This window comes from Taudactylus pleione, unplaced genomic scaffold (genome assembly GCF_031769625.1).
Source record: "Taudactylus pleione unplaced genomic scaffold, aTauple2 ptg000326l, whole genome shotgun sequence".
In the NCBI taxonomy this organism is placed as follows: Eukaryota; Metazoa; Chordata; class Amphibia; order Anura; family Myobatrachidae; genus Taudactylus; species Taudactylus pleione.
The window spans coordinates 8,181-296,538 of record NW_028284727.1 but is presented as its reverse complement, the minus strand read 5'-3'; the positions used below and the strand labels follow the sequence as shown (position 1 = coordinate 296,538).

The 288,358-nt window shown below is 42.6% G+C and overlaps 1 protein-coding gene and 1 pseudogene across 1 annotated transcript; one reads left to right on the top strand and one right to left on the bottom strand.

Moving 5' to 3' along the window:
• The first annotated feature begins 69,070 nt into the window (after nucleotides 1-69,070).
• On the top strand, nucleotides 69,071-71,033 carry LOC148509436 (uncharacterized; annotated as a pseudogene).
• Nucleotides 71,034-260,740: 189,707 nt separating this feature from the next.
• On the bottom strand, nucleotides 260,741-262,201 carry TMEM200A (transmembrane protein 200A). Its single transcript, XM_088443054.1, has one exon. It carries the CDS (start codon nucleotides 262,199-262,201, stop codon nucleotides 260,741-260,743), a length of 1,461 nt encoding a protein of 486 aa, XP_088299180.1.
• Nucleotides 262,202-288,358: the final 26,157 nt, after the last annotated feature.

Sequence of the window (288,358 nt, the reverse complement as noted above, 5' to 3'; positions counted from 1 at the left end):
ATCCCAGAATCCCTGTGTCTGCCTTCTGCAGCTGCCGCTCTCTGCTCCCTCAGACTTCAGTCACTCCCAGTTCCCTGTGCTCACTCAGGACCCTCTCCCTTACACTCTGCTCCCACCTCTTTGATGATGTCGGACACAGGTGGGGAAGATGACAGCAGCACCGGGTTGAAGGTGGCGGCCTTGATGTAGAACGTTGTGGACTCGTTGGTGCTGCTGCTGGAAGATGGCGGTGATGCCTCGGCCTCCCTGGAGGCAGCCCTGGAGGAGAAGAGTGCCCTGGAGCAGATGAGGAAGTTCCTGTCTGACCCTCTGTGGTGCTGCTGGAGAGGAGCAACCTGAAAGGTGAGGTTCCCGCCCTAGCCGACTGTGTGGTCCCTGTCCCTCGTGTCACTGGCCAGCTGTGGCCCCTGTCCCTGGTGTTTCTTACTGGTTGTAAGGCCCCTGTATCTGGTGTTACTGTCCGGCTCTGTGGTCAGTCACAAGCTCTGCATTCGCTTCCGATGGTTCTCGATGTAATGATGGTTGCATACACTTTCTAAAGATGACGTGCGCAACTGGACATCTTAAGACAGGCTGGTGAGCGTCTGCATACACAATGCGATCGCACGCTAAGACATAGTGGGCGTGGTAATGCCTTGCCGTTCGATTGCTCGCCATGCCGAAAGTTGCATATGCATCTAGCGTGCGAACGCATCTAGCAAGCGGGTCTGAATCAAGTCCACAGTCCGGGAGAACATTGTTGGGTTAAGGCCTCAGATATTCATGCACCTCAACTCCTTTGAAAGTTTTACCAGAAGTTCCCTGGCAAGCCATTTGTGTGGTGTTCGGTGCCCAACCCTGGTCATTTACTGGGTCCGGCGGCACTGGGATCCAGGCTGACAAAGGACAGCAGGTGGGAGATCCCTGTGCCTGCTGTCAGCTGCTATCTCTCCCTGGCCGCTCTTTGTGCAGGTGGTCGTGGCTCCCACAGTGATGCGTGCGCCGCTCTGTTTAAAACTTAAAGGGACAGGTGCGGGATTAGGGGGAAGCTGATTGTATTGAACCCTGACCTATATTAGGAAGTTCCTGGGAGCACTCCAGTGCCAGAGTATAGGCTCCATTACCTTACTCCCGCATTCATACCCATTCTACAGACTCCTTGTTTTGACCTTGGCTTGTTCCTGACCCGTCTATCTCCTCCCTGGTACTGCACTTGATATTCCGATTCTGACCTTGGCTCTGCTCCTGACTCTGATATTGTCGGGCCCCTGGTACTGTTTGCTCATTTGGATTCTGACCCGGATTGTCGACTATGTTGTTTACCTCCACTTCATATAGAGTTCACCAGCACCTGTATAAAGGAACCTAGGCTGAAAGCCGCGATCTGCATGTCAAACGCAGCTAAGTCCATACCTCCTTGCAGGGGTCCATGGTGAACACCGCTGGCACATTAGACTATACGCTTCATTTATAGGTCTAATCAATCCCAATACAGGTCGCATCCATTACCTATATGAGAAGTGCGACACTCCAGTGCTTTCCTACATCTGGATCACCAGTGTTATACTCCAGTGCTGATCATCAGAGATATTCTCAGCACCAACCTGCGTACTGTTTATCAGTGATTCTCCTAGAAAAACCTGTGTACTGATCTCTGGTATACCTTCAGTATAATTGCATACGTAACATCAGTGTCTCCTCTTGGCTTTAGTCACCCAGTCTCCTTGCTAGTCACCGGGTACCTGACCAAAGAGCTGTGACCTGCCTGCTGGGTGCAGAGAAGCTCAAATCCCAATAGGAGGGGTCACTGGCCAAGACCACATAGTCAGTTAGACTCCGCGCCTTTGGTCAGTTCTCACCAACACTTGGTCCTAGCTGATGAGGAAGGCTTACATCCTCCTCATTTGTTGCTTTCTCCACTCCCTGATACCTTGACTTCCAATCCTTCAGCTGAGGATTCCCAGAGACAAATCGTGACATTAAGGACTCAAGTAACAGCAAGTCCAATGAAAAACCAGGGGTCCAGAGCCAATGAGGTAGTCTTCTGAGAGCCATAGAAAGTAGTAATCTAAAACCCAATGGTCAGAAGCCAGGAGTCAAAACACAGAGAGGTAGTCATCTGAAAGCTAAGAGTCAAACACAGAACGGCAGCCTGGATTGTACAGAATACTGGTTTACAGAAATGAGTACCAAAAACTGGCCATGTGTTTTTCACAAAAAGCTGCTTATATAATTTCATGATGTAGGTCTGCATATATGAAGTGATAATTAAAAGGGTTCGTGGTTGGAGCTCACCAGCACCATTTTCCACATGGGTATTAGTGGTATCAAGTGGCATGAAATACATTGCTAGAAGAGGGTGTGGTTGTAAACCGTGACCCCCTAGCATTACCCCCCACCCCCTTTAGTGGCACAACTCCTCTCTCCACTAGCGTCCATAGGTCCCAATATATTAGTATACCCTCCTTATATCACTATACTGTATATGTATATAATACCCCGTTCCCCTCAAGGCCAATAAAAAAATTTGCGTGAAATAACCCACCCCTTTACCACCTCCTCAGTGGCAAAAGATGGCTGTACCATGGCCCACATGTAGAGCACTCTGCCTGCTACAGCTGATCTCTGCACTTGTTAAACAGTTCTCAGAGTGGAAATTATTTTCCCTTCATGCACTTTTTTTCCTGATGCATGTGCCCCAGAGTTCCATTTGCATTACCTACCATTAGAATCTACAGTTTTTTTGTAACAACAAAAGTAAATCTTTTCAGTATTATCATCGACAGTGCTTTTATTCTATAAAAAAATGCATCAGTACTCAGAAAAGTTGATATGAGTAACCAATATGTTGGACAAGCCTTCAGACTTTTGTTTTATTTTAATTGCTGCAATGATTTCACTGATCTAGGTCTAAAAATTAAATTAAAATTGAATGACTTAATCAGGAGGAGAAGTCCTGGTAATAACAGATGGACAAAACACATTGAGGCTGTAATTTACTCTGGCTCTGGGACCTGTATGGTTTGCTGCTGTTAACTCTGGCTCAGATAAGCTTTTTTTTGCACTGATTAAAAAAACTCTGTGCACATTCTTTTATGTACGCTTAACTTATATTGTTTTTGTTAAATAAATCACTTTTTTTAAGCCTACTGCACTATATATATTGTTTTATTTTGTATATCTGCACTTTTTGTGAAAGTCCCTGGGAAGATGGTGGAGCTGGGATTTGATTCTAGGACTAATCACTATGGAATGGGTTCGATTCCCGTCAGCAGCATCCCGACAGGAGCAGAGTGCGATGCAGCGGAAGCTCGACAGCGCTGGAAATCCCGATCGTGGATAGGTAAGTATCCACTAACCTAACCTATCCCCCCTAACCCTCATTAGGGGTGCCTAACCCTAACTTCCCCCCCAAGTGCCTAACCCTAATCCCCCCTCTAAGTGCCTAACCCTAACCACCCCCTTCCCCGCTACCTAAACCTAAGTCCCCCGGGGGGGTGCCTAACCCTAAGTCCCCCCCGGGGGTGCCTAACCCTAACCCTCCCTCCCCCTAGCCTAACCCTAACCCTCCCAGGGGGTGCCTAACCCTAAGTCCCCCCCGGGAGCCCTAAACCTTACCCTCCCCCCCCGCGGCTGTCCGCTCGCGGTGCCCGGCATCACTACGATCGTGATGCCGGGCGGCAGTCTCCCGGCGTCGGGGAAATGCGGGCATTTACATCTAGACGCCCGGCATTTCACCCTTGCCGGGATAAGACAGTCGGGAAGCCGGCTGCCGGTATATAGGCAGTCGGCTTCCCGATTGCTTCCCATCACTATTTCAAGCGCTTTTAGCCAAAGGTATTCCCTGGGCTTTATATATGGTACGTGTGGAGTCTATAGAATTTATATGACAGTAGGAAAATCTAAATTTAATGCACTAGGAGGCGCCTTTTGCCTTTATTTTATCAACAAAACTTCACCTATTGGGATATAGGAATTGGCCTGTGGCAGCCACTGGAAGTTCCGGGGAGTGCACAGAGAGAGAAGACTTCCATAAAGGACACTTATAATTTCATTTGGATCACTAAAGTTAAATGAATTTATCACTATTTTATATATATATAATTTATACTTCACTCATACTGTGCACTGTTGCTGCGATCATTCCAAACAGCCCCTCTTGGTACACCAGGTCCTGTGCATTTCTGCTAGCGCTGAGTGTCTTTTTTACTTTTCTCTCACCTGAAAATGATGGAGAGCACTTCTTGGTGGTGGGAGACCCAGGCTCCAGCTTTTTCAGCCCACAACTAAATCCACTACATTCATTCCTGATTGTAAGGGTTTTTATTTATGATCTTAATGTAACATTTTTATTCAAAGGTACTTCACATTTGCTGCCATTTTGGACTTCTGTTTTTTTTTTTTTTTAGAATTTCCGTGGTCCAGATGGATGTTTCCATCTGATCCTGATTGTATTTTCACCATAGGGTCTGAGAAGCCTTGTGAGAACATACATGTAAGCCTCATTAATGATTTATTCAAGTGCACAGCATTTATTCAGTATATTGTGTTTAGCTAAACATGCTGCAAATCTTTCATTTTGCTCTTTGTTTCAGAGTTTTTAGATCCATCTTTTGCTGGCTGGCAAAAGCAGATGCAATCAATTATTCAGGACGATTTATATTTTGACTTTTTTTTCTGGCAGAAGCTCTTTTTATAGGAGTATATAATTAAAATTTTAGGCTTATTTGAAACATACATTAAGTTTATTAATTGTTTTATTAATATCACTACATTTTATAAGGAAGTGACACTGTTTTAACTATGCATCCTTAATTAGTTTGAAATGTATGCTATGAATTCTGATATTACCATAATGATTCTAGAATAACCAATGGTTTCAGTATCTTTCTTGATATTATGAGCTTAAGGTAATTTTCAGTTCCTCTGTGAAGGAGAGGTTAAATTATCAAAATATGGCACCAGTGAACTTTTTGTTCTTTCCAATTACAGATTCTGTGGACCAATCTCTTCTAAAATCATGCTTGACTGAACACTCCTAATAATCATAGAAAAAGCAAATTACTTTAACTTTTGCTACCTGCTTTGCAACACCAGGCTCTCTAATGACAAAAACCTGTTAACCAGACAAATGCTACATAGCTTATTAGTTTAGTGTGACACAGACATTGTTTGTGAAATTTAAATATTGTTTTGGCATTTAGAGTGGCTAAAAAACAAAACACGCTTTTGCTATTTGAATACCAACATATTGCTAATATCATATGGCCAAATTTAAGAGGCATAGTGCAACACACGTCTTTATTTGTATACAAATAACTAGTAACAGCAGTGTTGCGTTGTTAATGCGGTGTTTTTTTGTTAAACATGTGGATAGCAAGCCTTGAAGAAAGAGTAGGACACCCTATTGGATATAGGTGAGCAATAAAGTCGAGAGAGTATTTCTAATTAAAGTATTTTTTTTGTGTCTATGTATATTTGTCCCTATGTTTTGTTAAAGGGTTAACTACATGTTCCATTGGGCCCTGAATATTAGAACATGCTGTTGCTTTTAGTTCTACAAGCATCAGCATACCTAATAAGTTTAGGCATAACAGAGCTTGCTGGGACCTGTAGATTACAAGGAAAAAGTACTTGAAACAGATTTTTACACAATTTATTACACACATCGCTGCAAATGTGTGAGAGGAGCCATAAAGGTTACAGCATGGGACTGGTTTTCCCTAGTGGGGGAAGCTACATATCCTTAGGGAATTCAGGGTCTGATTCAGAGCCGGGCGCTCTGACCAGAGCGCTCGCTCTGAATCAGGGCCCTCCTACATGACCACCCACAGCTATAGCGAGCGTCCATGAAGATGGTCGCGATGGTCAAGACCATCACGACCATCGGGCTTGCGACGGAGACCCTGCGGTAGGGTCTCGCTGCAGCAAGCCCTGGAGTGATTTTAGCTCTACCGGAGCCAAAATCACTCCCACTGACATCACTACTGATGTCAGTGGGGCCGGCTTCAGATGGTAGGCGTTCCCTTGGGAATGCCTCCGTCTGGCAGCCACGCCCCCGGCACACCCACCAAAGGGGGCATGCTGTCAATCAACATCGACAGCACGCCCCCTTTGGTGCGAGACCCGGAGCGATGGCTACCCCGTCGATAGCCGGGTCTCGCGCATGCGCACGACGGAGCTCCCTCCATCGTGCACATGCGCAGTAGGGCACCATCTACCCGCTTGCGAGCTTCCTGCGCTCGTGAGCGGGTCTGAATCAGGCCCTCAGCTCCATCTGAACAGGCTAAGGTTGGTGGACAATCTGTTTTTTGTTGTGCTTATACTATTTATTTATCAATGTTTCCTTAGTTTTCTATTTTCACTCCTTGATCTTCTTTTTTTCTAATCCCCCTTATATGTTCAGCCTGCTGCTGGTAACAGCACATTGTCACTTTGTTGCATATATTTGCACTGACTGGCTAACAATATTCAAAATTTGCCGTTACCATGAATGTCTGTATTTAATTGTATTGTTCCGATATGTGTCTGTATCTGTGAAAATGCTAATATTAGATTTATATGATTCTGACATCTTTCATCCTGAATGCTAAATCCAAAAGCAAAAGAACATAGTTCTTTTATGTCAACTTTTCAATTGCTTGCTTTCTGATATACACTTATGCTGACTGCTATTGTCATTATTCTACTGCAATACCTTTGATGCTATGTTGTATTTAATGATTTTAGTTTATACTGTTTTCATATGGTCTGTTATTAAGGTTCTTATTAAGATTGTTAAACTAGTGTCTTCCTGACATTGATATCATTTGGCCTGTATACCCGAAACCAATTAAAAAAGTGAATCCCTATCTTAAACCCAAATGGAGGCTTGATTTGACCACTTGTTTGATAGAGTGAACAGCTGTTCACAAAACGCGTAAAGAGACAACACAGTTTAGAAGTGACTATGGTCCAATTGGTTAACAACTTTTCTGATACTGCAGATTAGACAGGAACCCAAACATTCTAAAACCTGTTATTTCCATTCATCCTGTGAGAGCACAATAGATTAACATTTATCATCATATTATAATTTCACACGAGCACTTCTCTTTGCAGATGATTTGTATATTAATCACATGTACTGTAACTATTTATAATTGAAGCTTGTTACATAGTTATAAATGCAGAATTGGCTGTACAGTATCTTATATGTACACAATATGATGTCATAAAGTGTCAAATATGATTTAAAGAAGTATCACATACACCTAATGTCATTGTTCAGCACTTTTTAAAAGCCAAGAGGAATCTTTTTACCTGCAGGAGGCCGAATGGAAAGTACAAATAATGAATAGATGGTCACAAATTGAAGTAATATATATCAGGAGGAGATTAAGCAACATCTGATAAGGCAACATCTCCAATGGACATGCTATACTTATTTACATTTTTTATTAGCATTTATTTAAATAGCATACACATATTACACAGCACTTTGCAGAGAATATTTAGTCATTCACATCAGACCCTGCCCAGAGGTCATCATGACTGGGGTACAGGCTTTACTAATATTCTGAGCCAAAGCTCAGAGGGGGGTCCCTGCATGTCGATGATCCCGCCTGTGAAATGCTTCTTATTCATAAGAAGATTACTGGCTGTGAGTAAGAAGCAATTTGCTGGCGGAATCAGCAGCACACTGCAGCCCTACAGTCAGATGCTTACTCAGTGAACAGTGAGCAGCGGCAGAGCAAAAGAGACTTAGATGGGAGCATAGGAGCTGTGTGCCCCTGGCTTCCCTCTCATAGAGACAACCTATTATCACAGCTGATTGTCAGGTCTTATTCCCAGCCACCAACTCTCCTTCTTCTTTATTCTCCCCCTCTTCCTGCCTGCTTCCATTTTTGTACATGTCATGCCTGCACCCAAACCACCCCAAGTGTGCCTCTGAACCATCCCTCCCCAAGTGTGCCTCTGCACCATTCCTGCCCAAATTTTCCTCTAACCCACCCTCCCCAAGTGTGCCCACATACCTCCTCAAGTGTGCTTCTGACTCCTCCTCTCCATGTGTGTTCTGCCCCATCCCTCCCCATGTATTCCTCTGAATCCCCCTGCCTCCCCATGTGTGCCTCTGACCCCATGTGTCTTTTTGATCTCCCTTCTGAAGTGTGCCTCTATCCCTTCACCCCTCATGTGTTCCTCTGACCCCTCCCTCCTCTGACCCTTTTGCCATCCCTATTCCCAACTGTGCTTTTGTCCCCTCACCATGGCTGGTGTCTGCCAATCAGAAGAAACACGGACAAATTGAGGCTAGATCATGTTCATCACCACATAAGTAAACCTATACATGATTGGTAAGCATGATTTTTTCTTTACTAAAACATTCAGACTAAATGTTACTGAAAGGTTACTGGCTCTAGACTGCACACCCTAACTGCTTCTAATGAGAGGTGCTATCTTACTGAGATTTATAGTACTATGCATAAAAAAAAAACAGTTGCAGATGTACTATGCAATAATTACTACTCAAAATCTGAAATATATGTTACAATTAAATATCATATAAGAGGTTGTTGGTATATATTTGGGCAAATAAATAGGCCTGCCCACCACCGTCCAGGTCACCTCTTGTCAGGCAAGTCCCTAATACTTTGAGGTTCACGTCTGGGGCACACAGTGCCCCCCAAACCAGCCCAGCCAAAAAAAATACTGGGCATCGCACTGGTGAAAAATAGCAGTGGAGTGTTACAGATTAACAGGTATGTGAGGAGTGTTACAAGAATAAAATGTGTGTAAAAGTACATTAATTTAAAAAATCTATGGTGTGCAGTCTAGAGCCACTCCCCTTGTATATTCAATGTTATGTGTATATATGTACACTTGAAGTTTGAGCTTGCTTCAGTCTAGATTGGCACCCCTCCCCCACTTCCCTCTAACTGTTTTTAAGCAGGAAACTCGCATCTCACTTCACTGTTGAATAAGGCATAATCAAAAGTAGTCCTATTTCTATTTATATAGTGTCAGTATTTTGGGGGGTGAGCATTGGGGCGTGGGGCCCCATAGCTGTTCTGACTGGGTCACTTCAGGGCATCACCACTTAACACTTATATACACATTTTATATCACTTTGTTTGTTTGTTTTTTATTTATGTATTTTTTCACACATTTTATTCTTGTAACACTCTTAACACTGAGTAGATGCCTTCACACACCTGATAATCTGTAACACTCCACTGCTATTTTTCACCAGTGTGATGCCCTGGGTGTTTTTGGGGATGGGCCGGTTTGGGGGGCGCCCTGCACTCCAGATGTGAACTCCAAAGTGTTAGGGACTTGCCCGACAAGAGGTGACCTCGACGGTGGTGGGCAGGCCCATATTTTGGACAAATATATACTAACAACCTCTTATATGATATTTAATTGTAATATATTGTCATCTTTAACACTACTACTGTATGAAGCACATGTCTATTCTGTGGGGGCGTCGTAGCATGTCCTTGCTGTGTGCACCAGCGCTCCATGCTACACCTCTTTATCCACCAATTCGGAGGCTGGATGCCCTGTCTATTTCATCTGTATTGGGCCTTACATACTCAGATGTCCATGAAAGATGAGACTTTGCCTCATTCTGAGATTTGAACTTGTCGAGAAGATCCATGCCAAAACTGAACCGCTCATCTGTAGAATATATACAGTTATGCCTTACAAATAGATATGGAGTTCAATGATATGTGCATACTGCATCAAAACATTTATAGCCATAATGTAACAAACTATATAAAGAGTCCCATATCACATCTATTACCAATGTGTTTATTATTCTCTGAGATGATGACTTTGCTACATTCAACAGAGGATTACAGCAAGGTCTGACCTTTATTAACAGTGCCATGTACAAATATTTTCATTGTCACCAGTCTAAACCTGCCCTTTGTCTGCAGATCTGAATTTCATTTTTCTTCATAATGAGATTATTATTTTTGCTTTAAAAAGTTATAGTTTTTGTTAGAAATAGCACAAAAAAACATTCAACCAATTAATTTGGACTTATAGGGGACCTAGGAACTGCAAATAGTTGCATTGGCATTTTTAAAGGGTGGGACAAATGGTCTGACATTGTACTTTTAGTAGCTGAGCTAGGGGGGCCATTATTAAACATTATTAAACATTCTACTAAGGGCCATATTCAATTAGGGGCGAAAATGGACGATTTCGCTGTCAGCTGCAAAATCGGTCGTGAAATTGGACGACTTTCACCAAATAGACAGTGAAATTGGGGCCGTGTTTCGCCAAAAAACTATTTTCTCTATCACAGACCAGGAGAAAAAAAAATGCTAAATCCCTATTTTTACCTAAAAATGTGGGGATTTCTTTCAGAACCCTTTGGACACTCCCCAAAAAATAGTTGAAAATGTGTTAAACATATTGGGTCTGGTTATTCAGGGGGCCATATGGATGCGACAAGTGTTTTAAATATCGCACGTTAAAAAATGTGTGTGCCAGGCACGTGTGATGTTTAAAACACTTGTCGCATCCATACGGCCCCGTGAAAAAACAAACCCAATACGCTAAGCCTATTTTAAATTTTTTATGTTTTCAGATTACAGTGGATAATGCCAAGTGAAATGGTTCTTCTATGCATAAAAACAACAATGACTGATTCCAGTGGTTAACACCAAATGTATACCTCATAATGTTGGTGGACAGCTTTATTTAGATTTAGCTCTAAATCTATCAGCACATCTTAAAATTATCTCCCCTAGACTAAAAAATGGATTTCTCAAGACTCAAAATAGCTCCTTCTAGTTGGCTTTACTTCCCTACTTTAAATCGTGTCTTTCACTCTTAGGGCCAAATGAAATAGGGTGAGAGTTTAGAAAATGTGAGAGTTTAGCAGAATGGGTCCTGCGTAGGGGAAGCAATTGGGAAACCGACTGCCTAAATACCAGCAGCCGGCTTCCCGACTGTCTTATCCCGGCATGGGTGAAATGCTGGGCGTCTAGATGTAGACACCCGCATTTCGCAGACGCCGGGAGACCGGCGCCTGGCATCACGAACGTAGTGATGCCGGGTGCTGCGAGCGGACAGCCGTGGGGGGGGAGAGTTAGGTTTAGGGCTCCCGGGGGGGACTTAGGGTTAGGCACCCCCCCGGGAGGGTTAGGGTTAGGCTAGGGAGAGGGAGGGTTAGGGTTAGTCACCCCTGGGGGGGAATTAGGGTTAGGCACCCCCCGGGGGACTTAGGTTTAGGCAGCGGGGAAGGGGGTGGTTAGGGTTAGGCACTTAGAGGGGTATTAGGGTTAGGCACTTGGGGGGGAAGTTAGGTTTAGGCACCCCTAAGGAGGGTTAGGGTTAGGGGGGTTAGGTTAGGTTAGTCTATACTTACCTATCCACGATCGGGATTTCCAGCGCTGTCGGGCTTCTGCTGCTTCAAACTCTGCTCCTGTCGGGCTGCCGCTGATGGGAATCGAACCCATTCCCTGCGTAGTTGCACACAGACACTTGAATGCCTCTGCCCCATTTTCTGGGAGTGGCCAGCCCAGGATCTTTGTTGGTCAACGCAGTGTCCTGGGCTTGCAAGCCGGCCAATCTGAGTAAGCTGAGGCTTACTCAGCTACCCAGAGGCCCGGTATTTTATTACATTGTACAATTGTATATTATATACTATATTAAATTTTTTATACACTATTTGGTAACTAATTTATACAGAATATCACAGCGCCAATTACCTTTTTTTTCCCCTTGATCTATTTCTATGAGCAGAGAGTCAATATCTCTCTGATTAGTGAGCTGCTACCAATTATTCTATTTCAAATGTACAGTATATACTTATAATATAACAGACATGGTAAGACATATATTAGTTATTTTTCAATTATTGAGCGTCCAGGTTTGTGTGCATACCAATTCATTTAATTGATGTTCCTCTTCTCTAAAGTGCTCTTGGCGTCCTCTGAAATAAGTGGTTCTATTCTGTTTCTTGTATTTCGCTCTAAGGGCTTGGTTCAGCAAGAATCGCTACTGCGATTACGCACGCTATTGGCCAATTGTTGGTTCTGCGCATGCGTATGCATCACATTGCGTGTGCGCGAAGACTCCACTGCAATCTGGACTGTGCTCACAGAGACTATGCAGACCCATTGCAGAGTGATTGACAGGAAGTACAGTTTGGGGGAGGTGATGGGGTGGTCGGCAAAATGCAGGCGTGCCGGAGAGGAATTCTGCCAGTTGGAGTTTTGGTTAAAAAGTATACTGAAATTATGTTTTGGAGCAGACGAGGGCAGCTGTTTACAGGAATATACTTGGAGAGTGCAGACAGAGAACTAGTAAGTCCACAGGTTGAATGGTTACAAGTAGTCTCCGAGATGTATATAAATATGCTGGAACATAGACAACAGGACAACAGGACAAGGCTTCCAGCAGGTCTTCAGGGAGTGCAGGCAGGAGCACACTGACGGACACTATGGAAGGCTACGCACCACAGAAGAGCACTAACACAGTGCAAATAGTAATCAGAATGCTGAATGCAGAAGTGCAGACTATAGGTAATCACACAGTGTCTAGGGATAGATGATATATATTTAGCAGACTGGAGTGAAACTATGCAGTGTGGGAATAGCAAACTGAAGGCAGGATGAAGCTATAACCTGGAACCTGATATGCAGAACTTGTTGCAGGAGACAGTCGGTAAACGTGTGATCGCTGAGAGTTGATTGCAGCAGGAAAGCTAAAAGAAAGATCAAGCTGAAAAGTAATTAAGTACTGTAACAGTATAAAACAGCAATAAGGGAATTGATCTGATTTGCAGAGTGGAGCTGCAAGTGTTTTTAGCAGCATTGGAAGATGCTCAGGTTTATGCAGATAATAGAGCTAGGAATCTCATCAGAAGACTATGTGAACTGGCAAAGTACAGGTGCCTGTGAAAGGTTTATATATGGAACTCTGCACCAAGATTGGACACTTGAGTCATGTGAGAAGTGAGTCTCTGTGAATAGCGAGACTGCAGCAACAGGAAGATCCTGAAATGACTGGTCAGTGGAGATATGCCAGCCAGTGAATAAGCAAAACCAAGTGAAAAAAATGTTTCTAAAATCCTGGGCATGACAAGTGTAATCTAAAACATTGCAAAGATGACCATCTGTTATGAAAGATCGTGTTCTATGATATTATGGAGAAGATCCAAACAAACTTGCCATCATATGGACTTTAACCCATCCTATCTGATGATTTAAAGCTCAGCGGCGGCTCCTACCCACTTAGATGAGGGGGGCTGCCCCCTTCTGGCCAGGTTCCGGCGCCTGTACAATCGATCTGTCAGACGCTGGGACTGGCACATTCACACTGGAAGTGGGAAGCCGTGCAGGGCTATTGTTGCTATTATTTCTCACTTATTCTCCTGTGCAGAGTGGTGTACTATATGCCTATATGATTGCATATGGTGGTGTATTAGGAGCAGGGGACCAGATATTGAGATTCCTGACTGTTTACAGTTTAAAGGCTCATCCCGGAATTACTGTATGGGTTCAGGTTGAGAAAGAATTTACATCCGTAGCAGATGTGTCATTTAGATCTAAAGGCTGTAAGTGTCATATATTTTCTTGTAGCACTGGAATAGCTGTTCCTGGTTTTAAATATACAGTAGCATTACTTCCGCAATGGTTTAGAACTCTAACACCCCCGAGTTCTACTTGTCTTAGTACTGCTGCAACCAAGTAGACATGTCCATTGTATTTATAAGTTGGATTCACAAATTTTCGTGTCCTTAAAGTGACCACTAAAACATTTAAGAAAAAAATGATAATAAATAACCAATGGGTAACGGTGAGACCAATCAGGGTGGGCTGCAGCCAGGCACTCCTTTAGGAGCCTGCACTGTAATAGAAAGAAATATAGAAAAGATTGTTGGAAGTACTGTATTTGCCTAAATGGTGTAAGATGACTAAAGGCTGTCTTCAAGCTTTTCCACAACATGGTACCTTCAGCCCATCTGTATTAGCTAATGTTGAAGTAAAGATTATTTAACTGCGTACTGTCAAAAATAGAATGAAACATTTGCAGCACCTTAACTTGTGTAAGCAGGAGGGTCGATGTTGGAAATTACCTCATGATGCCTGTACAACACAGCCAAGCATGCCCCCATCATATGTTACTGCTGTATCACTGCCAGTGAGCATTTACCCTCTGTTATGTGATTACACTACTTATGATGAAGAAGTTGATGCTTCTCCAGAAACAATAGCCCTTGTCATACCTACAAGGTCTCCCATACAGCCATCAACATCTCCACCTCCTTCAGACTCAATGTCTGAAAATGAGGCAGCCATAGCGCTTGCACAAGTTGTTTCCATTCTCCCAGCAACAGACCGTATACCTATGTATATAAAGGCTAGACAAAAATGCAAAAATAAGAGAAAAAAGAAGGTCATCACTGACCCTAGTGCTCCAGATACACCTCTTGCCCAAATTGTGAAGAAACGCACTGCACTGCCAACTGCGGCTGAGTCTCCAAACATTTCTGATGCATCTCCAGATTCCACCAAGCCTCATTTAATCCCTCTATGTTACATGCTCTTCCCAGTAAAGCAAGGAAATCCAGACTGCACTGTGGTAATGAATGTCCCCTGGACAATCAATGAACTACGCTTGCTGCTTAAAAGTGTTCCTGTTCCAAGAAAAGAACTGACAGCATGTTGTAAGCATCATTGGGCATGCCCATGAACCCTTCAACAAAGATTGGAGATCTTTCCTTGGTGCAGCCCTCCCAGAAATTGGTAGAGTAATTATCTGGACTGCAAGTGGTATCGACACAGATGAACCAGTTGATGCTCAGCGCAACCATATTCATTTGACTAACATCACTGCTAAGCTAGCAATTATCTTGCCACAGAATGTAGATTGGTAGAAATTGTTCACTATTAAACAAACAAGTGAAGAAAAAGTCAGATATTATCAGAAAGCTCTGGCAGAAATGAAACACTATATAGGAGTGACAGACATAGACACTAGCACCACACATCACTATCATCTTAGTGGAAGTTCTCATTGTCCCCTAAAAAGCAAGATTGCACATAGAGTACCCTAGCTGGAGACCAGCTACACCACAGGATATTATACCATGAGCTGCACAATATGATGCAATAATAAGTAGACAGACACTTAAACATCAAAGTTGCTTCACATACAGTTATAAAATTTGAACATAAAACTGGAACAGATGAAAAGAGATCATAAGAACATGTCTACAGAAGCAGAATGCCAAAGGCAGTGTAGGGTTGGATGGGAATATGTGCCTCCACTCAGTGACCATGTCCCTCCTACAAAGCAGCATGTCCCTTCTCTATTCCAAAGCAGCCTTAACCAATTGGAGCACATGTTCTATTATGGCATCCATGAAACCCACACCAAAGTCAATGAAGCTTTGGCCATACCTGTGTCCTTAACCATCATTGTCTTCCTGTTGAGCAAACAGAAGCTGTGATACAATGAATTGTCCATGGTCAAAAACATACTTTTTTTCTAGACACAGGGGCAGTCAGATAACTAATCTCAGGGAGACATCCTTTACCCTTATCACAGAGTTCCAATTCTGCAATGGGAGAGTCGGGACAGACCTTGCCATATCCTGTAACTATGTTTTTGACCACAACCATAGACACTTTAACATGTAAAATATAAATATACAATAAAAAAAATGTTATATACTATAAAGGGGAAGTGGTAGATATAATAGGGACAGTGCAAAAGAGAATAGGTCCTGGGGTGTCAGAGGAACCACTTGAGCTCCAAAGCAGTCCTCCAGGGCTCAAGGTCTTCAGCTTTATCATTGGCTAGGCAATATTCTACAGTACTTCCCTGTATCTCCAGGTGTAGTAAGCAACAGGCCATTTCCTAATTTTCATTAATATTTGAAATCAAAAGCCTTTGGTGACATCTTCACCAAATGGGGTGGTGGCGCACTTCTGGGGTGATGTCATCTTGGACATCTGTTTTGGATAATCTGTGTCCTGGTTCTTCTGATCTGTGTTACGTCCGATCATCTTAGGGTTCATGCAGTCATCTTCCAGGAATATCGTCTGTCCACATCTGGGCCTCATCAGCATCTAAATAAGAAATTAACAGATATCAATACTTTTGAATGTCTCCACCTTTCCTAACAAATCTGATGTCTTCTCTTCCATCCGATCTGCCTGCAGTCTTCAGATATCCTATTAACCTTGGCGAATGTTACAGACTGAACTTTACATTGTTTTCTCCACTAGGTGGCATTCAAGTTCCTACAATGCCTTTGCTTTTCTCATTTCCAATAAAAAATCTCCAAAAATATCTCTAATCTGGGAGATCCTAAATTTTCAACCTTCAAATACCCATATGACACCCCCCATTTTCTCCTGACAATAATCTGTGCATTAATTGTTAGTATACATAATACAGGTATGTCAATATGTAACTAATGCCTATCTATTACAAACATACAAGCTGTTATTAGATATACCCAATTACTTTACTAATAACAGAAAATCATCCTGTGGAACCTTTTTAAATATAAAACCATTTTAAAGCAACCTTAAATTTTATTTTTCATTGAAAGCCCTTAGTAATACCAGGCATTACCACCTCTGCTGGGAAATGGATGTGTATTTCCCATTCTACTATTCCTCCTAAGACCTGTGAGTGTCCCTACTGGCCACAAGAGGTAAAACATCAAAATTACAACAGGTGTTCTTGAGAAAAACTTACATTCCGCTGAGTTAATTGTCACTGCAATAATTTCAAAAAGTATGATCATATCCATATTTTTATGATCTATGGCAATCCCCCTGTTCTGATGAATGAAACCTACATCCTACATTTATCCTTAATACTTCCATTACAATTTAACTAGGCTTTACAAGGATTTATAAGCACGAAAATATTACATTTGTGCCTGCTACTAACAATCACTTGGGATTTCTAAAAACTATTTCTTATGAACTATTACAGCTTACAACTGTTCCGATGGCATTTATCACATAAGTCATTTCATGGGATATATATTTTTAGCTATTAATCTTTCCAAGATCCTACCAAAAGATCTTGTCTACCCATCTTCCAATTCCTATGAATCTGGTCAGAGGTTGCAACAGCAACTTACTACCACTAGGGGAATTTTAGAATACTTTACTCCGATATACATTACATATGTACCAATATAATTTACCTGCGAACGCCTGGGATTTTATAATGAGCAGGATTTTATACCACCTCTCTGTTACCCATATATTACCATATATAGTTAATTGCATATACCATAAAAAATGTTATAAGCTTAAAAGTTAAACCCATTACCACCTGTAATCAGAATCATAAGGACATCTCCTTATTTAATGCAGTAATGACAAATCTATATTTCCTTATTGTTGCTTTTCATATGATATCCCTACTACTAAGGAATATCTCATGTCCAACATTCTGAGTATTCCGCATATATCACATTGTTTCTCAGTATCTATAATGTAATGTATATCACTGTCTAAAAATCATATTTCCTGCAGTCATATATACTTACCACATGAGGATATCCTTGATGAGACACACATCAATATTAGTCTCCAGTCATGTGGAAGATGATTTACAACACTCAAAAAAGAAAACACAGACAATATGAAAGTCCATAACTTTTTAGAACCCTCCAAACTCTTCCAAATGTCAACGTTGCGCTGGGGAATGTATGCCCTATGGATCGTACTTATATGTACTTCCTGTAAATAAGATGATTGTAATCTCCTTAGTGTGGAATCAAAGTGTGTAAGATATTGCCATAATATCATTCTTCCATGTATTAAGCAACATGACCCACTGTATAGCGGTTACATTATTAGTTAAATGAGTATATAACATATTAGCTCTATAAGGAGCCTGGTTTTGTAAGTTTTAAGAGCAAATTATGAGAATTAGGGTCAGGTTCCTCATCCGAAACCAAGGGAAAGGATGACATGAAATGTCTGGTTTGTAAATACATATAAAAATGTTGTTTTGGTAATTGGTATTTTTGCTGCAAATCAGTAAAAGACAATAGATAGCTGCCAGGATCAAATACTTAATTATAGTAATAATTGACAAACCTTTTTCTCTCCACTGGAGATAATTACTGTAAGTCAGGGAGGGTGAGAAAGCTGGATTGCCCCACAAAGGGAATTATAGGGGAATAAAGGTGAGTTCCCCGCAGTTTCTTATTAACCAAAATCTAAGAATAATAGGTATCCTTAAAGAGAATATTATTTAATATAAGGGAGTAATATATCTTCTGTTTTAGAATGCAATAGCGCGCTAGGGGAGTAAGGCGCAAACAACACTAAATCCATTGATTGTCTGTATAATTACTATGATCCATTAGCCAATCACTGACATAACGAAAGAACACTGAAAGAGAATAAGACATTAAATCGGGGAGGCCGAAACCACCTTTACTGCAGGGTAGACTTCATTTTAGCTACAGCTACTCGTGGACGTCTGCCTTACCATATAAAATGAGAGAAACAGTTAGTAAGAGTTTTGATATCTTTTTTAGAAAGAACAATTGGTAGCATCTGCATAAGATAAAAATTTTGGATAAACTATGGTTTGAATCACTACCAGTCTGCCATACCAGGCGCCCAAGATGGCTGCCTCACCTTTTATAAGACATCATTCACCTCTGTTCTCTTCTCAACAAATAACTGATTTCTTGCATTAATAACTAAAATACAGTATCCCCAGTCTCTGAAATCCGGAGGTCTGGTCATTTTAAAACACAGGAACCCATTTTTTTTTTCCCGGAGACATGTTATCTTTACCCTTGCACAGAATATCCACTTCAAAAGGAGTCTCACACTGGGATTTTCACAGGAATGGCTTCTAACACCTTTCCACAAGCCTGCTTTGCCCTGGAATAATTTTTAAGTGTGACTAATTTCATCAACTGAAAATACAAGTTAGCTTATTTAGATACTCCTTATTCAAAATATACCTTTTGTACAAGAGAGAAGCAACTGGACATAGAAATAGCCAAAATAAATTAGACTGCTCACAAATCCCATTATAACTTCTGGATCACACACAGAGTTGAGAAACCAAAAAAATAAAAACTGCTTGATCTCTCATCATCAATTGCATTTCATGCTCTCTCATCGATGACCCAATGTATTTTTACACCTCCAGCTTTATGCTTTCACTCCGCCCACCACGAGCAGCAGTTCCTATTGATCCAGCACAGGCTTCCATTCTTAAATCCCTTGGCATTTTCAAAACAACTCAATGGGGCAGTCATGGGAAGCGAGGACGAAATTCTCTTATCCACTGTAACCACGTAAGTTCCTTGCCTTCAGACTCACCAGTTTCATATAGGAGACAAATAGAAGTGGTACCTATCAAATGGCTCGCTCTGTGACTGACATCCCCAGAGCCCCCACACTCAATATAAAGAAAACTACAGGCCCTCTGGTATGCCCAATCAGGTCTGTCTTTTGTAATGCCAGATCTATAAAAAACAAGTCTGCTACAACTGCTGACCTTATTGAATCTTCAGATCTTGCCTGTATTACAGAGACCTGACTAGACGAAAATGCAGCTCCTATTTTGGAAGCTGCAGTTCCAACAAATTATTCTGTCATTCACAACCCAAGACTTTACTGCAGGGGAGGGGGAGTAGCAATCTGCTTTAAAAAAGAATTTAAACTTAGGGTCCACCCAATGGAAATTACTCACTCATTTGAGTGCATTGCTGCTCGGAGTTCTAAAGAGGATTCAGAGTAATTCTCATTTACTGCCCCCCTGGAGATGGAAAGATATTTCTACAAGAATTTGTAGATATTGTTGCTGGACTAGTTCTGGAGCATCAAAGATGGCTTATCCTTTGGGATTTCAATGCATGGGTTGATGATGAGCTCTATCACCTTGGCCAAGATCTCCTGTGCACAATGAATGCTCTGGGCCTCACACAAGTCATTAATTCAGCTACTCATATAAGTGGTCACTCTCTTGATCTTGTCTTCCAAATATAAACCCAGTCACATGGTCAGACCACAACTCAATTCACTTCTCAGTTGCAACCCCTCAAAATAGAACTTTACCCATGGAGTTGACAAGGTATCGTCCAAAGAGGGGCATGACCCCCCAGACTCTTGCAGCAAACCTGGATGTTTCTGCGGTAATGGGTTCCTGTGAAGATCCTTGTTCTCTAGTCCATTACTATAACAGAGATGTGACATCTGCAATGGATATTATCGCCCCTGTGGGTATACGACCCCGCATACCACACCGTCAAGCCCCTTGGTTTGACAATAGTGTTAGTGAACTCAAGAAAAGGGGGCATAGACTTAAAAGATGATGGAGGAAGACGAACCTGGTAAAGGATAAGTTAACACTAATCAAACATATTAGAGAATATCAATCAACAATCACCCGTAAGAAAACAGAGTTCCTTTCAAATGAGATCAAAGCAGCAAACAATAGGCCAGCTCAGTTTTTCCGTACAGTGGAGATGCTTTACAAACCAACATGCCTGCAGCTTGATGAAACCCTTTCCCAGTCCAGATCAAATGAGTTTGCAAAACTCTCTGCAGATAAAGTATCCTCCATCCGGGCTGGAATCCCCACAGTGCCATCAAAGGATTGCAAAACTACCAAGCCTGCAAAGGTAAGCCACCGGTCTCACTGGAACAGCTTTGACATAATGGATGTAAAAGACATTGCCAAAATTATCAGAATGTTGCGACCCACCACCTGTGATCTGGATCCTGCCTCAACTAAGTTTCTCTTAGGGTGTATGGACATGATTGGCCCTGTAAATGCAAAAATAGTTCAATGCTCTTTGCAAACAGGCATTTTTCCAGAACCACTAAAGGAAGCAATTGTTAGACCACTTCTTAAAATACCTAATTTAGACCCCGACTGCATGACCAACTATCAAACCTTCCTTTACTAGGAAAGGTCATTGAAAGAGTAGTGGCAATGCAACTGGAAACACGCCTGTCTACCCATGATATTTATGATCCATTCCAGTCAGGGTTCAGTAGAAGACATAGCACTGAAACAGCCCTGGAATGTGTGCTTAATGATCTTCAGATGGCAAGAGACAGAGGTAATTGTTCAATCTTAATCCTTCTGGATCTCTCAGCAGCATTTGATACTGTGGACCATGGGATTCTAATTGAGCGCCTGAAAAGTTTCTGTGGACTGGATGGCACAGTCCTTAGCTGGTTCAAATAATTTCTGACCGGCAGGTCATAGAGAGTTTCTTCTGCAGTAAACTCTTCATCAACAGTGCCACTTCCATGTGGTGTCCCACAGGGTTCTATCCTATCTCCCATGCTTTTTGCAGTATACATGCTACCTTTGGGTGAAATAATCAGACGTCATGGCCTGGTGTACCCCGGCAATGCAGATGATACACAACTGTACATGTCTTTTGCTCCAGGTACAATGGACCCCATAACAACCCTAAATGGCTGCCTAGCTGAGCTTCAGGTGTGGATGAATGCCAGTTGGCTGCGACTGAACCCTGATAAAACAGAGGTCCTTATGATAGGTCACAAGTCAGGGCTACAGCATAGCCAACCAACAGGACTTACGCTTGGGGGATCAGAATTACAAAACACTGAACATGTGCGGAATCTTGGTGTTGTCCAGGATAGTGGCTTAACACTTAAACATCAGGTATCAGCCACAATCAAATTCTCATTCTTTTATCTGAGAAACATTGCCAGAATCAAGTACTTAATTCCCTCAGAAGATCTGCCTAAAGTCATACATGTATTTATATCATCACGCCTAGACTACTGCAACACCCTCTACCTTGGACTCCCAGCAAAGAATTGCACTGCTTACAGATGGTACAAAATGCAGCTGCCAGGCTATTAGCCAACCAGCCCCGTTCCAGCTACATAACACCCACTCTCTACTCCCTTCACTGGCTGCCTGACAGATGGCGAATTGTTTTCAAGATTGGATTACTAACTTACAAAGCCCTACATGACCATGGCCCAAGGTACCTAAAGCAGCTTCTGATTCTGTACCGTCCCACATGAGTACTGTGATCCGTTGACGAAGGGCTATTAACAGTACCTCCCGGAATTCGTCTGGGGGTCGAGCTTTCAGTTTTGGGGCTCCAACCTTATGGAACTCACTTCCCTTCACAGTTCGAGATGCCTCCACTCTAGAATCCTCCAAAAATAGACTCAAGACTTACCTCTTCACCCAAGCATTTCACTAATGTCCCTTGTTTAAGCTTATTTTGTGTTTTGTAGTGTAAAGGCAAATGTAAAGCACTTTGAGTCCTTTAGGAGAAAAGCGCTATATAAATAAACTTATTATTATTATTATTATTATTATTATTATTAATAGAGAAGGGGGAAGGTCCTTCCAATTATCTAATAAGAACTTAATTTTAGCTATCACCGGTGTAAAATTAGCTGCAAAAAGTTGAGATAAATCAGAGGTAATGTATACACCTAAGTATTTAAGGGTAGATGAAAGACCATGAAAAGATTGCATTATTGGTAAAGAGCTAAGATAAATGTCTGATCCACAAATAGGTAATACCTCTGATTTACTGTATCTAAATTTGATACAGTAAAGGAAGAGATTATGTCCATCACCACTGAAAGCAAATTATTAGGATAAGAAATGAAAAGCAGCATATAGTCTGCAAAAAGCGCTACCTTCAAGGATACTTTGCCAACCGAGATTCCCTCTTGGAACTGGGAGCACCGTAAGGTTATAGCCAGAGGTTCAATTGCTATAGCAAATAAGAGAGAGGAAAGAGGACAACCTTATTGTGTACCCCATTGTATTTCAAATGGTGTGGATATATATCCATTACGAGATACTTGTGAAAGTGGCCTGTATATAATGTCTTTAAAATATCGATAAAAGAAGAGGGAAAACCACATTCATGCAGTGTAGAGAAAAGATGCTTCTAAATCACAAGGTCAAAAGCCTTTTCTGCATCAAAAGAAACCATCACATTAGAAATGGAACAATGAGAAGAGTGAAGATGTTGAACAGCAGCCAAGGCCCTCCGATCTTTAACTATTAAATGTCTTCTCATGCTAAAGTCAGTTTGATCTGTATGAATGATTTGTGTGAAAATATGTTATAATCGTTCGTCAAAATTTTTTGTTAATATCTTATAGTCTATGTTAAGCAATGAAATTGGTCCATTAGATCCCCGAAGTGACAGATTTTTACCAGGTTTATAACTTTATTTATTGCAGAATTGAAATAAAGTAGAATAGACAGGTGTGGTATAACAGACAGTAATTAAATAGACAATGTCTAGATAGATACCAGATGTTGGCCAGTCAATAGTTAGACAGGGACAAAAGTCAGACACACTAAAGTTCGACATGTAAAAAGGTCGACAGGTACAAAAGGTCGACAAGGTCAAAAGTTCTACATGAAAATGGTCGACACACAAATGGACAACATTTTTTTTCTTTAGCCCTAATCTTCACCCTAACCCTAACCCTCCCCTTGGTGCTTAACCCAAACCCTCCCTCCTAGTGCCTTAACCTAACCATGGGGTTAAGTGCCTAAACCCTAACCCTCCAGTAAGTGCCTAACTCTAAACCTAATCCTAACCCTAACCCTAACACAACATAAAAAAATGTGTCTACCATTATTGTGTCGACCATTTTCTTGTTCAACTTTTGACCCTGTCGATCTTTTGTACCTGTCGATCATTTTACATATCGAACTTTAGTATGTCTAACTTTTGTCCCTGTCAACCCATTGTCCCTGTCTAACTATTGACTGTCCAACATCTGGTGTCTATCTAAACATTGTCTATCTAATTACTGTCTATATATAGTCCAGAACCCGGAATAGACATAGATGTAATAACATGATTATAAAAAGAGATTAGAATATTACCAATTCAGGTCAAGATGATTTTTATAGAATTCAGCTTTGGAGGGTTTCAACTGCTACACAACCCTAGTAACCTCTTCAACCATTATAGGTTATACCAGCCTATCAGCTAAATCTTCTTCTACCCAGGAGCAAATTGGGCCACTGGGACAGCGGGAAAGTTCCTGCTGGGCCAGTCCCTTCCCCCCCCTCTCCCGGGCCGGCTGATGCTGCCATCCCGGTTCGGCTGACATCAGCTGCTGTGCCAGGCAACTTTCTATGTGCCAGGCTGCCAGCTGCCATGCTTCCTGGATTTGCATTCCACTATGGAATGCAAATAGGAAGCTGTCACCTGCTCTGGCTGGCGGGCACTTCATAGTGCCGTTAGCCAAGAGCAGCGCTGCAGCGGTAGTGTAGCGGAGTGTATGGAGCACTTGTGTTCCAGCCAGGGAACTACTGCATGTGTGGCTGTGTTAGAAGGGGTGGTCCAATTTTGCACAAGACCATCCCTCAGCAGTGAGGGCAGCAGGTAATGCCAGTCAAGACTCAGGTCATGATGCCGGATTTAGCTGGGGGTTGGGCGCCTCCTTATCCTCCTCAGCTCCCCTTGCCAGTGGTCCAGTGCGTTCTGACAGTCATTATACCTTGATCCTGAATTCTGCAGCTGCTGCACTACTGGAGCTATTGGTAAGAAGCCTGGGTGTCCTATGTGCAACTAGGTCACTGACTGCCTGTCCAGCTGAGATGAGACTACAAGTCCCAGCACACTTTGTCAACGGAATGTGCTGGGACTTGTAGTGCCATCACAGCTAGAAAGGCCCTGAAAAAGCAAATATATATATATATATATATATATATATATATATTATGATTTTCTGCATTTCATGAAATTCCTCCTCATTGTATGAATTTGCACTATTTAGTGTTATTTAATTTGCTTTAGTAATGTTATATACTGTATATATATATATATATATATACATACATATATATACTGTATATATATATTGCACACATATATATCAAGCAAGTACTCCACTCCACAATAATGGTACCTGCCCACGTGCCCTCCTAAATGCTCTCTATATATACTCCTCCTCGGTCCCTGCCCACACCCTCCTTGTGATGCCCCTGTGTGTCCCTGCCCTCACCCTCCCTGTAACTCCCCCTGAGTGTCCATGCCTTCACCTCCCCTGTAACTCCCCCTGGGAGTCGCTGCCCTCACCCTCCCTGTAACTCCACTCAGTGTCTCTGCCCTCACCCTCCCTGTGACTCCCTCTCAGTGTGCCTGCCCTCACACTCCTTGTAACTTCCCCTCAGTGTCCCTGCCCTCACCCTTCCTGTAACTCCACCTCAGTGCCCCTGTTCTCACCCTCCCTGTAACTCCACCTCAGTGTCCCTGCCCTCACCCTCTCTGTAACTCCCCCTCAGTGCCCCTGACCTCACCCTCCCTGTAACTCCCCCTCAGTGTCTCTGCCCTCACCCTCCCTGTAACTCCCCCTCAGTGTCCCTGCCCTCACCCTCCCTGTAATGCCCCCTCGGTGTCCCTGCTCTCACCCTCCCTGTAACACTCCCCTGGTGTCACTGCCCCCACACTGTGTGTCCTTACCATGCCTGTCACTCAATCTCAATATTCCTGCCACTCATACTTACTGTCACTTACTCTGACCCTCATTGTTTTGTCACTCAGTCACATTCACCTCTGTATCACTCACACTGACCCTCAATGTCCCTACACTCATATATTGTATTCCTACCAGTCACACAATCACTCAAGCTACATACCACACAAACACCCATGTCACACACTCACCCTGGCTCTCACGCTAAATAATACACAATCACCATTAATGATCTCCATCATAAAAAAATAGCAGGAAAGAATGTCAGAACAAAAACAGACACAGACATAGCGGGGCAGGAGGGCGAGAGGGGGAAAAGTGGAAGACAGGAGGGAAGATTCAGACAAGGTAGAGGGATAAAAGATTAGGGAAGAAGAATATCAGAGCAAGAGAGAGAGAAATTGTGGAGGGAGAAAAGAGATATAGGGAAAAGACAGAGCGGGAAGTGAGAGATGGAATAAAAATAGGGAAGAGGGGAGGAGGAACGGGGCAGAAGAGAGAGTAGAAAAAAACAAAAAGAGGCAGCATTGGGGTCAGCAATAGTTTCAAAAAATAAAAAGAAAGGTAGGCAACGCTGGGCATTACATTTAGATTGTGTGTGTGTCTGCACACGAATATGTTTTTAAATATTCATTTTTGTGTGGAAATGTTTTTTTGCTGTAATATCTATTTCAGGAAGAGAGTAATAGCTAAATTTATTTCACAGAAATACGCAGGATCCACACTGGGTCCTATTTAAAAAGTAAAGTGAAAAGCAGCTTAAAAACATATTTTTTGCATCCAATTCAGAATCAAGCCCAAAAAGGAGGGATCCCGCCCCTCCACAGACTCCACTCCCTCAACATACCCTGCCCCCATTAGAGTTGCTTCCATAAATTTGCTGAGATGGTTTTCCTGCCCAATCTGCCCCTGCTTCTACCTGTTGGAGCTGGAAATCATTTCACAAAGAAGGGACTGTTTCACTAGTATGGGCAGAAGTAGAAATATCTGAGTAAAGAGTAGCATAAAATGACCTCATAGTGTCTATGATCTGGTTACTGGAGGTAGTTAAAGATCCATCACCTGTTTGCAGTGGATGAACCACCATCGGTGTTTTCTGTCCCTGCAATAAATTATTTAATAATTTTCCAGTTTTATTGCCAAATTTATGACATATATAATTAAATTAAAAAAATATAACGGTCACCTTTAATCTTCAAGTATTCATCAAAATGTATCTTAGTGTCAATATATGCTGATCTCGATAAAGGAGTTGGATTAGATTTAAATCATTGAAATGCACTGTAAGATTAGTCTGAACATCTGTATATGCGTTGGAAAATCTTTTGTTTTCCGCTTAAACGTACAAAATAATGTCACCTCGGAGAACTGATTTTGCCATTTGGATAAAAAAGAAGGGTTTAGTTTCTGCATGAGAAAGATTAGCATATTTGTAGTCCATCCAAGCTGTTCCTAATCTGTTATGGAAACAAATTGACTTTGAGAGATGTATTGGAAATCTCAAATGGTGAAATGGACCTCTGTCAACAGTCGTCTGAATAACCATCCAAACCAATGCATGGTTGGATAGAGCAATGGTCTCAATATTTGTTTTTAAGACTTTCAAAAAAAGAGAATGAGATAACAAAATGTAATCTATTCTTGAGAGCATATAATGTGCCAATGAAAGGCAGGCATAATCTTTTTCTGTAGGATTGATAGCCCGCCAAACATCAACTAGTGGTAAATTGTAATTGAGAGGCTACTGTTCGGATGTCTAACTTTGGTAAAAATGCTGAAGAGGGCATGACCTGTAAACAATCTAAAATTGGAGATGAAATAAGGTTAAAATCACCACATACTATCATTGAATCTGAGCTATATATCAATAATTCTGTCAATAATTGTCAAAAAAAGGACTTCCTATATACATTTGGAGCATATAAATTACAGAGGATGTATTTAGAATTATTAATGAGCACTTGACAAAATGACCATCTGGATCAGCATCGATAGAAACTACTGACAAGGAAAGAGAGCGTTTGGCTAGTATAACTACTCCCCGTGACTTAGAATTAAAGGGGACGGCTGCCACCAGAGACCAATTAAGCATTTGCAGTTTGACCATCTCTGCCGCTGTTAAATGAGTCTCTTGAAGACAAGTAATATCTATATTTTGCTTAGAAAGATACATAAGAATTTTACGTCTCTTCTTGCGGGAGAATTAATTCCTACTACATTCCACGTACCATTATTAAGTGCCATTATGTATTATAGCAGTCAGTGTGTACAAATCTTACGCAGATATAGCAATAAGCCTTTGTGTTTAAAAGAAAATTATGAGTATAAGTGGAAGGAAAAAACACAAGGGAAGAAGGACAGACAGACAAACACTTGGGATAGACAAGACATGTAAAACTACAAAATGTTATTGAGGCAGGGATGACAAACCTACTAAATATAAAACTAAGCAGGATATGTAATTGTGAAACAAAGATCATAATAATGAGGCATATCAGAACCCCGTGTGACAACCTTATAAAAGTTTGATCGAACAGTAGAAAACAAATAAAGCAGGTAGGTGAAGGATACAACTTACAGATTTTTCAACAATAGTTTCTTACTCATTCCTTCTAAGAAACATGAAAAGTAAGAGCATATAAAAATCAAAGGATATACTCATCCAGTGATGAAATTAAATATACCACAGATCTCCTTAATCTTCGATAACAAGAAGACAAACCATTCAGAACTAATCAATCAAGTCTCCTCATGTGAAGTAAGAAAAGTCCAGGAAAGAAGGTCTTAAGATGTTATCACTTTGGTGAGGTAGGAGAATCTGATAGGTCTTGGGAAGAAGCCTCCCATTCCTCACGCATATAGGCAATAGCATCAGAAGTATTAGTAAATGAATTATAAGTGGAGCCATTAAACAGTCTGAGTCTACAGCAGGATAGATGAGAGAAAATTTGCACTTGTCTGCAACCAATTGAGTACAAATAGGAGAAAAAGCCTTACGGGCTCTGGACATTTCCGCTGAATAATCTTGAAAACTAAAAAGTTTTTGCCTTCCCATATTATACACGTGTTTTTCTTTGAGGCTGCCAAGAACACTTGCATATGTAAGTAGTTAATGCAACGAAAAACAACAACTCTTGGAATTGCATCTGGAGAACTAGGCGTTTGGCCTATTCTATGAACTCTCTCCACTACCAGGTCATGGCATTCTTCTTCTATGCTAAGTACAGTGGGTAAAGTGTTACAGAAAAAATTTGCCAAGGCTGGACCTTTGACTGACTCTGAAAGGCTGACTAATCTAATGTTGCTCCGATGAGACTGATTTTCCAAATCATCAAGTTTATTCCATAGATGATAATTGTCTTGCTCTAACTTATGCACAGTTTGTTTCAATTGAGAGACGTCTTGAAAATCTTCACCTACTTTCTGTTCTGCATCAGTGAATATTTGAGTTAAATTATACAGTTGTGAGGTTATATCAAAAATAGCCAGGGACAGGAGTGGACTCATAGTGGCTTCAACTACATCATTATAAGTGATAGGAGCATCAGAAAAGCCATGACCTTGCGTGGAAGCAAGAGAATCTTGTGGTAATATTGCTTTCTTTGCTACAGGCAACACAGATTCTGTATTAGCGTTCAAGGTCATATTGGGATCAGCCTGACGTTTCTCCTGTCTCTGCTTTTGCGGCTTCAGCGTAGCTGAGGAGGAAAAGTACTTTTCAATACAAAAATTGTGCATTATAGTGTCATAATGGAGCGACAACAGTGAAGCCTTAATATAAGATATTATTGCGGGGTAGCAATGGGGCTCTGTTTGAGAGATAATTACTGCATCGGAACTGGTTACTAAATCCCAGATTAAAATCACTACCACATGGGTAGTGAAACAGTCACTCAATAGAAGAAGTATATTATGACTTGACCAGCAGTGTCAATAATATGATGTCAATCAATGGAGAAATATTTTCTTACAGTTATAATACTATCCACAGGGTTTGGGGGAAGGCAATACCTGTGCATCTAAATGTGAAACCGAGCAAAACACAGGGGCCCTTATTAATCAACACTAAAATAACAGTTTTAAGGACATTTTCCTTAACTATCATTATTTTAGTATTCATGAAGACACTTAACACAGGATATATCACTGATATCTCCTGGTTAAGTCCGCCTGTGTTATAATGACCTACCAATCTAGATGTGCCCATGTGTTTAGTTATATATCTGTTTTATATTATCCTTGGCTTGTATTTTGTACCATATTTTTTTCTACTGAGGATAATGTATTTTTTTGACCAGTAATGTGTTAAAATTCAAATTATGGGAAATAATTAAGAGTCCATTGCATGGAAACATCACCATGGTTACATGTGGAACAGTGTCTGCATCAGGAAGAATGTTACCAGTAACTCTTTAACTTTTCCAGCACATACAGTATTTTTAACATTACAATAATTCAAACGATAGCTCTATCAGAGAAACACAAAGGACCCTATGCTTCATTATTTTACATTTCTATAGTGAATGTAACATTCATAAAAATTCCTATTATTTCTTGTCTTACTGACTTTAATGTAAAATACACATGGAATAATCAGGCAACTCATATGCCATTGACCAGTTGGGGATGTTGCATATTTAAAAAGGAACCAGGCTTCCTCCTCTTGGAAATGGTTTATAAATGGATGTAAAAATTTGACTGTTGTGTACATGCAAAAAAGTGTTTGTACACTTACACTTGTGCTACTTGAAATCTAGCATATAGATGTGTCCATAGCAAAGATGTGGCCATCATCATTATCAACATGGAAAAATGAACCAGATCTTGGAGAAGTGCAAAGATACCATTTGCACACATGCATTGTAAAATCAAAAGCAAATGCATCTCTAAGGGATGTTGAGGGACTTGTGACTCCACATATTTAGGGATGCATTTATTAAAGTTATTTTGCAGAAAATTCCCCTGAAAACAGCAATTTTCCCAGCAAAATCAGAGCATCCCCAGGATGTAACAAATAGGGATAGTAAATATCTCCGATATCTGCTGCGGTCACTCAATCTGTTCCCACAAGAGCAGCCCCCATAGGTTTTTAAGGGGACTGCCAAACTGTCAGATTTCCCAATATTTGAAATTCAAAGCCTATAGGCTGCTTTAGCGCATATTTTACCAGATAGGTATCCCCCGAATTCCTCCCCAATGGCTCCCACTGATGCACACACCTACTGTCACGCATGCACAGTACATGTGCCGTGTCCTAAACCGAAAGCAAAGTAAAAGCAGTTGCTATCACATTGCTTTCAGGTCTTGGCCGTAAAAGCTCTATCACAACATCCCAACTTGTGGTAAATGCACACAGTAATTTTCATGACCGCATTTCGAGTTAGAGTGAAATTTTCATGCCATAACTGCATCCTACACGTGAACACCAATGACACACCTCTCCAACCACAAATGGGCCATGAGTCCAATATGCATTCAACTCAAAATATGGCCATTCATTTTGTGCATGTATTCATAATTACGTACAATTCTAAATCAAGTTCTTATTAACATCTTGAAATGTAGGTTTCTATGAGTAAAACACCTGTAACCAAAATGGTTCTAAGGGCTCATTGGCACATGTGAATTGAACCTGTATTTTATACAGTATGTGTGAAGTGCATGTGAATGAATGGGTAGACACATATAATTTAAGCTGCAGTGTATACTTTTTTTTTGTTCAACCAAAATGGTAACTTCCAAAATTCTACTTATAGACTGGGACAGTAGATATAGTATGGGTTGGGACTGTGAACAAGCCTGTCCATGGCGAAATACGCGTCAGACACTTCCGGGTCACGTGCTGTGCACACGTGACACCGGTCTTCCGACCTGACTCACCTAGCGGCATGTATTAGCTCCACAGACACCACTGAAGGCTGCTCCTTGGACCACACGCTGATCAGGTAAATGGCATACAAATCCTGCACTGCCCTGCGCATCAGGGCAGACGGCCACGATTCCTGACAGCATTTTTACACTTTTTTACACACTATCTGACGTCAGTTAGACTGTACTATATTTCTTACTGTGAGGAATTAGTTCTGTGGAAAATCTCTTTCCCTTGTCTCTCATTTATCAAGTACAGACCGGAGTTGCTCATTTAATCACATGTGTGTTACATGTATTTAAACATCTATAATGCATTGTGGTCCATTTTGATGCAGCTTCCTGGCATATGACCGGCTTTGTGAGTTATAACTATACCTTTTGATTATTGCAGACATATGTTTTTTTCATTAATCAGTGGCTAATTGTAGCCATTTATATTAGGGATGTGCAGGCTCGGATAGGTTCGAGTTTGCACGTGGAGTTCGGATTTTTCCCTCCAAAAAAACGGAACTCACAACGAGGCAAAACGTCATCTTACATGGACGAACATCATCATTCCTGGTCTTTTGTCCAGGAATGATGATGTTCGTCCATGCAAGATGACGTTTTGCCTCGTTCTGAGTTCCGTTTTTTTGGAGGGAAAAATCCGAACTCCACGTGCAAACTCGAACCTATCCGAGCCTGCACATCCCTAATTTATATACATATAGACAGTTTTTTTGTGTGCATGCAGACACATGTACACTTCACTTGTGACTAAGGTAAAGTCTAGCATTATTGAATTTCTCTGCAGAGAGCTAATTGTTGAATATTATAGTATGAGTAATATGTATTCATTGATCTTTTCAACATGCCCAGACTGTGATTCTTTGGTGATATGATATATCTGTGGATTTAATGATACACAGTTATATTTACCTTGATTGATTATCGATTAATTCGCCTGGTTTTCTATTTTTCTATTTTTAACTACTAGGAAAAAATACATCTTTTTCTGGAGAGTATATCTCCACCGATCCTAACAATAAGTTTCATTTTTGGCGATATGAGGCATCTGTGGATTTAAGGATACACAGTGATATTTATTTTGATTGATTATCGATTAATTCGCCTTGTTTTTCAATTTTTTACTATTAGGAGAAAATACATTTCTCTCTGGAGAGTATATCTCCACCAATCCTAATAATTCTTTATTTTATTTATGTTTGATTGTTTGTTTGTCCATATGCTGAATTTACGCTGATCACCTCTTTTAATAATATGTAATAAAAGTTAAATTTTACCCCTTGTCATTTGACCATATAATTTCTATACCTATTGTGTGCCCCCACATAGAGTCCTTTCTTTCTTTTCTTGTCAGTTCGTTTATTGTATATTGACTCTGGGGAGCACCACGGACTCACCATATAATAGTTTTTTCAGACTGAGGTCTTATAAACAATTTGGGATATCCAGGACATATACGTGTTTATTCATGAAGTCCGTTTATAGGTTTATTGAGATATATATATAACAATCTATAGATACAGTAGCAGAAAGTTTGTTTCAGTGCGGTTCCTATTCTCTTTTCTGTATACCAGTCTTTATAGTGTCAGATGTGGACATTTTCAATGTCCTAATTGAAAAGAAAAACATTTTTATTTTCATTTATTAGATCTATATGTGGGAAATTGTTAGAAATGACTGCAGAAACATTCGGAGACCTGAAACACATTTGAAAAGTTATTATACAGTATATATAAAGCACTGGAAAGTTCAACAGAACAGGTGGGAGCACTGGTTGGCAGATTCAAGCTAAATTGATGATAACTGTCTACATACACTTGTTATACATTCACATAAACTGAATATGACAGGAACCCCATAGGAGGCCCAGAAGATTGTTTTATTTTAAGACATTGCACATACACAAGAACGTGAAGTGATTTATTTATGATTCATTCACATTTTCAACTGCTTTATTCTCCATAAATCTAGTTTCAATATCTTAAAGAAAAAACTATGATTTTCTAATCAACCCTAAGCAAATTAAAAGGGATAGGTTTAGATTTACTGATGAGGCACTACAAAGTAAATGTGGTGTAACTTGTAGCAGTCGTTCAGCAATCAGTTTTGATCAAGCCAATATACGTTTGACAATAATGGTCATTTAGTAATGTCAAAACTGTAAAACTGCAGCATTTATGCTCTTTGTTATATAATAGGCAATATTTAACCTTGGTTTACAGAGTAGCATATGGCTTTGAGAGATAAGATGGTGTTGTCCATGGGGGTTTAAACTTTTGAGCTGGCCAATACAAGTAGCAGGATGGATCAGGGACTTTTCCTGCTGAGTAGACGTTACTGTAGGTACATGACCATGCCCATTATGCAACAATATGTAAATATGACAACATTTAGGGCCTGGCTGTGAGGTGGATGTAGAAGCGCACGCAGCAGCATCTATTAGTGGTCGCCTGTCGGTGACTCTATGCAAATACCAATACAAAGTCCTTCCCTTGTGTACATCCATGTAGCCAAATGTGCAAAGACATTTCGCCCAGGAATCCCCTTCACTTTTCTGTCTCAATTGCAACAGAGCATTTGTGCATACACTCTGTGTAATGAATGCACGGTAGGAGTTTTTAGGAATTTTTATGTATGCACAGATGCAATAAATTGTTAAACTACATTAACTATGGCATTGTGTACAGTTTGCGTGCTCTGAATCAGGCCCTTTGAGACATCGGCATTTTAAGGAAACTGAGGCTTCTGTGCAATGGGACGCCACCAAATGCTGTGGGTCCCCCCATGCCTGTTCCCAGAGGCAGAGTCTTTGCTGGCTTTTGTGCAGGCGTCTTCTTTCCAAAGATATTGCCAGCCACATGGCACAGCAAAATACCAGTATTAGGGGGTGGGCACCATAAGGGCACAGTGGTTCAGTAGACTTGGGTGCAACATTCATTATAGATATTAAACTGTTTTGTGGGACTGTATAGCATAGAGGTTGAAGATGAACTCCGAGACGGGTCTGTTCCAAAAGTGACTTTCATTTGGTCCACATTGACTAATTCTGTAAGTGCATTCACAACTTAATTTAATCAGTGTTACTGTAAAGTAAATAATTTACTGCATAAATGTAGTGTTAAAAGAACAAGCGTTCTTACAGTAATGCCTGAGTTCTTTAATAACACAAATCCAAAAAAATATTAAAGGTCATTTAAAATGGTAAAAAAGTCACAATGTTTAATGAATAAAAATGGTGATAATTAACTGACACATAGAAATATCAATGCAAAACAGTTTGTTTGAAATAAATAAAAAATAAAACAAACAAATGTTATTACAAATATATACTCTCTTGCATAAACTGCTGCCTATGGAAGGCTAGAAGTTGCAAACAATTCATAAGTAGCAGACTGATCATAAAAATATTATAGTTTCTAACATATACGGTAGTTTTATTACTTTTAAACCTTGTTTTGTTTTGTTAGGTTTTTTTCAAGAACAGCTTTAGTAATGGGTTCTGGAAATATTTTGTAACTTTCCTCTGGATCACTGGTCCATAGCATAGATAAAGCAATAAATCCATTACTGTAAATATGGAAAATTGGGCAGCTGCTTCATAATATAACAGAGTGACCCCGCTCTGTGCATATCTCTTTTATTGTGTCAACAGTCTAGCTTGGTATACTTTAACCTGATGCTGGTTATAGTTTTTGTAGGGGGACCTCAGGCTTGCTGTCCTCTACTTTAGCGGCTTTCAGCAGGATTCAATAGTTTTCGAATAGAGGACCTGATTCAGACCCGCTTGCTAGATGCGTTCGCACGCTAGATGCATATGCAAATTTTGGCAAGGCAAGCGATCGCACGGCCAGGCATTAGCGTGCCCACTATGTCTTAGCGTGCGATTGCATTGTATATGCAGATGCCCACCAGCCTGTCTTAAGATGCCCACTTGCGCACGTCATCTCCAGGAAGTGTATGCAGCCATCGGTACATCGAGTACCATCAGAAGCGGACGCAGCGCTTGTATATCCATACCCTACCAAAAGCACTGCGAGTGCTTCAGTGTGAAATTCAACCAGGTGACGTGTACTATGATGCTGCCGCTTAAATATGAACGCCTCTGAAATGGTGTGAAGATGCTCAGGCACGCCTGCGTTCGCACCTCCACTCCCCCATTTCTAGTGGCCAGCCCCTGTCACCAGTCACAAACGGCTTCTCCTGTCACTCAGTCAGCAGGGCAGTCTATGCGCATCGAGCATACGCTTCCTGATCGCTCGCACTGGTTTGCGCACATGCACTGCGATGCATACACATGCGCAGATTGCAAAAATCGGCTTGCTGCATGCAAACACAGCCTGGCGAGCGGGTCTGAATCAGGCCCTGTATCCTTTCTAATCCACCAGGAATTCCACTGAATCTAGGGACATTCTGTAGTCCAAAATCTGTTTAACTTCATACTCCTCTTGATGATCCACTGGAATCGCATAGGGAGTGTTGCAATGTCTCGAATATCGATTGAACACCAAAGCTTTGAGGAGAAAGATATGAAATACGTTGGGAATTCTGAGAGTACCAGGAAGTTTTAAGTGAACAGCCACTGGATTGATTACCTGGAGGATCTGGAAGGGACCAATGAATCTGCGAGCAAACTTCATGGTGGGCACTTTCAATTGCAAGTGCTTAGTAGATAAACAGACTTTATCAACGGGGTTTAGCACAGGACCCTTCCTTCTTTTCTTGTCCATGCCTCATTTATACCTGGAAGAGGCTTTACACAGTTTCTTCTTTATCTCCCTCTGAATCTTGAGGAACCGACTCACTGTGCCAATAACAGCTAGAAGAGAGGCTGACTGAAGAGCTGGCAATTCTGGTATCACAGGATGCACCCCTTATTGAATGAAGAATGGAGAGTACCCTGATGCCTTATGGTACAAATTATTGTGAGCAAATTCAGCTTATGGCAACAGGGAAATTCAATCGTCTTGATTGGTTGAGACATACATCCGAATAAATATCTCTAGATCTTGATTTACACGCTCCATCTTACCATTTCTTTGAGGGTGGTACACAGATGAAAAACTTAGGTTGATATCAAAGCACTTACATAACGATCTCCAGAACTTACCACGGTCTGACACAATGTCTTTGGGAAATCCATGTAGCTTGAAGATTTCTTTTATAAATACATCATCCAATTTCAGAGCCAATGGTAAACCATCTAATGAGTGAGCAACCTTGGAGAACTTGTCCACCACTACCCAGATTGTATTGAAACCATGGTAGGTCCATTACAAAGTCCATGGATATATGAGACCAAGGACAATAAGTTACCAAAAGTGGACATAAAGAACCCAAGGGAAGTTGAGGAGGTACCTTGCGCTGAGCACAGATGGTTCTGGCTGCCACAAAGTCCTTGACATCGTGATGTACAGTCGGCCACCAATAATTCCTGAGGATCAACTCCAGAGTTTTTCCCACACCTGCATCATCAGAGAAATTTGAAGAATGGACCCACTGAATAATGGGTGTTTTCCCTGGTGGAATCTTGCTCTTAGTAACTGCAACAAAGCACAAAGGATTCAGAAATGGCTTGTACTCCCATACTTCTTCTTCCTTGGCAGAATTAAACACTCAAGACAAAGTGTCAGCTTTCACATTTCTGCAACCTCAATGATAGGTAATAATCAGGTTAAAATGATCAAAAACATCATCCATCTGGACTGGCGATAATTCAGACAATAAGCAGTTTTGAGATGTGAGGATCTTGTTATCTGTGGAAACCGCCACCAGAAATTTTGCCCCCTCCAGCAGATATCTCCACTCTTGCAAAGCCAGCTTAATGGCTAGTAACTCCTTATTCCCAACTGCATAGTTCTCTGGTGCCAAAAATGTATGGGAAAATAAACCACAAGATTACCATTTACCCCCTTCATCCTTCTTGGACAAGACCACCCCAACACCAACTGTAGAGGCGTCCACCTCTAGGAAGAAAGGTTGATCACAATTGGATTGACTCAAAATGGGAGCTGAAATTAAACACTGCTTTCATTTGACAAATGCTTCCTCTGTGTCCTGAGGCCAAACCCTAGTATCCTGGCCCTTCTTGGTGAGTGCAGTCATAGGGGCTGCGATAGATGAATAGTTTCTAATAAATTGACGATAAAAGTTGCAGAAACCAAGGAAACATATCGTTTTTAGCCCTGTCATATGAGGCCAACTGACAATGGCAGAAATTTACTCTGGATCCATCTGGAAACTCCAACCCAAAATTAAGTAACCCAGGAACTTCAACTCTGTTTGGTCAAAGGAGCATTTCTCTAATTTGCAGTAGAGCTGATTAGTGCAAAATTGGGATAAGACTTCACAGACGTGCTTGCATTGACTTTCCAAATCTTTGGAGAATATCAAAATGTCATCAAAATATACTACTGCATACTGGTACAAACATATCTCAAAAGATGTGGTTCATGAACTTCTGAAGAACTGCAGGTGTGTTGCTTAAACCATCAATGTTTTTGCTAGAGCAAAAAAAGAAAGAAAAAAATCCTTTTTGGGGCACTCTTATTGAACAAGCCCATCGGCGAAATGCAAGTTAACAACCTAATTACACCTCTCCCACCGTCAGCCCGGTCAGCTGACCGATGAACATGCTTCCAGCCACACATCGAGTGTAAGCTAATTTCTCACCCAGCGCTTATGCCTCGCCGCACGCTGAACCAAAAGCACTACATAGGAACTGCAGGGATGCTGCTCTGGCTTCCAGTTGTATACGGTCTGTAAGCCGCTTCTCCCGTGCTTAGCACTGACTCCCAGCCATATACTGTTATACTGTGTTATACAGGTTTATAAAGAGGGGCAGTGTTCAACTATCAATATACTGGGATGAGATTTCTGTTTCAGCACAGCTGACGTGGGACATTATTATCCGGCAGAATTTGCACACATTAGCAGGAGCTATATATAGGTTACACGATTATCTACTTTCTTTCTTTTCAGGTGGTGGTATTGACTGGTCTGGGTGAATTTAACCCCTGCAATACCTTTTGGCACCAGAGATTATCTAACTCCCATTTCTAAAAAGACCTTTAACAAACCACCACTTTACTTTATATTTCTATAGACACAAGCTTTCCCACTCTCTCATTATTGGTTCAATGCGTAGGAATCGGAATAACAGGTAACAGCAGAAGTGGAGAACACTTCATGTGTCTTACTTATATACTATTCTGTTTGACTTATATATGAAAATAATGTGACTCTATATACCTGCTATTATATTAAGGATTAGGAGTCTATTTTTGTGATATGTTATATGGTATAATTGATTGAATCATTTCACGTGTCACTGAACCACTCCATATTTAATCACAAGGTAATATTATTACTATTTCCTTTTGGTGAACACCAAATATTATTTCACCAAAGGGTTCCTTACTATGACTCAATTAATGTGATTCTTATCGCAAATATGAATATGTGCTATTTTTGAAGCAATAAATAAGAGAATATTAACATTGCTTATTAATTGGTATTATACGTTCTATGCATGATGTTTTCCGTTACATTACGGGCAATATCTCTTGACTATATGTTGATTACTCTTTACCTATATGAATTGGTGCTATATGGAATTCAATTGACTCATACAAATGTGCATTAATCTACGCATATTTTTTATTTATGAGTAAGGGTTCAGTGCAATATATTATGTTTACTAAAAATTTACTTCCTCTCAGGCAATATGTAAATTGCTGATTAAGTGCTGCTAATATATAGCTTTTTTGACCTTTCTGTTGTTTACAGGGAATTGTGCAATATAAGATTATCCAGTGCAATTGAGGTATTGCTGAACTTCTGTTATAGGGGATTTGTGCAATTCATGGAAACTGTGCAATAATTATCTTTATCTCCAATAGAGCAGTGCAATATAAACATACTTTGCACAAACAGCATTTGTTACTTTACGGGTTATGTGCAATAAAAAGGATTTCCGCTATATTTTATCGAAATTGCGACTTGGCTAATTCTCTGTGGGGACTAGATACTGACATCCCATATACTATAATCCTATAGATCACCACCTTAAGTATATGTATCATATTATTCTTATTACTCTTTTGCATACTACTAATTTTTACATGATCCCATGTTATTTGAATATATAGCAATTTTCATATATAATATCTATTTGTGAATAGGACCGGATAATTATTATTAATACTTCATATTTTCGCCATTATTGTCTATTATTATTGTATTTTTGTGTTTTTTTGCATCTATTTATTTTAATTAGTAGGTTAATTAAAAGTTATGTTTTAACTTATATCATAATACACTAGTTCAATAAGAGTGCCCCAAAAAGGAATTTTTTCTTTCTTTTTTTGCTCTACCAAAAACATTTTTGAGATACGTTATTTCATTGATTCCTGGGAGCACCACCAACATAGTGCTACGAATACGGGCTTATACCAAGAATCATTTACTGTTGATTGTATTACATTATTTTCTTATCCTTATTCCTGTGCGGGATCTACTTTCCCATTTCCCCTTTCCCATATGATCATATGTGTTGCTTAAACCAAAAGATATGACCAAATACTCGTAGTGCCTATCTCAAGTGTTAAAGGCAGTTTTCCACTCATCCCCTGTTTGGATTCTAATCAGATTGTAGGCCACGCGAACATCTAGTTTAGTAAAAATCCTTGATAGTAATGGCATTAAAACCCCAGTAATCGATGCATGGTCTCAAGCCTCCATCTATTTTCTTGACAAAGAATAGTCCGGCACCTTGGATTGTCTGATAAACCCATGTTGGAGATTCTCCTTGACATAGTCAGTTACTGCGTGGGTCTCTGGAAGTGACAGAGGAAACTCTCTTCCATGGTGAGGTACCTTCCCTGGTAATAACTCTATGGCACGATCCCACTCCCGATGATCTGGAAGTGTCTCAGCAGCCTTTTTGCTGAATACCTTCCTGAAGGACTGGGACAGAGCAGGTAGAGGATCATCTGAGACAATGGGCCTGATTCAGACCCGGACACTAAGTTGTGCTCACTCGCTCTGAGCGATGGTCGCCCATCTGTGCATGCATATAAGTTGCAGTGCGCGTGCGCAAACTAGTACGAGTGATCGGATTTTGCTCGCTTGCCCTGAAAAGACAACTCAGTGGAATGAGTAACAGATAGCGCCATTTGTGGGTGGTAACAGGGGAAAGTGCTTGTGAACGGGGGAGTAGTGCTGGGACCGTCAGAACGGAGTTTAATGGGTGTGCATAATTAGCAAAGTAGCGTAATTGAACTTAGTTGTTTTTTAACCTGAACTACTTGCAGTGCTTGCAGGGGGGTAAGGTCTACCTCAAGTGCTGCGAGCAGCTCCGATGGCTCTCGATGTTACTGATTAACCCTTCAAAAACCAGAGGTGGCATGTGTTGCGAGTGGCAAGGGGGCGTCTTTATACACTAGCGAGAGCTTATTGCCGGGTCTCGCTAAAACATAGAGGGCATCCTTACGAGACACAGTGCGAGTGCTTAATTTAAAAATCCGGCCCCTTTTTGCCAGTGAGTTGCCGCAATTTGCAAGCGGGTCTGAATCAGGCCCAATGTACGTACTCTGCATGACCCGATGTGGAGGTCTGATTGATGGTAAACATCTCTGATAACACTGAGACCCCACAATAAAATTTGGGGCTCACTCCAGTCTAACATAGGAGCATGCTTGCGTAACCACAGAAGACCCAGGATAATCAGACTGTCAGCCAATGGAATTATGTAGAAAGAAATTAACTCTTTGTGAAGAGTGCCTACTTGCATGGTAATCTCTGGAGTACTGGAGCAGATAGTGGGCATAGGAAGTGTAATTCCAGTCTACCCCAATGATGTAGTGTGGACTTTGTAGAGACACACTATGGATTCCGAATTCCTGGACCTTTTTAGAAATGATAAAATTTCCATTGGCTCCTGAATGCAAGTGGGTTTTTCTAACAGCAGGATCACATCAATCGCAAACTGTGATAAAACTTGTCATTTGGGGTTTGCTGGAGAACACCTAAGCTGACCACCCCTCGATCAGTCAGGCCTTGTAATTTCCTGGATATTTAGGACAATGAATGAGAAGATGGTCTGGTTCACCACAGTACACAAGCACAGTTTATTCTTAAATCTCCTTTCCCTCTATGTGACTGGCAAATGTGATTTCCCATTCTGCATAGGTTCTGCAGGAGCAGTAAAACGAGCAAGTTTGAAGCTGAATCGCAGGGGCTGCTCCCGCTCCTCAGTTCTCTCTGGTGCAGATCTGTGGTGCAGATCTATGAGGATTCATAAAGAGATTAAGTCATCCAAGGATGTGAGCAACTCTCTGGATGCTAAGATGTGTTTAATTTGCTGGGAAAGTCCTTGCATTAAGGTCACAACCAGAGCTTCATTGTTCCATCCCAATTCAGAGGCAAAGGTTCAGAATTGCACTGTGTATTGACCTGCAGTCTGACTGCCTTGTTTTAGTTGCAGGATAGCTGATGAAGCTGACGATACCCTGCCGGGCTAATTGGAAACCCTCCTGAAAGCTTCTAATAATTTAGAGCTGTCATTGACCAATGGATCATTCCTTTCCCATAGTGGAGAAGCCCAAGCAAGAGCCTGTCCAGACAACAAGGAAATAACTTAGGCCACCTTGGTTCTCTCTGACAAACAATTTGATTGCAGATTTATCGATCCTGACAGGAGCCACACGAGTCGCACAGCATTCATCGCGGCCATCTTGGAAAGTCTGCCGGCAGACAAACCAACTCCATGGGACTCTGAGGAGCCGATTCTGAATGTCAAGAGAAGGAAGGTAATCATACATCCTATGCAAAGGGAATAAGAGGTGGCTAATTGTCCGCACTGATCCGGGGTTAACATCATCACCTCTGTTACATCTGAAGGCAGTATTGACTTAGAAAAACTGCAGTCATATTGTGCTCAGCCTGACCAGGACTATTTACACATTTGCAGAGCAAGTAAAACGCTATTTAGCATATTGCTCAAGGCAAGCACACTATTTATGTTTGTTTGTAATGTCCTATGTCTTCCCGTTGTATACTGGTATTAGCATAAACAATATTGTGGCTACCATTATATATGGTTTTGCTGACTTTTTTATACAGTAATCATCATTATATAGGTATTTAGAGTGCCTCAACCCTTGTGGCATCAGATAAATATTTATATATATATTTTTATGTATTTTTATATACACTAGTGTATTGTTCTACCATTTCAGCCTTTATAAATTTGCTATTTCCGGTAAATAAAATATTATTTATTATATACATCTATTTTTGTATGTATTTATTTATGTAAATCTACTTATACATTTTTTATGGTATTTATTGATTATATCGCAGGAGACCCTCTGTGGTGCTGCAAAACATATGCAAATTGATTGAATGATTGATTGATATAACTCACTCATCTATTGTCTGATTAACTAGGGTGTTATATGCGCTAGGTGTTCTCTCTCCCCCCTTTACCACTTATATGCATACATACAGTGAGGATTTGTAGTGCCCTCACTTACGCCGCGCTGCAATAACCCTAATCAGATGGTAGTGGATTAGCGCATCCCTTCCCCCCTTCATATACCAAACAATTTGCTGCATGGATCTCAAATTGGGCTGAGCACTGGTTCAGAAAACCCCGGCAACTATTGGTAACCCCCTCGTATTTGGAGGGATTTGGAAATTGCAATGCCACAGCAGCTGGAACAGACATGGTAGGAGGTGACGCCGACTGTGAAGGAGAAGAATGCAGATTGCCAACCTTTTGCATTAACATCTGCAGGTACTGCATGATTTGAGCCTGGTCTCGCTCTTGTTTCGATCAAATTCTCCAATAGGTCATGTGGCGAGGGGTTACCAGCAGCATCCATTTCTTCTTCTTTGGCCAGAGTATTCTGTCGCACTTCTCGGATAGGTTACAGATGCGACCCGTATTGGGATTGACTCAATAGCTGAGGTGCAGAGTCTAACGTGCTGGCGGTGTTCACCAGTGACCCCCGCAAGGAGGTGTGGACTTAGCTGCATCCAACATGCAGGTTGTGGCCCTCAGCCTAGGTTCCCATATACAGGTGCTGGTGAACTCTGGAAAAGTAGAGGTAAACAGTGTAGTATACAGTGTAGATCAGAATCCAAATTAGCAAATGGTACGAGGGGTCAGACAATATCGGAGTCAAGGGTGAAGCCAAGGTCAGAATCGGAATGTCAAGTGCAGTACCAGGGAGGAAACGGAGATGGTCAGGAACAAGCCAAGGTCAAAATGAGGAGACTGACTACATGGGTATGAATGCTGGAGTAAGGTAATGGAGCCTATACTCTGGCACTGGAGTGCTCCCAGGAACTTCTTAATATAGGTTAGGGTTCAATACAGTGCCAATCAGCTTCCCCCTAATCTCGTGCCTGTCCCTTTAAAGTTTAAACAGAGCAGCGCATGCGTCCTTATTGGAGCCGCAGATACCTTCACACAGAGCCGCCGGGTAAATAAAGCAGCTGACAGCAGGTGCCAGGATTCATCCGCTCGCTGTCCTTAGCCAGCCTGGACCCCAGCGCCGCCGGATCCGGTAATTGACCATCGGGTTTTGCTGCACTGTGACATGGAGTATGACACTTGTGATCAAGAAGCAGAAAAGCACTGGAGTATGACACTTGTGATCCAGATGCAGGGAAGCCCTGGAGTATGACACTGGTGATCCAGACAAAGGAAAACACTGTGGTATAACACAGCATGGAGCCTGGAACGAAGCTTACAGCAAACAGTCACAGGAGTAGTGAAGTTGTTCAGGCAACTTCATGTTCTTGCAGTCAAGCTCCATTAGCTGGTCATTGGAGGAAACAATAAGCTGAGTGACTGCAGGACTACTAATGGAGGAAGGTCCCATCAGGTGATACAGACTACATGGCTGCGCCCATGACCACTGCCACAGGGAAAGTCTTTGCAGACCCCGGGGAGAATACTCAGCGTGCCACCTGCCGCTACACCTGGTGTCTGACTGCCCAGGAGATCAGAGGAAGCCAGCGCCACGGTGAGTAACAGCTGATCCCAGGCCACATCCTGACACTTAGACTCACCCTCTGCACTTAAAGGTATGTATGGAATACATTACAGTAACACACTTACGGCCCGATTCAGAGCTGTACTCAATTGCAAATTTGCACACTGTGTATGTGTCTGAGGCAAGATTGAATAAGTGAATTCCCCCATACTTAAAATTTATAATAGTAAGATATGAATGGAAGAAGTCCTAACATGTTTTGAACATCTTAACCTGGGTACAGTACAACTTTTGAGTGACAACTGTAATAACATTGGTGCGAAAGTCAGGAACAATGGTTACCAAGCAATCGAACACTTTGATTTCTGCCCTTATTGCCTTTTTATAATTAAACATATCTCTGCCTTAAATTAAGCTATTTCATATGCATTTCACCCCATGTCTGCTATTACTCCACCTTACTGCAATTTCACCTGGTAATTGTACCCTTTATTGCATAACATTGTGTATTATTAATACTATGTTTGAAATATGCCCTCACTCAATTTGTAGTATGTCAACTTTGTTATTTATCGGTTGTAGACATGTACTTCTACCTGCAATAGACTGATTGCTTTCCATATATCTCTAACGTGAGGTCAAAGTAGAGACACTTTAGACTTACATAGGAGTCTCCACAATTGACCAGCAAATTGCCCAGTAAGTATATATATTGCTCAGTAAGTATACTATGTTTGAAATATGTCCTCACTCAATTTGTAGTATGTCAACTTTGTTATTTATCGGTTGTAGACATGTACTTCTACCTGCAATAGACTGATTGCTTTCCATATATCTCTAACGTGAGGTCAAAGTAGGAGACACTTTAGACTTACATAGGAGTCTCCACAATTGACCAGCAAATTGCCCAGTAAGTATATTGGAGGGAGTCTCAAACAGGTACAATGTTGTACAGGTGGCCCCCTGGTGGACTCTGCAGAGTGATGCAGTGTGCTTATCCTCGTTCACTCATGGAAAGTTATGTGGCAAGTGACAGCAATCAAACAAAGAGTTTCAGAAGTAATTGGCATGGACCCAGACAGTTTGGATAAGGACCAGGATATCAGCACCACAGCTCTGACATGTTTCACCTCTTCGTCAGAGGCTATTTTGTTCCTTAAAAAGTGTACTGCATCACTTGTGTAGATTCCATCAAGGGGAACTTATCAAACTGTGGACCTGTTTGGAACTTCCTCCATTATACTAGGTGGACATTTCTCTGGTCAAGTTGTGGAGACTCCTATGTAAGTCTAAAGTGTCTGCTACATCCACCTCACATTAAGACATTACTGTTCCTGTTTCATCACATTGTCCCGGATTACCCGTGTCACTTGGGACACAGGGTCTGATTCAGAGTTGTACGCTGTTAGCATTGCTGCTGCATCTTTGGACTCCTGACGGCTTTTGTAATATGCTGCTGTGCCCAAGAACGCAGCATCGGCTCATCAACGGGCAGCCATCAGCCATCTGAGTAAGCCTAAGCTTTCTCAGAATTGCCGCTAAAACTCCTCACCAGGAAAACTGCATCGGAAGATGCAGACCCTTGCATTGGCATGCCTACAAAATATGGATGAGACGCCACTGTTTTGTAAAGCACTCACATATGCAGTTCTGATCGTGCGCATACACAGATCAGAAACCATCAAGTGTATGCAAACATCGGGGATTGTATCAAAGTTTCCATAGCAGACACATGTTAGTAAAAAGCCCAGACTCAAATTCCAGTCTGGCTGCTGCTCTCATCCACCCACTCATTTAAGAAAAATGTTGCAGAATGTGATGCCACCTTTTTGAACATGTTACTATGGGAGTAGTGATGGTGTTGCTACTGGGGACTAAACTATGCTCTAGGGAAAATCATGTGGTTATAAAGAAGGAAAGGAGATTATACAGTATACAGTAGGCACAGGGTGGGGAGCAAAAATGCACTGCATGCTACTGTGATGAGAAATGTACCCTAGTAGAGGAAAATAGAGTTGTACCCACAAGGCAACAATGAATTGGGTCAGAGGCTAAACTGCCCATGAGAAAGGAACACCCAGAATAAACCCCATAAGAGAAAACAGGAGAAAAGCTGATACTAGGAGATAATAATAACTTTAGTTATTGAGTAAAGGAGGAGTTGCCCCATGCTATACTTAAACAACACAATAGAGATCTCTGCAGAACATGGTTAGTACTGCCTTCCACAGTAGATGTGATTGAGAGGCATCCTGTGAAGCGAGGGGTAAAGTCTAGAAGAGAAGCTAGATGTAATGGGACTAGTGTCTACATGTAAAAAGGGGTAGGAGCCCCACAAGTTGACGAGAGAACCTTTGTTTGATAGTCCATTGAAAAGTGATCCCATAGTGAGGAGTGTCGCTGCAAGATGGCATCCTGGCTAGAGGGGAATCCAGGAGGATAGGGTTCATATGTAACAACATCTTTACAGTATGTGATAGAGTCCAGCAGGAAAAGGGTCATCTGTTGCAGAATGTAGCCAGCATGTACAGAAGGGAAGGTGCTGAAGGGGTTTAGGGGATTTATAATAAGTGTGTTAAAGGTAATGCATCAAACTTTTGAAAGATATAATCTGGAGAAGTTGCCCCTAGCAACCGATTAACTTCTAGCTTTCATTTATCTAGCACTGTCAAATAAATGCTGATTAGTTGCTACTGTATGGGCAACTTCACTTTCGGGCTTTTTAAGGTTTAATACATCTGTAACACTCACCAATGTGGTACGGTATGGATAATTGGGTACACTGCTGCAACTTGAAGGTTAAATAAGTGTTCTTTCTCCTTCTTCATTGGCATATAGGTAAAGAACTCCAAACCCTTTTCACAATAATTATCCAAATTATAAATAAGTACCTGTACACTAATTAATAGAGCACTACTTTTAAAACGTATAGCCTTGGATTACATACAGTTTAGCTCCTCTAGATCTACTATGAGCAATCACAAATAGATATGGGTAACATGGACAATAAATTAATATATTTTTGACATACATATATAATTAATTTTTTCAAAAATAGTTTGGTTTTATTAAACTGGAAAGTTTCTCCAACGAAACTGGATCTCCTATACAGATGTTAGTTATAGTAACTCCATCGGCATTTGTTTATACTCCACCATTGGTGCACCATCTACACTTCTGATGCCCTACGACTGGTGCAGTGTCTCCTGAAAACTCTCTAAACATGGCCTTTGTGGTTGTGGATATGCATTTGAGAACGCAGACGTGTTCACTGACACACCTGTGACAGCCTTGGGAGTGATTCCATGCACAACAGCTTTCTCTGTGTATACTCAGTGGTACACATGCACCTTAGGGGTTTGCAGGACTTTTCACGTATGTGCAGTGGCAAGTAATTGCTCAACTGTGCAAACACTGAAATTGTGTCCACCTCTGAATTAGGCCCCATGTAATAAGACTGAAAATCTAAACTTTTCAAGCAGAAAAAATATAATCAAATCACTAGAAATGCTACATCATGTGCAAAAAGGCAGGAGCATTACACTACAAAGACTACAGTTCAGTCACCACTATATGTAAATATAATGTTCCTGTGCTGGACCATGACATTTCCATCAAACACTGTGATGCCTGGAAGATTGTTGTTATAATCTATGCATAGCACAATCCTTCAATTCAGCATTGTAAAATGCCAACTCTGAAAACTACCACATGTTAATAGGAGCAGGGCAGCCAAGTGGGTAATTAATTAAAATGGACATTTTGTTTGAAAAGCAATAAAATGCTGATACTGTATTTAGAAATACATTTCTTGGTGGAGATATATTTTAAAGAATACTAACTAAGCATTTCACATTTTTTTTCTCAATCTAAAGTCTGATAAAATGATTTTAATGTACTGATTAACTGCTCTGTATAAACCACCATTACAGTATTTCACATTCTGCCAAACTGTATAGACTTTATAAATTATAATTCTCTGACAGTTTTGCATAAAGCTGCATAAATAGGAATATATTTTGCCAAGAAAATAGTTAACTAAATTAGCATTAATATTTACTATGTCTATAAAGCTCACCATAATTATTATTTTATTTGTTTGCAAAAACAGTATAGCCATATGTGTCAATATTAATTATTTTCAATTTAAAATATTGAAATGAAAACAAATTAGTTAAAATACTAAGGGGGGAATTCAGTCAGCCATGGTAATTTACAGCAGGCTAATTGATCACCCAAAACTATTCAATTAGCCCTGAAGGCAATTCACAGGCTGCACTTAGATCAGACCCAAAAATAAATCATTGTTAAAGAGCATGTTATCGGGTGCCGCGACCATGTTTAGATCCATGAACTTATCGCAGATTCCATGGGTTAACGTCCATTAACACGTTAATTTAACAGGCATTAAAAAATGGGCTTGGGTGAAAAAGGATTTGAAATTAAATAGCCACAGACATTAAAGCCCGAGCTACTACCTTTTTTTCACACCCATTAAATTAACAGGGTTTTCCGAATACGGCCCTAAAGGAGCCATTTATTTTCTATACTTAATCTTCTGCTACTTCTAACAAGGCTGGAATTCTTGTAAATATGAGGGCTGATTTGAAAAGTAATGATACTGCCTCTGTTTTTCTGTCCCATAGGTAGATATGGCAATGCTATGCTGGTTATTGAGAAGCTCATACATAGATGTGTCTGAACCTGCGGTTGGACTGCCATAGTCTTCTTTGTTTGCTCACAGCGAGGGGAAGATCTTTGTTCGTTTTATCATGGCAGATGAGGAAGATATTGTCTGTGAGATTACGTCAGAGATGCGTGATTGAATTTTGTGTTAAACTTGGAAAAAGCAGAATTGTTTCCATACTTTGGACTGTTGTTTGGATTCCGGGTCATAATGATGAATCCACGTTTCGTCAGAAGTCACAATCAATGTCAGGAAATCGTGTTTCCTCTCCAACATTCAAACGATGTTCTTGCACGATTCAACTCATACATATATTCTCATGTGCTTTCCTGCTAGTTCCTAACCACTAACCTGATGAGATTACATTCTTCCGCTCTGTACCTCACAATATTGGATACCCCTTTCACACTTGCTGGGTTATAGCATGTGAATGTGCAGCAATCCAAGTTACTGTGCAGTGTGAAAGGGATTGGTGTGCCCTCCTCACCCACAACTCTCTATATCACTCCTCCCTGGCAGCTGTATCTGCATGCGAAATGCTACATTACAGTATCAGCGTCTGTGATGGGGGGCACCAAATTATAACTTGCTTCCAGGCATTGCGATAATTTTACACCACTGAGTAGTGTATATGTAATTTGTGAACTAATGAGTGGAAGTTGACTAGGGGGGAGTACTGCATATACAGCTAAAGTAATTCGGTAAAAAATAAAAAAGCTAAAAGCACTTTGCTTTGTTATATTTTATTGTTTTACATTGGGTACTCTACAATAACAACAGTGTTCAAGTCCGACCTCAATTTCTGTGCATTCCCAAGATAATAACCTACATACAGTAAGCCACGAACATATACAATGCATTTTTTATATTATTAACCTACATTCATATACATAAATATATTACCTGAATTTATATAAAATTATTATTCATTACTTCAAGTAGAATCATTCTCATTAGTCGCTGTCTCAGTATAGATTAAGTTAGAAGCCAAATAACCTACAAATCTGTTTTTGGTCTGCGGGAAGATACACACACAAACCCATGCCTCCAAACTGCACTGATTGCAATAATTTATTCTCAGTATACAGACTCCTGCAGTATTCAATATAAATGTTGCGCAGTAAAACTACATGATATGGCTTGTAATAAGTACAAGAAAAAGATTGAAAATCACCCTGAACTCAAAAAAGTGGGAAATAGGATAGAAGGGTGGAATAGAAGACTGTTAAAAAACTTTAACAAAGGTGTCAGATTTTTTAATTTTGTATTAACAGTGGAAAAATGATAGTAAGCGTAACCCTGTTTTCACTCTAGGGTGACTAATTTCAGTGCCTCCACCCAAGCTTTGTGTAATAGTAAAATTGTGGTATGGGCTTGCTTGGGAAAGCCTGTGTGTTTATGCTGAATATTATTTTATTATAAGGTTATATTGACATCAGTTAGTGAATATATGTACATTCTGTCAGGTAAGAGCGATTGACATATAAAATGGTAGCATCAGATATAGGGGTCTATTTGCTAATCCTTCGATGGAGATAACGTGAAAGGAGATAAAGTACCAGCCTATCAGCTTCTAACTGCCATGTCACAGGCTGTGTTTGAAAAATGACAGATAGGAGCTGGTTGGCTGGTATGTTATCTCCATTCACTTTATCCCCATCCAAGGCTTAGTAAATAGACCCCTCAGATATTAGTATGAAGCATATACATTTAATCAAATTGGATACAATTAGCAATGCTTTCAATTTTCATTCAACTTTCCACCTGGGCAAATAATAATTACTAAACAAATAAACCTACATGTAAATGCTGCACAACATTACATGCTAATTAATTGTGAAAGCTATAACATGCCTTTCTCTTAATGAGACACTAAATAATTACAGTTGATTTATAACACATACTCATTACATTTCATTTTGTACTCAACAATAGAATTGAGACCTTCACTTTACAGTAATGCAATACTAAGACCAACCTGTACTGTTCCTTTTACTGTAAGAAGTCCAGAAGGATGACTATAAATTAAGTCCACCTAAAGAAAGTTTGTACGTTCAAGCTGATAAAAACAATTACAATGTTTGTCTCCAAGGTATGCTTATGCTGCATATACACTATTCACAGCTGTAAATCCCACTCCTGCCATTATTTAATAATGCTTGTGAGCCAGTAGCAGCCTTCTCCTGTCTCTTAGTTGATGGATAATTTGTTTCAATATTAGTAGCTGTACACTGTTACTATTTAATTATATCCTTTTCCGGTGAAACTTTTCAAGATATACTAAAGGTGCTACAATATGAGTCCATTCCTAATATCTATTACTAGCAAGGTTTACAAAACAGAGACAGTGGATCAAGCACCTTCAGTGCTAGCTTTCTGCATTTCATATAGCTATTTTGATACAACAGTTGTTTTCTTTGGAGGTGAACCACATTTCCAAGGACTGGTTTACATATATTAAATGAAATTGGATTAAAGTTCATAATCCCTGAAGTTAAGGTGACACTGGGTCTAATTCAATTCAGTGCAATGTTGAATAGCCACAGGAGGGAGCTCCCACAGCTATTCAATTCAACACGCTGTTTGCCTTGTCAGGAATGTGTTAAGTCTGAGAATGCTGGTTCTCATGACTTAACCTGGGAGTTAAGGTGCGGTAACCGGGATTCTCTGACTAAAGTGCCGGGCACATGGCTGTTAGCGCCGCGTGAAGCCGGCAAATAGCTGCGCACCTGGCACTTTTGTTAAATTTCTCCTCGCATCCCAAGGGGGGTGGGAGAAGCTGAAACAGCGCGGTGTATTGAATAGCTGTGGGGGCTCCCTCCCATGGCTATTTATCATCGCACTGAATTGAAGTTGGCCCAATGTCAGCTGTGCTACAATTTTCAGTCCTCCCCCAACTTTTCCCTGCATATTTCCTGCTAGTAAACACTGAGCAATGATCTGCGAAAAAACAGCAGCTACCTATAAACTCTCTTGTCACTTTCTTCATGAAAATGCTACTCCACACTCGAACTGACAGCTATTTCAATGTTGAAGCAGTGCTGGTAACAACTTCAGTCAGGTGCATAAATATTGGGACATTGACAGAATTTTCATATTTTGGCCTCTATTCACCACCACAATGGCTTTGAAATGAAACAAACAAGATGTGCTTTAACTGCAGACTTTCAGATTTAATTTGAGGGTAATTACATCCAAATCAGGTGAACGGTGTAGGAATTACAACGGTTTCTATATGTGCCTCCCACTTTTTAAGGGGCCAAAGGTAATGGGACTATCAACTCAAAAGCTATTTCATGGACAGGTGTGGGCTATTCCCTCGTTATTTCATTATCAATTAAGCAGGTAAAAGGTCTGGAGTTCATTCTAGGTGTGACATTTGCATTTGGAATCAGCTGCTGTCGACTCTCAATATGAGATCCAAAGAGCTGTCACTATCAGTGAAGCAAGCCATCATTAAGCTGGCCACACATCTAAATATTATCTGTCCAACAAGCCAACTAGTTGATTGGTTGGAATGAAAATCTGGTAATGTATGGGAGTAACTGATGGTCAGCAATTTGCTCCTAAATGCCAGAAAATAGATGAAAATGGCCGTCAGACAAGTTTGTTAAATGTTTGATCTAAACAATTTGTTCAAACAACAGTTTTTGTCCATTTTCCGGCATTTGGGAGCAAATTGCTGATTGTCAGTTACTCCCATACGTTACCAGATTTTCATTCCAACCAATCAACAAGTTGGCTGGTTGGATGTAAGTTGGTCTAGTGTGTGGCCAGCTTTAGGCTGAAAAATCAGAACAAACCCAGCAGAGAGATAGCAAAAACATTAGTTGTGGCCAAATCAACTGTTTGGAACATTCTTAAAAAGAAAGAATGCACCGGAAAGCTCAGCAACACCAAAAGACCCGGAAGACCACGGAAACAACTGTGGTGGATGACAGAAGAATTATTTTCCTGGTGAAGAAACACCCCTTCACAACAGCTGGCCAAATCAAGAACACTCTCCAGGAGGTAGGTGCATATTGTCAAAGTCAACAATCAAGAGAAGACTTCACAAGAGTGAATATAGAGGGTTCACCACAAGATGTAAACCATTGGTGAGCCTCAAAAACAGGAAGACCAGATTATAGTTTGCCAAACAACATCTAAAAAAGCCATTACAGTTCTAGAACAACATTCTATGGACAGATGAGACAAAGATCAACTTGTACCGGAGTGATGGGAAGAGAAGAGTATGGAGAAGGAAAGGAACTGCTCATGATCCAAAACATACTACCTCATCAGTGAAGCATGGTGGTGGTAGTGTCATGGCGTGGGCATGTATGGATGCCAATGGAACTGGTTCCCTTGTATTTAATGATGATGTGACTGCTCATAAAAGCAGCAGAATGAATTCTGAAGTGTTTCGGGCAATATTATATGCTCATATTCAGTCAAATGCTTCAGAACTCATTGAACGGCGCTTCACAATGCAGATGGACAATGACCCGAAGCATACTGCAAAAGCAACCAAAGAGTTTTTTAAGGCTAAAAAGTGGAATGGTATACAATGGCCAAGTCAATCACCTGACCTGAATCCGACTGAGCATGCATTTCACTTGATAAAGACAAAACTGAAGGGAAAATACCCCAAGAACAAGCAGGAACTGAAGACGTTTGCAGTAGAGGCCTGGCATTGCATCACCAGGGATGAAACCCAGTGTGTGGTGATGTCTATGCGTTCCAGACTTCAGGCTGTAATTGCCTGCAAAGGATTTGCAACAAAGTATTAAAAAGTGAAAGTTAGATTTAGGATTGTTTAGTTTGTCCCATTACTTTTGGCCCCTTAAAAAATGGGAGGCACATATAGAAACCGTTGCAATTCCTACACCGTTCACCTGATTTGGATGTAATTACCCTCAAATTAAATCTGAAAGTCTGCAGTTAAAGCACATCTTGTTTGTTTAATTTCAAAGCCATTGTGGTGGTGAATAGAGGCCAAAATATGAAAATTCTGTCAATGTCCCAATATTTATGCACCTGACTGTATATTCCCCTTCCATTGTTAACCATTTACAGTATGTCTCTCCCAGCTGGCTGGCAATAGGTGGTTCTTATATTGTTCCACCATATAATATGTGTAGAGCTTCAGTTAAGCCTTACTTTTGCCCACCACTTCTGTACTTTAATAATGTGGCTGCATGCTGCTGATATTTTATTAGGCATACCAGCCTCTAACAGCTGTACCTGCCTCCTGTCAGCCCAGTAGATAAGGATGGGCCCCACATAGGATTGACTCTGCTGCCACCTCTTTTCCTATACATAGCACCTTCAGGTTCTGCTCCGACTGATCAGCTCCATGGTAAGCAGCCGCCACTCCCACTGTCAACCCTGTTACCTCTGGACTTACAGTAGTTCCGGTCACCCATAGCCACCCACACTCGTGGCACTAAGCCCATCACCCTGCTGCTGCCATAAATCAAGTCCCATACTGATCAGCTCAGGAAGAATCAGGTCAGTCAGCACTGAAGGAGGGATCAGGAGTCTGTCCGTTAAGGCAGCTGAGGAGACATTTATACCTTGCCCACCTGTCCACACTGCTCCCCTCAGGATTCTGTCCATTATGACAGTTGAGAAATTCCTTACCTGTCCACGCATCTCTCCTTTGCCTCTTCCTGCCTAAGCCTCCCCTTACTACCCCATGTGCCCCTTCCAGAACTTTCTTAAATACCATATATGATTCAATTACCTTCATTAGGGCATGTTTTACTTCTGAACATAAATAATAATAATAATGTAAATAGGAATACATATACAATATCAATTAATTAAAAATACATTTGTTAAATACCTATTCCCGCAAATTTAGTATGACAAAAAAATTATTATTTGTTACTTTAACTTTTTTCTTACCCACTAAGGGAGTTACACCAGCAAGTCTTTATTGGCCCCCACATTATTATTATGGGAGTGTACCAGAGGTTTTGCAACAAATAAAGATTTTTCTCAACTTCCACCAACTCAGGAGGTGTGAACTAAAAGCCAGGTCAACATCCATTAATATATGTGTTAAATTAACATGGATTTCTAATTGAATAAGAAAAACTTGTGGTTGCAGCCACATTACCCACCAGCAGCCACATCATGTCCTCCCCAGCCACGAGCCATAATGCCCTCTACAGCCACATCACCCACCATCAGTCACATCATGTCCTCCTCAGCCACATCATGTCCTCCACAGCCACATCACATAATGCCCTCAACAGCCACATCACCCACCTGCAGCTACATGATGTCCTCCCCAGCCACAACACATAATGCCTTCTACAGCCACATCACCCACCTTCAGCCACATCATGTCCTCCCCAACCATATCATGTCCTCCACAGCCACATCTCATAATGCCCTCTGCAGCCACATAAACTGCCTGCAGCCACACCATGTCCTCCCCAGCCTCATCTCATATTGCCCTTTACAGCCATGGTTGAATACGAGTGGGTAGAAGAACATCTGATGTCAGAGGCACTGACCTTGCAGTTTTACTATCCACGTGGATATACTGTAGAGTGGGAATAGTAACCCGTGTCCGAAGTGTGGCAAGTGTATTGAGCCCACCTTGCTCCTCCCGTCCTAACATTGCGGGTCACATGGTTGCGATGTCAGAGGTCCCTCAGCCCAGTTCACTTTAGACCTAACCCTACAGCAACATCACCCACCTGCTGCCACATCATGTCCTCCACAGCCACATCTCATAGTGCCCTCTACAGTCTCATCACCAGCTACAGCCCCATCATGTCATCCCCAGCCACATCACCCACCTGCAGCCACATCATGTCCTCCCCAGACACATCTCATGTTACCCTCTACAGCCACATCACCCACCTGCAGCCACATCATGCCCCCCTGTCCACTAGTCACACCATGCCACCCCAGTCATCTCATAACCACCCCCAGCAACATCATGAACACCCCTACCACTGTAGAAGGGTCCCAATAACATTTCCAAAACTGTGTAAATAATGACATGAATATAATGTGTTTTTTTATCATGACAAACATAATAAACATTCATTTTGTTAAGAAGACAAACCTATTTCAACCTGCAGTTGCTGGTTTGCAGCTTTCTGCTGCCTTTGAGTATCACAGCTGCTATAATATTCAGTGCGCTGCAAAACTTTAACAAGGCTCCAGAGCAGGACTGACCCTATTTAATAATGTATGGGACCAAACCACCCACCCTCCAATGCATGTGATCATCCTGTCTGACATCATCCATCATTATTCTCACATGCTTGGGGGCTACCTAACTCCTGGAATGAGAGTTACATTTACTTACCTTTCTCTTTATCAACACAGCCGTCAGTCCCTCTCTCATCTGTAGTTCTCTCCTTGACGTCAGAAAGCAGAAGGGGCAGTGGCATCTTGATGTTGTACTTTCTATACATATATGCATACATTACCTGTGTTTATATGCAAACTGATGAGACCTGTGTTTTGATATTTAATTACACATGTATTTCTCTGCAAGCTTTTGTTCATAATACAGTACAGTGTGTGTGTGTATATATATATATATATATATATATATATATAAATATATATACAGTATATATACACAGTTCCCCAGATCCAGCACTCATTTGAATCAATACATACCCTGTTGCCTGCTAAACATAGTGTAAGTACACTATAAGCATAAGTACAAGTGGAAGCGTCACTCAGAGGAGAATTGGTGTACAGTATGTATTTTTTCAATCCTCTGAGTGCCACTTCCACATGTACATATAAACAGTCAGGTGCATAAATATTGGGACATTGACAGATTTTTCATATTTTGGCCTCTATTCACCAATGGCTTTGAAATGAAACAAACAAGATGTGCTTTAACTGCAGACTTTCAGATTTAATATGAGGGTAATTACATCCAAATCAGGTGAACGGTGTAGGAATTACAACGGTTTCTATATGTGCCTCCCACTTTTTAAGGGACCAAAAGTAATGGGACAAACTAAACAATCCTAAATCTAACTTTCACTTTTTAATACTTTGTAGCAAATCCTTTGCAGGCAATTACAGCCTGAAGTCTGGAATGCATAGACATCACCAGACACTGGGTTTCATCCCTGGTGATGCTCTGCCAGGCCTCTACTGCAAATGTCTTCAGTTCCTGCTTGTTCTTGGGGCATTTTCCCTTCAGTTTTGTCTTCATCAAGTGAAATGCATGCTCAATCGGATTCAGGTCAGGGGATTGACTTGGCCATTGCATAGCATTCCACTTTTTAGCCTTAAAAAACTCTTTGGCTGCTTTTGCAGTATGCTTCGGGTCATTTCAAAGCCATTGTGGTGGTGAATAGAGGCCAAAATATGAAAATTCTGTCAATGTCCCAATATTTATGCACCTGACTGTATATGTATATATATATATATATATATATATATATATAAAATTGACATTCTACACTTTTGCAGATGCTACAATATATACTATGTGATCTGTATTTGCTGCATGGTTTTGTATTTGCTAGGCTGCTTGCACAAATTTTGAACACTGCAGACTAGTAATTGGCTGAAACACCTTTTTCTGTAATAACAGCTTTAAGTCTGTTGTGATAAGTTCTACCAGGGTTGCAATGCAGTTGGGAAGTGATTTTGCTCATTCTTCCATGCTGATTTGCCCCTGGTTGTTTAGATTGGTTGGATAAAGCCATTGTAGAACATTCACCTTTTTGTTGTTCAGTCACACCAGTGTTGCTTTAGCCTTATGCTTGGGTTCATTGTCCTGCTGACAGGTGAACTTTCTCCCAAGAAAAAGAAAAACAACATAGTGTATACCATAGTGCAGTATGGTACAAACTATGTTGTTTTTCTTTTTCATATCCTTCCCTAATGGTCATATGACCGAAGAACATCTCACCAGATAAGTAGTGGTTCTATCACCAGTTTTTTTCACTTTTTGTGATGGTTTTATAAAGGTTTTTTGACACTAGCAGGTGCTTCTTTTTTCACTCTATATATATATATTAGGGGTGAGCGGGTTCGCATTTCTGAAATCCGAACTCCCCCGAACCCCCCCGATCTGAGGCCGATCCGAGTCAGGCTCGACTTTTCCCGCCTGACTCGGATCTGAAATCGAGTCAAAATGTCATCATCCCGCCTTCCAGGTCTTGCGGGTTTTGGATCCTATAAAAGGACCATTTTCTCACTCGGCTGTGGACAGTGAAGAGGGAGGGTGGGAGTTAGGGCTGGCTGGGCTGTGTAGTGTAGTGTAGTGTAGTGCAGTGTAGTGTTGTGCTGTGCTGTGCTGCGCTGTGCTGCGCTGTGCTGCTGTTGTCCATAGGGGCTGTGTCCACTCCTTCAAAGTCCATAGGGGCTGGCTGGACTGTGTTGTGCAGTCAGTTGTCCATAGGGGCTGTGTCCACTCCAAAGTCCTGTGCAGTGTCCCAGTCCTAAAGGGGTGCTGTAGTGTTGTCCAGGGGGTGCTCTGTCCATCATGGGTGCTCCCCCCAAGTGCAAAAAAATAAAAAAAAAATTTCTGTGTTTGTGAATTGTGTGCACTGTGGCTGCACATGCATCAACAAAGGAGCAGCGCCAAGCGTACGCCTGTGTCCCATAAATAAAGGGCCATCTGGATTGACCGCTAAAGGGTGCTGTAACCCCCAAAGGGCACTCCAAACAAAATAATTTTTTTTTTCTGTATTTGTGAATTGTGTGCACTGTGGCTGCACGTGCATCAACAAAGGAGCAGCGCCAAGCGTGCGCCTGTGTCCCATAAATAAAAGGCCGGCTGGCTAGTCCGTTAAAGGGTGCTGTAACCCCCAAAGGGCACTCCAAACAAAATAAAAATATATATTTTTTTGTGTTTGAGAATTGTGTGCGCAGCAGCCGCACGTGCATCAACAAAGTAGTGCCAAGCGTGCGCCTGTGTCCCATAAATAAAGGGCCGGCTGGATTGACCGCTAAAGGGTGCTGTAGCCCCCAAAGGGCACTCCAAACAAAATAAAAAAATATTTTCTGTGTTTGTGTGCGCCTTAGCCGCACGTATATATCAATATAACATAAATGGAGGACCAAACTTTCTCCAATAAAAATAAAATAGGGAAAGATCAAGAACCACTTCCTCCTAGTGCTGTTGCTGCTGCTGGGAGTTGTTCATCATCCCAGAGAGGAAGTAGGAACACCACTACTTTTACTAAACAATTGACCCTCCAACAGTCTCTAGCGAGGAGGATGAAGTACGACAGCAGTCATCCTGAAGCAAAACGTATAACTGAGGCCTTGACTGCTATGTTGGTGTTAGACATGCGTCCGATATCCGCCATTAGTGCAGTGGGATTTAGACAATTGATGGAGGTAGTGTGTCCCCGGTTCCAAATCCCGACTAGATTCCACCTGCATCCTCAAAGCAGCAGTGACAAGCGTGCGCATGTCTGTTAATGGGTGGTGTAACCCTCAAAGTGCGCTCCACAAACAATAAAAAAATTCTTCTTTTTTTTCTGCATTTGTGAAATGTGTGGGCTGTAGCCGCACCTGCATCCTCAAAGCAGCAGCGACAAGCGTGCGTCTGTCTGTTAAAGGGTGGTATAACCCTCAAAGTGCTCCAAAAAATAAAAAACTATTTTTTTATGTGTTTGTGACTTGTGTGCAATGTAGCCGCACGTGCATCAACACAGTAGCAGCGCCAAGCGTGCGCCTGTGTCATAAGTCAAGGGCCGGTTTGGACATCTGGTCCGGACTGAAGGACGTGCCAACAATTTCTGACAAGTCTACTGTCACTGCATATGGTACAGTCCTCAAAGCAGCAGTGACAAGCATGCGTCTGTCTGTTAAAGGGTGGTGTAACCCTTAAAGTGCGCTCCACAAACAATAAAAAATTTCTTCTTTTTTTTTTCTGTCTTTGTGAAATGTGTGGGCTGCAGCCACACCTGCATCCTTAAAGCAGCAGCGACAAGCATGCGTCTGTCTGTTAAAGGGTGGTGTAACCCCCAAAGTGCGCTCCAACCAAAATAAAATAATCTTCTTTTTTTCTGTGTTTGTATGTGAAATGTATGCACAGTAGCCGCACCTGCATCCTCAAAGCAGCAGCGACAAGCGTGCGTATGTCTGTTAAAGGGTGGTATAACCCTCAAAGTGCGCTCCACAAAAAATAAAAAAATATTTTTTTTCCTGTCTTTGTGAATTGCGTGGGCTGTAGACAAAGCAGCAGCGACAAGCGTGCGTCTGTCTGTTAAAGGATTACATTGGTGACAGAATCCAAGTAGGCATGTCAGACAGTCCGTACATGTACTGGCAGGAAAAAGAGGCAATTTGGAGGCCCCTGTACAAACTGGCTCTATTTTACCTGAGTTGCCCCCCCTCCAGTGTGCACTCCGAAAGAATGTTTAGTGCAGCCGGGAACCTTGTCAGCAAAAAGGCGTAGGAGGTTGCTTCCACAAAATGTGGAGAAGATGATGTTCATAAAAATGAATTATCAACTCTTCCAGGGAGACCAGACTCCAGAACGTAGAGAGGGACCTGTGGTGGTGGATTCCAGTGGGGACGAATTAATACTCTGTGAGGATGAGGATGTACACAACACTGAAGAGGGTGAGGAATCGGTGAATGAGGAGGATGAGGACGACATCTTTCCTCCGTAGAGCCAGTTTGTGCAGGGACAGATTAATTGCCAGCTTGTTTTGTGGGGGCCCAAACGAACCAATCATTTCAGCCACAGTCGTGTGGCAGACCCTGTCGCTGAAATGATTAGTTTGTTAAAGTGTGCATGTCCTGTTTATACAACATAAGGGTGGGTGGGAGGGCCCAAGGACAATTCCATCTAGCACCTCTTTTTTTTCTTTGCATTATGTACTGTTTGGGGACTAGTTTTTCAAACTGGCATCCTGTCTGCCACTGCAGTGTCACTCCTAGATGGGCCACGTGTTTGTGCCACCCACTCGTGTCGCTTAGCATAGTCATCCATCTTCCTCGGTGCAACCTTTTGGACATAAAAACACTATTGTGAGGTGTGAGGTGTTCAGAATAGACTGGAAATGAGTGGAAATTAATGTTTTTGAGGTTAGTAATAGCATAGGAGTAGAAAAATCAGCACATTCTGTGATTTTAGCTGTTTTTATGCTTTTTAAAAAAAAAATACAGATCCAAAACACAAAACACGGAAGGGTGGTTTTGGCAAAACCAATCCAGATCCAAAACACGAAGAAAGATCCAGATCCAAAACCAAAACACAAAACACGAAAAGTGGCCGGTGCACACCCCTAATATAGATGTTCTTTGTTCTATTACAGCTTTCCTTCAGAGTCACAGTATGACTAATGGTATTTGAATTAAGGAAGGGGGGTTATCCATAAAATCTGACCTTTTCAATGATTCACAAGTAGAGGCTAATTGAAAGTCAATTGTTGTGGCAATATCTTTCATCCATGTAACCTGGAGCTTCCACGTTGCAGATAATACAGACAAATCTATGGACTTTTTAGGGGTTGAACACTTTTCTATGACACAATATATACATTATATATAAAACAAAAAGCAGGGGTGCACTCACCAGATTCAATGTAAAAAAAGTATCTTTTATTCAAACATATCAGCATATATAGAATGTTCAATGTTTCAGCCCCAAATGGACCTTTGTCAAGGCACAGTATTGAGACCCACCAATACCCCTTACGTATCTACATAACCGCCCCTATCAAAGTATGCAAGGTAATAATAAAAACATGTACACAGAACATACAGCATATGATATACTTATTATACATAGTATGCATTACCTGGAGTCCCTGTTTTGCTTAAAGCCAGTGATTCAATCACCCCCATGTCCATGTGCCTCCTGGATCATGGTGGAACACATGTGACATGCACGACAGTGGTCGTTGGCAATGGCAACGATGGCAATGCATTGTGGGATACCAGGCAGAGAGTGTTTATGTGCTATAATTATAGCTTGAAGAGCGATCATGTCAATAATGCCCATGGCTGCCATAGACACCCGATGCTACAAGCGTTACATACTATTAAACAGATAAGTAGGAAAATCAAATTATAGTGATATCAAGGGCAGATAGTGAGGCATATTATAAAAAGATTAAAGGCATATTATGACATCATCCTAATCCTTTTCCAGTAATGCATACAGTTGTCAGTACTCTATATCAGAGCTAAATGCATGCTGTAAGTACCATATGGACACTACTGGCATATACAAAATAGAGGTATATATAAAAATCTACTTGGAAATAGTTTGTAAAATATGGATACCGATTATACAGTCTACAATATCACACAAAATATAAAAATATATATTAGACAAAAATAAAAAATATATTTCAAAATATATTTATATTGGTTAGAGTGCACCACAGATAAATATTCCCAGATGTACTAGTTCATTAAGACTTCTTGGCTACATTGTATCCAGCATATTTATTCATGTCGCCACTCTGTAAGAGCATTTTTGCTCTATCACCTTGCAGTGGCAATACCAGTAACAAATGTGGTCAAAAGACAAAGTTATCCCTTCCCTTCTGTTTATTGTACTGACAAGTCTCGTCATATAATTGTTGGGCCTTATATAGGCAATTCTCAAAGATCTTAATATCCCCTATTAAGGAATCTCTGTTGCATATTACTATTTTGATGTTCCATAATGGATGTGTCTGAATTGTTCCTCATAACTCTTATAGGGGTAGATGTACTAAGCAGAGAGATAAAGTGGAGAGAGAAAGTACCAATCGATCAGCTCCTGTCATTTTTCAAACATGCAGTCTATTAAATGACTGTTGATTTGTTGGTACTTTACCTCTCTCCACTTTATCTCTTTCCAAGGCTTAGTACATCTCCCCCACAAGCTGTGAAACTGGGAAACTGTCCTTGAGTATTCTCTGGTGATAACTGTTGTAATTTAACAGTGTATTGTGATATTTCTATATAATCAATACCATGCTTCCATTTTGTGGTGAATACGATCACATCAAAAAAATGTATCTGCTTATAGACCTGTTCCATTATGAACGTAATAGGTGATTTCAAGTTATTAAGGTAAGTATCCATCTCCAGCAAGGAATCAATGGTGCCAGGCCACAGCAAAAACACATCATCTAAAAAACATTTATAGTAAGTTGTACATTTTCGCCAAAGCTCGGAAGGACTTTTTCTTGTTTGCAGTTATCCATATAGAGTAAAAACATGATGGGGCAATGTTACTCCACATTGCAGTCCCCTAGGTCTGGAGATATTACCAGTTACTAAATTTAAAGTAATTAAACATAAATGTCATCTCCAGCAAGTCGATCAAAAAGTCAATTGGTGGTTGTCCTTGATGGTGGCGTAAAAGGGCAGTCTTAACCCTGTCTAGATCTAAAGTTATGAAATCTACGTGTAGTATTCTAACTACCAACTAACCATCCATAGACTCTGAGTAAATGTCAAATTGACTAGGACCCTGACTAGCTCTAAAGTTTTGAAATCTATGTGTAGTACTCTCACTACCTACTAACCATCCTTAGACTCTGTGTTCTATAGTCTCTGTCAACTTTTTCAAACTTTCTACTTTTAAAATTAATCAATTTTCAGTCATATTTTTCAACTTTGTTATAACATCACTGTGTGTGCAAAAACCCAAATTCAGATTCCAGAACAGGTGCAGGTGCATAAATGATTTATTACAGACAACACATGTGAATGCAGGGTATGCAGAGCCTTTGAATGCTGGAGAGTATGCAAACAAATTCAAAATACAGTCTATGATGTGTAGACAGAGAATGTCATGCATAATATACAGATGTTACTCAGCAGTGGGCAGGTAGAACAAAAGTCTAAGTTTAAAGCATATATCACTGACTGGTTGCAGATGAATGAGTTCCAGAGCTCAGCTAAAGAGCAACAACAGACACAGTCAATTCAGACAGAAAACCATCAAGGGACATCACAGAAAGTTGACATGAATGGCATAAACATCACAGGAAGATCAATGACCAGCCACCATTATCTTAGGGGGAGATGTACTAAGCTCTGGAAAGTGATAAACTACCAGCCACTCAGCTCCTAACTGTCAACTTACAAGCTGTGTTTGAAAAATGACAGTTAGGAGCTGATTGGTTGGTCGTTTATCACTCTCCAATTTATTAAGAGCTTAGTATATCTGAACCTTAGAAAGAGTATAGGCCACCACAGGTACAGCTAATCAGTCAGCAATAAGTCCAAACAGAAAATTCCTCATGAGTCCAGACAGAGAGCTGAGTCCAGGTAGCAGCCCCCAGTGTGTGGAAGTATGATTCAATAGGAAACAATACTATTAATAAGCTGTGAAATCACACACATATATATATATATATATATATATATATATATATAAAATATATATAAATTCATATACTCATGTATCATATTCATACAAGAGCATATATATATATATATATATATATATATCATTTAGTATTAGAACCTTTCATCAGCCATGATGCTGAAGCAGGATCACTTTAAGCATGATATTAAGCAGGATCACTTTAAGCATGATATTACCTAACTTGTTTTTCCCAACTTAACACAATAAGATCTGTCCTTTTACGCACACTGTCTGAATTATTTACCAAATATAAAGATACGGCCCACGAAGCAAGAATGTTAGAAAAGGCACATAGGCCTCGTCCATTGTAGTCCAAGGATAGAGGGAGTATTCTAATAATACGAATAAGAATAAACTATTTGACCATCTTTTTATAAGTGTCTTATCAAAGTATGCCAAAAGTCATCCAATGCTTGCACAACATAGAAGGAAACTATCTTGCAAAAGGGCGTGATAATGTGCAATGGTTTTGTAATTGAAATGACAAATGTATAAAAGATCTGTGTTTTGTATTTCTCTTTGTTACTTGCACACTAACCCTGAGAGATGCACTTATGCTCTCAGTAAGACTAATTAATTAATTAATAAAAATACTTATACTCAAGAATATCCATGCCGGGTCGATTGCTTGATGAAACAGTACAACTGGGTGAATTTATTCCAGTTTTAGACAGTTGGAGTCATTGACTTCAAGCCTACAGAAAGCATCTGATCAAGTGTCTAGTTTAAACACATTGATGAGTGGAGAACAGGTTGCTGATTGGCCAACAGCTTCAGGGTCTTCACTGGTCATCTCTCTATATCTTGGTGAGTATAGAAATTGTTGTATTTATAATGCAAGTGTCTATACTGCAAGATATTGTTAGAGAGAAATAATACTGGTGATTGGGTGTGTGCTGCTCATAAATATGTGAATTTGACATAATGTGTTGTTACATATAAGTAATCTTGTAATTAAATTGTTAGTGATAAAGTTAAATTAAAATAGATTTAAAAAAAAATATTAATAACATATTTTAAAAATATAGTCTGATCAACTATATATAAAAATAAATACAAAATATATACAGTGTATATACAGTAATAAATATAATAGGTAGTTTATTGATTTACTGAACGTTTTAAGTATAATTAATAATAATTGAAACTTGTGAAATACTTAGAGAAATTTATATTAATGTGTGGAATATTTGTTTGGGGGTGGAGCCATTTTTTCTGTAAGACAGACGTGTCCTAAGGGTTAATATAGACCTAGAGAAAATATGGGTGCTGATATTTCCTTGGAGGATAAAAATGGAAAGCGTTCAGGACAATCATGTGCATATAACATAATGAAACAAATGAATCCAGACTATTTGCAGTTCTGTGATGAATGGTATAAATTGACAAAAGGACATAAAATGTGTTTTCCTATGTGTGGGACATTTAACACAGAGAGTTTAGATTCGGCTAGAGAGAAAATTTCATCTCTTCTTGGAGCACAGCGTAGACAAAAGCATTTGCAGTGTTTACATAATTGCTTTGGAAAAATACACACCTATATATCCAGTGAAGTTCCAGAAAATCTTTAGACAATAGATTCACAGGATGTTGGGTTAATGAATGATGCCCCGCCGGTATGTTGAGTTATTGCAAGGTGAGTCTCCACCACGTGTACCTCAATACCCATTAAAACCAGAAGCAGAGGTAGGTATAGAATCGGTTATCCAATCTCTCCTAGCAAAATTAATATTGGTGAAATGTATGAGTCAAGCGAATACTCCAATATATCCAATTCCAAAGCGAACTACAGGTACAGCTACAGGTAAAGATGTGAGTTGGCACTTAGTACAGGACTTAAGAGCTTTAAATAAAGTGACAAAGTCATATTTTCCAGAAGTTCCAAATCCTGCTACCATTCTAATGCAGATACCTGAGGATACAACACATTTTTCAATGATAGATTTATGCAGTGCATTCTTTTCAGTACCGATACATTCTGATTCACAGTATCTGTTTGACTTTACTTTTAAAGGTATTCAATATACCTGGACTAGGCTCAGTCAAGGGTTTGTGGATTCACCAAGTATTTTTTCCCAGTACTTGCAAAATAACTTACAATCTTTTGTTCCAACAGGTAGCTCAGTTCTAATCCAATACGTGGATGATTTGCTATTGTGTTCAAAGTCTTTCAAGGCATCTCTAGAAGATACTAAACAATTGTTGTGTTTTCTTTCAGAAGCAGGTCACAAAGTTTCGAGAGACAAGATCCAGCTATATTCTGAAAAGGTTAAATAGGTCATTGCTTGGCACCAGGTCAAAGACACCTAGATCCACAAAGGATTGCTTTAATTTGTAGCATCCTTTGCCTAAGACACAAAAGGAGGTGCATTCATTTCAAGGAAATTCACAATTTTGCCACCAATGGATACCAGGGTTTTCTTCAGTAGCATTACCTGTACAGAAATTAATTTCTCATGATGAACCTCAACTTGTACAACATACACCTGAGTCAATTGCATTATTTGAGGAAATTAAAGAACTTCTGGCTGCAGCCCCAGCACTGGGTCTCCCAAATTACAAATTTCCTTTTCAACTTTATTGTACAGAGGACAAGAACAGGGCCATAGGCGTGTTAACTCAAATTCATGGGGACATGCATAGAACAATTGGTTATTTCAGTGCACAGCTTGACGCAGTAGCAAGAGCTCTGCCTACTTGTCTTAGAGCAGTCGCGGCTGCGGCTTTACTCGTAGACAAGACTCAAGACATTGTGCTCCAGCATAAATTGCATTTATACATTCCACATGCTGTAGCACAGTTGTTAAACACTTCTCAGACCAGACATGTCGGCAGTCAGATTTTCCCGTTGGGAGATTAATCTTTTAACACCTACTAATGTACATATCCACAAGTGTACCACTCTCAATCCTCCTACATTATTACCCATTTTTTCCTCAAAGGAGGGAAAGGAGAGATTTCAGGAAAAAGGGGTTGATGAACATGATTGCATGAAATACATGAGACAAAACTTTTCTGTAAGACCAGACATTTCTGAAATTCCTTTAGAAAACCTTGAATTGTATTTTTTCACTGATGATAGCTGTCACAGACAAACACATGATGGTTCTTTGGTGACAGGGTATGCAGTGACTACGCAGAATGAGACAGTGGAAGCTAACTCATTGGGTCTACCACATTCAGCACAGGTAGAACTTACAGCATTAATAAGAGCATGTCAGCTAGCTGAAGGTAAAAGAGTTAACATCTACACTGACTCCAGATATGGGTTTGGGGTTGTTCAGGACTTTGGTGCTATGTGGAAGTATAGGGGTTATCTCACAGCTTCAGGAACCCAAATTGCTCATGCACATACAGTCAAAGAACTAATTGAAGTAATACAATTACCAAAAGAAGTTGCAGTGATCAAGTGTCAGGCACATACTAAACAGAATGACATCATTTCCTTGGGCAGTAGATTAGCTGACACAGCAGCAAGAGGAGCAGCTAGATTGGATGTAAGTGAAAAGTCAGGGGTAAACACTGAATTGATGTTTAAGGAAATAACATTGATCATTTGAAACAATGTCATGTAAACACTTCACACAATGAAGTTAATATTTGGAAGCTAAAAAATTGTAACAAAAGGGAAGATGGTGTTTGGGTGGATGCAGAAGGAAGACCAGTCGCACCAAAGTCGTTACTACCAGCCCTTGCAGAAGGTGCTCATGGATTAGTACATTTGGGAGCAGACAATATGAATCGCATTGTGCAATCTTATTGGTGTGCTCCAGGTTTCATTTCCGTGGCTAAAGCCAAATGTCAAGGTTGTGTAATTTGCTTAAAAACAATGTGGGTAAAACTGTGCCTACAAAAGTAAAGCATTTACCGAATTCCACAGGCCCTTTTCAAAGATTGCAAATTGATTATATTCAGTTACCTAAGTCCAGAGGGTTCAAGTACGTGTTGGTTTGTGTTTGTATGTTCAGTGGGTGGGTCAAAGGATGGTGTATGGCCACCGATACAGCACAATTTGCCGATAAAAAATTTTGCAGGAATTTGTATGCAGATATGGTTTACCTCGTGTTATTGAAAGTGACAGGGGAACTAATTTTACAGGAAAAGAGTTTCAGAAAATGTGTGAAATGATGAGAATAGAATCAAAATTGCATACGCCGTATTATCCAAAAGCGTCAGCCAAAGTTGAAAGACAGAATGGGGTGATTAACAATATGCTAGCCAAACATACAAAAGAGACAGGAATGGCGTGGCCTGAAGCCCTACCTTTGGTGCTTCATAGCATACGAACCACACCGAAACCCCCGCTCAATCTCTCACCATGAGTTACTATTTGGACTACAACCACGGTATGTTACTAACCCAAAGACTGACTTAAAAATGCAGCATGATTTGACTGTTCAATATGTCATACAATTGTCTAAACAGTTGCAAGATCTGCAGAAAGCTCAACAAGATGTTCAACCAGCATCTGCAATTGGTCCAGCGCATGATATACAGTCTGGAGATTATGTTATGTTAACAAGTTTTTTACATTCTAGTTCCCTTACAGATTGATGGGATGGTCCTTGACAAGTACTGGTGACAACAGATACAGCTGTAAAGGTTGCTGAGAAGGACACCTGTATTCACGGCTCGCACTGCAAAAAAATCAGAGATCCTAGCTTAAAGGGACTAAAAGACTCAGACTCAAATGCTGATTCAGAGACTGAACTATATCTGAGAGAACTCTTCAAGCAAAATGGAAGTGATTGCTTACTACCGACTGCAGGCCTATAGACTGATGCAAAGGAAAACTTTTAACATGGTGGTCTGTGTGTTGGGTTTCCTCCTAGTTGTTTCAGTAGTGGGACTGATTTTTGCTGGAGAGAGCGTGAGCGATGGTTCATGGTCTGGTTACTACACATCCAGTAATGTGGATGATGGGGTTTATTCTAATAAGTCCTTTCCTTCCTCTTTTCTAAGAAGGAAAACAAGAGAGCTAAATGACTGGTGTCAGGAGACTGATTTACCATCTGTTGAAAAGTGCATTTGTGACCACTGTACTAAACCACCATTGGAAAGATGCATATTGGGGTGTATGGACAATATTGGTTACTATTCAGAGGAATATCCCTTTCAACAATATAATGCATTGTTGGGTAAAGTATTAAATGTTACCAACTGTTGGATGTGCACCAGAACTCCATTGTTAAGCCAAAATATGCCATTGACACTGGAACCAGCTTTTTATGCTGAAATTAATAAGATACATACCATAGATTGTGAGGACTGTTTTGCTAAAAAGTGTGGTCAAAAGGTTACTGATACTTACAATTTGAAAAAACATCCAGTGATTACATTAGCACCACATGTAAATGAACGTATTCCTTTTTGCTTTAACAAGACAGTTTACGAAATGCAACAGGTTACACCTCAGATTTGGGCAACGGCAGGATTGTATACTGTTCCTAGACCTGAACATCCAATACAGCTACGAAAGGTTGAGATAGGATACTGCAATAAGATCATTACTATGCACAGACCCTATGTTCCTCAATGTGAAAAGCTCTGTAAGGAAAGTCTTCTGAAACCTGACTGTTTAGCATGTACCATCAATTTCTATAAAAAATAATTTGATCATGTATTTTCTGTGAGAAAGCCCATGAATACAGAGGATAATGAGACAGAAAAAGGCAGCAAGGTAGAAAAGCAGGAAAGTCAGGATAGTAATGGATGATCAGGTAAACAATGAAGAAGATATTAGGACAGAAAGTGATCCAGAACCAGAATTGCATCATACATGTCATATGGGAATGATGGTCACTACTATGGTTTTAGGATTTGATGTTCCTTTCTTTTTGCCAAATGATCTTTATTACATATTTTGAAAATATGCTTACAAATGGTTACTAATCAATTGGGAAGGTGTTTGTTAACTAGTTCGAGTGATACTACAATTTTATGCCATAACTCATGACGATTTTCAAAAAGTTCTTTTGCAGGGTACCAATATGGGACGTTCTAAAAGAGACATTGCTCCAGTGACTAAAAAGTACATCCCTTTGATACATTCATCGGTAAAGCATCGTGTTGGTTCAGCCTTTGCTAACTTTCTTACATCTGGTAATTGGGGATATTTGGAAAATCAACAAGAGATTATTGACCTGGCTGAGTTTATCGACAATGTGACTGACCTTTATGATGAGACTTTCAGATATGTTGGACATGAGTTAAAAGCATTCTGAAATTAACTATTACAACACCGCTTATTGCTGGACTATCTAACTGCACAAACTGGGGGATATTGTCTTACTCTTGAAACAAATCTTGGAGTTCATTGTTGCAATTATCTGACCAATGACACTACTGATCCGGAAGCTGTCATTACTAACTACATGAATGAGCCTCATGATATGAAAGAAACATTTTGTCATATACATTATGATAAAGATTCAGAAAACGATTCATGGTAGTCAAAGTTAGATCCTAGTAAATGGATTTCAGGATTTGGAAAATGGTTTATCAATTTGTTTCATGCAATGACAAAATTTATTCTTGCAATTGTGATCCTGGTTCTTTTCATCTATGCAGTCTACCAATGTGGCCTATGCTGTATTCAAAGGGCTACTCAGAGAGGTAGCTACAGGACAAAGGAAACAGGAACACATTACAAAAAAGAGGCATCTGGGATAGCTATGGAGGAACTTTATGTTCCTGTGTAATCCATAAATATGACACATGTAAAATGTGTATATTCAAAGGGTGGAAATTGTGGAAGTATGATTCAATAAGAAACAATATATACTGATATATTTCAAATATTTACGTATATCTACAAGTTGCGAAAGCACATATATATATATATATATATATATTCATATACTCATATATCATATTCATATAAGAGCATATATATATATATATATATACATATATATATATATATATATATATATATATATATATATATATATAATTTAGTATTAGAACCATTCCTCAGCCATGATGCTGAAGCAGGATTTAGCTATCATGGTCACTTTAAGCATGATGTTACCTAACTTGTTTTTCCCAACTTAACACAATAAGATCTTTCCTTTTACGCACACTGTCTGAATTATTTACCAAATATAAAGATACAGCCCACGAAGCAAGGATGTTGGAAAAGGCACATAGGCCTCATTCATTTTATTCCAAGGATAGGGGGAGTATTCTAATAATACGAATAAAAATAAACTATGTCTCCATCTTTTTATAAATGTCTTATCAAAGTATGCCAAAAGTCATCCAATGCTTGCACACCATAGAAGGAAACTATCTTGCAAAAGGGCATTATAATGTGCAGTGGTTTTGTAATTGAAATGACAAGTGTATAAAAGATCTGTGTTTTGTATTTTTCTTTGTTACTTGCGTACTAACCCTGAGAGATGCACTTATGCTCTCAGTAAGACTAATTAATTAATTAATAAAAATACTTATACTTAAGAATATCCGTGTCAGTTCGATTACTTGATGAAACAGCACACCTGGGTGAATTTAATCCTGTTTTAGACAAGTGGAAAACCTAGAATACTGCATAATACAATATATACAGGCTAACATAAAATGCCCCCTTTGAAAGACAGATTACGGATTATCTCCTCTTATTATGTCCCTTTTCCCCTTTATTTTGGAATCTTTAGACCTCTTTAGAGGTACCACATTAGAGAAGGGATAAACAGAGAAGTAGCCAACTCTCAGTGCCGTACAAAATCTGTAGACCCAGAACAGGAGATCTGAGGGAATGTGTCATAGGTGGATGAAGTAGACCAGTAAAACAGGTACATCAATACCTGCATCAGTTGAGGATCAAAATCTGAAAACCCAGATTTGGGATTTACTGAAATTGTGACAGACATCCATTGGACACTGAATTAGGCAGACACAGGAGCTACAGGACTGATGGCAGACAGAACATCATGCCCACAGATGTGGGCAGGCAAAATTTCACACATGGAGTTTCGAGCAGATAGTACCTCAAACTCAGAGGCATATTCAAATATTATCTCACATCCAGAGATGTGGGCAAACATAACCTCATGCCCAGAGGTTAGGGCAGAAAGAGCCTTGTGCCCAGAGTCATGTGCAAATGGAATTTCATGCCTAGAGGCATCATCAAAGAGAACCTCATGCCCAGAAACCTGTGTAGACAGAAACTTGCAATAGGAGACTGACTTCTCATGGACCTCTGGCAAGACAGCAGGCACCTCATGGACCTCTGTCAAGGCAGCATGCACCTTTTGGACCTTTGGCAAGGCCTCAGGCAACGCTCAGACCTCTGGCAAGGCTGCAGGCACCTCTCGGACCTCTGGCAAGACAGTGGACATTTCTTGGACCCCTGGCAAGGCAGTTGAAACCTGCCAGATGTCTGGCAAGGCACTGGGAACCTCTTGGATTTACAGCAAGGCAGCAGGCACTTCTTGGACCTCTGGCAAGGCTGTGGGCACCCATTAGACATCTGGCAAGTAGTGGACATCTACCAGATGTCTGGGAAAACAGTGGGAAAATCTCAGACCTCTGGCAAAACAGTGGGCACCTCTCAGATCTTTGGCAAGACAGCAAGCAGGTAGTGGGCAGCTCTTGAATCTCTTACAAAGTGGACAACACTGCCTGGAAATCTGGAAAGGCTGTGGGCACCTCTCAAGTACAGACTGGCATACATGAATCCATCACTGGGTCTGGCAGGCAGGAGCCCCACACTGGGACTAGCAGGCAGGAGTCCCACACTGGCACTGAAAGGTAGGAGCCCCACACTGGGACTGAAAGGCAGGAGTCCCACACTGGCACTGGAAGGTAGGAGTCTCCACACTGGGACTGGCTGGCATGAGTCCCCCACTGGGACTGGCAGACAGGAGTCCCCCACTGGGCTGACAGACAGTAGTCCCCCATTAAGACAGGCAGTGGCACTGGAAGTTTGAACTGGCAGAGGACACAGGAATCATCTCTGGGAGCAAGAGGCTACTTTATAAATTGCTTTGTCCTACATAATGGGCATCACAGGAGAAAGTGCTCTGCACTAGCACAGCACAGGTGGAGTTGATAATTTCTCCTGTAGCTGTGTTCTTCCCCTGGTCTGAGTAAAATTTAGAGGAAAACTGGTAAGCCCTACAAAAGTTCCTTCACTGGGAACTACAGTATGTAAGGCTTAACCTTCATCTCCTACCCAGAAACTCCCAGAGATAGCCAATTTAGCTGTGCCAGATGCAACAGACGCAGCATTCTCAACTGACGATGGGGGTGCTAGGTGTTTCAACAGATTAGGCATAATACTCAGCAATTGTACTAACTGAGAGTATAGTAGCACCATCTCTGAGTGCAGCACCTGCATTAAATATGCCTCCAAGTTCAACAGGGCAGGCTTGCAAAACCCACTGTTACATGGCTGACATGAAACAAAGACAAAATGCTCTGCAGCAAGATACATTTTGGTAGGCGCTTAGTGGTACTACTGATGACTAGATTCTGATCTATATGTTAATAATATGATGTGCTCTTTCTCTGGATATGTCTTATGTATCCTAAAATCCAAGGAGTGTTCCGGTCTCTTTATATAATTTTCTTTGTATAGTATATATAAGTCTAAAAGCTGTAGGTATGCAAAAATCCTTTATGCAAAAAGTCTTTTATATAAATAGAGGTCCCATGGGCAATAACTTGGGGCTGGTTGTTCCTATATTTGGTATGTTTCCTTGGTACAATTCCCAGATATCCTGTGTCAGCATGTTACTGTATCCATCAACTCTACCACCTCCAGTGTTATTGCACATATGTGTACCATCACTCCACCTCAAATAGAATATGCAGTATCATGAACTTAAGGACAGTAGAATGCAACTGTTGATAAGATAAGTATTGATAACGCTGATCTTAATAGACCCTTTATCCTCCACAGCTCACATACAGCGGTCAGCCATCAGTTAACACAATGCATTTTACGGCCGGAGAATGATGGGGAACAACAAGACCTGCGAGTTTCCAAAACCACTCTGCCTTTATTTTGGACAGACAGATTATTTTATAGCACTCATATTAAGAGGGACTCCTACCCAATTAATGGATGTTGCTGCTATTGGTGAATGTGTGCAAATCCAACAGTTCTTTAGTCCTAGACTTTGGGCTGCTTTGTAATGTGTCTGTACAAAAGAATTTGCCCAAGGTTCAGTAAGCTCCCTCTTACCTCTACTGTCGGTATTTATCTCACGTGTACAATTTTGACACCCATCATATCTCATAGGCTCAATTATCAGTGACTAAATAAAAGTCACAATAACCACCATTAGCATAGAAAAACACATTATGCATCCCCAAAAGCCTTTGTCAGGCTTTATGCCTATGATGTTATATCTGTACATAGTATTAAATGATTACAGGATAATACTTCCTTTGTAGTTTTCTTGCAAATGGAAAGCGTGAATCCATGTATCCTTGCTAGCCAATTTTACTGAGGTCACTGTAGTCAACATGACTTGGTAAGGACCTTCGAATCATGAGTCCAATCTTTTCCTCAGTGATTCCTTACGATCACCCAGATTATAAGTTTTTCCTAAGAAATTGGGATGTGGAATAGAGGCAGACACCTGGTGGTATATTGGTTAGTTCTTGTTGCAAGTGAATGACATACTGTGTCAAATCTGCAAGTTCCTGCTGCAATTACTGTGGAAAATAACATTCTGTTCTATCTAGAATAGAACTATGTCTGACTGAAAATCCCTAGTTCTGACAGTATACATCCTAGTATCTCCTCCATTCAATGCATAGGTCTTGTCATTTTAGATTTACTTCTGGTATCCCAAATCTGCATACAATTTCTTGTACGGATTTATATGTCTATGGGTTACCTTCTAACTGGTACCCTGACCACCTTTCCTGGTTTGTGCAAATTACTGTTTACACACCCTGCAACATAGGTCTGCGTGGCCTGACTGAAGCCTGGGGATATCCAGCGCTTCTTGGCTATTCTCAACATAGTGTATCTAGACTGGTGAGTGTTTCCATGAAGTATTTGAGCTAGGACTGGGAACAGTGCACGTGGCAGACAGAGATGGTGCTCAACCATCCATCCATCACCTGGAAGTCATGTACCTAGTCTTTTTCAAGTTTCTACTTCTGTCCGTGGACCCTGAGCCTGCAACTTTTTAAGAAGGTCCAGGTCCAATGTCTGTGGTCTTATGGCCACCAGTATTAAATTATCAGATAGGGGTTTTACTGCGGCCTACTTGGCGGCTTGGTACTAAGGCTTTCACTTTTACCTCTGGAGTAATTTCTCTGGTGTGTGCTTCAACCTTATTTAAAACTAAATTTTTAGGCAATTGAAAAGCAGCAAACAAAAATCCAATGTAATCTGCATAATCTGTGTGCAACTCACCTTTAGCATAATAATATGACCTTTCAAAAAAGTTTGCATTAATACAAAACAATCATGGTCATGAGAGAAAAACATTTAAAAGTAAGGTTATTTTATTTTCCTATCCCATAGCTATCTCCTGCACTATCATCTGCATCATTATGTTTCCCCTCTTTTTGGACACAGTTGTAATAGAATAGCTGTGTTCAAACCTATACATCCTTTGATAGTGATATTAAATTAATGTTACTCCATACTTGGTGAATCTGGCAGCTAAGTGGTGTCTATATTGCTATTGTTTTCCATGTTTACAACATAGACACACTAAGGAGTAAATTTAGAACATTAAATACTGTTACAAATTCTTATCTCTTTAGGCTCTACTAACTCAAACCCTTAATCTTTGTCAGCAGAGTATTAAGTCATAGTAGACCTGTACTGATTAACCCTTCTCCTGCCTATGTTCTATATGTGCAGGAAGATTTTTTTCTTCTGATATTGCTGCAGCAAGTAACATCTCATTGTACATCTCTCAGCTGCTTCAAAAAAAAAAAAACATTAACTAATAAGGTATTGTCAGGGAGTACATTGGAATCTGAACTTCATTCCTATTTTACAAAACCTATGTTAACTTATTACTAGTCAGTTTGTAAAACTGTACAGCACTATATGTGATGACCCATTGTTTTTCATCAGTGTCAGTGTGTTTTTCTCACTGACCCCTCTTTTGGATAACTGAAAATCACCACCTCCACATTTTTTTTCTTTTCTTCTTATGTTACATTAAATCTACAATTACAGCTTGTGTCCCACACCATGTAAATATAATTTTCTCACATGCATCATCTCCTGTCTCAGGGGCAATCCTGCCTACCTACCAGGGCTGGATTTACCACTAGGCAACCTAGGAATCTGCTTAGGGCCTGGTGGGTCCCAAGGGGCCTGTGGTTGAGCCCCCCGAAATCCGGCCATGGGGATGAGTTGCTGTCACTCACAGCAGCTAGGTCCGGATATGCAGAAAGACATCGTTGGCATCTTCTCCTAGTTCTGCATCCACGCTCCAACAGGGGGCGCTGAGAGGATTTTCAGCTACCTATCTTTAGTGTAGTCCTGACTCCTGGGCAGCTCTCTCCTCTAATATTACAGTACAGGCAGCATGGGGTTTTACATATCGTGTGTCTCTGCCCTCTGAAGTACTAAATGACATTCTACTGCTCTGCCACAGTGAACTATGACAGGGATACAGGTGAGTCACTTGTGTTTCGTATATAGAGGGAGAAAGAGTAGGCTTACTGTGCAAGCTTCCAAGTGGAGTTTGAAAGGCTCTGCTGAGTGCTGAAGTGTGCTGAGTGATAGAGTGGTGCAGTGTGTGCTGAGTGAGTGATAGAGTGGTGCAGTGTGCGCTGAGTGAGTGATAGAGGGATGCGGTGTGTGTTGAGTGAGTAATAGAGGGTTGCGGTGTGTGCTGAGTGAGTGATAGAGGGATGCGGTGTGCTGAGTGAGTGAGAGAGGATTGCAGTGTGCGCTGAGTGAGTGGTAGAGGGATGCGGTGTGCACTGAGTGAGTGACAGAGTGGTGCGGTGTGTGCTGAGTGAGAGATAGAGGGATGTGGTGTGTGCTGAGTGAGTGATAGAGGGATGCGGTGTGCTGAGTGAGTGATAGAGGGATGCAGTGTGTGCTGAGTGAATGATAGAGGGTTGCAGTGTGTGCTGAGTGAATGATAGAGGGATGCGGCATGCTGAGTGAATGATAGAGGGTTGCGGTGTGCTGAGTGAATGATAGAGGGATGCAGTGTGTGCTGAGTGAGTGATAGAGGGATGCGGTGTGCGCTGATTGAGTGACAGAGGGATGCGGTGTGTGCTGAGTGAGTGATAGAGGGATGCGGCATGCTGAGTGAGTGATAGAGGGATGTGGCGTGATGAGTGAGTGATAGAGGGTTGCGGTGTGTGCTGAGTGAGTGATAAAGGGATGCAGCGTGCTGAGTGACTGATAGAGGGATGCGGTGTGTGCTGAGTGAGTGATAGAGTGATGCAGTGTGTGTTGTGTGAGTGATAGAGTGATGCGGTGTGTGCTGAGTGAGTGATAGAGGGATGTGGTGTGTGCTGAGTGAATGATAGAGGGATGTGGTGTGTGCTGAGTGAGTGACAGAGGGATGTGGTGTGTGCTGAGTGAATGATAGAGGGTTGCAGTGTGTGCTGAGTGAATGATAGAGGAATGCAGCGTGCTCAGTGAATGATAGAGGGTTGCAGTGTTTGCTGAGTGAATGATAGAGGGTTGTAGTGTGTTCTGAGTGAGTGATAGAGGGATGTGGTGTGTGCTGAGTGAGTGATAGAGGGATGTGGTGTGTGCTGAGTGAATGATAGAGGGATGTGGTGTGTTCAGTGAATGATAGAGGGTTGCAGTGTGTGCTGAGTGAATGATAGAGGGATGCGGCGTGCTCAGTGAACGATAGAGGGTTGCAGTGTGTGCTGAGTGAATGATAGAGGGTTGCGGCGTGCTGAGTGAATGATAGAGGGTTGCAGTGTGTGCTGATTGAGTAATAGAGGGATGCGGTGTGTGCTGAGTGAGTGATAGAGGGATGCGGCATGCTTAGTGAGTGATAGAGGGATGCGGCATGCTGAGTGAGTGATAGAGGGATGTGGCGTGATGAGTGAATGATAGAGGGTTGCATTGTGTGCTGAGTGAGTTATTTTTAGTAACTTTGGCCGGATCGCTTTTCCCATTACAGTTATGGGAAATGCGATCTGCTTACTAAAAATAAGTGATACTTAGGGGATGGAGTAGAATTTTACGAATTCTACTCCAATTGCCCTGTAATAACTATAGGTGATTCTATAATAATGTGATAAAGGTGTGAAAACACCCTTTTCCACTTTATTTTAGTAAAAATAACGTTAATAAATAGAGCCCTTAGTGACCAATGTACAATATACATACATACAGTAATTAACGAAAGCGCCCTGCAGCGTGGTTTGGCCAGGGATGGGACTGGGAGCAGGATCGAGGCGTGATTGGAGGTGAGGCCCGGAGCAGTGACTACCTGCTGCTCCAGAGTCCCGACAGATGCAGGAGTGATCTCAGCCAACCCGAAACTGGCTGTGAGCCCACCTCACTCCTCCGAGTGCTTCATGAGAAGCATCACTTAAAAGTTAAGTATGTAGAATAGGAAACTACACTTTCACCACTAAAACGGCTCCAGCATGTATTTGGTTGTAGTGCTTATCTGGCTGCTGCTGTAGTTACAGTGAGAGACAATCAGAGCTGCAGCATGGGAGAGAGGAGGGACCATGCAGGTCACGTCTAATGTAGAAAGAGACAGCCTCCATTGCCTCCAATGGAGCTAAGGACCCAGGTGCCGCTATGCAGGGGGCAAGAGCTAGGAAGGGAGTAGCCAGTGGCAGGGCAGGAAATTAAAAAAAAACAGGTAACCATCAGAATACCATCAAATCATTACCATTCGATGGTGACAAATATTGGAAAGCTACGATCGAATGGTAAAAACACTAACATCACAAGAAAAATATTGATGGTCTCTAACCATCGCAATTCGATGTCCATCCCTAATCTACCATCACACCACCCTCCATGCACCCACAGCAAAGTCACTGAATGTTCTGAATCCTGCCATGTTAAACCCAAGGTCCAAGCAGTTGAAACACATGATGGACTGGGCGCAAAATTACTCAGATGCTGCTAGGGAGAAAGGCGACAAGAATGGTGTTCACACTATTGCTGCTACCAGACATTGCCCACATTGTCCCTGTTTATGAGGTAAAAGATCAAACATCACCACCACAAACACTATCACTGACATTACACTAACAGCACACACTGTATCACTATAAAACCCACTCAGCAAACACTGCAACCCTCTATCACTCACTCAGCACACACCGTATCCCTCTATCACTCACTCAGCACACACGGCATCCCTCTATCACTCACTCAGCACACACTGCACCACTCTATCACTCACTCAGCACACACCGCTTACCTCTATCACTCACTCAGCGCACACCGCATTCCTCTATCACTCACTCAGCGCACACCGCACCCCTCTATCATTCACTCAGCACACACCGCATCACTCTATCACTCACTCAGCACACACTGCATCACTCTATCACTCACTCAGCACACTGCATCCCTCTATCACTCACTCAGCACACACCACAACCCTCTCTCATACACTCAGCACACACCGCATCCCTCTATCACTCACTCAGCGCACACCGCATCCCTCTATCACTCACTCAGCACACACCGCATCCCTCTATTACTCACTCAGCACACACTGCATTCCTCTATCACTCACTCAACACACACCGTATCCCTCTATCACTCACTCAGCGCACTCCGCACCCCTCTATCACTCACTCAGCACACACCGCATCACTCCATCACTGGAATGGGTATGAAATACCCATCAGCGGCAGCCCGACAAGAGCAGAGTTAGAAGCAGCGGAAGCCCGACAGTGCTGGAAATCCCGATCGTGGATAGGTAAGTATCCACTAATCTAACCTAAACCCCCTAAACCTAACCCTCCTTAGGGGTGCCTAACACTAACTTCCCCCCCAAGTGCCTAACCCTAATCCCCCCTCTAAGTGCCTAACTCTAACCACCCCCTTCCCCGCTGCCTAAACCTAAGTCCCCTGGGGGGGTGCCAAACCCTAAGTCCCCCCCAGGGGTGCCTAACCCTAACCCTCCCTCCCCCTAGCCTAACCCTAACCCTCCCGGGGGGGGTGCCTAACCCTAAGTCCCCCCCGGGAGCCCTAAATCTAACCCTCCCCCCAGGGGCTGTCCGCTCGCGGCACCCGGCATCTCTACGATCGGGATGCCGGGCGCCGCTCTCCCGGCGTCGGGGAAATGCGGGCGTCTACATCTAGAAGCCTGGCATTTCACCCTTGCCGGGATATGACAGTCGGGAAGCCGGTGGCCAGTATTTAGGCAGTCGGCTTCCCGATTACTTCCCCTATCACTCACTCAGCACACACCACTTACCTCTATCACTCACTCAGCGCACACCGCATCCCTCTATCTCTAACACAGCACACCCCGCATCACTCTATCACTCACTCAACACACACCGCATCCCTCTATCACTCAATCAGCACACCCCGCACCACTCTATCACTCACTCAGCGCACACCACATCACTCTATCACTCACTCAGCACACACCGCATCCCTCTATCACTCACTCAGCACACACTGTATCCCTCTATCACTCAATCAGCACACACCACATCCCTCTATCACTCACTCAGCACACACTGCACCGCTCTATCACTCACTCAGCACACACCACATCCCTCTATCACTCACTCAGCACACACCGCACCACTCTATCACTCACTCAGCACACACCGCTTACCTCTATCACTCACTCAGCGCACACTGCATCACTCTATCACTCACTCAGCACAACCCGCATTCCTCTATCACTCACTCAGCACACACTGCATCCCTCTATCACTCACTCAGCGCACACCGCATCCCTCTATCACTCACTCAGCACACACCGCATCCCTCTATCACTCAATCAGCACACCCCGCACCACTCTGTCACTCACTCAGCGCACACCGCATCACTCTATCACTCACTCAGCACACACCGCATCACTCTATCACTCACTCAGAACACCCCGCATTCCTCGATCACTCACTCAGCACACACTGCATCCCTCTGTCACTCACTCAGCACACCGCACCACTCTATCACTCACTCAGCACACACCGCATCCCTCTATCACTCAATCAGCACACCCCGCACCACTCTGTCACTCACTCAGCGCACACCGCATCCCTCTATCACTCACTCAGCGCACACCGCATCCCTCTATCACTCACTCAGCACACACCGCATCCCTCTATTACTCACTCAGCACACACTGCATTCCTCTATCACTCACTCAACACACACCGTATCCCTCTATCACTCACTCAGCGCACTCCGCACCCCTCTATCACTCACTCAGCACACACCGCATCACTCCATCACTGGAATGGGTATGAAATACCCATCAGCAGCAGCCCGACAAGAGCAGAGTTAGAAGCAGCGGAAGCCCGACAGTGCTGGAAATCCCGATCGTGGATAGGTAAGTATCCACTAATCTAACCTAAACCCCCTAAACCTAACCCTCCTTAGGGGTGCCTAACACTAACTTCCCCCCCAAGTGCCTAACCCTAATCCCCCCTCTAAGTGCCTAACTCTAACCACCCCCTTCCCCGCTGCCTAAACCTAAGTCCCCTGGGGGGGTGCCAAACCCTAAGTCCCCCCCAGGGGTGCCTAACCCTAACCCTCCCTCCCCCTAGCCTAACCCTAACCCTCCCGGGGGGGGGTGCCTAACCCTAAGTCCCCCCTGGGAGCCCTAAACCTAACCCTCCCCCCAGGGGCTGTCCGCTCGCGGCACCCGGCATCACTACGATCGGGATGCCGGGCGCCGCTCTCCCGGCGTCGGGGAAATGCGGGCGTCTACATCTAGAAGCCTGGCATTTCACCCTTGCCGGGATATGACAGTCGGGAAGCCGGTGGCCAGTATTTAGGCAGTCGGCTTCCCGATTACTTCCCCTATCACTCACTCAGCACACACCACTTACCTCTATCACTCACTCAGCGCACACCGCATCCCTCTATCTCTAACACAGCACACCCCGCATCACTCTATCACTCACTCAACACACACCGCATCCCTCTATCACTCAATCAGCACACCCCGCACCACTCTATCACTCACTCAGCGCACACCACATCACTCTATCACTCACTCAGCACACACCGCATCCCTCTATCACTCACTCAGCACACACTGTATCCCTCTATCACTCAATCAGCACACACCACATCCCTCTATCACTCACTCAGCACACACTGCACCGCTCTATCACTCACTCAGCACACACCACATCCCTCTATCACTCACTCAGCACACACCGCACCACTCTATCACTCACTCAGCACACACCGCTTACCTCTATCACTCACTCAGCGCACACTGCATCACTCTATCACTCACTCAGCACAACCCGCATTCCTCTATCACTCACTCAGCACACACTGCATCCCTCTATCACTCACTCAGCGCACACCGCATCCCTCTATCACTCACTCAGCACACACCGCATCCCTCTATCACTCAATCAGCACACCCCGCACCACTCTGTCACTCACTCAGCGCACACCGCATCACTCTATCACTCACTCAGCACACACCGCATCACTCTATCACTCACTCAGAACACCCCGCATTCCTCGATCACTCACTCAGCACACACTGCATCCCTCTGTCACTCACTCAGCACACCGCACCACTCTATCACTCACTCAGCACACACCGCATCCCTCTATCACTCAATCAGCACACCCCGCACCACTCTGTCACTCACTCAGCGCACACCGCATCACTCTATCACTCACTCAGCACACACCGCATCACTCTATCACTCACTCAGCACACGCCGCATCACTCTATCACTCACTCAGCACACACCGCATCACTCTCAGTGTCAAATTCTATCTGTGTAACTTCACACACTTCTCTGTATTTCAACTTTTACTTGTGAAAGCTCAGTATCCATCCCTTTAGAATTTCCCAAAGTGACACTCAGACCTCTCAGAAACATACAATAGCAAAATGTCATCATCTGATTCAAAATCAATTGCCTTTAAAAACATCATCACAACTTTGTATAGACATTCCCAAACATGTCGGATTAAACTGAGATTTCATAACATACTCTTCACAAATATAAGCATTCTAACATAAGTACAACAATTCCATTACACAGTACATCTTTTTTTTTTTCTTCAGTACAAATGCATATTCTTACAGCTAGTTTCCTTTGTAACACTAGGCATTTCAGACATTCCATTATTGTCAGCAAACACAAATTAGCTTAATGCAAATTCTATATTTTTACCAGAATAAAAAAAATGATTGTAGCCATCTATAATGCATTTATCCACACTAAAAAATAAACAAAAAGAGTACAAGATGCATTAACCAAAACAAATGAATGCAATACTACTGAAAAATATGAAACTAAATAGATGTATGTAAATGGTTTAGTAGTGGCAATACTTTGAAACGAAAATACTTGTTTATATGAAACCCAACATTCCCCTATTATAAGAAATATGGCAATACATTTTCATAAAAACTCAAGTATACCAGTGCACAGATTTGCTGTTGCACCTGCATCTCCAGGTATATTTTAACTGATTGGAACTGTTTAAATATTTTGATATAATTATCTTAGAACAATCACTGCTTTTACAAAAGGGACAAACCTCAGATAAGGGTAAACCACAACTCTGACATATGGTATTTCCTGACACATTACAAAATACGCACTTTAGACATCTCCAATCATTAATAGCCTTTCTAAGTCTCTGTGATCTACAAGAATTCTACTGACCAAGGGCTTTGCACAGTGTACAGAGAGTATCATCTGGTGAATTTTTGCAAGCCCAGTGTTGGTATTAGGAGTTCCTACTTTTCCTTTTGAAGGTAGTCTCAGTATTGTTAGTGACATTAAAATCCTATACTTGATCTTTGTTCTGCCATTTTTTCTCATACTTTAGAAATTCCTTGTATCAATCTACAAATCAAGCCTCTGGATCAGTCCTTTGCACATCACATACCTGTGATGCTTTAATTTTAAATTATTCAGCTTAACCGAGTCAAGGGTGCCCTGTTTAGAGATACCTGCTCACTGAAATAATTTATATCATTCAGCTTACCGAGTCAAGGGTACTCTTGTAAGAGATACGCGCTCACTGAAATGATATCCGCATTCCCTTCAAAGATTCCTCACCATGGACACACTTTATTATGTCCATGGCTGTCCTGAGAATCTCCACACCAGAGGGATGAGTTTTTGTGTTCCCCATACTTAAGTACCTCTAAGTATGTTTTTAACCTGGAACAAAGAAATCTGACCCCATGAGGTTAATTTACTAGATCTGATACTATTTCTGACCAGAGTCTACCACATGGTGTTTACTGAAAGAAAAAGAGCAACCTACAATGACAGTAATACTGCCTTTGCTACTGAGAAATATACTACTTGTTCCTTCTCTGAAATATATATATATATATATATATTTGACAACACAAGGACCTCCTTGTCTGCTTGCTAATACAGCTGAACACACACACTGATGACAATACATAAATTTAGGTTACACTTCACGTATGCCTGACTGCAGCACTGTGAGTTAAATTGGTATAATCACAGATTATGTCACATTATAATACTTATATCATTAAGAAAATATCCGCTTATACCTCCTGGCCTGACCAAAGTAACTATTATCATACACTTATAACAGATCTACTGTATATCATAACTCTAACATGACTGAATAAAAGCAGCTAAACAAGTACAATATGGATAGACATGCATCCTAATTTTGCTGCCCAGCAGTAGTCACAGCAGCACTGGATCTGTCTCTATACTATCCATTGAAATACACAATTTCACAATTTCATTCGCACAATCATTCACCTTAAACACACAAAGGCGCATACAAAGAATTAGAGATAAACTGATGACTGAGGCTTATAATAAGTACCCTGAGATACATAACTGATGACAGAGCAGACAGGAAGACACGGAAGAGCAGAGTCAGAGCAAAAGTTACTCACTGCGCAGTTTTAGAGTCTGTTTCTCCGTGTCCCCATATCTAGATGTCCGTCAACAGGTACAATCTGGAGATCACGTGGAATAACCTCCAAATTGATAACGCTGATCTTAATAGACCCTTTATCCTTCACAGCTCACATACAGTGTTCAGCCACCAGTTAACGCAATGCATTTTACGCCCGGAGAATGATGGGGAACAACAAGACCTGTGTGTGTTTCCAAAACCACTCTGCCTTTATTTTGGATAGACAGATTATTTTATAGCACTCAAATTAACATAGAGACAAAGAAATCTAGTTTGCACATGCTCAATAACTTTGCCTATCTGATCTAATTATATCTATGAATATATTTCAAGCATTAGATACATCACCAGTAGATGGCAGTATTGCCTAACTTATCAATAAATGAATATTAGTAACTACAGATATACATTTAAATGACATCTCCTTGACAGATTTATTAGCTATGTCTAGCCTTGGAGAACATAAATCCTCAATAGTAAATAGTGTCTGATGTTTTACACCACTGTTCTGAATAGAACCATAGAATCTCTTATCTTTCCTGTCATATAAATCAGAATTGAATACAAAGGATGAATACACTCTACTATAGCCTTAATTGGCTAACATAAGTTATTTCTATATGAATACATTCCTAAAGGGGCCTATCCATTAGCAGATCTTTCTCTACGATGTGTCAAAACCGGATAATTGGCGAAGACAGAATCTGTTTGCAATTGGAATCTGCGCAATGCTATCTTGTAAAGGGCGTCAAGACTCCATCTTAGAAATAAAATCTCACAGCACTATTTTGTAAAAAAAAGGTACATAGTCAGCCTTCCTCAAACACAGGCAGACAGTGTTTAACACAAACACTATCTTATTAGCATTTGGAACCCTATACAAAGCCCATCTTCAACCCAAAACAGGCAGAATAAACAGGGAGGCTCCGACAGCACAGCTGGAAGCCTCCTTCCTGTATGAGGATTAAATTCACTGTATAAACACATTTTTGCAATTGCAGTTTAAAAACATCAGAAAAATACATGTGTGCATGTGTGTGTGTATATGTGTGTGTATATATATATATATATATATATATATATGTGTGTGTGTACATGTGGCCCATCATGCATGGACTTATGTGTATAATATCACACACAGACTTATATTTGAAAAGTAGCAAAATTCCCTGCAACTCATACACACAATGTTAAACAGAACACAGTCAGTTTTTTAGTGATCCTTCCCAAAATCATACTGGCATGGCCACACACACACACATAGATGCCCTTCCAGCTTAGTGCTGCTCGCTGAGTGCCCCACCGACCCTCAGACGCACAACGCAATTCAGTGCTGTTTTCCCCGCATACATACATTTAAAAGCAATGGTCCCGTAACGCAAAAAGGATAATTATTACTTGGTTTAAACGCAATGTCAGTATATAAAGAAATGAATGTTTTCTGTAACTATGGCTTAGTAAATGACAATTGGACTGTGTGTGGAGCCGTACTGATCTACTCTGTTTCCACAGCGTTCCGGTGACATCAATATGAAGATCAGAACATGCGGCTATGAAATATGAATTTTAGAGAGAATAACTATTTGAAATGTTGTTTGCCATAGCAGCTTAGATTTGCATGTGGGGGATACAAAAGGAGGTTGGAGACCTTTTGTATCCATTTGGAATTGTTCAATAAATGCCCTGTAAAAGATTTCTAACCTTTACCAAAAGACAATAACATGGTGTAGGCTTGTTTACATTTTTGTCCAAAGGACTGGTTATTCCAGTCTAATCAATAGAGCTAGCTAACTGGGAACAGTAGTTCAGGTAACCAAAAGGATACTCCCTTTCTGATGAACTCACAGGTAAAAGGGGGCGGGAACATAGCATGCACATCCTGAGAACACACAGCCAGCAGAGACACTTGCAGATTTTGGAAGGAAGAGAGAGGTTTGCTCCCTCACAAGACAACGGAAAAATGGGTCTCAGTTCCTCTGGGTTATAGCTAAGTACAAAATGTGCAATATTTAGCCTATTTGGGTGTCTGTAGCTATGTTTGGTGTTAATCTGTTATTAGCTTAGCATGGTGTGTGGTTTGTAGTTTTCTAAGGATATTCATGAGTCTGTGTTAGCATACAGTGGATAATATGTTATATAATCTGTACTCTTCATCTACACTGTAGGGTACAATAGTCTGTTATCAGCATGCAGGAAAGGGATTGATTATGGAGTTTTTGTAATATTTGTAAATGATTGATGCTGGTTGATTGAGATCCCATGTGTTCTGTGTTAGGGCCTTCCCATGTGTTCTGTGTTAGGGCCTTGCCATGTGCTTGAACAATATCTCTGCTTGGGAGAGATAGGCTTGGTATGTGTTGTGTACTCATGAATGTAATCATAGGGTGGTATCAGTTATATATTATGGAAGTTGAATTAATAACAGCTTTGAATGGTCATAAGTAATTGCCGTGTGGGTCAGATAGGTATATTGTCTGCAGTTTATTAGAGATGGCTACTTCCATGTGGGGTGAACAAAGGAAATTATAATTCTACCCAGTTATGGTGTTGTATGGGTCAGATAGGTATATTGTCTTTATTATAATTGTGATCATTGATGGATGGATGATTTACAGAGTTACAACTTAATGTGAGTTTTCAAATTGCAGTTTGCCTAGGGATCATGAGGCTTGCAAACAAAGGAAGAGCATGTGCTTCAGCCCTTCCCCCTCCCCACGGTCTAGTGGGTACTGGATGAGGTCTGTTGTAGGATGGTATTGTTGTATATTGGAATCAGCTTGTGTTGTACATGTTGGAATATTAAATGGTGCAGTGTTTGCCTGATGTGTTGGCATATGATATCCAGCTTGCATATTTAATTAACTATGGCATTAAGGGAGATTTCAATGAGGTAGCTTCATAATGGAGTTTGTTTGTATACCATGCGGTTTGGACAATAGGGCAGGAAGCATTCCTACAACCCCCCCTCACACACAAACACAAAAACACACACACACACCATCACCAGCCATCTTGAACATGTGCTCCCAGCAGACATTGATATCTCTCTCATTGTATTTTGATGTGTCTCTTTTTCTCTCTCTTTCTCTCTCTCTCTCTCTGTCTCTCTGTCTCATATTGCTCATTGTATTTTGATCTTTAATAACCGTTTCATGTATTTTAACTGTACCTTATGACCTAATGTTTGTACAATTTATTTGCGCTCATTATTAGATCATAGCGTTGTAACATCTGTAATTTTACCTGAATAATAATCTTTAGCACTTTGGACCACTATTCAACTGTCTCAGTATTCCATTAATGGTATAATCAAACACAGCGCTAATTAGCGACACCTTGTGGTTTCAGAAGGTATAGGCAGGTTTTGTCTTAGAGGTTCTAGGCAGGTGAATCTTAGAGGTTTATAGGCAGGAATGTATTAAAAGGTTTATTGACAAATTCAGCAGATGAAAGACAAAAGATTTATCCCTTGAAACTTCCTGGGGCTGCAGTGACAGATATCTGTCATGTACATTACATATTTTTGCAACCGACGAACGATATTGCATGACATCATTCAGGGTGTGGTTTTTTTTATGTTTCTATTAATTTTCATTAAAAATATCGTTCATCATTCACCGTTTACCGCATATAAACTGACAGATATCTCTAATATCTGTCAGCGATAAGCGATAATTGACTAACATGTTGGAGAGACGAAAGACACAATTTGTCGGCCGCGGGAGTGCGCATCTGTCATCGTTCAGGGCCTATCCATGACAGATAAATTGAATGACTGAATGATATATCGTTCATCGTTCAAATTTATCTGCTAATGGATAGGCCCCTTAAGAGCTAATATAGATAGATTAGGAATGAGGCCCTTTCTCAGGCACAATGTCTCACACAGAATATAATTTCTTCTTAGCATTTGAATACAAAATGAAGTCATGCTTTAACATGATTCTTGATGGTAACAGTATTGTCAAACTTACCCAGATTCAGTCATAATGCTGCTGGTCCATGGTCGTCCCATATGCATATGAGTGGGTGGGTTATAATGCAAATAAGATGTGGATGGCAGTGTGGTAGGATAAAATATAAGTAGTTTATTGCTAATACATTAGCCATACACTGCACTTCAAATAAGTGCTGCTTGTATATGGTTATTCAAAACACTTCATATATACAGTATGTAGTGAATAGGTCAAATGCATTGTGTCCCTGTCGGGGACATTTTAAAGGGTGGATGTGGGGTCCATGTGCACCCATTATATATACTTATTTATTTATTTATTTATTAACAGTTTCTTATATAGCGCAGCATATTCCGTTGCGCTTTACAATTGGAAACATTGATAGAACAAAACAGGGTAATAACAGACAGACATAGAGGTAAGAGGGCCCTGCTTGCAAGCTTACAATCTATAGGGAAACAGGCATTGATACACAAGGATAGGTGCTATATATATTGCAATTTGGTCTGGCCAGAATGCAGAGTTTCTTGGTGGGCTGCATGATCCAGTCACACAGGAATGTCGTCAAAATGTCAGGAGTATGTGAAAGAAAGACAATATGTGAGGTAATGTGTGGACTGTGAGAGGGGATGTGATAAGACATGGAAGCTATGAAGGTTATGTGGTCGGTTCTGGAATCTGATAAGCTTGTCTGAAGAGGTGAGTTTTCAGGGAACGCTTGAAGAATTGAAGAGTAGAAGTAAGTCTTATTGTGTGTGGTAAGGCATTCCATAGAGTGGGTGCAGCCCGAAGAAAGTCCTGTAACCGTAAATGGGAGCAAGTAATGCGTGGGGATGAGAGACGCAGTTCTTGTGCTGAGCGGAGAGGTCGGGTTGGGAGATATTTTGAGATGAGTGAAGAGATGTATGTTGGTGTAATTCGGTTAATGGCCTTATGTGTAAGTAACAGTATTTTGTATTGAATACGGTAGAAAACCGGCAACCAATGGAGGGACTGACAGAGCGGGGCAGCAGACGATGAACGTTTGGCAAGGAAGATAAGCCTCGCAGCTGCATTCATAATGGATTGTAATGGCGATAGCCTGATTTTGGGAAGACCAGTAAGGAGACTATTGCAATAGTCAATGCGGGAAATAATGAGTGCATGGATTAGAGTTTTTGCAGTGTCATGTGTGAGATATGGTCGAATTTTGTATATGTTTTTTAGATGTATGTAACATGATTTTGAGACAGATTGAATGTGGGGAACAAAGGACAATTCAGAATCAAGGATGACACCAAGGCAACGAGCTTGTGGGGTGGGGTGGATTGTTGAGTTATCAACAGTGATAAAGAGATCAGATTGGTAACTGTTATTGGCTGGTGAAAATATAATTAATTCTGTTTTAGAAATATTAAGTTTCAGGTAGCGAGATGACATCCAAGATGAAATGACAGAAATACATTCAGTGACACGGACCAATACAGATGGTGATAAATCTGGAGAGGATAGGTAGATTTGAGTATCATCCGCATACAGATGGTACTGAAATCCAAAAGAGCGGATTAGTTTGCCAAGAGAGGTGGTATAGATTGAGAATAGCAAAGGACCTAAGACAGAGCCTTGCGGTACTCCAACTGATAGAGGTAGTGAAGAGGAGGCAGAATCAGAAAAACGAACAGAAAAAGAGCGATCAGATAGGTAGGAAGAGAACCAAGAAAGGGCTGTGTCCTTAAGACCTAGGGATTGTAATGTTTGTACGAGAAGAGAGTGGTCAACAGTGTCAAAAGCAGCAGAGAGATCTAGAAGAATTAGAAGTGAGTAATGGCCTTTAGCCTTGGCAGTGACCAAATCATTTACTACCTTAGTCAGTGCTGTCTCTGTGGAGTGCTGGCAACGGAAGCCAGACTGAAGTGGGTCCAATAAGTTGTGGGTGTTAAGAAAGTGTGTGAGGCGGGTGTAGACAAGTCTCTCCAGTAGCTTGGAGGGGCATGGGAGCTGGGAGATAGGACGGTAATTAGAGAGAGTGTTAGGGTCAGAATTTTGTTTTTTCAGAATGGGAGTAATCACTGCATGCTTGAACAGTGATGGAAAGATGCCAGTAGAAAGAGAGAGATTACAGATTTTAGTTAGGGTTGGGATGAGCACAGGAGACAGAGCTTTACTAATTTGTGAGGGTATAGGATCTAGAGGAGAGGTAATAGAGTAGGAGGATGAGAAGAGTGTAGATACTTCATCTTCATTTGTGGGGTCAAATGAAGAGAATGTGCCAGAGGGTTCAGGTAGGGAATTGAGTAGGTCACTAGCTGAGGAAGAGAATAACATTTAATTTCGGATATTATCAATCTTGTCCTTGAAATAGGAAGCAATATCTTGTGCACAGATAGTAGCAGGTGGCTTGGGTGAGGGAGGGGTAAGAAGCAGTTTAAATGTATTAAAAAGTCGCTTGGGGTTAGAGGCTTGAGCAGAGATAAGAGATTGGAAATATATTTGCTTGGCAGTGTCCAGAGCAGTACGATAAGAGTTGTAGATAGACTTATATGTGAGGAAGTCACTTGGAGTGCGAGACTTTCGCCACTGACGTTCTACTTTACGTGAGAGTTTTTGTAGATGCCTTGTTAAGTTAGAATGCCACGGTTGACGTCTGAGTCTACGCGGAGTGTGATGGGTAGCTGGAGCTACTTCATCGAGGGCTTTTACTAAAATCTGGTTTAGCTGTGATGCAGCAGTCTCAGGAGAAGTGAGTGCAGAAATTGGTGAGAGTTGTATACAATACAGACCCTCCAACATGGCCCCTTAAACCAGGTACAAAGTGCTCTGCTTCTGGACTTCCTACCTAATTTATGATTGCAGTCACCTGTGTTGAAACCTTCTTCTCATCAATCAACCAGTTCAACACAGGTGAAAAGAATAATAAATTAGATGGGAACTGCAGGAGCAGAGCATTTTGTACCTGGTGGAAGGGGTCATGTTGGAGGGTCTGACACTACTGCACAAGGCACCTCCAAATGTAGCCACCCTGCAGGGAGTAATAAATGTAACATATAAAGCTAATCTGTAGAAACAGTGCCGACATAGTAGCACGTCGCAGGGTGCATAGAATAGTTTCCCAATGCTCATCCAGATGGGTTGTCCAATTGTCAAATAGAACTTTGTTTAGAAAGAAATCTTCTCACCTTGAATGAAGCTGGATAGGCCATCAGTCATAGTCATAACATGGCAATAGCAAATGGAGGTGAACTGCCTGGACCCCTGGGCTGTAGCCTGTTGTATTAATGATGTGATTAAATAAAGTTGGTTGTCAGCCTGGGACCCTTTCTCAGCAACATTTTCCTAATAAAATGTGGTACTTAGCATCTAAGGGGGGTATTCAATTTGGAGCAAAAAGTCTGCGCTGGACTTTTCGCCCCACATTGGAGGTTTTCCGGGGATAAAGTATCGGGCGCGTGGCAGCTTTATCCCCGTATTCAATTAGGAATGTGCGAAAACGGGAGCCGGTGGAAAGATTAGTTTCGCAAAACATCGGGAATTTTTGGGAATTGTCCCTGGGACCACCCCTAAAGATGTCCAGACATGGGTGTTCAGTCTGGGTACCCCTGTTTAGCCCTGCAGAAGGTGTTTATTTCCCGACATTGAAGAAGTGATGCAGAAGAGCACTTAGCTTTTTTTTTTTTTTAATTTTTAAAAGTGGTCCCATCAAATTTGGGGTACATGAAAATGGGTACTAGAATATTTTTAAGTCCCTAAACTATTTTTTTAAAAATTCAGCAAAAAAGCACCTGCCGCTAATAGCCTATTCTAGAAAACACCTGCCGCATACTTACAGAATACCCCTGAACCTATTTCGCTATTTTTAAACACTGTTCCCCTATTTTTTTTTTCTCCCCAAAATTTTAATTAATTTTTTTGGGTTCCCGATTTTTTTTTTTTACTCTTTTTTGCACGTTTCGTTTTAAGGGGGCATTCCCAAGGGTGCAGGCTAATTTTTTTAAACCTGCACCCCTAAACCCCAATTCTGCATTTTTTTTCGGCTGTTAAAGGCTGGCGAACAATTATCCCAATTTTTTTACATTGACTTTTTGCACCGGAGAAAAGTCAATGTAATTGAATACGTGGATATTTCAAATAGGTGAAAATGACATCATCGGCGATACATTATCGCCGATTCAGACATTTCGCCTCAAATTGAATACGGGCATATGTATGTATATATGAATAATACATCCCACAGATATACCCTGCTGTGATTGGTGAACTTATAACATCACCCCCATCACACAGGCCCATGCCAGGGCTTTCCTGACTGGTTATTGCAGTCACATGAGCATAACTAATCAATTCCAGCTGTTTAATGTGCTGCAGTAATTTCCATCAAGCAGAGTCCCAGAGGTCCCAGATGCAGCCTCTGGTGACCATATATAGGTCTGTTCACTTGCTGTGTCCTTATGGTTTTTGCCAACTATTATAATATTTTAATATATATATATATATTATTTTCTAAACAAAGTTCTACTTGACAATTGGACAACACTTTCCATAGCTGCTCTGCAGATCCTAATGGGGAACGGAGAGAATGTAGTGCTGAGCTTTATGGCCTATACGATGATTCATTGAAAGTATCACAATACGTCTGAGGGAGGTCTGTGCCATAAACAGTGCTTAATCCTTAATTGAGGTGATCACGGATACACTGTAACATTAAAAAACAACGTAAAGTTTAACTTCTATATAGAGGTGCTATTGATTTCATTTTATTTATATAATTTTTGGGGTTTATATAAGCATGGTGCTGAATATGATTTGATTTACAAATGTAAATGATACACCAATAATTTACATACCTGTATTGATAATGTTTTGTATACTGGAATTAATTTTTTTGTTAATTATTTTTTAACAACTCGTAAACAGTGAAATTGGGTTCATACAAAGCAGAACATAGCCAAAAACTAAAAGGGAAACCCTGCCATAAAAATAATAATAATCTGATGTGAATGTAACAGTTGTAAATGAGAAGTGACATCACATTTCCCTTAGGTCAGTCATACAACAGACACCAGTGGCCTCAAACCAGAAATAAGCAGTCTTGGCCTGTCTGTTGGAGTCTGTGAGGTCATGCTGTGATGTCATAATGGTAACTGCCTGTATCAGGGCTTTGCTGTGGCTGCCTCTCTCATACACTACCAGTTCACTGACACTGCTCCATACACCAGCAGGAGATACTCGCATAAGGTTAGTGACTGGACAAAGATAAGGGCAGCTTAGTTCCATGCATCGGCAGTCAGCGTGACTACTGTAATATGACTTATGACCTTGGGGACAGGGCAGTATTGGTTAAAAATAGAATTTCACACCTAGTGGGACAGTGTCATTACAGCCCAAAGCCATAGGCAAACGCAGGGGGAGTTTCCATCTGCCTGGAAACCCCCCTCCCCAACCCACACCATAACCACAATAGAAATAGTAATATAATGGAATTTTACCAGTGCTGCATGTTCTACTCAGTATCATAAATGAAATAAATAGCACCTCCTGCGGATCTTTTAACATGTATCAGCCAGTAATAAATATACTTGTGCATCAATTAGGGGATTTGGAAAACATGCACTGTTAGGGATGCACTGCTATAGAGTCCAATATTTACATATATGTCCAGGGCAGTGTTAGGTTCTTCTGCTGCTCCCCCAGACTCCCGGGACTTGCTGCCATGCCCTGGAATGGTGCTCACATCTAAAATAAACATTTAGCCCTGGCGCATTTCATGGCTTACTGTGATCACTGGTCCTGTATATGCTGGAATTATGACACACAATACACTTTGTATAATACATATTAAAGCTGGATAAGTGGTAATTATGCCCTCTTCATGGACTTCATGGACTGGCCACACTCACTCTAAAATCAAGCATTTGGAAACCTCCTCTAGAAATCCTGCGTTTGCCACTGAAAGCGGCTGCATCTGGGACATCTCTTATAGGTGTTAGATGGGCAGTTTTTGGATGGGACTATACTGTTCCTAATTAATTCCTTTGCACTCTGCCTCCTAAACCCGGTATGCCAGTATTGCGGCCTGTTCCATTGTTATTAATGTGCAGAGGTGTGAGGGAATTACAGCATACTGTGCTTTAGTTATTTGTTTTTATCCAATACTGTCATTAGTAAATGTCACATCTAGATCATAGTTTGGGCTCCATGTAAGAGTGATACTAAATGCCGGTGGCATATTTTGTTTTGTGTCACTGTGATACATACGAATTATACTGCTTGTATTTACCACCGCAGGGAGGTCCAGCAGTGTCCTCCTCCTCCACTGCATCCTCTGCTGTGTTGCTGGCAGCCTAATGCTGCCGGCAATGGGTCACTGGCTAATGTACATATGTGCTGACCGTCTGTGTATGTGCATAGAGCTCAAACTCTGTGGGGAGTTTAGAAACAGCGTTAGAGCTCTTTGCTAAATATAGCATTGCAGTCATCACCCCTTTTAGCACCAGAAATGAGTACTAAAGGGGTCATAAATCTTTCTTACATGGAGCTCTAAATACTAAGGGGGTGCTAGGGTATTTTCTTCCCACCCACCTATTCCCATCTCTATCTTGTCTCTCCCCCTCCCATGCCTACTTCCCCTGTCTATCACACTCTTTTCCATCTCTCACCGTGTTCATGCACTTACCATCGACGCGCACGTGCGTTTATCACCAGCCGGATAATAGGTCAAAATAGCAGTTTTAGGTGACAAGAAGGGATGACGGGTCATGCATGGTTAGTGGTGGGTGGATGATTTGGGCAAACTCTGCATAGCCTCTTAATGCCTAGAGGGACAGGCAGTCCTTCAGCCATGGGTCCCCAGAGGTTTCCTCCACAGGGGGTTTTCCTCTCCTGAGTGCTGAAGAATGATTCTTCGTGAGTCATGAGGTTTCCGCCATCTTGTTCAGTAGCCTGATGGTAGATAGACAGTAACTAGATAGACAGTCAATAGACACCATTTGCATATCAACCTTTTGACCATGTTGACCTTTTAACACTGTTGACCATTTAACTGTCGACCTACAGTATTTACTGTCTACCTTCTGATATCTATTGACTGTCTAACTTAGTACTGTCTATCTGTCACTCCACACCTTCTTGTTCCTCTTATAGGACAAGAGTTTTAGAATTCTGGAACAATCTTGGTCCAGAATTCCCTATTTAATAATGCAGAATAAATAAAAAAGTTAAATTTTTCTTGATATAAAAGCTTAAATTTATTTTTAAATATATTTTGCTTGAAGATAGCCTCTTAATGCCTAGAGGGATGGGCAGTCCTTCAGCCATGGGTCCCCAGAGGTTTCCTCCACAGGGGGTTTTCCGCTCCTGAGTGCTGAAGGATGATTCTTCGTGAGTCATGAGGTTTCCGCCATCTTGTTCCTCTTATAGGACAAGAGTGTAAGAATTCTGGATCAATCTTGGTCCATAATTCTCTATTTTATAATGAAAAGTAAATAAAACAAAAGTTTATATATTACTTGAAATACAAGCTTAAATATTTTTTTTTAAATATATTTCTCCTTGAAGGTGTCTTTATTTTTATGAATAAATGTTCTCAAAAGGTGAAGAGGCTGAAGTCAGGCCTGGCGAGGTAAATGAGAGCAGAGTTGGTAATGGAGCCTAAACACTGAGGTGACAATGCAAATGAGAGGGGTTTATGGAGACATGATGAGATTGGATCGATGCCGCTGAGTAATAAGTGATCAAGAATTGTATGTAAGAGATTAATGCAAATCAAGAGATGACACCTAATTGGGGAAAATACTAATAGAGATCCTTGCTAAATCACCAGAACCATGCATTGTTTATTCTACACAAGAGAGCACCAGGCGAGGCAGCCATATTGGGTGCACTTCATACTTCATAGGTTACAATGTGCGATTAGCAATACATGAAAATAAGACATACAAGGGTAAAATGAAAAGCAACTAACAGGATACTCACTGCATATATAGTTCTGCAGCTTATATAATGAGGAATATGGTCTTACTCTATAAATGCTTTCATCCATTTTTTTTTCCTTTACATAATGTTTTAAGTGAACTGAGGGGAAAATATCAAGAGGGGCCAGTCGCATGCAATAATGTACAAAAAGTATCTGACTGAAAAAATAAGCAATAAACCTAAATACAAAAAAGTGATATTAATCATGTGATACTGTACTCAGAAGTTGTTAGACTCATATTCATACTCATATTGTTTTGGTGATATAAACAAATGCAAGCATATGAGACCATCTAAACATATATTTATAAAATTCTAATATCATACAGATTTTATCTAACTTTCACTTGGAAACCAATTTCAACAAAAACACAATAAAAGTTTGATGGCATATTAGCATAAGCACTGTCTCTCCAATGTAAATAAGGGATATTGTCAACATAAATTAATTATATTGGGATACATATAAGCTGTTACAATTACCAGGTGTAGGCAGCCATGGTGGATAACCACACAATTGTACAGTCAGACACCTTGGGTTGATATCCTGGAAAAGGGAAAGCCCCATGAGGCTGGTCCAATGGCATAATATGCACTGGTATTCGAGCAGGAGAGGGCCAGTGTGAGAGTTTCAGCTACTGATGGTCCAGTGGAGTAGTTCACACTAGTATCTGGATGGGAGCAGGCCAGTGTGAGAGTACCAGCTACTGATGGGCTGGTGAAGTAGTCCGCACTAGTATTTGTATGAGAGTTGGCCAGTGTTAGAGTACCAGCTACTGATGATCTCATGGAGTAGTCTGCACTAGTATCTGGATGGGAGATACATTGTCTTCTTTGGGGTGCAGCTCACTCAGACACAGTGCAGTATTTTTTGGTCAGCTGTGTCCCAGAAAAAAAGAGCTTACTTTCCTCTCTCCACATCTATACAGTTATATATCTCTAGGAAGCATCACCAACCATATAACAATTTAGGACTCCCTGTAAAGGGAACTCTAAAATATTTGTTATTTTTATTAACTATCTTGTTAATTATTAGGGCATTTGCAGTACCTCTCCTCTTGTTTTGAATCACAGTACTGTTTCTGTCCCTAATGCATGATATTTGCCCTTCAAATGTTTACAAAGTAAATGCAGCTCAGACTCACACACAAACAGGAGTCCGTGCAGATTGCTAAAGGGGCATTTTCAATTAAGTGCGAGAATAGCAAAAATTCTGCACCTGCAGGGTTTTTCCTGCAGGTGCAGAATTTTTGCTATTCAATTAGGTGCAAGGTTTTTAATTTTTTGAGTGCCGGGAGGTTTTTATGCTAGTACATCCTTCACTCCCTCTGCAGCTCACCCCTCTGTGCACATTGCAGCCTCAATAATCTACTCCCCTCTTATGAACACACATGAGCTATTTACGGATCTTTATAAATTGACAATAACATCCACAACCTGTCGCCATAAAAAACTTTCATACAGAACCCACAACTATATTTATATCTCTCTCCTACTTCTATTAGCTGGTGACATACAGTATAACCAAATCCAGGCCCCACACACATGTCCTACTTACAACGGAATATTAACTCAGCAAACCTCAGACACATCAAATGCTTCCCATCAACCTCCAAAACACTAAAATGTGCCTTATGGAATACACGCTCTGTCTGCAACAAACTAACATCCATCCATGACCTCTTTATTTCAAATAACCTCAACCTTCTGGCAATAACAGAAACATGGCTCACACAATCAGACACTTGCTCACCTGCAGCATTCTCACATGGTGGCCTACACTTCACGCACACCTCCAGGCCTGGTGACTGTAGGAGGTGGAGTAGGAATATTACTGTCCCAATCTTTTATATATACAGTTATCCCACAGGTACCATCACTCACATTTACATCATTTGAAGTACATACTAGTAGGACTTTCACCCCTTTCACTCTATCGCCCACCTGGACCACCCAATCAATTTCTGGAACATTTTTCTGCCTGGCTCCCTCACTTCCTATGCTCAGACATCTCCACCATCATCATGGGTGATTTCAATATCCATGTAAAGAGCAGTTTTTGCGAGGAGCAAAGACTAAAGAAAAAGACAAATGAGTCTTTTTGGGGCACTCTTGAAAAAAAAATGCAATCGTTATTGTAGAAGTAACATGAGTGGAATTAAAACTTAACTTTTAATTGAATACCTTTGCTAAAATAAGCTTCTCTTCAAAAAAGGTAACAAATATATAGGACAGATACATTTACAAACAAATACACACAATAGAAATATGGTAATCAGGATCACATTACCATTAGTGATATGCACATAAAATAAATTCACCTTGTTTCACAAAATCAAGTACATACATCAACGTAATTCTGCTACTTGAGTTAGGCTGACGATAAATTGGTGGTACACCTAATTATAGGTATCGGCAGAAAAGCAGTAACTGATTGCTACTTATGTTAACAAGGAGAAAAGGTAGGCGAACATATGAAGATGTAAAGGGTCCTTTTTCTAATGCCCACTGTATAAATTCTCAGTGGGGTAGGAAGAAAAACCACACATAAGGTCTCAAACAGTAATAAGACCGTTGTTCATGCAGCATATATTAGCATCATGACAATATCAAATTGATGAAAATATGAGGTCACATTAGTGTTGTACATAGCAGTGAGACTGTTGTTCATTCAGCATATCATGACAGTATCAAATTGCTAAAAATCTGAATAATTAGTCAGCATATACTATCAAGCACTTCTAATTTTATGATCAAATATGATAATTACTACTTAGGCAAGGAGAGTAGATCCGCTCATAAATTGAAACAGCAATGGAACCGTTGTTCATGTAGCATATAACAACATCATGACCATATCAAATTGATGCAAATATGAGGTCACACATGGGATTATGCACAGTAATAAGACCATTGTTCATGCAGCATATAACAACATCATGACAGTATTAAGTTGATGAGAATATAAGAGCACATAAGTATTCTACACATTGAATATATGTAAGAAAGTAACAAGTCTGTGAGAGTGCTGCTGAAGGAAGTAAGGTCTGTGGTACCATAAACGCAGAACCACTTCTACTTTCCCCTGTCCAATTCTAACAGGGGATGAGAGAGTGAGACAGCGTGACACACAGACAGGGCCATTTCTAGGGGCGGGCAACCCGTGCAATCGCACGGGGTGCTCCATCCTCAATACAAAATGCACCGGGTCCGACTCCAGCATCAGCGCTGTCTCCCTCAACCAATCGGGTGGCTACAGTAACTTTGCACGTGAACCCAATAGCTGCCTTCCCTCTTCTCCTCCTGGGTGTCATATGACAGGAAGGGGGCGGCGCACACATCAACCACACTGAAGAGTCCGGACACCGGCTGAGAGTGACCTCCGTCCTGCTGCTGGCTGCCCTCGACTATCGGTGTGTGTCCGGGCTGTCCTCACTATCTCTCTGGTCTCACTCAGCGCACTCCGGACTGGGCACTGACTGGGCATGGGATGGGACAAGCGCGCTGCGCACAGCAGCTTCACCAGGTAACTAAACTGCAACTCTGGGGGGGGGCAGTCAGGGATCACATTCATCTATTATTAGGAGGAAGCCCCCCTCCCAAAACCCAGATGACACTTTTCCTGATTTGAGTCACAACTCCTCAGATTGGAGCCATGTAGAAGATGTAGTCTATGTGCACTCCTAATCAAGGGGAAAATGGAGCAATGTCGCATTGTTTTAAAACTGTGTTAATGCGATAAACAGCCTTAATTTGTGTCTGTTTTAATCTTGTGATTCCTGGCTGTATGTTGTTTAATTATAGCTACATAATCTGCTCATCTTCCCATCCAGCTCAGATTAATCCCCCGAATTGTTTTGTCCAGGTGTTATTTACTAAGCTCTCTCTGCTGGTGAGACATCTGCCCAGTCTCCATGTTAAATCATCTTTACATTGTGTAACTTTAAACCAGGCCCAAAGTGTTTCCAGCATCTCACCGTATCACACGTAGCCCGTGGGGCACTGCATAAGGGGCAAAAATACAGGGGACACTGCATATGGGGACAACTACAGGGGGCACTGCATAATGGGCACTTTGCCTGAGAGCCAGTGGGGGGGAAGCCTAAAGGTGCCTACACACATAGCGATGTTCTCACAATCTGACCTGAAGCACAATTTCCCCTGAAAACTCCTCAGGCAGCTCCCCAGCAGTCGTGGTCACGATTTGGAGTAAAAAATGTCCAATCTGAGTTAAGATCTATCGTGCATCCAGTGCATTGTGTCCCAGATTGGCATACCTGCCCTACAGCACAGCAGATCTGAAGATGCGATGTATGACGAGCAGGGATGCACATTGGCATCGTTATTGTGAGTGGAAACTCACGATATGGCCATATTTGAAACGGTTTGTCATCACGAAATTGGCCAAATCGGGTAAAAAAATGGCTATGTGTGTACGCACCTGAAGACCTGTCTGGCTGGAATGGCAAGAGAGGGGGCTGGAATGAAGTGTGAATCTTGTTTTTTCAATGTGTTTTATGTGGTTCTGGATTTCAAAATGTATTTTGATGTGGTTCTGGATTTAATCATGTATTTTAGGTGGATGTGGTTTTAAAACATAGTTTATGAGGCTCTAGATTTTCCAATATATTTTATGTTATGCTTTTTCAGTGTATTTTATCTGTACCTTGGATATTTTATGTGGATCTGGTTTGTATTTTCATTGTACTGGGTTCGCCCCCAATGTGACTAAAAATGGGTGTGATACAAGGTCATACTCCTGCAAATGTCACACCAAAAGCATGCACACACAAATGTGGCATGGGCTTCTGACAGCTAGGCGACACCCCATTGTTTGATCGAAAGTTGTCCATCTTTAATTTAACTACATCTATTTTTTAGTGCTTTGCCTCTGACCAGTTAGCCACCCCTGGCCTTAGTAGTCACAGTGGCTGACATTCTGTGGTCTTTTGAGACCACGCTCCCTTACTGTGATACCACACCCACTCACAATGTGGCCACGCCCATTCCACAATATTACTGCTTCTTGGGGGGGGCGCATTTTGACTGCTCACACTGGGAGCCACAGACCCTAGAAACTTCCCTGCACACAGAGGAAACAACAAATAAGCACTTCTGCTGTCTGAGGAGAAGCTGCGTCTCACCCCTGTTACCTGATAGGCATTGCAGGGGGAATCGATTGCAGGGAACTCAGATGAGAGAGTGCAATGAAAGGATAGTAGAAAGTACCTTGCCAGAGAAGTCAATAGACCAGGGCTGCATGAAGAACAGAAAAAGAGGAGAAAGAAAGAGAAGTGGTTACCAGAAAAATATCAAAAATATTGTAAATGGGGAAAGAAAAAACCATTCTAATTAAATAAAAGGATGAGGATATATCAACATGTGGAAATAATGATTATTCTGTCAAAAAACTCCAAAGTTGATGTTTTCATTTTAAACCTTTGGGTATCAGGGACCCTAATCGAAAGATCCATTTACTTTCTTTCATTTGTAGGGCATTATTAAGGTCTCCCCCTCTTAAGCCTAGTTTTAGAAAAAGGTTTATTATTCACAGTATTCTCTTGTCCTTTCACATACATCTATCATCTCCCATATCTTTCTCCCCACTCACTACTTTTCCGTCCCCGTTTTGTTTACTTATGCTATTTCACATACCAGCTACACCCAGAGACTTCTCTTACAAACGTGGATAGGCTTAAATCTATTGTATTATGATTGGCTGGATTAACAGTCAATTCCCAACCCAGTCCACTGATTGGGCACACGCCCCTTAACTACCAGGAAGCAAGAACTCAACCCGATGATCGGGTGACCAAGCCACACTGGCGAAACACGCATACTGAACTGTGCATCAGCACTTGGGTTCCTGCACACACCACATGCAGCTCTGGTCTTTTGTCTTCTCTGGCAAGGTACTTTCTACAATCCTTTCATTGCACTCTCTCATCTGAGTTCCCTGCAAGCGACTCCCCCTGAAATGCCTATCAGGTAACAAGGGAGAGACGCAGCTTCTCCTCAGACAGAAGAAGTGCTTAACTGTTGTTTCCTCTGTGTGTCACGCTGTCTCACTCTCTCATCCCGTTAGAATTGGACAGGGGAAAGTAGAAGTGGTTCTGCATTTATGGTACCACAGACCTTACTTCTTTCAGCAGCACTCTCACAGACTCTTGTTACTTTCTGACATATACTCAATGTGTAGAATACTTATGTGATCTTATATTCTCATCAACTTAATACTGTCATGATGTTGTTATATGCTGCATGAACAATGGTCTTATTACTGTGCATAATACTATTGTGACCTCATATTTGCATCAATTTGATATGGTCATGATGTTGTTATATGTTAAATGAACAACGGTTTCATTGCTGTTTGAGACCCTATATCAATTTATGAACGGATTAACTCTCCTTACCTAAGTAGTAATAATCATATTTGACCAGAAAATTAGAAGTGCTTGATAGTATATGCTGACTAATTATTCAGATTTTTAGCAATTTGATACTGTCATGATATGCTGCATGAACAACAGTCTCATTGCTATGTACAACACAAATGTGACCTCATATTTTCATCAATTTGATATTGTCATGATGCTAATATATGCTGCATGAACAACAGTCTCATTACTGTTTGAGACCTTATGTGTGGTTTTTCTTCCTACCCTGATGAGAATTTATACAGTGGGTATTAGAAAAAGGACCCTTTACATCTTCATATGTTCGCCTACCTTTTCTCCTTGTTAACATAAGTAGCAATCAGTTACTGCTTTTCTGCTGATACCTATAATTAGGTGTACCACCAATTTATCTTCAACCTAACTCAAGTAGCAGAATTATGTCAATGTATGTACATGATTTTGTGAAACAAGGTGAATTAATTTTATGTGCATATCACTAATGGTAATGTGATCCTGATTACCATATTTCTATTGTGTGTATTTGTTTGTAAAATGTATCTGTCCTATATATTTGTTACCTTTTTTGAAGAGAAGCTTATTTTAGCAAAGGTATTCAATTAAAAGTTAAGTTTTAATTCCAATCACGTTACTTCTACAATATCGATTACAATTTTTTTTTCAAGAGTGCCCCAAAAAGACTCATTTGTCTTTTTCTTTAATCTTTGCTCCTTGCAAAAACTGCTCTTTACATGTGTACTGCACAAATCTTTTGGGCACACCACCAACAATAAGTCATCCAGAATTCTTTGTGTGTGAGATACTTCTATTTTGGTTTTCTAATTGATTTCAATCAATATTTACAAATCATTATCTATAATCATTTATTCTACCACTAGTGCGGACTCTCCCCCTTACCTTTCATGATTTCAATATCCCAATTGATAGTCCACAATCTCCTCATGCCTCCAAACTTCTCTCTTTAACATCCTCTCTTAGCCTCTCCCAATGGACTGACTCCTCTACTCATTAGGATGACCACTGCCTTGATCTTGTATTTACCAGACTATGTTCAGTTTCTGGTTTCACTAATTATCCTTTTCCTCTCTCAGATCATAACCTTATAACCTGCACACTCTCCCCCATTAGATCAACCTCAATGCCAATCAAATCAACCAAGCCTCCTCAAACCCGCAGATATTAATGCTATTAATTTTCAACAACTAGTCACCACTCTGCAACAATTACTCTTACCAATTTCTAAGTTCATTTCTCTGAAACTGCTGTATCACACTTGAACCAGACCCTAGAACTAGCCCTTGATGAAGTAGCTCCAGCTACCCATCACACTCCATGTAGACTTAAACGTCAACCATGACATTCTAAATTGACAAGACACCTACAAAAACTCTCACGTAAAGTAGAACGTTAGTAGCGTAAATCTCGTACTCCAAGTGACTTCCTCGCATATAAGACTATCTACCACTCTTATCGTAATGCACTGGACACTGCCAAACAAACATATTTTCAATCTGTCATCTCTGCCCAAGTTTCTAACCCCAAGTGACTTTTTAATACATTTAAATCACTTCTTACCCCTCCGTCACCCAACCCACCTGCTACTATCAGTGCACAAGATCTTGCTATTTCCTATTTCAAGGACAAGATTAATAATATCCAAAATTTAAATGGTACGCTCTTCCTCAGCCAGGGACCTGCTCAATTCACTACCTGAGCCCGGTGGCATGTTCTCTTCAATTGTCCTCACTAATGAATATGAAGTATCTACACTCTTCTCATCCTCCTACTCCACTACCTCTCCTCTTGATCCTATACCCTCACAAATCTGTCTCCAGTGCTCATCCCACACCTAACTAAAATCTGTAATCTCTTTCTCTCTCTCTACTGGCATCTTTCCATCACTGTTCAAGGATGCAGTGATCACTTCCATATTGAAAAAACAAAATTCTGACCCTAACTCTCTCTCAAATTACCATCCTGTATACCAGTTCCCATGCCCCTCCAAGCTACTGGAGAGACTTGCCTACACTCGCCTCACACACTTTCTTAATATCCACAACTTATTGGACCCACTTCAGTTAGGCATTCGTTCCCAACATTCCACAGAGACAGCACTGACCAAGGTAGTAAATGATCTGGTCAAGGCCAAGGCTAAAGGACATTACTCACTTCTAATTCTTTTAGATCTCTCTGCTGCCTTTGACACTGTTGACCATTCTCCTCTCATACAAACACTACAATCCCTAGGTCTTCAAGACACAGCCCTTTCTTGGTTCTCATCCTACCTATCTAATCGTTCTTTCACTGTTTGCTTTACTGATTCTACCTCTACTTCGCTACCTCTATCAGTTGGAGTACCGCAAGGCTGTCTTGGGTCCTCTGCTTTTCTCAATCTATACCACCTCTCTTGTCAAACTAATCAGCTCTTTTGGTTTTCAGTATTATCTGTACGCAGATGATACTCAAATCTACCTATACTCTCCAGATTTGTCACCATCCGTGCTGGTCCATGTCACTGAATGTCTCTCTGCCATTTCATCTTGGATGTCATCTTGCCACCTCAAACTTAATATATCCAAAACAGAATTAAATATATTTCCACCAGCCAAGAGTGGTTACCAACCTGATATCTCTATTACTGTTGACAACTCGACAACCCCACTCCACAAGCTTGCTGCCTAGGCTAGGCGTCATCCTTGACTCTGAACTGTCTTTTGTTACCCACATGCAATTTGTCTATAAATCCTGTTACATACATCTAAAAAACATATCCAAAATTCAACCATATCTTACACAAGACAATGCAAAAACTCTAATACATGCACTCATTTTTTCCCGCATTGACTATTGCAATAGTTTCCTAACTGGTCTTCCCAAAAACAGGCTCTCACCACTACAATCCATAATGAATGCAGCTGCAGGCTGATCTTTCTTGTTCAGTGTCTTCTTATCCACTCTGTTAGTTCCCCCATTGGCAGCATATCTTCTACCGCATTCAATATAAAATACTTACACTCACACATAAAGCTATTAACCAAACCACACCAACATACATCTCTTCACTTATCTCAAAATATCTTCCAACCCGACATCTCCGCTCTGCACAAGATCTGCGTCTCTCCTCCTTACGCATTACTTGTTCCCATGCAAGGTTACAGGACTATTTTCGGGCTGTACCCACCCTGTGGAATACCCTCCCATGCACAATAAGACTTTCCGCTAGTCTCCAAACATTCAAGTGTTCTCTGAAAACTCACCTATTCTGACAAGCTTTACAGATTCCAGATACTTTATAGCTTCCCTATCTAACTCCCTTCTTATAGTTTACACATATCACATTTTCTCTCTCTTCAATTTTACATCCTCCTGACCCTAGGCCAACTTTCCAGTGTGACTAGATCATACAGCTCACCAAGAACCTCTGCAATCGGGCTGGACCAATTTGCAATTTGTAGCACCTATCCTTGTGTATCAACACCTAATTTCCTATAGATTGTAAGCTTGTGAGTAGGGCTCTCTTACCTTTATGTCTGTCTTTTACAACCTAGTTTTGCTCTATTAATGTTGAATCAAATTGTAAACCGCAAATAAATATGCTGCGCTATATAAGAAACCATTAATAAATAATAATAATAATAATACATTTGCGCACTTCCAGAGCACAACCAATTTTCTTAATATCCGGAAAAATGGTCGAGTATTGCTCTGGGACCCCGGTGGCAAGCCCCCTAATGACTGATTAAGCCATTATAAGTTTCCAATTAGCTTAATTAGTCATTAATACTCACCTTTTGCAGTGCCGCCTCCTCCTGTTCTTCTCTCCAGCATCGCAGACAGCTTCCAGGGACTGGCCAAGCACAAGACAGGTATGTACTACCCCTTCACCACCCTCCCCGCACATTACACTACTCCCTGTACCCTGCACCCCTCTCCCCGCACACATTACATTATATCCACTACCCTGCACCCCCTCCAGCATACACTACCCCCTCTACCCTGCACCCCCCTCTCCACACAAACTACACTATCCCCACTACCCTGCACCCCCTCCCGCACACACTACCCCCACTACACTGCACCCCTTCCCTGCATACTCTACACTACCCCCACTACCCTGCACCCCCTCCCCACACACACTTCACTATCCCTGCTACCTTGCACCCCCTCCCACACATATAATACTACCCCCGCTACCCTGCACCCCCCTCCCCGCACACACTACACTACCCCGCTACCCTGCACCCTTCCCTGAACACACTAAACTACCCCTGCTACCCTGCACCCCCCTCCCTGCACACACTACACTACACTTACCTTCCCTGACTAGCTTCATTCTTCTGCAGAGGAGCACATGAGCCAGTCCAGCCTTCGGAGGATGCAGCAGCTGGGCTCAGATAGTAGCAGATGTCCGGAGCAGGTGAGTTCTTTTTTTTTTTTTTCAGACACCGCTGGGTTTTCAAAGTTGCATTTTTTTTAATTGGCTACTGTTGGTATCGGAAGCACGCATACCCACGGTGGTCGTGAGGTCTGCGTGATTTTTTTGCAGTCAACACCTCGCGGCCAATTAGATATGCCCCATAGTGTATATCCCTTATCTCCCCTTGACATATACAGCACTGAGCAAACTGGATCGTTGGTCAGCTAAGCTTGGAATCACAGTACTGTCGCTGCCCTCATACACAATATATATTGTATATACATTCCCTTGTGAAAACAATTGTAAGAGCAGCTCACTTTCAAATATACAGTACTCAGGAGGAGTCTGTATTGCAGATTGCTTGCTATAGTGTTTGATCCATGCAAAATACTGACTTAAGCCACTAAGATGAGCAATACTTTAGTAGATGAACATCGAGGTGATTTTATGTAAAGGGTGCAGACCCTCCAACATGACCCATTGCATTAGGTACAAAATACTCTGCTCCTGGATTTCCCTCTTAATTTATAAATGCAGCCACCTGTGGTGAAACACCTGTCTCATCAATTACCCAGTTCAACACAGGTGACTGCAATCATACATTAGATGCGAAGTCCAGGAGCAGAGTGTTTTGTACCTAATGGAATGGGTTATGTTTGAGGGTAATATATTGAATTTAGATTGTTAGATGTCATTCATGAGTCCATACAGAGAGCTGAGTCCAGGTAGCATCCCCCAGTGGAAAACCTACAGTACTGCACTCTATAATATATACTGTAGATTCCTAACATATATTGCACCCCTTTTGAAGGTAGGTTCCAGGCTTAGGGATCAACTCCTCTTATTCTTGTGACCTTTGCCTTTTATTTTGGAATTTTTAGACCTATTTGAAAGGTAACATGTTAGAGGAGGGATATACGGTGACATAAGTGACTTTCCGGGGGATTCTAGGTGCTGTACAGATTCTACAGACCCAGAATAGGTGACCTGAGGAAACAAACAGATGATGTAGACAGGTAAAACTGGTGCATCAACAACATAATTGATTCAGTATCAAAATCTGAAGGCAGGTTAGCAGATGGATAACCAGATGTGAGACCCACTGAAATTGCGGCAGTCATCCCTGGGACACCGGTCTGTGCAGCTAAAACAATCACTGGACTGATGGCAGACATACATTGGACACCTGACTGAGCAAACACAATAATCACCATACTGGGGGCAGACATCCTTTGGGCACTGAACAGGGCAGACACAGGAACCACCTGACTGGTGGCAGACAGAACCTTGCATCCGTAGGAGTTGGCAGACAGAGCTTCATTCACAGATGTTTGGGCAGACAGAGCCTCATGTCTGGAGGTGTAGACAGACAGACTCTCATGCCTAAAGGTGTGCATAGGCAGAACCTTGTAACAGGAGTCTGACCCCTCTTGGACCAATGGCAAGGCAACAGGCACCTCTTGAACCTCTGGAAAGGCAACAAGCACCTCTTGGACCTCTGGCAAGGCAGGAGGCACCTCTTGGACCTCTGGCAAGGCAGCAAGCACCTCTTGGACCTCTGGCAAGACATCAGGTACTTCTCTGACCTCTGGCAAGGTAGTGGGAAAGAGAAACTAAGATACTCCTACTGGAGGACACACCTGTATTTATACAATAAAACACAAATCTTAAAATTGGGGGAATAGAAACCACATTCTCAGAAAATTCTAGTACATGAGCCAGAGAAAATATAAAGTATATTGCACAATGGGCCTGACTCAGAGCTGAACGCTCTGACCAGAGCGCTCGCTCTGAATCAGGGCCCTCCTACCTTTTTTTGGAGCGTCCTCATGGATGCTCATATAGCTGTGGGTTACCACCCACAGCTATAGCGAGCGTCCATGAGGATGGTCGCGATGGTCTTGACCATCGCGACCATCGGGCTTGCGACGGAGACCCTGTGTAGGGTCTCGCTGCCGCAAGCCCTGGAGTGATTTTGGTTCTATCAGAGCCAAAATCACTCTCACTGACATCACTTGTGATGTCAGTGGGGCCGGTTTCAGACGGTAGGCATTCCCATGGGAACGCCTCTGTCTGGCAGGCACACCCCCGGCACGCCCACCAAAGGGGGCGTGCTGTCAATCAACATCGACAGCACGCCCCCTTTGGTGCGAGACCCGGAGCGAAGGTGAGCCCGTCGCTCGCCGGGTCTCACGCATGCGCACGACGGAGCTCCTTCCGTCGTGTGCATGCGCAGTGGGGATCATCGACCCGCTTGCTAGCGTCCTGCCGCTCGCGAGCGGGTCTGAATGACACCCAATATTTCATATAAAGATACGCATAACTGCTAATACTATATTGATGCAAATGTTATATTAAAAAAATTGTATAAAAATGTTTATTCCTTAAACTATAAAGTGAGAATAAAGGAAAAAATGGTGAGGGGTAGAGGTGGAGTGTACCTAATAAGGCGAAATATGTGCGGCAGTGAAAAGGTTAAAACAATTTTGAAAAACTGACACAATTAAAAAATACATCAGGTCCCTGCAAATAGTCCAAAAAAAAAACCTCAAACCACAATTGCAATTGACTGATATTAGTGTCAGTCTACTGGGGATATCAGAGAGAAAAAAATGAATGATCTGATTTATAAATTATAACCTTTCAAAAGATAAAAATAGGTTGTCTCTACGCAGATTCCCAAACATTGGGAATCTGCGATCAGCAGCGTACTACCGTGCATTACTGAATCAGGCCCTGATAGCGTAGTAGCACCATCTCTAAGTGCAGCACCTGCAATAATGGTGTCTGCAAGTTCAAATTGGCATACCTGCAAAATCCACTCTTACATGGCTGACATGAAACTGAGGCAAAGTGCTCTACAGGCTACATTTTGGTTGGTGGCCATTTAGTTAAAACCAGTAGCAGCCCCTTACCTGTCTTGCACCTGTGATTGACAGGTGATGTCACCAGGAGGCAGGGCTTAAGTCCGGCAGCTGCAGGGGGCATGGTCCAAATAAAGGGGCGTGGCTTAAGCCCAAAGCTGCTGCTAGGCTAGCACACAGGCTGGCTTTTAAGGGCCACATTAGCTGCAGCCCCTATGATTCTGATAGGGCTGCCGATATATAGCAGGGGAGTGGCTTTCCATGGGAAGCCCACTCTATGCAATTGCAGTCTGGACTGGCAGTCCCAGGGGGAGAAAACACCTCTCCCTGGGACTGCCTGTCTGGCTGTGATCAGTAGGGAGTGCTTACAATGAGGAGTCATTACCACTGCTGCTAGCCTAGGCAGTTCCTGACGGTGGTGAATTTACCTGGGGGGACTGCAGTCCCACAGCCCCTAGGTAAAATCCCCCACACCATGTGTGAAATGATATACTACAAATCTGAGTGTATTTAGCAAATAAAAGCATAGGGGTTTTGTTCACACTTTGATCCAGAAATGTGAGCTTGCAATCCACCATTAAGGGACCCCAAATCTCTGCAAGAAAAAAAAAATATTATCATTTTAAAGAGTAGATTTTTTTGTGAAAAACTATATGTAGAATACAGACGGCAGGAATATTAGAACAATGAATTAATGCATAACTAGGAGCCACAATGTATTTATTTGTTGTGCTTATAAAACTAAAAAAATATGTTTGCTTGTGGATCACATTCTTGAAATGTCAATAAAACAACACATAGTTGGTCATTTTAGAAACATTTTATTTGATGTGTTATATTGAACAAAAAAACGAATGGTATTTTCCGACAAAAAGTAGTCTTCTAAAAAAAACATAGTATAATTTGTGGGGGTATTGTATAAACAAATCGGTGATGTTAGAATGTGACAAATGCTAATGTCAAAAAATAGCCTCAGCACAGGTGTGAAAACCCCCCAGCAGCAAAGGGATTACTGAACCGGTAAACTTGATTTTTCTATTTTCTTTTCTTTTCTTTCTTATTTCTGTTTTGTTTTATTTTATAAAACATACTCTTTGTTTATTTTAGTGTTCTGTTACACCTTTCTGTGAGTCTCTACTCCATGATTGTTGGATAACAAGTGCAAGATTGTTGCCAGACATTGGGTCTGATTCAGAGATGGACGCAATGATGATGTTGGACACAGTGGAACAGTTTTATTGCCATTGCTTATTGTGTGAAAGCTGCACATCCCACCTGTGGTGGTGGCTTAGCGATGGCACTCACAGGGCGGGATTCAATTGATTCCTGCCCCCATAGCACCCGACGGAGCTATTCAATTCTTGCTCCTGTCGGGCACGATCAGCTGCCAGCGCTACATTTCAGCTCACAGCCCCTGGGGAATGAGAGCTGAAATGTTTGAAAAGTGACATGTTTGGGCACCCAAACATCACTTTTTGCGATCGCGCCGAGCACTTTGGTCAGATTTAGCTGCTTTACGCGGCTAAACCCGACCACTTTGGGCGCGATCAGCACGAAAATCTGGAACAATTGCATAGCGGCCCGCGATCTCCTGTCACTTTAGACGGGAGATGCGGGCGGCGAAAACAATTGAATTCTGCCCACAGAAAGGAATTATATGCAAAGTTAGTGACAGGTAGTCAGCATTTGGGGGAAGTAGGGGGGATTAAAAAGACACAGGCGTGTCTGGACCGTTCACTGGGTGTGCTTTAGTGAGCCTCTGCGATTTCTTCACAGCGGGAGAGGCTAGACATATTAGGATAGTGCGTCTGTCTGAGACAGTATAAGCTTATAAAGAAGTTTGATGTGTGATCAGTGCGCTTTTGTATGTAACCGGCAGCTGTTAGAAGCCGGGAGGTGGATGTCTCTGTGCACAATACATCAGCTAAATCATTAGCATATTTTTACAAGTCAGCTGCATATGGACAGGGGAGCCGAGAGGGGGGGGGGAAGCGGGTACTAATTACCCAGGCCCAGGCTTAATGGAGGGGCCCAGGTAGGCCCCTCTCCCTTAGCTGTCAGTGGCAGCAGCCTGTCGCATGCAGTGCTCAGACAAGATATCCCAGAACTGGGGGCACAGAGTCTAGTGGAAGCAAATGTATTTACTGTAGGCAGGGCTGCCATCAGAAATTGTGGGGCCCGGGACTGACAAAATAGGCAGGGCCCCTCTGGGAGGGGCGGAGGCAGCTTGATGTGGGCAGAGCTGTGGATAATGTGGGTGGAGCTGGCGCATTAATTGGCGACTAGTTTAAAAAAATTGTCAAAGTTTGGGCTGTGGAGGGTGCGTGTTATTATATCTTGTCAATCTATCATATGAAGCTACAAATACAGAAATATAGGAGAAAACACTGCTGTAAATTCATATATAGCCAGATCCACATAAAATACATTGGAAAAGCTGGATGCAAATTAAATACCTCTAAAATTCCTAATTTAAATAAAATACATTGAAATAGTCAGTTTCACATAAAAAATATTAAAATAGCCATTTCCACATAAAGTACTACCATTACACTTGTGCAGTTCACATGGGGAAGTCTTCACTGGCAAAAACTGGCAAATTTTACTGTCATCAGGGTTTCACCAGTGATAGCAGCATTAGAGGGGAACGATTATTTAAATCAGAAGTTTGTGCTTACCTGCTATGTTCAGGTTTCTCCACGTAGCTTCTGATTGGCAGCCAGCAGGATGGTAACAGAAGCAGAATTGAAAAGTGGAGGGATGGGGGGTGGGGCAGAGAAAGTGTTATGTGAAGGGTACAGGGGAAATGTGGGTGGTGGAGGCAATATATATTGGAGATCATTTATGTTTGGATATGGTAGGGCAGGGAGAGCTGTAACTGGAGGGTCACAATACAGGGAACACTGGACCTGGGGGATGTAGGGCAGGGACGGCTGGATCTGGGGGCACAGGGCAGGGCAGGCTAGGCCAAGGGGAAGTGCAGAACAGGGAGGGCTGGACCTATTGGGCACAGGGATAGCTAGACATGGTGGGGGTGGCACAGGGCAGGGAAGGCTGGACCTTAATGGGGGCACATGGCTGGACCTTGGGGTGGGGGGGCACAAGACTGGGAAGCCTGGACCAGGGGAAGGGGGCACAAGACATTACAATGTCACTTATACTGTGTCCCTGTCAGATTTAAGACAATAGCTTTAAATAATTCTCATCTCTTTCATAACACTGGTTCCCAGTGGGTTTTAATATAGGAGATAGAGCCGGAACCAGCTGCAGCTGCTTCTAGGGAAGGAGTTCAGTGATGGACATGAAATGCACTGTGCATTCTGTCCCCCATATGGTGAGGTGAAAGTTTTGGTGTTTGGGGGTGAGGTGGGTGTAGGGTCTGATGCTGGTGTTTAAGCCCCCCTAGATGCTGCCTCTCAGAGGGATCCCCTGGCCCCTGTACAGACACACCACTGCTCTCTGCAGAAAGAGGCCCTCTCTATTTCCTCTTCTGTGCGACATCCATAAGTATGGAGAGAAAGGGAGGCCCGGCAACAGATCGCAAACCGGCAGCCAGGGCACAGGCTTGGAGAGACAGCAGCAGCATTTAGAATTTGGCGGCACCGGGTGCGAACCAATCATAGCTCGCATACCGGCAGCCAATCAGGAGCGGCCGCCGGTTCGTGAGCTGTGATTGGCCTGCGGCTGGCACCAACTTCGACAATTGAAATGCCATCATGCTCGTGCTGTTCCGCGACCTGCTGCCGGGCCCCCCTGCGTCCGGGCCCGGGACTCTAGTCCTGGCAGTTTCCCCCTGATGGCGGTCCTAACTGTAGGTCATCAAGGGGTCTATTTACTAAGCAGTGTAAGGAGACAGAGTGAAAAAGTGATAAGAAAGTGATAAGGTGCCAGCCAATCAGCTCGCAACTGTCATTTTTCAAACACAGCCTGTGAGATGACAGTTGGGAGCTGATTGGCTGGCACCTTATCACTTTCTTGTCACTTTTCACTCTGTCTCCTAACACTGCTTAGTAAATAGACCCCTAAATCATTCCCCAATCAGCATGTTTCCACAACTTTGATCTTTATCAAGTGAGCATAGAGTGTTTTTGTCACTTCCTTATGTATTATTTTTGCAACCAAACAGAATTATTATACATATAACTATACACAAATCAATAATAATCTCCTAAAGATGAATAGTCACACCATATAGAATATTTATAATCCTGAATTTGATAAATCATGTGGCTAATATTATATGCAGCTCTTGAATTAACACTAAATGAGAGGTTCCTATAAGTGTGTGTGTGTGTGTTTGTTTGTTTGGGGAGATAGCAACGAAAGGACACCAGAAGTCCACTTCTGTGTCAATAATATTTCTAGACAATGTAGACAACTTTATCTCAATTATTTATTTGTTACAGTATTAATTGGTGTTACTGTTTTCTAAAGCTTTTAGAGGTCTTAGGGGTCTTTATATCATACAGTGGCAAATGGCAATACTAAAGATTTTCTATTTCAGCTTAAAAATGCATAGTGCAATATAGGCATGAGGATAATAAACAATACGGTTTGGGATTATTATCAGTTGCAGTGTTATTGACAGTTTTATATTACGATGATTGTTACATGGTAGTTCTGATTTATGGCAAGGAGTGGGTTAAGTTTATTGAGTTTTCTAGCATGACTGAAGGTTAACCAATATGATTTCTTGGGTTAGGTGGTGAGCAGAGGTTACACTGTGATGTGAAGTACTATAAACAATTTCATTTCTCCTAAGGTTTAAATAATAGTTATCCTTCCTGCCCTAAAGAATACAGAGATAATGCAGTACAGTATGTCAGGACAAGTGTCTGTTTTAGATGCAATTTTATCTTTCCTCATCAAAAAATACTTTTTATAAATGCACCTGTCTGACAACTGCTACCAGCTATCATCAGGAATAAGAATCTCCAGTTACATATAGTCCCACATTCAACTCTCATTTTTAGACCCTGTCAGCTGTTTCTCAATTTAGAATAATGACAAGCTTGTACAGTCAAAGAGAGAAATTCCTGTGATGTTTTAGGGGATGATTGCATAACTCTTCTCCAATTCTCATTTGTTCTACAAAATGCCATTTTTATTTAATAGATGCCTTCAGATCTGCTTCTATGAGTTCTGAAAAACATTACATGTAATAGTATAAAAATAATCAGTTGATTGCTCAATCTGGTTGGCTAGGTAATTTCTGGCCTAATAACACGGTTGAGAAGTGACCGTAATTACATACATTATTATGGATTTGCCCCAGATTCAATTCATCATGCCTGATAAGGATAGGTTTGATTCTGATCAGATTAGTATATATTCATCCTGGTGTAGCCCCGTCCCCTTAGGCATGACTTCATTACATCACATGTTTGGGGGTGGGGATGGCGCTGGGAATGGGGTAGGATCTATGCCAAACAGGAAAAAGATGCATATATGCCAAAAAAAAAAAATTATTTGCATTTTGCGGATAATGATGACCAGGGCCGGATTAAGGTCTGTGGGGGCCCCTGTCGCCCTGCCTATAATCCGGCCCTGATGAGGACGATGATTGTCGCCAGCGCTAGTGAACTACTTGAGTCTGGCTGTTTGTGAATGTTCCGCTGACACTGACTGCTGCACTCTTTGTCACTCTTCAGGCAAAGGTTATGCTTTGGTAAATATGTTTAAGCAAATATATATATATTTTTGTCTACCCAAGATTTGGAGTTGTTTCTGCCATGTCAGTGTGGTTTTTGTAGTTTCATTGATGTTTATTAGCAAATGCATTTCTTGCAGTTGGTTTCCATCATAGGCATGAGTGGGACATGTCTGTGATGTGTGTCTCGTTTAAAATAGACACATATACCACTGTTGTAGAGATGTGTGCCGACCCCCGTGTTTTGGTTTTGGATCTGGATCTCCCCTGGTTTTGGATCTGGATTGGTTTTGCCAAAACCTCACCTCCGTGTTTTGTTTTTCGGTTTTGGTATTGGATCTGGATTTTTTTCTTAAAATATCATACAAACAAGCTAAAATCACATAAAATTGGCCTGTTTTTGTTTCTACAGTATTTATTAACCTCAATAACATTTATTTCCAGTCATTTTCAATCAATTTTGACCACCTCACAATATTATTTTTTTTCAGTTTGTAAAGGCCAAAAGGTTGCATCCAACTAGCTAGCTGACTAAGCTAAGCGACACAGTGGGTGGTACTAAAATGTGGCAGTTCAGCTTCTATTTTCCAACATGAATACAGAGCCTGATACAGAGCCGGACACTCTGAAAGAGGTCTCGCTCTGAATCAGGGCATTTTTGGGCATTTTTTTTTGTGCGGCCTCCTGGCCTCTAGCTTAGCTGTGGGTGACCACCCACAGCTATTGTGAGCGGCCATGTGATGGTCGATGGTCTCGACCATCGCGACCATTGGGGCTTGCGATGAGACCCTTGTGGTAGGGTCTCATTCCCGCAAGCCCCAGTGAGCTTTCGGCTCTATTAGAGCCAGAAGCTTACCCACTGACATCACCCGTGATATCAGTGGGGCCGCCCCCAAACAGCAGGCATTACTTCGGGAATGCCTCCGTTTGGCCAGCCACCCCCCCTGCCCTCCTCCAAAATGGGGCAAGCTGTCAATCAAAATTGACAGCTGCCCCGCTTTGGTGCGAGACCCAAACATCGACCCGCTCATGAGCGCATAGCGGGTCTGAATCAGGCCCACAGTGTGTTATACAGTGTGGGTTGGATACACCAATAGTGCACTTACTGTGACAGCAGTGTTGGCAGTGCGTGGGTTGCTGACGGTGTCCTCAGCTCATGGAATGGCAGTGCTGCAGTGCTGGCAGTGTCCTCAGTTAAAGGTACCAGCAATGTCGGCAGTGCAGGGGTGCCAGTGGTGTCTTTAGTGCATGTTTGTAGGCTGTGTCGGCAGTGTGGGGGTTACTGGCAGTGTCCTCAGTACATGGAATGGCAGTCCTTCGGTGCTGACAGTGTGCTCAGTTGGCAGTGCAGGGGTGCCAGCGGTGTCCTCAGTGCAGGTTTGCTGACTGTGTCAGCAGTGCAGGGGTGTTCTCATTGCAGGGTGCTGGCAGTGTCGGAAGAGTTTGGGTGCCAGCGGTGTCCTCAGTGTATGTGTTCTGACAGTGTCAGCAGTGCAAGGGTGCTGGTGGTGTCCTCAGTGCGGGAGTGCTGGCAGTGTCGGCAGTGTGGGGGTTGCTAACCGTGTTCTCAGTATCAGTTCATGAGGCAGCATTGCTGGGGTGCTAGCAGTGTTGGCAGCAGTGGTGTCAGCAGCAGGGGATGCTGCCAGTGGGGGTGCAGGCAGTATGAGCAGCGGGGGGTGCCAGCGGTGTCAGGCAGTGAGGGATGGTGGGCGCCATCTTCTTTTGCTTCCAGTGTGCATATTAAATGGGCTTAACGCTTATTGGCAGAGAGTCGTGAAAGACGGCTCTCTCAGCCCGCTCAGTACAAATCCTCGCGATCCGATAGTGGCATCGCAAGGTTTTGCCTCGGGTGAGGGATCCGGGGCAGGCAGGGAGATCTGAGCTTGATTCAGATCACCCCGGATCCCCGACATTCGGGTGGGTTCGGTTCCCTGAGAACCGAACCCACTCATCCCTACTTTTTTCCAAAACATAAAAAACCCAGAACCCAAAACACAGAAGGGTGGTTTTGGCAGAACCAATCCAGATCCAAAACACGAAGAAAGATCCAGATCCAAAACACAAAACAAGTGGCCAGTGCCACTAATATATATATATATATATATATATATATAGCAGCAAATGTCCAGAACACCAGACAATCAGCACACCAATGTATATGTAAAATATATTTTTATCATCCTGATCATTTTCAAATGCTAACAACGTCTGTTCACAAAGTTCAAAGTGCAGCAGTGCAAAAATAATAGTTCCATTCTAAGTACTCATCGTGTGCAATGAACTCTCATTGTAGCATCAGTAAGTGCAGCCTGTCCCGACAGCTGTTTCGGTACCCTCTGGTACCTTCTTTCAAGGACATAATCTATTGATTGATAAGTTCCAGACAACAGGCATATGGTAAGTAGCACAAGTACAGGAATAAAGATAAAAATGAGCTTATCTGTCCATACAGTATAGGGGACCACCTATATGGATAGATAAGCTAATTTTTTTCTTTATTCCTGTATGTGTGCTACTTACCGTATGCCTGTTGTCCGGACTTATTAATAAATAGATTATGTTTTAAAGTTAATGTGGAGTTTTGCAGGTGAATATTATTTACTCCACTGGACATATTTTTGTATGGTATACACTATGTGAAATTGTTATGCTCTTCTTTTTCATTTACATTTAATTTACTTGATGGTCATTTTGACCGAAGAGAATTCCTTTTTAAGATCAGTCTCCGGATCCTCTTGTCTCCTCATGCACTTTATTTTAGCTCTTTATAATTGCTTTTACTCTGGTAGGCGCTGTTTTATCTTCATTTTTATATATATATATTTATATATATATATATATATAAATTCAGAAAAATTGGCACTCACCAGGTAGCTGACTACTGAATTTATATATTTTTGGAATTTTTTGTCCTTAATTGAGCACCCCCAACTTGATTTTGATGTTGCAAGTGCGGACACTCTGTATGAATATATATATATATATATATATATATATAATATATATATATATATATATATATATATATTAGGGGTGTGCACCGGCCACTTTTCGTGTTTTGTGTTTTGGTTTTGGATCTGGATCTATCTTCGTGTTTTGGATCTGGATTGGTTTTGCCAAAACCACCCTTCCGTGTTTTGGGTTCTGGGTTTTGTGTTTTGGATCTGTATTTTTTTTTAAAAAAAGCATAAAAACAGCTAAAATCACAGAATGTGTTGGTTTTTCTGCTCCTATGCTATTATTAACCTAAATAACCTTAATTTCCACTAATTTCCAGTCTATTCTGAACACCTCACACCTCACAATAGTGTTTTTATGTCCAAAAGGTTGCACCGAGGTAGCTGGATGACTATGCTAAGCGACACGAGTGGGCGGCACAAACAAGTGACCCATCTAGGAGTGATACTGCAGTGGCAGACAGGATGGCAGTTTGAAAAACTAGGCCCCAAACTGTACATAATGCAAAGAAAAAAAAGAGGTGCAAGATGGAATTGTCCTTGGGCCCTCCCACCCACCCTTATGTTGTATAAACAGGACATGCACACTTTAACAAACCAATCATTTCAGCGCCAGGGTCTGCCACACAACTGTGGCTGAAATGATTGGTTCGTTTGGGCCCCCACAAAACAAGCTGGCAATTAATCTGTCCCTGCACAAATCTGCTCTACGGAGGCAAGATGTCGGCCTCATCCTCCTCATCCACCACCGATTCCTCACCCTCTTCAGTGTTGTGTACATCCTCATCCTCACAGGTATTAACTCGTCCCCACTGGAATCCACCACCACAGGTCCCTCTGTACGTTCTGGAGGCTGGTCTCCCTGGAAGAGTTGATAATTCATTTTTATGAACATCATCTTCTCCACATTTTGTGGAAGCAACCTCCTACGCCTTTCGCTGACAAGGTTCCCGGCTGCACTAAACACTCTTTCGGAGTACACACTGGAGGGGGTGCAACTCGGGTAAAATAGAGCCAGTTTGTACAGGGGCCTCCAAATTGCCTCTTTTTCCTGCCAGTACAGGTATGGACTGTCTGACGTGCCTACTTGGATGCTGTCACCGATGTAATCCTCCACCATTCTGTCAATGGTGACAGTATCATATGTAGTGACAGTAGACATGTCAGAAATTGTTGCCAGGTCCTCCAGTCCGGACCAGATGTCCAAACTTGGTCCTGCCTGCCCTGCATCACCGCCAGCGGGTTGCTTAGGATACCTAAGTTTTTTCCTGGCAGCCCCAGTTGCGGGAGAAAATGAAGAAGGAGCTGTTGATGTGTCACGTTCCGCTTCAGCTGACAGTGTGTTCACCAGCAGGTTTTTGCACCTCTGCAGGCTTGTGTCGGCCGGAAAGAGAGACACCACATAGGCTTTAAACCTAGGATCGAGCACGGTGGCCAAAATGTAGTGGTCTGATTTTGTGGTCTGATTTCGTGGTCTGATTTCAACAGATTGACCACCCTGGAATCCTGGCAAAGCGAATGAAGGGCTTCTTCCACAAGTCCCACATGCCGAGCGGAGTCGCTCCATCTTAGCTCCTCCTTCACTTTCTCCAGCTGCTTCTGCAAAAGCCTGATGAGGGGAATGACCTGACTCAAGCTGGCAGTGTCTGAACTGAGTTCATGTGTGGCAAGTTCGAAGGGCTGGAGAACCTTGCACAACACGGAAATCATTCTCCGCTGCCCTTGAGTCAGGTGCATACCCCCTCCTTTGCCTATGTCATAGGTGGATGTATAGGCTTGAATGGCCTTTTGCTGCTCCTCCATCCTCTGAAGCATATAGAGGGTTGAGTTCCACCACGTCACAACCTCTTGCTTCAGGTAATGGCGGGGCAGGTTCAAGAGTGTTTGCTGGTGCTCCAGTCTTCGGTACGCAGTCGCTGAATGGCGAAAGTGGGCAGAAATTTTTCGGGCCACCCAAAGCGTCTCCTGCACGCCCCTGTCGCTTTTCAGAAAATTCTGCACCACCAAGTTTATTGTGTGAGCAAAACATGGGACGTGCTGGAATTTGCCCAGATGTAATGCCCGCACAATACTGGTGGCGTTGTCAGATATCACAAATCCCCAGTAGAGTCTAAGTGGGGTAAGCCACTGGGCGATGATTTCCCTCAGTTTCTTTAAGAGGTTGTCAGCGGTGTGCCTCTTACTGAAACCGGTGATACACAGCATAGCCTGCCTTGGAACGAGCTGGCGTTTCTGAGATGCTGCTACTGGTGACGCTGCTGTTGTTGCTGCGTAAGGTGATACATCTACCCAGTGGGCTGTCACAGTCATATAGTCCTTAGTTTGCCCTGTTCCACTTGTCCACATGTCCGTGGTTAAGTGGACATTGGGTACAATGGCATTTTTCAGGACACTGAGGACACTTTTTCTGACTTTTCTGTACAGTCTCAGTATCGCCTGCCTAGTGAAGTGGAATCTAGATGGGATTTGGAACCGGGGACACTCTACCTCCATCAATTGTCTAAATCCCACTGCACTAATGGCGGATACCGGATGCACGTCTAACACCAACATAGCAGTCAAGGCCTCAGTTATACGTTTTGCTTCAGGATGACTGCTGTTGTACTTCATCCTCCTCGCTAAGGAATGTTGGAGGGTCAATTGTTTAGTAAAAGCAGTGGTCTTCCTACTTCCTCTTTGGGATGCTGAATGACTCCCAGCAGCAGCAACAGCAGCAGCTGCAGCAGGAGGCGTAGCAATGCAGGATCCTCCGGAGGAATCCCGGATAGGAGAGTCTGTCATGCCAGTGACATGGCCTGCAGGACTACTTCCGATCCTGACTAAGGAGGAAATTGACGAGGAGGGAGTTGACGGTGTGGTTTGAAGGCACTTGGATACAACAGGACAACGGGATTTAGGTGTCCCTGGACTGCTTACGGTCTTAGCCAAAGTTTCTGAACTTGACAGTAACTTATTATGAACGCGCTGCAGGTGCCGTATAAGGGAGGATGTTCCTAGGTGGTTAACGTCCCTACCCCTACTTATTCCACCTTTACATATGGTACATATGGCAAGACAGTTGTTGTCCGGATTTGGAAATATTGCCAGACCAAAGAGGTGGAATGTTTGGTCTTCTGCCCAGGCATGACCGTGATGGGCTTTTTCATCCCACGGACAACAACTGTCTCCCCCGGAGCCTGATTTAAACAAACCACATCACCATCAGAATCCTCCTCGCCAACTTCCTCCTCAGCACCAGCTACACCAGTATCCTCATCCTGTTGTACATCAACAGTGACATCTTCAATTTGCATATCAGCAAGTGGACTGTGGGTGCTCCTTTCAGCACTTGCAGGGGGCGTACAAATGGTGGAAAGAGCCACCTCTTCCCGTCCAGTGCTGGGAAGGTCAGGCATCGCAACCACCACCACACTTGGACTCTCCTTGGGGATTTGTGATATCTTCTTAGAACGCACAGTTCTTCGCTGTGCTTTTGCCAGCTTAACTCCTTTGATATTTTTAGTGGGAGGAGGGCTTCCATCGTCATGTGAAGGTGAACCACTAGTCATAAACATAGGGAAAGACCTTAGCCATTCCTTGCCACTCCGTGTCATAAATGGCATATTGGCAAGTTTACGTTTCTCTTCAGATTTAAATGTTTTTTTCAAGGTCATTTTCCTGAACTTTGTCATTTGGGTTTGTATGTGCCCTCTACTATGACATTGGGCACCGGCCTTGGCAGATGACGTTGATGGCATGTTATCGTCTATGTCATGACTAGTGGCAGCAGCTTCAGCACTAGGAGGAAGTGGTTCTTGATCTTTCTCTATTTTATTTTTATCGGAGAAAGTTTGGTCCTCCATTTATGTTATATTGATATATACGTGCGGCTAAGGCGCACACAAACACAGAAAATAATTTGTTATTTTTGTTGGAGACTAGTGCACTTTGTGGGTTATACCACCCTTTAAGAAATGAGCCAGCCGGCCCTTTACTTATGGGACACAGGCACACGCTTGGCACTACTTTGTTGATGCACGTGCGACTACTACGCACACAATTCACAAACACAAAAAAATATATTTTTTTATTTTGTTTGGAGTGCCCTTTGGGGGTTACAGCAACCTTTAGTGGTCAATCCAGCCGGCCCTTTATTTATGGGACACAGGCCCACGCTTGGCGCTACTTTGTTGATGCACGTGCTGCTACTGCGCACACAATTCACAAACACAGAAAATATTTTTTTATTTTGTTTGGAGTGTACTTTGGGGATTACAGCACCCTTTAACGGACAAGCCAGCCGGCCCTTTACTTATGACACAGGCGCACGCTTGGCACTACTTTGTTGATGCACGTGCGGCTACTGCGCACACAATTCACAAACAGAGAAAATATTTTTTTATTTTGTTTGGAGTGTACTTTTAGGGGTTACAGCACCCTTTAGCGGTCAATCCAGCTGGCCCTTTATTTATGGGACACAGGCGCACGCTTGGCACTACTTTGTTGATACACGTGCGGCTACTGCGCACACATTTCACAAACACAAAAAAATATTTTTTTTTATTTTGTTTGGAGTGCCCTTTGGGGGTTACAGCACCCTTTAACGGACAAGCCAGCTGGCCTTTTACTTATGGGACACAGGCGCACGCTTGGCGCTGCTCCTTTGTTGATGCACGTGCAGCCACAGTGCACACAATTCACAAACACAGAAAAAATATTTTTTTTTTTAGCACTTGGGGGGAGCACCCCTGATGGACAGAGCACCCCCTGGACAACACTACAGCACCCCTTTAGGACTGGGACACTGCACAGGACTTTGGAGTGGACACAGCCCCTATGGACAACTGACTGCACAACACAGTCCAGCCAGCCCCTATGGACTTTGAAGTAGTGGACACAGCCCCTATGGACAACAGCAGCACAGCACAGCACAGCACAGCACAGCACAACACTACACTGCACTACACTACACTACATAGCCCAACCAGCCCTAACTCCCACCCTCCCTCTTCACTGTCTACAGCCGAGTGAGAAAATGGCGCCAACGCGGGTACCTTATATAGGATCCAAAACCCGTGAGACCCGGAAGGCGGGATGATGACGTTTTGCCTCGATTTCAGATCCAAGTCAGGTGGGAAAAGTCGAGCCTGACTCGGATCGGCCTCGGATCGGCCTCGGATCGGGGGGGCTCGGGGGGGTTCAGATTTCAGAAATCCGAACCCGCTCACCCCTAATATATATATACACACAGTGCATCCGGAAAGTATTCACAGCACGTCACTTTTTCCACATTTTGTTATGTTACAGCCTTATTCCAAAATGGAATAGATTCATTTTTCTCCTCAAAATTCTACACAAGATACCTCATAATGACAATGTGTAAAAAGTTTTTTTGAGATTTTTGCAAATTGAATTAAAAAAATAACCTAAGAAATCACATGTACATAAGTATTCACAGCCTTTGCTCAAAACTTTGTTGATGCACCTTTGGCAGCAATTACAGCCTCAAGCCTTTTTGAATATGATGCCACAAGCTTGGCACACCTATCTTTGGGCAGTTTTGCCCACTCCTCTTTGCAGCACCTCTCAAGCTCCATCAGGTTGGATGGGAAGCGTCGATGCACAGCCATTTTCAGATCTCTCCAGAGAAGTTTGGGCTCTGGCTGGGCCACTCAAGGACATTCACAGATTTGTGCTGAAGCTACTCCTTTGATATCTTGGCTGTGTGCTTAGGGTCGTTGTCCTGCTGAAAGATGAACCATCACCCCAGTCTGAGGTCAAGAGCACTCTGGAGCAGGTTTTCATCCAGGATGTCTCTGTAGATTGCTGCATTCATCTTTCCCTCTATACTGACTAGTCTACTAGTTCCTGCCGCTGAAAAACATCCCCATAGTATGATGCTGCCACCACCATGCTTCACTGTAGGGATGGTATTGGTCTGGTGATGAGCGGTGCCTGGTTTCCTCCTAACAGAACACCTGGCATTCACACCAAAGAGTTCAATCGTTGTCTCTCATGGTCTGAGAGTCCTTCAGGTGCATTTTGGCAAACTCCAGGTGGGCTGCCATGTGCTTTTTTACTAAGGAGTGGCTTCCTTCTGGCCACTTTACCATACAGGCCTGATTGGTGGACTGCTGAAGAGATAGTTGTCCTTCTGGAAGGTTCTTGTCTCTCCACAGAGGAATGCTGTAGCTCTGACAGAGTGACCATTGGGTTCTTGGTCACCTCCCTGACTAGGGCACTTCTCCCCCAATTGCTCAGTTTAGATGGACAGCTAACTCTAGGAAGAGTCCTGGTGGTTCCGAAGTTCTTTCCTTTACGGATGATGGAGGCCACTGTGCTCATTGGGACCTTCAAAGCAGCAGATATTTTGTTGTATCCTTCCCCAGATTTGTGCGTCGAGACAATCCTGTCTTGGAGGTCTACAGACAATTCCTTGGACTTCATGCTTGGTTTGTGCTCTGACATGCACTGTCAAGTGTGGGACCTTATATAGACTGGTGTATGCCTTTCAAAATCATGTTCAATCAACTGAATTTACCACACGTGGACTTCAATTAAGCTGTAGGAACATCTCAAGGATAATCAGTGATGCACCTGAGCTCAATTTTGAGCTTCATGGCAAAGGCCGTGAATACTTACGTACATGTGATGGCTTAGTTTTTTTTTTTTTTATTAAATTTGCAAAAATCTCAAAAAAACTTTTTACATGTTGTCATTATGGGGTATTGTGTGTAGAATTTTGAGGACAAAAGTGAATTTATTCATTTTGAAATAAGGCTGTAACATAACAAAATGTGGAGAAAGTGACGCACTGTGAATACTTTCCCGGATGCACTATATATACTGTATATATATATATATATACACACATATATATAGTCCACAACTGCAAAAGGTGGCACTCAGAGACTCCAGTATATGGTGAAGAAAGACCCTCTCCGGGGTAGCTTTAGCTTTATTATGTCAATTGTGGAAAATTTGTGGGGAGCAATACCCCTTTGGAGAGCACCAGAGCATTAGCAATTTAAAGGAATGGTGAGTGCCGGGTTCTATTTGTATTTTTATATATATATATATATATATATATATATATATAGTCCCAAAATCTGCCGGTACTCAAATGATAAAGTCACAACTGGCCTTGGTGTCCATATCCATAGAAGCGTACATACAATCCAAAAAGGAAGATAGGCACTCAGGGCACAATATAAATGCAAAACGAGAAGTGTATTGAAGCACAACGTTTCGGGGCACCAGCCCCTTCGTCAGGACATACTGTAAAAACAATCAACAAGCTGTATACATTTACCCACATAAATACCCACCGGCACTCAAGTCAGCCGTCCATCAGAACGCGCCGCCTGCAATGCACGCCGATCACAGACACTTCCGGGTTCCGCCTACCACTGTCACCTGGCAACCGCTCAGCTTGCGGCTCAAGCACACATCCGGCTTGCAGTCCAGCTAGAAGTGACACGTCCACATGAGAAGCAGTCAGCAGTGACGGGCAGCAGCACAGCTGATGGATGCCTACAAACATACGAAATAACATGAACATCAAACACTTAAACATACAATTGACATAATAAATCAATAATATTAAGCCAGAAAATTATGTTAAACAGGAAGAATTACATCAGGCTGTTCCAGTTAATTTTTTCATTTTAACCTCTAGACGACCTGGAAACGTGATCAACATAGATTCTCTCGGAATCTGCGATTGAAAGAACATTTTCAACATCAACCTGTACCTGTTTGTACGTCTGTGGTGGATCAATTTTTGAAGAAAAGTTCTTCATCTAAGTTTGACCCTGTGTCCAATAATTCATCACTCAGAACTTTTAATCGACTACTTGATGATGCAGTTACTCGATTTACTGCAGCACCTGGCAGAGTTCACAAGAATTTAACCAGGATGGAGGCCACAGCACTACCGCAATTAGGCACCTACCAGGATATCATCATACGGCCTGCCGATAAAGGCGCTGCGATTGTCATTCAAGATATTAAAAACTATCGTGCCAAAATTGAAAGGCAATTGGGAGACAGGAATGTGTATAAATCACTTTGTGTTGATCCAACGAAACAATATCAATTGGAATTGAAGAGCATCCTTGATAAGGCATTGGATGAAAAGAACATTTCACAACAATTGGCCAAAAGGCTGTTTAAAGAATCTCCTAAAGTGCCTATTCTGTATACGCTTCCTATGTTGCACAAAGATAATGTGAATCCACCTGGAAGACCGATTATATCGGCACGTGACTCATTGTATCAATCTATCGCTCAATTTTTGGATTGCTTGTTACAACCATTGCTTCTATTACAACCTTCTTTTCTCAAAGACACCACTAGTTTTTTTAAATTATTATTGGATTTGAATGAGGTACCTTCTGGACATTACTCTGCTGTATGGACGTCTATAGTCTTTATACCTCTATACCCCACAAAGAGGGCTTGGATGTTATGAAGTACTTTTTGAGTCAATATTTGGATCCATCTATTTTTGATACTAATCTGTTTATGACTCTAACTGAATTAACTCTATCTAGAAATTATTTTCTGTATGACGGCCACTATTTTTTGCAGCTACGCGGCTGCGCAATGGGGTCAGCGGTGGCACCGTCTTACGCGAATGTTTTCATGTTCAAGCAAGAGGATAAGATGTTTTTGAGCAGGCCTGAGGTTAAACGTCACATTTATGCCTATACTAGGTATATTGATGACGTGTTTCTCTTGTGGACAGGCGGCCTTCAAAGTTTTGAGTCTTTGATGAAAGAGGTTAATGACTATGATTCGACCATAAAATTCACCTATTTATGTAGTAGTGAATCTATATATTTTCTTGATGTACAGGTTCAAGTGGTTAACAAACTTATTGTGACTGATGTGCACTTTAAGGATGTTGACAGGAACACCTTTTTAATGCACAATAGTCACCATCCTCCAGCCCTTAAAAATGGGTTACCATTGTCACAAATGATGAGAATTGTGAGGATCACTAGTGACAGGTCTAAGATTTGTGAACAACTAGATGAGTTAATATGTAAATTTCTTGCCAGAGGATATGATTATAAAGTTTTGCAGGCGCAAAAAAGCAAGATGTTGGCCATTCCTAGAATAGAGCTTTTAGAACCTCGGGTTAAAGATCATGAGAAGATTATTCCATGGTCTAGTAATTTTACAGTGGCAAGTCCTGTGATTAGGCATGCCACTAAAGCTTTATGGCCGATTATGTCATCAGATCCTGAACTACCTGTCTTTAAGAAGATGCGCCCTGTGGAAGCTTTCCGCGGGGACGTAACCTCAGAGATCGGCTCATGATTACATACATTACTGGCAGAAGTATTCCAAAAGTCCCTAATGTATTTACTAAACCTCCAGGGTGTTATAGCTGTTTTAGCTGTACCACCTGTAAATTCCTGGTACCAGAAAATTCCTTTAAACACCCTCATTCAGATAAAATATTCAGTATTCGCCATGTGTTAACTTGTACCTCTTCATTTGTGGTGTATTTGTTATGGTGCCCTTGTGGCATGTACTATGTAGGCCAGACCTCACGTAAATTCCATGAGAGGATGGCCCTACATAGATCAGCCATTAAGTTGGCCATCACAGGCCATGAAATTAAGCAGCCTGTGGCCAAACATTTCAAGAATAGTGGACATTCTTTGTCCACTCTTAAATACATGTTGATTGACCATATTCCAGAATCCTTGCGTGTAGGTGACTTGTTGAAGGCACTCCTTGTATTAGAGGCTCGCTGGATCTTTAGGTTGGACTGTGTGTCGCCTAGAGGTTTAAACGAAAAAATTAACTGGAACAGCCTGATGTAATTCTTCCTGTTTAACATCATTTTCTGGCTTAATATTATTGCGTTTTGATGTCAATTGTATGTTTAAGTGTTTGATGTTCATGTTATTTCGTATGTTTGTAGGCACCCATCAGCTGTGCTGCTGCCCGTTGCTGCTGACTGCTTCTCATGTGGACGCGTCACTTCTAGCTGGACCGCAAGCTGTATGTGTGCTTGAGCCGCAAACTGAGCGGTTGCCAGGCGACAGTGGTAGGCAGAACCCGGAAGTGTCTGTGATCGGCGTGGGTTGCAGGTGGCACGTGGTGATGGATGGCTGACTTGAGTGCCGGTGGGTATTTATGTAAGTGTTGATAGTTTTTACAGTGTGTCCTGACGAAGGGGCTAGTGCCCCGAAATGTTGTGCTTCAATACACTTCTCTTTTTGCATTTATATTGTGCCCTGAGTGCCTATCTTCCTTTTTAGATTGTATATATATATATATTATAAGGGCACAGTCTTGCCCTTATATTAAGGCTGCATCTAAAAAAACTAATTTCTCCATAGAGAATTCCGAAGGGCAGGGCAGGGTGTTTAGGGGGCTACACCTCAAAAGATATAGGAGGTACGGATCTGAAATGTGGCTTGGCCGGGTAGAACTGTCACTGGGTGAGGCATGCCAAATTCCAGGTCAAAAACATAAAAAATGAGGACATGGGAGTAATCTAAAGGCCTGATTCAGACTTGAAAATAGAGAGAGATATCTCTCTCAACTGATCATCTTGGTGAAACCATGCTGCACTGCAGGTGGGGCAGATTTAAAATGTGCAGAGAGATTAAGATTTGGGAGAAATGTGTCCAAACTGACATCTAAATTGTAGAGTAATAATAAAGTTGTGCAGTATTTGTGGGTTACCTGCAAAAGCAGCCAGTATTTACCCCACATGTAAATTTTTTTTATGTATTTACACCCCTTGCATTGCAATATGGTTTGTTCAGGTTCACAGTTAAGTGCTATGCCTCTCTCTATTCCTGAATCAGGCCCTAAAGCTCCAACTGTCACATTTTTCTGACATTCTCAGTTAGGAACCCTTTTCTGCTATAGTCTATGGGGGATTTTTGGGAAGGCAAAACTCAGGGTAGGGGTGGAATTTAGACTTGGGGTTTGTTTTATTAGGTAGCTATTGTGCCAGGGTACGTGCTTTTGGGGTTCAGGTAAATTAGTTACAGTTTTTAAACTATTACCTCAAGAATGTGCCATTATAAAGATAGGACTTTTCAACTTGTTGCACAGCCTCAGTAGGAGCCTCCAGCATGTGTATTCATAGTGGCTTCACTTGGGTGCAGCAAGATGGCCGTCGTTTGCGGGCAATAGCGGGTGCTGGATAGCGGGCCATGGTAGCAGCGGTGGGGGAACGGATGCGGCGGTGAAGGCATCAGCGGCTGCGGGGACATCAGTGGCGGTGGTGGTGGGCCACGGGTGTCGGTGGCAGGTCATGGGTGTCATCATCAGTGCGGGGGTGCGGGTGATTGGCTCGCAGTGGCCATTTTGGAAATTCAAAGATGGCCACTGCGAGCCAATCACGGCTCGCGACATCATCGCCCTTCCCCCTTGGCTGGCTTAAATACTGCCAGCGTGAGGTCCTTGCACTCAGTTGACGGTGGGGACGCAGCAGAGAAGAGCTGCCGAAGAAAGAAGATAGAAGACGCCGCGGAAGCCCTGGATGGACGACGACCAGGAAAAAGAGCTTAAAGGCCGTCACCCTGCAGCTGAAGACGCCATAGAAGTCCTGGGGGAGTGGCAGCCATGAAAAAGAGCTTAAGGCTGCCGCCCCCCAGGTGAAGGTCCCACTAAGCCCTGGATGGGCGACGGCCAGGAAAAAGAGCTTAAAGGGTGCCGCCCTCCAGGTGAAGATGCCATAGAAGTCCTGGGTGAGTGGCAGCCATGTTAAAGAGCTTAAGGCTGCCGCCCCACAGGTGAAGGTCCCGCTAAATAAAATATTTAAAAAAACGGTGTCTGTCAGTTTTATTTAAATTTTTCTTTTACAGGGGTACTATAGGTACCAGCGGGACCTTAGTGCCCCGCCTGCTGGTACTTGTGGTTCTAAAAGTGCCAGTATGCGGGGGATGCCTGCTGGGACCTGTAGTACTACTGCATCAGACAATATTTATATATTCATATGCACCAAACAACACAATCAACCTAGCACCCACCACCCAGGGGTGCTGGGGATAGCCCCGGGCTCTGAGCGATGGTCGCCCATCTGCGCATGCGTATAAGTCACAGTGTGCGTGCGCAAACTAGTATGAGCGATCAAATTTTGCACACTCACCCTGAAAAGACTGTCCAGTGGAATGAGTGACAGATAGCGCAGTTTGTGAGTGGTAACTGTGGAAGGTGCTTGTGAACGGGGGAGTGGTGCTGTGAACGCAGGCGCATCTGACTGTCAGAACAGAGTTTAATGGGTGTGCAAAATTAGCAAAGTAGCGTCATTGAACACGTCACTTGGTTGTTTTTTACCCTGAACTGCTCGCAGTGCTTGTGGGAGGGTAAGGTCTACCTCAAGCGCTGCGAGCAGCTCCGATGGCTCTCGATATTACTGATTATTCCTTCAAATACCTGAGATGACATGTGTTGCGAGTGGCAAGGAGGCGTCTTTATACACTTGCGAGCGCAAACTGCCGTCGCTCGCTTAGACATAGAGGCGTCCTTACACCGCAAAGAGTGAGTGCATGATTTGCATAGACGGCCCCTTTTTGACAGCGAGCGGATGCAACTTGCGAGCGGGTCTGAATCAGGCCCTGTGTTTCAACCTACATATGAAAATGATGATCATTATCACCTGTTTGGTATGATTGGTTAATCATACACCTGACTATGATCCTACAATATTCCTGACTTTGTGCAAGTGCACCTAGAATAATTAATGCTGTTTTGAAGGTAAAGGGTGGTCACACCAAATACTGATTTGATTTAGATTTCTCTTCACTTTGCATTTTGTTAATTGATGAAATTAAATTATTAACACTTTTATTTTTTAAAAGCATTCAGCATTTTTTCAACACCTGCCTAAAACTTTTAAACAGTATTGTATATATGTACTCTATAAAAGTATATATATATTTTTTGGCTGGGTGTCTGAGAAGGGAGGAGCTGAGAAGGGGCTTTTGGATAAGCAAGAGGGGCAGGCAGATAGATGAGCAGATGCACTGTGACTGCTGACTAGATGGAGTACATTACTCTTCCTCCCTTTGTTTGTAGGGGACATCCAGCATATTTCTACAGTGCATGGCCGTTACCTCTTCCCTGGTAGCCCTCACTTCTTAGGTGCAGGCATTGTAATGGTACCAGTGACCCATGGTTCAAGAACTACTTTAGAAGGCCATCACCTTTTTTTATGTTCCAGTGTAAACAGCACAAAAGCGATAAGGAGATCAGCAACAGTTAAATGATACTGGCGGAGGGTAAAGGCTAGGGAAAGGGAGATAATGGGCCTGATTCAGAGGTTGACACTAAACAGTAGCAGTTGCAACTTCTGTCTCAGCCGAGACTGAAAAATGATGCTCATTGAGATGCCCATCAGGTGCAGCTCTAAACAGTTGTCATGCGCACTAAGGTGCACCATCGAGTGTACTGTACATTGGCCGCACCATTTGACTTCTGAGCAAACGTCTTGGATGCATGTGCAGAAGAAAAGCATTGAGCGCTTGAGTTAGACTAAGGACCTGATTCAGACCCGCTCGCTAAGGCGCAATCGCTCGCAGCTCCTGTGAGCGACAAAATGCAAAGCGAGCGGTCGCTCGCAACGCACAACACAAGCGGGTAAACACCCATCACAATGAAAACATACCTACTGGACCACATAACAGAACGAGTGACAACTACACTCGTAGTAGTCTGATGGATGCAGCCATCGCCCTACGCGGCCATCGCGATTACTTGGCAGAGTCAAGTTTTCTCATCTGTGCTTTCGATGGACCCTTTCATTGCCGTTGATGAAACTGCAATCAGTGTAAATCCGCACCTTTTTTTTTAATTCTAATTAGGGGTGTGCACCGGCCACTTTTCGTGTTTTGTGTTTTGGTTTTGGATCTGGATCTTTCTTCGTGTTTTGGATCTGGATTGGTTTTGCCAAAACCACCCTTCCGTGTTTTGGGTTCTGGGTTTTGTGTTTTGGATCTGTATTTTTTTTTAAAAAAGCATAAAAACAGCTAAAATCACAGAATTTGTAGGTTTTTCTGCTCCTATGCTATTATTAACCTCAATAACCTTAATTTCCACTCATTTCCAGTCTATTCTGAACACCTCACACCTCACAATAGTGTTTTTATGTCCAAAAGGTTGCACCGAGGTAGCTGGATGACTATGCTAAGCGACACGAGTGGGCGGCACAAACACGTGACCCATCTAGGCGTGATACTGTAGTGGCAGACAGGATGGCAGTTTGAAAAACTAGGCCCCAAACAGTACATAATGCAAAGAAAAAAAAGAGGTGCAAGATGGAATTGTCCTTGGGCCCTCCCATCCACCCTTATGTTGTATAAACAGGACATGCACACTTTAACAAACCAATCATTTCAGCGCCAGGGTCTGCCACACAACTGTGGCTGAAATGATTGGTTCGTTTGGGCCCCCACAAAACAAGCTGGCAATTAATCTGCCCTGCACAAACTGGCTCTACGGAGGCAAGATGTCATCCTCATCCTCCTCATCCACCGATTCCTCACCCTCTTCAGTGTGTACATCCTCATCCTCACAAAGTATTAACTCGTCCCCTCTTGAATCCACCACCACAGGTCCCTCTGTACGTTCTGGAGGCTGGTCTCCCTGGAAGAGCTGATAATTCATTTTGATGAACATCATCTTCTCCACATTCTGTGGAAGCAACCTCCTACGCCTTTCGCTGACAAGGTTCCCGGCTGCACTAAACACTCTTTCGGAGTACACACTGGAGGGGGGGGCAACTCAGGTAAAATAGAGCCAGTTTGTACAGGGGCCTCCAAATTGCCTCTTTTTCCTGCCAGTACAGGTATGGACTGTCTGACATGCCTACTTGGATGCTGTCACCGATGTAATCCTCCACCATTCTGTCAATGGTGACAGTATCATATGCAGTGACAGTAGACATGTCAGAAATTGTTGCCAGGTCCTTCGGTCCGGACCAGATGTCCAAACTTGGTCCTGCCTGCCCTGCATCACCGCCAGCGGGTTGCTTAGGATACCTAAGTTTTTTCCTGGCAGCCCCAGTTGCGGGAGAATATGAAGAAGGAGCTGTTGACGTGTCACGTTCCGCTTCAGCTGACAGTGTGTTCACCAGCAGGTCTTTGCACCTCTGCAGGCTTGTGTCGGCCGGAAAGAGAGACACCACATAGGCTTTAAACCTAGGATCGAGCACGGTGGCCAAAATGTAGTGGTCTGATTTCAACAGATTGACCACCCTGGAATCCTGGCAAAGCGAATGAAGGGCTTCATCCACAAGTCCCACATGCCGAGCGGAATCGCTCCGTCTTAGCTCCTCCTTCACTTTCTCCAGCTGCTTCTGCAAAAGCCTGATGAGGGGAATGACCTGACTCAAGCTGGCAGTGTCTGAACTGACTTCACGTATGGCAAGTTCGAAGGGCTGGAGAACCTTGCACAACACGGAAATCATTCTCCACTGCGCTTGAGTCAGGTGCATACCCCCTCCTTTGCCTATGTCATAGGTGGATGTATAGGCTTGTATGGCCTTTTGCTGCTCCTCTATCCTCTGAAGCATATAGAGGGTTGAGTTCCACCGCGTCACAACCTCTTGCTTCAGGTGATGGCGGGGCAGGTTCAAGAGTGTTTGCTGGCGCTCCAGTCTTCGGCACGCAGTCGCTGAATGGCGAAAGTGGCCAGAAATTTTTCGGGCCACCCAAAGCGTCTCCTGCACGCCCCTGTCGCTTTTCAGAAAATTCTGCACCACCAAGTTTATTGTGTGAGCAAAACATGGGACATGCTGGAATTTGCCCAGATGTAATGCCCGCACAATATTGGTGGCGTTGTCAGATATCACAAATCCCCAGGAGAATCTAAGTGGGGTAAGCCACTGGGCGATGATTTCCCTCAGTTTCTCTAAGAGGTTGTCGGCGGTGTGCCTCTTACTGAAACCGGTGATACACAGCGTAGCCTGCCTTGTAACGAGCTGGCGTTTCTGAGATGCTGCTACTGGTGACGCTGCTGCTGTTGCTGCGTAAGGTGATACATCTACCCAGTGGGCTGTCACAGTCATATAGTCCTTAGTCTGCCCTGTTCCACTTGTCCACATGTCCGTGGTTAAGTGGACATTGTGTACAACGGCATTTTTCAGGACACTGAGGACACTTTTTCTGACGTTTCTGTACAGTCTCGGTATCGCCTGCCTAGTGAAGTGGAATCTAGACGGGATTTGGAACCGGGGACACACTACCTCCATCAATTGTCTAAATCCCACTGCACTAATGGCGGATACCGGACGCACGTCTAACACCAACATAGCAGTCAAGGCCTCAGTTATACGTTTTGCTTCAGGATGACTGCTGTCGTACTTCATCCTCCTCGCTAAGGACTGTTGGAGGGTCAATTGTTTAGTAAAAGTAGTGGTGTTCCTACTTCCTCTCTGGGATGATGAACGACTCCCAGCAGCAGCAGCAACAGCAGCAGCGGCAGCAGTAGGCGTAGCAATGCAGGATCCTCCGGAGGAATCCCGGATAGGAGAGTCAGTCATGCCAGTGATATGGCCTGCAGGACTACTTCCGATCCTGACTAAGGAGGAAATTGACGAGGAGGGAGTTGACGGTGTGGTTTGCAGGCGCTTGGATACAACAGGACAACGGGATTTAGGTGTCCCTGGACTGCTTACGGTCTGAGCCAAAGTTTCTGAACTTGACAGTAACTTTTTATGAACGCGCTGCAGGTGCCGTATAAGGGAGGATGTTCCTAGGTGGTTGACGTCCCTACCCCTACTTATTTCACCTTTACATATGGTACATATGGCAAGACAGTTGTTGTCCGGATTTGGATAGAAATATTGCCAGACCAAAGAGGTGGAATGTTTGGTCTTCTGCCCAGGCATGACCGTGATGGGCTTTTTCATCCCACGGACAACAACTGTCTCCCCCGGAGCCTGATTTAAACAAACCACATCACCATCAGAATCCTCCTCGCCAACTTCCTCCTCAGCGCCAGCTACACCAGTATCCTCATCCTGTTGTACTTCTACAGTGACATCTTCAATTTGCATATCAGCAAGTGGACTGTGGGTGCTCCTTTCAGCACTTGCAGGGGGCGTGCAAATGGTGGAAAGAGCCACCTCTTCCCGTCCAGTGCTGGGAAGGTCAGGCATCGCAACCACCACCACACTTGGACTCTCCTTGGGGATTTGTGATATCTTCTTAGAAAGCACAGTTCTTCGCTGTGCTTTTGCCAGCTTAACTCTTTTGATTTTTTTAGTGGGAGGAGTGCTTCCATCGTCATGTGAAGCTGAACCACTAGTCATGAACATACTAGGGATCGACCTTAGCCGTTCCTTGCCACTCCGTGTCGTAAATGGCATATTGGCAAGTTTACGTTTCTCTTCAGCTGATTTAAATGTCTTTTTCAAGGTCATTTTCCTGAACTTTGCCATTTGGGATTGTATGTGCCCTCTACTATGACATTGGGCATCGGCCTTGGCAGACGACGTTGATGGCATGTTATCGTCTATGTCATGACTAGTGGCAGCAGCTTCAGCACTAGGAGGAAGTGGTTCTTGATCTTTCTCTATTTTATTTTTATCGGAGAAAGTTTGGTCCTCCATTTATGTTATATCGATTTGATATATACGTGCGGCTAAACACAGAAAATAATTTTTTTTTTGGTTTGGACTGGAGTGTACTTTGTGGGTTACAGCACCCTTTAACGGTCAAGCCAGCCGGCCCTTTACTTATGACACAGGCGCACTCTTGGCACTACTTTGTTGATGCACGTGCGGCTACTGCGCACACAATTCACAAACACAGAAAATAATTTTTTTTTGGTTTGGACTGGAGTGTACTTTGGGGGTTACAGCACCCTTTAACGGTCAAGCCAGCCGGCCCTTTACTTATGACACAGGCGCACGCTTGGCACTACTTTGTTGATGCACGTGCGGCTACTGCGCACACAATTCACAAACACAGAAAATAATTTTTTTTTGGTTTGGACTGGAGTGTACTTTCGGGGGTTACAGCACCCTTTAACGGTCAAGCCAGCCGGCCCTTTACTTATGACACAGGCGCACGCTTGGCACTACTTTGTTGATGCACGTGCGGCTACTGCGCACACAATTCACAAACACAGAAAATAATTTTTTTTTAGGTTTGGACTGGAGTGTACTTTCGGGGGTTACAGCACCCTTAATGGTCAAGCCAGCCGGCCCTTTACTTATGACACAGGCGCACGCTTGGCACTACTTTGTTGATGCACGTGCGGCTACTGCGCACACAATTCACAAACACAGAAAATAATTTTTTTTTGGTTTGGACTGGAGTGTACTTTCGGGGGTTACAGCACCCTTTAACGGTCAAGCCAGATGGCCCTTTACTTATGACACAGGCGCACGCTTGGCACTACTTTGTTGATGCACATGCGGCTACTGCGCACACAATTCACAAACACAGAAAATAATTTTTTTTTAGGTTTGGACTGGAGTGTACTTTCGGGGGTTACAGCACCCTTAACGGTCAAGCCAGCCGGCCCTTTACTTATGACACAGGCGCACGCTTGGCACTACTTTGTTGATGCACGTGCGGCTACTGCGCACACAATTCACAAACACAGAAAATATATTTTTTTTTGGTTTGGACTGGAGTGTACTTTCGGGGGTTACAGCACCCTTAACGGTCAAGCCAGCCGGCCCTTTACTTATGACACAGGCGCACGCTTGGCACTACTTTGTTGATGCACGTGCGGCTACTGCGCACACAATTCACAAACACAGAAAATAATTTTTTTTTTGGTTTGGACTGGAGTGTACTTGGGGGTTACAGCACCCTTTAACGGTCAAGCCAGCCGGCCCTTTACTTATGACACAGGCGCACGCTTGGCACTACTTTGTTGATGCACGTGCGACTACTGCGCACACAATTCACAAACACAGAAAATAATATTTTTTTTGGTTTGGACTGGAGTGTACTTTCGGGGGTTACAGCACCCTTAACGGTCAAGCCAGCCGGCCCTTTACTTATGACACAGGCGCACGCTTGGCACTACTTTGTTGATGCACGTGCGGCTACTGCGCACACAATTCACAAACACAGAAAATAATTTTTTTTTTGGTTTGGACTGGAGTGTACTTTCGGGGGTTACAGCACCCTTAACGGTCAAGCCAGCCGGCCCTTTACTTATGACACAGGCGCACGCTTGGCACTACTTTGTTGATGCACGTGCGACTACTGCGCACACAATTCACAAACACAGAAAATAATATTTTTTTTGGTTTGGACTGGAGTGTACTTTCGGGGGTTACAGCACCCTTAACGGTCAAGCCAGCCGGCCCTTTACTTATGACACAGGCGCACGCTTGGCACTACTTTGTTGATGCACGTGCGGCTACTGCGCACACAATTCACAAACACAGAAAATAATTTTTTTTTTGGTTTGGACTGGAGTGTACTTTCGGGGGTTACAGCACCCTTAACGGTCAAGCCAGCCGGCCCTTTACTTATGACACAGGCGCACGCTTGGCACTACTTTGTTGATGCACGTGCGGCTACTGCGCACACAATTCACAAACACAGAAAATAATTTTTTTTTTGGTTTGGACTGGAGTGTACTTTCGGGGGTTACAGCACCCTTAACGGTCAAGCCAGCCGGCCCTTTACTTATGACACAGGCGCACGCTTGGCACTACTTTGTTGATGCACGTGCGGCTACTGCGCACACAATTCACAAACACAGAAAATATATTATTTTTTTAGCACTTGGGGGGAGCACCCCTGATGGACAGAGCACCCCCTGGACAACACTACAGCACTCCTTTAGGACTGGGACACTGCACAGGACTTTGGAGTGGACACAGCCCCTATGGAGAACTGACTGCACAACACAGTCCAGCCAGCCCCTATGGACTTTGAAGTAGTGGACACAGCCCCTATTAACAACAGCAGCACAGCACAACACAGCCAGCCCCTATGGACTTTGAAGTAGTGGACAACAGCAGCACTACACTACACTACACTACACAGCCCTAACTCCCACCCTCCCTCTTCACTGTCCACAGCCGAGTGAGAAAATGGCGCCGACGTGTGTACCTTATATAGGATCCAAAACCCGCGAGACTCGGAAGGCGGGAAGATGACGTTTTGCCTCGATTTCAGATCCGAGTCAGGCGGGAAAAGTCGAGCCTGACTCGGATCGGACTCGGATCGGGGGGGCTCGGGGGGGTTCGGATTTCAGAAATCCGAACCCGCTCACCCCTAATTCTAATTCACATAGGTTGGAGTTAGTAAATTGGACTTCCCCAACTTTGTTTGTCTAATTATACATTCTCGCTCTCAATAAATATATATATATATATATATATATATACTGTATATATATATATATATATACATACACACAGACATATACATTTATATATATATATATATATATATATATATAAGGGGTGTGCACCGGCCACTTTTCGTGTTTTGGTTTTGGATCTGGATCTTTCTTCGTGTTTTGGATCTGGATTGGTTTTGCCAAAACCACCCTTCCGTATTTTGGGTTCTGGGTTTTGTATTTTGGATCTGTATTTTTTTTTAAAAAAGCATAAAAACAACTAAAATCACAGAATTAGAGGGTTTTTCTGCTCCTATGCTATTATTAACCTCAATAACATTAATTTCCACTCATTTCCAGTTTATTCTGAACACCTCACACCTCACAATAGTGTTGTTATGTCCAAAAGGTTGCACCGAGGTAGCTGGATGACTATGCTAAGTGACACGCGTGGGCAGCACAAACACGTGGCCCATCTAGGAGTGACACTGCAGTGGCATACAGGATGGCAGTTTGAAAAACTAGGCCCCAAACAGTACATAATGCAAAGAAAAAAAGAGGTGCAAGATGGAATTGTCCTTGAGCCCTCCCACCCACCCTTATGTTGTATAAACAGGACATGCACACTTTAACAAACCAATCATTTCAGCGCCAGGGTCTGCCACACGACTGTGGCTGAAATGATTGGTTCGTTTGGGCCCCCACAAAACAAGCTGGCAATTAATCTGTCCCTGCACAAACTGGCTCTACGGAAGCAAGATGTCGTCCTCATCCTCCTCATGCACCGATTCCTCACCCTCTTCAGTGTTGTGTACATCCTCATCCTCACAGAGTATTAATTTGTCCCCGCTGGAATCCACCACCACAGGTCCCTCAGTACATTCTGGAGGCTGGTCTCCCTGGAAGAGTTGATAATTAATTTTTATGAACATCATCTTCTCCACATTTTGTGGAAGCAACCTTTTATTTTATTATTTTTACCTTCTATTTTATTTTTATTTTTCGTGGAGCTCACTTTGAGGGTTACACCACCCTTTAACAGACAGACGCACACTTGTCGCTGCTGCTTTGATGTTGCAGGTGCGGCTACAGCCCACACAATTCACAAAGACAGAAAAAAAAGAAGAATTTTTTATTTTTTGTGGAGCTCACTTTGAGGGTTACACCACCCTTTAACAGACAGACGCACGCTTGACGCTGCTGCTTTGAGGATGCAGGTGCGGCTACTGCGCATACATTTCACACACAAACACAGAAAAAAGAAGATTATTTTATTTTGGTTGGAGCGCTCTTTGGGGGTTACACCACCCTTTAACAGATAGACTCACACTTGTTGCTGCTGCTTTGAGGATGCAGGTACAGCCCACACAATTCACAAAGACAGAAAAAAAAAGAACTTTTTATTTTTTTGGAGTGCACTTTGGGGGTTACAGCACCCTTTAACGGACAAGCCATCCGGCCCTTTACTTATGACACAGGCGCATGCTTGGCACTGCTCCTTTGATGATGCACATGCAGCCACAGTGCACACAATTCACAAACACAGAAAATAATTCCTCCACCATTCTGTCAGTGGTGACAGTATCATATGCAGTGACAGTAAACATGTCAGAAATTGACATTGTTGGTACGTCCTTCAGTCCGGACCTGATGTCCAAACCGGCCCTTGACTTATGACACAGGCGCACGCTTGGCGCTGCTGCTGTGTTGATGCACTGCTGCTTTTGTCAGCAGTCACATCATCAATAAATACAAGGGAACCAGTTCCATTGGCAGCCATACATGCCCACGCCATGACACTACCACCATCATGCTTCACTGATGAGGTGGTATGTTTTGGATCATGAACAGTTCCTTTCCTTCTCCATACTCTTCTCTTCCCATCACTCTGGTACAAGTTGATCTTTGTCTCATCTGTCCATAGGATGTTGTTCCAGAACTGTAATGGCTTTTTTAGATGTTGTTTGGCAAACTCTAATCTGGTCTTCCTGTTTTTGTGGCTCACCAATGGTTTACATCTTGTGGTGAGCCCTCTATATTCACTCTTGTGAAGTCTTCTCTTGATTGTTGACTTTGACACATATACACCTACCTCCTGGAGAGAGTTCTTGATTTGGCCAACTGTTGTGAAGGGGTTTTTCTTCACCAGGGAAATAATTCTTCTGTCATCCACCACAGTTGTTTTCCGTGGTCTTCCGGGTCTTTTGGTGTTGCTGAGCTCTCAGGTGCTTTCTTTCTTTTTAATAATGTTCCAAACAGTTGATTTGGGCACACCTAATGTGTTTGCTATCTCTCTGAAGGGTTTGTTTTGATTTTTCAGCCTAATGATGGCTTGCTTCACGGATAGTGACAGCTCTTTGGATCTCATATTGAGAGTCGACAGCAACTGATTCCAAATGCAAATGTTACACCTAGAATCAACTCCAGACCTTTTACCTGCTTAATTGATAATGAAATAATGAGGGAATAGCCCACACCTGTCCATGAAATAGCTTTTGAGTTGATAGTCCCATTACTTTTGGCCCCTTAAAAAGTGGGAGGCACATATAGAAACCATTGTAATTCCTACACCGTTCACCTGATTTGGATGTAATTACCCTCAAATTAAATATGAAAGTCTGCAGTTAAAGCACATCTTGTTTGTTTAATTTCAAAGCCATTGTGGTGGTGAATAGAGGCCAAAATATGAAAATTCTGTCAATGTCCCAATATTTATGCACCTGACTGTATATACGCAAACATTGAATGAGATAGTTCGACTTTATTAAGTTTTATTTATAGAATATTTGACCTTTTAATTAGAACACAACACATTTTTGTTTTTTAATTTTACTTTTGTGTTTCACATTGGCTACTGAGGTTAATGCTGCTTTCACATTACATTAATTTCTGGTTCCTAAATTTGATATACATTGCATAATGGCATATGTGACATATGTTCCTTCATCTCCTTGGGCTGGCAATTTTTGGGCGGAAGCAGCCCAATTTGAGCTTCCAGAGGAGTGGGTGGGGGAGGCAGGTTCCGGGATGGGTGATGAGGAGTGGGTGGGGGAGGCAGGTTCAGGGATGGGTGATGAGGAGTGGGTGGGGGAAGCAGTTTCAGGGATGGGAGATGAGGAGTGGGTGGGGGAGCCAGGTTCAGGGATGGGTGATGAGGAGTGGGTGGGGGAAGCAGTTTCAGGGATGGGTGATGAGGAGTGAGTGGGGGAGGCAGGTTCAGGGATGGGTGATGAGGAGTGGGTGGGGGAGGCAGGTTCATGGATGGGTGATGAGGAGTGGGTGGGGGAGGCAGGTTCAGGGATGGGTGATGAGGAGTGGGTGGGGGAGGCAGGTTCAGGGATGGGTGATGAGGAGTGGGTGGGGAGGCAGGTTCAGGGATGGCTGATGAGCAGTGGGAGGGGGAGGCAGGTTCAGGGATGGGTGATGAGGAGTGGGTGGGGGAGGCAGGTTCATGGATGGGTGATGAGGAGTGGGTGGGGGAGGCAGGTTCAGGGATGGGTAATGAGGAGTGGGTGGGGGAGGCATCTTTAGGAATGGTTGTTGAGGAGTGTGTGGGGGAGGCATCTTCAGGGATGGTTGATGAGGAGAGGGTGGGGGAGGCATCTTCAGGGATGGTTGTTGAGGAGTGGGTGGGGGAGGCATCTTCAGGGATGGTTGTTGAGGAGTGGGTGGGGGAGGCATCTTCAGGGGTGGGTGGGGAGGATGGTTGGGGGAGATGGCTTCAGGGGTGGGTGGGGATTCGGCTTGTTGAGCCCTTTATCTTCTTTGATGTAATCCTAAGAGTTGTTAATAAATACAATTTTTTAATTTTGCCATGACTCAGTATACATTTATGAATGTTGTAGAATTATAAATGTCCAACAGTGTATTTTTTTTAGTTAATACTATAAAAATCCAGACTCAGGGTGTGCAGAATTACACATGTTTATTAAAACATCATATCCAGATCTCCCTGGTTTAGCAGAGCAAAGGCATGAGCAAGGTTTTTTATTTAAGCCAAATTAAAAAATCAGATTTTTACATACAGACACCTCTGTTACCCATGTTACAATAATCCAGAGACACTGCGCAAACTGTAGCCTGACACTCAAATTGTCAGCCATCTTCTACATTTAAAAACATAAACCATAAACCATGTTGATTTATAAATAATCCCACACACATACAAACTCACACACACCAACACACACCTAATGATTACAAAAGCTATGCTAATTTTTCCAACACAGTATTGAAATTAGGACTTAAAACTTGTTTTCAGCCATTTAAAAAAAAATGTCTGCAGATCTCAAAATGAAACAAACAGGCCATCAAAATCAGTAAATATAACAAACACACACACATGCAGAAAGACATACACAACACAAAGCATACACCACGCAATGCATATACAAAATTACTTACAGTACTTTGGTGGTTATCTGCCCGCAATTGATCCAGGAGGGCCTAGGTCCGCCACCGGAGATCCGACCACCTCCTCTCCAGTTGCACTACAGTTCGGTGGAAGCCCATGCGGCGGAGCGTCCATCTCACCTCTGCGTATTCCTGCATTTTAATGCGATTGGGCACATGCGGGCCAACGGGCTCCAGGCAACAGTCCATCATGTCTGTGAGGACATGCAGCTCCTGCCTGCTAAAACTGGAGGATCTCATGATGGCAATGACAAATATTACACTGTGCAAACTTTATATCAACTAGGGTGCAGTCTGATTGGTTAGCCATTCAAAAAATGGAAGATAAATACAGGACATTTGTTAATTTAATACATCTATAACAACACAACACCTATGATACATCATGTGACTCACCTCATTCCACAGCTAGGATATGCCTGTGCGAACAATAGTACACTCCCAACACTAGGCAGCTCATTGTGAAACTGTTTAGAATTGTGAGGGGTGCTTTTAAAGGGTGTGTTGGTCGCTTGTGCATTGCGTAGTGCACTGTGTGGGAGTGGCGTACAGTAGCAGGTGCGTACGCATATTGCTATAAATAGCAAATGCCAGATTTTTACAAAATTGCAGTCATGGATTCTGAGGAGGCCAGTGTAGAGGGCTGCTTGATTGACATACATGATTTTCTGGACAAATTTGGTTTGGGAATAGCATCAGAACTTGAAGTTGTGGACTTACTTCCAGATGTGGCAGAGAAAAGTGTGCCTGAGCCCACACCAGATGATCCTCCTCCAGCACCTACAAACATATCACCGCCAAATGTGGCTGGGCCATCAGGTGGTCAAGATAAACCTTGTTGGCTTACAGATACCCTCATCCAGGTGGCACTAACCAGATTCACATTTGGACATAAGATTCCTTTTTCTGTAAGGAAAAAAATCTGGGTGAAATTTGCCAAGATCATCAATTGGAAGCACTCCACTCATTTGTAGGCATCTTTTCTTTGTAAAAAGTAAGTTTATTATATAAGTTTTAATATTTGGGATACTCTCGATGAAATGTTTTGGTTTACTTTTGTTTACCAAACCAAAAATTTGTTAAAAAAAAATGTGTTAGCCAAATAGTTAATATATCTTTTTCACTCATTACAAGATGCTTTTTTTAAAAAATGATTGAAACTAAATTTATCAAAAGGTGGAGTGACCTTTGCAGTCGACTCAAGACAAAGCTGAATTTGCAGAGAAAGCACTTTGATGGGCCAGGGGGTCCCCTCCCTGACACCTTGGCTTTGACCCAAAGTCAACATCTACTATTGGGGGCCTTAGATTGGAGGTTAGTGATGTAGACCAAAAATAGACCATCAGGAGCCTCCACAAGATGACCCACATGCTGAGTCTGGTAATTATTTGCATACACCTGTCTCTGTGTCTGTCTATTTTTGTATTACTTAATAATAATAATTGTTTTTTCTACCATTTTTTAGGAACTGACTTGGCTGAAAGCCTGCAGATGGATAGGGTGAAGGCACAACCTCCATCAATTTTGCCTCCCCCATCCTCCACTGCCACCCTTACCCAAGTCCTGGATGGGCTTAGGGTGGCAGTGTTAAGGCAATCAGCAGCCATGGAGGCTGTCCAGGCCAGCATGTTGGAGCAAAACTCCTTTCTAAGGTCCATAAGCCAAGATGTCAGGGATATCAAAGAACATCTGACTGGCAAAATAGAAGGTGAGGTGGACCAGTGCCCTGCTGTGGCTGGACCGAGTACCCAGCAGGGTCCACGACGGTTCACCTGGATCCGCAAATTCAGCTACCCTGAGTCGGCTGCAAAGAAGAAAATATCTGATTGATGATCTTGAATTTAGGTCACCCAGAACTTTCAAAATGTATGTCCAAAAATGTAATCTGGTTAGTGCCCCTGGAAGGCCCACAAGTTATATCTTGATATTATATGGGCCTGGCATTTTGAGGTGATGTGTTTGTAGGAGGTGGAGGAGGCACATCTGGTGGCGGCACAGGTACACATTCCTCACCCATATGTGCAAGTGTGTCCACATCTTCATTTTCTGATGGTAATCCTAAACCAAATTCGTCCAGAAAATCATGTATTTTTAATTATTTAAATTGTTTGTATTTTTATTTATTAAAATCTTATTTTCAATAATGCATTTCTAAAAGATGTTAATGATAACATTTCTGGATTTTGAATTCTAAAAAATCTGAAAAAATAAAAATAAATAGAATAATTAATTTTCAATGATAGAATGTTTTTTGTACATTCTTCAAACAGAAAAAAAACACAATATCTACTATGGTACATCAAATTCGGCCCTGGCCTGCAACAGTATTGCTAAAAAGGCATGTATTTACTCTGGAATGGCATGCTGGGTTGTTCAGTCCCACAAAAAAAAAAAATTCACTTTAAAAAAAAAACATGTATTTGTGAACTTTAAAAATATAGGGACTATTGTTTGTGAATTAAAAGTTTTTTGGGATTGGAATCTTTCTTAATATCCAACTAACAAGCAATAAGAGAAAAAAAAATATGGTAATTTACGCATCCACTTTGCACTGCAATGCTGTGTATGTATATATGTATATGTGTATGTATATACATAGCATTGCAGTGCAAAGTGGATGCGTAAATTAGCATATTTTTTTTTCTCTTATTGTTTGTTAGTTGGATATTAAGAAAGATTCCAATCCCAAAAAACTTTTAATTCACATGGTGGTCATTACTTTATGGCAGTGATTTTCAACCTTTTTCAACTTGAGGTACACTACGCAAGATTTTAAAATTGCCAAGGCACACTATCCGGCAATGTGGCATGCGCGACCTATGAAAAAACATACACATTGGCTCCCACATAAAAAAATACAAACACATTGGCCTACACAGGAATAAAACACACTACATTGGCCTCCACTGGAATAAAACACACTACAGCTGTGATTGTGCTGAGGACAAAATGTGGGTCCCAGGGACCCCTCGCTTTTAAAAATTAGGGTTCTACTCCATTGATTTTGGGACCTGTCACATATTATGTAGAGATGAGCGAGATCAGTACCCTGAGAACCAGACCCACTCGAACTTCCAGTTCTAAGGTAAGAACCGAGTCTGGCCTGACTCGGATCTGAAAGTGAGGCAAAATATCATCATCCTGCTGTCGGATTCTCTCAGGTTTTGAATTGTATAATAGTCCCTCACCACAGTGATTGGCGCCATTTGCTTGCTGAGTCCCGGGCTATCAGGGCTGTGCTTCATCCAAGAAGGGCTGCTGTGTCCATCCAGGGGCTTCTGTGTCCATCAAGGGCAGGGGCTTCTGTGTCCATCCAGGGGTTGATGTGTCAATCCAGGGGCAGTGGCTGCTGTTTCCATCAAGGGGTTGTTGTGTGCATCTAGGGCAGGGTCTGATGTGTCCATCCAGGGGCTGCTGTATCCATCCAGGAGTTGTTGTGTCCATCTAGGGCATGGGCTGCTGTGTTCACCCAGGGCTGCTCTGTCCATCCAGGTGCTGCTGTGTCAATCAAGAGGTTGTTGTGTCCATCTAAGGCAGGGGCTGTTGTGTCCATGCAGGGGCTGCTTTCATTCAGGGCTGCTGTGTCCATCCAGGGGTTTCTGTGTCCATCCAGGGGCAGCGACTGTTGTGTCCAACCAGGGGTGCTCTGTCCATCCAAGCGTACCCAGTGTACACTGTTAGTGGAAAACGCAGTGTATTCGTAAAAAAATATTGTGACACTGTTAGTGGAAAATGCAGTGTATTCATAAAAAATATTGTGACACTGTTAGTGGAACGCAGTGTATTCGTAAAATATATAGAGACTGTTAGTGGAAACACAGTGTATTCGTAAAAAATATTGTGACACTGTTAGTGGAAACACAGTGTATTCATAAAAAATATTGTGACACTGTTAGTGGAAAACGCAGTGCATTATTCTTATTCATAAAAAAATCTTGTGACAGTGTAAGTGGAAACTTCACAATTTAATAACACAAAGTTAGCAATGAATTGCAACTTTTCACTTCTTTCCTCAATCATGAATAAATTATTAGTCTACACACTGACTACAAGACCTACAAGTGCTAAATAACGTGCATAATAGATTAAACATAATGACAACACAAACACCTCAGCTGAGATTCACATAAATATACTTTCAAAAGGTGAAAATAGAGGATATGGTTTAAAAAATGGAATAAAGCATCTGAAACTGTGTTCTCTGATATAGTGTCCCTACTCCCTACCCATAGCCCCTCTACCTGAATTTCAGAGAGTCAGAGGGGCAACTCCATGCAACCGTATTCCAGAGTGCAGCTGCTCCTCCTGTAGTCCTGGTCAGAAGAAGTGTAGGGGGGTGGTGATGTGGACTAAAATGGAGCTCACATCCACTAAAGTGGACAATGAATCCTCAATCTAACAGGGAGTGCAGCTGTAATTTATACACAACACAGGATGGGATGACGATATAGGTTTGGGTGCAGGTATAATCTGGGGTGATGGTAGAGGCTGGGGTAATGATATAACTGGGGTTAAAGGCTGGGGTGATGCCTGGGCATAAGACCAGAAAAGCCACATTTTGGGTGTGGAGTTATTTTAACCCAAATCCTCACAACAGTTGTGAAGGCATCTGTACCATTTGTAAAACCATCAGTGCAGTGCATCCATCAAAAAACGTTTTTGCAAAATTCAGAAACTTTGGCTAAAAAAGTAACAAGCAGTTCAGCATCAGCTAGCTCCAAGCAACTTCCATCTTCACCACCAACACCTTCATCAACTTTATCCTCAATCATGAAGCAATTGGTTTGTTTGTGCCCCCACAATAACAAGCTACCAATGGGCAGCTGACATTGCTGGCAATGATCTCTATGTGCACAAACTGGCTTTACAGAGGCAAGATGTTGTTGCCATCATCATCATCTGATTCCTCACCCTCATCAGTGTATACATCACCTTCACACAATATTAATTTGTCCCTGCTGGAATACACCATTACATGTGCCTCATAATTTTTGCACGTAATTGATGGTAAAGGTCTTTCTCGTAATATTTGTAGTTAATTTTGATGGACATCATCTTTTCCACATGTTGGGGAAGTAGCCTCATAGGCCGATCACTGACAAGGTTCTCGGCTGTGCTGAAAACTCTTTCTGAGTACACACTAGAGGGTGGGCAGCTCAATTAAAGCAAAGCCAGTTTGTGCACGGGCTTCCAAATTACCTTTTTTTCCTGCCAGTATTCAAACGGACTGTCTGACATGCCTATTTGGATGCTATCATTAAACATTTTTAAATAGTCCTCAACCATTCTTTGAGTGGTGACCATATCAGATGGAGTGACGGTAAAGGTGTCATTAATTGTAGACAATTCTGACCTGACCAGATGTCAAAAGTTAAAACTTGGTTGTGTTGACTCATCTGCATCACCAGTTGGTGTTTTGAAAGTTTATTTTTTTCTCGGCAGATGCACTCGCTGGAGAAACTGAAGGAGAAGCTATCGCTGCATCTTGTGCCACTTGAGCTGACAATTTTCTTACCAACAGCTCTTTACATCTCTTCAGATCTGTATCCATTGGAAAGAAAGAAACAACGTCTTCATCCCTTCTTGGATGAAAATCCACTCCCAGCAGCAGCAGTAGGCATGGCGCTCAAGGATTTTCAAGAAAGAAACAAAGTAAGACTTAAATGTTAAATCTTAAACCTTACATTTGCTCTGTTCCATTTGTCCAAATATCTGTACTGGTTAAGTGGACAGTGGGTACAACGACAGCTTGGAGGCCACTAACTGTGTTTTTTTTTAATGTCCCTGTACAGGTTTGAAAATGCTTTTCAAGTGGAATCTTTGCAAAGGATTATTTAACAGTCAATTATTTTGGAAAGCACTACTAGTAGTCTTCCTAGTCATGAAAATCCTCTCCTAGCAGCAGCAGCAGACATGGCACTCAAGGATTCTTCTGGGGCAAGGACTGATGTTAATGAGTAAAATATTTTTTATAAATGCCTCCCCTCCTCCTCTCCCTTATAAATTTACTTCAGAATAAAAAATTAAATTCAATTTACTGCCAATCAACCCTTCCTATCCCTGCCTTCAACTACATACATACTCCAACTCCCACAGGCCTCTTGAATAATAAAAAAATGTGTTTCTTGATGTGCCATATTGGAAGTTGAGCTGCCACGTGTTTGTGTCACCACTGCTGCCACTTAGCTTAGTCAGCCAGCTAGCTTGGTGCAAATTTCGGGCCTAAACCAGATGAAAACAATATTGTGAGCTGTGAGGTGGTCAAAATTTACTGGAAACGAGTGGAAATTAATGTTGAGGTTAATAATACTGTAGGAACAAACAAAAGCCCAAATGATGTGCTTTTAGCTGTTTTTATAATTTTTTGATAAAAAAAATACAGCTCCATATTCAAAACCAAAACACGCAAGGGGTGGTTTTGGGAAAATCAATCCAAATCCAAAACATGAGGAGATACAGATCCAAAACCAAAACACGGGGGTCGGCGCTCATCTCTAATATTATGGGAGGTAAGGGCAGTTGGGACAGTGCTGGCGGCAGGTAGCAGTTGGGGTACAGGGGGTTAAGAGCAAGCAGCAGTTGGAGTAGTGCTGGGGGTAAAGGCAGGAAGAAGTTGGGTTAGAGCTGGGGCTAAAGGGGAGTTAGGGCAGGCAGAGCTGGGGGTAGGGTGGGGTAAGTGCAGACAGCAGTTGCAACAGTGCTGGGGGTAAGGGTCTAGTAGTGCTAGAGGTAAGAATGGGGAAAGGGTAGATAGCAGCCGGGGTAGTACTGGGGGCAAGGAAGAGGTTAGAAGCAGGCAGTATTGAGGGTAGGGAGGGTCAATGGTAGATAGCTGGGGTAGTATTGGTGGCGAGGGGGAGGTTAGGATAACAGATAACAGTCAGGGTAAATGGGAAATACAATATAAAACCAAAAGTTTAGAACAAAAGCTAGCGCTGGTTAATAGCACAATGATACTTAGACTTATGGAATGATCCAAATATAGATGTTTTTGATGAAACAACTTCAATGTCACTTCCAGCTCATGTAGAAGATAATTCACAACATGAAAAAGATAAAACACAAAATAAAATGTACGATAGTGAAAGTCTATTCGAGTCTGTTTTCTTTTATAATCTACAAATACTGAAGTTTGTTTTTACTCACTATATAGCAGGTTGTCTGAAGACATACAGTATAAAGGTTTGTTTTTCAAATACAATGTTCACCCGGTGTGTAGTTCAAACTTGAATGGTGAAGAAAAGCATACCTAGACTTAAAGTTCAGCCAACCTTTATATGCATGTAAATAAACACAGCTAGACAGTCGGGGCTAGTGAAGGAATGCACACAGTTACACAGTCAGGGAGGATAAACACAGTTACAGGGTTAGGGTGGGGGGGCACACAGCTGGCCAGTAATATCAGGGGAAGGGGCAACACGGCTGACCAGTGACAGGCCACAGAGCCGGCCAGTTATTGACCAACTGTGTGACCCAAGGGCAGGGTCACACAGTTGGTCAATAATACTAGGGACAGGGACCACACAGCCAGCCAGGTCGGGGACCTTAACTTTCAGGGCACTCTTTTCCAGCAGCATCACAGAGGGTCAGACAGGAACTTCCTCATCTGCTCCAGGGCACTCTTCTCTTCCAGGGAGGTCGAGGCGTCGCCACCATCTTCCAGCAGCAGCTGCACCAACGAGTCTGCAATGTTCTGCACCAAGGCCATCATCTCCAAGCTAGTGCTGCTGTCATCTCCCCTGTCTTGGTCCGACATAATCACAGGCGAGAGCATAGTGTAAGTGTGCATAGTGTAAGGGAGAGGGACCTGTGTGAGCTAGGAGCACAGGGAGAGTGACCGAAGTGTGAGGGAGCAGCAGCTGCAGAAGGCGGACACAGGGATTCTGGGATCTGTAGTTCACGCATCCATCTTCAGCCAGCTGGTCTGTTCCCAGTGGGGGGAAGAGACGCTGTCAGCAGAAATAGGTTGATGAGAATCTGCTGGCAGTGCTTGGTTAAGAAGACGCCACTGGTAGTGATGATTGGCTGCTGCAGCACTGCACAGAGCACACACAGCATGTCCTGCAGGACCTGCTCAGTTTTAAAAACTGGGTCCCCAGCTTCCCGTAGTGCACCGCGGCACACTTGACAACCACTCATGGCACACTAGTGTGCCACGGCACAGTGGTTGAAAAACGCTGCTCTTTGGCGATCACTGAATTTTGGTTGTATTGCTTTAGGGATGTAGTCAGCATCTCCGTGTACAGGATGCCGAAGGTCTGAATACCGGCACCAAAATCCAGACAGGTCGGGATCCCAGCAGCCATTATCCTAGCTGCTGGCATTCCCAAAAGTAAGTATCGGGTGTTAGGGGGAGGTTAGGGTTACGTAGCGGGGTTAGGTTTACACATGAAGGGGAGGGTTAGGCAATGAGTAGGGATTGTTAGGATTAGGGTGCGGGGAGGGGGTGGTTAGGCTTTGGCACTAGGGGGAAGTTAGGTTTAGGCACCAGAGAGGGGTTGTTAAGTTTAGGGTGTGGGGAGGGGGAGGTTAGGTTTAGGCACTAGGAGAGGGAGGGTTAGGGTAGGGTGTTAGAAAAATACTTACCTATCTTCCCTATGGGTGTCAGGATTTTGGCTACCGGGATACCACTGTCGGTATTCTGACCAGTGGCATCCCGACAGCTGGGGTTTCATACACATCCCATTGCTTTATATTGCTTCTGTAGTGCATGTGTATATTTTATGCCATTTGTTACTCTATTGGGATCACTGAGTTTTGGCTGTATTGCTTTATATTGCTTCTGTAGTGCATGTGTACAGTATATTTTATGGCAGTTATTACCCTATGGAGATCACTGAGTTTTGGCTGTATTGCTTTATATTGCATCTGTAGTGCATGTGTGGGTATTAATGTAATGTCAGGGGTAATTGAATACAAACAATGTATTTAGATTAAAGATATAGCGGGTTCAGTTCCATGAGAACCGAACCCACCCGAACTTTGGGGATCCGAGTCAGACCCGAGTCAGCTCGGGTTTTCCCGCCTGAATCGGATCTGAAAACAAGGCAAAACATCATCATCCCGCTGTCGGATTCTCTCGGGTTTTGGATTCTATAAAGGTCCCGCGATTGCCATCATTTTTCATTCCAGCTGTGGATAGTGAAGAGGGAGGGAGCAGGGACCTGTGCTGTGCTGTTGCTGACACTGATGCTGTGCATAGGGGCTGGCTACTGTTGTCACTCAGGGTCTGGCTGCTTAATGTCCATATAGGGGCTGGCTGTTGTCATGTCCATATGGGCTGGCTGGCTATTGTTTATAGAGAGGCTTGCTGGATGTTGTCTATAGAGGAGCTGGCTGGCTGTTTTTCTCTCCATAGGGGCTGGCTGGCTGGCTGTATTCCATAGGGGCTGGCTGGCTGTTATCCATAGAGGCTGGCTGTTCTGCTTTGTTGTCCAGGGGGTGCTCTGTCCTTCAGGGGTGCTCTCCACCCACCCCCAGTGTGAAAAAAATAAAATAAACTCCTGTCATTAGCGTAGGTGCGCAGGGGTGCTGTGCTGCTCTCTGTCAAGGGGCTGCTGCCTCTTTCAGGGGATCACCCCCAGTGTGAAAAAAAATAAAAAATGTTTTTTGTGTGCATGTTAGCCACACCTGTCATCGGCGTATGTGCGCAGGGGTGCTGTGCTGCTGTCTGTCAAGGGGCTGCTGCCCAAAAAAACAATTTTTTTTTGTGTGCGCATGTTAGCCACACCAGTAATCAGAGTAGGTGTGCAGGGGTGCTCTGCAGCTGTCTGTCAAGGGGCTGCTGCCTTTTTCAGGGGTTCACCCCCAGTGTGAAAAATTATTTTTTGGTGTGTGAGTTTTAGCCTGCCACACCACCAGTGGAAAAAAAATAAATAAATTTTGTGTGTACACCACCAGTGAAAAAATAAAAACATTTTTTTGTGTGCATGTTAGCCACACCACCAGTGAAAAAATAAAAACAATTTTTTGTGTGTGCATCTTAGCCACACTTGTCATCAGCGTAGGTGCACAGGGGTGTTGTGCTACTGTCTGTCAAGGGGTTTCTGCCTCTTTTAGGGGTTCACCCCCAGTGTGAAGAAAACAAACAATTTTGTGGTATGAGCGTGTTAGCCTGCCACACCACCAGTGAAAAAATAAAAACAATTTTTCGTGTGTACACCACCAGTGTGAAAATAAAAACATTTTTTTTGTGTGTGCATGTTAGCCTGCCACACCACCAGTGTTAAAAAAATAAAACCAACTTTTTCTGTGTGTGTGCGCACCTGTTAGCCACACTTATCAGCAATGTAGGTGCGCAGGGGTGCTGCCTGTATTGTTTATCAAGAGGCTGCTGCCTCGTTCGGGTGCTCTCCCTCACAAGTGCCCCCAAAAAATAAATTCAATCAATCAATGTGTTTTTTTTTCTGTGTGTGTGTTTGTGTGCTTGTGCGCGCTAGCCATGGCATCACAAACACCTCTGCTGATATTTGCATAAACATTTTCAAACGTGAAAATAAAGGATATGGTTTAAAAATGGAATAAATCAGCTAAAACTGTGTTCTCTGATTATAGTGTCCCTACTCCCTACCCATGGCCCCTCTACCTGACTTTCAGTAAGTCAGAGGGGCAACTCCATGCAGCCATATTCCAGAGTGCAGCTGCTCCTCCTGTAGCCCAGGTAAGAAAATGTGTAGGGGGTGTGGTGGTAATATGGACTAAAATGGAGCTCACATCCACTAAAGTGGACAATGAATCCCCAATCTAACAGGGAGCGCAGCTGTAATTTATACACAACACAGGATGGGATGACGATATAGGCTTGGGTGATGGTATAATCTGGGATGATGGTATACATCATCTTTTTCACACAGTATTAATTTGTCCCTGCTGGAATCCACCATTACAGGTGCCTCTGTAATTTTTGCAGGTAATTGACAGTAAAGGTCTTTCTCGTAGAATTTGTAGTTCATTTTGATGGACATCATCTTTTCCACATTTTGGGGAAGTAGTGGCCGATCACTAACAAGGTTCCCAGCTGTGCTGACAACTCTTTCTAAGTACACACTGAAGGTGGGCAGCTCAAGTAAAGAAAATGCATTTTTTTTGTGTAAGGGCCTCCAAGGGGTATATTTATTTAATAAAGTTTCTAAATATGAAAAGTGTTCATGTTGCCCGTAGTAACCAATGAGATACTGTCTATAATTTTCTACAATGCAATAAAGAAATGATAACTACAATCTGATTGGTTGCTATGGGCAACATAAACACTTTTAATTTTTAGAAACTTTAGTAAATATACCCCAAAATTGCCTCTTTTTCCTGCCAGTAGTTATTTCTTGTATCTCTTTCTCTTCAAATCTGTGTCCATTGGGAAGAAAAAACAATGTCTTCATTCCTTCTGGGATAAAAATACACTCAAAGCAAGCAGGCATGGAGCTCAAGAATTCCCAAGACAGACACAATGTAAAACTTATACTGAAATGTTTCATTTAATGCTATGTTCCACTTGTTCACATATTTAAGTAATATGGTTAAGTGAACAGTGGGAACAACGGCAGTTTGAAGGCCACTAACTGTTTTTTTTAATGTCCCTGTACAGGTTGGGAAATGCCTTTACAGAAGGTTTGCAAAGGATTATTTAAGTCAATTGTTTTTAGAAGCACTCTTCCTGGTCCCCTTCTGGGATGAAAATCCACTCCTAGCCACAGAAGCAGGCGCAGGATTCTCAAGAAAGACACATTGCAGGGGTAGCCAACCTCGGTTATTCAGTGGCAAGGACTGATGTGAATGTTTAAAAACATTTTTGTAAATGCCTCTTCCCCTCCCCTTCTCTCTCATAAATTTTCTTCAGAATTAAAAAATTAAATTAAATTTACTACCAATCAGCCCTTCCTGTCCCTGCCCTGCCTTCAACTATATACATACTCCATCTCCTTCAGACCTCTCTTGAATAATAAAAGTGTTTCTTGATGTGCCATGTTTGAAATTTAACTGCCATGTGTTTGTGCCACCCACTGCTGCTGCTTAGCTAAGTCAGCCAGCTAGCTTGGTGCAAATGTTGGGCCTAAACTGGATGAAAACAATATAGTGAGCTGAGAAGTGGTCAAAATTGTCTGGAAACTAGTGGAAATAAATGTTATTGAGGTTAATAATACTGTAGGAACAAAAACAGGCCCATATTTGCCAACTTAGCTCCCCCTCGTCAAAAGCTGACATTGCCTCTTCACCTACAGTAGGTGCTACTCACTGAAATATATATATTTTTTTAAGTATGGGTAAACATATCTGATATAAATATAATTTTATGCAAGTAGGTTTTTAGTTTTAAACATAAATGTGTGTATTATAATGATGAATATCCCCTAACTTGAAAATTAAAATGATTATAGAAGTCACCTCTGAGTTCCATGACTAATTGGAATCATGCCCAGTAATAAGTAATATGCCAAATATAATTTCTAAAAATATCTAATGTATCAGCAATAATGTCAGATATGATGTAATATGGACAATAATTGTATGTACAGGAAAGCTTAAAGTGAAAAAAGTGAAGAAGCTGAAAAGTACAGTAATATTGCCCGACAAAATGTATTATGCCATTATGAACTTCAGTAAAATATAACATGCCATTAATAATGCCTAATAATTATAATGCCTAATAATATATTATAACAGTAATAGGGACCTATTCATAATTACTTAATTTCTACAAAAGCAGGTGAAAATTAAAATTAAAATTTTCACCTGCAATTGTAGAAATTAAGTTATCGGGCCATGCCTTCCTCTGGCGTAATGGCCTGCTGTCCCCATACACTAGTATGAGGACATAATTCATCAAGCTCCAAAAATACAATATTGTTGGAGTTTTACTGTGGAAGCATTCACCATCTTCAGGAGGCGTTTGTTCCCTCATGTGTATCGCAACCCACTACCCCTTATACGGCTTCTTCCATTGGACATTGGGGCTCTTGTATGCATGCATGACCTGTAGGTCACGCAAGCGCACTTGTCTCACTGCTCCGAAAGGAGCAGTCAAAATATTCACTACTCCGAAAGGAGCAGTAAAATATTTTGGGGAGACATCTAATTTTCGCATTAGCTGTCTCCGCGCCGGAGCAATGATGAATTGCTTCGGCACTCGCGGTGAGATGAAATGCTAATTATCGTGGACCCCGATAATTAACATAATTAATAGGTCCCATAATATCCAGTAGGGTGTAATATGCCAATAATAATGGTCAGCAAGATGTTATATGTAAATAAGAATGAACAGCAAGATGGTATATACAAATAAGAATGTACAGCATGATGTTATATATAAATAAGAATGTACAGCAGTATGAATTATGCCAGTAAAATGTTGAGCAAAGTTTAATGAGAATAATGAGTAATCATTTTCAAAAAGTAAAATACCAGTGAGTACTGTATGCCTTGTAGGATAAGTAATGATTTTACCACAATATACCAGTGACAATGCCCATAAGCTTGTGATATGGGTAGAATTGGGTATAATGACAGTGGAATGCAATATGGTACTGTAGTAACAATCTCCACTAATGATGAAACACTGTGTAAAAAATATAGGGGACGATTCAGAGTTTATGTAAGTTGGCTGTAATAACACTTGTATTGCGTGCAGTGCCAGATTAAGGTCCACATGGGCCTGGAGCTGAAATTTTTGAAGGGCCTATTGCGTGCCTTGCAAGACAGGGCTGTTAGTGATGTGGGGTGTGTGACCAGTATTATGGAGGGGTGGCCTGTACTGTACGGTGTGACTAGCACCTACCTTCTGAAACCTAACTTACCCTCCCAATTTCGCTTATATCGATAGTGTAGTGTGAGAGGCTACAAAGGAACAAAGGTAAAACACTCCTTGTTAACATGTCCATAATATGACAAAAAAGAAAAATGGCACTTAATAATGGCGTAAATGTGAAACCCCTCTACTAAAGAGCATACGGGTCACTTAGTGATGCCATGAATTTGAAAACTCTCTATATGGCTATAAGGGCATATTTATTAAAATGGGATGCAGTCATAATACAGACTGTAGGAATTCCGTCGTTTAGAATGCCGACGCCGGAATCCCGACACTTGTCAGAATACCAGCGCTGGCCTCCTGACCGCCAGGTTCCAGAAGGTAAGTAACAGGGTTAGAGTGAGGGTTAGGGGTTAGGCAGTAGGGGGAGAGTTAGGGGTTAGGCAGTAAGGGGGAGGGTTAGAGTTAGGCATTAAGGGTGGTGGGTTAGAATTAAGATGCGGGAAGGGGGGAAGGTTAGGTGTAGGCACCAGGGAGAAAGAGTCAGGGCTGGGTGAGCAGAGGGGGAGAGTTAGGATACCGACTAAAAGGTGTCAATATCCTAGTCTGCCCCTGAAAATTAAAAATCCATATTGACGCAAAAAGACCGTGATCACTTTACTTATATCTACTGACCGTCCTGAGGCTACTGCAACTTTCCAGCTGTACAATGTGGCAAAAGCTGCAAATCGCTTTTTAGCAGGATAGCCCCACAGCAGGTAATGGGCTGACGCCATCTGAAGATGGCATTAGCCCTAGCAAGCAATATCTGCAAAGCTTCACTTTGTGGATTTTTTAAATACCCTTCTCATAAAAAACTATGTGAATAGCTGCTGTGGGAAACGACGGACAGAAAGCAGGAGATATCTCTAATATCTCCGGCTTTCCTCTAGGATACATCAGAAGGAAACTTAATTCTGCCCTTAAACATGTAAAAACAGCACTTTCGCATATTTTAAGGGCAGAATTGGTTAATATACTATAATATAAAATCAGTCATGTTGGCACTGACTGAAACTGGCAGAAATATCTTTACCGGGTGACTTTCAAATGATGCAACTTCATAAGTAATACAATGCACGCCGGCACTCCAGGAACATAAATGGAGACTCAGGGCCTGATTCAGACCCGCTTGCAAGCGGGTCGATGGTGACCCAGTGCGCACTGCGCGAGCCCCAGAGCGAGTGCAAAAAGCACTCGCTCCGTGGCTCACTGCAAAAGGGGCGGCTGTCGATGTTGATCGACAGCTCGCTCCGTTTTGGAGGCGTGGCTGGGGGGGGCTTCACAAACTGAGGCGTTCCCAAGCGAATGCCTGCTGTTTGTAGGTGGCCCCACTGACATCACCAGTGATGTCAGTGGGAGAGCTTCTGGCTCTAATAGACCTGGAAGCTCTCTGGGGCTTGCGGCCACGAGACTACCACAAGGGTCTCGTCGCAAGCCGGATGGTCGCGATGGTCTTGACCTTCGCGACCATCATCCTGGCCGCTCACAATAGCTGTGTGTGGTCACCCACAGCTATGCGAGCGGCCTCCAAAAAAACCCAAAAAACAAAAACGCCCAGATTCAGATCGAATGCTCTTTCAGAGTGTCCGGCTCTGAATCATGGCCTCAGCACAGCATTTTCAGATGTTTCAACATTTTAAAGTCCTTTATTTAGCGCATTACTCAAGAATAGCAGTTTGCTATATTTATACATATACACACAAATATCTTTCTGTGGCACTCTGGGACTCCTGTTTTGCCCGTAACATTCTTTTTATTCTAAGTTCCAGAGTGCTGCCAAAAGATATCTGTTTTTTGTATGCTACGTGCATATAGTTCAAGTGCTGGAAATTGTATATTTGTATCTGTGTGTGTGTGTGTGTGTGTAGGTATGTGTCTGTCTATATTACTATTTATATATCTATAATATATATATACATATATATATATATATATATATATATATATATATATATAAATTGTGCAGTATATGCATATATATCTATACATGTAGATACACACACAAGTATGGGAGCAGGAGGAAGGTGGGTGGAGCCAGGGCATCACAGAGCTGTGATCGGGGGAGGGGGTGTCGGGTAGGAGCTAGAGTGGGGGAGCTGGAGGCTGGACAGAACTGTTGGGGAGGGGGAGCCAGAGTCTCAACGACAAGGGGTAGGGAGATCAGGATGGTGCTGCGATGAGGGGGGAACACAGATGAAAGGAGTAGGGGTCAGTAAGAGAGAAGGCAGAGCCAAGCATATATATTGTACATATATATTTAAATACATAAATACACATACTGTGTGTGTGTGTATATGTGTGTATGTGTACTGTATATAATTATATATATATATATATATATATATATATATATACTGTATATTATACACATTTACCACAACAAGTAAAAACATAAAAAACTATAATCAGTGAAATCTTCAGTCAGTTAGTGGCAGAATGAGCATACCTTTTTCCAGGGCACTGCAGGACACGGACAACTAGTTCAAGACCATCAGCTGCAGCAGCAGCCAATATGCTGTCCCCGATCATCATAAACAGCCTGAAGGGCTGCTAGTTAGCTCAGCCTCAGTCACAACAATCACCAGACTGCCGACTTCCCAGTTCCCGGAGCTGAGCTTGGCCACGGCCCGCGACGCTACCACAGCAGCTATTCTGCACGGTGGTGGGGCGGCGCTTGTATCACACGGCATGACATCACGGCGCAGGGGAGGTGTAGAGAGAGGAACTATACGGCACAGGGAGGGCTCGCGCAGCCTTCCACTGAACCGCCATCAACAAATTTGTTATTCCCAGTACATTCAATCTCCGGCGGCGGCCGCGGTGGTGGAGGGAGGTGTTAGGGGTTGCGGTTTGACTGGGTGAGGCCTCCGGCGGCTGCTTGCAAACTATAACAGGAGAAATTTTTTTCCTGTCTCCAGTGCAGCACAGCAGTTGCGGTGGGCCTATTTTGATACGGGGCCTGGAGCTGCAGCTCCACCCGGTCCATTGTTAATCCAGCCCTGATTGCGTGCACGGAACAAAGGGTGTGGTTCATTACCATTCGCAACTGCGATTAAACACACAATTGGCCGATTGTTGTGTTCTGTCCATGCGTATGCTCCGCAGTGCACTTGCGCGAACCGGACACATTGATCGGAACTGCGATTGCAGTGACTACGGAGGCCCATCGTAGAATGAATGACAAGAAGTGCCATTTGTGGGTGGTGATGGGGGGGTGGTTGGTGAAACACAGTAGTTACAGTGCGTTTGAATTACATTGCAGGAGCATGCATAAATTAGCGACTGCAATGCCATATGCAGCCTGAGCCCTCATAGCATGCGATGAAGTTAGCAATTTCTGCGTAAGGTCAGAGCTTGTGCAAGTGTGCATGAGGCTGCAATGGTACTCTATTGTACTGATGGTTTCGCAGCCTTGCTAAACATTACGGATGTGTGTAAGGTAAAGTGGGCGTCCTTATGTAGTGCTGCGGCTGCATATTGATCGCAAGGAATTAGCATACTATCCCAGTTGAACTGCGTGCGTAATCGCTATTGCATTCGCAGTTGCAATCGGTAGTGAATCTGGCCCTAAATGCATATACTCCCCCATATGCCGAGTTGTACGCAACTATGCAACTGCATGACCCCTACCCATATGCTTGGTTTCGAAGCCATCATCATTATCAGGGCACACCAGTACCAGCCCTAGCCTTGGTGAAAAATAAAATCAGATTGTTGTCTGCACACACAGTTCTACATAGCTTGCAATTCCATCTACACACCATCACTAATCTTATCCTTAGAGATGTGCTCCGGACCATTTTTACTGGATTTGGATTTGGCTGATTCGTTGTCCACCTTTGGATTTGGATTTGCCAAACCGCCCGAAACTGGTTTTGGATTTGGATTTGAATTTGGATTTTTTACAAAAATTTACAAAAAAAGCTAAAATCACATAATTTGTTTTTTTTTGTTCCTAGAGAATTATTATCCCCAATAACATTAATTTCCAGTCAATTTAGACCAATTTACACAGCGCACAATATTGTTTTCACCAATATTGGCCAAAGGCTGGAGCGAGCCGGCTGGTTACTAAGCGACAGAGCAGCGGCACAGACACTGCAGTGTAAAGCACATCTATGAAACATTGCCACACAGCAGTGGCAGAAATGAAAGGTAGTCCAAGATGGAAATGTCCTTGGGCCCTCCCACCCACCCATAGTGGTACGGCCAGCAGAGTTACAGTACTTGTATACACAGTCGGCTACGGCCCAAGGAGTAACAGTGCTTGTAAACACCAAGGGCTATGGCCCAAGGAGTCACAGTGCTTGTATACACAGAGGGCTAAGGTCCAAGGAGTTATGGTGCTTGTATACACAAAGGGCTAAGGCCCAAGGAGCTACAGAGCTTGTATACACAGAGGGCTAAGGCCCAAGAAATCACGGTGCTTGTATACACAGAGGGCTACAGCACAAGCAGTCACGGTGCTTGTATACACTGAGGGCTATGGCCCAAGGAGTCACAGTGCTTGTATATAGTACAAAGTGGGATACAACACAAAAAAACTGTTTTTTTAAACTTTTATTAATTTTTATTTAACTTTTTTTTTAAATATATAATTTTACTTTTTTTTTTACACTGGAGCAGATGGGCATGAGTACAGCACAGCATACATCAGCATGCATTGTACACAGCCACTTCTGAGTCTGGACACAACCACTTTAGTTAGCAGAGTAGTGCAGCGTACATCAGTGTGCAGTGTGCCCCCTATACACAGTCACTTAACAGCACAGCCACTTGTGAGTCTGGAGTCTGGACACAGGCTACTACAGCCACTTTAATTAGCAGAGTAGTGCAGCATACATCAGCATGCAGTGTGCCCCCTACAGTCACTTAACAGCACAGCCACTAGTCTGTAGTCTGGATACAGCCACCTTATTGCAGAGCAGTGCGCAGCGTGCATGCCGAATAACGAGTACCAGGTGCGGCTCCTTATATAGAAGGGAGGATGACGTTCGGCCTCAAAGTGGACTCGGATCCCCTTTGCTCGGTGCGGTTCAGATTCCACAGATCCCTACTTATCCTATGTGCAAATGCCCAGTTACCAGCCAGTAATGCCCCTTCAGCCACAATTGTAGATGTGACTGAGCTGCATATCACTTAGCATCATCTGTAGATGCTTCTGCTATGGAGCTTGAGCAGTGTGAAAACAAGCAATATACATTAAATAAATGGACTGATATCCAACTTAGCATGAATCCCATAGTGTTGGCAGCATTGCAAAAAAAAATAATTAGAGCCATATTCAATGACCACAGTACAATGTAAAGCATTTTTTAAAGTGACCATAATAGATTATAGAGCCATATGCTGGTGGCCCCAGTACAATGCAAATCCCATATTTTGGCAGGCACAACGAAATTGCAAAATCCACATGCTGGTGATGAAAGGGAATGCAGAGGCAATATTATAAAATGTATCCTACAATGCAATACAAAGCCATATGCTGGTGACTCCAGTACAATGCAAACTCATAACCTGGTGCCCACAAAAAAGCAGAATATATATTTTGGTGACCAGAATACAGGGCAGAGCCCATATTATGGTGGCCAAAGTACATTTCAATGTCTATTTGCTGACCACAAAGTAATACAGGGCCAATATTATGGTGACTACAGAATAAAACATAAAGTCCATATGTTGATGACTTCAAGTGAAGAAGGTATCAGTCTCATGGTCGACAGTTACTTAGAATATCAACAGGGTTAGGATTTAGGGTTAGGGAAGTTGAAATACTCTCCTAAATGGCTGCTCCAGAAGTCTGTGCTGGAAGTGAGTCATAGGACCGCCGGAACCTGGAAGTTGCTCTGCAGGCACTTTAGGCATCAGGAACAGGTAAGTGACCAATGGGTCACCAGGGGCATTAGGTCAATATTCTATCATGTTGACATGTCATCCGTATAGACATGATGAATGTCTACATGGTCACTGTCCACATGGTAAGCATGTCGACATGCTGCATGCCAATATTTATACCATGGTGACATGTCAACCTAATGCATGTCAACATTATAACTGTTGACCAAACATACCACACCCAATACAGAACATAAATTCTAATGAGAAAAAATACGATGGAGATTCCATATTCTGAGATAAAAGTACTGTTGCTAAACCAACATTTTTTGATGGTATCCAGTGGCGGCTTCAGAGGTGGGACTGCTGTACAGTCCAAAATTCAAATAGGGGAGCAACACCAACTGCCAGTGAGTTCCAGCCGGAGATGTTTGTCAGCTTTTGAAAGGGCTATTTCAATTTTGGACTGCGCTGCAGCCCCACCTCTGGAGCTGCCACTGGTGGTATCATTAAGAATGTACAATGTATATGGTTGTGTTCACAGTAAAATGCATTACAAAAACACATATTATGAACACACCAGTTTAATGCAGAGCCTGCATTCTTGTGATCACAGGCCCTGATTCAGAGCCGGACGCTCTGAAAGAGCGCTCGCTCTGAATCAGGGCTTTTTTTTTTGGAGCGGCCTCCTGGCCGCTCGCATAGCTGTGAGTGACCACCCACAGCTATTGCAAGCGGCCAGGATGATGGTCGTGATGGGTGCCGCCATCTTGCCTTCTGGCCATGTGATGTGGCTGGCCAATCCTGGTGAGTCACATGTTCCCTCTGGCCAGTAACAGCACGCATGAGGTATTTAGGAAGGGTCAGTGCCTTCCTTCTTTGCCAGTGCAACGTAGCTGAGAGGGAGTTCTCTGTGCTTATCCAGTTCCTGTGAATTCACTGTCTGCCAGTCTGCCTGTCAGCTCCTAGCTCCCGCTGGACTACCCCGCTTCCTCCACCACCCTTACCCATACCTGAGTGCCTGACCCTGCTGACATCCTGCTTATTGCCTTAGTTCACTACCTGCAAAACTGGCTTATTATTACCTGCATACCTGGAGGATTATTCCAGTCTCACTACCTGCACACCTGGACAGTTCTAATTGTTTCTACTTGGACATTAACCTGTTACTCCCACCACAGAACTTTAATGCACGTTTATATATACCTGGACTTTTATTTACTGCCATACTTCATGTCTTCTCAAGCACTTATTAAAAAACCTAGGTTTATTTTCAAACCCGCTTCTGTGATCGCTCCTGCTACCACCCCGGGTCCACAAACAACCCAGAACAGAACAGTTTGCTCTGGCCCCATGGAGCTGGCCACAGATCAGAAGTCAGGAGTGGATTTATTCTGGTGCATTTCTGGTAGTTTAGAAAATCTGGAAAACATGCAGCATCAGATGGCTCAATTTTTGCAAGAGATGTCCAAGCGACAGGATAGTTTACAAACTTCCTTTTCTACCCATGGAGTACCAGCAACCACATCCGCATTAGTGTCTGGGAATACAGGAGGCAGATCATCTCCCCGCTTACATATTCCTTTACCAAGTAAATTTGACGGCAACCCTAAACTCTGCCAAGGATTCCTAAATCAGTGTGACATCCATTTTACCCTGCACCCTGACAACTTTCTAACTGCAAGAACTAAAGTGGCTTATATAGTCTCTCTGTTATCCGGCCAGGCCTTGGAATGGGCTTCCCCACTCTGGGAGCGCCCAGATCCGCTGCTGGATAATTACGCAGGCTTTGTGTCATCCATCAGGAGGATTTTCGATGAACCTGGGCGTACTGTATCAGCATCATCAAACATCATGACACTGAGACAAGGGGTCCGTCCTGTCAGTCAACATGCCGTGCAATTTCAAATTTTTGCATCAGAGCTCAAATGGAATGAGGAAGCCCTCACCTCGGCCTTCTGGCATGGATTGTCAGACCGACTAAAGGATGATCTAGTCACTTGAGAGCTTCCTACTAATCTGAACGACATGACTTCATTGTGTATCAGAGTTGACCTACGCTTCAGGGAACGTCAGGCTGAAAAACACAAAACTGACCGGCAAAGGTCATTTGCCCCTTCCATTTCTACCCGTCCCATTCCTTCTCCTACTGAAGAGGAGCTAATGCAGGTGAATCATACACACCTCTCCAAAGAAGAACGTCAGAGAAGAAAGCAAAAGAACCTCTGTCTGTACTGCGGAGAGTCAGGTCACCGGCTGATCTCCTGTCCCCGCAAACCGGGAAATGCCCAAATCCTAACTGACACTGGAGACATCACGTTAGTAGTTATGTGCCCGTCTCTAAAAATTAAAAACTTCACGATTACCCTAGCTTTGTATCTTAAACCCAAACCTGTCTTTGCTACTGCTCTACTTGACTCAGGGGCAGCTGTAAATTTCACAGCGTCTAGTTTCATAGATAAATTTCAGATTCCTTGGTTGTCTCTCAATCATGCCATCTCTCTGACCTCTATAGACGGACGCCCTCTAACTAACGGGATAGTCACCAAGGAGACTCAACCAGTATTGGTCCGAATTGGGGCACTTCATTCTGAGTCCTTAAAATTCCTGGTGATATCAGAGGCCTCTCAAGAAATTGTTCTTGGTCTACCCTGGTTGCGTCAGCATAATCCCCGGATAGATTGGAGTTCTATGCAGATTCTTTCATGTGGTATGGACTGTCAGAAATCCTGTCTTCCAAAAATTCGACCTGTAAGAAAGACAGTTCCATTAGTTTCTTCTGCCATTCCCAAGGAATATCAGATGTTCGCCGACATGTTCTCTGAGCAGCAAGCAAATATCTTACCTCCTCATAGGGAATGGGACTGTCCAATTGATTTGATACCTGATAAGATACCACCGTGTGGTCGTACCTATCCGTTATCCTTGCCTGAGACTCAAGCCATGACCGAGTACATCCAGGACAACCTGGCAAAGGGGTTCATTCGCCCCTCTACTTCACCTGCCGGAGCTGGGTTTTTCTTCGTTGGCAAGAAGGACGGTGGTTTAAGACCATGTATCGATTATCGAGGCCTTAACGACATTACTGTAAAGAATCGATACCCTCTTCCCCTGATTACTGAGTTGTTTGATAGGGTCAAGGGCTCTGTCATTTTTTCTAAATTAGATCTGAGAGGGGCTTACAATCTTATCCATATTCGAGCTGGCGATGAATGGAAGACCGCTTTTAATACCAGAGATGGACATTTAGAATATTTAGTAATGCCTTTTGGATTGTGCAATGCCCCTGCTGTCTTTCAGAGTTTTGTTAATGAGATATTCCAGGATCTGTTATATGTTTCAGTTGTTGTCTATCTGGATGATATACTGATGTTTTCATCGTCTGTAGCTAAACATCATGAACATGTTAAAGAAGTTTTGACCCGTTTGAGAGAGAATCACCTTTACTGCAAGCTGGAGAAGTGTGTCTTTGGAGTGCCCAGTGTACCTTTCTTCGGCTATGTTATTTCTGGCTCCAGTTTGGAAATGGACCCCAAGAAGGTACAAGCAATTTTGTATTGGTCCCGACCTCTGACACTGAAGGCCATCCAGAGATTGTTGGGCTTTGCCAATTATTATAGGCGTTTCGTTAAGGGATTCTCTACACTGCTGGCTCCCATTACAGCCTTGACCTGCAAAGGTGCTAATCCTGCCCAATGGTCACCAGAGGCAGAGTCTGCCTTTCATCTCCTAAAACAGGCCTTTATCTCAGCACCAGTTCTTCGACAACCAGATCTGGACAGGCCTTTTTTGTTGGAAGTAGACGCATCATCTGAAGCTGTGGGAGCAGTCCTGTCTCAACGTTATGAGGACAATCGAGTCCATCCTTGTGGGTTCTTTTCTAAAAAATTCTCACCTGCCGAAAGGAAGTACGCATTAGGTGAGCAAGAACTACTAGCTGTAAAGTTGGCATTGAAGGAATGGAGATATTTGCTAGAAGGCGCTAAGTTTCCATTTACTGTATTTACGGACCATAGAAATCTTCTATTTCTCAAAAACCTTCAATGGGTGAGTCCTCGTTTGGCCCACTGGGCAATATTCTTTGCCAGGTTTCAGTTCACCCTGACCTTCCGGTCTGGAGCACTTAATCAGAAGGCTGATGCCCTATCGAGATCTCTCCTCTGTGATGATCAATCTGAAAATCAAAACAACACCCCTGTCGTGGAATCAAGTGTCTTCGCCACATTACAGGTTAAGGCCCCTACAGGAAAATCGTTTGTGGCCCCGGAATTAAGGAAGCGGCTTCTCACTTGGGCACATTCCTCTAGCTTCGCAGGACACTCAGGCACTCAGAAGACCTTGGAGTTCCTGAAAAGACACTATTGGTGGCCTTCCATGAAGTCAGATATAATGGAGTTTATCTCTTCCTGCTCCTCCTGTGCCCAGCATAAATCATCCCGACAAGCTCCAGCTGGGGAATTGCTTCCACTACCTACTCTCTCCATGGATTTTGTCACAGACCTGCCAGTCTCTCAAGGCTTCAATACTATCTGGGTTGTAATAGACTGATTCTCAAAGATGGTCCACTATATACCTTTGAAGAAGTTACCTTCTGCTCCTGACCTGGCACAGTTGTCTGTCCAACACATATTTCGTCTTCATGGCCTTCCTGCTGAAATTGTCTCTGACCGTGGTGTGCACTTTACTGCAAAATTCTGGAGGGCTTTGTGTTCTGTTCTTCAAGTGAAGTTAAACTTTACACAGCCTACCATCCGCAAAGCAACTGCTCCACCGAGAGAGTTAATCAAGATCTAGAGACTTTCTTAAGAATTTTTATGACATCTTCCCAGGACAATTGGGCTGCCTTGCTGCCGTGAACCGAGTTTGCACATAATGCTTCCTACCACTCATCAACTAATCAAACGCCATTTGAAGTTGTTTATGGCCTTCATCCTCATGTCCCCGAATTCCGAAGCCTGCCTGTTTTTGATGTTCCGGCCGTGGAGGACACAGTGCGGAATTATGCTGCCATCTGGACTCAAGTACAGTCTGATTTGTTGATGGTATCCTCTCGCTATAAAACCCAGGCCGATAAGAAGCGTAGAATAGTTCCACGCATGCAAGTTGGAAACCAGGTCTAGTTGTCCACCCGGAATCTTCGTCTAAGAGTTCCATCAATGAAATTTTCACCTCGCTTCATTGGTCCCTTCACCATAACAGAAGTCATTAATCCAGTGGCCTACCATTACAATTACCCCCATACCTAAAAATCCCTAATTCCTTCCATGTTTCCTTATTAAAGCCCCTTGTTCTAAATAGGTTCCACAGTTCTCTACCTGCTTCTCCTCGAGTCCAGATGGAGAGAGGAGTTGAGTTTGAGGTCGCCCAGGTCTTGGACTCTCGTCTACGCAGAGGTCATCTACATTATTTGCTTGACTGGAAAGGTTACGTTCCAGAGGAACATTGCTGGACCGATGGTTGTGATGTCCACGCTCCCACGCTCATCAGGAGATTCCATTCTGCCCATCCGGAGAAGCCTAGTGAGTGTCCTGAGGCCACCCCAAAAGGGGGGGTTACTGTCACGGCCAGGGTATTTCAGCATGGCGCTAGGTGGGTGTTACCTGTGAGGTCATTGTGGCGTGGGCTGTCTGGTGGCAGAGCTGGTGTCTGGCGGGGGGCTTTGGCTGCGTGCGTTGTTGTGCAGGCCTGTCGTAACTGCGCTGGTAAGGCCTGGCGCCGTCTCCGTTCCGTTTGGCATGGGTGCTGCCATATTGCCTTCTGGCCATGTGATGCGGCTGGCCAATCCTGGTGAGTCACATGTTCCCTCCGGCCAGTAACAGCATGGCATGGGGTATTTAGGAAGGGTCAGTGCCTTCCTTCTTTGCCAGTGCAATGTGTATCTCAGCCTAGCTGAGAGGGAGTTCTCTGTGCTTATCCTGTTCCTGTGAATTCGCTGTCTGCCAGCCTGCCTGTCAGCTCCTAGCTCCCACTGGACTACCCCGCTTCCTCCACCACCCTTACCCATACCTGACCCTGGAGACATCAAGTTAGGAGTTATGTGCCCGTCTCCAAAAATTAAAAACTTCACAATTACCCTAGCTTTGTATCTTAAACCCAAACCTGTCTTTGCTACTGCTCTACTTGACTCGGGAACAGCCGGAAATTTCATAGCATCTAGTTTCATAGATAAATTCCAGATTCCTTGGTTGTCTCTCAATCATGCCATCTCTCTGACCTCTATAGACGGACACGCTCTAACTAACGGGATAGTCAACAAGGAGACTCAACCAGTATTGGTCCGAATTGGGGCACTTCATTCTGAGTCCTTAAAATTCCTGGTGATATCAGAGGCCTCTCAAGAAATTGTTCTCTTTCTACCTGGTTGCGTCAGCATAATCCCCGGATAGATTGGAGGTCTATGCAGATTCTTTCATGGGGTATGGACTGTCAGAAATCCTGTCTTCCAAAAATTCGACCTGTAAGAAAGACAGTTCCATTAGTTTCTTCTGCCATTCCCAAGGAATATCAGATGTTCGCCGACATGTTCTCTGAGCAGCAAGCAAATATCTTACCTCCTCATAGGGAATGGGACTGTCCAATTGATTTGATACCTGATAAGATACCACCGTGTGGTCGTACCTATCCGTTATCCTTGCCTGAGACTCAAGCCATGACCGAGTACATCCAGGACAACCTGGCAAAGGGGTTCATTCGCCCCTCTACTTCAACTGCCGGAGCTGGGTTTTTCTTCGTTGGCAAGAAGGACAGTGGTTTAAGACCATGTATCGATTATCGAGGCCTTAACGACATTACTGTAAAGAATCGATACCCTCTTCCCCTGATTACTGAGTTGTTTGATAGGGTCAAGGGCTCTGTCATTTTTTCTAAATTAGATCTGAGAGGGGCTTACAATCTTATCCATATTCGAGCTGGCGATGAATGGAAGACCGCTTTTAATACCAGAGATGGACATTTCGAATATTTAGTAATGCCTTTTGGATTGTGCAATGCCCCTGCTGTCTTTCAGAGTTTTGTTAATGAGATATTCTGGGATGTTTTATATGTTTCAGTTGTTGTCTATCTGGACGATATACTGATTTTTTCATCGTCTGTAGCTAAACATCATGAACATGTTAAAGAAGTTTTGACCCGTTTGAGAGAGAATGACCTTTACTGCAAGCTGGAGAAGTGTGTCTTTGGAGTGCCCAGTGTACCTTTCCTTGGCTATGTTATTTCTGGCTCCAGTTTGGAAATGGACCCCAAGAAGGTACAAGCAATTCTGGATTGGTCCCGACCTCTGACACTGAAGGCCATCCAGAGATTGTTGGGCTTCGCCAATTATTATAGGCGTTTCATTAAGGGATTCTCTACACTGCTAGCTCCCATTACAGCCTTGACCCGCAAAGGTGCTAATCCTGCCCAATGGTCACCAGAGGCAGAGTCTGCCTTTCATCTCCTAAAACAGGCCTTTATCTCAGCACCAGTTCTTCGACAACCAGATCTGGACAGGCCTTTTTTGTTGGAAGTAGACGCATCATCTGAAGCTGTGGGAGCAGTCCTGTCTCAACGTTATGAGGACAATCGAGTCCATCCTTGTGGGTTCTTTTCTAAAAAATTCTCACCTGCCAAAAGAAACTATGCAATAGGTGAGCAAGAACTACTAGCTGTAAAGTTGGCGTTGAAGGAATGGAGATATTTGCTAGAAGACGCTAAGTTTCCATTTACTGTATTTACGGACCATAGAAATCTTCTATTTCTCAAAAACCTTCAATGTGTGAGTCCTCGTTTGGCCCGCTGGGCAATATTCTTTGCCAGGTTTCAGTTCACCCTGACCTTCCAGTCTGGAGCACTTAATCAGAAGGCTGATGCCCTATCGAGATCTCTCCTCGGTGATGATCAATCTGAAAATCAAAACAACACCCCTGTCGTGGAATCAAGAGTTTACGCCACATTACAGGTTAAGGCCCCTACAGGAAAATCGTTTGTGGCCCCGGAATTAAGGAAGCGGCTTCTCACTTGGGCACGTTCCTCTCGCTTTGCAGGACACTCAGGGACTCGGAAGACCTTGGAGTTCCTGAAAAGACACTATTGGTGGCCTTCCATGAAGTCAGATATAATGGAGTTAATCTCTTCCTGCTCCTCCTGTGCCCAGCATAAATCATCCTGACAAGCTCCAGCTGGGGAATTGCTTCCACTACCTACTCTCTCCATGGATTTTGTCACAGACCTGCCAGTCTCTCAAGGCTTCAATACTATCTGGGTTGTAATAGACCGATTCTCAAAGATGGTCCTCTATATACCTTTGAAGAAGTTACCTTCTGCTCTTGACCTGGCACAGTTGTTTGTCCAACACATATTTTGTCTTCATGGCCTTCCTGCTGAAATTGTCTCTGACCGTGGTGTGAAGTTTACTGCTAAATTCTGGAGGGCTTTGTGTTCTGTTGTTCAAGTGAAGTTAAACTTTTCCACGGCATACCATCCGCAAAACAATGGCTCCACCGAGAGAGTTAATCAAGATCTAGAGACTTTCTTAAGAATCTTTATGACATCTTCCCAGGACAATTGGGCTGCCTTGCTGCCGTGAACTGAGTTTGCACATAATGCTTCCTACCACTCGTCAACTAACCAAACGCCATTTGAAGTTGTCTATGGCCTTCATCCTCGTGTCCCCGAATTCCGAAGCATGCCTGTTTTTGATGTTCCGGCCGTGGAGGACACGGTGCAGAATTTTGCTGCCATCTGGACTCAAGTACGGTCTGATTTGTTGATGGCATCCTCTCGCTATAAAACCCAGGCCAATAAGAAGCGTAGAATAGTTCCACGCATGCAAGTTGGAAACCAGGTCTAGTTGTCCACCCGGAATCTTCGTCTAAGAGTTCCTTCAATGAAATTTGCACCTCGCTTCATTGGTCCCTTCACCATAACAGAAGTCATTAATCCAGTGGCCTACCACTACAATTACCCCATACCTAAAAATCCCTAATTCCTTCCATGTTTCCTTATTAAAGCCCCATGTTCTGAATAGGTTCCACAGTTCTCTACCTGCTTCTCCTCGAATCCAGATGGAGAGAGGAGTTGAGTTTGAGGTCGCCCAGGTCTTGGACTCTCGTCTACGCAGAGGTCATCTACATTATTTGCTTGACTGGAAAGGTTACGTTCCAGAGGAACGTTGCTGGACCGATGCTCGTGATGTCCACGCTGCCATGCTCATCAGGAGATTCCATTCTGCCCATCCGGAGAAGCCTGGTGAGTGTCCTGAGGCCACCCCAAAAGGGGGGGTTACTGTCACGGCCAGGGTATTTCAGCATGGCGCTAGGTGGGTGTTACCTGTGAGGTCATTGTGGCGTGGGCTGTCTGGTGGCAGAGCTGGTGTCTGGCGGGGGGCTTTGGCTGCGTGCGTTGTTGTGCAGGCCTGTCGTAACTCTGCGCTGGTAAGGCCTGGCGGCATCTCTGTTCCGTTTGGCATGGGTGCCGCCATATTGCCTTCTTGCCATGTGATGCGGCTGGCCAATCCTGGTGAGTCACATGTTCCCTCCGGCCAGTAACAGCACGGCATGGGGTATTTAGGAAGGGTCAGTGCCTTCCTTCTTTGCCAGTGCAATGTGTATTTCAGCCTAGCTGAGAGGGAGTTCTCTGTGCTTATCCTGTTCCTGTGAATTTACTGTCTGCCAGTCTGCCTGTCAGCTCCTAGCTCCCGCTGGACTACCCCGCATACCTGGTGGATTATTCCAGTCTCACTACCTGCACACCTGAACCGTTCTAATTGTTTCTACTTGTACTTTAACCCATTACTCCCACCACAGAACTTTAATGCATGTTTATATATACCTGGACTTTTATTTACTGCCATACTTTATGTCTTCTCAAGCACTTATTAAAAAAACCTAGTTTTATTTTCAAACCTGCTTCTGTGAACCCCCCTTCCCCACTGCCTAAACCTAAGTCCCCCGGGGGGATGCCTAACCCTAGCCTCCTCCTGGGTGTGCCTAGCCATAACCCCCCCTTCCCCTATCCTAAATCTAACCTCCCGAGGGGGTGCCTAACCCTAAATCCCCACCAGGGACCTTAATTCTAACCCCCCTCCCCCCCGTGGCTGTCCACACTCGTCGTCTGGCTTACCTTCGATCGGTAAGCTGTGTGTCGGTCTCCCGGCGTAGGGAAAATGACAGGTGTCGGGAATTCGATGCCTGTCATTTAACCCTTGCCGGGATTATACAGTCGGGAAGCCGGCGGTCGGGATTCCGTCCATCAGCTTCCTGACTGTTTCCCATTGTCAGATTGCTCCTGCACTGTGAAACTATGGCACTGCACTGTAACAAGCACATATCATTACATTACTCTTGGCTGGGGACTAATGAGTGATGAATCTCTTATGTCCAGTGCCAGAGCCGGCCCTAGGCATAGGCATTCCAGGAAAATGCCTAGGGAATTTGGAATTCCTTAGGGGCATCCCGCGGCTTGGTAACTGATTATTACTTTGCGTGTCGGCCGGCCACGGGCCGTACCAAAGGAGGCGGGCTTGCCAGAATAGGAGGGGGGCCCTCCCCTACCTGCCCAGGCTTGCACTAGACTAGACTGCCCGAGACCCAGCCCCTTCCCTGAATCCCTGCCCCTTCCTCTCTGTCTATTCTACATGCCTTTTTCTGACTGAGACCTGCCCCCCTAACCCTGAGAACCCACCCCTTCCTCTCCAGTCTAGCCCTCTGTCATAGTTTCTCCTCTTCCTTCCTGGCCTTGGAGCCCAGCAGGGATCACCTTCCTGGACTGGGAAGTGCCAGTTTCATCTAGTGGGATGGTATCTGTATGTAAAGGGGAGGGGAAGTTGGAGTGTGTTTGATTACTGTCTGTGGAGGGGTGATGTATTAATGTAGTGTGCGTGTGTAAGGAAGGTGTATTCATTTTATGTTTATGTGTGTGTGAGAGGCTCTATTTATATTATCTGCGTTAAAACTTATCTGTGGGTCACAGATGTTCTCTGCGTTATATGGCGCTCACTGTGGAGCTCTCAGCATTATATAGCACTCATTGCAATGCTCTGCATTATATGCCGCTCACTGCAGCGCTCTGCATTATATGGTGCTCGCTGCAATGATCTGCATTATATGGCACACACTGCAATACTCTTTATTATATTGCGCTCACTGCGATGCTTTCTGCATTATTTGGTAGAAAAAAAGAAATGAGGTATCTGCGCTGGTATTTATATGAATTTGTAACACCTTTATGAATCAATTATAAAGTTTATTCAGTAGTGAACTGCAGTTCAATAAAACATACACACATGTATCAAGTATTGTTAAAAATAGTTACCATAAATGGTACAAACAGCCAAATAATTGAGATAATGTTTCAGAGAAATGTATCCAATGTTCCCAACAACTGGTTTATATAACCAGTGGATAAATAGCAATTCACACCATAATGCGTGCATAAAGGCTGCCCAATGTTTGGAAATAAGGTTCTGTAGCTGAACAATGTCACAAGTTCCTCTTATATCCAAATAAGTGTATTCCGTATAATGATAATCCTTACCCCACAGAGGCTCACACAATGGAAATAAACGGCAATGATGTCAGCTGATTTGCACCGTTGTGGTGATAGTTGCCCGCACTCTGGGTGTGGATCGAGGATCCATTGGTATGTGAGTGAAAAGTAATGCACAAAGGGTGCCCAGGCTAATCTGGATGTTGCCAACGATGTGACCCCCACACACACCCCGGGCAGACGGGCAGCAGCCCACACGGAGATGGAAGCCACAGCACAGGAGCCTCAGGAGGAGAGGGACACTGGCAGCAGTCTGCGTGCATGTGTCCATCCTAATGTGACAGGAGCCCGGCGGCTGTGGGAGGCAGAATCAAGCGGCTGCCGAATGCTGTACAGGCGGCTGCCTGGAGCTGGATTTGCAGAGATTCAGCTTGTATAAAACGGGGAGCCCAGATAACAGACACTTGATCAAATAGTGCAGAGGGATTGTAGGAAGCGGTCAGCAGTTCACTGGTTCCTTGACGCGTTTCTCCCCTATACAGGGGTTTTCTCAAAAGGCAAATGGCATGTCCGTCCTCTATGGGAATCGCTTTTTAAACTCAATCCAATTATATAATTAGTGAGCATTGTGTCCATCTGTGTGGCTGACTCAATACAGCCCTCCAATGTTAATAGACACATTTCACTCCTCTCAAAGCGACATATATCATTTTAAACATAAGCACAATTATTTGTTTTATAGACACAAAAGGAGACAAATAAAAGGACAAAAGGAGACAATAAAATTAATAACCAATAAATAATATATTGACAAATCTAAAAATATTAGTCCAAAAAGAGGCATCCAAAACCATTCTAAATAAATAACTATAAATGTATAAGTGTATAAACCTAAATATAACACCTATAATCTATACAGATAATAGACAAGGTATATGTCAAATTAAAAATATAAATATAAATGTAAATATAACTGTAGAAAGTATTAATAAAAATGTTTTAATTAAAAATAAATTGATATATTATTATTAAAAAATATATAACTTATATCGACTCAATCCAAATCTATGCTGAACACTCTTCTTAATCAAAATCCATATCTATTGTTTCATTAAGACCATCCGGGCTATCACCACAACGGTGCAAATCAGCGACATCATTGCCGTTTATTTCCATTGTGTGAGCCTCTGTGGGATAAGGATTATCATTATACGGAATACACTTATTTGGATATAAGTGGAACTTGTGACATTGTTCAGCTACAGAACCTTATTTCCAAACATTGGGCAGCCTTTATGCACACATTATGGTGTGAATTGCTATATTTATCCCCTGGTTATATAAACCAGTTGTTGGGAACATTGGATACATTTCTCTGAAACATTATCTCAATTATTTGGCTGTTTGTACCATTTATGGTAACTATTTTTAACAATACTTGATACATGTGTGTATGTTTTATTGAACTGCAGTTCACTATTGAATAAACTTTATAATTGATTCATAAAGGTGTTACAAATTCATATAAATACCAGCGCAGATACCTCATTTCTTTTTTTCTACACTGTTTTGAGGGCGTTATGCAGAAGCCCCTTGGTATCAGCTGCAGGTTTTTATATTAGACAGCAATTGAACAGTTAGCACACCCATCTGGTTTTTCTTTATCCAATTGGTCTGCATTGGTGCAGCATATTCTTTTTTAATTGCTGTTTGTATACTAGTTATTTATATAGTAATTGACAAGCACTTTTATAATGCCTTTGAATTGTTGCAATGAGAGACACAAAATTAGACAGGATTATTTCAATAGTCCTACTATTGATGTAGATGAGGGAAGTAATGAGACTCTTTTTAGGTCTTTTTTTAAATTAGAAGACCTTTTGAAGACGGAGACTCGCCACTGGCTTGATATGTGTATGTTACAGAAATACATTAAGAATAACATCATACCCAGGGGCCTTAGGGTCTTCAAGAGGTCTTCTTTTCAGGATGATATTGTGTTCAGTGAGAAATGGGAGGGTATTCTTGATTTATGCTCAGTTTCCTTGATGAAATTATTAGTAGAATATAGAGACATTAAGATTAAGGAAACGGCGGTTGCAATTGATACCATTAGAACGGATCTTGAATTATTAAAAGATCATCCCCTGTTTCATGAACGCGATTGCTTAACGAATAAAAGAGTAGAAAAATTTGAAAAAGAAATAATAGATAAGAAGAATAGCAAATTTATTAGAGACAGTAAAGATTACAAAAATAATATGGTTAGAACCTATAACAAGCACCCTTCTTTTGGACATAGGAAAGACACAAATTTTCATTCCAGAGAGGAGACAGGATTGGTGAGAGGTTCTCTACCAAGTATTAAAACACCAGCTAGATTCCGGACCAGTAACGCACCTCAGGCACATTCATGGGGAGATAATAAAGTAGTAAGACCAAAAACCACCATCAGTCAGAGAAATAGATCTGCAGTTTTTCATCCATATCAGGAGAGGGATCTAAATCATCAGAATCAGAAACAATTATCAAATCTAACATTGCGGAACAGATACCTTCCAATACAAGTGGGCACACCAAAAAGAAGGAGAAATTCAGAGCTAGAGGAGTTAGAGGAGGACGAATGGTTTCAAAAGGAAAGAAAAAACTCCAGGGGTGCAAATATGAGGACTCCCCAAGAGCTGTAATTAACCTATCCTCCAAAACACTTTCTGAGGAACAGACTAATTTACTGTCAAGGGGATTGAAATTTGCTCCATCATCAAAACCAAATTTCTTTGAATTATTTGTTGAATTAAATAGATATGTACGCAGTCTATGCCGCAAAAGATATTTTGCAAATAAAAGATTAAAATGTAAAGATCCTTAAGGTGTGCACGTGATTTTAGATAAAGATGATGAGGAGGCTGTCTTCATGTTGGAACAATTACTGTTGGAACAAGAGCCTATTTTGAAAGAAATTCCGGTTTATAACATTAATTGAGAACCATCTAAGTTCTCTAAAAAATCAAAGTTTTTTCCTTTGCAGTATAAGATTTCCTGCATAGATACATTTTATAAAAAAACCTTGGAGGATTTTAGAGTGATGTGTGAGAAGCAACAGGATTCTTTCAAATATAAACAAAATCTGTCTAACCATGAATTAGTAACATTGAGAGAATTATCCTCTGACTCTACCATAATTATCAAGCCAGCGGATAAGGGGGGATCGGTAGTGATACAGGACGTGGGTGACTATCTAAAGGAGGCTATGCGGCTCCTTTTGGATGGGACCTACTATCATACCCTCCCCTCTGATCCCACTATCTGCTTTCAGAAAAAGCTCAAACTATTGCTTGATGAGGCACATAGTGATGGTGTGATATCCAGGAAGGAATTAGATTTTTTATTTTGTATTCACCCAATTATTCCCACTTATTATCACCTCCCTAAAGTACACAAAGACTTAATTTCTCCACCGGGTCATCCCATAATTTCTGGTGTAGGGTCACTAACAGCCATTTTGTCATTTTACGTAGATCACTTTTTACAACCACACGCTGCCTCCCTGAGATCACACCTTAAAGACACTACAGATTTTTGAATTGTTTATCTAAGATCACATTGAAGACGAGTTATCGATTTTTGACTTGTGATGTAGTTCACTTTATACAAACATTCCTCATGAGCGAGGATTGGAAGCTATAGAGTTCTATTTAATGCGTGATGGTTCCGTCTCAGGGAGACAGCGTGAGTTTATTTTATCATCAATTTTATTTATTCTCAAACACAATTATTTTTTGTTTGATTCACAATTTTATTTACAATGCACGGGCACTGCGATGGGGACCTGGTTCGCGACGAGTTTCGCCAACCTCTATATGGGTCGGTTTGAGGACTCATGTGTGTGGGGGGGGGGGGCGGATTCAGTGCGAACCTTGTCTTCTATCGTCGATTTATTAATGATTTATTTTTTATTTGGGATGGTGATGATGTTACGGTTTCTGAGTTTATGAGGCATTTAAATTCAAACAATTATAATCTCACATTCACGAGCACTTGTCACCCCACTTGTATTACCTTCCTGGATATCAAGCTTGAGGTGATTTATGATCATATTGAGACCTCTACATATCAAAGGAGGTTGATTCTTACAATTACATAGATTATCATAGTAATCACAATAAGAGATGGCTGGAGAATATTCCGGTTGGACAGTTGCGACGTATCCGTCACAATTGTTCAAGGAATATATCCTATGTTGAACAATCTACTCTATTAGTGGAAGTATTTAAAAAAAAGAACTATCCCGATAGAATACTAAACGATGCAGTGGAGTCAGTATCCAAGAATAAACGTAGTGATTTATTAGTTCCTAAAGTTAGAGTTATTGATAGTATCTCATATGATGAAGCTTCTTTTGATAAATTGAATATTTTTGTCTCCAAGTTTAATTGTTGTGCACATAAGATTAAGAATATCGTTAGACATAATTCCAAGATTCTACAGATGGATCCTCTTTTGAAGTCACAGGTTGGACTGGGTCCAAAGGTCATTTTTAAAAGAGCAAATAATCTTAAGAATTTATTAGCCCCTAGCTTTTTTTCAAAGGGTAATGTGAATACCAATAAAATAAATATAAATAAAAATAGAAGTGAATTGTCAGCGTACTCTAATGTATCAAGCTTATTGCCTAAATTAATTGGGTGTTCTAAGTGTGGACATACTCGTTGTATCACATGTAATTTCATTAGACACAAGACCTCGACATTTACGATTAGAGATATAGATTGAGTTTTTTCAATCAAATCCTTTATAAATTGTAACAGTACTTATATAATTTACTTATTGGAGTGTTCGTGACGATTATATTATGTAGGCCGCACTACCAGATCTCTTAAGATTAGATTCTGTGAACACAGGAGGAACATCATAAATGGTTTTGAGAAACATAGTGTTTCTAGACACTAATACAGTACATGCTAAAGATCCAGGATCACTTACGATTGTGGGTATTGAACAAATAGCACCCACATCTAGAGGATGGGATCGTTTTCGTAAACTTTGTATGCGAGAGTCATTTTGGATCCTCACATTGCGGACCATGTGCCCGGATGGTCTTAATGAAACAATAGATATGGATTTTGATAAAGAAGGGTGCTCAGCATAGATTTGGATTGAGTCGATATAAATTATATATTTTTTAATAATAATATATCAATTATATTTTTATTTTTATTTTTAATTAAAACATTTTTATTAATTCTTTCTACAGTTATATTTACATTTATATTTATATTTTTAATTTGACATATACCTTGTCTATTATCTGTATAGATTATAGGTGTTATATTTAGGTTTATACACTTACACATTTATAGTTATTTATTTAGGATGGTTTTGGATATCTATTTATTTATAATTTGTTTCTGACTTCGGAATATAGCCTACTGATGGCTTATATGAGGGACCCTGAAAGAGAGAGATATATATGTATGTTCTCTTGATTTAGGATGCCTCTTTTTGTACTAATATTTTTAGATTTGTCAATATATTATTTATTGGTTATTAATTTTATTGTCTCCTTTTGTCTTTTTATTGTCACCTTTTGTGTCTATAAAACAAATAATTGTGCTTATGTTTAAAATGATATATGTCGCTTTGAGAGGAGTGAAATGTGTCTATTAACATTGGAGGGCTGTATTGAGTCAGCCACACAGATGGACACAATGCTCACTAATTATATAATTGGATTGAGTTTAAAAAGCGATTCCCATAGAGGACTGACATGCCATTTGCTTTTTGAGAAAACCCCTGTATAGGGGAGAAACGCGTCAAGGAACCAGTGAACTGCTGACCGCTTCCAACAATCCCACTGCACTATTTGATCAAGTGTCTATTATCTGGGCTCCCCGTTTTATACAAGCTGAATCTCCGCAAGTCCAGCTCCAGGCAGCCGCCTGTACAGCATTCGGCAGCCGCTTGATTCTGCCTCCCACAGCCGCCGGGCTCCTGTCACATTAGGATGGACACATGCACGCAGACTGCTGCCGGTGTCCCTCTCCTCCTGAGGCTCCTGTGCTGTGGCTTCCATCTCCGTGTGGGCTGCTGCCCGTCTGCCCGGGGTGTGTGTGGGGGTCACATCGTTGGCAACATCCAGATTAGCCTGGGCACCCTTTGTGCATTACTTTTCACTCACATACCAATGGATCCTCGATCCACACCCAGAGTGCGGGCAACTATCACCACAACGGTGCAAATCAGCTGACATCATTGCCGTTTATTTCCATTGTGTGAGCCTCTGTGGGGTAAGGATTATCATTATACGGAATACACTTATTTGGATATAAGAGGAACTTGTGACATTGTTCAGCTACAGAACCTTATTTCCAAACATTGGGCAGCCTTTATGCACGCATTATGGTGTGAATTGCTATTTATCCACTGGTTATATAAACCAGTTGTTGGGAACATTGGATACATTTCTCTGAAACATTATCTCAATTATTTGGCTGTTTGTACCATTTATGGTAACTATTTTTAACAATACTTGATACATGTGTGTATGTTTTATTGAACTGCAGTTCACTGTTGAATAAACTTTATAATTGATTCATAAAGGTTTTACAAATTCATATAAATACCAGCGCAGATACCTCATTTCTTTTTTTCTACACTGTTTTGAGGGCGTTATGCAGAAGCCCCTTGGTATCAGCTGCAGGTTTTTATATTAGACAGCAATTGAACAGTTAGCACACCCATCTGGTTTTTCTGCATTATTTGGTGCCTCTGCATTAAATGGCAACCACTGAGATAGGCTCTGCATTACATGGCGCTTACAGCCACGCTCTCAATATTATATGGGGCTCAATGCGATGTTCTCTGCACTATATGGTGCCTCTACATTATATGGCCCTCACTGCAACACACTCTGCATTATATGGCACTACTGATACCCTATGTGCTATGAGGCCATGCCCCTTCTCCATGCGTCCACACCTACGCATGCCCAGTCGCAATTACTCACCCCTCACGGCTCCACCTCCATCCGCCACCCAGCACCCATCAAGTGCAGGTCCAGGAGCTAAAAAAAACAAGCAGGGGTGGCCGCGACTGCCTCCCTGGCCCTGAAGAGAGTGAGTCTAAATGCCCCATTTATTAATGAAGCTAAACACCAGCAGCATTTTTCATTTAGTATCGCAGTGATACAAACGAAAATACCACTGGTGTTTATCAATACTTAACCCTCCGGCAAAGTCTAGTGAAGCTCTCCCCATAGGTGAGGTCCTCCACTCAGCTGCTGGTAGCCTAACGCTGCCAGCGATGGGCTTCTGTGTAATTCGCAATGGTCCGTCTGTGCATGTGTAAAGCGTTAAACCCGGCAGGGACCCGCCAGTGCCTGGAAGGGTTCCCTGAAGCCGAAAAGGCAATGCTGGATCCCCATTGCTGGCAATGGAGAACGTATCGCTCTCACCATCTGAAGATGGCAAGAACGATGCTGTGACAAACACCGGTAATTTTAAGATTTCCACTTTTTGTTAATTACAGAAAGGATGACATAAGCCAGTGGCCAGGGAACAGGGGGTAAATTATCCCACATGGGGTAAAAATGAAATTCCTGTGGGTAATGGACAGACAGCCGGGCATGCATATGAATCATTCTATAATATAGAATGATTCATATGCATGCACGGCTGTGCTGCAGGGAGGCTCTAAGCTGGACTCCCGCTGAGATGTTATTACCAGCGGGCGCCCGGCTCCTTCCCTGCAGCGCCGCTTTAGCCAGAGGCTGGAGTTCTCTTCTGAACTCCAGCTTCCACCTCTCTCCATGTGCACTATGGGAGATACGTCATGACGTCTCTCCCATAGTTCCGAGGAGCAGCCGGGCAGACAGGATGGCGGCGGATGCAGGAGCGGGGATTAAGGTAAGTGGTTTTTTTGTACAAGCGCCACTACAGGGGCATTATATGGGGGCACTACTACAGGTGCATTATATGGGGGCACTGCTACAGGGGCACTATATGGGGCCACTACTACAGGGGCATTATATAGGGGCACTCCTACAGGAGCATAACTATGGGGGCTCTACTACAGGCGCATTACATGGGGGCACAACTACAGGGACATAACTATGGGGCAGTACTACAGGGGCATTATATGGGGGCACTACTACAGGGGCATTATATGGGGGCTCTACTATATGATTTCCTTCCTTTCAAATCAAGGGGGTAACGTCAGCATATCTAAATATATTTTGGGGTAATAGGTAAAAAGTTCCCTGACCCCTGGCATAAGCCCTTTAGCAAGTGCTAATGGGGTTATTCATCATTGATAAATGGGGCCCTAAGTAAGTCAGCTGAACTCAGCTGGTAGAGGGGTGCTGCTGGATGACTAAGAGGTGATGACTTTGCTGGGAAAGAGGTGCTTAGAGGCCAGCCTGACAAGGGGTGCTGACTGTGCTGGATGACTGAGGGGTGCTGTGCTGGGAAAGGGAAGCATAATTAATTAGGCTAGGGGTGCTGTGCTGAATGAGGGGTGCTGACAGTGCTGGTAAATGGGTGCATAATTAATGAGGCCAGGGGTGCTGTGCTGAATGATGGGTGCTAACTGTGCTGGATAAGGGGTGTATAATGAGGCCAGGGATGCTGTGCTGGATGAGGCCAGATGGTGCTGTTTGAGAAAGGGATACTAGATGAGACCAGGTGGTGCTGATTGGGAATGGTGTACTGGATGAGGCCAGGGGTGCTGTGCTGAGAGGGTTGCTGTTATGTGAGGCTGGCAGTGAAGGGGGCAGTATGTAGTGCTCTGAGGTAGGTAGTAACTGGACCAGTGTGTGTATGTACATGTAGCTAAATATTTACAGTAGAGAGAGATGTAATTGATAACTTAAAATAGAGGCAAATGAATCACAATTATGTGTCCTCTGCCAGACTCCTAAAGAAAGAAAGAAGAGAAGAAAGAAGAGGAACATCTAAGAGGTAAGTGAAAATTAAGTATCATATATGAAAAGGTGGGGGAGAGTGTCTGAAGAGTGCAGTGTGGTGGGATTATCTGCTAGGGGGCACAAGCCAAAATCTTGCATAAGGCACCAAATTGGTTAGGGCCGGCTCTGTCCAGTGCTACTAGGAAGAGGTAGTGTTCAGATGTAAGAGCTGTGTCTATGGCAACAAGAGAGTTAATGAACATTTACAGTAAAATAAACCCTACTTAGGAATACAAAAAGATTTGCTTAATTATGTTAAAAATAACATCAACTACACAGTTGTCTAGAATACCATTCTCCTGGCAATGCAGCTGTTCTTGCAGATATTCTTGGAACAATGCATGGTCTGTAGTTAAAATGAGCCCTTTAGAGCAACCATCCACCTGTTTGTTATTATATGGTTGTTACAGCAGCTGAAAAAGTGAAGAAGGAAAATGCTATATAATCACTTTACACAAAGCTTCTCACAAAATCACATTAATGTACTGCCACTACTACTTTCATTAAACTTTTTCTTCTAAGATAGTTTATCCTCAAGTACAGGGCCATAACTAGGGGTGTGCGAGGGGTGTCATCGCAGACCCAGAGCCCCTGTATCTGTAGCTCTGCCCTATTTATTCATGAAGTTTCCTTTGTACACAATGAGCAGGGGATCCCAGCCGTCTGTGTCTAATATACAGGTAGCAGCACCTCACCACCACCAGCAATGTTATGTCTGTATTCAGTAACCTGTAAACTACAGTAGCTCTTGTTGCAATCTGATTGCAGCAATCAGTGCAATTCACCTTTTCAAAGATGCACTTGGGGACAGAGAAGGCAACTTGGTAGTGAGGAAATTACACACAGTGGATATGATTTACAGTTGGGAGCAAAACAAGTGATAAACGCCCTATCGGCAATTGACACTGGTACATTAACTTAATGCATATATAAATAAACATTTCCAAACATTAACTTATTCTAATAATAATGACATGGAGACAGATGTGGCATTTAAACTGGTCGGCCTTTTTATTATTTAGCAATCAATCAATAACTTAACTATGGCAGCCGAAAGAAACAGCAGACATCAAAGATCAGTGACTACCAAATCAGATGACTAGAAAAACTTGCAGGGTCAATTGCCCATTCAACAAGTCCACAGGTCACATGAGATTTCCCCATACCTTTCCAACGCATGGTTAGCCAACCAAGGCTGCTGATCCCAGCAGGGACAATCAGCCAAAACATATATCAAAGCGATGTGACCTATTAATCAGCTTACTGACCTCAAGGCTACAGTTATTTACTGCCACATGAGGCACCGACCATAAGCTCAAACTAAACCATCTATAACCTTAAAAAACACACTAAAAAAATGGATGAACCCCAACTTCTGTAACATAGTCCCCCATCCGGGAACATGTAAATAGGAACACCACCACTGCACCATCAAAGCCAACGCCTTTCCCATGTATAAAGGTATTGCAAACTCAAACTAAGCCACTGAGCCATCTGAACAGTAACCAAATAAAGAGATACCCCAAACTAGCAGGGCCAATTAACCTACTCAACAGTAAGTAACTAGGATCCCACAAACAGAGGAAGGGGGGATAACTTGGCCGGAGGTAAAAACCTGAAAAAACCTGCCAGGAGTACCACAGCCAATCAGTCTCCATGGTTCATGGCAAAAACAGGGCAAAATCCCTCGAGGCCCCACTGATAATGGTGACGAGCACCAAAGTTAATATGCCAATGCAAAACATCAAAGAAACTCAGACAGTGATTAGAATAGTATAAACTAACACCGGACCTATGGTGCAACAATACCACTATCACCATTGACGGGGGACCGCAAAAGAATAAATGTAGTTACCCACCCTGGGAAACAAGGGGGGGTCGCATAAACTTTAGGGAAAGCCTGAACAACAGCATACCACAATGTAATCAAATACAGCATTGAAAGACCCCACCAAACAAAAACCATGACCAAGGAACCATCAGTATCAACCATGTGTGCTTAACTAAAATATGCCAGCCAGGGCAATGCCCTCGCGCAAGACCGGGAGTCAACACAGGGAAATGGGAAACCCAATGATCACGGCCCAGTCGGTTAGGCCTTGAACACAGCAACCCACACCAATGCAACATCATCAGGCCCTCAGACCATAGCAAATATGTGAAGATACTCAAAAACCCCATAACAAACCCGCTAATGCGACGCTGGAAGACCTAACAAAACTGCAATATCATGACCAGGGATCCATCAATGCATCATCCATGCGCCCTCAACTGGATATCAGACCACCAAGAGGCCTGGGTCAGTGCCACCCATCCATCCCGGAGTTAGCACAGTGATGCAGGGAAACCCAATAACCACAACCCAGTCGTTCAGTCCTCAAGCGTGTCGAAGCCGGATGATTGGCTGAGACCAGATCTCAAGTGAATATCGGGCGATGCCATCTTGCGTCGTCAGCATGAAACCATTGTGTGCGATGCTATGTGCTATTATTAGCATCGTGAGACTACATTGCTACCGCATATTGTTAAAAGTCCTACCATACCCCATACGCACATTAAATCATACATATAATATATAAGATGCACAGCGCACAGTTGCACTGTGCACATAAAACTCACCACGTATATTAGCGACTATACGCAATATCTCCACACTGACACATTGCTTACTTACACAAAAAGGTTCCCTAGCATTAAGGTTAATATTAAAGGTTTTATACATTATGAAGTATATTGTGAAACACATATATTTGGTATATAAGGTTTAGTACATGATAAGCAGACCATGTTTGGTGCCATTCTAAACCACTGTTTATTTGCAGATTTCTGGTTCCATCTGCAAGGAAATCGCAACATGCGTCTGTGAATAATGGATCATAGAGAGATAGGCATTGAAATGTACTCTGTAATGTAATGTTTATTAGCCAGTTTAGACTTGTTCTTCGGCGGGAAAACGCACACAAAAAGCTGTTGGAGGGCTGAACTATTACAATACAAACTGACCTATGAACTGCATCATAACAGAAGAACCAGGAGGAAGAACCAATGGGATTATGACAGGAGGTTTCATAGTTGATGCCGGGAAATCTGGATCCAGAGCGCATTTTGAATAACCTTTGCGCTAATTGTGTTATAGATCAAGGCGTGTAACTATATGCTTTATGTGAATAATATCTTTTTTGTGCTTTGGAACCACAATCAAAGTCTGGAAAGCAATTATTTCTTATGCGTACGCAATGCTAAATAGCGACTTCAGGGTATAGAGGTTAATAGGAATTCATAAGCGGCACAACCGATAAAAACCGAAATGGAAATCGGGGCACGAGGCCTCAGAGAAGGTGGGAAACAGATGATTTTCTAACACCCAATAGCCCCAGTACAATAATACTAAATCAATATAGGCCCTCACCTTGCCAGCAGCAAAAACCCAGCCAGGAACATGACCCAAGCTCAGTGTGTAATCAATCTTAGCAATTATACATTGGTAAAACGTGACCTGACTACCCGCCAGTTAAAGACAAGAGCACGCTTAAGCTGCGCAAACTGCTCCTGCGGCAACAGCAAGCTCAAATGCATCAGTGAATAAGAAAATGGATCAAAGTAATATCCACTAGTAGACTACACCACAATGTGAAACAGAGAGAGGAGTGGCTACCATGGGAAACAGCACACTAATGTTGTCTGCACCCCATCACCAGGAAGTGATGGATCACAATCTAACAGCATATAATGTCATTCCTTTGGCCCTCACTGCAGCTGGAAACAACAATAGCCAAACTCCAGGCATGGCAGGACACCAAATATAAAGGCATATGGCAAATAGTAAGTGTCTGCTGTTAAACAGGAATTTAGCAGAGTAGCATACTACATGACCCGAGTGAACAGTAGCATCCCCACTACAAGTGTGTCCATGTTAGTGCAACCGACTATGCAAGCGCTATACATAGTGACAAACGTAGGGCATCACTGCATGCCAACTGTAAAACAAGAGCTAACACCCCATCCAGCAAATTCGCATAGCAATCACCTGAGGACTTCCGACATGGGCCCAAAGGAGGTGGAGAAGACAACTCGATAGCCGGAACACCAAACAGGATACCGCGATCCATATCTGAAAAAGAGAAACAGAAGAGAGACCCCCAGGAGAGGGAGTAGCAACAGAGAAGAAGAAGCAGTAGAGGAGAACAACACGTATAACTAAAAACCCTGCGAACACATCCACGCACAACTCGCCAACCTACCACTGCCCACAGAAAAGGAGACAGGGCACCCACAATGGAAGGAAGCAGGCTGGCAGTAGAACCGAAATGCAGTAGCTATGTGAAGCCATGGCCAACAGTGCAGCCACCACATACGGTAACAACTGCACCTGACCCACTATCTAACGGAAACAAGGGACACCTGTGTCACGCTTCGCCCCTTACCTCCGGAGCACCACTGTCACGACAAATGCTGCCGGAACAGAGACTCCAGCAGAATGGGAAGATCCACAATCCCACTAATCGGAGCCACCAGAGGGCACCAGGGACAGCAATGCCTCCTAGGGGGCCCGTCATAATGGAATTCCCAACCGCAATAGAGGCTGCAAGGCCAACTGTCTACATAGATACCAGTCACCAGGGAAGAGGAGGGAATATACGTAAGCCTCAAAGTGAGGAGGGGGCCCTTGCAAGAAATGGGTAAACAGGGACCCATCCCAGGTAACAAAATCCCCTCAATGAAATCTAATACTCATGTCATAGAAAAACACCCTTAGACAATGATCATGGACAGACACACATTAGACAATAGATTTAGAAACCATGAGGCATAGGAAAAAGGAGCAGGCAGGTAGAAACCCACAATGTAGCACTATACATAGAAAACCAGAGGGTGGCAGTGAATGGAGGAAAGGATTATAGAGGACAGGCGTAGATACATATAGATGGTTAATGCAGAAAGCAATTTATTTATTTATTTAATTCCAGTTATTTAATAGTGCACACATATCTTTAGACAGATTACAAGGAAACAATGACATAATGAATGCACTAAATACATAATTACCATAATTCCAGCATCATCGCCACGCAGAAAGGTGACACTCATATGACTATGGGCCCTAGGGCAGATGCACCAGCAAGGTGACCAGCAGAAGGGGACAGTGGAAAGTGACAAATTCGGAGTCAGTGAAAACGACCTCCGAAAATAGATTATAACAACATAATGCAAATTAATCCATCTATCCCACCTGACTACAGGAAACAGCAGCACAGCTCGCATACACTGGATATATACGTTCCAGAGAGGGACTGATAAAGGTTACTAGGAGATACATGGAGGAAGACATACTACAGGCTATTAAATTAGCATTATCTGGTACGCAGTCTCTATATATAATCATTTCATTGATTTAAGGAAATACAACACTATATACATTCTTTCCCTCACGAGCTTGTTTAAGCTCTTTATAAGGTGATCCAGCTGACGACATCCCATTTAATCCATCCAGTGTGGACCACTCATTTCTGGATTTCAGAGCACCGGTTATTTTACATAAAATATTACACTATCAGGCGCATGTCTTCTTAAGCTTTTTTTATATATATATATATATATATATATATATGTATATATATATATATATATAAAATCATACTTGCCTACCCTCCCGATTTGGTCGAGAGCCTCCTGAAAATTGGGTGCTGCTCCCGGCCCCCCAGAAAGGCAGGCAAGCCTCCTGGCCCACGGCGATGTGTTCACACCCCCCGTGATTGTAAGTAAAAACTCTGGCAGTGGGGGGCCCGGTGACGCGATTTGCACTGAATCGAATCATCGTGGCTCTGCCTCCGGCTGCACACTGCCATTAATCGCGGCATTGTGAAGAGGGGGCGGGGCCATTATGATGCAATCATGCTGCACGCCCCCATGCTCCACCCCCAATGACGAATCACCTGGCGGCCCCGCCCCCTTTGGCTATGTCACTCCCCCAGCTGTGTAAGCCCGACAGCTCCCTCCCGGAAGGAGGGAGCTAAATGTCAGCAAGCCTGATATATATACATATATATATATATATATATATATATATATATATACACATATATATTTATACCTATAATATATACTGTATATATATATATATATATATATATACCTACAGATACATAAACATACAATATTAACCCCTAGACATAGAATTGCATGTAAAAATATACATACAATACCTATATATGCACTAAATAAACACACCAAGCCATATATTGTAGTTGTTATAATTATACTTTGATACATGTGGGGTATGAGAAACACAGCCTGCTGCTGACTGTGGCAGACTTTAACCCTCTGAACCGCAGGCTTGCATACAGTAACAGTACATCTAGCCAGACAACAGGGGAATCCTCCCCTCCTGCTGGATTATGAAGGAGCCATTTTGCTGGGAGTGAGGGCACTCCCTAACACTTTGCTAGCTGGCTGACTAAGCTAAGTGGCAGCCGTGGGCGGCACAAACAAGTGGCAGTTCAACTTCCAACATGGCACATAAGAAAACATATGTTTTCATTAATAAAGAGGCCTGAGGGAGTTGGAGTATGTATGCAGTTGAAGGCACGAACAGAAAGGGTTGATTGGTAGTAACTTTAATTTCATTTTTCGATTCTGAAACAAATTTATAAGGGAGGAGGGGAGAACAATATGTCTTATATTTTGCCCACAAAATCAACTTGGTGATTCAGAATGATTTTTTTTTTAATTAAAGGGGCATGCAGGAGATGCTGTCTGTGCCCATAAAAGATTGCAGCAGCAGTGGCAGTTCAACTTCCAATAGTATGTATCTAGCTGAAGGCAGGGAAAGAAAGATTTGATTAGTAGTAAATTTAATTTCAATTTTTTGATTCCGAAGCAAATTTATGAGGGAGGAGACAAGGGGAGGCATTTACAAAAAATATTTAACTCATTCACATCAGTGCTTGCCCCAGAAGAAACCTTGAGCGCTATGCTTGCTGCTGCTGAGAGTAGATTTTCATCCCAGAAGGGGACTAGACTACAAGTAGTGCTTTAAAAAACAACTGACTGTTACACAATCCTTTGCAAAGATTCCACTTCACTAGAAAAGCATTTCCCAACCTGTACAGGAACATTAAAAAAAACATAATTAGTGGCCTCCAAAATGCCATTGTACCCACTGACCACTTAACCACAGATATGTGGACAAACTGAACAGAGCAAATGCAATATTTAAGATTTAAGGTTTAAGTCTTATGTTGTGTCTTTCTTAAGAATCCTTGAGTGCTATGCCTGCTGCTGCTTTTGCTGAGGGTGGATTTTCATCCCAGAAGGGATGAAGATGCTGTGTCTTTCTTTCCAATTGACACAGTTCTGAAGAGATGCAAAGAGCTGTTGGTAAGCTAATTGTCAGCACAAGTGGCACATGATGCAGTGGTGGCTTCTCCTTCAGTTTTTCCAGCAAGTGCATCTGCCGAGACAAAAACGAAACTTTACAAAAAAACACTGGTGTTGCAGATGAGTCAACACAACCATTTTTTTGTCTTGTGCCGAGGCATGACAATGGGCTTTTCCTTATCATGGGCAACAACTGTTTAATCCACTAGTGCCTAATTTACACAAACAACATCCTCATCAACAATATCCTCATCATCAACATCCTAATCATCAACATCTTTATTAGCATCAGCTACACAAATATCCTACTCATCCTGGTGCACTTCCACAGAAGCATCCTCGATTTCTATGTCAGCATGTTCGCTTGTGCTTACATCATCATATGAGGCAGAACCACCAGTCATAAATAAAGGCAAATCCTTAGCCTTTCCTTGCCACTTCATGTGATAAAACTGTCATATTGTCAATTTTATATCTTTCTGCAGCTAACTTTCCCTTTGATGTTTTCTTCTTTACCACTGTAAACATTGGTTCTTGATTTTAGATGCTCTGTCTTAAGCCCTGTATGCCCTTGGGCATCGACTTTAGTAGATGATGTACTGTAGATGGACTAGCATCGTCATGACTGGTGGCAAAATCAGCAGCTCCAGCACTAGTATGTGGTTCCTGCTCTCCTCTCAAGTCTCAACTGACCATTCTCCATATCAACAAACATGAATGAAATGGAGTACAGCACACATGTCAGTTTGTGCCAATTTTAAATATTACACTGCGGTATCAATGACCTACAGTGTCACAAGATTTTTTATGAATAAGAAAATAATGGCACACTGCGCTGCCACTTACAGTGTCACAAGATTAATTATTTATGAATAAGAATAACACATTGCTCTTCCACTTACAGTGTCAGAAGATTAATTAATTATGAATAAGAATAACACACTGCGCTACCACTTACAGTGATGTCATTATGTTTTATATTTAATGCATGTTATTTAACACTTTGTTGTGGTCTTGTAGTCAGCATGTAGACTAATCATTTATTCACAATTGAGGAAAAAAGTGAAAAGATGAATATTAGACTGCGCTACCACTTAGGGTCACAAGATTAATTATTTATGAATAACAATAACACACTGCGCTACCACTTAGTGTCACAAGATTTTTTACAAATAATAACACACTGCGCTATGACTTATAGTATCACAATACGTGGACAATAAACTGCGGTCTGGCCGGCAGTGTCACCAAACAATAATAGTGCAGCTAAGTTGCTTCCACACACAAAAAAAGCACTTTAATTTTTTTGGACACTGGGGAAGAGCACCCTTGAATGAGGCAGCAGCCCCTTGATGAAAAACACAGGCATCACCCCTTTTTGATGGACAACATAGCACCCCTGCCGACTACGGACAGACCACTTGCGGAGTCACAAATACGTGGATGATAAACTGTGGCCTTGTCACCTTACTATAATAGCGCGGCTAAGTTGCTAACACACACACACACACAAAAAGTACTTTTATTTTTTATACACTGGGGAAGAGCACCCCTAATTGACAGAGCACCCCCTGGGCAACATAGCAGCCCTTTATAGACTGCAGCCCTAGCCTGATGGACAGGACAAAAACACAGCAGCAGCCACAGTTAATTGACAGGACAAGTGACACAGCAGCTGCAGCACCCACTGAAGGAAGCCAACACAGCAGCATTTTTGGTTCCGAGTCAGGTGGGAAAACATGAGCTTAGCTCAGTTTTTGCCTCGGATCTGGAAGTTCAGGTGGGTCCGGTTCTCAGAGAACCGGACCCGCTCATCTATAATATATATTGTGACAAGAATCACATAGACCAGGTAAAATCCAACAGACGTTTATTTTCTCACCACAGGCCAGTGCAGTGTTTATAGGCAATATATTACAGGCTGGTACAAAGAACCTTCCAAACAGCAATACAGTTCTTTTAGTGGGCTCACGGGTCCAGGATCCCTAACACTAGTCACCCCCGGGCCAAAAACCTGGGCAACTACTTCACCGTCAAGATCAGTTTCCCAGTGTTTCTGCAGCTCTTTTACCAGCCTCACACATGTCTGTAATCAGCTGCCTTTCCAGACTCAAACTTACACACACAAACCCTGGAATGGATCTGACAACCTGCAGTTTTACCACTATGTATAAAGGAAGGGACTGGGGAAGTAGGGAATATCACCCCACAAGTATTGGATTTCACCTTATAACAAAGTAATGGGTTGTGAAAGGTGAATAACAGTTGCTACATCCACTATATATTCCATCATACCTCTCAGGGTGTATATTAAACTGTGGAGGTGCTTCTCAGAGTGAAATAACCATAGAAAAAGAAAATTGTGTTGGGTTTGACCAACCACAAAAAGACTCTATAACGAGAGCACTCAAATTAGCATTATGTCTCCTTAAATAAAACTTAACCTTTATTGGGTATATACTAGACAAAGTAAAATAACTCACAAGTTCACATAAAAAATACTGAATAGTTATAGACAGATTACATAAAACCGTTAAATAGATATCCTAATGTTGAAATTAATAAGAATCCTCAGATATAAAATCTTAAATGTATTAATTTGAACATTATTTCTCCTCCTAATAAGTTATATACCTGTTGATAAATGGTATCCTCATACATCTAAAATATGTGAAATACAATATAAAAACTATATTAAAGGTTAACGTAAGAGTAGTGTTAATATAATTATTTTGTGAGGGTGATAACAGTGAATAGTGATAATATTCAAGTGTGTAGATGAGCTGTCATAACTAGTTTGTTAATTAGAAATTAATAATAAATTAATTTAAATAGATGCTTAGCAAATGAGTTGACATATAATAATTAAGTGAAAAGGTGCTAGTGTAGAATAGTTTTGAAATAATTGTAAACATTATATTAATACTTGTGTTATATCATAATTCTATTTAAAATAATGTGAAAGTTTGTCATGTAGTCTATATATCACTAAAATTATGACTTAATTGAAATTAAACTAAAACAGAAGAACGAGACTCTGCAGAAAATATAATAAATAATAAAATCATAAAAATTATACTAAACAATTTAATTTCATATATAATTCGAAAATAGGTATTCGAGTAAATATTTCATTGTAAAAAAGCACTATAACTATTATACTCATTGAGATCCTGTGGTGTCAAGGTTCCCAAATGAAAGATCCATTGAGTCTCTCTTTTCAACAATGTATTACTGAGGTCATCTCCTCTAATTCCCAGATTTATCCTTTCAAGGCCAAAAGCTTTGAAATGATTCAGATCTCCATTATGGTGATTTTCTTCATTTTTGAAAGGTCCATTCTGGCATTTTTTACATTGTTGACATGTTCCAGAATACGTACTTTCAGTGCTCTGGTGGTCATGCCTACATATCTGCTCCCACAAGTGCATTTTAAACAATAAATAACTCCTATTGCTTTACAATTCATAAAGTTTTTAATGCCTATTTCCTTACCAAACCTATTCTTAACTGTGTTGGTTTTCTTTATATAGCAACAGGCTTTACACTCTCCGCATGGATATGTTCCTGTCAATTTCGGTTCTTTCTTTGGAGTATTCATAAAATGGCTATGAACAAGTTGATCTTTTAGATTTCTAGCTTGTCTACAACTCATGGAGATTTCACTACCAGGATGTTGTTTCAGCTCAGGGTCCTGAAGAAGAATGGGCCAATGGGTTTGGAGAATTTGCTTAATTGCTCGCCACTCTCTACGATAGTCTCCCACAAATCTCAATTCATTGGTATCATACTTAGTTTTCTTATGAGGGAAGATTAAGTGTTCTCTATTAGTTTTTTCCGCTGTATACCTTGCCTTTTTGCTAGATCGATTGCTATAACCTCTATTATGCAATCGAACAGTCAATTCCTGGCATCTTTCATTGTACATGAGTTCATCTGAACAATTTCGTCTCAGGCGTAGGAATTCACCTTTGGGGAGATTTGAGATGGTGGGAGGGAAGTGGTAACACGTTTTGTGGAGGAGACTATTGGTTGCAGTCTTCTTTCTGAATTGATCCATTTCAATTGTGCCACTCTGTCCTCTCATGATCTTTAGATCAAGGAAATTGATACACATGTGGTTGATTTCCCTAGTCAATCATAAATTTAAGTAATTAATATTCAAAATTTTCATGAAGTCAGTGAATTCTTGTTCACTGCCTCTCCAGATTATCAACACATCATCAATATATGTTAACCATTGTTCCACATGTTCCGTGTGGATCTGGTTTTCCTCAGAGAAGACTATTTCCCTCTCCCACCAACCTAAAAATAGGTTGGCGTAGGTTGGAGCACAGGTCAAGCCCATCGCAGTGCCCCTGGTCTATAAATAGAATTTATCTTGAAATGTAAAATAGTTTCTATTAAAACAAAAGTCAACAGATCAATCAGAAAATCGGAGAACTCACTTTGGTCTTTCATATTCAAAAATAATCTTACTGCTGATATCCCATCCTTATGTTGTATGGATGTGTAAAGGGATTCTATATACATTGCAATAAGAAGATGATGTTCATCAATCCTGATATCATTTAGTCTTTGAAGAACATCTGTGGTGTCTCTTAAAAATGATGGAAGTGTTGTTACATATTCCCGTAACTTGATATCAATGAATCTACTTGCCTGTTCTGTCAGGCTACCTATTCCCGAGACAATAGGTCTTCCTGGGGGGTTGACATCATCCTTATGGACCTTTGGGAGGACATAAAAGGTTGGTGCCCTAGGGTTGTCCACTTTCAAAAAGTCTGATTCTTGTTTCATAATTGCTCCTTTCACGAGGCCATCTTTGATAAGTTTTTTATATACAAATAGGAATTGATAGCAAGTCTTGTCGTGTAGTTGCCTCATTATTTCCTTAATATAAGAGTCTTTAGGCCATAAGACAATATTGCCTCCTTTGTCAGAGGGCTTAATTACAATATGTTGCCACTTACAGATTTCCTCTAGAGCCAGATGTTCTTGTCTAGAGATATTGGATTAACATGGTCTGAATTGAGAATTCTTCAATTGGAGTGCATCAATATCTTTTGATACCAACCCCATATAGATCTGTACTGCTGGGGAGATACTGTTGGGTGGGAAGAAGGTTGATTTCTTTTTACATGTAGGTCTTTTGTTTGTAGTACATGAACCTAATACTGATTCATCTGCCAGTTCTTCCAAAGTGCTGAGAGCTGTGATCTCTTGTTCAGAGATCAAATCGGATTATGTTGCATTTTCAGTAAATTCCCTGGATAATTCCATCCTATTGGAAAAAATTTTTTTTTAAAAGGAGTTTCCTACCGAACAAGTTTAGATCTTTCTCTATTGAGAATCTTTTATGACTATTAGATGGAAAAAAGCTCAAACCATTTTTCAATAATGATATTTGAGCTGTCCTAAGAATTTCATCGTATAAATTAATGATCTGAAGCTCATTGTTGATGTTGTTTGGCTTCATTATTGTTTGTTGGTCCTGGTTGATTTCCTCTGTGGAAGGGGACAGTCCCACATGACTCTTTGTCTTCCTCTTCTTTCTGTTGAAGCTGGATAATTGGCTGAGACAAGATCAGCTTAAAATTAGATCGTAAAGACACCATCTTGCGACGGGCCGCAAGACGCCATTTTAGAAAATGAGATCGCAAGACGTCATTTTGCGAATGGCCGCCCAAGCACCATTTTAGGTAAACTCACACTTAAGTACATATGGCGATATTACTATTAGCATCATGCAATTGCATCTTTCACCATTACTCATACACACATTAATACGCACAATTGCACTGTTAACCAGTCGCATATTAGCGAAAGCATAATATCCTGTATGAAAACGCTGTTTATTAGCTTCATGCGCACGCATCTGCCCCAAGTTAACTAGCGTCTTTATACCCCCAAATACTTACACAGTACATATTCACATAAAAGGTCTCATAAGCTTTAAAGTATAATATTCAAGTTTGTTCATTTATTATAATTGCTGTGAAATAAAGGTTATTTGGTAGCTAAGGTTTAATACATGATAAGTAAGTCATGTTTGATATTATACTGATCTGCACTCTTTCATCAGCATTCCGGTACCATCAGTGTGAAGATCGCAACATGCATTCTCAACTTATGGACCGCAGAGACTTAAAGCACCGAAATGTACATTATATGATCAACTGTTAGGATGTGCATGAGGCAGGAAACCAGAGACAACCAGTTGTTAGAGGCTGAACTGTGTCTATTTGAATCAACCTGTTAAATGCTCTGCAACAGATGCATCCTCCTTGGGAACCAATGGCATCAGCGACAAGCCTCTCTATTGTGTTGTCTGTTTCTGTGAGAGTATAAACGTGTGTGTTGTGACCCCAGTCTTCTTGCTGAATGCTGATTGACGGGGGTTTCTTGCTGATGCCTACATCTGGTCCAGAGCACTGCTTATGTATAACTGTACTTGGGTCTCTATAATTCTTTGCGCTAAATTGTACTTAGATCATTGCGTGTAATTGACTGTACTTTTACTTGAAATATCACTTTGTGCTTTGGAACCACAGGTTCAAGATCTGGAGTCTTTATTTACTATATGACTGCATATGCAAAATAGTGTCATCCTTAGAGGTTTATAGGCAGGATATTAGAAGGTATAGGCAGGGGTGTATAGAGGTTCTAATTCAATATCCTTAGTTGGGGGCTCATAGTGAAGTCACGTACCTAATCACACAATATATACATGGATATCTATATCTCAGCAAAGGGTGGATAGTGGCCACAAGCAGTCTTACCTGCAACCATTCGATGCTGAGAGATCGCTACCCGTTTTCGTGTGAGCCAGGGACGCTGACTAGATTTCCGGGACAAGAGAGGAAAAAGTTTGTTTTCCTTTGTTGATAGAACCTTATGTTTAGAGGGGTGCCGCAGTATTGAGCATGTGGCTGAGTCGCAGTTTTGCACACAGTCAAGATGCACTTTTGTGTACGCAGCAAAATGTTGTCATACGGTTGTGTGGTAGTCGCATTATTGTGTATGCGACTGGTTGCACAATAGCATATACGTACTTCCGGTTGTGCTGCCATGTGTTTAAACAAAGCCGTTGAGGTTTACATTTTTCAATTGTTATCAATATCTGGGTTAACATGTATTTTTCTGTATAGGAAAAAAGTGTGTAACAGTGAGTATTGCTGGTAGGGGTAACTTGTTCCCTAAAGTTAGCGGTACCGTATGACCTTTAAGGGCTAAGTGCTAGCCACTCGGTAAGCAGCTTACCGTTCTATACACAGTAGCAGGTGTACATGTTGTCTTTTTTGTAGAGAGGTGCGTGGAAGTAGCCAACTTAAACTTCCATAGGTGTGGAAGTTGCCTTCTTAAATCTTATCCGGGTGTGTGGAGTAGCCTTCTTCAAATCTTCACAGGTGTGTGGGAGCTGCCGTTTAAATTGTCCATAGGTAAATGAAAGTATCTTGACTGTCTTTCACCAGTTTAAATCTTTATTGAAAAACGTAGGAGTTGTCTCAGAATGGGAGCCATGCAAACAATAGAGGTGTTAGACAATGATGTGCTGCGAATGGAAGCGCTGCTTCAATTGGCCCGTCGTATTATGCATACTAAGTACGGTACTTATGCAATAAGGTATTGTGATGTATGGTTTAAAATGACGATGAAGAGTGTTAGACCGTTTCCCAGAATTGATAAAGTTTTGATAAAGTTTTGATAAAGATGTATTAGATAATGTCCGGGATCACATCAGTCTGATGCGCTCCCGAGAGAAAAAGGTCAAATATTATGAATGTTTAAAGTTGTGGCAGCATGAAGGGGATGCGTGGCTTAAAAATGCACAAGCGACGCAAACTAGCATTGCGAGCGCATTGCCAGAGAATACATCCGCGACGCTAAATTGCAATGCGGGTGAGCCGCAAAATGGCACGCACGTGCAGCAAGGTAGCATTGTGGAAAGTATTGCCAGCAGTTCACGTGCACCACCTCCATCTTATGTGGATGGAGGTGCAAGTACTGTTATCAAACATACCCATAAAAATGTAACAAGCAATTTGTACCCTCTCTTAAGCAACCATAAAGAAAGTGTTCATGATGTGGATGATGAGCCTATTGTAATGTCTGCCATTTCCCATGCTGTACAGATGATAGATGCTGCACCACAGCAATCACAAGTGGTGCCACCATCTTCATTGGTAACAGCAAGTGAAGTGCTAACACCCTCTGCACCCATGGAGGAAGTTGTTAATACCATACATAGCAGCAACAGATTAAACCCCCAGCCAGGTAACAAGGTCAAAGGTAGCAGCGCTGCCGGTCTGCATCCCATTCGGACAATAACTGTTCCGAATGGAAATGCAGATGCGAACAGTGTAGTGCCCATGAGGGAAGTGGTAATGCATTGTCCTTGGACAAGAGCAGAACTAAATTCCATCATAAATGATTTCCCCGATCCCAAAAAGGAACTAGCGAACTGTCAAAGATTTTTGAGGAATTTGGGTAGTTCTCATGAACCAACTAATAAAGATTGGCGTGTGGTGTTAAGGGCCTGTCTACCACGCAATACCGATGTGACAAAATTTATCACGGATTGTGTATTGGATGGTGACGTTCCCTTAACAGAACAAGTAAACCAAGGTAACATTTCCCGCATTGTAACTCAATTGGGTATATATTTTCCAGTAGTAGTTGACTGGAACAAAATTTTCACCATAAGGCAAAAGGAGAGTGAATCTGCAGAAGATTATTGCGACCGGGCTCTGCAGGCTATCACCCAGTACAGGATAGCGGATATTAAAGATATCACTCACCACAGGGGAATGATAGTCACGGTACTCATGGACAGTCTTAAAGAGAACTTAAAGACCCAGGTTCAGACCTCACAACCTGGCTGGAGGGGAGTCACAATAGATACACTCATAGATTCTGCCATAGAACATGATAAAAACATCTCAAAGAAGATAGAGACCTAGAGGGAAAAACTAATGGCTTTCAGTATCCAAGCTCTGGAAGGAATGACAGTAACATCACAGCCAACAGACACACTTGCATCTACACACACACTTACACCTGAACAGTTATATGCCCTCACTAATCCCACGCAACAGCAAACACAGCTCTATTCCACTAACCCTACACAACCACAGGTCCCATACTACTGACAAACTTCATACCCCCCACAATACCCATCTCCTCCATACCCCTACCCATATCCATCACCTTTTCCCCCTGCTCAAACCTCACAACAACCCGTGTCTTCATCCGATCCACGAACATGTTTTAATTGTAACCAGCCAGGACATTTAAGTAGAAACTGCAGAGCAAAAAGGGTAGGGTCCCCAAATCAGGGAAACCCTGCATATCCCCATAAGGGATATGCACAGACCAGCAAATGTCCAACAGGCACCAGCTCCAATAGTAGCTGTTAATGCTTTATTGGAGAATGGAAGACAATGCTAGGAGTCAGGTCATACCTGTAGTCTACAGATAGTCAGGTTAACGGGAAGTACTAGGGTAGAACCGGTCATGATGGTTGATGTAGCTGGTACTAAATATCCTTTTCTTGTAGACACAGGGGCGACCAGGTCAGTGATAAAATCTCCCATTAATTTACAGGTGACCAACGAGACAATACCAACAATGGGTGTAACAGGTAAAGTGGAACGTTATCCTTTAACAAAATCCACAGAGGTTACCATCGGGCAGCTGCATACCAGGCATTCTTTCCTTCTGGCTGCTGCGGCTCCTACTAACCTGCTGGGTAGAGATTTGTTATGTAAGATGGGATGTGTTATATATTGCACCCCTGATGGTGCATTTCTAGATATTCCAGGGAGAGTTGCGCACGAGGTGCTGGATATGTTGGACACTCCCCAAAGGATAATGTATCACTCTACAAGTTTAAATGAAAATCCATCTCAGGTAGATCAAATGTTGTCCCAAATTCCAGATTCACTTTGGACTAAGGATGGACAGGACACTGGATTAATGGCAAACATAAGCCCCATAATGGTAAATTTTAAAAGCAGTAGGCAAGCCCCAAAAATTCCCCATTACCCACTAAAACAGGAGGTAGAATTAGGGGTTTTTCCAATAATTGAGCGATTATTGCAAAGGAAATTTTAGTTTGTATAGCTAGTGCAGCCAACAGTCCCATCTTCCTGGTGAAGAAGAGTGGTGGGAGGGGTTATAGGCTGGTACAAGACCTTAGAGGTGTTAATAAGGTAGTAGAGAGCCAATTCCCCGTAGTGCCAAATCCAGCTGTCATTCTTATGCAGATCCCTCCAAACGCAACCCATTTCACTGTCATTGACCTCTGTTCTGCTTTCTTCTCTGTGCCTCTCCACCCTGACTGTCAGTATTCATTCGCATTTACATACAGAGGTGTACAATATACATGGACACGGTTTCCCCAAGGTTTCATAGACAGCCCCAGTATCTTCTCCCAGGCCTTGCACGACTGCTTACAATCTTTTCAACCTGCCAATGGATCTGTTCTAATTCAATATGTGGACGATTTCTTGCTATGTTCTGATTCATTTATGTCATGTTTGAATGATACTAAACTTTTCTTGCTTCATCTCTCACATACAGGACACAAGGTGGCTAAGTATAAACTACAGCCATGCCAATCCAGAGTAAAATATTTGGGACACTGCCTAACCCAGGGGTTACGACATCTCACAAATGATAGAATCCAGGCCATACAGAACATGACACTGCCGCAGAATCAGTAGCAAATTTGTTCCTTCTTGGGAATGTGTGGATACTGTAAAATGTGGATCCCAGGTTTTTCTATTTTGCAGGACTAAGTCTCTTCCTCAAAGCCCGATCATGTCATACACACAGAGGAATCAGAGCAGGCTTTCCTTAATCTTAAGGATAGTCTGAAAAAAGCACCTGCATTGGGAATACCTGATTATGAAAAACCTTTTGATTTGTATTGTACGGAAGCCGATGGTTGTGCTGCCGGTGTCCTCACACAAAAACATGGTGATGCCAGTAGGCCCGTAGCATACTACAGTGCCCAATTGGACACTGTGGCAAGATCACTCCCCACCTGTTTGAGAAGTGTAGCAGCTACCTCTCTATTGGTGAGAAAAAGTGAGGACGTAGTATTGGGTCATGATATGATTGTCTATACTCCCCACGCTGTATCTGCTCTGCTGAACTCTGCTCAAACCAGACACGTCTCTTCAGCTAGGTTTACCAAATGGGAACTAGCTCTAATCGCACCTGCAAACATCACTGTTAAACGTTGCAGCACGCTGAACCCAGCAACGTATTTACCATATGTAAAACATGATGTACAAAGGGTGGAAGGAGACGAGTTGCTAGCGGGAGGTGAGTTCAGTGGACATAATGATGCACACGATTGTATGGAATATCTGAATCAGACCTTTACTGCTAGACCTGACATACATGACACACCTTTAGAGAATGTAGATGTAACTTTTTTCACGGATGGGAGTTGTCATAGACAAACAGACACAGGTGAATTATGTACAGGTTATGCTGTTGTAAATGACACAGACATCGTAGAAGCTAAACCTCTTGGTCTTCCTCACTCAGCCCAGGTGGCAGAGTTAGTAGCACTAACTAGAGTGTGTGAACTGGCAGCAGGCAAGTCTGCTAACATTTACACTGACTTGAGGTACGCGTTCGGGGTGGTGCACAATTTCGGGGCTCTATGGCGTCTGAGAAATTTTATGACAGCAGCAGGCACACAAGTTGCACATTCCCGACACATAAAACATCTTTAGAAGCAATCCAACTGCCCAAAGCAGTGGCAGTTATTAAGTGTAAAGCCCATACATGTGAGGATGATCCGGTGTCACTGGGCAACAACAGAGCCGATGAAGCTGCAAAATGGGCAGCAGGGTTAAAAATGTTTTCTCCAACTGAAAAAATTATGTCTTTTCAAACAATTGATTTGCTGAAATTGAGATGCAAAATTTGTGTTCAGTCCAGGAAAAGTCCATCTGGAAGTCTAAGGGATGTGGGCAAGAGTCCTCCGGGCTCTGGAGAGACGGACAAGGTAAACCAGTAGCCCCCAAGGCATATTACCCCAGCCTGGCTGAGGCAGCACACAGTCTGACTCATCTGGGAAAGCAAGGTATGTGCAAATTGGTAAGAGAACCTGTGCACCAGGTTTTTCTTCACAAGCAGAAAAGAGAGCAATGTCCTGTCTGACCTGCTTGAGGAAGAACATAGGGAAAGCAATCCCTACTGAACCATCCCACATTCCACCGACTGATGGACCTTTCCAGGTGATACAAATTGATTTCATCCAATTACCACCCTGCAGGAATCTCAAGTATGTATTGGTGTGCACTGACGTATTTTCTAATTGGGTTGAGGCCTACCCAGCGGCCACTAATACTGCTGCGTTTACTGCAAAGAAAATAGTTCAGGAATTTGTATGCAGATACGGTATCCCTAAAATCATCGAGAGTGACAGGGGTACTCATTTCACAGGTGATGTTTTTCAAAATATGTGTAAGCTGATGGGTATTAATAGCCGATTTCACAACCCCTACCGACCGCAAGCCAGTGCCAAGGTAGAGAGGATGAACGGGACTATTAAAAATAAGTTAAAAATAAGTTAAGTAAAATCATGGCATAGACTGGACTAGGTTGGCCAGAAGCATTACCGTTGGTCCTGCATAGTATAAGGACCACCCCCAGACCCCCTCTAAATCTGTCTCCCTTTGAAATACTGTTTGGTAGACAACCTCATTTGATTATAATAAAATATAATAATAATAATAATAATAATAATAATAATATAATAATTATAAGTCCACAGGAAGACTTGAAAGGTAACAACGAGGTAACTGTAAGGTATCCTATATCAATGAGTAAGCAGTTAAGACAGCAACAGCAGAAACTGAAATTGTTGTCCAATGATATGCCTGAAACTAACTGTCATGATGTTGAACCAGGAGAATATGTTATGATCAGAAATTTCTTGCATTCAGGTTGTTTGTCTGATCGGTGGGAAGGTCCGTACCAGGTGCTGCTGACAAGCACTACATCTTTGAAGGTGGCTGAGAGAGATACCTGGGTCTATTCCACTCACTGCAAAAAGGTCAATCAACCAGTGGAGAAACAAGTCGGAGACAAGGCTGATAGCATGGACCTGTCGATCGCGAACTTGTTCTGGGAGGATTGAAAAGGTCATAGTGAGATACCTGAACTAAAAGAAATTTGCAGGTCTTGTTGTGGCAATGGACGGGCCTGCTGTGTTCATTTTCATATTCTCTTTTAGAGTGTTCACCATTCTGGTTGGTTCTGGGATATCCGATTTCTGTGATGGGGGACCGATTGAGGAAATGGGAGCTGATGGCAGTGCTGATGGAGTGGAATCAGGATGAGTGCTATGCCAATCAGGGGAGTGTCTGACCAATCTTAGTACTGTTATTGTTAAGAGAGCTGTTATTCCGGATACTCGGGGACGGTGTGGAAGTTTATCATCTGAAGATTCCTGTATTTGTGAGCTTTGTGGGTCCCTAGTTGATGAGAACTGTATTCAACGGTGCTAGCCTAAATATAACCCGTACTGGGGTGGGTATCCTTTAGAGGATTATCATAGCATGGTAGGCAAAGTATTAAATCAAACTGATTGCTGGGTGTGTTCACATGTGCCACAGGGACAGCATAATGTAGGGTTCGTGCCATTTCCACTGAATATCATGGACATTTTAGAATTGCAAAAAGGAAAAACATTGGATGGAAAATTCCTCTCATCCAAACCACCTCATTTTAAACTCTATCAATTCCAAGTAGATAGATCACTTTTGTGTTTGAACATAACCAACGCCAATAAACCCGGGAGTTGGGAAGTGACAGGGAATAATCAGACGATGACCTTTTCACAGAGAGCTGATAATGAGTCCGTAAATCATGATCTGTTACGTTCAATTAAATCTAGTGGGAAACATTTTAGGTACCGGTATACATTGTGTTCCACCAAAGAAATTATTGGTAAGGTACCAGATGGTTATTGTGCTAAAATAATACAACCAGAAACTTGCATATACCAGATGAAAGAGCCTGAGATAGGATTGTTTGCAAGGGAAATGTGTTTAATGATAATAATGCATACCATCCCTTATGTTCTCCCCGATAATGTGTATTTTATATGTGGAAGAAAGGATTATAAGTGGCTCTCCCCGAGTTCTGAAGGTTTGTGTTACCTGGGAAAAGTAGTCCCAGAAGTTATGACCCTCACACATGTTGAAATGCTTGGTATCCATAAAAACACACCATCACCATACCTTCACACACAATATGAACACAGAGACAAACGAAATATTATACCTGGTGACGTGCATAAAGCCACTCAGTTAATTAGTGAGACAACTGGCTTCCAAGTTTTAGTCACACTGGATCCCACCAGGATCGCTCGGGGTACATTAAATTTTAGATATATTCAGGAACTTGCTAAATTGATAGATAATATCACCGAGATGTATGATGACACATTCAGGTATACAGGGAGAGAATTGCAAGCGCACAAGAAAGAACTAGTGCAACACAGGCTAGTGTTAAATTATTTAACTGCTGTTACTGGAGGGTAATGCGTGACTTTGGCCACCCAATTTGGAGTAAAATGTTGCACCTATGTCACCAATGATACCAGCAACCCCAAGGAGGTGATAGACCGGAAGATGGATGAAATTCTGCAGCTAAAATGGGAGTTTCGTAAGAACCATAATGCTTCAGTGGCTGAAGTAGGGGAGAAGATAGAAGGATGGGTTTCATGGCTGAACCCAGTGAAATGGTTCTCAGGTCTAGGGGAATGGGTCCATGAACTATTCGGCAGCATAGGCAAATTCTTGATCCTTATACTGATTGTCATCATAATAATATGTGTCTGTTGTGTTCCTATTGTGTTGAAGTGTGGAAAATGTAAAAATAAAGTAAAACGAAAAAACAAAATTATGATGGTGGTCAGTAATGACAATATGAATACCGAGGTAATTATAGAACTGCATTACAACCCTGAACTAGGAAATACCATCATTGAATGTATTATATTTAAACCTGCATAGAATGTATTATTGAAATGTTATTTTTAAAACACCTCAGATAATGTAAAGTTTCAAATTCTCCTTCAAGACTGCCTTTATAGGACTGGTGTATCCCCACACCTTTCACATGATCTTCCAAGATCCGCGGTGTGCGTATAATAGTAGTTTTATGTCCCCACTCAGAGACACATTATTGATGGATTAAGAACCACCTTGTGCCATCCCATAATAACACTAAATAATATAAAAATGTAAGCCTAAATTAATTTTTAAAATAAGATTGTGATAGCATGTTGTTTGCTATCAAAGGGTGGAGTGTTGAAGCTGGATAATTGGCTGAGACAAGATCAGCTTAAAATTAGATCGTAAAGATGCCATCTTGCGACCGGCCGCAAAATGCTATTTTAGAAAATGAGATCGCAAGACGCCATTTTGCGAATGGCTGCACAAGCGCCATTTTAGGTAAACTCACACTTAAGTACATATGGCGATATTACTATTAGCATCATGCGATTGCATCTTTCACCATTTCTCATACACACATTAATACGCACAATTGCACTGTTAACTAGTCGCATATTAGCGAATGCATAAGATCCTGTATGAAAACACTGTTTATTAGCTTAATGTGCACGCATCTGCCCCAAGTTAACTAGCGTCTTTATATCAAACCCCAAATACTTACACAGTACATATTCACATAAAAGGTCTCATAAGCTTTAAAGTATAAGATTCAAGTTTGTTCATTTATTATAATTGCTGTGAAATAAAGGATATTTGGTAGCTAAGGTTTAATACATGATAAGTAAGTCATGTTTGATATTATACTGATCTGCACTCTTTCAACAGCATTCCAGTACCATCAGTGTGAAGATCGCAACATGCATTCTCAACTTATGGACCGCAGAGACTTAAAGCACCGAAATGTACATTATATGACCAACTGTTAGGATGTGCATGAGACAGGAAACCAGAGACAACCAGTTGTTAGAGGCTGGACTGTGTCTATTTGAATCAACCTGTTAAATGCTCTGCAACAGATGCATCCTCCTTGGGAACCAATGGCATCAGCGACAAGCCTCTCTATTGTGTTGTCTGTTTCTGTGATAGTATAAACATGTGTGTTGTGACCCCAGTCCGAGTCTTCTTGCTGAATACTGATTGACAGGGGTTTCTTGCTGATGCCTACATCTGGTCCACAGCGCTGCGTATGTATAACTGTACTTGGGTCTGTATAATTCTTTGCGCTAAATTGTACATAGATCATAGCATGTAACTGACTGTACTTTTACGTGAAATATCACTTTGTGCTTTGGAACCACAGGTTCAAGGTCTGGAGTCTTATTTACTATATGACTGCGTACGCAAAATAGCGTCATCCTTAGAGGTTTATAGGCAGGATATTAGAAGGTATAGGTAGGATATTAGAAGGTATAGGCAGGAGTGTATAGAGGTTCTAATTCAATATCCTTATTCCCCCTCATTGTGCTCTTCCAATATGATATTTTCCTCTCATGTCTCTGCTTTTCCTCTAAAAAAAGGAACCATAGTTTTATGTATTGAGGAGATTGTTGCCCTTGGTGATGATTCTGGGAAATCTTCTGTACCTTAAGAATCAGCTTCTGAGGAAGAATATTGATATTTATCATCATATCGTTTAATCGCATTGATTTTATTTGCATGACTCCATTTAAATATTCTTCCCGTGGCAAAATCTCTTTTATTACAGGTAAATTTGTAAATTCTTATTCTTATCAAAGCACTTTTGAAATTGATTATCTTGTTCCCATTGGGATAATTTATTGCCTAGAGCCTCTATCTCTTTATCACAATCTTCTAAAACCAGGAGATTGTGTTTAATGAGAATCGTAATTAGATCTTGTGAGCACTTAAATAAGCATGCCTCCCATTCTTTTTGCAGATTTTCGGTAATGAGGTTGAATGTTGGAAAGATCTTGGGTCTTAATCCTCTCGGTGATATTTTCTGTTTCTGATAGTTCTCTAATGTCATGAGATCCCAGTTTACTCTCTGTTGTTTTTGAAGAAAGAATTTTAATTGTTTAAAATCATCCTCCCAGTTAGTATTGGGTATATCATCAACCACTTCTGCTGGAAAAATGCTGCTCAGTTCTTCTAGAGTCTTGCGTTTAGTGGTTAATTCATTTTTGAGACTAAAGGTCGTCATAATGTCAACTGTTTAGATTCAACAATAGTATTGATGTTAACAAAGTAATGTGAGTAACATATGCAAAGGGAAATAGTTAAGCTACCCTTTGTATAAATGAACAGTAAGGGTGAAAACCGTGCTGGTGAAGTCAGAAACTGAGTATCAACTCAGAAATAACTCTATGTATAAAGGAAGGGACTAGGGAAGTAGGGAATATCACCACACAAGTTTTGGATTTCACCTTATAACAAAGTAATGGGTTGTGAAAGGTGAATAAAACTTGCTACATCCACTATATAATCCATCATACCTCTCAGGGTGTATATTAAAATGTGGAGGTGCTTCTCAGAGTGAAATAACCATAGAAAAAGAAAATTGTGGAGGGTTTGACTAACCACAAAAAGACCCTATAACGAGAGCACTGAAATTAGCATTATGTTACCTTAAATAAACTTAACCTTTATTGGGTATATACTAGACAAAGTAAAATAACTCACAAGTTCACATAACAAATACTGAATAGTTATAGACAGATTACATAAAACTGAAATATATTATGATCACTATGGTTGTCTTAACATATATAAAGCGAAATAACACAGAATTTACAAAAAGACATCACTAACATATACGTTACAATTATAATGTAAAAAACATCAGGTTCAAGTGATTTGTCAATAATTGGTCCTACAATAGGACATAAAATGACCACCGTCACTATTAGATCCACAAATAAAGAAACCTAACCTAGCCGGAATTCTCACCCCAACAGATAATACTTTAGTGACTCTACTGCCCACTTAAATGCCAAGCACTCCTGTTCCATAGTTGAGTACTTGCGTTCTTTGAGCTGAAATTTCCAGCTAAGATACTGTATAGGTCTCTCCTATTCAAGAGTGGGGAGATACTGGCTTTTTGCTACATTCTCCACCAGCTCGTCATACCGGGGCATTGGGTAGGAGTCAAACTCAGAAACTTTATTTAACTTGCGAAAGTCATTACACTAAGACAATGAGGTTAATCCATTCACTATTTGACTCCTCTATGACCCCTAAGTGCAGCATCTCATTCACCTCTCATTTTACCGCTGCCCATTTTGCCAAGTATGCGATAGGGTCTCTGCTTTATTCTCACCCCGGGAGGAGTGACAATATCATGCTGTATGATTTGGGTCTTTCCCGGGAATAGCAGATCTTGGTTTCATGCTACTAAGCTCACCACTTCTTGTTTTTGGCTAAGACTGATGGTGACCTCCATGGGTACCTGACAGTCTGGGGTTTTCTTTGCCACTAAAGTGGGCTCACTGGCACTTTCTTTCCAAGGTTTTAATAGATTTACATGATAAATTTGTGCCTCCTTCCTTCTACTCTCCTATTGTACCCTAGAGTTTTCAGGTCCCACTGCCTCTATGATCTCATAAGGGCCTCGCCATTGAGCATACAATTTGCTTTCAATAGCAGACACAAGCACTAGTAGCTTGTCTCCCGGTTGGACAGATCGGACAACTGTGGTAACAACGTAATTGTGTTTCTGACGCTGCTGAGCTCTGTCCATATGTTCATTTAGCAGTGGCGCAATCTGCCTTAACCGGCCATACAATTGGGACACAAACAGAATGATATTAGGATCTTGACATGACTGTTGCTTCTACCCTTCCTTTAACACATCTAAAATTCACCTAGGCTGCCTCCAATAGAGCAGTTCGAAGGGACTGAACCCTGTCGAGGATTGGGGCACCTCACAAACATCAAATAAGGCAGGATGAGATCCCAATATCAATTTTCTTGTGATGCTGCCCTCTTTATCATCTGTTTATGGGTCTGGTTAAAGCATTCCACTAGACCATCTGTTTGCAGGTGATAAACTGAGGAGGTAATCCTATCTACCCTTAACAGTCAGCACACATCTTTCATTAATTTAGATACAAAATGGGTTCCTTGATCTATCAGAACCTCTTTTGGTATTCCCAGATGGGTATATAACATCAATAACTCCCAGGCAATAGTGCTAGATTTCATGTTACATAGCGGGATGGCCTCCAGGTACTTAGTAGCATAATCTACTACCACTAATATGTATTGAAGCCCACGAGCAGATTTTTCCACTGGCCCTATCAGATCCATACCAATTCTCTCAAAAGGTACAGAAATGACTGGGAGCATAACCAAGGGTGCCCAAAACCTTGGCCGGGGTGCTGTCTTCTGACACACTGGACATTTCTGACAATACTTTTTTACTGCTGCATGAATTCCAGGCCAGAAGAATCTTAACTGAATACGCTGGAGAGTTTTCTCTTCCCCCAAATGGCAACCCCACAGGTGTGTAAGATCCACCCTCAACACCAACTGCTCAGGTTTCTGGGGCAACCAGCAATTGGTCTTCTCTCTTACCCTGCAAATATGTTGACCCATGTTCTTCAAGGCAAATTTACAGTCTTGTTTTAATTTGCTCCTTAAAATCATTCCCCCTCACCTCTTTTCAGATATGCACAATGGTGTTTGAGGAATGGTTCCATATTAATTTGGGGTTTGAGACCATAAATATATGGATTTAAATTACATTTTTAAATTTACAGTGCAACTGTAACAAACTAACTAAGGGATTTGCTCCCCATTGCCTTAAATGTGGGATCTATTTTATACAGTGGGACCCCAAACACTGAGCTGTAGGGGACACGCCACAAAGGAGACCATGGTTTAGGATCTGTTTGTGACCTACTCCAAATCACTTCCTATTCATTTCATAAGGGACTCCTACAGCTGAGAAGCTGTAGTAAAGTAGCAAGGGAGGTAAAAAGTATTTCCCCCACAAAATGGAGGATTTAACCTTTATGAAGACTGATTATGTTATTACTTACGTTCCCAAAACAGTTGAAACTTTCTTGTTAAAAGTGAATTTATTATTTGAATGCTAAATAAGACAAGTTCGAAGGATGAACAAGCTCCTACTTATGTTTTTTGCTGAGAAAAATAAATTGTTTTTACAGTCAGCAGGAACTGACATTTCAACTGCCCTATCTTTAATGACAGCATTTAATCATAGCAACTATATCAGTGTCACAATTTGTACATCCAACATATCTCCTGGAAGTGTTTCACTACCAAAGATGGAAGTTCCAGCTGTTCTCCTTTTTAATAAATAGAGGCATCTAGATAAAGAATAAAGAAGTGATGTGAGGAAAAACTGGTGGAAGATATCTGTATATTTGTTGTGTACATTTTTTTGCGCTTATTACTTTTAGGCATTTTTTTTTGAAAGGGCAGGCTACAAGCATTTCATTATTCTATGAGTTTTTCTATAGAGATCTGAGCAAAGGCATAACTAAAGTCATAGCAGGTTAGTAAAATGCAATAGCTTGAATGTTATAATGGTGAAAATGTTGTTAGTGAGTTTATTAGGGTTGTGATTTTCATTTTAGTAATTAAGCTCTAAGGGTTTTGTAGAATTTATTCTATAATAACTTTAAAAGACGACCTGGAAACTAGGGAATAATATGTGAATGACATGCAAACTTTGTGGACAGTGGATAACACAGACACTAGAGGACCCCTGTCATAAACAATGTTGTATGCCACTTATTGCAGCAGAACCTGTGGGATTCTTTATACATTCACCAGAAAATTCAAAATGTGATCACTAGGTTCCAGATTCACAGTACTTAAATAAGACTGGCATTAACACACAAACAGGGAGGTGAGAAGGTAAACATACAAACCACAAAGGTGCTAGGAAAAACAGAGCAATTCAAACTTAAGCTGCTGATTGATTAATTAAACTTTGTGTGGTTTAAAAATTACCACTAAGACTAAACAAAATAAATCTTAAGGTTGAATTTATCAATTAGTTTCAAAATTAAAGATATAAATGTTTTAATATAATAAAACGAGCATTACACAAACAACACTGTTGTAACAGTAGAATAATCAATTTGTAACATATAATCAAGTATCACTCTAAAAGTGCTGCAGAAATATAGATAATATAGACAATATAGACAACAGATGTCAGTACAGCAATATTCAACAATTTGCAATTTATGTGCAGCCAATGTCCGAAATATATAGTATGTTGCATAAAAATCAATCTGTGTATAACATTTTAAATTGGTGCTTCTTTGATAAAAACAGAGGGATAAATCCAGATGAATGTGTAAAATCCAAAGTAATGTAATTAGGAACCTCTCACAGTTGCATGTGAAAAGGGAGCTAAAACAATAATTTCCCTGAAGGAGTATTCCTCTCTCATAAAGTGCCTGCAGCAAATGAAGTAGCCCCCAGTTCTGTAATGATGTCCCCAAATTAAATATTAAAAGATTTGTGGTTCTGTCTGTTGAGAATATAAACATAGGGCCTTAACTAGGGTGATGTGGCATTGGCCACGGAACAGGGCACCACAGGGCAGGGGGCACTGTTTAGGCCTGTCAATTTTCTGTTTATAATTATTCTTACTAGGGGTGTGCACCGGCCACTTTTTGTGTTTTGTGTTTTGGTTCTTGATCTGGATCTTTCTTCGTGTTTTGGATCTGGATTGGTTTTGCCAAAACCACCCTTCCGTGTTTTGGGTTCTGGGTTTTGTGTTTTGGATCTGTATTTTTTTTTAAAATAAAGCATAAAAACAGCTAAAATCACAGAATTTGTGGGTTTTTCTGGTCCTATGCTATTATTAACCTCAATAACCTTAATTTCCACTCATTTCCAGTCTATTCTGAACACCTCACACCTCACAATAGTGTTTTAATGTGCAAATGGTTGCACCGAGGTAGCTGGATGACTATGCTAAGAGATACGAGTGGGAGGCACAAACACATGGCCCATCTAGGAGTGACACTGCAGTGGCAGACAGGATGGCAGTTTCAAAGACTAGGCCCCAAACAGTACATAATGCAAATAAAAAAAAAGAGGTGCAAGATGGAATTGTCCTTGGGCCCTCCCACCCACCCTTATGTTGTATAAACAGGACATGCACACTTTAACAAACCAATCATTTCAGTGCCAGGGTCTGCCACACGACTGTGGCTGAAATGATTGGTTTGTTTGGGCCCCCACAAAACAAGCTGGCAATTAATCTGTCCCTGCACAAACTGGCTCTACGGAGGCAAAATGTCGTCCTCATCCTCCTCATCCACCGATTCCTCACCCTCTTCAGTGTTGTGTACATCCTCATCCTCACAGAGTATTAACTCGTCCCCGCTGGAATCCACCACCACAGGTCCCGCTGTACGTTCTGGAAGCTGGTCTCCCTGGAAGAGTTGATAATTAATTTTTATGAACATCATCTTCTCCACATTTTGTGGAAGCAACCTCCTATGCCTTTCGCTGACAAGGTTCCCGGCTGCACTAAACACTGTTTCGGAGTACACACTGGAGGGGGGGCAACTCAGGTAACATAGAGCCAGTTTGTACAGGGGCCTCCAAATTGCCTCTTTTTCCTGCCAGTACAGGTACGGACTGTCTGACATGCCTACTTGGATGCTGTCACCGATGTAATCCTCCACCATTCTGTCAATGGTGACAGTATCATATGCAGTGACAGTAGACATGTCAGAAATTGTTTCCAGGACCTTCAGTCCAGACCAGATGTCCAAACTTGGTCCTACCTGCCCTGCATCACCGCCAGCGGGTTGCTTAGGATACCTAATTTTTTTCCTGGCAGCCTCAGTTGCGGGAGAAAATGAAGAAGGAGCTGTTGACGTGTCACGTTCCACTTCAGCTGACAGTGTGTTCACGAACAGGTCTTTGCACCTCTGCAGGCTTGTGTTGGCCAGAAAGAGAGACACCACATAGGCTTTAAACCTAGAATTGAGCATGGTGGCCAAAATGTAGTGGTCTGATTTCAACAGATTGACCACCCTGGAATCCTGGCAAAGCGAATGAAGGGCTTCATCCACAAGTCCCACATGCCGAGCGGAATCGCTCCGTCTTAGCTCCTCCTTCACTTTCTCCAGCTGCTTCTGCAAAAGCCTGATGAGGGGAATGACCTGACTCAAGCTGGCAGTGTCTGAACTGACTTCACGTGTGGCAAGTTCGAAGGGCTGGAGAACCTTGCACAACACAGAAATCATTCTCCACTGTGCTTGAGTCAGGTGCATACCCCCTCCTTTGCCTATGTCATAGGTGGATGTATAGGCTTGAATGGCCTTTTGCTGCTCCTCCATCCTCTGAAGCATATAGAGGTTTGAGTTCCACCATGTCACAACCTCTTGCTTCAGGTGATGACGGGGCAGGTTCAAGAGTGTTTGCTGGTGCTCCAGTCTTTGGCATGCAGTTGTTGAATGGCGAAAGTGGCCAGAAATTTTTCGGGCCACCCAAAGCGTCTCCTGCACGCCCCTGTCAATTTTCAGAAAATTCTGCACCAACAAGTTTATTGTGTGAGCAAAACATGGGATGTGCTGGAATTTACCCAGATGTAATGCCCGCACAATATTGGTGGCATTGTCAGATATCACAAATCCCCAGGAGAGTCTAAGTGGGGTAAGCCACTGGGAGATGATTTCCCTCAGTTTCTCTAAAGGTTGTCGGCGGTGTGCCTCTTACTGAAACCGGTGATACACAGCGTAGCCTGCCTTGGAACTGCCTTGGAACTGGAGCTGGCGTTTCTGAGATGCTGCTACTGGTGACGCTGCTGTTGATGCTGCGTAAGGTGATACATCTACCCAGTGGGCTGTCACAGTCATATAGTGCTTAGTCTGCCCTGTTCCACTTGTCCACATGTCCGTGGTTAAGTAGACATTGGGTAGAACCGCATTTTTCAGGACACTGAGGACACTTTTTCTGACGTTTCTGTACAGTCTCGGTATCGCCTGCCTAGTGAAGTGGAATCTAGACAGGATTTGGAACCGGGGACACACTACCTCCATCAATTGTCTAAATCCCACTGCACTAATGGTGGATACCGGACGCACGTCTAACACCAACATAGCAGTCAAGGCCTCAGTTATACTTTTGCTTCAGGATGACTGCTGTCATACTTCATCCTCCTCGCTAAGGACTGTTGGAGGATCAATTGTTTAGTAAAAGTAGTGGTGTTCCTACTTCCTCTCTGGGACGATGAATGACTCCCAGCAGCAGCAGCAGCAGTAGGTGGAGCAATGCAGGATCCTCCAGAGGAATCCCGGATAGGAGAGTCAGTCATGCCAGTGACATGGCCTGCAGGAATACTTCTGATCCTGACTAAGGAGGAAATTGATGAGGAGGGAGTTGACGGTGTGGTTTCCAGGCACTTGGATACGACAGGACAAAGGGATTTAGGTGTCCCTGGACTGCTTACGGTCTTAGCCAAAGTTTCTGAACTTGACAGTAACTTTTTATGAATGCGCTGCAGGTGATGTATAAGGGAGGATGTTCCTAGGTGGTTAACGTCCCTACCCCTACTTATTTCACCTTTACATATGTTACATATGGCAAGACAGTTGTTGTCCGGATTTGGATAGAAATTTTGCCAGACCAAAGAGGTAGAATTTTTGGTCTTCTGCCCAGGCATGACCGTGATGGGCTTTTTCATCCCATGGACAACAACTGCCTCCCCCGAAGCTTGATTTAAACAAACCACATCACCATCAGAATCCTCCTCGCCAACTTCCTCCTCAGCGCCAGCTACACCAGTATCCTCATCCTGTTGTACTTCAACTGTGACATCTTCAATTTGCAAATCAGCAACTGGACTGTGGGTGCTTCTTCCAGCACTTGCAGGGAGCGTGCAAATGATGGAAAGATCCACCTCTTCCCATCCAGTGTTGGGAAGGTCAGGCATCGCAACCGCCACCACACTTGGACTCTCCTTGGGGATTTGTGATATCTTCTTAGAATGCACAGTTCTTCGCTTCTTTTGCCAGCTTAACTCATTTGATTTTTGTAGCAGGGGGAGGGCTTCCATCGTCATGTGAAGGTGAACCAATAGTCATGAACATAGGGAAAGACCTTAGCCGTTCCTTGCCACTCCGTATCGTAAATGGCATATTGGCAAGTTTACGTTTCTCCCCAGATGATTTTAATGTTTTTAAGGTCATTTTCCTGAACTTTGTCATATGGAATTTTATATGCCCTCTACTATGACATTGGGCATCGACCTTGGCAGACAATGTTGATGGCATTTTATCATCTATGTCATGAATAGTGGCAGCAGCTTCAGCACTAGGAGGAAGTGGTTCTTGATCTTTCCCTATTTTATTTTTATCAGACAAAGTATTGTCCTCCATTTATGTTATATTGATATATACATGCAGCTAAGGTGCACACAAACACAGAAAAGAAGAATTTTTAATTATTTTGGAGTGCACTTTGGGGGTTACACCACCCTTAAACAGACTTATAACCCAGGCGCACGCTTGGAGCTGCTCCTTTGTTGATGCAAGTGCGGCTACAGTGCTCACAATTCACAACACAGAAAAGAAGAATTTTTAATTTTTTTAGGAGTGCACTTTGAGGGTTACACTACCCTTTAACACACTTATGACACTGGTGCACGCTTGGCGCTGCTCTTTTGTTGATGCACGTGCGGCTACAGTGCACAAAATTCACAACACAGAAAAGAAGAATGGTTTTTTTTGGAGCGCACTTTGGGGGTTACACCACCCTTTAACAGACAAGCCAGCCGGCCCTTTACTTATGATACAGGTGCACGCTTGGCGCTGCTCCTTTGTTGATGCACGTGCGGCTACTGCGCATACATTTCACACACAAACACAGAAAAAAGAATTTTTGTGTAGCGCACTTTGGGGGTTACACTACTCTTTAACAGACTTATGACACAGGCGCATGCTTGGTGCTGCTCCTTTGTTGATGCACGTGCGGCTACAGCGCACAAAATTCACAACACAGAAAAGAAGAATGGTTTTTTTTGGAGCGCACTTTGGGGGTCACACCACCCTTTAACAGACAAGCCAGCCGGCCCTTTACTTATGATACAGGTGCACGCTTGGCGCTGCTCCTTTGTTGATGCACGTGCGGCTACGGCGCATACATTTCACACACAAACACAGAAAAAAAGAATTTTTGTGTAGCGCACTTTGGTGGTTACACTACTCTTTAACAGACTTATGACACAGTCGCATGCTTGGCGCTGCTCCTTTGTTGATGCATGTGTGGCTACAGCGCACACAATACACAACACAGAAAAGAAGAATTTTTTATTTTTTTTGAAGTGCACTTTGGGGGTTACACCACCCTTAAACAGACAAGCCAGCCGGCCCTTTACTTATGACACAGGCACATGCTTGGTGCTGCTCCATTGTTGATGCACGTGCAGCTACAGTGCACACAATTCACAAACACAGAAATAAATATTTTTTTGCACTTGGGTGGAGCACCCATGATGGACAGATCACCCCCTGAACAACACTACAGCACCCCTTTCGGACTACAGACTATATGGGACACTGCACAACACAGCCCAGCCAGCCCCTATAGACTTTTGGAGTGGACACAGAACCTATGGACAACTGACTGCACAACACAGTCCAGCCAGCCCCTATGGACAACAGCAGTATAACACAGTCCAGCCAGCCCCTATGGACTTTAGAGGAGTGGATACAGCAGCTATGGACAAAAGCAGCACAGCACAACACAACACAGCCCAGCCAGCCCTAACTCCCGCCCTCCCTCTTCACTGTCCACAGCCGGAGTGTGAAATGGCAGTGACGCAGGGACCTTTTATAGAATCCAAAACCCTCAAGATCCGGAAGGCGGGATGATGACGTTTCGCCTCGATTTCAGTTCCGAGTCAGGCTGGAAAACCCGAGCCGGACTCGGTTGCCGGCTCGGCTCGGGGGGGTTCGGATTTCAGAAATCCGAACCTGCTCATCCCTAATATATATATATATTTATACAGGGAAAAAGAAACAGTGGCACTCATGGGACTTTCAAATGAGACTCAAGACACAGCAATGCAGTTCGTTCGACATTTGAGACGGTGAAGACTTTTATCAAGAATGTTCTTGAGTCTCATTTGAAAGTCCTGTGAGTGCCGCGGTTTCTTTTTCCCTGCATGCAAGGTCACTACACCTCGGATGGCACCAGGCCAGCTGAAATTGACTTTAATAAATATATATATATATATGTAACACCCTCTAAGGGATGGTATTTGTAAAAACACCCCTCTCAGTGTTAGAGCTTGCTTCCTGTTGTAGATATTACATGCCTGAGACCCTGCGATCAGTTTACAGTTAAAGGAGGGGCTGGAGAGATAGACACGCAGGGGTGGGAAGACTGGGTGTGTATCTGGCAGAGCAGAGGGAGGAGGGGGAGAGAACAAAGGGTGTTGGGAAGAAGAATTTGGGAGAGAGGATACATCTTTGGGAAGCTTCAGAGCTGGAAGCAGAAATGTAGCCCTCGTGCTCCCCTGGCAGGGGGAGATTGGCGGGGCCGTGGTGACTGCCACGATGCCCATCTAACGCCAAAGGAGAAATAGGTCTGGAGTGAGACCACTGAGATAAAGTCTGTGAGAGACCACAGAGAAAGAGCTGGAAGGTTGCAGTGTGAGCTGCTCACTGAAGTGTTCAGCACCCATGAGAGGGGTAAAAGAGATGTCAGTATATGTGTTGAAGAGATGGGGAAGAGGATTTTCCCAGGAGCTTTTACTGTTAAGGTACCAGAGAAGTCCCTTATGCATAAAAGCCCCCCAGCAGCCATTAAAGGGGGGGTCACTGTGGTAGCAGTGTGGCTATAGGAGCCATCTCTGTAGGATAGGGATGGACGGCAGCTGAGAGTTTGATAGCTGCAATAGAAAAGTCTGTATATTGCTGTCCCATGTGAAAGAGAAGGGGAGCAGAGAGAGGCAGACTGGGTATGAAACACTCTGTATATTGTCTTAGAAGAGACAAAGGAGAGGCAGAGTGCAAAAGAAGTTATGTGAGATGTGTGTGAAGCTGTGGAACTACAGGCACCAGCCAGCATAGGGCCAGGTGGACCTGTATGTATGAAGTGGAGAACTACAGGCACCAGCCAGCATAGGGCTAGGTGGACCTGCACGTATAATGTAGAGAACTACAGGCACCAGCCAGCATAGGGCTAGGTGGACCTGCACGTATGAAGTGGAGAACTACAGGCACCTGCCAGCGAAGGGCTAGGTGGGACCTGCATGTATGAAGTGGAGAACTACAAGCACCAGCCAGCAAAGGGCCAGGTGGACCTGTGTGTGTAAAATGCAAAACATTCATTGTGACTGTGCTTAAAGACTGTGCAGGTGAAGAAGAGTGTGATGTAATGTAACCATATCCATAAGATTGTCCTATACCTTCTGACATGCCAAGTATATGAGCTGGAGGGAGAGGAGAAGCTGCTGTAACCATATTCTTGTCCTGTAAAGTCATGTGCAGGAGGAGAGAAAAAAAGTGGTATATTTTTGTAAGAGAAGGTCTGGCGCCCAAGTTATTCAAAAGAACTGTTGCTGCATGTGTCTATCTATACCTGTATCTATATGTGTGACTGTTATAAAGCCTGCATGGGCAGGGACCCCCTTCTCAGGTATTGCCCACACCCTGGAGAGCTAGCCTGAGGCAATAGGAGGTGTATCACTCCAAATACATCTTTGTATCACACCGCACACTGAAGGGGGGTTACAAAATGGCGCCCAACGTGGGGCTCGAGCACAGTAAGATGGAAGAAGTGCTTGCAGGATACAGAGACTAAATGCAGTAAATCCAGCCGGAGCAAACCCCTTGGTAGACACCGTGTCTGATCTTCTCTGGGTGTCCCAGCGAGACCAAGCGTTCAGGAGGCGGAGATTGACCCCATTGTTTAAAGTTACCAGTGTAACTCCGCTGTAGGACAAAGTGTCAAGTACAAAATGGTGGTAGTGCCAAAGTGTTTCAGAGACTGTTTAAAAGCAGAAGCACATGTGTGAAGTTTTGTTGAGACTTGTAGTGCCGTTCATCCCATCTGCGTGGGAAGCGAGGAGAGCGAGCTCAGCGGAATTGTTGTGTGTTCCTCCAGAAGTTGGGGGGAGCACATGTAAAAAGTTGCCCAGCATTAGAGAAGAGCTGGGGGGAGTGCACCCTGCACCCGCAAAAGTTTGGGGGTATTGGGAGGGGCCACGAGAGCCACCTGTCTCCTTTTGACCCGAGGAGGGGAGGAGACTCAACGGGCCGGCCTGGCAGGTACTTCGTTGTATGACATTAAAATTGTCATTTATAACTCATGTATGAACAAACGTGTTTGAGGACACCCGTGACTCTTGTGTTATTATACACATTGGGGGTAGTGGGATATATTGTTGGAAATGTGAATTTTTTTTGCATACTGTTCACTGTTAATGTTTTTTTCCATGCAAATGTGATCTAATGTGATTTTCACCACTGAGATTTTTTTTTTATTATGTGGGGTGACATACGAAATTGCAAGGTTTTACATGTGTGCACCAGTGTAAGTCGGGTGTGCCTGCATGTGCAAGTGATTAGCCAGGTATACCAAAATAATGTATATATTTTAAAGCATACCTACCTAATGGGGGGAGAATGTAACACCCTCTAAGGGATCGTATTTGTAAAAACACCCCTCTCAGTGTTAGAGCTTGCTTCCTGTTGTAGATATTACATGCCTGAGACCCTGGGATCAGTTTACAGTTAAAGGAGGGGCTGGAGAGATAGACACGCAGGGGTGGGAAGACTGGGTGTGTATCTGGCAGAGCAGAGGGAGGAGGGGGAGAGAACAAAGGGTGTTGGGAAGAAGAATTTGGGAGAGAGGAGACATCTTTGGGAAGCTTCAGAGCAGGAAGCAGAAATGTAGCCCTCGTGCTCCCCTGGCAGGGGGAGATTGGCGGGGCCGTGGTGACTGCCACGATGCCCATCTAACGCCAAAGGAGAAATTGGTCTGGAGTGAGACCACTGAGATAAAGTCTGTGAGAGACCACAGAGAAAGAGCTGGAAGGTTGCAGTGTGAGCCGCTCAGTGAAGTGTTCAGCACCCATGAGAGGGGTAAAAGAGATGTCAGTATATGTGTTGAAGAGATGGGGAAGAGGAATTTCCCAGGAGCTTTTACTGTTAAGGTACCAGAGGAGTCCCTTATGCATAAAAGCCCCCCAGCAGCCATTAAAGGGGGGGTCACTGTGGTAGCAGTGTGGCTATAGGAGCCATCCCTGTAGGATAGGGATGGACGGCAGCTGAGAGTTTGATAGCTGCAATAGAAAAGTCTGTATATTGCTGACCCATGTGAAAGAGAAGGGGAGCAGAGAGAGGCAGACTGGGTATGAAACACTCTGTATATTGTCTTAGAAGAGACAAAGGAGAGGCAGAGTGCAAAAGAAGTTATGTGAGATGTGTGTGAAGCTGTGGAACTACAGGCACCAGCCAGCATAGGGCTAGGTGGACCTGCACGTATAATGTAGAGAACTACAGGCACCAGCCAGCATAGGGCTAGGTGGACCTGCACGTATGAAGTGGAGAACTACAGGCACCAGCCAGCGAAGGGCTAGGTGGGACCTGCATGTATGAAGTGGAGAACTACAAGCACCAGCCAGCAAAGGGCCAGGTGGACCTGTGTGTGTAAAATGCAAAACATTCATTGTGACTGTGCTTAAAGACTGTGCAGGTGAAGAAGAGTGTGATGTAATGTAACCATATCCATAAGATTGTCCTATACCATCTGACATGCCAAGTATATGAGCTGGAGGGAAGCTGGAGAGAAGCTGCTGTAACCATATTCTTGTCCTGTAAAGTCATGTGCTGGAGGAGAGAAATAAAGTGGTATATTTTTGTAAGAGAAGGTCTGGCGCCCAAGTTATTCAAAAGAACTGTTGCTGCATGTGTCTATCTATACCTGTATCTATATGTGTGACTGTTATAAAGCCTGCATGGGCAGGGACCCCCTTCTCAGGTATTGCCCACACCCTGGAGAGCTAGCCTGAGGCAATAGGAGGTGTATCACTCCAAATACATCTTTGTATCACACCGCACACTGAAGGGGGGTTACATATATATTAGAGATGAGCGGGTCTGGTTCTGGACCCTCCCTAACTTCCAGATCTGAGGCAAGAACCGAGCTAGGCTCGGGTTTCCCCACGCTTTCCCATGTGACTCCTGCCATCCTCCCGCTGTCGGATTCTTGCGGGTTTTGAAATCTATAAAGGCCCCAGTTATCGGCGCCATTTTCACTGCGGGTGTGGATGGTGAACTGAACAGATGTGTTGCTGTCACTGTCTGTATCCAGTGTGTTGACCAACTTGTCCTGATGGGGTCTGGGGCTGAAGGCTGCTGCTGTGTTGTCCATAAAGGGGCTGGGGCTGCAGTATATAAATGGGGGCTTCAGTGGGTGCTGCAGCTGCTGTGTCACTTGTCCTGTCAATCAAGGGGCTGCTGCAGTGTTATTATACATAAGGGAGGTTGTTGTTGTCCTGTCCATCTAGGGCTGCAGTCCATAAAGGGGTGCTGTGTTGTCCAGGGGGGCTGCTCTGTCAATTGGGGGTGCTTTTCGAAATTGTAAATAAAAATAAAAGTGTTTTTTTGTGCGTTAGCAACTTAGCTGTGCTATTGTTGTTTGGTGACACTGCCGGCCAGACCGCAGTTTATCATCCACATATTTGTGACTCTGCAGGTATTCTGTCCGCACTCAGCAGGGATGCTTTGTTGTCCATAAAGAAGGGGTGCTGTCTGTGTAGTTCATCAAGGGGCTGCTGCCTCATTCAGGGTTGCTAATCCCCAGTGTAAAAAAAATAAAAGTGCAATTAAATTAATAATATCAATATCAATCCACAAAAAAAATGAATATTTTTTTTTGTGTGTGTGCGTTAGCAACTTAGATGCGCTATTATTGTTTGGTGACACTGCCGGCCAGACCGCAGTTTATTGTTCACATATTGTGACACTATAAGTCATAGCGCAGTGTGTTATTCGTATTCAGAAATAATTAATCTTGTGTCACTGTAAGTGGTAGCACAGTCTAATATTCAACTTTTCACTTCTTTCCTCAATTGTGAATAAATTATTACTCTACACGCCGACAACAAGACCACAACAAAGTGCTAAATAACATGCGTTATATATAAAACATAATGACATCACTGTAAGTGGTAGAGCAGTGTGTTATTCTTATTCATAAATAATCTTGCAACATTAAGTTATTCTTATTCATAAATAATCTTGTGACACTGTAGGTCATTGATACAGCAGTGTAATATTTAAAATTGGCACAAATTGATGTGTGTGCTGTACCCCACTTCATTCATGTTTGTTGATATGGAGAATGATCAGTTGAGACTTGAGAGGAGAGCAGAAACCACATACTAGTGCTGGAGCTGCTGCCAGTGCCACCAGTCATGACGATACTAGTCCATCTACATCATCTACTAAAGCCAATGCCCAAGGGCATACAGGGTTTAAGTCAGGGCATCTAAAATCAAGAACCAATCTTTTACAGTGGTAAAGAAGAAAACATCAAAGGGAAAGTTAGCTGCAGAAAGACATAAAATTGGCAATATGCCAGTTTCACCAAATGAAGTGGCAAGGAAAGGCTAAGGCCTTGGTCTTATTTATGACTGGTGGTTCTGCCTCTTATGATGATGTAAGCACAACTGAACATGCTGACATTGAAATCGAGGATGGTTCTGTGGAAATGCACCAGGATGAACAGGATATTTGTGTAGCTGATGCTAATGAGGATGTTGATGATGAGGATGTTGATGATGAGGATATTGTTGATGAGGATGTTGTTTGTGTAAATTAGGCACCAGTGGATGAAACAGTTGTTGCCCATGAAAAGGAAAATCCCATTGTCATGCCTGGGCACAAGACAAAATAACTTGGTTGTGTTGTCTTATCTGCATCACCAGTGGGTTTTCTGGGGAAAGTTTAGTTTTTTCTTGGCAGACTCACTTGCTGGAGAAACTGAAGGAGAAGCTACCGCTGCATCATGAGCCACTTGAGCTGACAATTTGTTTACCAACAGCTCTTTGCATCTCTTCAGATCTGTGTCCATTGGGAAGAAAGACACAATGTCTTCATCCCTTCTGGGATGGAAATCCACTTCCAGAAGCAGCAGGCATAGTGCTCAAGGATTCTCAAGAAATACACAACATAAGACTTAAACCTTAAATCTTAAATCTTGCATTTGCTCTTTGGCTTGTCCACATATCCGTGGTTAAGTGGACAGTGGGTACAATGGCATTTTGGAGACCACTAATTAAGTTTTTTTGAATGTCCCTGTACAGGTTGGGAAATGCTTTTCTAGTGAAGTAGAATCTTTGCAAAGGATTGTTTAACAGTTAATTGTTTTTTGAAAGCACTACTAGTAGTCTTCTTGGTCACCTTCTTGGATGAAAGTCCACTCCCAGCAGCAGCAGGTATAGTGCTCAAGGATTCTTCTGGGGCAAGGACTGATGTGAATGAGAAAAATATTTTTTGTAAATGCCTCCCCTCCTCCCTTATAAATTTGCTTTGGAATCAAAAAAAATTATTGAATTTACTACCAATCAACTCTTCCTGTCCCTGCCTTAAACTACATACATAATCCAACTCCCTTGGGCCACTTGAATAATAAAAACATTTGTTTCTTGATTTTCCATGGTGGAAGTTGAACTGCCACATGTTTATGCTGCCCACTGCTGCCACTTAGCTTAGTCAGTCAGCTAGCTTGGTGCAAATTTTGGGCCTAAACTGGATGAAAACAATATTATGAGCTGTGAGGTGGTCAAAATTTCCTGGAAATGAGTGGAACTGCATGTTATTGAGGTTAATAATACTGTATGAACAAAAAAACAAATTATGTGATTTTAGCAGATTTTTATAAATTTTTGAAAAAAAAATACAGATCCAAAACCAAAACCAAAACACGCAAGGGGCGGTTTTGGCAAATCCATTATCTGGGTGTGATAGTGGCAAATACACCTGTGTAAATACTTCCTCCATTGTTTATTCTGGTTTATGCAAGAAATTTGGTGCTTTCAAATAAAGGCAATGAGAAGCCAGTAATTTCCAAAAATAAATAAATACATAAATGCGTGGTACATTTTTATAACTTCTCAATAAAGTCTGTCCCTACTTCCAGCAATGCAACAGACAGTAAAGTGCAGCATATAATTTCTCAAGCACTGTTCAGGAAAAAAAAAATACTGCCCTGTGCCATCCTGGTACATAGCGCCCTGTAATCGCGCGCAGTGAAATTGGGGGCATGGCCTCATTTCCATAGGCCATGCCCCGCGTGATGTTATTTGGATGTGTGCCCACATGGCACGCCTCCAAATAACAGCAGGCTGGGGGTAAAGCCCTGCCCTCTGTCGCTGGCTGGGCTTCCCCCAGCCCTCTGCCATCAGTGAATGGATGATGCACGCGTCATCCATTCACACTCCGGGGGTCTGGCACCACCGCACAGCTGCGGCGGTGGGGGTCCCCAACCTCCCGATTTGACCACCCACGGACCACTTCGGCCCACGGTTGGAACAGCGAGACAGTACTGTCCCGCTGAAATCGGGATGTTGGGGAGGGGTGCGCCCTCTATGGGTGGTGCCCCTGTGTGACCGCACTGGTCGAACACCCCTAGAGCCGGCCCTAGCCCTTTTCCTCTTCAGCAGTGCAATGTTTAATGAGAGTCCAGGCACCATGTGGATTTTAGCTACACAGAATGTGATAAACACCTGGAGAATATGCTAACCGCACTTGACTTGTAAAACATGCAGTAGACACCACAGTAATGAAAAGGGGTCAAAAAATAGTTTTTCATTTTTTCTCTACAAACAATACATTTTCCCATAGTACATGGCAATTTAAACAAGATTCTTGTAACAACTGCAGTTCTTAGGGCTTGCCAGCCATGCTCACATATACCGGAACATTCTGCCTCATTTGTTCCTTAGCCATGCCGGAGGCATCTGGCATCTGTACTGTGATCCAACAGCACAGCTCCCCGTATGGGCCACCAAATATGTAACAGGGTTACAGAAAGCAGGACACTTGACAGTCAGGTTCCCGGTAAAATGGTGTCTTTTAATGTCAGCAGACACTGCAGTTTACATATATACACAAAGGCCTGGACAGGCACAGTGATTAGACATGCAGGTGGAAACAAATGATCCCGCACCCAAAATGCTAATGTTCAGTCTGCTGCAATAGCATGCAGCCACAGTCCGCTATGCTTCCTAGCACAGCCAAATCCGAAAGTCCGTGGCACTACGGAAACACAGGGCTACTCACTGGCCGCTATCCATCATCAATGCCCAAAGCACCGGATGAATGACAGTTTTAAACTCTTCCTGTCTTCCAGTGATGACATGCAGCTGGACCTGTGCAATCCTGAAAACCCAGAGTTCCAAACCTCCACTGCTACTGCAGGTTTTACTTTAGTTTCCCTTGGAGGGAGCTGATCCCACAGGAATGCGGGTAATTCAGGTGAGAGGCAACCCCTATCACCACAATACATAGATAGAAATGCCCAAGGATCGCAAACCCCTTGTCAAGTGCTAGCAATGCTGTACTCAAGTGTGAACGACATAAGGCACTTGGTTTTGCACTTGTGTGGATACCTGGACTTTTTGCACTTGTGCAGTAGCAAAATATTGCTCAATTGCATTAACATTGGCAATGCATCCAACTCTGAATCTGACCCTCAGTCAGCAAATTTAACTGGGCAATGCAGGCTCCATTTGGTTACACACTTGAAGGGATGAGTGAATTGTATGCATTGAAAATAATATAAATAAACAAAAAGCCTAACATGCAGCATGTTACTTTGAAAAATCACCAAGACAGTCCTGTGATGTGGGATATTGGAAAGTCGATAGGTGAGTGATTTTAGATTTTACATGCAGCAAAACAGTTACAGTATATTAACCCATTTCTCTAGCTAGTCCTGGGAGATCACAGACTTCACTACAAACTACAAAAATTATTCTGGTCTCACCACCCTACACACAAAGTACACACAAAAAAGCTGGGACAAGAATATATAATCTTGTTTAAATATTTAAAAGTACAAAAACTGCAAGTGCAAAGTGGAACCTACTAGACAGAGAAACATACATTCCTCCATGTAAACCCACTTATGTCAACAGCATTGATGTAAAAGCTCACAAGAGCATTAATAAACGAAATGTCAAATTTGATTAACTTGTAATCCATAGGATGGCATAAATTAAAAATAAACCACATTCCCTGGAGACATGGCTGTTATTATACTGTGCCAAGTACTCAGACAGTGTTTAACTAATAAACCTTAATGATGACATTTACTGCGATAGATGAAACTGCTAATCAATGTTTTATGTTAAACAACTTAAACTACACTCTATTTACCTGTACATAGCTAAAGTAAGACTGCATTTAGTATAGTACATAGAAACAATATTATTAACAAAGGCTATAAGTGCTATAAACATTCAAACATTTAGATATAGTGTACTGGCTAGCATACAATATATACCTATTTTATTGTGATCTGTGTACATTACAGCACCTTTGCTGGTGGCAGGTTTACAATACAGTCCCAGGGCAGACTGCACTACTGTGTATCAAAAACATGATCTTAAAAGAATGGAATAGAATCTTACATTCTAGTTAGCATATTCTGTAGAAATGCTGGAAGTGGACTTATCTATCTGGAATATCTATCATTTGAGGATTGTGTAAGGATCAGTGAGCAGGGTCACAATTGTGGTCTACATAATAAAGCAAGTGGGCAGCTGTGCACGTTTTCTAGGCGACTGGTAGGCTCCCCTGGAATGTATCTCAGGTACTACTGATCATTAGTGAGCCCAAGTCAAGCTAGGTACATACTTGACATACATGAGAAATGATCCACAATTTTTATTTCTGAGAGGTGAAATCGTCCAGAGAACATCTGATTTCCAGAGTACACACTACTCATTAACCATCCTATCTGAATGATGTTTCCTTAACGCTCATTGAGGTTACATGTTTAAATGCACTGTCCTGGGCAGATCACGTACACTCTACATTTGCAACGCAATATCGCTCATCACTAACGTTGAATGTTGTGCATCAGCCCAAATCAGATAAGCCGATTAAAACAATAATTGACCCTGGGTACTGTGTACTCACTGTTCTGTCATTGGACCCAGCGGCTGGGATGCTGGTAATCGGCGGTGGCGGGGCCCGATAATTGTACAATGTGTACCCAGATTTGCACTTCCCTGTTTGATATCAGGTTACCATAGACAATTCTTCAATTTTAAAAGAGTTGTACACTATACTTGTACATTATACTATGACCCATACCTTCTGGGTCAGTAAAACAGTGGCATTAGTTTTTCACCCTTCAGTTATGGTGCGTACACACTACACAATATGCTCCCTGAGCGATATCATGTAGTGTGTCCCCAACAGGCTGTGCTCAATGTCGTTCATGACATTGAGCACAGCCGCTGAACGATATCATTAACGATATTGTTCAGCGCCGGGCTCTCTCTCCCATTCCCCGACATGCAGCAACCTGACGAGGTCGTCAGATTGTGCTGCATGTTCAGGCGATGTCGTAATCGTGCAGTTGCTTGGTAATATCGCCCAGTGTGTACCCACCATTACAGTAAAACCCAAATGGTAATGTGCTTACTTAAAAAAAAACTTGGCATACAGCATATTGAAGTTTTTTATGGACATCAGCTGACTTTCTGTCACCATGGACATCTCCACACAGTGGTATTTCGGAAAGAAATAAAGTTAAATGGCATAGGGGGATGTGCATCAAAACTTCGAGAGAGACAAAGAGGAGAAGTTGCTTATAGCAACCAATCAGCTTCTAGCTATTATTATTATTATTATTATTATTATCCTTTATTTATGTGGCGCCACAAGTGTTCCGCAGCGCCTTACATAGTACATAGAACTAATAATAGGTGAACAAGAAACAAGTAACATACAGTACATTACAGTGCAGGACAAGGACACGACTTATATACATTGCTGAAATAGTGATTAAAGCACTCACAATAAGCAGCAGGGAGTTGGCAGTCCCGTGTTAAGTGCCCTAATGGGGAGTAGAGAGTAGAAGAAAATGTAAAGAGAAGCACATGAGGGAAGAGGTCCCTGCTCATGAGACCTTACATTCTAAGGGGAGGGGCAGACAGACAGGCGTGACACAGAAGGGGAAGATACGAAGGAAAGAGCATAAGGTGGGTTAGGATGAGTGCTGAAAGGCCTTGATGAAGTAGTGGGTCTTGAGGTGGAGAATCTGATAGGGAGAGGGAGAGCATTCCAAAGGTAGGGAGCAGCACGGGCAAAATCTCTGATGCGGGACTGGGAGGAAGTAATCAGTTGACAAGAGAGGCGGCATGCATTAGTTGAGCGAAGTGGACGGGCTATCTTTTATCTAGCACAGTCTATAAAATTACAGTTAGAGGCTGATTAGTTACTGTGGGCAACTTCTCCACTTTATCTTCCTCGATGGTTTGATACATCTCCCCCATAGTGTGATACTACATAAACAACTTATTTATAAAAAAATTTCAAAATCATAATAAAAAGAAAACAAGAGAAAACAGGCAGGACTGAGGATGAGAAAAGTCCATACCCCATTATGGTGAAGAAATTGTGCCATCTATTGCTTCACTGAATACTCATATTCCTTATAAGAATTCCTTTTGGACACTTTTCACCAATGGTGACTCAGGGCCTGATTCAGAGCTGCTCGTAAGCGGCTGCTCGTTCGCTCCGAGCGATGTTTGCACAACTGCGCATGCATACGGGTTTTAGTACGCATGCGCGAACCAGTCAGTGCGGCCGAAAATCGTGTGCTCGCAAAATAGCGAGTGCCTGCTAATTTGAGTGACAGGATGAGGCGTTTGTGGGTGGTAACAGGGGAAGGTGCTTGAAAACGGGGAGTGGAGATCTGAACGCAGGCGTGCCTAAATGTCAAAACGGGCGTTTTATGGGTGTGCATAATTAACAAAGCAGCGTCATGGGCCACGTCAGTTGGGTGTCTTTTAGCCAGAACTGCTCGCATGGTTGCGGTAGGAAAATGCAACCACAAGAATAGCGAGCAGTTCAGACGCCGTTCAATGTACTCGATTAATCAAATAAATAGCGGAGATGATGTATTATGCGAGCGGCCAGGGGGCGTTTTTTTCAAAAAACGTCCGCATGTTTTGTTCGCTAGTTCAGACATGGAGGCGTCAACAGACCGCAAAGAGCGAAATGTTAATTTAAATAGCCACCCCCTTTTTCTGAACGAGCGAGCGCAAATAGCGTCCGGCTCTGAATCAGACCCTCAAATCATTATTGTGTTATACAATTCTGTGTATTATTTCTTACATTTCTACTCATTGGAAATTACTGAAGGCTATTGATAAAAAAAGTTGATTTTTTTTATTGTTTTTATATTATATATTATTTATGGTACAATTATAATGGGATGTAGTCAATTTACCTACGAACGGAATCAAAATCCCAGTGCCGGAATCCCAACCCAAGGGCAGAACACTGGCCCCGGAATCCCAACATCAGTTGAGATGCCGACGCCGGAATCCCGACAGCTGGCATCATGATCGCAAGTATAGCAGGCTGGGTTAGCCGCTAGCCACGCTGGGGGGGTTTAGGTTTAGGCACCAAAGGCTGCAGGAAGGGGAGGTTAGGGTTAGGCTGCAGACAGGGGGGGTTAGGGTAGGCATTAAGGGTGGAGGTTTAGGTTTAGGCACTGAGAGAGTTAGGGTTAGGCTGCTGAGGAGGGAGGGTTAGGATTATGATGCCGGAAGGGAGGGTTAGGGTTAATGTGCAACGGGGGGAGGGTTAGGATACTTACCTAGCCCCTGCCGGGATTCTGAGCATCGGGGTGCCGATGTCTATCTTTTGACAACCGGCATCCCGACTACCAGTCTCCTATACCCAACCCATTTCTAACATGTTATACTAAACTGTGTAAATATTAAACCTCTTTTTTGTATTTTTTTCATACTTGTGTTTTTGGGCGGAATAAGATGCGCATCACTTATTTTCCAGTGAGAATACACTCTTCCAAGGTGACATAAAAATGTGGAGGATTGGGATTTGGAACTAGGGGCCTGATTCAGACCTGCTCGCTAGGATGCGTTCGCACGCAGCCTACCAATATTTGCAATCTGCACATGTGTATAAGAAGCCAGTCGCTGTGATTGTGAAGCGATCACCCCTTGTGCATAGAATCCTCACTAGAATGAGTGACAGGGCCTCTGGGGCTCATGCCCTGGGCACCGTGGGACCAGTGGCACGGGCAGGGCCGGATTAATGGCGGGGCAACAGGGGCAGTCGTCCCTGGGCCGCCACACCTGAAGGGCCCCCACACCTGAAGGGGTTAAAGTGAACCGGAGGAGATGGAACCAGTTCCGCCTCCTCCGGCCAACCTAACACCGCCGCTGCAGGGAGGCACCATTTGCCAGATGCCCGCTGAGATTGTAATTAGCGGGCGCCCGGCTTTTTCCACGCAGTGGCAGCTGGAGCCAGAGCTCACTCGTGAGCTCCAGCTCACGCAGCGCACTATGGGAAAGACATCACATCATGACATCTCTCCCATGGTGCAGAGGAGCAGCTGAGCGTCCTGGACGTGGACGGCAGCAGGAGCAGGGCTTAAGGTAAGTAATAGCTCTTTTTTTTTTTTTTTATTTGTGTGCAAGTGGCTATTGTACTGGGGACATTATTCTGGGGGAAGGGGAGCATTTCTACTGGGGGCATTACTCAGGGGGGGCGTTACTACTGGGGGGCATTACTCAGGGGCATTACTATTGGGGGCACCACTTCTGGGGGCATTACTATTGGGGCTCTACTACTTGAAAGCGGGGCATTACTACTGTGGCACTACTACAGAGGGAGCATTACTATTAGGGGTGCTAATACAGGGGGCATTTATACAGAGGGTACTACTACAGGGGGCATGACTACTGGGGCCACTACCACAGGGGCCATGACTACTGGGGGCATTACTACTGGGGCACAACTACAGGGGTATTACTAATGAGGGCATTTAGACAGGGGGCATTACTATTGAGCACACACAGGGGGCATGACTACTGGAAACATTACTATTGGGGGCACAACTACAGTGGTATTACTACTGGGGGTATTTATACAGGGGGCACTACTATTGGGGACACTACCACAGGGGGCATTACTACTTGGGGCATAACTACAGGGGGCATGACTACTGGGGGCACTACTAATGGGAGAATTGCATAGGGGCACCACTCCTGGGGGCACTACTAGTGGATGCACTGCATAAAGGGCACCACTATTGTGGGCACTGACACTACTGAGGTCCCCATTAAGCATACTCCCAGTATGTCACATTTAATAGGGGCTCCCACATGTTTGTTGCCCACGGGTCCTCACAGACCTTAATCCGGCCCTGGGCATGGAGGGCGCCGCCGGCCACGGTACCGGCCTGTCCTAGTTAGCCAGTGTAGTGCCAACCACAGTGAGTGTGCTCAACACTACACATTTACTTAGAACCAGAACTTGGCTTTCCAGCGCCCAGCGCCGTCCTGTGCTGCACAGCCGAACCCCTTCCCTCCCCCTGAGTGCTTATCCAATAGCACTAGGCAAAGGGTGGGAGGCGGGCTCAGGCTAGCCAGTGCATTTACACACACATCGCCGCTGCCGCGGTGAAGTGTGTGTTTCAGCAGCCAATGAGAGTCAGACAGACTCTCATTGGCTGCTGCTGCACCCACTGCAAGAGCTGGGCTGGAGCTCACTCATGAGCTCCGCCTTCTGGCTCCTGCAGTGGGTTATGGGAGAGACGTAATGATGTAATGATGTCTCTCCCATAATACAGAGCGTGCCAGCCCGGGAAGACCGAGGTGTGGACGGCAGCGGAAGCAGGAGCCGGAGCGTGGATTCAGGTAAGTGGTGGGTTTTTTTTTTACTTGTGTGTCTGCACTACTGGGGGCATTGAGGGGGGAGCTCTACTGGTGAGGGACATACTGGGGGCACTGCATCGTGGGGGACATCTACTGGGGACTACTACTTCGGGGGACTACTACTGGGGCACTGCATCGGGGGGAGACCACTACTGGGGGCACTACTGGGGGGGACTACTACTGGGGGCACTGCATCGGGGGGAGAAAACTACTGGGGGCATTACTGGGGGGGACTACTACTGGGGGCACTGCATCGGGGGGAGACCATTACTGGGGGCACTGCATGGGGGCACTATGTAAGGGGCACTGCATGGGGGGACCACTACTGGGGGCACTGAATAGGGAGGACCACTACAGGGGGCACTGTATAAGAGACACTGGATAGGGGGGACCGCTGCATGGGGCACTGCATAAGGGGATTCACTACTGGGGTCTGCATAAGGGGGACGGACCACTACTGGGGGCACTGTATAAGTGGCACTACCGGTGGCCTGTATAAGAGGGACACTACTGGGGGCACTGTATAAGGGGAACTAATGGGGGGCTGCATAAGGGGGACCACTACTGGGGGTACTGTATAAGGGGCACTACTGGGGGACCACTACTGGGGACATTGCAAACTGGGGGTACTGTATGAGGGGCACTACTAGAGGATCACTACTGGGGGCACTGCATAGTGGGAACTGTATAAGAAGCACTGCATTAAGGTGCATATGGAATGGAAAGGAATGTTCAGAGTGACGAGAAAGACGCCCCATTTTTAAGTGGCCACGCTTTTGTGACCACGCTCATTTTTCACTGCACGTGCCGAAGGTGCTCCATTTTTCAATTTGCACTGTGCTCCAAATACCCTAGTTACGCCACTGGTGAGTGGTAACAGGGGTTGGTCGATGGAAACGGGGTTGTGGTGGTGTGAACGCAGGCGTGTCTGAGCGTCTTAATGCCATTTCAGAGGCATGCAGCATAATTAAGACGCAGCATCAGCATACACGTCACATGGCTGAATTATACACTGAAGCACTTTCAGTGCTTGCGGTAGGGTATGGTCAGCCACAAGTGCTGCGTATGGATCCGATGTTACTTGATGTTACTGATTGTTGCATACACTTCCTGGAGATGACGTGTATCACTAAGGGAAAGTGGCCATCTTAGGACAGGCTGGTGGGTGTCTAAATATACACTGTGATTGCATGCCAAGACATATTGGCATGCTAATGCCTTGCCATGTGATAGCGGGATTTGCATACTTTGGCAGCGTGCGGACACATGTAGCGAGCGGGTCTGAATCATGCCCTAGGCTCCAAGGCTGCTTGTGGAAATTGGCATGTAGGCTAGACTGAAGGATAAATATTTCTGGAATTTAAGACAGACTGGTTACAGTTGGGAAATATAATAGATATTCCTTGAGGGGAATGTATCAGATAATTGCAGGCAGGCTGGATTTAATAAAATGGTAAAAAGGGGTGGCTAGGCTGCACATCCTAATTTAACATAATAAGAGGTGGTCCCTTGCTGAGACCTGTAGTTGTACAGTAGAAAAAGGGGAGAGAAATGCAGATGCACACTCTAAGTGTCACACTCTGCACAAATTGTGTGACTTATCTTGCCATTTCCTGCAGTTCAGGATTTCTGCCTGACCTTGTTCGGGAACCATGCAGTGACATCACCATCATGCACTATGTCAGCTGATAGCATTCTTCCAGTGAGAGTGCTCCTGCCTCAGCTGACCTCAGCAGCCTATCAGGGACTTGCAGCAGAGTCATATTCCCTGTGAGAACTCCCACTGGTACCTGAACAAAGTGTTGCTTCCTAGAGTTCAGTTCTAACCTGTGGCTCTTTTGTGCAGAAAACCACCACTACTATCAGGCTCATTTACCAGACTCCAGCGTTCCTGTGATACTCCATTACCTGTTCCTGACCTTGGCATCGTTTGTGACCCTGATTTCGCCTGACCCCTGGTACTACATCTGATATCTGGTTTTGACTTTGGCTATTCCCTGTTTACGTCTGCTCCCTGGTACCGTCTAAGTTTGTTTGGTTCTTACCCGGCCTGTTGACTAAGCTATACGTCTGCTCCGCTTCATCCGGAGTATACCAGCACCTATCCTGAGGGCTGCGACCTCTGTGTCAGATGCAGCCAAGCCCATACCTTCTTGCGAGGGTCCCTGGTGAATACCGCCGGCACGTTAGACTCCGCGCCTCAGGCTTAGGTCTAGCCAACTCCCTAATACGGGCTGCATCCATAACCATCCAGGAGTTGTGACAGATTGCTCAGGCCCAAAAAATATGGACACTGCTGGTCAGACTCAAGTGGCAGACCCCAGTCTTGGTCTTATGAATGTGGTGAAAAGATTTGAGATGACACAAGCAGGTATACTGGCTGATTATTTTACCATGGCTTCTCAGTCTCGGAGGCTTTTTCAGACACAGTTAACCCCTGCATACCTCCACTCACTGCTGAAGATTTTGATGGTAACTTGTAACTACATAATTCAGTTAAAGGGACCACTTATCACAATTGTTCACAGACCTCCCAGTCATCAAGTAAATTGAATCCTGCACAACTTGGAATATTTCAGCAAATGCTAGAGCAGCTGCAAAAGCTTTTAACTAACATTATGCTGATTCTACCAGAATTCATTTCTTCTGATTCTGACAAAACCCCAACTCAGCATAATAAAGCCAAGGAGTTTGTTGATTTGGGAGCCTTAAAGACTGTGGCCTCCTCCTCTGTACAGAAAAGGGAGAAATATCACAGTTTCCCTCCGCCCAAGCTGTCAGAAGCGGAACATCAGAGGTGCAAGGAATTTCAACTGTGTCTTTACTGTGGGGGCCCTGATCATTTTATAACAGACTGTTCTCTCTGTAAATCAAGGAAGGGTGACAAGTCTCAGTGTCACAGTGTTATTGCCAATGAACTATCCAGATGGTCACCTTCAGTTCCAGATTCCATTACTCCAAATAGGAGTGCTGAAGAAGTTGCCCAAAAAGGAACTTCAGTTCAAGATTGGGTCCCTGTGACAAGAGCAGCCAATTCCAACTCCGGAAATCAAAAGAGAGTGTTAAAATCTCCCAAAGTCAGTGAGAAGTCAGTTTCTGCAGTCTCAGGAGGAGTATCCGATATTCAAACCCCAGAAGGAGTGTCTGATGTCCAGACCTCAGAAAGGGTATCCGATGCTTCAGTCCAAGCAGAGATATTTGATGTTTCAGCGCCACTTGGGGTATTTGATACTTCAATTCCAACAAGGGTATCTGATGCTCAGACTCCAGAAGCATTATTATATGTTCAGACCCCAGTAGGGGTATCCGATGTTCTGCCTGTAAGCAAGGTGTCCAATGTTCCAACCCCAGTGGGGGTATCCAATGTTTCACCTCCAATAAGGGTATCCAATGTTCCAGTACAAGGAGGGGTATCCAATGGTTCGGTTCCAGCAGGGGAATCCTTTGTTTCAGCCACAAGAGACATATCTGATGTTTCACTCTCAAAAGAGGTGTTCGACTGTTCAACCTAGATGTTCTAGTCTCAGCAGTGGTATCCAATGTGTTAACCCCAGCAGAGGCAGCCGATGTTTTGGCCTCAAGAGCAGTGACTGATGTGCCAGCCTCAGAGGGGTATCTGACTTCCCAGCCCCAGTGGGGACACCAGACTTTCCAGACCCAGTGGGGGCATCCAATTCTCTAGCCCCAGAGGGGGCATCTGACATTGTAGCCCCAGAGGGGGTATCTGATTCTGCAGCCCTAGTAAGGGCATCTGACTTCGTAGCCCAAGAGAGGGCATCTTATTCTGTAGCCCTAGGAAGGGCATCTGACTTTGTAATCCCAGGAGGGTTGTCTGATTTTACAGCTCCAGGAAGGGCATTTGAGCCTCCAGCTCCAGGAAAAACATCTGAGTTGCCAACCCCAGAGAAGGTGTCTGAGTTGCCAACCCCAGAGAAAGTGTCTGAGTTACCAACCCCAGAGAAGGTGTCTGAGTTACCAACCCCAGAGGAGGTATCTGAGTTGCCAACCTGAGAGGAGGTGCCTCCAGTGCCTCAGCCCCAGGAGGGGTCTCCAGTGCCTCAGCCCCAGGAGGGGTGTCCAGTGCCTCAGCCCCAGGAGGGGTGTCCAGTGCCTCAGCCCCAGGAAGGGGTGTCCACTGCCTCAGCCCCAGGAGGTGCCTCCAGTGCTTTGGCCCCAGGAGGGGTCTCCAGTGCCTCGGCCCAGGAGGGGTCTCCAGTGCCTCGGCCCCAGGACGGGTCTCTAGTGCCTCGCCCCCAGAGGAGATTTCTAGTGCCAAGATCCCAGGAGGGATTCACAGTGCCAGGGATACAGATATGGATTCCTGTTTGCCACTTCCCGAGAACATCACCATGTGGACTTCTAGTACAGTTCAGACCCAGAAACTGTCATCTAAACTTCCTGTTCCTTCCAGTTCCAGTGTGTCCGGTCTTAATCTGGTTTTGACCTGTACAGTTCCTGCCAGTTTAAGTGCCTCCAATCCCAATCCGGTTCTACCTATTCAGCCAAGTGAGAGCACTCCATCTCCTAGTTCCAAAAAGGGCTTAGAGTTCTCACAGATCAATTTAATTCCTGCTGCAGTGGGCCCTTCACCTGATTCTCTGCTAAGAAGTTCGGTGGATGATCGACCATCTGTTTATTTCGATGGAGAGTTAGATCAGTTTTACGCCTTGGCACGTCAATATCTTACCGATGTGGATTCCGGTCTGTTGCCTTCACTTACTCCTGCCAATGTGGTCAAATATTTCCTTTTGGTCTTTAGGGGCAAAGCTTTGAACTGGGCTAATCCACTCATAGAGACCAAGGATCCCATTTTAGAAGATCTCTTGGCTTTCACTGAAGTGGTACTGCAAAGGTTTGCTCCAAAAGCATCGAGATCAGCACAAGGTCCACAGCCTGCAGTACTACAAAAGTTTACTCCAAAAGCCTCAAGATCAGCAAAAGGTCCACAGCCTGCGGTATTGAGACTTGGGGTCACTTCCTTGGCCCCTCTCCATGAAGGTCCCTCTTGGTATCCTGGTCCTTTGGATCCATCATCCACTTCTGGTGCTGTTTCCAAGGGAAAAACATTTTTGACTCAAGACTTGGATTCTGATTCTGATTATGATCCTGTAGCGGATGAAGCACCTTTTCCTGGAGGTCCTATGTTTAGAAAATAAGTTTTTGTTGAACCAGAGATTCAGTCTCTTCTGGCTGGATCAAGATGTTCCCGAAAGGGCAAGAAGAATCGTCAAAAGCATTATTTGCTACCATGGTTTCTGCTTCTCCAATGAAGAGCATTGTTGATCTTCAGAGATCTATTCAAGATTTTTTGTTTTTGTTTTTTTTCTCAAGTCATAGGTGTGTCCGGAGGCCACCCTTTAGGAGGAGGGTAATGTTACACTCTGCACAAATTGTGTGACTTACCTTGCCATTTGCTGCAGTTCAGAATTTCTGTCTGACATTGTTCGGGAACCATGCAATGACATCACCATCATGCACTATGTTAGCTGATAGCATTCTTCCAGTGAGAGTGCTCCTGCCTCAGCTGACCTCAGCAGCCTATCAGGGACTTGCAGCAGAGTCATATTCCCTGTGAGAACTCCTACTGGTGCCTGAGCAAAGTGTTGCTTCCTAGAGTTCAGTTCTAACTTGTGGCTCCTTTGTGTAGAAAACCATCACTGCTATCAGGCTCATTTACCAGACTCCAATGTTCATATGATACTCCATTACCTGTTCCTGACCTTGGCTTCGTTTGTGACCCTGATTTCGCCTGACCCCTGGTACTGCATCTGATATCTGGTTTTGACTTTGGCTATTCCCTGTTTACGTCTGCTCCCTGGTACCGTCTAAGTCTGTTTGGTTCTGACCCGGCCTGTCGACTAAGCTATATGTCTGCTCCGCTTCATCCGGTGTTTACCAGCACCTGTATAAGGGAACCTATCCTGAGGGCCGTGACCTGTGTGTCCCTGGTGAATACTGTCGGCACATTAGACTTCGCGCCTCAGGCTTATGTCTAGCCAACTCCTTAATACAGGCCGCATCCATAACCATCCAGGAGTTGTGACACTAAGCACTAAGAATATTGAATGTCATGTCACGGTGACCTCATCAGGTGGGTTCCTAACATCCCTAATACTGACACATTATATAAATGTATCTAGGACTTACCTATAATAGTGCCCATTACATGTGTGTACTGCAATGCACAGGACCCATACTAATTAAAATCACCTGGGGCAGGTTGGAGGAATGCTAGCCCTGGAGAAGGTGTCTCACCTTCAAGTGTACCTTAAATACACATATACATAGGAAAAAGGGGGGAGCTGGGATACACATCCTAATTTACATAATACGTTTTCTTAGTGCTTACAGTGTAATAAAATGGTAGCAAAAGTAGTGTATAGCTGGGTATATTATGTTAGCTGAAAGATGTGCAAAAGCGAGATAGCACTGACAGCTAAACATAACAGAGTGGAGATAAACTCTGGAATTTTAGGCCGGGTACACACTTGCACGATATCGGTCCGATTTGCACGATTTGGGCAAATTGTAACAACAAATCTGGGCACATTTTGCAGTTTGTATGCCTGATTGCGTGCTTCCACAGGTGACATGCAATATTGTGTGATTGTCCGTGCTGCATGGATGAAGGAGAATCTGGTTTCAGGAGGTTGGACAGATTATGTGAAGGAGAAGCAGGTGGTGCTCAGGATGGAGAGAGGCAGAGGAAAGAGAAGGTGTGAAATAAAGGGAAGAGCAGGGAAGAGGAACAATAGGATCATGTTAGGAGAGCAAAGGGGATGAGGAGAGAATTAAATACCATACCACCATATGATTTAATATTTAACAGTATACCCAGAGAAGGTAAGGATGACTACTATCTACTGGAGAAGGAGGGCAGAGGAGTCCTTGGCCTGGGTGACAGAAAACCAATCTTCACCTACTGCTATTTACTATAGGTGGAAAAACCGACCCTGCCTTACACCTGATTAATTTAAAGCCTATTGAATGTCTGGTAATTGAATTGTTTGTTATGTGATGGAGGAAGAACCTATATCGATGAACCTCTAGGTGATATCCTGTAATCTTGTTTTGCTATGATACTGCTATGCCGTAATTCTACTATGCTGATACTACTGTGCTGCTGAGGCACTTAATAAGGCGACAGTGTATATTTATGACTGTGTCAAGATTTGACTTGAAACTACCGTGATCTGGCCATGTTTGTGCAATCACTTTTTAATACAGTATGTTAGTATTAGTCATTTTTTTTCTGCATTGTATTAGTAGACTAATGTTCAGACAGAAAGGGTCAAACATTTATCATTCACAAGGTAATTGGGTTTGGTCACTCCCACAAAGAGAATTTGCTTATAATAATACACTACATGCTACATCAGGTATTTTAATATTTTATTGTGTGTATGGGCAATATCCAAGGGTCAGGTATTTTTCTGATGCATTGCTTTCTGTGACTCGTAAGTTTAGAAGACTTTGTGTAAAATCAAAACATCTAGAGCTGGGTTACAGCTAAATTTATTTTACAGTTTTTGCAGAACTAAGGTAGGTGACAGATTCTGCGCACAAGCAACATTAGGCTGAAGCAGCCTTCTACAGGATTAGAATATTGTGTCCTCTAAATGTATCAAAATATTGAGTCCTATATGTTGCCAGATGGGTTTGACTGCTTCCTTAAGAAACCTTCTATTAAATCCTTGCTTAAGCTAGCTTTTTCTATTAAAACACTTCAAACGAGGGTTCCTCTAGGTCACTTGCAGTTTTGGTGTATGGTCATGTAGAGTGGTGGAGAATATTTTAGATTCTAAGAAAGTATAGGAACAAATGCATTACTTAGTGCATTGTATAGGTTCTGGCCCTGAAGATATTTGTACAGTGGCAATATTGTCATAATACACTTCCTATTGACCAGCAGTTTAAAAACACATGCTATATAGCCAGAAAAAAATCATCATACAGTAGGTGCTGTCAGTTTGTAGAAAAATAATTTCTTAGGCTACAGAGATCTGAGTCACATAGGCACAATTGTTATATACTGTATCATTTCTACTGCCATGAGTATTCTTCGTATTCCAGGTAAGTGGTGAGTAATAAGCACACAATGTATCAAATACCGGTAGTTCTAACATGTAACATCTGGAATAAAAGCAAATTGATAGACGCTGTCAGTGTATGGGAAAAAATATCACCAGCACTAAAAAGCAGAGTTCTTTGTCTGATCATTCGTATAGTGAAAACCATGGAACTAGGGTAGTGCGACCAGTGCCATAGCACAGGGCACCGCAGGGCAGGGGGCGCTGTTTGGGCATATCAATTTTCTGTTTATTATCATTCTCACTTGTAGTTTCCTCCTCTTTTATCCCAAGCAGCTCCTGGCTGCCCCTATCTCTTCCCTGACCCTTCCCTATGAGGCCATGGCCTTTTTTGGATGTGTTTCATATGTCCCTATTTAAAAAATAATGAGGGGGGGGGATGCCAATGCCCTTTCTGGCACAGAGAACCAAAATGTCTAGTTACGGCTCTGATGGAAGGAGTATTGATCTTATAGTTGATCTCTGTGTTAGGTGTTGGATTGAATTCAGGTCCTGGTGATTGTGAAGGGTTTAAATGAGCCCAGCAGTTCTCAAACCCGTGATTACAGGAGAAGGCTTTACTTGCCTGTAACTTGTCACACTGTTCTTATAGCCGTGTTAGTGTGATTGTTCATATGGGCAGCAATGTTCCGTCTGCAGTGAAGGGGGTAAAAGCTAGTGTGTTTAATAGTGGCCAAACCCCTAATGCCGTTGTTGGTGTGATGGGTTTCCAAAGTAGCTGGACAATTAGACATTCGGCTGGAGTATAGTAAGGGGAATGAAAGGTTCCTGCTGCGTGCCGTGGACACGGAGCAGGACTACCCAGTATGTCGCAGTATCGTGGACAGTGTATGCATGTGTTTCTAAACCGCTGGTCGATAGGAAGTGTCTTATGACAATATTGCCGCAGTACAAATATTTTCCATATTGCTTGTTTTTATTGCAATTTTACTGTGTCCTTTGATATATGTTGATTGGTAGTTGTGTAACTTTGTAATAAACTGTATCCTTTTTTACATTCTATTTTTTTCACTATTATTAAAAACTCCTTATTTTTGAGAGCTTCTCTTTACTTTTCTTATACCGTAAATTTCTATATTGAGAACCAACATCTCTCTTAAAGGGATAGCTGCTATAAAGTGTCATTATTTTTACATTTTTCTTTTTTAACTAGGTGGAAATTTTGAGCGCCTAGTATTGTGTACATCGTACACTCTTTTTGTCTGGCCCTGAAGAGATCTCCTTGGTTCCAGCTAGAAATATGAATTTTGACAATAAAATCATTTGCAGAAACTCACTCATTGGGCCTTACTCAGCAGTGCACGGCCCGATGGTCGGGAATCTGCACAGGCGCCGGACCCGTATTGCGCATGTGCAGTGTGCAGTACAAGTCCTGTGTGATTGCACGCAGAACGACAGCCGACAGTGAGTGATTGACAGTCTGCTGCCGTTTGTGGGTGGGGAGGGTGCGTCGACGACGACCTCCGTTTCCTAAAACGGAGGCGTATCACCGCTGTTGTGGGGGGGAGGGAAGAGGACAGGATTTCAGTTGGCTGACGGAGGTTTCCTGGCCTCTTGTTGTATCTGCGGTGGCCAGCTTGCATGACCCCATAGGTCACTCAGCCAGCCAATGTTATCATAGATTATGAGATGCTGCATCTTTGGACACAGATCGGAGAAGTAATGACACCTCCTGCTGCATTACCATAATTGCAAGGATGGAATTGCAAAGCTGCTTGTTACAAGCAACCATGCAGTTGTGCAAGGTGTCTAAGAGACAGGCCTCATCTCTTCCTATTCGATGCCTCTCAGGTGCTGCTGATCATTTACTAGAGCATGGCTAGAACATAGATTGTGCCCCTTTGGTTACCCTGTCTTTAAAATACTGCTTTACTATATCACCTGTGTCTATTATTAATCCTGCTCAATAGTTTCTATCCATGCTTCTGATCGGTTTGGTGTTTTGAATTCTGGTTTTGGAGGTTGACTTGTCCTCTGACTTTTCGCCTGTTCTGCTTGCCTTAACTTTAGAGTGTTCCCAACTATTCTTCTGCCTTAGCTCTTCATATTAGAGAAGTTTGTGGTTTAGTTTTATGTTGTTGATTATAGTATTTTACACCTGATATTATATTTATCACCGAGTTTCCTACCTCTTTCCAGAGGTTGGTTACTTACCATGCAACAGTAGTATGATTATCTTTATTAATATCGTCTGTGTTGTGCTGCTACAGAACCTCTTGCCAGAGATTCTTATATAATTTCTCAGTTACTCCATTTGCAGCAGCATTAACATTGAACCTTGGCTGTGGTTCTATTTGTGTTGATTATTAGACCAGAGTTGTGTCCTGTTTATCCTTTAGAAGTATTAGCCATTGATAAGCCATTATTACCTACACTGAAGTCCTGGTGGCACTTAATTACTATTAAGCATACCTGGCTTTATGGGAAACTTAGCTGTTTTAAGTGAAACATCACGTGCTCTTATATGCCCTTCAGATGTCCCCATACATGACCCTTATATGCTCATTAGATACCCTCCACATGGCCCTTATATGCCCATCAGATGTCCACTCACATGCCCTTTATATGCCTAGACAGCTTCCATATGCCCCTTATATGACCAACAGATGGCCCTCCACATGCCTCAATCACTGTGTATGACATCAGTGTTCTTCAAAACTGTTTTCAACTAAGGCTCTCTTCCACTTACCTTGTTGTTGCTGGATCCTATGCAGAGGCAGGGCAGAAACAGAAAGGTGGAAGAGCACATTTGTCCTTCAACTTCCCCGATTGGTTGAGCTCTGTGGCAGCCTGTCATGACCTCCCAAGATACTCTGAAAGCACATACTATTTAAGTTCATAGGAAGGCCTGAGTAGGGCATAATTATTATAAGTGCATAATTTGTAAAAGTGCATTTCTTACCAAATTCGGCATTATACCGGCATTAAACTGAAGTTAAACTGAAGGAGACCACTCTAACCTTAAACTATTCTTTAACAAGAACATATGGACAAAGTATAATCAAGAAATGTAAGTTCACATTATCTACACTACAAGCAACTGCTGTCTGCCTCACCTGGACAATCTTCACTGGCCTCTATTTGCTCACTATAAGAAATTACACTTGCTATTATTTGTACTGATTCGCTCGTTTCACAAACAACTCATAGCTTACTGTATTCAGTGCAAATTTCAGTTTATGTCATAGAAATAATGTCTTCCCACCTCTCTTCTTTTCCTAGCCTGTCATCTGTCTTCTAATTCAGTTTAGTTTAATATTCCATTTCTCCTCTTTTCCTCTGCTCAATAATAGTTTGGAAATTTTGCAGGTACATTTTCCTCCATTGTACTATTACTTGCTTCTCTGCACTCATACTTTATTCCTACATCTAGTTTTCCTCCTCCTACTCAACTCTTCCACACCATTATCATGTGTACCTCCCCCTCCACTCACCTAATCCTCTGCTCTACCCCCTTTTTCCACCTATATCATATCTCCCTTGTCTCCTCCACCTCCTCCTTCCTTTATCTGCCCTTCTGTCTGCCGTCCTCCCTCTCCTCTCACACTACTACACTTTCATTCTCTTCTAGCCCACCTATGTCCTACTACCCCACTGATAATCCCTCCTCCAAACCTCCTCTCCATGTCGCCCCACCCCACACCACCCCCATCATATTAAACTCCCTCCCTGCCAACCACCTACAGGTTCCCTTCCCAGCACTGGTCCCTGCATAATCTCTCCACTACATTCATCTCGGCCACCCATATTAAACTCACCTTCTCCCTACATAATCTAATTCACATCTCTCCCACAAACACTGTCCCTCTATCCTGTGCCCTCTGGAATGCCAGATCAGTATGTAACAAACTCGTACCCATCCATGACCTTTTCATCTCTAAAAACGTGCATCTCCTAGCCTTTACTGAAACCAGGATTTCACCCTCTGACACCACTTCCCCTGCTGCTCTCTCCTCTGGGGGCTCATCTTCTCTCATACCCCTCGGCCTGGGGGTCGCCATGGTGGTGGGGTAGGGGTCCTTCTATCCCCCGGTTACTCCTACCAACTCCTACCCTCTGAACCATCTCTTACTTTCTCTACATTTGAGGTTCATGCTATACACCTCTTCCAACCAGTTCACCTTAGAATAGCTGTCATTTACCATCTCCCTGCCCTCCTTCCAAATTCATTGACAACTTCGCTTCCTGGCTTCCTCACTTTCTCTCCTCTGACCTTCCCTCTATTATCTTAGGTGACTTCAATATTCCTATTGATATCCCCACAGAAGCCTCTGTCTCCAAACTCCTTACCCTCACGTCTTCATTTGGTCCCTTCCAATGGACCTCTTCACCCTCCCATGTGAGTGGGCATTCGCTTGACCTGGTCTTCACTCACCGTTGTGATATTTCTTATTACTCCAATTTCCCATTCCCCCTCTCAGACCATCACCTTCTCTCTTTTAACCTATCACTCTCTCCTTCCCTTCCTCTACCTCCTAAGGCCACCATCACTAAGCATAACATTGACGCTATTGACACCATTTCTTTATCTTCCCAGCTTGACTCACTTCTTTCCCCTATCATCTCTCTCTCCTGCCCTGAACAAGCCATTTCTCTATACAATACCTCCCTTACTTCTGTTCTGGACTCTGTTGCTCCGGCGATCACTATTCACCCTCGCAGATTTACACCTCAACCCTGGCATTCCAAATGCACCAGATACTTGCAAAAGTGTTCGCAAACTGCAGAGCAACAGTGGAGCAGATCATGCTCTAAGGCTGATTTTCTCCATTTCAAATTAATGCTCTCATCATACAGTGCTGCACTTTCCCTCTCTAAACAGTCATATTTCAAGAACCTCATCTCCTCTCAGTCCTCAAATCCCCAATGTCTCTTCACCACCTTCAACTCCCACCACCGCCTACCCCCTCCTCGCCTCCCCTCCTCACTCTCTGCCCTTGACTTTGCTACCTACATTACATCTAAAATTGACTCCATACATCAGGACATCATATCCCACCAGTCCCCCTGCTATCCACCTCCTCTCTTCCCAGATAACCCCTCTCCTTCCCTTTTACTGACTCTAACTTTCTTCTCCCCTGTATCTGGAGAGGAAGTCATGTCCCTCTTGGAGGTCCACCTCCCTTCCACCTCCCCCCTTGACCCTATCCCTTCACGTCTCCTCCGCTACCTCTCTCCTTCTGTCTGCTCCCATCTTGCCCACCTCTTAATCTCTCCCTATCATTAAGCACTGTCCTGTCTGCATTCAAACATGCCCTTGTCTCCCCCATACTAAAAAAACCAACCCTTGATTCTAACACTGTCTCCAACTACCATCCCATCTCACTCCTCCCTTTTGCCTCCAAGCTCCTTGAGCATGTTGTTTACAAGTGCCTTACCACCTTTCTTTCCTCTTATTCCCTCCTTGACTCTTTTCATCCTGGCTTCCATTCTCTCCACTCCACTGAAACTGCCCTCACAAAAGTCAGCAATGACCTCCTTGCGGCTAAATCCAAGGGCCACTACTCTGCTCATTCTCCTTGACCTTTCTGCTGCTTTCGACACTGTGGACCACCCTCTCCATCTGCAAATCCTTCACTCCCATGGTCTGCTTGGCACTGCCCTCTCCTGGCTATCCTTCAACCTCTCTGACCGATCCTTCTCTGTCTCCTCTCATGACTCTTCTTCTCCCCCACAGCCTTTTGCTGTGGGTGTTCCCCAAGGTTCTGTTCTTGGACCTCTCCTTCTCTCACTGTATACATCCTCACTATGGTGAACTCATCAGCTCTTTTGACCTCCAATATCATCTCTATGCTGATGATACTCAGATTTACCTTTCCTCCCCTGACCTCTCTCCCTCTCTCCTCACTCGTGTCTCCAACTGTCTCTCTGCCATCTCTTCCTGGATATCCCAGTGATTTCTTAAACTTAATATGTCTAAGACTGAGCTAATCATCTTCCCTCCCCCCTACATAACCACATTTCCCACCATTTCTTTATCAATTGAAGGCACAACTATCTCCTCTAGCCCCAAAGTGCGCTGTCTTGGAGTTATCCTGGACTCCTCCCTCTCCTTCAAACCACATATCCAGAATCTCTCACAGTCCTGTTGTTTTCATCTTAAAAATATTTCCAAGATTAGACCCTTTCTCACCCAGGATGCCACTAAAACCCTCATACACTCATTGGTCATCTCCAGATTGGACTACTGTAATCTTCTCCTAGCTGGCCTCCCCAAATCCCTTCTCTCCCCTCCCCAGTCTGTCCTCAATCTTCCTCTCAAAATGCTCTGCATCTACCTCCCCTCTCCTACAAGCTCTCCACTGGCTCCCCTTCCCTTTTAGAACCCAATTTAAGGTTCTCACACTCACTTACAAAGCCCTCAGCCATTCCTCTCCCATTTACATCCTCCCATTTACATCTCTGATGTCATCTCCCTTCACTCTCCTGTCCGCCCTCTTCGTTCAACAAATGCACTCCGCCTCTCATGCCAATTGATTACTTCCTCCCACTCCCGCCTCCAAGATTTTGCCCGTGCTGCTCCCCACCTTTGGAACTCTCTACCGCTTCCCATCAGATTCTCCACCTCTCTTCAATCCTTCAAATGGGCTCTCAAGACCCACTATTTCATCAAGGCCTTCCAGCTCTCATCTTAACTTGCTGCTACATACTCCCTCCTCCCTTCCTACCCCATCTGTTTCACCCCTGTTTGTCTGTACCTCCCCCATAGAATGTAAGCTCCTATGAGCAGGGCCTTCTACCCTCTTGTGGTTCTCCTTATTCTACCTTCATCTACTTCTTACTCTCTATCAGGGCATGAACACTTGGTTGCTTTGCATTGTTGCTTATCTGGGTGTTATGGTCGTGAATGTAGCAATGTATATTATCCATGTCCTGTATTGTATTGTACTGCACTGTATGTAACTGTAAATCAATCTATTTGTTTATGTACTTTGTAAGGTGCTGCGGAACAATTGTGGCGCTATATAAATAAACAATAATAATAATAACAATAATAATAATAATAGTCTGTGTGTGTGAGGCAGCACTAGACGGCCAAGGCTTCAATGGCTGATCTTAATTAATGATTGCTGGGGGGTGAGAAGGTTTTGGGAGTGGGGATAGAGCCTAAAAATAAAGCAAGCATAAAGAAGGTGAGCCCCATAGGTGCCACTGAGCCCTAAGCGGATGCCTGTACCGCCTTGTTTATAATTCAGCCCTGTTTTAGAACAACCGAAAATATATTGGTCATACCTATCTTTCTATTTGTTTTCCTTGTCAAATTGTGCCAATTCAATCTTTTTCACTTGGCTATTCATTTACATTTTTGAGAAGTACTGTAGTGTAATTACATGCACAGTGTCACAATGGCAACTATACATTACTGACTTAGTGTAACATTACTGAAATATATTATGTAATATACACTATCATTAGAGAAGGAAATGGTATATAGTATATATAGTATACCATAGTACATGCAGTGCATAATTGGATTGCATTCAGGGCCGAAGTAAGCTCTCTCTACACCCTAGGAAAAGATTCAACCTAGTGCCCCCCCACCCTTTTATGTACTGTACTAAGGACATATACTTCCTGCGCACAGGAGGATAACACACACACACACAGCGCCAGGCTTCAAGTAACCATAGCGACAAGTGGGAACTTGCAGCAAAGGACAGCAGCGCCAATTACTTCTTCTACCCGTGTAGCTGATGCATGGTGGGAATGGGGTACAAACTGCACCATCCCCCCAACACCCCCTGTAAAGCTGCCAGTGCCAGTTACAATTAAATTGCATTACATACGTTTTTTTAAATTATTATTATTATTTTTTTTTTGTTATGTTATGTTCTTTCCTGCAGCATAGATACCCCTCTGGTTCTGGTTTATATTTAAACAGTGCACTACACACACAACATACATTTCTTGTTAATATATATAGTATATAATATACTGTATGTTATATATATTAACAACAAGGCCAGATTAAGGGAGGGGGACAGAGGCGGTCACCCTGGGGCCCCCACACACACAGAGGGGCCCCCACCACCAGAGCATGCAGGGGGGTTTCTGAGTACCTAGAAACCCCCTTGATGGACCAACCCCCCCTACACTGGCCGAAGTGGAGGCAGAGCCAATACGGCAAGCCTAATGATGTGAGGATCCCGCCCCTATTATGCATAAAAATGTAAGTGTATGTGTACTGTTTTATTGTGTATGTATGTGTACATTATATGTATGTGTACATTATATGTATGTGTATGTTAGTAGTGCTTGTGCATATACTGTGTATGTGTCAGTGCATATACAGTATATATGTTAATGTGTGTATACTGTGTATGTATATGTGCTAGTGTGTATGTTATATACAATATATATGTTTGCTACATATAAATATATGTGTGTGTGCACGTGTTTAACACACACACATTTTACATATATATATATATATATATATATATATAGCAACTGTTCCCGGATGGGGGCTGAGCTGCCACGGCTCTGTGTTCTGAATGCAGCTTTACGCAGCACAGTCAGCGCTGCTGCATAGAGCACAGAGCGGCTCTCGAGTCCCCTCAGCATCACATGACACATTGGGGTCTATTTACTAAGCACTGTTAGGGGACACAGTGAAAAGTAATAATGTGCCAGCCAATCAGCTCCCAACTGTCATTTTTCAAACACATCCTGTGCGATGACAGTTAGGAGCTGATTGGTTGGCACCTTATCCCCTTTCACTCTGTCTTCTAACACTGCTTAGTAACTAGACCCCATTATGTCAGTGACGCTGATCACTGATGTGGGGCCTCAGGAGCCGCTCTGCATTCTAGGCAGCAGTGCTGACTTTGATGCTGCTATCATAGCACAGAGCCGGAGGGTAAAAAAACAGGGTGATGGTGGGTGGAAGCTTAGGCTTAGGGGTAGGCTCTGTGTGTCTTGGTGGGGACCACCACAACTTAGTTGCACCTGGGCCCCCACAAACCTCAATCAAGCCCTGTTAACAACACATGTATGTTGAGTGACTCATCATATGATTTGTTAATATATATAATATACAGTATATTTTATATATCAATTAACAAGAAATCTATGTTTTGTGTGTCAGTTAGTGTAATGGTGCTGCAGACAGTATATGATACACACAAACATACATTGCTTGTTAATATATATTATATATAATATTACATTCTGATTACTGAATGATAACCACAGCAGTGCTCATTCCCTCTCCCAGGCTCTCAGTCTGGCCAGCATCCATTCCCTGCTCCTGGTCTCTAACTCTGAGAGGAGGAGCACGGGGGGAAGTATAGAGTTAAAGGACGGGAGATTGTCTCATTAGCTTGCGTTCACAAGGCAGCCATGCAGGCCAGCGGACCAGCGCCACCATTATGATCCATTTATATTAAGTACACTAACACAACATAAGACCATTTATGGGCGGTGAGTGGCGCCCTCCAGTGGCCGGTGCCTCTAGGCAGCTGCCTAATGGTGGTACCGCGCCTTAGTGAATTGTGTTTTTATGTATACATATAGACACATTGTAAAATAACAATAGAGGAACAAAAACTTAGGAAGCAACACTGCCCATATATTAAATAACACATTGCATTTATTTGATGTGCCTACTGGCATTTATGGTCATTACTGCAATTAACGTAAGAATACAGAGCATACACTGGGGTCGGTATTATGTTTATGAAGTGCCCATCAGGGTGCCCCATCTGTACATATCAGAGAAGTTTAAATAGCAGTGGCTGTCTCTGGAACAATGATATAACCAGAGCACATGCTGGGGACATCTGTTTCAGATGGATATTTTGCACCCAGTGGGGGCATATCTAGATTCTTATTATGACTTTTACTTCTGCAGTCCAAAAAACAGTAGGACTAGGACGGACAGCATTCTACATGCAAACATACGTATGTTGGGCGCACATGGGCAGATTCTCACATTAGCATAGTAAGTACTGTAGGCTACAGTGGCTACAGCTGTGTCTGACTCACAATGGACTCCATAGCATAGATGCACCTGTATTTTTTCAATTAGGCTATTGTCAGTGTGACAGTGTTATAGTGTATGTGGCATTTCCTAAGCTTATCTGACAGATCCTAAGAAATGTGTTTCATAATACTCACCATTACCCTATTAACTACTACCCAAAGGGCGCCAGGAAGAGCCCAACTGCTGTTCAGCATAAACCTTTTTTGCCCAGAAGGGGTCACACAATTTTTGCATGGTCGATTCCCTTGTGAATTACATTCCATGCTAGACAGGCTGCGGTTGATATAACATTATGATATGAATGCTTTATGTAGTGGCGTAGATAACTTTGACAGTAGGGGGAGTGAAGCGAGAACAGGTGCACCAGGCCCAGTTGTTTCAAAATTCAAATATCAGCATCTAAATAAATTATTTGTATTGAAATGACATCAATTATTACAGCTGACAATACATTAATACCCGCCCTACACACACACTACAGAAAAAGTCTAAAGCAACACAGTCAGAATCACACTGTGATTGTCATACAGTAAAAAGATCATCTCAATGACTGCCATACAGTAAACACAGCCTTCAGTGACCTCTATACAGTACAAACAGCATCACAGTGACCGCCATAAAGTACAAAGATTCAAATTAATATAGTCAATTAGATTATATGCATTGTCAGCTATGAATATGATCACAAGAACATTAGATTTCAATAAACATTTTTAAATTGCAACATTTAAAGATTCATTGCAAAATATAACAACAAAAAATAATATTTTTTTTACCTGACATCCAAGAAGTTTCAGAAGATACAGGGAAAAGCCACTGAGCCCGAAGTGCTTACCCAATTCTTATTAAATTATCTACCATAACTATAGTATCTCTTATTTCATAAACTTATGATGTTATTAGCATCTCCATCAGGTAGGACTGCGCGCTGCACATTGATAAAGCAGAAACAGAAGTAGCGGGGGCAGGGAAAGCAGGAGATATAAAGGTTGCAGCGTGTTTGCTAAAAACTGTGTGACCTGCATTTGTGTAATTGAAAGCACATTATTCCAGGCAATTCACACCATAGCCACCACACATACTGGCCCATTTTATTGAATGATGGCATCGGATGGCAGACATGGCGGGTCTCCTGAGGGGGAGCATAGGCATGTGCCCCCCTTAATCCAGCTTTGCCTATTAGGTGCTGTTTTTGACATTTCTTCAGCAGGAGGAACTGTAGCTCCATGTGCACCGCCCTGGTTATGCCACTCTATGCTGTGTTAGGGTGACCAACCTAGCCTGGCATCTCCTGATGCTGCTTGCCGCTTATACAGAGGGACCCCGCACTCATTGTTCCCCAGCACTGGTTATTCATTTGGGGGGGAGCACATACTCCATTTTATTTTACACAGAATTGGATTGTAGAATGACTTACACAATGTGTACGAAGAGTCCCCTATGCAAACAGTACCGGTAATAAAACAAAATGTTGATTTAGACATTTATGTTACAGTATCATAATGCAAAATTACAGTGGAAATAAGAAATGGTATAATTAAAATCACTACAGGTCTCTCTACTCAAAGTGCAGGGGTAGTTGAAAACACAATATTTCCCCCAAGGCCAAAAGTTCCCCATCCTACCTGTGTACCATGTTCATTCATAATCAGACTGGAAAATGTCCATAATTTACAAAGAAAGTTTTTGTTAATGAAAAATACCACAATGATAAGTTTATATACTGTACAGTTCATTTATTATAATTTTCAAAAATAGCAAATGTATTAAGAACACAAAACATACATATATCCAAATCTCAATTAATAAAATATTAGGCAATTCATTATAAGAAATTTCCATTTTTAACAAATAACAATATGAATTAATTTCATCAGGAAATACTGCACATAAGCAGAACATTTCTTTCTTCAATTAAATGAACAAATTATGTTCCATTACTATCTCTTAAATAAAGAGATTTTGTTTGTTTTTAAAAATTAATGGCAGAGAATAACATCATTGTTTATACCATTCAATAAATCTACCACATTATTATAACAGCCTTCATCAATCCAGTGACAGTTCATCGTTTTCTGGGTGTTACAAAAATATACCTGAGTATTTAGTTTAGAACACTATCAAATGCCAATCAAAATGTAATATTCCTATGGATATACTGTATGGAATTAAACAAATTAAAGTATAATTTTGACTTGCATCTGTTAAGCAATTTTAAGTTTATTCACTGACAGGAAACATTTCATTTTTGTTCTCCAAAACAAAGTGTGAATACCATTAGTGAGCTTTTAGCATAAGGAGCTCTTTAAAGCATAAGTACATCCAAACCAAACTTTTCCAATATAAAAAGCATGTACTAGGTAAAGAACATTGTCACTGTTAATATTAAACTTTAAGAATAATTTTCTACCACTTCCATCACAAATCGATATAGTCAACCCAAAAGCCAAAAGATCCTAATTAAAGTTGTGGCTTTTGCTGAGAAATGCATGATAGAGAAGCACCATCCTACATTATGTACATGGAACATAGGGCCTGATTCAGAGCCACTCGTAAGCGGCAGCTCGTTCGCTCCGAGCGATGTTTGGCCAACTGCGCATGCGTAAGGATTGTTATACGCATGCGCGAACCAGTCAGTGCGGTCAAAATTCATGTGCTCGCAAAATAGCGAATGCCTGATAATTTGAGTGACAGAATGAGGCGTATGTGGGTGGTAACAGGGGAAGGTGCTTGAAAAAGGGGAGTGGAAATCAGAACGCAGGCGTGCTTAAAGGTGAAAACGGGCGTTTTATGGGAGTGCATAATTAAAACAGCAGCGTCATTGACCACGTCACTGGGTTATTTAATAGCCAGAACTGCTCGCAAAATTGTGGTAGCAAAAACCAACCACAAGAATAGCGAGCAGTTCATACCCTGGTCGATGTACTCGATTAATCTAATAAATAGCGGACATGACGTAGGATGCGAGCGGCCAGGGGGCGTAGTTTCCCAAAAAACGACCGCAAGTTTTGTTCGCTCGTTCAGACCTAGAGGCGTGAACAGACCGCAAACAGCGAACGGTTCATTTGAATAGCCACCCCTATTCTCTGGACAAGCGAGCGCAAATAGCAACCGGCTCTGAATCAGGCCCATAGTGCATGCTGACATTGTCCTTTCAACTGTATTTGTTGTCTTTTCCAGTCTTGTATTACTGCCTCTCCTCTCCTGCTGCCAGCTACTACCTACATTAGGAATGCACTGACTGACATTGTGTGTAAGTAGGACCATTAGAGGGATCATACTTCCTTTACCTCTTCAGTCGCTGGTCTGTCACTATGTCAGTCAAATCACTACAGCGATTGTAATTAAGACCATTCTAAAATAAGTTAATTACACAGTGCCGGAGTAGGTCGGGGAGAGCTAAGAGCTAGAAAATTAAGTGAGTACTTTGCCTCCATTAGGATTGTGCAACCTGAAGGAAGGTTCTTACCTAATAATACAGTTTCTTTAATATATATTAATGTCTAAAATTACTTTGCTGGATTTTTTTAAGGCTCAACTACAGTATATTGTCCTGTTTGTGAAATGGCCTTGCTCAGAAATAGTCTGGTAAGGCTGCTATGGGGTGGTCACTAGGCTATACAAACATATGAAACACATACAGTATGATGGAGATGTGACACTTGTTTAAGAAAAATCCATTGATTTCATTTTATCTCATATTCCTCATTTACCAATGTGCAGCACCAAGATTGAAAAGGGGAAGTTAGTGGGGTGGTCAGTAAAATTAATAGCAGGCAGGGCCGGACTGGCCATCTGGCACTTATGGCAAATACCAGTAAGGCCGGCTCGGGGAATGTAGCTGTACAGGGTGGAAGCCACCTTCTGCCCTCCAACCCCCCCGCTCCCCACCAGACTTCATGGTATGAGCTCAGGGGGAGGGAAGAGGTGGCGGCAGTGATGGGCTTGCAGTCTGCTCGCCCGGGAAGAGAAGGGGCATGCTTCCTTGAAACTTAACCATGCCCCCTTTGTGAGCACACACGCACAGGGTGGACTGCCAGGGCTGATCTACAGCCCCTGCAGGAGTTGTGTAGATTGAGGGTGTTTCTTTCTAAGTGACCTACTAGCATGCCTGGCCAACTTATGGCTCTCCTGCTGTAGTGAAACTACACATCCCAGCATGCTCTGTCACAGTTTTAGCATTCCTTAATAGCAAAACTGTGGCAGGGCATGCTGGGAATTGTAGTTTCACAACATTTGGAGAGCCACTGATCAGGCCTGTTTGTATTGCCATAATGGAGGATCATTGGGTGCCTCCAAAAAAGTTCGCTCTCAATTTAGACCCAGCACGCCCTCCCACTGATCAATTTGTAAAGCATACTGGAACTTGTAGTTTCACAACATCTGGAGAGCCACAGATTGTCCAGGGTTGTTGTTATACCATAATGGAGGATCTTGGGGTGCCTCTAGGTAAGTTAACTCTTACTTTAGTCCAAGCATATTATCCCACCAGTCACCTACACATACGTTGGCCAGGCTTGTACTATAGTTTTGCAAAGCAATGCAAAAATTATATATCTCATTTTGTGGTGCAAATTTATTAACATGAGTAAAGGGGATAGAGAGGGTACCTAATAAAGGGCATTCCTTGCTGTGCAGAAAAGCACAGAGCCATTTTAACTATGCAAAAGGTACTCAGAACTCACAAAAATCAAGCGTTGTCCTATACTTTCAATTAGACATATTTTGCTCCTTCCAGTTGTTCAGTGGGAAAGTATTTATTTTCTAGGCATATCTTTTTCCAAAGTACAAAAAACCACATCAAAACATATTCAAGCTAAGAATCGGGAATAAAAACAAGAAATTAATTAGAAAATTGTAAAAGGTAAATTAAATTCTAAAATGGTGTCAGGTTAGACTTTGACACATACTTTGTGCAGTGTACAGTACCTCAGATTTCTGCCTCCACACAAACATATCATACTGTACTAGATTATGGAGGCATCTGCCAAGTGTAGAGAGTTAGCATTCACCTTGAAGTGTTGGGTGGATGAAGGTGTTTTTTTAGTGCAAATACAACGCACCTTGCTTTGATGAAAAGTATTAAAGTGGCGTCCCCACCTAAAACATTTTTAATCTACCATTCAGGGAAATATAAAATGTAAACCTTCTAATTTTTCACTTTTCATGAGATTACTTCTGGTATCATAACTGTTACAGATTAGTTATTAGACACAGAACCCCATAATAATTGTCATTATTGGACCTATTCAGAAAGCACCTCCTTTTTTATATCAACGATGCTCTCAGCTGGCTTTTGACTGACAGCTCACATGTTGGGTCCTAGTAGTTTGGGAACCAAATGACAAGGACTATCATTGAAGATCCCAGTTGTGGGCTGAGAATGATCAGATAAGTATTGAGCAACACAGTCACTTAGACATCTTTAGTCAGTGGGGAATAGTCTCCAAGTAGAGTGCTTTGACATCCCCCTGAAACTATACAAAAGTTGTGCAAAAGTATTAATCTTGCAACCAGCACTTCCAATGACTTGTAAATGTGAATATGTGTTCATGAATACATTGGAATATGTTTTCTTTTCAGTTGCCTAATTTATATCTACAGATGAGTCCTCTTGCACCTTGCTGCTTGCGCTGCAAATGTGCACATGCATCAGACCATGCAATTTTACGTGGCTGCATGCGCACAGTACTCCAAGCCACACACTGTGTTCGCACCATGCAATCCTATGGATTGCCGGTGTGAACGCAGTGTGCGTACCTGTTCGTGGGCGTGCGGCTCTTGCCATATGTGACGAGATTTGCCGCACAAGCAGCTAGGATGCAGGAGGACACATCTGTGTAAAGAAACTATAAAACTGTCATATATGTATATATTCCTATAACTCAAAGGATGAATCCCTTTGTGAGAAGGTTTATTTGATGTTAGACGTAGACTGGAGTAATAAAGCAGAAGTATTCTTCATACAAAATTGTTTATAATATACAGTACATACTCGGGTTTCTGTGTTATATAGATTTGTTGCAAAATGTTGCAGCATTACTGGATAATGTATTATTATTATTATTATTATTCTGTACTTAATACTTAATTTGACGCAATATATCTTAAACACAGCTTTATATATAGCAGAATATTTGATATGACATATCAGCAAAAGGTAATTTTAAAATATGGGCTGATAAAAATAAACGACTGCACGGAGTATATTTTATTACAAAAATAATCAGATATTTTGTTACTGTATCCTTCTGCTGTATGTTGTGTAAGATATTCTTGGAACATTTTAATCAGTTAATTGTCTAAACACTCTATATAAAGAGTAACAGTAACCCCTATTAAGATAATACATTTCCAACATACACTATACTGCATGTGACCAGCTTTGTGCATACTTTTTGAATATGGATTTCCCAACCATATAGTACATATAATCGAGTTTCCCTTCACATAGTGCTACAGCAGCTGTTTAGTTAATGATGGAGAGAATATGACATTGCCTTGGTATGACTCTCTCGCTGAAAACAGACCATTCTCTAAAGTGCAGTTAGTGACTGTTGTCTTAAATTCTTAAATCTGAATGCCCACAGTTGGAACAATTAACTTGCAATATACTTAAATAGCTGTGCAAAAGTTTCCGATCATAACATAATCTCCACGTTTAAAGCAGGAGTTTGCACAGTATAGTGTTGTCTTGCAAAGTAAGAAGGCAAAACTAGAGAAACTAATAGATACACTAAGAGGTGGTCCCAGCTGCAAAACCACCACTGTTTTGGCCCCTTTCCTTACAAATTGTGCGTTAATGTATTTACTGTTGGCATTTTCTTCAAACCTTTATTTAGTCATAAGGTGAATCTACTAAAGTGCTCTTTGCTGTGTGTTATAAAAGCTGCCATACTTCGTATAAGGTTTTCAGATACAAACCACAGAATTTATCGTCAAACCCCTAAATAGCATGTGGATTGGCTTAATCTGCATGGTTAAATATTATGCCACCTTAATAGGTTGACTTGTCTTGTTTAACTAAAATCAAATAAAAAAATACCGCTCTCGTAATATGAATAATCAAAGGTGGCATCTCGGTCATTGGCTGAGCTCAGGCAATCACAAAGTATCATTGAATGTGTTAGAGACTGCTTCTGATTGTACTTATTTTTTATCAGGGCTCAACAGAGCTAGCGACACTGTGCAGCAACTGTTCTCCATGAGTGGTCCAATATATAATGTGCTGGTGATCATAGTTCTACAAGAGCCAGCATGCAATAACACTCATAGTCTGTCAGTTAATGCTGTCACTTATAGTACCACCAGAGGGTGTAACTATAATTTATACCAGAGGTCCTTAAATACGGTCCTCAAGGTGCCCCAACAGTTCAGGTTTTAGAGATATCCATGGTTGAACACAGGTGACTTAATTAGTACCTCAGTCAATTTGCTTTAACTACCTATGCTCAACCATGGATTTCTGTAAAACCTGAATTGTTGGGGAGCCTTGAGGAATGCGTTTGGGAACCTCTGATTTATACTTTTGTACCCAACAGTCAAGGCTACCAACATTAGACTGGTAGTATCTAGACCCAAATACTTTTTGGGATTCCCTAGAGAACCGAACCCAATACTAGGCTGGGCTGTTTATTTACTTTATTATTTATCATTGACCCTCTCTAATGCATGCTGATTGAGTGCTCTCATCTGTTACAACCATTAAATTAATCCAGGGATAAACCATGGTTTGATAAATTGTTGTGCATACCAGCACAGTTTCAGAACCACATACATGGTTGAAAATCTTGCAGTTTGGGTTCATACAATTTTATGTGCACTTTTGCCTTTAGTTAATTGCACAGTTTACAACTCACACATGAAATACCATGAAAACCCACAGTTTGATTAAACTGCACTTTAGTAAATCTCTTCCAAAATATTTCTTAAACCTTTTAAAAAAAAAATTACTTTTTAGCACAATCCTCCTATCCTGTCAACATTCATAATTGCGGCTTTTTTTCTGAGTGCTGCTGATGGACCAGAATTAAGTGGATTTTCAAGTTAAGTATTTAGATACACTGATCTATTTAGTCCTCAGAAAATAATGTGCACTCTTTTTTACTTTATGATTCTACTTATCTTATGGTTACCACAAAGCATATTGTATGTGTTTACTTAAAGTTTGCAATCCCAATATTCATTTTTGATAGCTGATGAGCAAATCTCCTATTAGTAAAACAGAATATTAACCATGAACTCAAAATATTCAGTACATACATGAATACAGTGTTACTTTGGTAAGTCATATGTCCATGAAAGTAGCAGATAAAAGCAGTAGGTTTCCATGGGAACTCTTCTTTGGCTCACACAAACCACATGAATGACAATTATTATTTATATCATCACAATATGTAATATCTATCAGTAGTAAAAAATATATACATCTTTCACCAATAAAAAGACTTTGAATGTATAAACAATAATAAACATTTGAAAGATAGCTACCACCCATATGATATAGGATTTGGCAATATTCATAAAAATATATCGGTTTAGTTTCCTTACCATTACACAATTACTAAAACCGCATGTGTTTAATTCAATAGATAGAAAGGGAGTCTTTTTAACTGGCATTCTTTGTGTATGGGCATTGACAATGACCTCTTCCCACTAGCAGTGCATGAGTATGTACACATAGATGTGTAACCTGTACCTTCATTTGACACCTCTGTGTTCTGCTCACAGCTTACGGAATAGGGTATAAACAGATATTTCTATGCAGAATGCAAGAGCCTGTATCATTTTCCGAGAAAAACAATGCTGTGAACAAAATAGTGATGCAAAGGAGCACAGTTGAACATAAACTACCTGTGTGTACATACTCTACATTAGAATTTTCTATAATTTGTAAAAATACCATCAATATTTGTAATAGTATATCTTAAGTCTGCCAACATATAAACATAATATATATATATATATATATATATACACACACACAAATTCTATTTTGTACAGGAGTGAGAGGTACAGTATTTACATAAATTTCAAAATCTTGTTTCTGATGTACCTCTCTTGAGATTATTACTCAAGAACTCATCATTTTCAAAACTCAAGTTATTGTGTGATCTCGAGATCATAAGAAGTTTCTCCTTGTTGGTGAAGTCCTTTTTTGCAGGAGGATCCTGGGGTACAATCAACCTGTCCATTGGGTCTTCCTTATTTTCAAGTTTCATATACCCCTTGCTGTTGCTGCGATCCAGCCTAGGCCAGCTTGGGTGCTTTCTTTGTTCTGCTTGAACTGTAAGTGTAGATGGACCTCTGTCTAAGTCTAAAGATTTGGAATGTGATGATAAAATATGCAGAGATGTGTTAGATCCAAACTGTTTCCTAGCAGCTCCTGGAGATAAAAGCTTTTGACTATTAGGTGCAGGAACTATAGAAGAGTTACTCCTGAGTGGTTCCATAATAGAGCAGCTGCGTGATAAAGATGAACCGGCAGGCTTGTTTGGTCTGTTGCCATCATCTGGTAACGGAACTGCTAAAGAATCCATTGATACATTTCTTGGCCTGCTACTACTGATATCTGAGTCTTCAGTAATATTATCAATGTCTGGCTCATCAATAACACAGTTATTCAATTTTATTACAGGTAAGGTGAAAGCATTTATTGAAGATGATACTATAGACTTTGTTTCACATTTTTTGGAACTGCTACTTCTATCATCTCCTATCCTGTTTGAGTGGCAGTGCAGACCAAATACTGAGCCTGAGCGCTCCATAAGAAGTGGAGGTAAGAGATTTGTAAAACCTTTGCTTAAGCGAGAACTGCTGCCTTCATCCTCTATGATACTGGAACTTCTGTAGCTTCCAGGGAAGGATGCAATGGTATTGGCAGCCAGCTTAGATGCACATGGGTTGTCAGAATGATGGTACTCTGCTTCTCCATACAAGCCTGAGAAAGCACCATTGAGATGCTTTTGTTCTTTTATCCTCATGCTGTGAATGTCTATGACAGTTGAATATATATCTCTCATATGAATTACTTTTGTCTCCTTGTCTCGATTTTCATGAAGTATAGCATTAGCGCAAATAAATATAAATATACCTATACCCATTGTAAAGGGACCCAACATTTTCATTTTTTCTGAATGTAGATGCTGCTCAAAAAATCGTACCATCATCCCAGTTTCTCTAAGTATTTGTGTTTTATTAACTTCTAGGGTAATTTCTGGTGTTAAAAATGTTTCCTTTTGAGGCCAATACCCAAGTACCGCCATAGCTATCCCTGCTACGGAAATGAAGACCCCCAAGATAAGGAAGAAACCAGATGGAGAGTATAGCCGAATTTTCCCTCTCACAATGACTACATCCGCTCTTGGACGACGTCTCACAGGCTTCTTCTCAGGAGGTGGTGATGTAGGCTGGGACAGAAAATGCTGGGACCTGGCTGAGTCTTGCCTCTTTAAGGCTGCCAGTCCTGTTATAACTCCTCCAGTTGCTATCATAGTTCCGCCTTGGAATCTGAAGAGAAAAGGGAAATAAACAGTTTAAATAGGTTAACATTAAAATATGAATAAAGTAGCATTACCTATTTTTTGGAAAGCAAACTAATAATTAAAAGTATTCAAGTACTGTATTCAAAGTATTTAGAATTTTATATCCGTAATGTAATCCATTTTGTGCTTGATATTTTCCTCACTACAATCTTCTTTAAACATACAGCCAGAAGCACATTAACTCTCCTCCGAGCAGTGGGCCTCCTAGCCCCGCATCATACCTTCCTCCGGCAAGTGAAGCGGGTCCCTCCTCCTCTGCGGATCCATCTTCACACTGATATTTGGGAAGAACATATGCACACAAGATAGCAAAGGATCTGGTACAGTGCTAGAGTCATTGCTTTCACTGTACAACACCATCTTCCCAAAGATGTCACTGGGAAGATGGGGCCACGGAGGAGGAGGGACCCACTTGCCACGGCAAGGCAAGTATACTATGAGTGCAGGGTGTGTAGTATGGAGACCCCCTGGACCCAGGGGCCCGTCTGCACCACTCACCCTGCAACCATAAAAGCATACAGCTGTTTATTGGGATTGCAATTACAGATTTATTATATCCATATATCTTTAATTTCAAGTAACTCTGGGAATGCTCAAATAAGCAAATGTATCAGAAACAAATTTCTGGCCAGTCAATATTTTGTGAATGTAACTGCTGTGTGACTGAGTGAGCGTACATTGCACATCTTAGAATAATTCTAATTATCCCCTGATTTACTGCTTGAGAAATTGCAGGTTTGTGAGCACTGTGGACCTCATTCAGAGTCGGTCGAAGCGTCCGCATGGTCGTACGGGAAAAGGGGCCGGATATGCAAATGATTACCTCGCAAGTTGCGTCCCTAAGTTCGGATCGGTAGCTGGCCGACAAAGGGGAGGAAGCGGCCGGAAGACAAAAAAATACGCCCCTTTCTCGTACGCATTACACGTCATCTCCGGGCATATAAGGATTAACTGAGACCATCGGGAACCATCGGAACTGGTCGTAGAGCTTAAGGTTGACCATACCCTCTCTTAAGCTCTACGATCATGTCAGTGTAAAAACCTCCCATGTCACATGTGCCATGATGCTACTTTGTTAATTATGCACTCCCATAAACCGTATGCACTCCCATAAAACGCCGTTCGCATAATTAGGCACGCCTGCGTCCGGATCTCCACTCCCCCGTTTTCAAGCACCTTCCCCTGTTACCACCCACAAACGCCTCAATCTGTCACTCAAACTACCGACCTGGCTGTGTTCAAGGAGAGAGAAATTTCTGACCATAGCGGCTAGTTTGCGCACGCACATTGCAAACTTTACGCATGCGCAGTATAGCGAACATCGGTGGCGTACAACCGTGCGGCCGCTTCGACCGACTCTGAATGAGGTCCATTATATCTTTTCCATCATGCTACAAATAAAGGCCATCATCTCTGTACACATAATTGCACATATTTCCTGCTGGCAAGGATTCATGTATGGTAACTCCATGACAGCTGATATTCCAAGCATGAGAATCCTTCCCTTCTGATACTTGGTTGTGGGAGATAGTTAATAATACAGTATAGCATTTCTTTGGTTAGACATAATTTTTGTAAGGGATTTCAAATATTAACTAAATAACAAAAGTATATTGCAATAAAACCAAATTAGGTGGTTATATATTTCTGTACGATTATATGACATAATAAAAACAGAAACTGGGTTTTTCGCATATATACTTTCAGCAAACATTTTACACAACTATATTAGATCATTTTTAGAGATATTAACATGTCAAGTTCTTTTCCAAGAGCCTCCAGCTATTATTGAAAATGTCATCTAATAGCTGTACACACTCTAAGTCAATGACAGATACTTTGGAAGATCTATTATAAGAGTCGTGAGGCTGGGTGTGTGTTTTACTGGTATGCCCCAAGTGCCACATTGATGTTCTCTAATAGGTGCATGGACAGAAATGTAGTTTCTTGCTGGATAAACATTTAATTGATCCAGTAAAATGGTGCATTCTGATGTCAAAAAAGTTGTTTATAGAAATGTCATTTACACAGAGGTGTCAATGAATACCGTCTATAAATATGTACTATAGCACATACTGCCACATAAAATATACTTATATACAGTACATATATTGAGATAGACAGGTTGAAATATAATTGACATCATTTCAATCCTTAATGTTGTGTTTCACACACTGCGTACAGAGAATTTAAGACAAAAAAACACATACTGTACAGGACAATAACATCTTCAAAGAACAGGTGTCAGTTATTTTTGTATTTCACAACCAAAATGTACATAGGCTGCAGTTAGAAATATGGTTTCCTTTGCCATTAAGGAATGTGTAAACAAATGATATTTTTGTTCAGGGAAGCAGAAGAGCATACTCCATACTGGGACTGTCACAAACTCCAGCTGATGGATCTTAGGATGATACAGTGTTTCATTGACCCCTATTGTGATACAGTAAATAAGAATCAGCAACCAGCATTGTCTGTTTCCATTGGTCCTCTCTGCTCACTTTAGGTTATCTGTCTGACTATAATTTTATTATGCTTCCATACCATAAGAAGGGAACATTTAATGTAATTTGTAGTTGGAAGAAAAAAGATTATTTAATATCTCATTTGTGTTTTTGTTAACTGTAAAACATATGTACCACTTCGTTTTCTGTATTAATTTGTTTATGGTGGGTAACCAGGGCTCTTTTCAGTGGAATCAGAAATCAGACATCTTTCAAAAATGACATCTTAACATCATTTACTTTCCTTTTGCACAGCACATTTTTTAAAGAACCTCATTTTCTTTAAGCCTACAGTATGTACTGTGGGTGATGTGTTTCCAGGAGCAAAATATGGCTACTATGGTCGTGAATATATATTGTGACAAGAATCACATAGACCGGGTTAAATCCAACAGATGTTTATTTTCTCACTACAGGCAGGTATATAGGACAGTGCAGTGTTCACAGGCAAGATGTTACAGGCTGGTGCACAGAATCTTCCGAACAGTAATACAGTTCTTTTAGTGGCCTCACAGGTCCAGGATCCCTAACACTAGTCACCCCCGGGCCTATAACCTGGGTGGCTAATTCACCATCAGGATCATCATTCCTGTGCACAGACACCATTTTAAAAGCTAGCTAACAGGTGCTACTAATCAGCCTAGCTGCAGTTCATCTCTGTCCTTAAAAAAATCTGGATTGGATTGATGTTCAACTGCTGTTCCATATTTAAACCAGTAAAATCCTGCTGTCCCTGCCACACTCCTCCCTCCTTAGCTTCAACCACCTTGGTGAAGCAAAGAATTTCCAGGCAAGCTACTTGCCTCTAGAATAAACAGAGGAGTCCGCACTAGTGGTGAGAGAAATGGTAGTGAATAATGCCTAATACTTTTAGATTAGGTAAAAAATAAAAAAAAACAACGTTATGATCTATCACACATTTTAACAAAACATTCTGGATGACTCTAATGTTGGTGGTGCACCTATAGGATTTGTGCAATACACATATAATAAATAGTTATGCAAAGAGGAAAAACTAGAAAAAAGACAAATAAGCCTTTGTTGGGGCACTCTTAGAAAGGAAATATAATGAAAATGAATGAACAGAATTATATGAAATTAAAACTTAACTTTTAATAGTGAACTTGGTAAGATAAATTCTCTTCAGTTAGGTAACTCACATGTAAAACAAATACATATAGTGAACAAATGTGAACAACATAAATGTTGCAATCAGCATACAGTAAGAAAACAATTCTTGGTATATATATATATATATATATATATATTATAATATATGAGAGTGATTTACCTTGTATCACAAGTCATTGATTGAATGGCAGCAGGGAACAAGAGTATTTAGACCCTATATGTACCAGGTACATCAATCAGTGTAAATCCGCTACCAGTAAGAATGATGTATAAACATGGATAAAGAGCACACCCCTCCACCACCCTCCAGAGTTCCCATTTTTCCCCCTCTTCCTCCTCCTCCTCTAGCTTCACCACAGGGTTCTGAGGAAGATCGGGATCCACAAACCTTCTGAACAGAGCGTTTAGGTTTTGTTTACCAGGGCGATGCTGCACAACAAATTTAAATGGCTGTAAAGCCAAAAACCAACAGGTCACACGAGCATTCACTTCCTTGTTCGTGTGCAGCCATTGTAAAGGTGCATGGTCTGTTACTAGCCGAAATTCTCACCCCAACAGATAGTATTTCAGTGACTCCACTGCCCACTTAATCGCCAAACACTCCTGTTTCACAGTTGAGTACATGCGTTCTATGGGCAGTAATTTCCGGCTAAGATACAGTATGGGTTTCTCCTCCCCATCTACCTCCTGGGAAAGGACAGCTCCTAAGCCTGTCCCAGAGGCATCAGTCTGCAACACAAACAGGGCTTGCAAAACAGGCTCTACACACAAAGCTCATTATAAATCCTGCCAGTCAGCCTCTGCTGGTCTAGACCACATTATCTTTAAGGCACTCAGTCAGTGGAGCCACCCTAATGGCAAAATCACGTATGAATCAGCAGTAATAACCCACCAGACCAAGGAATGTTCTGAGTTGTGATTTATATTTAGGTTTAGGCCACGTAAGGACTGCTTCCACCTTACTGGGCTTAGGTTTAACTTACCCTCTTGAAAGGGGGGTTGAACTGCGCTCATGCATAATGGCGGGAGGTGTGTTCCAGTGTGCTGTGGTGGTGGTGAGTGTGTGGGGGTAGATAAATGCTGGTTTGTAGGATGTCTATGTGGGTGGGGGTGTGGGTGTGTAATGGGTGGGTGGAGTGCTGAACCTTAGTGTGGGAGCACCGCGTCCTACCCTCTGCCTAGGATATATCCCAAGTATTTTGCCTCCACCATTCCAATGGCAAATTTCACATGGTTAACGGTAAACCCATGTGCCCGTAAAGACTAATACTGCCTCTACCGTTAGAAGGTGTGACTCCCAGTCAGAGCTAAAGATGATGATGTGGTCTAAATATGCAGCTGCATACTCCCTGTGGGACCAAAGCAACCTATTCATAGCCCTCTGAAAAGTTGCTAGGGCTCCATGCAAACCAAAAGGCAGCATTTTGTACTGGAACAAACCCTCTGGGGTAGAGAAGGCTGTTTTTGCTTTAGCAGCTTCAGACAAAGGAATCTGCCAATACCCTTTTGTCAAATCGAGAGTGGTGAGATACTGGCTTTTTGCTAGATTCTCCACCAACTCGACAACCCAGGGCATAGTATAGGAGTCAAACTGAGAAACTTTATTTAACTTGCAAAAGTTATTACAGAATCTTAAAGCTGCCGAAGGTTTAGGCACTAAGACAATGGGGTTATTCCATTCACGGTTTCACTCCTCTATGACCCTTAAGTACAGCATCTCCTCCACTTCTCGTTTTACTGCTGCCCGTTTTGCCTCGGGTATGTGATAGGGTCTCTGCTTTATTATCACCCCAGGAGGAGTAACAATCTCATGCTGTATGATTTGGGTCTTTCCCGGAATAGCAGAGAATACATCTTGGTTTCGTGCTACTAAGCTCACCACTTCCTGTTTTTGGCTAAGCCTAAGGTAACCTCCATGGGTACCTGACAGTCTGGTATCTTTTTTGCCACTAAAGAGGGTTGAATGGCACTTTCTTTCCAAGGTTTTTATAGATTTATATGGAAAATTTGTGCCTACTTCCTTCTATCCTCCTGTCGTACTCTGTAGTTTACAGGTCCCACCGCCTCTATGATCTCATAAGGACCTCGCCATTGAGCATACAATTTGCTCTCAGTAGTAGGCACAAGCACCAGTACCTTGTCTCCCGGTTTGAAAGACTGCTTGACTGTGGTAACGTCATAATTGTGTTTCTGATGCTGTTGGGCTCTGTCTATATATACATTCAGCAGTGGCGCAATCTGCAAATATGTAGTTACACGATATAACAAATAATTTTTCAATGCAAAGTATGGTACACCTTCTGCTGGTAAAGCCGTGATTACTCTACCATTTATCTCTAAAACATTTTCAAATGCATGTATCAAGTTCCCATCATTCTGTTAGTCTTGGCCAAAGTCTTGCAAAAACACTTCCTTGCCCATGGGAACCCACTGTGCCTTGGTCTCACTCCCTTCCTGCTGCTCACTGGCCAAGGAGAGTGTTAAAGCCACCAAACTTTGGGACACAGCAGAACTTGGCTCTTGGGACACCTCTGACCATCTGCTGTCATCATGCCAAGTAACCACCTCTTGTAATAATGGAAAGTCCCAAATTAGGATCAATGGGTAGGGTGGTCTGGTGGCTACTGTGGCAACCACCTTCAGAGATTGCCCTTTCATCACTGTTGGGAGGTGCACTCTTCTACATCCCCATGTACACATATAGGCCCTCATTCAGAGGTGGTCGGAGGATGCAAGCGGTCGCTCAGAAACTGGGCGGCCGCTTGCATCCTGACCGGCCGTCTCTGTTTCGGTCATTAGGCTGTGGGTTTACACCCACAGCTCTAACGACCACTAGGGTGATGGTCGTGATGGTCGTAGACCATCGCGACCATTGGGGCTTACGACGAGACCCTAGGGTAGGGTCTCACTTGTCGTAAGCCCCGGAGAGCTTCTGGCTCTGTCAGAGCCGGAAGCTCTCCACTGACATCACTAGTGATGTCAGTGGGGCCTCCCCCAAATGGCAGGCATTCCCATGGGAACGCCTCCATTTGGGCTGCCACCCCCTCGGCCCGCCTACCAAATGGGGTGAGCTGTCAATCAACATCGACAGCTCGCCCACTTTGGAAAGAGACCCGCTATGACTGGCGCTGTCGGTCGTAGTGGGTCTCATGCATGCGCACGAAGGAGCCGGCTCCCTCGTGTGCATGCGCACTGGACAAACATCGAGGCGGCCGTGCGGTCGTAGACCATACTGCCGCCTCTGAATGAAGCCCATAATCTTTATCGGTGGTAGCACCTGATCAGCCCCAGGTGGAACCAGGTTGGCAGAGATGATGGTTAAGTCGCTGCCAGTAACCACTAAGGCCCAGACCTCCCAGCCTTCAACTTGCACCATCAAAAGAAACAAGGTTGTTTGTGCCAGAGAAGTGCTTCCAGCAGCCATGCTGATCACTGGTTGAGTTGTTTTTCCAGCACTGCAGTCCATCAGTTCACCCTGCTTTTGGCAGTCCTGGCACAAATTACCTTGCTTGCCGCAGTCAAAACACACAGCTAGAGTTAGAGTTAGGTTGTTGACTTTTACAACTGAGACCTGGGTTCTAGGCTTGGGTACTGGCTGGAACCTCTGCTTGGCTTTACTCAACTGTCCAAGAGTCAGGTTCCATTCAATCACCACCACTAACTGGTCAAACATTTGAGGATCAGCCTGTAGAGCCCACTGTTGCACCACATGTTCTAGTACTCACATAGCATGGTGCAAAGCCACCACCTCTACTATACACTGAGCAGAGTTTTTACTCAGCTGCAGTCATGCCTTACTCAGCCTGGCTAAGTTGGCCAGCTGGACTCTTGGAGGCTCAGACAAGTTTAGCCGCCATTCCTGAAACTCCTAAGCTTTGCTAGGGCCAGTCACTCCAACCCTGCTGAGTACGGTCTTTTTCAGGCATGGATAGGTGTTTGCCTCAGGCACGTTTAAATCAACATATGCTCTCTGAGGTTCCCCTGTGAGACAAGGAGCAAGTCTGGCAGCCCACTCCTCCTCAGGCCAGTTTAAACATGCAGCAGTATGCTCAAAATGGGCAAAGAAAAGCTTCAATGTCATCAGATGGGGCAAGCTTCTGTAACACCTCTCGCTCATGCCCATATTTCCTCATTTCAATTAACTCTGCATGTAATAACTGAATTTCAGTTTGTTTCCCAGCAGCCAGAGCCTGCTACCCTGCAACCAGTTCAGCAAACACTATCATAATTTACTCCATAATATTCTGCTTTTCCACTTTGTGGACAAAAATAGCAGGCTTAATTAACTCTCTCTTGCAAGCCAGATTCCCAGCAATCTATATCAGCTGGCTTCTCTTAAAACTGCACTACATTTACTTGGCTCCCAGCCCCATACACAGGAATTAAGCAGTTTTATATTGTGCACAATTTGCATACACACATGGACCGATTATCACTGTGAACAACTGCCATTTTATGGCTGGCCTGCCACTCACCTACCCAGCTGCTAGTAATGCGACTCAGACTCACCAAGCCGTTGCACAGCGGGTAGCATCCTGCAATGTGTCTCATTGCCGCTGTGGGTGGATCTGGGCACTGTATCCGGGCTCTTGTTGCATAGTCCCTGTTTGGGGGGGCCAAATGTGACAAGAATCCCATAGACTGGGTAAAATCCAACAGATGTTTATTTTCTCACCACTGGCAGGAATACAGGACAGTGCAGAGTTCACAGGCAATATGTTACAGGCTGGTACACAGAATCTTCCTAACTGTAATACAGATCTTTTAGTGGACTCACAGGTCCACGATCCCTAACACTAGTCACCCCCAGGACTATAACCTTGGTGACTCTTTCAACATCAGGATCATCATCCCTGTGCACAAACACAATTTTTAAAGCTAGCTAACAGGTGCTACTAATCAGCCTAGCTGCAGTTCATCACTGACCTTAAAAAATCTGGACTGAATTGATGTTCAACTGCTGTTCCACATTTAAATCAGTGAAATCATGCTCTCTCTGCCACAATATATATATATATATATATATATATACTGCATATAGGAGAGGAAAACTAAACTAGCACATCCTGCAGTTACAATAGCACATTTAAATCAGTGAAATCATGCTCTCTCTGCCACAATATATATATATATATATATATATATATATATATATATACTGCATATAGGAGAGGAAAACTAAACTAGCACATCCTGCAGTTACAATAGCAGTTTGGAATTTTGAGTTTTCTGGGCTGCACAGCTCAAATTGGAGATATGGAACTCCTTATTTTCCAGGTTGCCCGGAGGCAGTAGGAAGTCACCAGCACAGGAAGGGTTTAAAACTCTCGCACACTTGTTGCTCATGGCTCCTAATGCTGGGACACTTACTTTTATACTTTTATGTTGCTTGCTTATATTTAATGTTATGTGCCTGTATGTGTGCAGGCCTAACCTCATGTATGCTAAGGTACAGTGTTTGCTGCTATTAAAAAGCCACTGTTTTACCAAGTACCTGCCTGTCTGGAGTACTCATTTCTATACCCCGTGTTACATGTGGTGGTCCATACGGGGTCCTCTGCACTACTTTGGCGCAGCGCATATGCCAGCTGTTTCTAGCATGGCAAAGGAACTGACAAGGCAAGAATGTTCGGTTTACTTGAGTATTGTTGGCGAACCAGAAAAAACGCAGTTGTACTAAGTACATTGTGTAACCTGCTTTACACTGTAACTTGCTGTGCAAACTTTAGTTTATGTGTACTGAGGAAAAAAAAAGTTACTTTAGTTTGTTATTACGAAGGTGCTTGAGATATAACAAATGCTGATTAGGATCTTCACCAGCTAGTATGCTGTTTAATTAAGTTCACCTGTTGACTGAGCAAGAGCAAGACACACATATTATTAAAGTCTGATTAAGCAATGCAGTGCTGAAAGAGTAAAAGACAGTTTTTTTTCTGTGTTCTGTTTAACCCCTGCATTGCTGGGGGAAAATAAAAGCAGTGTTTTATTTTTCTGTGTTAAACGTGAATTACAATTGTTTTCTAAAAGCAGATACAGTATATTTGTGTAAACTGGCATGTTATTTAAAAGTACCTACACTTGTACATACCCCTCCCAGTATAAAAATAGAGGAAGTTTTTCAAACTATAGTAAATTTGTTGGCCTCTCACCAAAAGACAGAGGAACAAATGTTACTATTAGTGACCCAGTCAATGGGCGCAACAGGTGCTGGGCATCTGTAGAAAATGTCTGTCTCAGATGACCAAGAGGCATATTTACTGATATTTGAGAGGGTGGCATAGCATTTAAAATGGCCAGCAGATAATTGAGCTGATAGACTTGCCCCCTATCTCACTGGTGAGGCTCAGAAAACCTATGCTGATCTGTCCTCTGCTGATGCAGAGAAATATGACCTAGTCAAAAGTGCTATTGTGGCCAGGTCAGGTCTCACTCCTTCTGAGAAAGCGCAGTGCTTCCATGAATGGGCCCTACTACCAGGGGGCCCTATTCAGAAGCAGGTTTCAGAACTCAACAAATATAAGAAAAGCAATAAAACATATACAGGCGCTATGGATGATCAAACTTCACAGTGAATCTCTATATGGATACTTGTCAAAATAGATGATTCCTATATTTTTTCACGATTTTACTTATCGTGTTTTGAAGTAAAAAAGTCTCTTCTTCAATATCCTTGTTCAAATAAATGCTGTCTCTATGTATCAAATGGGATCTTCTTATTAGTCTTCTATTGTGTAACGAGTTATCAGCTCAAAGAGATAAAGAAAAAGAAAACATATAGTGTAGTATGTTCTAAAAAAATCATACACTTTATTCACAACCATAAAAACACTTAACATTAGGGAATAATCCCAAATATCCAGAAAACATATGAGCCTTCAAAATAGGTGCATATACAATTCTTCTAAAAGTGTTGTGTGTACCCATACCTTGGAAGCTCCAGATTAGGAGCAATGGTAAAAGCATATAACAGGGGAGTTCCTGATATCTCCACTCCATCCCTCAGATGGAAATTAGGATGCCTGCAGTCACCATTGGTTCCTTTTCACCAGCTGTCAAAGTAACATTGGTTGATCTTCCTTGTGATGTGGACACAAATGGAACCTCTAAATCGCCACCTGCCACCTTGACAGCTGGTGAATAGGAACCAATGGTGACTGCAGGCGAGGCATCCTAAATTCCATCTGAGGGACAGAGTGGAGATATCAGGAGCTCCCCTGTCATATGCTTTTATCATTGCTCCTAATCTGGAGCTTCCAAGGTATGGGTATACACAACACTTTTAGGAGGATTGTATATGCACCTGTTTTGAAGGCTCATATGTTTTCTGGATATTTGGGATTATTCCCTAATGTAAAGTGTTTTTATGGTTGTGAATAAAGTGTATGATTTTTTTAGAACATACTACACTATGGACCTCATTCAGAGCTGCTTGCAAGCGCTGTGCGCTCGCAAGTAGCCCGATGGTTTGAGAACGCACATGTGCACGCTTCGTTCTGTGCATGCGTGAACTACTCTGTGTGATCGCAGCCTGATCACTCACCCAGCAAAGACAGCCCAGTGAATTGAGTGACAAGAGTGGCCGTTTGTGAGTGGTGACAAGGGCAGGACACTAATAATGGGGGAGTGGAGGTGCAAACGCAGGCATGCCTGAGTGTTGCAATGCCGTTTTTAAGGCGTGCATAATTAACAGGCAGCGTCATAGTACACGTCACATGCCTGTTTTTTACACTGAAGTCCTCTCAGTGTTTGCGGCAGGGTAAGGCAACCACAAGCGCTGCGATCATTACCAATGGTGCTCGACTTACCAATGTTTTAATACACTTCCTGGAGATGACGTGCGCTAGTGGGCGTCTCTACATACACTAATTGGTGTCTGCATACATAGCCAAACTGGGTGTGCTTATGCCTTGGCGAGCGATTGCTTCCCATGCCGTCACTTTGACAAATTTGCATACGCTGGATGTGAGCGATCACATCTAGCGAGCGGGTCTGAATGAGGTCCTATATGTTTTCTTTTTCTTGTTCTCTATTTCTTTGAGCTGATTACTCATTACACAATAGAAGATTTTCACCAATAGGAAGATCCCATTTGATATATAGAGCATTCATTTAAACAAGAATATTGAAGAGGAGACTTTTTTACTTCAAAACACCATAAGAAAAATCGTGGAAAAATATAGGACTAATCTATTTTGACAAGTATCCATATTAGAGATGAGCGAGTTCGGATCTCAGAGATCCAAACCCACTCAAATTTCAGGGTTCTGGGGCGATCCGAGCCAAGCTCGGATCTCCCTGCCTGCCCCGGATCCCTCACCCGAGGCAAAACCTTGCGATCCTGCTGTCGGGTCATGAGATTTTGTATTGAGCGGGCTTAACGCTGATTGGCTGAGAGAGCCATCTGTCATGGTTCTCAGCCAATCAGCATTAAGCCCATTTAATATGCACAGTTGCACACAGTCAGGAAGCAAAATAAGATGGCGCCCACCATCCTCCGCTGCCTGACACCACCGGCACTGCCCGCTGCTGACACCACTGGCAGCCCCACTGGCAGCATCCCCCGCTGCCAACACCACCGCTGCTGACACTGCCAGAACCACTGCACTGCTGCCCCACGTGATGAGGACACCGTCAGTGACCCCCACACTGCCGACACTGCCGGCACTCCCACACTGAGGACACCACCAGCACCCCTGCACTGCCTTCACAGCCAGCTAACCTGCACTGAAGACACCACTGGCACCTCCACTCCACCGGCACCACCGATACCCTGCACTGAGGACACTGCCAGCACCGCAGCACTGCCATTCTATGTACTGAGGACACCGTCAGCAATCCCGCTCTGCCGATACTGCTGTCACAGTAAGTGCACTATTGGTGTATCCAACCCACACTGTATAACACACTGTTTCTGTGTTGGAATATGGAAGCTGAACTGCCACATGTTAGTGCCGCCCACTGTGTCACTTAGCTTAGTCAGCCAGCTAGCTGAATGCAACCTTTTGGCCTTAACTAGATGAAAAAAATAATATTGTGAGGTGGTCAAAATTGATTGGAAATTATTGGAAATAAATGTTATTGAGGTTATTAATACTGGCAGATCAAAAAAAGGCCAATTTTATGTGATTTTAGCTGTTTCTTTTTATTTTTTTAAGACAAAAAATCCAGATCTAAAACCAAAACCCGAAAACAAAACACAGAGGTGAGGTTTTGACAAAACCAATCCAGATCCAAAACCAGGGGAGATCCAGATCCAAAACACTGGGGTCGGCACATATCCCTAATACATATAGAGATTCACTGTGAATTTTGAGCATCCATAGCGCCTGTATATGTTTTATTGCTTTTCTTATATTTGTTGTCTTCTATACAGTCGGGGTACTGTTATATAAACAGAATAGGCTGCAGGCGGAAAGGGTGCCAACACACTTCCAGCTTTCAGTATTTTAGGTTGCAGAACTCGCCAGACAGGGGAATAGTTGGCTCCAGCCAGAAGACCCGCTCAGATTGTAGAGACGGTGGTTGTTGACCAGTGTATAAGAGCCCTAGGGTGGAATATGCAGTGCTGGGTCAGAGGAATTAATTACAGTATTGAAGCGGTATGAGACTGCAGGAACTATGACAAAAATGCCAGAAAAGAAACCAGGGAATGAGCGACCTGTTAAGGTGGCACTCCATTGGCCTGGGACACTGACTGTCAGCCCCTCCTCAAGGAAACACTGCTGGAGATGCCGGGGTCATTTACTATGAGATCAGAGAGCCAGGTCATATAAGGCAGGACTATCCCAGAAAAACAGAACCTATGGAGTGTGGGGTTGCTAGTATGAGTGCTACATACCCCACTTTTTGCACAATGGTACCCCTGGATTCCAGACCCCCATTAATGTGAGAAACTGTGTTACTGAATGGCTGAGAACTGCCAGCTATTATAGACTCCGGGAGTGAGCTAACCCTGATCTCAGAGGCTTTCCTGCCCTGACCAGTGGAAAAGGTGCCAGGTTTAGTTGAAGCTCTTAAAGGAACCACAGAGACGCCAATGTAAAGTCAAGATCCTACCTCCGAAAAGCGAGAAGAATGGAAAGGCATGGCCATTCCTTTTTAGTGAGTGAACCTCTGCGCAATTAATGTCTGAGGAAAGAAATCTGCAACACTTTTCCCGATTATGGCCAGACAGAAATATTTGCAGAGGTGTCATACCCAATACAGATGTTGCCATGGATGTGCTGGACACCACCACACCTTGGGTTCCTGGGGGCCACTCTAGTTCGCTTGGCTCTACAGGAGTTCCGCTGGTGGACAACTTGTCAGCAAAACAGCAAAATGGAGCGGAAGCCTTAGTTCACAATATCCAGGATGTGTTCCTTACCTGCCAGGGCGCACTGCCTTAATAGAGCATGGGATAAATACACCTGAAGGAGTGGGCATAAAGCAGCGACTGTATCACATTCCTGAGGCATGGCAACAAGCTTTTCAGCAAGAAGAAGGTCCGGTCCCTGTACTTCTCACTAGACCACTCAGATGTTGCACTGGTTCTTTGAGGGATACTTTGTCTGCAGGGAGTGGAAAAGAGCAGAACCCGGTATCCACAAGAAAAGAAGAATGGTTGCTCCTCTGACAGAACACACTACTTTCAGGCGGTATGAAAAAGACATGCCTTGAAAGGTGGTTCGGAAGGCTGAATGGCATCAGCTGTCGGGAAAGGAAAAGTGTGCTTTTCCAAGCTTGGAAAAATGAAAGAGGGGGATGTGTGGTGAGAGGGCTTGTCTCTCACCTGAATCGCCCACATTCTGGTGGGATAAACTCCCTCCTAGGGAGAGGAAAACAAGACCAGCACATGCTGCATTTACAATAGAAGTTTGGAATTCCTGGTTCTCTGGGCTGCACAGCTCAAAGTGGAGATATGGAAATTCTTGTTTTCCAGGTCACCCAGAGCCAGCATGAAGTCAGCAGCACAGGAATGGTTTAAAACTCTCACACAACCAGGGGTTAAAGTGGGCATAAAATGGGGTGGAACTGAGTTCCGTCACCTCTAATGGTAGGTGGAACTAGTTCATCCTCTGCCACGTCCCTGCATAGCAGTCCTACAGACAGAAACCAACTCTGTCTGGTGGCGGCAGCCTTTCAATCCTTGGTTTCCGCCTTCATGTTCCCCCTCCTCTTCCGCCTGCAGCCTGCCCCTCTTGTCACTCACTTTGTGTCCCTTCAGCTCCTTTTGCGGAACAGTGTATGTGACGCCATGCCATCACCATGGCTACATAGTGCACTGAGGAGCCGAGTAGAGGAGCAAGGCCAGGGCAGGCACTATGGTGACCTGCTTCTAGAGTGACATGGGGGATAAGCTGCTGGTGGGAGAGGAGAAACAGGGGCAGGGAGCTGCTGCTAGAGGGATATTGGGGGTAAGCTGCTGGTGGGAGAGGAGGCACGAGTGCAGGAAGCTGCTGCTAGAGGACATGGGGGGGATAAGCTGCTGGTGGGAGAGGAGACACAGGAGCAGAGAGCTGCTGCTTGAGAGATATGGGGGGTAAGCTGCTGGTGGGAGAGGAGACACAGGGGCAGGGAGCTTCTGGAAGGACACAAGGGGTAAGCTGGAGACACACAGCGGGATGGTGTTGGAGTGAAGACATGGGAATGGCGCTGGTGAGATGTAGGGGGGGCTGATGTTTGTGAAACACAGGAAAATGTTGCTGAAGAGATGGTGAGATATACATTTTTTTTTCTTTTTAAGTGACCTAACATTGTAGACTGATAGCAGGACTGATAAAAAAGCATCTAAAATGTATTTCACACTGTCATAGCCTCCAAAGCTTCTGGGGACCTAGGTGGCCAACAGGCCCCCGGCCATTCACTTTCAAGTTTCCTATACACAACAGTGTGTGTGTGTGTGTGTGCGTGTGTGTAAAGAACAGGACTTCTTCTAATTGTTCTGGCCTCTCAGAGTAGCTCCACCTAGCGTGGGGAGGGGGAGTAGGCGGCGGGAAAGATGAGTTCCACCACCTCTCCAGGATCACTTTAAGCCCTGCACCTCTGGCTCATTTTTCCTGATGCTGGTCAAACTGGCCAAGTGATAGGCGGGGGTGGTGGTTAGCATTAGGGTGCCGGGACCTGGAGGGTCCACAGACATTAGCACATGGAGTGCTGGAACACTTACTTTTATATTGTTTGCTTATTTTATGTTATGTGCCTGTACGTGTGCAGGCCTAAACTCACGTATGCTAAAGTGCAGTGTCTGCTGCCAATAAAAGACACTGCTTTACCAAGTACCTGCCTGTCTGGATTCCTCATTTCTATACAACATGTTACAATAGATATATATATATATATATATATAATATATATATATATATATATATACATACAGTATATAACATATTTGTAAGGGAATATGCAGAGGTATATATAACATTTTAGTGGAAACATACTGTACATGGCTATGTTGAAATAGACGTTGTTCTGGGAACTGCTGCGCTCTAACCAATCTGCGTGGCCTTATTCATTCCTATGGAGAGTGTCTGCAAGTGACCTGTCATTACTGGTGGAGTTCCAAAAGAGACACGTTGCATCATCTATTATAGATTTTTTTTTTCTTGTCCTGGATTTCCTATATGGACTAAAGAAGACCTATCTCCTCAGATTGAGTAGTAAGTAGGTAAATGAGGGGTGTGGGGGAGTGTTTTTTTTTTTTTATAAAAAAAGTCTTTATTTTAATATTTAGTTATAGGTGCCAGCAGGCCCTTGATAATGCCTGGGCATGCTGAGAATTGTGTTCTCCAAGTGCCATAATGCCCTGGCAGTCTTGCTGGGACCAGTAAACCACTTGTAAAGAACAGTATTAATTACTCGTCACCTCTGTACCCAAAGCTCTGTGGTACAGAAAAGGTACTTAAGGCTATTTGCACTAGAGCTGGATGTACCCAGGAGGTCTAGCCACCAGCCCTGGCCTTGGACTTCTGTATGGTTGCACTAGCCCTGGCTAGTGAAGCCTAGTGCTGCAAATAAAAAAAATGGGAGAACCCATTCTTTTTGTCCCTGCAATTTTTCCAATTCTAGTGCTGCTTATGCTTACAGGGAACTTTTTTTTCCATAAAAATTACTTCAGTATTTCCAGAAAATACACTGAAAACACACTGAAATGCTGTTGATGTGCAGCTTTAAACCCTACAACAGATTGCTGACTCATTATGAAACACACAATCTATTACATTCAATGAATTTCAGACGGAACTTGCTGGAAACTCGCCGCAGGTTCCTACAAGATAAATCTCGCTGGAAAATCACAGCCTACAGTACATTACATTTTCACTTAATGTGAGGAATATAGCAGAGGAACAAGTCTAGTGTGACACAATGGCAGCGGACTTGGAACACTGAGAAATTGTGGTGTTCTTGATGATTTTGATAGGGAGGGAGAAGTGAACGGTGAAGGGGGAAAGATGATAAGTTCTGTCTTAGGTGTTAAACTAATCATGAGAGTGAAGGGACATATTGACTCTAGTTATGATATGTGGAACTTTTGTGTTTTGAAAGTTTCTTAGCTTAGAAATATGCTTTCTCACAAAGAACAACTGGGATGTTCAAAATACATCCTGTAGAAAGTAAAGGATGAGGTCCAATATACTCCACCTCAGAATTAGTTGAAAAATCAAGAGATGTTGTGGAATAAAAATATGCACCCTGCACAGAAGGGATCAACTCCCTAAACAGTTTTGTTTCACCTCTTTAACGTAACTTACATTTGTTCTATAAATTACAATTTCAGTTTGGAATTGGATCCACCAAATTGTTCACATTAGATATTCAAACTTTAGCATATCACCAAATATAACAATCGAGTTTGGAATATTAGTCAGACAGTCACAATCTCATCATTCATCTTGTCGAAATGAGAACGTGGACATGGTCATCATTTCAACATCTTCACAATTCCAACTTTGCCAATGTTAACATTCAGCATGTCGACACAGATGATATGTTGACTTTGTTACATTGTTGACATGCACATTTTCTTCTCCTTTGTATTAATTTGATGAATAACCCTAATGGTATCTCTACTGCTAACAGTAACCGTAAACCTGCTGGAAATATTGGCATTTTGACAATGTCGACATTTTACAGGTGTCGACATTAATTATGTAAATATTTTAACCATGATGACATCATCCATGTCGACATTCTGCTGTAGACATTGTGAATGTTGACATGTTAAGTGTCGACATATTAACTACTGACTGGAACTGCATACCTACCAATCAACTCCTAAAAATCGATGCTATCGGGAACATTTAAGCAAAAGTACAGTAGGCACGTAAAGCCACAAAACTGCATTTGTACCTTTACATGTTTGAAAATAGGTCTTTCTCTCCACTTAGAGCCGAAATGATGCTGGATCATATGCGATTATTATTAACTATGTTATCATACAAATTCTCATTTGGTATTTAAAATAAGAGTGCAAGAGCAATGTAAAAAAGAGTGATACATAAATAAAAAATCATTAGTTCTAAAGATCGTCAACATGTATAACAATAGAAGTGTAATGGCATTACAGCTAAATAATGTAAAATTGAAGACTAATGAATATTTGTATAGTCCTAATTTGTGGGTAACATATTCACCTACAGTCCGGTGCATAAATATTGGGACATTGACAGAATTTTCATATTTTGGCCTCTAGTCACCACAATGGCTTTGAAATGAAACAAACAACATGTGCTTTAACTGCAGACTTTCAGATTTAATTTGAGGGTAATTACATCCAAATCAGGTGAATGGTGTAGGAATTACAACGGTTTCTATATGTGCCTCCCACTTTTTAAGGGGCCAAAAGTAATGGCACTATTAACTCAAAAGCTATTTCATGGACAGGTGTGGGCTATTCCCTCGTTATTTCATTATCAATTAAGCAGGTAAAAGGTCTGGAGTTGATTCTAGGTGTGACATTTGCAATTGGAATCAGTTGCTGTCGACTCTCAATATGAGATCCAAAGAGCTGTCACTATCAGTGAAGCAAGCCATCATTAAGCTGAGAAATCAAAACAAACCCATCAGAGAGATAGCAAAAACATTAGGTGTGGCCAAATCAACTGTTTGGAACATTCTTAAAAAGAAAGAATGCACCGGAGAGCTCAGCAACACAAAAGACCCGGAAGACCACGAAAAACAACTGTGGTGGATGATAGAAGAATTATTTCCCTGGTGAAGAAAAACCCCTTCACAACAGTTGGCCAAATCAAGAACACTCTCCAGGAGGTAGTTGTATATGTGTCAAAGTCAACAATCAAGAGAAGACTTCACAAGAGTGAATATAGAGGGTACACCACAAGATGTAAACCATTGGTGAGCCACAAAAACAGGAAGACCAGTTTAGAGTTTCCCAAACAACATCTAAAAAAGCCATTACAGTTCTGGAACAACATCCTATGGACAGATAAGACAAAGATCGACTTGTACCAGAGTGATGGGAAGAGAAGAGTATGGAGAAGGAAAGGAACTGCTCATGATCCAAAACATACCACCTCATCAGTGAAGCATGGTGGTGATAGTGTCATGGCGTGGGCATGTATGGCTGCCAATGGAACTGGTTCCCTTGTATTTATTGATGATGTGACTGCTGACAAAAGCAGCAGAATGAATTCTGAAGTGTTTCGGGCAATATTATATGCTCATATTCAGTCAAATGCTTCAGAACTCATTTGACGGTGCTTCACAGTGCAGATGGACAATGACACGAAGCATACTGCAAAAGCAACCAAAGAGTTTTTTAAGGCTAAAAAGTGGGATGTTATGCTATGGCCAAGTCAATCCCCTGACCTTTATCCGATTGAGCATGCATTTCACTTGATGAAGACAAAATTGAAGGGAAAATGCCCCAAGAACAAGCAGAAACTGAAGACATTTGCAGTAGAGGCCTGGCAGAGCATCATCAGGGATGAAACCCAGCTTCTGGTGATGTCTATGTGTTCCAGACTTCAGGCTGTAAATGCCAGCAAAGGATTTGCAACAAAGTATTAAAAAGTGAAAGTTAGATTTAGGATTGTTTAGTTTGTCCCATTATTTTTGGCCCCTTAAAAAGTGGGAGGCACATATAGAAACCGTTGTAATTTCTACACCGTTCACCTGATTTGGATGTAATTACCCTCAAATTAAATCTGAAAGTCTGCATTTAAAGCACATCTTGTTTGTTTCATTTCAAAGCCATTGTGGTGGTGAATAGAGGACAAAATATGAAAATTCTGTCAATGTCCCAATATTTATGCACCCGACTTTAAAAACATGTAAATAAACAATTTTTATGTACTGCTGGAATTAAAACTTGTATGGCAATACAATAACTAATAAATTTTAAATACAAAAGCATCCAATTATTTACAGTACATTATCTTGTTTTAAACTACATTCTGTTGTGATATACTGTACATCATAGTTTCAGATTTCAAAGAAACAATAAACGATGTAAATATTGTTTTTTGTTCGGTTTTGGATTCCTTAAAATTTTTTATAAAAATCAATAAAAACAGCTAAAATATGTCATTTGGACCTGTTTACATGCAATCCAAAATCTAAGCCGGTACTCGGTTTCACTCGGAAACCCAAATTGATAACGAACTGGAACTTGGATTCGGAACCTCTACGTTCTGGTGTGTTCGTATTTCAGGAAAACTGAACCGCACACAATAATTACTAACTACAGCAAGTAGTTAGTAGGAAGGTGTAAATTGCATTTAATTAGCTGAAGCATATCATGCTTTAATACCACTAAAGTAAGATGCTCAGTGTCATGGCTGGACTAAATGCAAGATTTTTCTAATAGTTTTTTTTAGAGTTTTCTATTTTAGAGTTTTCTTCTATGTCATAAAGTAGAACTATTTATACAGTACTTGAGATTCCATAAAATGATGAAATGAGGAACACATCTGTGAAACTTGAACATGCTTTAATTGAGTAAATAAAATTTGAGCAAAATATATTACACTGTAATAGGTAAGAGTCTCAGGAATGAGGATATTTATAGGTGTTAGTCAATTCTCAGGAATATGATCAAATGAGCACATTGCCAAGAATGAATTAGGGCACAGATTTTCCTATGGGATATGAAGAAAAAGCTGCTACATTATGTTGGTGCCCGTTTGAAATGGTCAAACAACAAAACTTTGCTACCATTGTTAACAATTAAGTTTATCCCATATATTTTTACGAAGTGCTACAATTTACGTGTTGTGTTTATTATTGCTACTTCAAGGGAATATACAGTGTTATGTATTTAACAACAATATTAGGTCACTGATCAAGAGTTTAGAAAAAGAGTGATGTTTTTCTTTTTATATTCTTGAGGTTGCATCTACAGTATAGGATAAAAAGCTTTCCACAGACTTACTGCTATATACACTGACCAGCATTATTTTTTACTACATACTTGAAATAACATGCTGAAAAGAAATGTTTGATTGGTTGAATTATTGCTTATTTTTTTACTCAGTGCAACAAAGGGATGCTGGATAATCTTTCATGCACGGAATTTAACATAAGGTGCTATAGTTTATGTTACTCTAGAACAGCCATCAGAAATCACAGCAGCTTCCTTGGCAGCAGAAGTTGCTGCAACTACTATCAATCACATTTTTATGTTCATTTGTCAAATATACCACCCCTCCTCACTGGAAGCTGCACAAAAATGCCAGTCATCAATTGCTGCTTTGCTATACAGTAGGTGGCTGATTATGTCTTTCAGTATGCAGAGTTGTAGCATGGGCAGAGTATGTGGAACTCGTGCTCTGGGCACCTGCTCTGTCTGGAGGTCCCATCCAGGGAACATTAGAGCTCCTTTGCCCCCACAGCAAAAGTTATTAATAGACCACTGGGGATAGTTTCCCGATCCGTGGCGTAACAGAACAGGTGACAATAGCACCAGAGGGATTGCCCCCATTCAAAATACACAGTTGGCCGCATGCTGCCTATTACCATACAGTGGCAGCATGCATCCTTTGTTTGTATACCTGGCGGTGGGGCACAGCTAAGTCCCTGTTCACATATTGCATCTCCCCTGACCTCTGCACCGACAACAGGGCAGGTAAGTATTGGCTGCCTCTGGAGCAAAATATGTGGTAAAGGGCATGATAGGCACAGTGGGATGGTCTTGGAGACACAGGGAATTGGTACCAGGGACACAGATGGGATGGTGCTGGATACACAGGTGGGATGGTGCTGGAGACACAGGGAGATGGTGCTGAAGACACAGGGTGGTGTTGCTGGAGACACAGGAGGGGTGGTGCTAGAAACTCTAGGGGATGTTGCTGGAGACATAGGCGTAGTGCTTTAGACATGGGGTGGTGCTGGAGAGACAGGGAGGATGGTGCTGGCTGAAGAGATGGTGCTGGAGACACACAGTGGGGGGGGCTGCTGAAGACACAGGGGGGATGGTGCTGGAGACAGACAGGGGGGATGGTGCTGGAGACATAGGCGTAGTGCTTTAGACAGGGGGTGGTGCTGGAGAGACAGGGAGGATGGTGCTGGCTGAAGAGATGGTGCTGGAGACACACAGTGGGGGGGGGCTGCTGAAGACACAGGGGGGATGGTGCTGGAGACAGACAGGGGGGATGGTGCTGGAGAATGTATTCCAATGGTTTTTTTTTTAGTATAGTAAGACATCTAAGCTCTCTAACATAATAGTAATAGTGAGATATTTTCTACATAAAGACATTTAACAGAGAATTTACACTACTGTAAGCTATATGCGATATATTCTGACAGCTAATTAGATGAAACTACTGCAAAAGGTTCTGAACTCCAGTAGAGTTATATTGTGATTCAATATTAGTAAAGTGTGAAACCATCTATACATGTAAAAAGTTTCTACTTCTTTTTAATTATGTTTGATCCATAACTCATCTGCTGAGTTTTTATACTGACAGTTCAGAAGCAGGTAATAGTAAAACACATTTCTTTGCTTTCCTCATGTGATTCTTTAAAGCTACTGTAGTTGAACATCAGAGACATAGCTTAACAAAATAATGAGAAGTACTATTTTTTGATAAAATAAATATTTATTCAATATTTAGGTATTACCTCAAAAGTGCTTTTCAAAGCTCTATTTACTGTACTTTAAACTGCTATTAAAAACAAATATCACAATTATAAACCTGAGATTGTAGATTGTATGTAGTCAGGTTTTATCTTATACAGTATAAACAATACAGTTCATACTCTGTAGTCAGTATGATGCACTTGGTTTCCTTGTTGCGTTGTCAAGGGCTGGTACTAGACCTGTAGGTACCACACTCTAAGCAGTATATGTGTTTAATATGTTGGTACTATCATACAATGAAAATAATTGGTTATGTGGATATATATTGGAAATTGTTGGATATAAAAATACACATTATATATATATATATATATATATATATATATATATATATATAATGTATATAAGCAGACAATGGGATTTTAGCACCATAACTAAAAACAAAGGTTACAGAAGTGCCAAACTAACATTTTTGTTATCCAGCTCAATCTCTTCATGGGAGGAAAGTTATAAAAATGTAATTTCTTTATATCTCCTGTAATGAATAAAATGAAGTTTAGACAGTATCTATGGGCCTGATTCAGGGTTGTACACTAATTCCATCACAACTGGATCTTTTTATGCAGATACTGTGAGATAATATGCCTCAGTGTCTCAGCTGCTGCTATTTGCATTGAGACGCCCACCGATGGCTTCGCAAATCCAAGCTGCTGCATAGCAGCATCAATGTACTAAAACGCAGCATTGGTTGCATATCAGATGATTAGCGTCCTTCTGAGTAACCCTATGGCTACTGAAAATGGCCACCAGAACTAAGATGCCAGTACCAGTAAAGCTGTGTACAGAGACGCAGCCGATGGATCCAACTCATCTATAAAAAATTTTTTTTTATAAACCACTCCTCCGTTACCACCCACAAACAGTCATTAGCTAAAAATCATTCTGAATCTAAATCCTCTCTGCTTGGCATGAGGTCCCGGGAAGCATGGCCGTTTGACTTAGATGCATGCACTGTAATAAGAACATCGGCTAAATATCAGCAAAACGTACTGATCTGCCCAGCTATTTTGTTGCTCATGGCGTGGCGTGAGTCGCGCCATGGACTTGTGGTGTGGTGCGCAGGCCTATGAGTTGCGCCATTGACTTGTGGCATACCGTGGTATTCTTCAACGAAGGATATGCTACGGCATGTAATATAGTGCTTAACCGCTGGGTGGCGAGTGCTACACTTTTGTAATTGCATGTAATACAGTGCTTAACCGCTGGGTGGCGAGTGCTCCACTGTTGTAATTTGTACTGAATGCCTTGTACTGAATGCCATACTGTTAAACTTACAGTAAATTGGATGGATATCACATTCACAGGATTTGCATGTACGCACAACCCTTACTGTATTTTTAATGTCACATAATATACATATATATAGTACTGTACTGTACAGTAAGATCTTATAACAGGATGCAAATCACTGCACATACTGTATTGTACATACGGTACGGTGCAGTAACTGAATAGTAGAGAAGTTGCCCGAGTTGTTGTCACGGTATAACCGATACTGTAGATTAATGAGATGCACGCACAGCTTTCACTGAGATGGGATGAATTACAGTATGACAAATTTTTTTTATAATTAAAAACAGCAGCGGGAGGAGTGCACAAGGGTGAGGCCGCTCTGTGCATTTCACTGTAGCTGTCGTGTGGGCTAGTGGTTAGGTGATCACTTTGGTAGAATTATGGTCCCGGGTTCGATCCCTGGAAAAGAATATACCGTACCGTATATTTTTTTTTATTGTCACTGTCTGCTCTGGACACTATAGTGAAACTACTTTAGTAGTGTTGTACTGTACTGTAATACTGTAGTGTTGTTGTTTAAAAAGCTGCTTAAAAGTAAGACATTACAAACTGATTGTGTGTTTAAATAGTGCAAAACTTTTGTCAATGTCTGCGCTGTGGTGGCTGTCTGCTTCGAGGGGTTGCAATGGGATTTCATGCGCATGCCCAGTGGAGGGTTTACAATGGGATCTGTAGTGCCAAGAGAGGGCTCTGTATTTCAATGAATGTGCCTGTACTGAATATTAAAAACTGACGGTGCCGTTGAATTTAGCACCACAGAATCGTGATTTCATAACTGCAGAAACTGCTAGTGAATCTACTGTCTAGAATGAGAGACAGGGCTCTGTATCACAAACTGTGCACCCAAAATGCAAACATGCGACAACGTAGATGCGGTCTCAGCCTTACGCGCTATGGCTACAGCCCTTGGACTGTGTCTGAGAGTGGTTTCCGACTGTGAGAGAGCGCTCTGTGTTCAAAGCTGACTGTGCGTTTGAAGCACAAAATAGCGTTGCATCGCAAACTTATGACAATGGTGATGCTGCTCCAACCTTGCACACTAAGTACGGTAGTAGTGGGATCTGTATGAGAGAGAGCTCTCTGTATTACACGGTTGGCGCTATGGTGGCTGTCAGCCATCTGCGATGGATTAGAAATGGAGGGGGGTACAATGGGATCTGTGGCGCCAAGCCATACGCCTGTTTTATTTTGGGCCCAATGCCAGCTTCACAGACTACAGTAGTTTTTGTACTACAGTATACTGTATTGGTTTGTATTTTAATCAATAGCTAATTCCCTAAGGCCATCTACAGTACTGTACCTTAATCCCTCTCCAATTTGGAATAGATGTCTGAACTCTTGTTTTCAAATGCTCCTTAATGACGACATGTATTTTTCCCCACAGGGCAAGCAGCACCCCCTGCCCCGGCAGCGCCACCACCGCCGCCGCCACCGCTGCCACCACCCCCATCACCGCCAGCAGCCGGGCCCAGTGGGCTGAATTTTCGGAGTAAGTACAGTACACACTACTGTACAATGTTCTCTCTCTCTCCTTTCTCTCTCTCTCTCTCTCTCTCTCTCTCGCTCATTTGTGTGTTTGTTTTTGGTGTTATGGAGACTCTGGTCAAGATTTGTACAGTTTATTTGTTTCAAAATGGTTTTGAGGGAAACTGACAGTACAGTGTTCTTTTTCCAAAGTCCTACCTCCACGACCACCACCACCACCACCACCACCTACTGCAGCCTCCTCCTCAAATGACAGTGGTAATGATTACAACATTTACAGTATGGACACAATAGTGTCATGCTTTTTGATTTTTTGTATAATATTTTTTTTCTTATACTGTACACACAGACAGACTCGTCATTGATGAGGAGGCTGCAGGAAGCCCCATGCCATGTAAGTACAGTACACCACATTGTTTTCTACAGCACTGTATATCTCTCCTTTTCTTCCCTTGTCAGTCTCTCTCTACCTACGGTATCTCTTTCTCTCTCTCTCTCTTTATCCCTCTCTCTCTTTCTCAGTGTCTCTCTTTTCTGTACTAGTGTAATAGTAACATTATTATTTTTCAACAGTATCACCAAGTCAAGGGAACATCCCTGGCCCCAGTGGCTTCA

Bases quoted from the DNA above. Each gene is read 5' to 3' on its own strand.
- TMEM200A (XM_088443054.1), bottom strand. From the start codon at position 262,201: ATGATAGCAACTGGAGGAGTTATAACAGGACTGGCAGCCTTAAAGAGG.